This window comes from Onychomys torridus, chromosome 21 (genome assembly GCF_903995425.1).
Source record: "Onychomys torridus chromosome 21, mOncTor1.1, whole genome shotgun sequence".
Classification (NCBI taxonomy): Eukaryota; Metazoa; Chordata; class Mammalia; order Rodentia; family Cricetidae; genus Onychomys; species Onychomys torridus.
The window spans coordinates 35,223,904-35,512,261 of record NC_050463.1 but is presented as its reverse complement, the minus strand read 5'-3'; the positions used below and the strand labels follow the sequence as shown (position 1 = coordinate 35,512,261).

The 288,358-nt window shown below is 41.4% G+C and overlaps 1 protein-coding gene across 9 annotated transcripts; it reads left to right on the top strand.

Annotated features, from left to right (window-relative positions):
* Positions 1 to 72,105: 72,105 nt before the first annotated feature.
* Ncoa1 (nuclear receptor coactivator 1) lies at positions 72,106 to 274,139 on the top strand. Of its 9 annotated transcripts, none has more exons than XM_036170292.1 (24): positions 72,106 to 72,582; positions 134,064 to 134,198; positions 160,372 to 160,456; positions 184,715 to 184,847; positions 190,170 to 190,275; positions 196,136 to 196,302; positions 198,034 to 198,131; positions 203,150 to 203,327; positions 209,859 to 210,038; positions 211,094 to 211,189; positions 216,228 to 216,368; positions 224,971 to 225,118; positions 226,368 to 227,697; positions 230,949 to 231,132; positions 241,646 to 241,763; positions 244,104 to 244,272; positions 244,482 to 244,796; positions 248,455 to 248,556; positions 252,367 to 252,769; positions 259,375 to 259,549; positions 263,542 to 263,725; positions 268,203 to 268,292; positions 271,663 to 271,719; positions 271,807 to 271,873. In XM_036170292.1, exons 5-23 carry the CDS (start codon positions 190,187 to 190,189, stop codon positions 271,705 to 271,707), a joined length of 4,212 nt encoding a protein of 1,403 aa, XP_036026185.1. In that variant the 5' UTR covers positions 72,106 to 72,582; positions 134,064 to 134,198; positions 160,372 to 160,456; positions 184,715 to 184,847; positions 190,170 to 190,186; the 3' UTR covers positions 271,708 to 271,719; positions 271,807 to 271,873. The 9 variants fall into 9 exon arrangements, with proteins under 9 accessions (XP_036026185.1, XP_036026184.1, XP_036026183.1 ...); XM_036170291.1 differs by having other exon boundaries at positions 271,804 to 271,870; XM_036170290.1 differs by lacking the exon at positions 271,663 to 271,719 and having other exon boundaries at positions 271,807 to 274,139.
* The last annotated feature ends 14,219 nt before the right edge of the window (positions 274,140 to 288,358 follow it).

Here is a 288,358-nt window from a genome sequence, read left to right as displayed (position 1 = left end):
GTAGCTTTGGCTGGTCTGGAACTTGTTATGTAGACCAGGCTGGCCTCAAACTCACAGAGATCCACATACCTCTGCTTCCTGAGTGCTGGGAATAAAGTTGTGAGCACCATACCCAGCATCTCCCTAAGTTTAAGGTTTTATTACATTTGAAAAATAATGCATGCCATAATAAAAAATTCCAAATAGAATATAAAACATGTACAGGGAAAGTCCCCTCATCTTCTAGGCTTCCTCCCCAAAGGTCACCACTGTGTGCGTAATTCTACACACAATACATGTATACAGTGTGGTGGCATTGTGTTCCCCAAAATATTGTGCACCCTAATAAACTTATCTGGGGTCAGAGAACAAAACAGCCACTAGATCCAGAGGCCAGAAAATGGTGGCACTCACACCTTTAATCCTAGCATTCCAGAGGCAGAAATCCATTTGGATCTCTGTGAGTTGAAGGCCACACTGGAAACAGCCAGGCATGGTAACACATGCCTTTAATCCCAGGTATGAGCCTTTAATTCCAGGAAGTGATGGCAGAAAGCAGAAAGGTATATAAGGCGTGAAAACCAGGAACTAGCTGGTTAAGCTTTCAAGCTTTTGAGCGGCAGTTCAGCTGAGATCCATTTGGATGAGGACTCAGAGGCTTCCACTCAGCTGAGGAACTGGCAAGGTGAGGTGGCTGTGGTTTGTTCTGCTTCTCTGATCTTCCAGCATTCACCCCAATACCTGGCTTCAGGTTTGATTCTACTAATAAGACCTTTTAAGATTCATGCTACGGGAGGCAGAGGCAGGTGGATCTCTGTGAGTTCGAGGCCAGCCTGGTCTACAGAGCTAGTCCAGGACAGGCTCCAAAGCTACAGAGAAACCCTGTCTTGAAAAAAACAAAAAACAAAAAACAAACAAACAAACAAACAAACAAAAAAGATTCATGCTACAATACAGACTTGTATATATGACCAAATATATGATGGCATTTGTCTTTACTTAAAAGGAACATGCTTCATCTACCACTCTGCACCCTCAAGTTTTCATTTACTTGTTTATTTAGTTGATAGTTTTGTGGCAGGATCTCACTATACGACCAAGCTGACCTGGAATTTGCTGGGTGGCTCAAGCTACCTTTGAACTCATGGTCCTTTTGCCTTAGGGATCACAGACATGTGCCACTATATCCAGATCTGTCCCCTCAGTTTTTAATTTACTATATCTTAACATTCATTACACAGCATAAAATTGGTAGGTCAAACTCATTCTCTTTAAAGTCAATGTGACATTTATTTCAAAGACACCAGCATGAACTTTCTAGTTTTTAAAAATCAAGGTATAATTTACATAAAACATCATGTTTTTTTTTCTTTTTTTAGTATACATTTAAACAAACTTGAACACTATTTTAATTTCCTGGGACTTGAACTTAGGGCTTTATCCATGCTGGGCAAACACTTTACCACTGAGCTCCACCCCCAGCCCTGTCTGTCATTTTAATGTTTGTCCAGTGATTCCCTCAAGGAGTTGTATCAGCTCACGATTGTACCAGTAGTGCATGAAACCTTCTTCCTGCAGCCTTGTCAAATTCAAGGCCCTGAAGTTTTTAGATCTCTCCAACCTATAGGTAGACGTAATAATGGACTGTCACCTCTCTCTGTCTCTCTCTCTTTGTGTGTGTGTGTATTGGGGGGCAGGGTCGTGCTATGTACCCCAGACTGGCCTTGAACTTGAAATCTTCCTGTCTCCACTTCCCAAGTGCTGGAGTTACAAGCCTATGCTATCATACCCAGCCAGGCCTACACAGAGAAACTCTGTCTCCAGAAGAAAAAAATGTGTTTATTCCTATGGTGCATGAGTGTGCATGGTGTGTGTGTGTGAATCTGTGCCACGGTGCTTGTGTGGAGGTCAAAGAGCAAATGGTGCAACTAATTCTCTCTTTCCATCTTTTTGTGGGTCTAGGGGTCTAACTCAGGTTATCAGGCTTGCATGACAGCTGCCTTTACCTGCTGAGCCGTCTCAAAGACCCCAATTTTCTTATTTATTTCGAGGGACACTTAATAGTAGAGAAAATGTGCCCTTGTCTGTGATATGAACTGCCAAGTTTTGGGGAACTTGATGTGCATAGAAATATCATGTAATAACTGTACTCCTTAGTTAAGCGTGGTGGGCATACCTTTAATCCCAGTGCTCAGGAAGTAGAGGCAGGAGGATCTCTGTGAGTTTGAGATCAGCTTGGTCTACATACTGAGTACCAGGCCAGCAATGGTAACTGGGAAAACTTCTGGAAATACAGCTTTTTGTTTGGTTGGCTTGGTTTGATTTTTGTTTTTTCAAGGTAGAGTCTCACCACTATGTAACCCTGGCTCTCCTGGAACTCACTATGTAGACCAGGCTGGCCACGAACTCACAGAGATACATCTGCCTTTGTCTCCCAAGTGCTGGGATTAAAGGCCTGTGCCTCCACACCTAGTTTAAAGTTAATGTTTTATATGTAGCATAACAAACAAATTTCTAATTAAAATGCCTGAATACGGCCAAGGCACCCAGAAAGATGATAAAGTCACCTCTGCATGTATCTTCCCAAGGTCACACTAAAGCCAAGAAGAAGTTCACAGTTTTGCTGTGCTGTCTCTAGCCTGAAGATCTGATGTTTAATGGAGACATTTATAACTCGGGGTTATAAAGAAGAAGGGTCAGGCCTTAAAAAACATAAAACTCCTGTTTGCATGTGATCTGAAGAAATAAGCTGTGTTGTCCGGTCCCCAGCACAGTGGGAACCAGCTTGGGAACTAAGAATGGCCCAGAAAACTTTGCTTGGTTGGCTTCGATACTTACAGAATGTTTAAGAGATGTCTTCATTGACGGAGAAGAGTGGCCTTGCTTCTTACGTGCGGAATAATGGAGGTAAGGCTATAATTAGGTTCCTTGTTATGAGCGTGAGCCAGGCGAGCAGTGGCCCCTGGCTTTGATTTCCGTTTGTTTGTTCTGGATGTTAAACACGCCATGCGCTCTCTCACCGCAGATAGCTTTCTTCAAGCATGAGTAGTCGACAGAAGCCACGCATGCTTGCGGCCTTCTTATTTTTTCTTTTGCTCTCTACACGTGTCATCAACCTCCTTCCTTAAGGTAGATGACAAATGCTTCCCAATCATTAATGATAAGCAGTAGTTAGAACGGGGAACCCGTGTGCTAAAGTTTAAGACTTTGCGTTTACTCTTAGTGAGTTCTTCTGTGGAGCTGGCTCCTTGAACAAGCAGGGCTTGTGTCTTGCGACCATGGAGGCAACTTTATTTATTTATTTATCTATTTATTCATTTATTTATTTATTTATTTATTTTTTGGTTTTTCGAGACAGGGTTTCTCTGTATAGCTTTGCACCTTTCCTGGAACTCACTTGGTAGCCCAGGCTGGCCTTGAACTCACAGAGATTCGCCTGCCTCTGCCTCCTGAGTGCTGGGATTAAAGGCATTCGACACCAATGCCCGGCCTCAACTTTGATTTTTTTTATCTCCAGCTATCCCTTTAAAGCTGGTCAGTGTAGGAAGTCTTTGCTGCCTGTCCCCTCTGGATGAGAATTCAAGCACTGCCATCATTTCTGGCCACTTTGAGGAATAAAAATCCTTATATTGCTTTGACACCACTAACACAGCCTAACTCTGGTGTTTAAGGTGGCTCCTTTCCTTCAGCTGGAGTCTGCCGTAGGTAAGGGTCTATGCAGGTAAGGGTCTATGCAGGTAAGGATTTACAATGGAAGAATGTCTCCATAACTTTGAGGTAAGCAATGGTTTCTTAAACAGGCTACAGAAGTTATTGAGTATATATGTAGATGAACAGTCTTATTAAATAAGAAACATAGGTTGGGGATTTAGCTCAGTGGTAGAGCGCTTGCCTAGCAAGCACAAGGCTCTGGGTTCGGTCCTCAGCTCAAAAAAAAGAAACACAGAGCCAATTGCAGAGTTAAAAGCCCAAGAGGTCAGAGCAGTAGCTGAGAGCCAAGACTTAAAACCGCCTTTCTTAGCCTTAGCTGTCACTGTCGTCCTTCCCTCAGAAAGAGACTTACTTCCTGTGTGTCTGTCCTTTTATTGACTTTCTGTTCTGCCTTCTCATTGGTTGTAAACCCAGTCACATGACCTCCTCATCACAGCCTGTCTATATAGTCCTCCAGGTCTTCTATGGTTGGTATTGAGATTAAAGGCTTGTGTCTCCATGCTGGCTGTATCCTTGAACACATAGAGATCCTCCTAGCTCTGCCTCCCAAGTGCTGGGATTAAAGGCGTGTGCTACACCATCGGCTCCTGCTATGGTTTGCTATTAGCTCTGACCCCCAGGCAACTTTATTTATTAACATACAAATAAAACCACATTTCAGTACAAATAAAATATCTATATCTATCTGTCTGTCTATCTATCTATCTATCTATCTATCTATGGCAAAAGACTCCTCTATAGAATATATAAAGAATCTTCATTTCAGAAAGGAAAAGGTGAACAATCCAGTTAAAATAGTGTACGCTTTGCACATTACCAAAGATACACACTAACATGATTCACACTTGATCTTAGCCAAAAGGCTGAGAAACAGCAACACTGAAGATTTCCAAACATCACGGAAATGCAAATCCAAATTACAATGAGGTCACAGTGAGCTGGGATGCGCAGGAGCAGCCACAATGGAAAGGGATAAGAATACCACTCTATGCAAGCTCACATACAGCAAAAAATCAAAGTGAAAAAAAAAAAAAAGAAAAGAAAGAAAAGGAAGAAAAAGGAAAAAGCTTCTGCGCAGCAAAGGAAACAGCTCCCAAAGTGAAGAGATGGTTCATGGGATGAAAAAAAAAACAAACAAAAAACTTTGCCAACTGCACATCAAACAGATCATTAATATTTGGGGTATATAAAGAACTGGAAAAATTAAACAGCACAAAACCAGTGTGCTCAATCAATACATGGGTTTATGGACTAACTAGTAATCAATAGAAGAGTGTGTGTGAGTAAGTGTGTGTATGAGAGAGAGAGACAGAGACAGAGAGACAGAGAGAGACAGAGACAGAGAGACAGAGACAGACAGAGAGGGAGACAGAGAGAGATGGAGAGGGAGAGGGAGAGATAGAGATACATACTTAAAGTGTTCAACATCCTTAACCATCAGGGAAATGCAAATTAAAACTACTTTGAGATTCCATCTGACCCCAGTCACAGTGGCTAGCTCCAATAAAAGAAAAATGAGAGCAAATGCTGGTGAGGATGTCCAGGAAGAGGAACCATTATCTATCTATCTATCATCTATCTATCTATTATCTATCATCTATCTATCAATTATCTATCTATTATCTATCATCTATCTATCAATCTATCATCTATGTATCTATGTATCTATCTATCATCTATCAATCTATTATCTATCATCTATCTATCAATCTATCATCTATGTATCTATGTATCTATCTATCTATCATCTATCTATCTATTATCTATCTATCAATCTATTATCTATCATCTATCTATCAATCTATCATCTATCTATCTATGTATGTATGTATCTATCTATCTATCATCTATCTATCTATCTATCTATCTATCTATCATCTATCTATCTATCTAGGTTTATCGAGACAGGATTTCTTTGTGTAGCCCTGGCTGTCCTGGAACTCACTGTGTAGACCAGGTTGGCCTTGAACTCAGAGACCTGCCTGCCTCTGCCTGACAAGTGCTGGAATTAAAGGTGTGGGCTACCACTACCTGCCTTGGTGAGGAACCTTTATTTACTGCAGGTAGGAATATAAACTTGTGTAGCCACTTTGGAAATCTGTATAGAAGTTCCTTAAAAAACAAAGACAGAAAATAGACCGGGGGTGGGGGGTGGGGGGTGGAGTGGGGGCGGCGGCGGCGGCAAGCCCTTAATTCCAGCACTTGGAAGGCAGAGGCAGGTGGATCTCCGAGTCTGAGGCCAGCCTGGTCTACAGAGCGAGATCCAGGACAGCCAGGGCTACACAGAGAAACCTGTCTTGAAAAACAAAAAGAAACAAAACTAAACTAAGGAGAAAATAGAACTACCATATGACCAGCTGCTCTAAGGGAACACACCACACAGAGATATTTACATATCCATGTGTGTAGCTGCACTACTTACAATAGCCAAGAAATGGAGCCAGACTAGTTGTACATCAACAGATGAATGGATAAAGAAATCATGGGATATTATATATACAATGGGATTTTATTGAGTCATAAAAAAATGAAATCATGACACTTGTAAGAAAACGAATACAACTTGAAATCTCTCTGTGAAGAGAAACGAGCCAGATTCAGACACATATTATATGGTTTTCCTCCTATGCAGACTTTTGATTTTAAATCATGTAATGCACATATTCTGTGTGTGTATGTGTTTTCCTATGTGTATGTAGGAAACTAAATTAGAAAGGGAATCATGAGAAAGGAAGAAGAGCTCTTAAGGGCGGAGGGAAACAGTAATGAAATAAGACATTCTGTAAGAAAGCAGAAGTTGGGAAGAAAGGGAACCAGCTAGAGGAGAATGTGGGAGAGGGCAGTGGGGGAGAGGCCCAGACACGAACAAATGATAAAGATGTATGGATGAGGATGCTACATGCGACTCATCCAGTCGCATGCTAACCTAGAAAAAAATAATAATAAAACCTACCCTCTATATTTCCAAGAGAGATGAATGCTCTCTTCTACCCGAAAACATTTGACTGTGAGGACGCATGAACTTTCATGGGTGTGGGTACTGCTCCATATCTGTGTCTGAGGGCTGGTTACATGGGTGTGGTTACTTTTAAAAATTACCACAGTATACATCTAAGGCTTTATTGGACACAACTCTTCCCCAAAAGGGGGGTGGGGTGGGAAATGCCAACTCATCTTTCATCCTCAGTTGCCTTGACATTTTTTTTCCCCCTTGAAACTTTTCATCTGTGCTTTGAGTGAGACAGATGTCGCCTGTCAGACAGATGATTTTTCTTTAGGTCCTAAGAGTTCACAGAGATTAATTCTGATCGTGGTTTCCACCAGTTTTGTGGCGAGACCCTTCTGTGTGTTGTCTGCCGGTTGCCCCTGGCTTGGCCCCACTGATTCGAGTATTTTTGTAAAGATCCGCGCTGTTTCCTTTCCGATTCTTTCTCACCTTTGAATGAGGACACCTTTTCCTGCAGGGCTGACACACTCTCATTTCCAGTGGACAACGTCTGAATTATTCTCTCTTCAAGGGGTGCTATTCACACGGAATATAATCGTGAGTAGTGTTTCCTGGGGACCTTGCTGCCTAGACAATGGTTGGCTGGAATTCTTGTGGGGAAAGGCACCGGAGCACTGAAACGCCCTGATCCCAACAGGGGTTCCTCCATGTGCCTGTGTGAGCTGGGTTAGCCTTTCCTTCTCTGCAGAGAAAAAGGTCTACCACCGTGGGTGTGGCTCATCAAGGCAAGGGCATCTCCTCTTCCGCCCATGTCCCCGTGGCAAGACAGTGAGTGGGTCTAGAAGATTCTTCCCCTGCCCCTCTTTAGTTTGAAACGGAACCCAGGGGAGCTTGGATGGCTGAACTGCACACCCCCCTTTATATTTCCTATTACATTGTGTGTGTGTGTGTGTGTGTGTGTGTGTGTGTGTGCGCGCGCGCGTGCGCGCAAGCGCGCGCGACTTTGAGCAGCTCTGCATGCCCTTGGCAGTTTCCAACACTCTGGAATCCCCTTCTTATCCTAATAAGGATCATCCGGCCCCTCAGAAGACAGGCTTGGGACACAGAGAGGCCAGGATGAAGGCAGCTTAGCCGATTGGTCAAGATACAGTTTCCATTCTCTTTACTTTCAGACGATATGGAAGTGTTTAGTTTGCTCTCACCCACATACTGCAGTTGTCCACCATCTGATTCGGGTATGTGTAAGTGTATCTGTAGACTAAATTCCCAGGGCTGGAATGCCAGTTAGGAGACTGTGTAATTGTAACTTGCCTGGTAGAAGTTCCAGTTTATACTTTCACCAGTAAGTATACCCATTTCCCCAGCTCTTGCCAGCACCATGGTTTGGCCTACATTTTGGTCTGTAGCCTTCTAAGAGGTTAAAAAAAATGGAATGTCAGCATTGTATTTGAAAACCACATCTCTTTCCTTTGCATATGTTGAAGAGCTGTCTATCTTGGCCTATCTCTTCTATTTCCTTTCCATAAACACTCTCTCCATTGGCCTATTTCTTTCTTTTTTTCTTTCTTTCTTTCCTTCTTTCTTTTTTCTTTTCTTTTCTTTCTTTTTTTTTTTTTTTTGAGCTGAGGATCGAACCCAGGGTCCTGTGCTTGCTAGGCAAGTGCTCTATCACTGAGCTAAATCCCCAACCCCCCATTGGCCTATTTCTTTCTGGGATAGTTTTGGTCTTTACCTGATTGATTTCAAGACCTTTTTATATCAGGACATCAGCCATTTATGATATGAATTGAAAATATCTTGTCACTGGCCTTTTGACTTTGCTCGGAGTGATCACTGCTCTGTTGTGGTTCCTCGGTTTTTAGGAGGAAAGGATCTGTGTAATGCAAGGGGGTCTTTCTGGTCACTGTTCATGGCAGAATAGGGGACAGAATAAATTCCTCAACATCTGGAGTACAGTGGAGAGATTAGTATTGTATTGGTTAAGTCTACACACTTAGGTCAAGTCAGAGGAGAAAGGGGAAGGAGTCTCATTTTCTCATCCCACACAGGCACATACCAGGACCTAGACAATCAGCTGGATACAGGGCGGGTGTGGGTTTAGTGGGTGAGTCTGCTCTCCTCCTCACTCTCTTCCTTTTTACAGCCCAGCCATAAAACAATCTGGGGGAGGAGAGTCAAAGGACCTGTGCCATGAAGCCTCCGTGTGGCTTTTATGATTATAACCACTTACAGGGATTGTCCAGGAATGTCAGCTACCCAGAATTTGGGGACCTGGGACGTTGGTACCAGACAATTGTGTAAGATAAATATGTACAAATCTTACTCCTTGATGGCCAGGGTTTCAAAAAATATTTAATTTAAAGGAAATAAATCAGATAACAGAGATATACGCCTATTTAATAGAATTAGAAAAAAAACCTTGACTGATACTGTAACCAATGAAATGGGGTCAGGTTCTTTGTCTCAACAATAAAACCCATACTAACTAGCTGGGACCAAAGGGGTTTATTAAGTAGCTCATATAAGCATAGAAGCTGGAGGAACAGGCTCCAGGCTGAGCTCTGGTTACAACCCTAGGACTCACACTGTGGAACTGGCCTGGTAAGAAGAGTTGCCACCTCCCATTGCAGAAATGTCTACCCAGATTGCTCAGCTCCCACGCCGTTGCCAGCTCCCTCTCTGGGCTAACTCCCAGCTGCTATCCCTACCTTGGTCTCAAGCCAGTGCCTCCAGCTGAGTCCTGTCATTGGAATTTCTCTGTGTCCCAGCAGTTGCTCCCAAATAACCACTCAGAGATTTAATATTAATTATAAATGCTCAGCCAATAGCTTAGGCTTCTTACTAGCTAGCTCATATAACTTCAATTAACCCATTTCTTATCTACCCTGTGCCACATGGCGGGACCTTCTTTCAACATGGCATGATCATCTGGCTTCTCTCTCTGCTCGTGACTCCTCAGACTCTGCCCTTCTTTTTCCCAGCATTCTCTCTGCCCCGAAAGTCCTGCCTAGCTATTGGCCAATCAGCTTTTATTAACCAATGAGAGTAATATATATTTACAGTGTACAGAAAGATTATTCCACAGCACAGTGCTTCTTTCCGCCTGATCAGTTGGGTTTCTCAGACATTGCTAGGTCCCATCCCCAGGGGAGGCTCTGTGCCCCACAGTCAACCAATATGTCCGTTGGCCACACAAAGCCAACTTCAAATGGGTGACAACATGAAAGGTTTTTGTCCCAAAGCTGGAGACAAATTCAAAAGGCAACTGGTATAGCATTCATGATCTCACCCTCACAGGATCCCCCTCTCTCCTGCCCAGGTCCTCACCAAACCTCCCCTGTGGGAAGCAGTTTAATGTACTAGATAGTGCGCTAAGTGCTGGGGACACAAAGAAGAAACCGGGAAGGCTGAGAAAGTTCTGTCTCACCAAAGTAGGTGAAACGAACATATTGCTGAAGTCAAATATTGATCTGGGGCCACAGGGAAAACAAAACAACAACAAAAAGCAAGTGAAAAACTGGAGAGATGCTCAGTGGTGAAGAGCATGTTCATGGCTTTTGCAGAGGACCTACGTTTGGTTCCTAGCACCCATGTCTGGCAGCTCACGACTTCCTGTAACTCCAGCTTGAGGGGATCCACCGCCCTCTTCTGCCCTCTGTGAACAACTTCACTCACACATACATACCCATACACATATACACATAAATAAAAATAAATCTAAAAAAAAAAAAAAGCAAAAAAAAAAAAAAAAGAGCAAAAAACAAACAAACAAAAAAAGCAAATGAAAAAGCAATTTAGATTGTGGTCTGCTTAGGTGAGCCAGACATTTATGACAGAAGGACTCATGGTCGTGTTGGAAGTCACAGTCAGAGTCACAGGAGAGGGGCCTGGGAGCTCCAGGGGGCTTTAGGAAGGCAGTTCTGAGACACTAGGTTACATTGCTCAATATGGTGAACTCAATATGGAGTCTTGACCTGGAGCTAGTGGCCCACATGGAAATGATAATATTTTAATGTTTTTGGTTAAGTAAAATGTATCATTGAAATCAATTTCACCTTTTTACCTTTTCATGTGATATCAGAGCATGGAAAAATTTCATACGTGGGCTACATTGAATTCCTACTGGACATTGCGGAATTGAGAGAAGGGTCAAAGGCTAGTACCCACAGCATTTTAAATCATTTATTGCTGAATAGTGTCAAATATATTTTTGCACATGGGGGACAGCTGTTGGAGGTTAGTCAAATCAAAAGGTAGGCCCCAGTTGACTTCTGAAGTCATTCTCTTATTCAGATCTCCCTGTGTGTTTGTCCTTTCCCAAATGTGCACACCACATTAATGCACTCTGTGGAGAGATTATTTTCAGTCATCAAATTCTTAACATGTCGGTGATGAATTTCTGCTTAGATTTTTTTTTTTTTTTTTGTATTTGAAAAATCGAATCACAGCACGAGTTTCATCTGGGAGCCACATGTCTAAGAAAGTGCTTATTGCAAACCCATGGGAATGGCCTACAGAAATGGATCCAGTTTATGGTTCTGTGTATCGCTAATAAAGCATCGTGGTCTCAGCAAACGCACTGTGCTACACACTGGCCGCCAACCTCTCCTGTGTCTTCCTGGGTGACTCTGGCGTATGTGACTTGCAGTGTGAGGGAGTTTTTAGTCTTTGGAAATGGGGAAGAGGAACTTGGTAAATGTTGTTGATTTTGAGGGATTTGGGGGCCATGATATACAGCTGCAAGAAAACAGAACTACAGAAAAGTTTTAGGAAATCTGCCACCTGTGTCAACGGGTTGTAGAAAAAAAATTAGATTAAATTTCTTCAGGCGTAGAAGTAGCTGATTCTCAGCACGAACTTGCTTGGTATAGGTGCTTTGATGATAAAAAGAATTAAAACTAGGGGTTGAGGATTTAGCTCAGTGGTAGAGCGCTTGCCTAGCAAGCACAAGGTCCTGGGTTCGATCCTCAGCTCTAGACATCATGGAGAAAAAAAGCTAGTGCACCCCCCCACACATACTGAGTTTAACTTTGCATTTGTGCTTTGCACACACACTCATTTGGTTAAATGTCAACTTCCTTAGAAAAACTTCTTTCCTGACAGGAGAAAGCTTAGGATGGAATTGGAAGACCTGGATCCTGATTTTGAGACTTGTGTTTGACTTTGAACATGTCACCATATGTCTCTTAGACTTGGTGTATTTCAAGTAAGTCATCTATGGAAACATAATGGGCCTGTGGGCTAGTGTGTTCATGTCACAGAGCAAGCTAGCTTTTTCAAGAGAAATGGCCCTGCACTACCTCACACTGAGGCTCATGGTAGGCCCTAAGGCCATCTTTCTGAAGACACTCATAGTTTGCATGTTTGGGGGAACTGATAACTGAAATGTGAAGGGTATTTTTATTTCATTTTTTGTTTTTTTTTGAGACAGGGTTTCTTTGTGTAGCTTTTGGAGCCTATCCTGAAACTCACTCTGTAGACCAGATTGGCCTTGAACTCACAAAGATCTACCACTTGCCTCTGTCTCCTGAATGCTGGGATTAAAGGTGTGCATCACTACCATCCAGCATGTGAAGGGTATTTTTAAATTTTATTTTAGATTGTGTGTGTGTGTGTGTGTGTGTGTGTGTGTGTGTGTGTGTTTGTGTGCATGTACACCCATGTGCATACAGAGGCCAGGGTATCTTCCTCTATAGTTTTTGAGTCAGGGTTTCTCCCTGAACTGGGAACTTGTTGACTCAGCCAGATGGTCTAGTCAGCAAGGCCCAGGGATACTCTTGTGTCAACAGATACTTCCAGCACTGGAATCCTAGGTGCACACCACCTTGGCCTGGCTTTTTTCTTTTTTAAACTTGAATTCTTTTTATTTTAATTTTTGAGATTATAATTCGATTACAACATTTCTCCCATCCCGTTCCTCCCTCCAAACCCCTCTCATTTACTCTTCCCCTCTCTCCTTCAAATACACAGCCTCTTTTCACTGTTATTGTATACACATATTCCTAAAAATAATTCCTGTTGAGTTTGTATAAAGTTACTTGTACATATATCTTCATGGCTGACTGACTAGCACTGGGCAACATGTTGTCTGTTCCCAGCTTTCCTCAGTCGCCTATAGTTCTCTGTGTCGGATTGAGCATGCCTGACTTTTACATGGATGCAGAGGATCCACAACCTAGGTCTTCATGGCAGGCATTTCACTGAGTGAGCTAGCTCCCTTGTCCGATGTGAAAGATCTTTATACTCTGCAGCAGTCAGGAGTGATGAATTGAGACATAAGAACAACATGGGTGAACCCTTCGACAGCGTAGTAGTGCATGCTGGTTATCCCCCAGCTCTCAGAAGGCTGAGACGTGAAGATCATGAGTTACAAGTCAGGTTGGCTACATGGCAAGTCTCACAAACAAGCTCACGGACTTGATTAAATAATGGAGACACAGAACAATGCCATAAGGGACAATTAAAATCGCAGTCATGGAAACAACCCATGTATTCCTCCAATATAACACTTGTCTGAGGACAGGTGCTAACCATATTAGAGTAGACACCTGGGAGGTGAAGGTTGGTACCAGCAGCGACATGGCATAGGACTGTGGCATCATCCAGGCCCAATGAGCATGTGGCATAAGCACCTCCAGTCTAAGGAGGGGCGGCACAACCTGACACTCCTCGTGGCCCTGAGCTGGGGTTGTCTCACTCATCACGCTTGCGGCTTGAGGTCATGGGCTTCTTAGCAAATTGTGCTTTGGGGGTTCATGGGTTTTCCTGTAGTCTGTCCAGTGATACCAGTGACAAAGCCTAAAGTTCTTGTGTAGTTTGCAAATGTCCATTTTCCTAGTTAAATTAAGTATTAAGTGTGAATATGATGAATTTTAAAACTTCATGAAAATTAATGCCATTTCTTGCAAAGGAGTCTGGCTGTTCTGCCAATGTTGAAACATTTGGCGCTCTCTCTCTCTCTCTCTCTCTCTCTCTCTCTCTCTCTCTCACACACACACACACACACACACACACACACCCCAAAATGTGTGTGTGTGTATGTGTGTGTGTGTGTGTGTGTGTGTGTGTGTGTGTGTGTGTGGTGAGGGGAGATAGAGACACACAGAAAGACATGATGTGTTTAAGGATCACCCAAACTTTGTATTATTTTCCAATCTATCCTTAGGTTATCCTCCACCCTCCTCTAATTCTTCTCTCCCTACATTTCCCAGCATTCCAGGCAGCTGTGCCTTCTTTTGGATTCTTTAGTCCATGTGACACATCCTTCCTTGGGGACTTTGCACATAAATGTCACATCACTAGAGAACTGTCCTCTGCCCGCGCTACTGTAGAGAGATCTGAACACTCACTCTCTGTTATGGTTTGAATCTTAAACGCGCGCAGGCTCACGTTCTGAGTGTCGGTTTCCTGGCTGTAGGATTATGGGCAGGGAGCTGTGGAGCCTTTAGGATGTGAGGCTTAGATGGCAGATGAAAGTCAAGGGACAAGCCTTTGACAAAGCTGCTTCCTAGTCTACTCTGATGTGAACAATTGATGTTCACACTTCTGCCACCGAGGAGAGAGCCACTTCACTATGCCTTCTCTGCTGGGATGGACTGAACCCTCTTGGACTAGAGCGAACATAAACCTTTCTTAAGTTATTTGTATCAGATGTTTTGGTCACAGATCGGCAAAAGCAACCAACACCGCATGTTGCTAACAAGGGTGGGCTAGTTTCTCTGATTAAACCTGACCATGTATATGGTTCTTAGAAGCAGTTTGAAGGAGGAGTGTGGAAGAGTTCATGGATGTGAGCTAGAGAAGCCTTGGGATGCTGCAAGCGGAGCTTACCAGGCCGTTACGTTTGAGTGTGGAAGACCAGGATGCCCACAGAAGCATGGATAGTGAAGACTAGGCTCATGAGGTTTCGGATGGGAACAAGACTAGACAAATGAGATTCTTCATGACATTTTCCCTTGTAATTTACTCACTTAGTTGTGTCAACTCACTTTTTACTCTGCATCCCCTTATGCCCATTTATAAATGTGTCTGTTTTTATACCCAGCCATGGGCTCCGAGAAAGAAACAACCACGTTTCTAAGTTTTTGCAATTTTGATGGTCTAACTTTTCATAATTCCCTAATTTTTTAAAAAGATTTATTTATTTATTATGCACACAGAAGAGGGTGTCAGATCTCATTACATATGGTTGTGAACCACCATGTGGTTGCTGGGAATTGAACTCAGGACCTCAGGAAGAGCAGTCGGTGCTCTTAACCTCTGAGCCATCTCTCCAGCCCCATAATTCCCTAATTTTAACACAAAGCTTTGATATTCTGTTTAGGTAGGTTTTCTTCTTTTTCCTATGATTTTCAGGCTGGCTCTGAAGGTCAGTTTACATTTATAAAGTACGATTTTTGACACAGATCAAGTTCCTAGATCATGTCAGAAAAGCTTAAATTCTGCCCAACAGAAAGCAATGTGGCCCAATTGTGACAAGGTCATGTACGTAGGATGGTGTGTCATCTAATGTACACAATGTCCTGTCCTTTTTATATGAAGAACAATGGCATAAGGGACTTAAGATATCTAAGGCCACAAAAACCTGGGTTACCCCAATTATTTCATTGGGGCAGGTAGAAGAGATAGCCTGAGATCTTTTGAGGACAGAGCCTGTGTCCTGATGCCCTTTCTCTACAGTGACTGACAGAACACACAGCATAGAGGGGACACTTAACCAAAGCCTGCTAAATGATGGATTAAATTGGGGAGGAGGAAATTGGAGAAATGAAAAGCAATGAGATCAATTCTCTCATATGACTCATACATTGGCTCAGACGACACTCAACTGAAGAGCTAAAAAAAAAAAAAAAAAAAAAAGAAGCAGCATCGTTGACCTAAGTGTGTGGTCACATTTAGCTGTACAAGTGGCAGTGCTATCCATCAAGTCCCCGTCTCCCAGAGACTCAAGCTAGAAACTTTAAAAGCTCACATGAGTCATCCGCTCTCTTCCCTTCCTCATCGAAGCGGTCATTAAAACTCCGGCCAGATTTACATCAGCGGCATCCTCAGTCTGCATCGCCTTATTGTCTAATTTTCTCTTCCCAGCATCGAGCCTCCCTCAACTCACCAAAAATAACTAATATATTTAACAAGATGGACCCAAGAGGGCTCAAACAGAAAGCAGTCTGTTCTGCCTTATGACAGTCCTTTGTGTAAGTGTGTGTGTAGGTTCATGTGTCCATGTATGCTATGCAAATGTGTATGGAAGCCAGAGGTCAACATCAAATGTCCTCTTCAATTGCTCTCCACCTTATTTTTGGGGATGGACTCTTTCACCAAACCCGGAGCTCGCCCATTTGGCTCCGTTTTTGGTAGGCAACAAGCCTCATGGATCTGTCTGTGTCTCCCCAGTGCTGGGACCACATGCGCGCAATGGCACACTTGGCTTTTCACCTGGATGCTGGGGACCCGAACTCATTTGCACAGCAGTCTCTTTACTGAGTCAGCTTTCCAGCTCCTTAAAATGCTCTTTCACATCTTTCTTCCTGACTCTTGGTTTTCTTATTACCTTCAGGTGTTAAAAAGTTCAATCTGATCTAACGCCAAAACTTTCTTACCTAATGAAGCACTTTTCTCCATTAGTGTGGACCACATCCACTCTCGCAAACTTGCTGGAGAAGAAGCTCCTGGTCATTTTCTTCTGTTTCATCTCCTTTCCAGTAGCTGGACAGACAGAATCAGGGAACAAGAAGTCTGGACTCTGGTGGCCCTTGCCTTTTTTTGTTTGTTTGTTTGTTTGTTTTTCCGAGACAGGGTTTCTCTGTGTAGCTTTGCGCCTTTCCTGGATCTCGCTGTGTAGACCAGGCTGGCTTCGAACTCACAGAGATCCGCCTGCCTCTGCCTCCTGAGTGCTGGGATTAAAGGCGTGCGCCACCACTGCCTGGCAGCTTTTCGGCAGCTTTTCCTTTTGTAATCCCAGAAGAGCCCCTTGGTCAGTAGCAGATAGAAAGCTGTTTCTCTTGTTTTAAGGATTTAAAGACCTTACCCCTTTTGGACCTCCCTTTATCAAAGTCTCCAGGTGGACAAAAGTCACTTAAATTAGGCTCTTTAAAATTCCCTCTTTGCTACCTGGATGCCAGAAGGCTCACATAGTGTTTTCCTGGGCTGGAGTCATCTAGCAGGGCCTCCTAGAGAGAGCCCATAAGATGACTGAGGTCCAACTCTCCTTTACATGGCTACCTGCCACAAGCCTTCCTACGGTTATATGAGTGCATCGTGTTCTGTTGGGACCCCAGGCTTTACTCTCCTGCCTGAAACATCTCCAGCCAGCTTTTTGCTGCACCCCCCCCATCCCCCCCACCCCACTCCCGAGTCTGAGGACAGCAGCTGGGTCCCTGCTTAACTTTCCTCTTACAGTGCACGTCTGATCATGGTAGTGGTGGCTCAGCTGCTCTGGAGGTCCTGCCTGGATAGTCTTGTACCCCATTTAGGATGTGGGGGGTGGGGTGGGGGAGGGCACGTCAACCTATTGTTTTCAGCTTTGGAGCTTGGGCCAAAACTCCCAAGAAAGGAAGAGGCCTGTTTTAACACACTGCTCCATTCCTCTTAAAAACATCAGCTACTGTGTTGTTTTAATTAACTGTTCCAAGTTTACAATGTTTGGGTTTTTTTTTTTTTTTGAAGTTCAGACTGAGAACAGACATCTGAAGTGATCACTGGACCTTGATCACTTTGCAAATTGAGAAATAAAAGCCTGGGGAAGTTAATTCACTTAAGAGCAGATCCCATACCTAAGAGCGACCGGACAGGGCTTGATCTGAAAGCTTTACCCGTCAAATCTCACGCTTTTCCTATGGCATTATCCTGTCTAAAATGCTTCTCCTTCAAGGAGACGTGATGTATTTGCCCCTGGAGTAAATCTACGTGTATGAGAGGATCAAATAGAAATCATAGCGATGTCTAATGATTATCAAATGTCTTTGATTTGGAAGATGTGATTATGAATGGTTTTAATTTGGAGGTTTACTTTTTTATTTCACATACTTTTCATTGTTGTTGTTGTTTTTGGTTTTTGGTTTTTTGAAACAGGGTTTCTTTGTGTAGCTCTGACACCTTTCCTGGAACTCACTCTGTAGCCTAAGCTGGCCTCGAACTCACAGAGATCCACCTGCCTCTGCCTCCCGAGTGCTGGGATTAAAGGCGTGCGCCACCATCGTTGGGCAGTATTTCACATACTTCTATGCTCAAACATATTATAAGGAACAAAATCTTTAAAATTATTATTTGGGGCTGGGTTCAGGGCTCAATGGTCAAAACATTTGTTATGCAAATGTAAGGACCAGAGTTTAAATCCCCAGAACCCATATACAATGCCAGATGAGCATAGTAGCCTCTGAGTAATTCTAGCCTTGGAAGGTAGAGACAAGGGACCCCCAGGGTAAGTTGGCTTTCAAGACTAGCCATATCAGTGAGCTCCGGGTTTGATTGAAAGCCTATGTATGCTTCAGTGAATACAGTGGAAGAGAGATCAAGAATGATTACCAACAACAACCTATAGCCACCACATTTACATGTACACAGGTACATATGCACATACACACACACACACACACACACTACACAGAGAAACCCTGTCTCGAAAAACCAACCAACCAACCAACCAAACAAACAAACAAACAAAAAAACCCCAAACAACAACAACAACAAAAAACCTCAAAAAAGTATAGGTATCTATTATAGGGAGTTATGATTCCATACATGGGCTCAATCCCCAGCATTATAAAACAAACAAACAAACAAATAAATAAATATAAAAATATCTATATCAGTGAAAATGGGAACTCCACTGGAGAATAGTAAGGCTAATTCTAGTCTTGACTTACAGTTGCCCTTATGCTGGTCCACTGACCTCTTTGGATCTCATTTTTTTTTTTTTTTAATTTCAAGTGTAATGCAGGAGCCTACAATAAATAAAATGAAGTGCTTTCCTATTCTGAGAATAAAAATCCTTCCTTCCAAGCCTTGTGAGTGGCCGGGGGATGCAGCTCACTGATAGAGCACCTGCTTATCATACACAAGGCCCCGGAACCGTGGGGGTTGACGGGATGGTCGGGAGCCATTAGGAGAACTTCTAGAACAGTTTCAACGTCCAACGCCTCGTGTACATTTCTGATGGTCAAGGACTGTGTGTGGCTTGAGAACCTCCATGTGAGAGAGATCAGCCTCACCAATGTATCTAAGAAAAAAGCACGTCTCCGTGTTTGCCCGCCGCCTCCACTTTTTAAAACCGGGGCCTTGCATGTAGTCTCCTTGGCGACTTCAGCCCTCATCGATCCCAATTCGTTTCTACAGACGGCATTGCACCATTTACCTAGGAAGTTCTACTGGCTGCACCTTGTGATTCTTTGCGTGCTTGCTTTTCTTCTGCAGGGCATTTGCCTGCAGTTTGCAGCTATACTTGCTGTCTCCATTCCCCCTACTCTGGTTGAACACAACCCAGGCACTCAAGGGGGCTCCACACACACTTATCAGTGAGAAGTAGTCTTGGAAGGAGGGCGAAAGATCCAGTTAAAGATTTGAGACCCTGCAGAATAGGCTGAGCCCAGAGCTCGGTAACAGTGTTTACCTAGCATGCATGAGTTTGATTCTGCACAACCACAAAACACCAGTAGAAGTTCCCAGTTGTTTCTGGAACAGGGTGCCCTTGACAACCTATCTTGGCTCTCAGAGACGATGAAATCGATTCCTTTTCCTCCAACTCCCTTGGGGCTCTCCCCAACCTGGCCCTGGGCAAGGCTGTCTCTGGGTTGCCTTTCCGTTGCTATCACTTCCTGGAATTGGACTCACGGTTTGAACCTCTCCTGGAAAAAGGATCATGCATCTGTCCTTACGAGCTGGCTCCAGCACACCTTCCTCGGGCCAGGCTGGAGTAGTGAAGTCCATCAGAGTATGATCTGGGTAGACTCTGGGCCTCTTGGCTGAGAAGGTCCAAACAGTCCCTGTTGCTTTTCTGTCCCCCAGAAACAGGGGGGCGGGGGAAGGAGCAGGTGCCGCCTTTTTTGCAGCATTGTTTGGCAGGTCTCATCTGCGGGGGTCCATCCGACTCCTCCCCCTCTCCCCATCTCGCTGTCCGCATTCTCCTCTCTCTGGCCAACATCCCTGGCAGCCTTTACTTTTCCTCCTTGCCCACCCAGCTCCGGCTCTCAACCTGCCTTTCTGATTCTGGTTATTTCCTTTTTTTTTTGTTATCTCCTAGGAGAGCAGACAGGGAACAGGGGCCCCGATTGCAACTTTGGGACCCCGGTGGTAAGATAGATGATTTCTATACACCCCCATCCCCCATTCTGAGAGCTGGGCTTTAACTATAATCACAAGGTGTGGGGAAACAGAATGCTTTCATCAAGTCGCTCATTTAGAGGCAGTGCAGGGCCCTGACAGGAATATCCCACACCCATGTGGCACGGGAAGAGCCTGGGAAGGGCTGGTGGTGGTGGTGCTGGTGCTGGCTGCAATATTAGGGAGCAGCCGGAGCCCCCCACAAAGTAGGAAGTAGGCCACACAGGCTTCACTGCACAGTTCTGAGCGCTCCCGCCAGCCTTTCCTACCACACCGTCTCAAGCCGCACATCTAAAGTGAAATGTGGGTGTTTTAATCACTGAAGAGAATCCTTAATAGTGCTCCTTCAGCACAGGGCTGCGTCTCCAGTGCCAGGAGCTGCGGGGAGCCTATTGCTTCCCGTCCTGAACGGGCTCCAGAAGCCTTAGGTGAGGCTCAGTACAATTTACAGTTGTTATCCTACGAGGCCCTTAGAGACGCTTCTCAATTCTAGCAATTAGCCACATAGGGGTCAACCAAGTGTTCTCAGGTCTAATTAACAGCTGTGTTGAATCTGGGACACATGCAATTCCTCTGGGCACACACTCCTCAAACAAACAAAACCAGAATATCAGGCTCTTTCTTCCTTATCAGAGTCCACGAAGTCTGAAAAATTATTGCTCAGGGTATTTGCAATTTAAAAAAAAAAGAAAAAGAAAAAACTTTGGAAAACAGGAAGCAGAGGGGCTTCTGGGTGGAATGCATGGATTTAAAGGTAATATATACATCTATATCTATAATAATCTCTGCTTTGTTCTGAAATCACCCAAAGGGCCCCAGGAGACTCGGGAGTGCTAGGGGAATTAGTTGCCTCTCAGCTCTGCGCCCAGAGCCCAGCTACACCCAGCAGGCTACATGATATCATCACCACATAAATCAAAGGCTTCTTTCTGGCTTCAAAAGGAACGGGAACAGGATACTTTGTGTTGAGAGTTCTGCACCAAGTGGGGAACTACATTGGAGCCTGTTTGAGTTGCTCCCTGGGTATTCTGGCTTCATGCCCTGCCTGACAGCTGCAGGGGTCCTGTAAGAAATCTGGGGGAGAATTTCCTCTTCAGCCATGACTGAGAGCCCAGGATCAAGAGCTTTGCAAACAGAAAAGAGCCCCCCCCCCTCCCAGGCGCAACTAGCCCATCATTTACTAGGCTCAACAAGCAACAGGCACCGGACAGCTGGCCCTTCGGCCCTGGATGGGAAAAAAAAATGTATTTCACTGGGATCTAGTTAGCTGGCTTTTCTTTACTAAAGGAGATCAACTGCACAGCATTTAAAAATAAGTTGTTGTTCTAAAGCTAGAGTATTTAAAAATACGACAACGTACAGAACAATACCTGTGGCCTCAGATCAGTTCATGTTAACTTTTTGCTGCATTTATTTAATATATTTTTCTTAGGAGTTTGCATGAATACATTTGAAATGTCTCCTCCTTCCCCTGGCCCCAGTCACCACTTTCATGCTGCTGAGGTGGTTGGTTTGAACCTTTTTTTTTTTTGGTATGCATGTGTTTCTGTGTGTATGCATGCTTGCACATGTGTGGGCCATGGAGACTAGAGGTTGACACCAAGAGTCTTCAGTAGCTCTCCACCTTTTTAATTGAGGTAGTATCGCTCATTGAACTAGGAACCCACAGCTGACTAATCTGGGATGTCTCCACAGCCTCTGAGCTCAGATTGTAGGTGGGAGCCACACCCATCTAGTTTTACTTGGGTTCTGGGGATCTGGTTCAGTTTTCACATGTATGAAGCAAGTTGTTTACCCATCTGCCCAAGCCAGGTTGGTTTGGATCTTCCCAGGTATCTGCAATGAAAGGTATGTATTCTTACTACTTATGGGTGTATCCATAAGCAATAATGTTAGACTCTCATGTTTGGAAATGTATACAAGTGGTATCATTCTGTTCTTTTGTAACAAGGTTTTATTTCTCAAAATTAACCACATTAATCCAAGCAAACCTAGCACATCCATTTTAACTTCAAAAGCTATTTTTATGATGTGACTTAAGGTATTTGCTCGTTCTCGTAAAGACATACATTTAGTAGTACGTTCTTGAAGAGGAATCATCAACATTGCTGCTGTGAATAGCTTTTCCCCACATTCTCCTGGGGAGACAGATGGGGGAGATTTTTATCTCTAGGGCAAAGAGTCTCAAAGTTTTTCCCTTGGGATCCTTTCACACTGTCAAAATTATCAAAGACTCCAAGTAGCTTTTGTTTATACAGAGTCTGTCTATTGATTCAGAATGGAAACCGAGAAACAAAACTATTTTAAAATTCATTACCAAATAACAATAAGAAATTGCACATTTTTATATGAAAAAGAGCTATTTTCCGTATCAAGAAAGGGAGAAGAGGGGGCAATGTTCCGCATTTTCACAAGTCTCCCCATAGCAGAGGCTGAGCCCTCTTCTCTCTGCCTCTGCATGCAGACTATTGCAATATGTTTCTGACTGGGGTATCTGAAGAAACACAGGCGTCACCCAGATGTGTAGCTGTGAAAGGGAGGCAAACCTATTAGTCTCAAATCATTCGGGATATTCTTCATCAAAGAGTCTAAATCCAAATTCAACAAATAACAGTTTCTAAAGGTGAAACTGTACGTGGCCTCTGAAATCACATAAACGTCCCTATGTGTCGTCACATAGCCTATTGGCCCTTCTTGCTCATTTGAAAACATGAGCTTACTGATCTATGTGACCCTTACAACGATGACAGGTTTCAGTATGTGATATCAGAGTGCACACTTATTTATATCACTTCTGACTTGATAATCAAAGTTATTTTAAAAAATTGTGACGACTGTGGTGACGGGTGTAACTTCCCCCAAACTCTGGGTTTTGCCTGAAAACTCAACATTCATCGTTGGCAACAGATGCAGCTGGTCTCCATCCCCGAGTAACAGGGCTCACTTTGTTCATTTTTTTTTTTTTTTTAAGAAAATGCCTGCCAAATTCCCAAGTCTGAATAACCATGGTTTGTGAGTCTTTCTTTCAAGTGAAAATGGTATGCCCTGAAAAAAAAAAATTGTGGCAACTTCAGCTCATAGTTCAAAATAACTCTCAGACATTTTTTCTTTGAAGGACCATTATCAAATCTTGGCATGTTTCCCATTTCATTAACCTAATATTAAAAAGAGGTGCATTCAAGACAACTCCTGAGATCTAATAATATTTATTAACAATTTTATTGCTTCATTTATAAAACAGAATTGTTATTATTATTATTATTGTTGTTGTTATTTTGCTTTGGGTGCAAGAACAGTAAGAATACAAAAATGAAGACATCAGTTAGTGGCCTGGCCTTAGCTTTGCACCTTTTCCTGGAACTCACTTGATAGTCCAGGCTGGCCTCGAACTCACAGAGATCCGCCTGCCTCTGCCTCCTGAGTGCTGGGATAAAAGGTGTGTGCCACCACTGCCCGGCAGCCTGGCCTTTTTTTATGCTCAAGTATTAATAGTGTTAGCCACTGTTTCTTTTGCATTGGAAGAAGAGCTAAAAAGCACATTGAAAAAGGTGAGTATTATAGAGTGGAATTGTTGTGACCTAGGAGGCGTATATACATTTGCAGAGATATTCAGTAGTGTTGGAGATTAAACCCAGGGGCCCTTGCTTGTTGTAGGCAATTACTCTATCACTACGCTATATCCCTGCCTTTTTTTTTTTTTTTAATAGCATCTGTCTGTGTAGCTCAGGCTGGCCATGAGTTTACAGGAGGTAACCTATGCTGGCCACAGATCTGCAACTCTCCTACCATAAGCTCCCAGCTGCAGGGATTACACGCACATTCTACTACTACACTTGGCTAATTGGACTCGGTGGCTGATCTTTTTTTAAAAAGAAGACATGAAGTTGGGAAGGGGACTTTGTAAGGTGAAGCTAGGGGTAGTTGGAGAGGCAGTGGGGGAAGATATATTGAAATCCTCATTGTATGCACATATGAAATCCTCGAGGCATAAATAGAACTATTAAAAAGTTGTCTTTGTATTTTTTTTCATGCATACTTTTTGCCTTTTGTTAGATTGGTACTTTAGAGGTTTTATTCTACAGTTAATAGAATATTTTATTAGCTGCATTTTTCATTTGCTTGTTCTTTTTTTGTTTGTTTGTTTTTTGTTTTTTGAGACAGAGTTTTTCTGTGTAGCCCTGGCTGTCTTGGAACTCCAGCCTGGCCTCGAACTCATGGAAATTTGCTTGCCTCTTCCTCTTGAGTGCTGGGACTAGAGGCATGAGCCACCACTGCCTGGCTCAATTGCTTGTTCTTCATATATTATAATGCTGTTGAATTTTATATATTTATGTATAGAAACTGTACTGAACTATCTTTTTAGTTCTAATAGTGGATTATCTTGGATTTTCTATACAAATAATCATATAAGTTATTACTAATGCCAGTTTCTGTAGCTGGAGAGCTTCTCTCCAGCTTCCGCCAAGTACTGGCAGTCCTGCAGCCCACTTATAAAATAAACACACAGACTCTTATATTATTTAAACTGTTTGGCCTAATGGCTCAGGCTTCTAACTATCTAGTTCTTACATCTTAAATTAACCCATTTCTATTAATCTATACCTTGCCACATGGCTCGTGGCTTACTAGTATCTTACATGTTGGTACTCATGGCGGTAGCTGGCAGCATTTCCTGACTCAGCCTTCCTGTTCCCAGAATTCTCTTCTCTGCTTGTCCCGCCTATACTTCCTGCCTGGCTACTGGCCAATCAGTGTTTTATTTATACAGAGCAATATCCACAGCAAGTTTCACTGGAGTCTTCTGGCTTCTGATCCGCTGTGAAAGACTAGACATTGTCACCCTTGCTGGGGATGGAGCTGAGTTGGTAGAATATATGGCATGAAGTCTGGGATCTGATCCCCAGCCCCACATAAACTAGATGGCACTTGTCTATAATCCCAGTACTCAGATGGAGGATCTGAATCAAGGTCACCATTGGCTACATAGCAAGGGGCTACATGAGACTCTGTCTATAATAAAATAAGTAAAATGAAACAAAGTAGGAAGTTATCACCTGAGTCCTTTTAAAAGGAAAGGTCAAGCTGAAAATCAATTATAGATAAATAGATATCAATATCAATTAATTATTATATTTATATTGTTAACATGAACTAACCAACACATTTTAAATAATTGTATAATTATTTAATTATGCAATCAAGATAATTAATGTGAATTTGAATTGTTATAACAATATATTTATTAATCCAACATAGAACTGAGGTCACAGAATGAACCAATGCCCTCTAAATTGAACTAGAGGACTAAGAACGTCACAGCCTGTCATAACAGAAGTCCAGAAACAGAAACTCCCCTAGGAACCACCATGAGGGTCGGAGCATCTAGGCTGAACTTGAGTTGTTGGGGGCTCAGAGTGTCAGACGGAGCAGTCTTGGTGACTCCTCTACACTCCCCTGAGTTTTAACTTCCAGAACCTTCCACATTTCCATTCTCATGGTGAATTCTAGAGAAAACCCACAGCATTTTGTTCTTCCCCTCGAGGGAAGCTGTTTTACCAGAGTGTAACCAGGTAGGACTTTCCTAAAAGCTATGCCGGGGTCTAGGAACTGCTCTTGGTACCCACTGGGTTTCTACAAGGGGAAGGATGGAGAGAGAGAGACGTCCAATCCTGCTGCCTATGGCCTTCCTTTCTCACAGGGGTAGAACGGGGCTGTAACAAAGAAAACAAGTCCTCATAAAGGCCATAGCCCAGGTGTTCAGCCGCATTAAAGGCCTAAGGCCTAATCATAAGTTTTTTTTTTTTTAAATTTATTTGTTCATTTGGTTGTGTGTGTGTGTGTGTGTGTGTGTGTGTGTGTGTGTGTGTGTGTGTGTGTGTGTGTAGAGAGTCGCTGTCATCCTATGGCTTGCCCCTGGAAGTCAGAGGATAACTTGTTGGAATCAGTTCTCTCCTTCCACAGTGTGGGGTCTGTGGGTAGAACTCAGGTCCTCAGGTTTGGTGGCAAGCTCTTGACTTGCTGAGCCGTTTCATCTGCCCCTTAATCGTAAATCTAACAGACCTTCTTTCCCTGTGCTTCATCACTCTGTCACTTGGATCTCTTTGTAAGATTAGAGGATACAACTGAAGGAATTGTGTGTCTCAGACATTATGTAAGAGGACCTACATTAGAGAAACCTAAAGCCAATGGAAGTCAGAAACAAGGACACAAGAAGACATTCTAGTTTCTAATACCTACAGCCACAGCCAACAGTAAATAGGGCCTAACCCCCAACCAGATAATATGAAACCTCACACGAGTGACCTATTTATCTCAGTTTCTTGTATCCAGTATATATCATGTCTGGCTTTCAATAAAAGTTTCAAGGCATAGAAATAGACTAAAACCACAGGCCAGAGAGCCAGCAAAAACATTAAAATCAGGCTCCAATATGGCAGTGGTAGTGGTATAATCAGCCTGGGGATTTTCATTTTAAACAATTGGTTAACGTGCCATGATAGTCTTGTTCCAATGATGATAACATTACATATTTTCTGTTTTCAGGGTGATGTTAGCTGGATGTTATGATAATGGCCACCCTGGCTCTCTGAATTTAAAATGCTTCTAACATTTGATTATTGAGTATATGTCCCCAACCCCAGGCTCAGGAAAGTCTCTGTTTCTTTCCACTTAGCTAAGGGTTGTGTGTTTTCTAAAATCATGAGTGGTTGTTAAATTTTATTGAATGCTTTTCCTGTATCCTCAGAGAAGGTCACATGGCTTGCTTCTTTTATTAATGTTCTGTGATGAAATTACAAAATTTTTTCCCTCCTGGTAATTAATCATCGCATGATAAATCCAAATTGGCTTCATTAAAAAGCCCCATGTATCTGGATTTGAATTGTTTAGGACTTTTCCTATATACATTTATAGTTTTGACCATGATTGATTTATATTTTCCTTTCTTGTATAGTCATTGCCTGGTTTTAGTATTGAGGCTATACCAGTCTCATAAAAGGGATTTTCCACTTTTAGTTCATTTTCTGGAAATAAACTTGACTGTAGAATCACATGAGCTTCATGTTTTCTTTGTGGTGGATTTAACTATTCTTCTATTTTTGCTTATGACCATAGGTCTAGTATATTTTCTGCTTTTTAAGTTAGATATTAAAATTTGTGTGTAAACGCTTGCCTGCATGCCATAGCGATGAAAGAACTTCTTTCATGATTACAACTAGGTTTTTGGTTTTGTTTTTGTTTTTTCGAGACAGGGTTTCTCTGTGTAGCTTTGCGCCTTTCCTGAATCTCGCTCGGTAGACCAGGCTGGCCTTGAACTCACAGAGATCCTCCTGTTTCTGCCTCCCGAGTGTTGGGATTAAAGGCGTGCGCCACCACCGCCACCACCGCCACCACCACCCAGCTGGTTGTTTTTCTATCCGATGTCTTCACCTGATGTTCAATGACTTTCTCTTGTTACTCCAGGCATAAACAACTCCAACAGGTCTTCATAACTCCCTGCCACACTTGGTGAGTTGACTTGATCTGTCTGAGAGTGTTTTTATTTCTGTTATTTTAAAAGCCATTTTAATTACATGTATGATTTTAAGTTTTATCTTTCTTCAAAGACATTAATCTATTCTTGAAGATGTCATGGTTCTGCTGAGAAATCTTCTGTCAGTCTAATAGTTATTCTTTCTCTAAAAAGTGTGTATGTGTGTGTGGTGTGTGTGTGAAAGAGAGAATGTGTGTGTGAGTGTGTGTGTATGTGAGAGTGTGTGTGTGAGAGAGTGTATGAATGTCTGTGTGTGAGAATGTGTGTGTGTCAGAGAGAGAGTATGTGTGTGTGTGTGAGAGAGAGTGTGTGTGAGAGAGAATGTGTGTGTGTTAGAGAGTGTGTGAGAGAGTGTGTAAATGTCTGTGTGTGAGAGTATGTGTGTGTGTGAGAGAGAGGGGGGGGGTATGTGTTTGTGTATGTAAGAGAGAGTGTATGCTTGTATGTGTGAGTGTATGCATGTGTGTGTGTGTGTGTGTGTGTGTGAGAGAGAGAGAGAGAGAGAGAGAGAGAGAGTCTGTGTATGTGGGATAGAGGAGAGAGAATGTGTCCATGTGTGTGGGAGAGAGAGACAGAGTGTGTGTGTGTGTGTGTGTGTGTGTGTGTGTGTGTGTGTGAGAGAGAGAGAGAGAGAGAGAGAGAGAGAGAATGTGTGTGCCTGTGTGTGTGAGAGAGTGTGCCTGTGTGTGTGTGTATATGAGAGAGAGAGTGTTTGTGTGTGTGAGAGTGTGTGTGTACATGTGCAACGTGCCACTGCATGCATGTGGCGGTCAGAGGAAAACCTTGGGTGTGGGTCCTCACCTTCCACCTTGTTTGAGATGGGATGTCTTGTTCAGTGCTGTATAAGCTAGGCTAGCTGGCCAACAAGCTTCTAGGATTTCTCCTGTCTCTATTGACCATCTCGTCAGAGGAGCACTGTAGTTACAGACAGGTACTATAGTACCCAGCTTCACGCGGCTTCTGGGGATATGAACTCGGGTCCTCTTATTTGTGAGGCAAGGGCTTTACCCATTGAGCCATCTCCTAAGTCCCTAGTAGTTACTACTATTTAATGGTAACATGCTTTCTGTTTCTGGTTACTTTGTATGTATCTAGTATTCTACCCATTTGCTAGAGGATGCCCACGTGAGTGAGTGAGTGAGTGTGTGTGTGTGTGTGTGTGTGTGTGTGCATGCATACGTGTGCACATTCCTGTCTCTTTAATATAAGGGAGGACTTAGACTTTTATGTCTTGCCCTGAAGAATTGCATAGTTTTACCTGTTATCTTTTGAACACTGTCTCGGCTACTATTTCCCCCTTCAATAACTCCTATTAGGGATTTAGTACATTCTGGCTATGTTACTGAGGATGGAGCTCAGGATCTCATTCATATTAGGTGTGTACTCTACCACCATGCTGGTCAATTTTATGCTCACTTGACACAAGCTGGGAACATTTGGGAAGAGGGACTTTCAATTGAGAAAACGCCTCCATAAGACTGGCCTGTAGACAAGTCTGTAGTGCACTTTCTTGACTGGTGATTGATGGGGAGGGCCCAGCTCATGGTGGGTGCTTCTGGGTTCTAGAAGAAAGCAGGCCTAACAAGCCATGAGGAGCTTGTCAGTAAGCAGCATTTCTCCAGGGCCTCTGCTTCAGCTCCGACCACCAGGGTTCTGCCTTGACCTCCTGCCCTGCGTTCCCCAGATGATGGAGTACAAACCGTGAGATGAAGCGAACCCTTCCTTTGGTCACAGTGTTTTATCACATCAAGAGAAACCCGAAGACAACCACTGATCCAAGTCTGGAGCTTCCTTCTAGTTTCCCATCTCTTAACCTTTTCCACACATATTTCTTCGATCCCCCTGGACCACATTTTCCTAGTCCATAGCTTAACCTTCTGTTTTTACGGATGCTGGAGATCAGGAGTTTAACGTTTGAGGTAGTGAGGAGTACCGAACCCAAGCCACACACATGCCAACTGTATATTCTACCAGCTAGAAGGTTTAAATTTTGGTGGGATCAACTATGTTAACTTTCCTTTAAAAGGCCTAACATCAACTCCTTAATCATTTTTAGCCTATTGAGCAGTCTAAGTTTTTCTCCTCCAGTACTGGGGTTTCAGCTGAGGTTTCATTCACGCTAGACAAGCTTCCTATCATTGAGTTAAAACTCCACCGTTCTTTTTACTTTTAATTTTGAGATAGAATCTCAGTAAATTGCCTGTTGGCCTTAAACCTGCAACCTGGGCTGGAAAATTGGCTCCACAGTTAAGAACACTTACTGTTCTTATGGAGGATCAGGGTTCTGTTGCCAGCACCCACAGACTCACACCCACCTGTAAGTGCAGTTCCAGAGGGTCAGACACCCACTTTGGGACTTAGCAGGTACCTGCACACACATACATTTAAAAATTTGCTTTTTGGGGGGGAGTGGGGTGGTTGTTTGTTTTTTCAAAGAAAAAAAATTATTTAAAAACACCACCACCAACCCTGCAATCCTCCTGCTTCAGCCTCCCAAGTAGTTGGGGTTAAGGACCTATCACACTAGGTCTGGTTTTCATAATCTTATTCCATATGCAGTTGTAGCTAGCCCTTAGGATGCAAAGTTCCCCTGCTGCTTGCTGTGTATGTGAAGTATCCCTTATGCTGGTTTTTCTTTCTTTCTTTCTTCCTTTTTTTTTTTTTTTTTTTTTTTTTTGGTTTTTCGAGACAGGGTTTCTCTGTGTAGCTTTGCGCCTTTCCTGGAACTCGCTCTATAGACCAGGCTGGCCTCGAACTCACAGAGATCCGCCTGTCTCTGCCTCCTGAGTGCTGGGATCAAAGGCGTGTGCCACCACCGCCCGGCGCTGGTTTATTTCTAAACCTCTTCTGTCCACTGAGATTTCTTGTGGGTGTTGGGGAGGGAGGTTTTTTTGTTGTTTGTTTGTTTTTGTTTTTGTTTTTGGTTTTGGTTTTTCTTCCTCGTCTGCCCTGAACTGTGAGACTAATTCTCCTTTGATGTTTCACATTTTTCTCACCAGGGCTTAAGCAATTGTGTACAGGTCCTCGACTAATTTGGAGATTAATGTATGCTAAGGGTGCCCTACTTGGTTATTTGGCTGAAATGCCATCCCTACTCCCATTGGACACCTCATCTGTCTTTCATCAGGCAGAGAGTTCCTTTGCTGTGTCTAGAGCCACTGAGATGGCATTTATTTTTATGCTCCCTTGTCATGGGTTTAACAAGTGTTAAGCGGGGACTTACTCAGGAATGCCAGCTGTAATTCTGCCTTTCCAAAATCGGTGGGTCTGTATTATTTCCCTGTATGGATGCTCAGTCCGCAACCTTGGGCCCTAGGTTCTTACGAACAAACCCCACCCCCTCTCTTCCAAGTCACTATGCACAACTAGAATTCACTGCCTTCCTTTGAGCTCACTCTTTTGGCATTTGGGACCTCCCTTCTTCCCCTTCCCCCTCTTCTTTTCTTCTCTAATCTTGAATCTGTCACCAAATTTCATTTAGCATTTGTGGTCCGTGTTGATTGACTTTAGCACAGTATCTCATGTCGTCAGAACTAAAACACTCCGTGTAAGTTATTAGTATTGCAGGAGATGACGCATAACTGGAGACTCAGAGATAATAATAATAATAATAATAATAATAATAATAATAATAATAATAATCAACCCTGGAAGAAGAGATAAGGTCAGCACAGTGCTTCTCAATCTGTGGGTTGCCAACCCTTTGGGGTTGGGGGTCAAGCAATCTTTCCTCAGGGGTCACCTAAGACCATCAGAGATACGTGTATTTATATTACGACTCGCAACAGTAGCAAAATCGCAGTTATAAAGTAGCAATGAAATAATTTTATGGTTGGGGGGGTCACCACAGTATGAGGAACGGTGTGAGAGGGCCGCAGCATCAGGAAGGTTGAGAACCACTGGGGTAAACAATAATACAAATCACTAAGGTCTGCTGGGGAAGTCCCTCATGTTTCTCTACCCATTAAAAAAATAGGTTTGGGGGATGGGGATTTAGCTCAGTGGTAGAGTGCTTGCCTAGCAAGTGCAAGGCCCTGGGTTTGATCCTCAGCTCAAAAAAAAAAAAAAAAAAATAGGTTTGGATGGAAAGCACCAGATCTTTCCCTCTGCTCCCATTCATACAAATCGGGTATAGAAGTCCGAGTTCCCGAGGTGTGCCAACTGCAGGAGCTTTAGCTTTGTCTTGATCACCTTCCCTGAATGCACTCCATACCCTCCATCCTGAGCTGTCATCTTAGACCTTCTAACTCCACAGGACTTGTGCTCTCCTAACTGCTTCCCAGGCCTGCCTCCCGGCCAGTGAACCAGGTTTATCTCAACAATGTCTAACTTTTATATCTGTAGTGCCTGAATTACACACTTTTCTTAGTCACCACGAATCCTCATGCCACAAAGCTTGCCAGTCTCTTTATGGGTAGAATTTTGATAAGTAGAAGGAAAAACAGATCCTGCACAGGAGGGAATGTGAGTGGAAGTGTAGCATGACTCTTAAAGAGTCTTATTAATAAAATCAAACCTGAGGCCAGTTATTGGGGTGAATGCTGGAAGATCAGAGCAGCAGAACAAGCCACAGCTACCTCACCTCGCCAGTTCCTCAGCTGATCCTGTTTCCTCAGACTGGAAGCTTCTGAGGCCTTATCTAAATGGATCTCAGCTGAACTGCTGCTCAAAAGCCTAAAAGCTTAACCAGCTAAAAGCTTCTAGTGTCTTGTCTTCACGCCTTATATACCTTTCTGCTTTCTGCCATCACTCCCTGGGATTAAAGGCTCTCTTCTTGGGATTAAAGGCGTGAGTCACCATGCTTGGCTGAATCCTTGAAAACACAGAGATCTAGGTAGATCTCTGCCTCTGGAATGCTAGGATTAAAGGCGTGTGCTACCACTGCCTATCCTCTATGTTTAATATTGTGGCTGTTCTGTTCTGTGACTCCAGATAAGTTTATTAGGGTGCACAATATTTTGGGGGACATAATACCACCACATGGAAGTACATAGGCAAAGCCTCACATTGGGAAGCCAATATTTCTGGTGTGTGTGTGTGTGTGTGTGTGTGTGTGTGTGTGTGTGTGTGTGTGTGTGTATGGGAGGTCATGAGACAACTCACAGGGGTCCGTTCTCTCCTTCAACCATATGGATTCTAGAGATAGAACTCAGGTGATTGGGCTTGGTGGTGAACACTCTTACCTGTAGAGCTAACTAGCTGGCCCAAGTCTACATGTATTTCTATTCTATTTTGTGTAAACAGTGGTGCTTCTGATCGAAACCATCCAAAGGACTCATTTATTTATTTAGGATGAAATTTAAACTTCTAGAGGCCTGTGAGTACCTCTAGTCTATGGCTAGTCTTCCAGTTTAGCTCTTTATTGTCCTTTCAATATAAAGTCACAGGATGCCCTTTATTTCTAGACAATCTCCTGAGTTATTATAATGAAAAACTATAAATACGTGTGTGTGTGTGTGTGTGTGTGTGTGTGTGTGTGTGTGTGTGTAGTTTAAATCCTCACAATCGTGTGATGGAGGTGACAGTATTACTTCCCACTTAATCATTGGCTTTGAACTACACAGCCAATATAAAAAAGAACTGTAGTTAGAGTTTTCCCGCCTGGCCCAGTCAAGCCAAATCTCTCTTACCCACCAGTCCCACAGTCGCTCAGACCCAACCAAGAAAGTACACAGAAACTTATATTGCTTATAAACTGTATGGCCGTGGCAGGCTGCTTGTTATCTACCTTTTCTATCTTAAATTAACCCATTTCTGCTTAGTTTATACTTTGCCACAAGGCTTGTGGCTTACCAGTGTCTTTACATGCTGCTTCTCATGGCGGCGGCTGGCAGTGTCTCTCCCCAGCCTTCTACATCCCAGAATTCTCTACTCTCTTGTCCCGCCTATACTTCCTGCCTGGCCACTGGCCAATCAGAACTTTATTTACACAGAGCGATATCCACAGCAAAGAACAATATTTATAAAATCCAGCCTCTGAGGCAGAAATATTTTTTTTTAAAAAATAGATAAGGTTTCTCTGTGCAGCCCTAACAGTCCTACAAGTCACTCTGTAGACCAGGTTGGCCTTGAACTCAGAGATCTTCCTGCCTCTGCCTCCTGAGTGCTGGGACTAAAGGCGTGTGCCGTCATCACCTGACTGTCTTAATTGGTTGTAGTGTTGGGATCCAACCTAGGCTCTTGCATGGGCAAGGATGCACTCTGCCACTGAGCTACATCCCCTGCTCTTATCTTTATACTGCTTAGTGTGGTGGAATGATTGTGAATCCCTCAAATCCATATATTGCTGCCCAATACTCAATGTATTTGGACTTACACTTTGTGGAGTTATTAGGTTAGTCCAGAGCCCTTGAAGGCAAGAACTATAGAAAAGACCACCTTGAGACTCCTTGTCCCTTCCCTTCTGAAGTTAGAGTGAGAAGAGAGCTTTCTATGAGAGAGGGGGCATGGCTTCTCTTCACATCTTGGATTTCCCTCACAGCCTCCAGAACTGTGAGAACTAAGTTTCTGTTGTTTTAAAGCCATCCACTGTGATCCTTGGTTGTAGCGGCTGGAACAAGCATGCTACTAGCTTTCTCCTGGTAGACGTTCAGACCATCCTGTGCGCTCTAGAATTCAGAGCAACTTTCTACTGCCTGCAGCACCTGATCCTTGAGTTACAGCTTTTAGCGCAGCTTCCCAGATCAAGGGCTCTAGATTCAGATTCACCTGGTGGGGATTCTCAAGCCCCCCCCCCCCAACTTGCGAGCTTTGTGACCTCAAACAAATGGCCTAGCCTATAAGCTTTTCTCCTTTCATTTCAGATGAAGACAAAAGTATCTTGCTAGAAATGCTAAACTATATAATCCTACACACGGAAATTTCAGCTCGTATGTCAGTCATTTTTCTGTCTACCTACTGCATTATGGTGGCAATGTAAAACCAAACAGCTCTCACCTCATAGGGACTAAAAGACAGATTTTTCTGGAGCCAAAAATGAGTGACTATGGCATAAGAACATGGAGTCATCATCCCAAGTACCATGGTCTTACCTGGCAACAGTTTCATGAAGATCTCTAGATATAGAACAAAGAAGTTTATAAGTGAAGACACTTTTACAATACATTGCAGGGTGGGAGAGATGGCTCAGCAGTTAAGAGCACTTGTTGCTCTTGTAGGGGACCCCAGTTCGGTTCCCAGAATCCACATCGTGGCTCCTAACTACCTCCCAGCTGGAGGCTTCCAGTTCCTTCTGGCCTTCATGGGCACCTGGCATGCATGTTGTGCATAGACATACATGCAGGCAAGACACTCATACACAATAAATTAATACTTATTGAAAAAGTGATGAAAATTATTAAACAAACTATGACATTTTCTTGCTACAGAGTATCAAATAATGGAGAAAATGAATTCACTATAATCGCATTACTGATGAATTGCAACATACTGTTGAGCCAAAGGAACAAGTCAAATAGCATGGTATGTTCAGAAGCAAAGCCACCATATTGTTTGGCCCCTGACATAGTGCAACAGAACCAGATGAAGAACAAGGGTATGGGAAAAATCAAAATTTAAGGGTGGTTATCACTGATGCTGATAGGTGAGTGGCATAGGGAGACCCAAATGGGCCAACGCAGGTTATGGAGAACTTTTAGCTCTTGAGAGGTCCAGTCTATGAATGGTTTACCATATTGTTGTAAGCATGACTCAATTAGGTGAGGTTTATGGCAGAACCAAATGACCACCCCACCCTGTTTATTCACAACACACTATTAATAGCAATCAGGACTTGGAGGACGAGCCCACTCTTATCCTTTGGAGGCTCATGGAGCAACAACACCATTTGTGAAGCTACCTACTGTACAGACCTGGTCCTGCTTTCTACAAAGCAGGCAACAAGAATGGGTGTGTTTCTATTGGTATACCCAACCACTTCCCTGACCAGGCTTTAAAAATAAGCTTTTAATTTTAGAATAGGTGTAGATTTATAGAACAGTTGCAAAGCTGCTCTGGAGAGTTGCAATGGAGCAATGGAGTCTTCCTGTACCTACTTTTTTTTTTTTTTTTGAGACAGGGTCTTTCTATGTAGCCCAGGCTGTCCTGGAACTCACTCTATAGACCAGACTGGTCTTGAACTCACAGAGATCTGCCTGCCTCTGCCTCCCTCTACCCACTCATACTACTTCATATTGTCCAATGCCTTTGTTCCTAAGGATGGACTGATACTTTATTGACTTCAGTGGGATTTTAGGCTCCCACAGTGCACAGCAATGAGCCATTCCCCTGTACCTACTCAATGCTCCCAATGTGTTTGAACTACTTAGGAAAATAAACTTTCCAAATGACTACATTTTCTGCAAAAATGAGAACACTCATCATTTTCTCTAAGCAGCTTTTTGTTGCTTTGAGCTAGAATCCTGAGCTAAGTTGAGTTTAACGTTCTTGAAAGTCATTGTTTCTGAATTATTTACCAGTGTTCTCATTAGAGCAAGCACAGGAAGCCAAGTGCTGAACTGTTTTTTTTTTTTTTCTTCCTTCCCTGGGTTTCTTTTCTAAATCAGGTCACAGAAAATGGATGCGATTTCTTTAAATAATATAACCAAGCTGATCCCTGGATTACAATTAGGTTACGTCACTTGCTTATGAGCTGCTTTTCATTAAGACTTGCAGTGGGCAATGGTGCTTTACCTCTCAGAGCAAAGCCTCTCTCAAAGCCAGAACACATGGGATGGCCGCGGCAGGGACTGCAATAATTTCGGCAGGGGACTGAGTTCAATGTAGGAGGCTCCTTTTTTTCTTTAAATCCTTTAAACAGCCTTTGTCCTGCCAAACCCTCTGGTTCTAAATACATTGGAAACACACATGCTGAGGGCCCACACCGTGAGGGGAGATTGGGGTGGCCAGTTTGCAGGAAGCTAAGCAACAGGAAGCTCCCCAGGGAGAGCACTATCAAGTTTCTGCAGAACTATGGCTCCACTTCATTCCCTGCAGAACACAAATTACTAGGAAACATTTAAAAGTTGTGGCCAAGGGAGGTAACAAGAATCCTGGCTGCTCGGCATAGCTCCGTCTTTGTAAATAAGCATCTCTGTAGTTATAGCAAGCAAAGCGTCGACTATCAGGTCAAGCACAAAGCAAGAAGTTTCAGTACATGAAGTCTAAAGATTCTTGAACCCGATTCATCACAGCACACAGACATGTGTTCTTAAAAATGGAGACAGGGGTGGGGCATTAGTGGTGCCCAGAAGCAGAGGCAGGCAGAGCTCTGAGTTCTAGGCCATCCTGGTCTACAAAGTGAGTTCTAGGTTAGCCAGGGCTACACAGAGAAAGCCTGTCTAAACAAGGGGGTGGGGGACAGGTAGCTGAGGGAGATGCTCAGTGGATTCAATGCTTTCTGCTCAAGCGTGAGGAGCTGAGTTGGGTCCCTGTCGCCCCACAGAAAAATCCTGGCAAACTCAGCTGTAGTGCTGGCGCTGAGAACGGAGAGGCAGGAGGCTGTGAGTGTGGGAGTCTAGCTGAGTCTGCCGGCTCCAGGCTCAGCGAGAGACCCTGTCTCAAAACAAAGCAAAAACTCTGGACAGTTATGAAGACAGTGGATATCCACTTATTGTGTACAAACACACATGCGTACATCACCCACACATGCACAATAAACAAAAACAGAGAGAGAACCCATGTTCCCATGTTGTCCATGGCCACTGGGCAGAATATTCACTCTAGAATTAGGCCATTTTCCTTAAAACCAACTCAGGCCAGATGTGAATGACTCATGTCTGTCATCCCAGCCCTTGAGAGGGTAAGGCAGGAGGATTGCCGTGAGTCTGATGCTAGATTAGGTTACATATCGAAACCCTTCTTCTTCTATTTTTTTTTATAATTTATTTAATTTTATTTTATGTGAGTTGGTATGAAGGTGTCAGATCCCCTGGAACTGGAGTTACAGACAGTTGTGAGCTGCCATGTGGGTGCTGGGAATTGAACCCGGGTCCTCTGGGAGAGCAGCCAGTGCTCTTAACCACTGAGCCACCTCTCCAGCCCCCAAACCCTTCTTCAAACAAACACAAAACAAACGAAACTCCACACAAACAAATAATCAATAAATAGTAAATAAACAAATAAAAAAAAATAACACCTCAAAGGACATTGTAAGAACCAGAAATTGAAGGTGTCTGAGTGTGATCCAGCTGGTCAGAAGGAGGGGGCAGGCTTCACGCACAGTGAACAGTGGAGGAAGGTTCATGAGCCGACAGTGAGAAGCAACCTTCTACCCCACACAAAAGGCTTCCTTGAAATGGGATTACTATATTGTACGGCACTTAAAATGGGAGTCAGGAGCAGTTAAATGAATTTGGGCCACTTACTGTCCTTGAAGGAACGCCTAGAATTTATTAGGAGAACAGCCACGAGAATTATTTCTCTAAGTAGCTAAATTCATTGCCTGTTTTACAATTTTTGACAAATGTAACATTTTAAAAATCCTAAAGCAGAGCTGGATATTGTATGCAGTTACATGAAACGTTCGTTGGTGAGAGAAAACTCGTTTCTTTTAACTCGTGGCTGAGTTTAAAACTTATACCCATCATTTAACTCCCCAATGAGCGTCTTAATTTAAGAGACAGACTTTAACAATCGGTACAACCGATGTAAATGTGAACTGAATGCCTGAATGCAAAGTAGTTCATTAATTCTAATGGTGTTTGCACATGAATCTTGGCCTCAACACTCCAAAACTTGCCCGAGCCCTGTTGGTTGCTGGGGAGTCTTTGATTCTTGTGTGTGTGTCCAATTTACTAATGAATCTTGGTGTCATTTGGGGGCTGAACCAAGTGCATCTGAACGGGTCTGGGCAGCTGGGGAAGGGCACCCACAGTATGCTGATTGGGTTGGAAGGACACCAGCATTGGAGGGAGTCAGAAGAGCTCAATGTGTGTAGAAAGTCAGAACAAACGTCCTCCACCATACCCCAGCAGCAGGAAAGGAATGGGGGGGATTTTAAAAGGGAAGGTGTCAACTTACCACAAACCCCCTTCTTGGGGCCCCTCGGACCACGAGTGCTGTGGTCCAAACCTGTCCCTAAAGAGGCCCAGTCCAGAGGCCACGGTCTAATTGAGGGCCAGAGGAAAATCCAGAGAAAGTGAGCACCAGTTCTAACTTTAACATGAAAATCAAGAAAATGAGGGGCCAGAACTTGACCCTGTTGTGTGTAAACACCCCCCCAATGCACTTTGGGAGGTCTTCAGGGGATCTTGGGAGCTCCAGGATGCATTGTGGAGAGAGCATAGGGGTCTCACATCCCAGCAACTTGAATTTAAATTTAAACCCTTCCTCTGTCCCTTGAGTGAGCGTTATCACGGTAAGGATGCTGAAGCATCCTTCTGTGATGGGTATTGTGTTCCTGGAAATATTGTGTGTTCCTCGAAATACACATATCTGGGGGCAGAGAACAGACAGCCACTAGAACAGAGGCAGAAATGGCGGCTAGAAAACGGGTCAGAGCAAGCCATAGCAGAAGTTGGGTGATGTTGGTGCACACCTTTAATCCCAGCACTTGGGAGGCAGAGCCAGGTGGATCTCTGTGTGTTCAAGGCCACTTTAGAAACAGCTGAGCTTGGTGACCCACGCCTTTAATCCCAGAAACCCAACCTTTAATCCCAGGGAGGGGGGGGGGGAGAAAGAGAAAGGTATATAAGGCGTGAGGACCAGGAAGTAGAGGAGTAAAACATGTAGTTAGTTAAGCATTTGGTTGGTTAAGCATTCAGGCTTTGGAGCAACACAGTTCAGCTGAGATTCATGTGGAGGAGGACTCAGAAGCTTCCAGCCTGAGGAAACAGGATCACCTGAGGAACTAGCAAGGTGAGATAGCTGTGGCTTGTTCTACTTCTCTGATCTTCCAGCATTCACCCCAATAACTGGCCTCAGGTTTGTTTTTATTAACAAGTACCTTTAAGATTCATGCTACATCCTTTATGCAGAGGGAAGAATGCCCTTCATAGTCAGTGGTGATTTAGGCAGGTGGGAGTGGGTAGGTGGAGTAGTGCATGCTGCTAAACCAGATTTTATGGTACAGTAGTCCCTCTTTATCAGCAGCTTTACTGTCTATGGTTTCAGGTACCCAAAGTCAGTCCCAGCCCAAAAATATTAAGTAGAAAATTCCAGAAATAAATGTATGTTTTAAGTTTCATGCCGTTCTGAGTAGCATGGTGAAATTAGTACTGTGCCATTCTGTTGGACATGGATGTGAATTAGTCCTTTGTCAAGTTGTATCCGCACTGTATGCATTATCTGCCTATTGATTGGTCAATAACTTAGCTATTCCTGTGACCAGATTGACTGTGGCGGTATCAAGAAATTGCTTATGTTCAAGAAACCCTTATTTAACTTAATAATGAATGAAGAGCAAGCCAGAGATGCTAGCATTTGAATAGGAGAAGTTGTAAAGTGCTTCCTCTAAGGAAAGGGTGAATGTTCTCAACCTTATTGTGTGTGTGTGTGTGTGTGTGTGTGTGTGAGAGAGAGAGAGAGAGAGAGAGAGAGAGAGAGAGAGAGAGAGAGAGAGAGAGAGATTACTAGATTACTATCTGGGGTTTCAGGTATTCACTGGGGGTCTTGGGACATATTTATTACTAATAATAGGGCCCCATTGTGTTGTTTAGCTCAACAGTGGACCTGATATCAAATTGGCAATTAATAAAAATAGCTGGGTAAATATGAATGACAATCCCACTAGACCATCCAGCAGGGGTTCCTCTGGGCGGCTGGTTGACATGTTTTCCAGGCACACTTTCTTCAGACCCCACCCACCATCTTCCAGCGATCAAGAGTGTCTGTTTCTTAATCTGGGAAGGGTTTCTATCCAATGAAGAAAGATTGTGACAGCTGTAATCCCAGCACTCATGTGGCTGAGGCAGGAGGATCTCTGTGCGTCTGAGGCCAGCCTGATCACACAGAGTGAGTTCCAGGCCAGCCATGATTCCATAGTGAAATCATGTCCCCAGAGGAAAAAATATCAAAGGAAGAAGAGGAACAATAACAGCAGAAGTATCTAAGCGTTCAAAGGTCTGTTCAAGGATAGGGATATAGCTCAGTGGTAGAGTGCTTCACTAGCACAGACCAAGTCCCAGGTTCGATCCTTACTACCGTAAACAAGCTCACGCCAATACATACAACCTTCACAAAACTGCCTCACCCAGCCAGCACTCTACCACTGAAGATTAATGTCTTGGTGATGAGAGCGCCTAATGCCTTTGAGTTCTATTTTTAGTATGAATTCCTTTTTTATGGAGAGAAGGGAAAAAAACCCACTCAGCATTCTTTTGACCAGTTACTGCTGAAAACCCATTTTCTGTAATGTTTTGTTCTGGCTGACTCACTAGGAAGACTATACAGATAAGACCCAGATGCCCATCTCAAGCCTACAATCAAGTAGAAGGAAATGACTACAGGCAATGGTGGCCACTAGGAAGAAAATTGCGATGACAGTGTCATGAGGCCGTCTTGCTAATTTTTGCAATTCTCACAGGGCCTATTGTTCTGTCACGCAAGAATAATGATAATAATAACGATAATGATGGTGATGATAATGTAATTGCAACATCCTGAGTGCTTACAGTGTCTCCAACACTGTGGCTAAAGAGCTCCGTGCATTCATACACTGCTTCATTTAATTTTTACAACAGCTCTGTCTGGTAGCTTCTTTTATGAAACTAGATTACAGACAAGGGAATGGAGGTGGAATTTTTCTCTGGTAGAGACTGAAAACCCTTATTTGCTTGACTATCTGAACTTCAGCATCATATAAAAATTGGAGCAACAAAAACAGAAGGAAAATTTTGGGGGCCAGATGTTGCTAGACCCAGTTCAAATGGGAAGGACAAGAAGACTTGGGTATCCGACACATGCCAAACACCTTAGCAAACAGAATCTTTGTTTTTGTTTGTTTGTTTGTTTTCAAGACAGAGTTTCTCTCTATAGCTTTGTGCCTTTCCTAGAACTTGCTTTGGAGACCAGGCTGGCTTTGAACTTACAGAGATCCTCCTGGCTCTGCCTCCCGAGTGCTGGGATTAAAGGTGTGCGCCACCACTGCCCGGCACAAACAGAATCTTGTTTGATCTCATATCATTTCCCAGGTGAAGAGAGAAAAGGCTAGAGAATGCCCATAACAGGGATTCAAATAGGCCTAACTCTAAAGTCCACCTTCTTCCCATCCCACCGAGGCAGCTACCCAAATCATTTACAAACTTTAGGGTTCCTAAGAGTCAACAGCGACTAAGACACTTGGCCTCAGAAACATCGAGAAATCGTGGGAAATAACTGAGATGGTTTGCAAAAATGAAACAGGCATTTGGACCAATGAATCCCATTCAATTCTAGGCAGCAATGGTTCAAAATCTTAGTTGTCATTACATCTGTTTGAGCAAAATGCTGTAGGGACAGAAAAAAGTTTGGTTATCAACTGGTGATCCGTGGAAGAGTCTGTAGATAAAATAATATTTCATCTAACTCTTTGGAACAAAGAGGATTGCATTAGGTTAAGAAAAAACAAGAGAGGAGTATGTTAGGTGGGGGGGGGGTGTTTTCATGAGAAGAAACAGTAGAGGCAAAGGCACAGTGACGTGAAGGCTTATGATAAATTAGTCCAAGGTAATAGGAGGAGAAAAGGACCAGAGACTCATAGGCCCTGGGACTGGAGACAAATCTCGCTGGGGTTACTGGACCACACTGAGAAGGACCTTGAATGCAGTGCTAAGTCCTTTGGACGCAATTCTGTAGGCACTTGGGAGCCACCAAGGGTGACTACCCCAAGAATCCACAAGGACAAAGAGTCTGAACAGGGCCCTTTGCCATTCTGTTCTTGTGATGATCACAAAGTCCCATGTTCAGAACATCACAGTCTGTTGCCATGGAAATAGTAATGGGCCTCACTATGGGAATAAATTAGCCTCATCATTATACCTTTCTTCCAAGGAGCTCAGAGTGTTGGCTGTATGTGTTTTCTTTTTCTCCTTCTCCTCCTCCTCCTCTTCCTCCTCCTCCTTTTTTTTTTTTTTTTTTTTTTTTTTTTTTTTTTAATAGAAGCACCAGATGGTGGTAAAGGGAAAAAAAGAAAGCCTAAAGACTCTCGATTAAAGGAGATTTCAGAGGAATGGAAGGAAAAACACAAGTTGAATTTTGAAAGGTTTGATCAAAACAGATGGCAGACTATCTCAGCCTGAGGGAAGGGGGAAAGTGTCTCAGAATCCATCTGATTCAGGAGCTTCCTTGTCCTGGCTTCCTAAGTCCCTGGCTGCTCCTCTCTGCAGGCTGAGTGACACTCAGGCTGGTTAATGAGGAAGGAAAGGTGTGTGTGTGTGTGTGTGTGTGTGTGTGTGTGTGTGTGTGTGTATCATATATGTTTATATAGTATATATGTGCCAGACGTAAGAATTAACACTGTTGAAATGCCTTTTAAATTAAAATTACTGTAAATAGTGATTTGTTATGCATATTATTTTTACTTTCAAATTAACTTTAATAAAAGTAACCAGCAGTTAAGAGCACTGCCTATTGTTACAGAGGACCCTGGTTCTATTCTCAGCACCCACATGGTGGCCAACAACCGTTTGTAACTCCAGTTCCAGGAGATCTGATACCCTCTTCTGGTCCCCATGCATACTGCATGCATGTGATGCAGAGACATACATGCAGACAAAACACACATACTCATAAAAATAAATTTTAAAAATCTCTATAAAAATTAAGAAAAAAATAACCAATAGGAAGTTTTATCATTGTCATGTAATTATCTCTGCTGTGTCCACTCAGGGGGATAGGAAACTATTATGTTTATCTACTGTATATATATATTTTTCTATGCCAACCTATTGCCATTCAGTCCTAGAATAGAATAACCCTGTAAGGAAGGCATCATTATTCATTGCTACAGAGGAAGATGAGGTCTGCAGAGACCTCATACATTGTCCAAGTGATGTGTACACATGGCAGAGCCCTGATTGAACTCTGGCACACTCAGCATCTTTCTAAAATTCCTGAAGACTTCTCGCTCTACCATTGTAAAACAGAACCTGGGTGAATTGCTCTACCTCCCTAGGCCCCATAGGCTGGGACAAAGCAGCGTCTTCTCTATTAGTCTTCCTTCGGAAGTGTGGGCATGTGTGGGCAAGGAATACAAATAATGACAAGTTCTGTACAGGGCTAACAATCCATGTGTTTTAGTCAAGGCCTCAGTGTTACCAGACTGTCTGTATTATTTTGAGTGGCCAAACAGTGTCCTGAAGACAAAACTAGTTGGTCCATAAGGAAACGACCGTGAAATATAAAAGGCAGGGAGAAGTTAGAGCACTGAGATGCCAGAGCGATCGCATTTATATAACGAAGATTTAGGGAGCATCTCCTAAGTGCTGTGCACCGTACCAACTGGTAGGGACTTCAACATGAACAAAACAGGGCCTAGCCATTCCATAGACAATGGATAGGCAGGCAAGGATTTCTGTCTGGAAGTGACATTTGAAATGAGGTTTTAGCTGTCATCCTCCATGAAGCCTGCTTCCTAATTTTATATCTTATTTTTGCTTCAAAGAAGTTAGGACATTATATTGCTTTTAACCTGCTCCGACAAATATATCTTAAGCATCTGTCCCTATTCTCAAGTCTCCTCCCTTGCAGACTGTCCTTTCCATATCCTGCCTCTCAGCTTCCTGAAGATTTCTGAGGTTCAGCTATGAACCCCAAAGTAGATCGGCTCAGAGGGGTGGGGAGGGGGAGAAAAAAACTGCTTGAGTTGGAATCTTTTATTATTCTGCTTTTTATGGGCTGCACTACTTCATGGAAACATGCTCTTGGCTGATAACCCAACTGTCTGCTGCAGATGGTGGTGCCACTGTGAGTGGAGAGGAAGAGGGAGAGGGCGAGCGAGCCAGGCGGCTGCAAAGCAAGAGAGGAGCAGGAGAGGCGGCTGCGGAGAGCCCAGCTCCTCGGTTGTCTCTGTACCTTGGGGATGCTGAATTCTTCCAACCTGTCTCCGCATAAAAGGTCATTTTCCCCTCCCATAAAAAAAAAATCTGTACCATTAGATTTGTACACACACACACACACACACACACACACACACACACACTCACACATACATACACACACACACACACAGAGAGAGAGAGAGAGAGAGAGAGAGAGAGAGAGAGAGAGAGAGAGAGAGACTGACTTTCTCTTAAAATACAAATACTGATTTAATTGGCTCACTGATTTGCCTTCCGCGGTTCTGGGCAAAACTACATTCTACTAAAACATAAGCGACTCAGAAATCTGTTAGCCAGGGTCCTCGGGTGAGGGGCTTGGGAGGATGGAAGCTGAAATAGAACTGGAGAGACACATCCCCCATAGCGGGTAAGGCCAGGGGTTTATAAAACTGGATAAAAATAAAGACAGACCCATAATGAAAACCTGGACCAAACCAGGAGGAGTTGGGGGCAGGGAAGAAGGCGGTGGCCAGAAAGGAGAGACAGAGATGGCTTGTGAAGTTTCAGGGGGAGCCTAGATTTGTTTCAAGGTGTGGCTAGAAGAACTTAAGAAAGGTTAGCCGTGGCATTGGAAAGGATGTATTCGGATCTGATGCTGGGAACTGCCAGACATTTGTTCGCTCTGTTGCTAAACTGAACCTTGATTTAGAGGATGGAGTCCACGCTCAGTTGACCAGAATAAACCATGGAGTTTTGGGGGGGAATCAGATGGGGAGAGAGGGACACAGGAAGGAAAGGGGGGGGGAGTTTAGGAGTTTCGCCAGCCTTTTTGGATCTTGGAAAAGCAGAGAGGAGGGTCAGCTTGGCTGTTCTTTGTCGCTTTTTGCGTCTACCAGGTTCGTACCATACTATATGACTTCTGAGATTTTTATTAGTAATAGAATAATTTAGATAATAGTTACAGTTGTGGGGGGGGGGGTCGAGGAAAAGGCAGGACCCAGAATGCCAATGTATGCAGTGGGTGTGATGCTCGGACAAGGGCCAGGGTCAGGTGGAACTAAAGAATTTCATTTTGCCTTTGTTAGGTTCGACTGCAGAAGTCTGAAAGTCGAAGGAGAGGTTTGGGTGGAGCGATGAACTTGGGTGCTGTCTAAACCTTTTTCTTTCTTTCTTTCTTTCTTTCTTTCTTTCTTTCTTTCTTTCTTTCTTTTTTTTTAAGGTCTGTTGTTTTTGTTTTGTTTTTCAAGACAGGGTTTCTCTGTGCAATTTTGGAGCCTGTCCTGGAACTCTGTAGACCAGGCTGGCCTCGAACTCACAGAGATCCGCCTGCCTCTGCCTCCGGAGTGCTGGGATTAAACCACCACTGCCCCGCCTGTTTTGGTTTTAAATTGTGTGTGTGTGTGTGTGTGTGTGTGTGTGTGTGTGTGTGTGTCTGTGTTAGGATCATGCTGTGTAGTCCAGGCTGGTCTCAAACTTCAGATCCTTTGGCCTCAGCTCTGCAGAATGCGGAGGTTACAGTGGTGTACCTATACGCCTAGCTGCTATCATCCTTCGTTCTTGTTGCTGTTGTTGCTATGACTTCTTGCCGAAGTTACAGGCTTACTTCGGTTCATTGATACTTGATCCAAGAAGTGATTGCTCCATTCATGTGTGTAAACCCAGATTAGCATCCTAAACAGCCTCATAAAAACCCCCTGTGATGATAACTCTGGTGTCCTGGGAAGGCCCAGGGCACCGCCTCCCTCCCACCTGTCGCTCCCTCCTAGAAGCTCCAGTTCCTGTTTCTTTGCCCAGCACCTGCCTATTTCTGCTTTCTGCCCAGATCCTCTGGCCCCATTCTTCCGTGGGACTCTCTGTCACACTCCCAGCTTTGCCCACGGATGATATCTTTCCCTTGGCTCCATCAATTACACCCACAGGCCAATCTTGCCTCATCTCTGAGATTAGTTTTGGCTCGCGGATCTCTAAAACAAGTACAAGGCCCAGGATACATGCCTGTCTAAGAAGAGAGTTCAATATCCTGAATATCCTGTTTCTGTCCATGTACGTATGTATGCATGTATGTATGTGTGTGTATGCATGCACATATGTGTATGTGTGTGTATGTATGTATGCATGCATGTGTGTGTGTATGTGTGTGTATATGTGTGTGTATGTGTGTGTATGTGTGTGTGTATGTGTGTGTGTGTATGTGTGTGTGTGTGTGTGTGTGTGTGTGTGTGTGTGTACGTCTCTTTTGCATTAAGTATCCCTTTGTGCTCCTCCCCTTCTCCCACACTTGGGCTGACCCAAATACTACGTGATTTTCATTCCACTGACTTGTAGCCACTAAACTTTCTTTTTGGCGCTCTCTCCCAACTTTTCCTGCGCATGTCAATGCTGAAGAGATGGTTCGGTGGTTAAGAGCGCTGGCTGTTCTTCCAGAGGACCTGGGTTTGATTTCCAGCACACGTGGCAGTTCACAACCGTCCCTCCAGTCCCAGGAAATCTGAGGACATGCATGCAGACCAAACACTGCACACATAAAAGTAATCATGTTAAAAGCCCACATTACCTCCTTCCTGTTTGCGGCTGTCCCTTTCCTCAAAGACTCTTGGCATTTACTTCTAGGTGGTGCCTTCTCCCACACCACACCATATCTAAATTATTCCTAGTTTCAATGTTAAAAAAAAAAAAAAAAGTTTAGGGTTGGGGACTTAGCTCAGTGGTAGAACGCTTGCCTAGCAAGCACAAGGCCCTGGGTTCAGTCCTCAGCTCCAAAAAAAAAAAGTTTAAGCCTCACCATTATCTTTTGACATTGAGGTGTCTTCTCAAAATTCGTACATTCCAGGTGTGACGTCTCCTCAAATCTCACAAATATTGCTGGCAGGAATCCTCCTGTTCCTCTCTGGTCAGGTACATGCGACCTTCAGAAGGAAGGCACCTATTGGGTGCATTTTGTTTGTTTGCTTCTGTTTGTGTTTTGTTTTGCTTCTAGACTTTCTGTAGCCCTGGTTGGTTTGAAATCCCCCTATGAGTCTAGTATGTGCTCAAACTAGGACTCTTCCTGCCTCAGTTTCCCAGTTGCTGGGATTACAGAGTTCACCACCACACCCAGTTACCTACTGGCTATGGGTGGTCAACCTTCATTCATAGTGCCCAGTAACCATGCTGACCAGATAGTTAATATTTTAAGAAACCTTCACTCTGGCTAAAATATTAACATTTGGGGGGGTGCGGGATTGGAGACAGGGTTACTCTGTGTAGCTTTGGAGCCTGTCCTGGAACTCACTCTGTAGCCCAGACTGGCCTTGAACTCACAGAGATCTGCCTGCCTCTTCCTCCTGAGTGCTGGGATTAAAGGCATGTGCCACTACTGCCCAACAGGCCTAAATATTAACATTTTTATAGCAGATCCACATTGAGAATGATTTTTTTATTAAGAAAAATTTTTATTCATTTTATATACCAATCAAAGATCCCCTTCTTCCTTCCTCCCTCCCCTCCAGCCTCCCCCCTTCACTCACGTCTCCATTCCCCCCTACAAGAAGGTAAGGCCTCCCATGGGGAGATACATTTAGTAAAGGCAAGTCCAAGCCCCTCCCCTGCCTCAAGGCTGTGTGAGAAGTCCTACCATAGTAGGTCGTGGGCTCCAAGAAGCCTGCTCATGCACCAGGATGGATTTTAACTCCAGTAACCTGCCAGAAAATTCGTAGACACTAAACATTGGTCTCATAGCGCATGCCTTTAATCCTAGCACTTGGGAGACAGAGCCAGGTGGATCTCTGTGAGTTCAAGGTCAGCCTTGTCTACAGAGCGAGATCCAGGACAGGCACCAAAACTACACAGAGAATCTTTGTCTCAAAAAAAAAACAAACAAACAAACAAAAAGAACCAAACAACAAACAAACAAACAAAACCCCAAAACCAAAATAAAACAAGAATACAGTTTTCCTTCAGCATTCATGTATGTATGGCTATAATTAAGACAACAACCTACCCCAGGAAGTAATTTTATTTTAAAAAAATGTTTCATCACCATTTAAACTTATTTGATTGAAAGCATTTCCCTGAGGTGATGACTGATAATGTTAGGGAGATAAATTTATTTAAAAAAAAAACTTTCTCAAAAACAAACAAACTGTTGGTGGTGTTTTTGAGATTCAGATCCATGACTCTCTAAGGACCCTACCACTTTTCAGTATGCACTTCTTGTATTTAGTTGCATGAGGAAGCATGTGACACCATTTACTGTAGTGTGTGCGGACATTAGCTTATGGACCACCCACAACAAATGGGAGGGGCATGGTTCCAGCGCTGGTCTTCTCTTATTTATTTATCTTGTTTTGGTCCTAGCCTCTAACAACCTCTTCAGGGCCAATGAGTCAATTGTCTATTCGTTTGTTTTAGTTATCAGTTAGCCTAGATACCCTGTTGCTCACCTGACTCAAAAAGAAGCTCAGTCTGATTTCCCCAACATACATGGGACCTCACCCTGCACATTCAGGATGGGTCACATTCCATTCAGCCTTTGGAAATTCCAAGTTGATGCTCTGGACCCTCCACCCATCAGCATCTCTTGCAACTGTCCTCTCTTGCTGGCCTTCCTCTTAACCTACTTTTAAAGTAATCTCCCTTCAAAAAGCACCTTTCTGATCTTTTCTTCTATGTCCATATCCCACAGTTCCTTCCTTCTTCTTGTCCTTCCTAGGAGGGAAGGAGTCCTGGGCAGACAAGTCCGCTACATCCATTAAACAATTATACAAGTCAAATCTAAATCTGATACGTGATTCCCCTCCAGTATAAGCCAATGAGATTCATTTTGTTATTTCAAACTGTTGGGCAGAAGCAAGGTGTATCTTCTGGCCTCTGGGCACAGTGGCTTGGTCTGTATATTCTAATTATTGGGGGAGGAAAGGCAGAACAATGGTGTTCAGAGCATGGGTTGGTGTGTTTAACACTCCATAGTGGCTTGTGACCTTGAGCCAGCTACTACTTCGTTAGGTCTTAGATTCTCATCAGCCAATAATGCTGGCTTCACAGACATGGATCACAGGAAATGCTTAGTAAGTGGGTAGCCATTGCTGGATACTATACCTCTGGGAAAGATATGCATCATGATAACTATGGCCACACACTGCTGTGGATATCGCTCTGTATAAATAAAATGCTGTTTGGCCAGTGGCCAGGCAGGAAGTATAGGCGGGACAAGAGAGAAGAGAATTGTGGGAGGTAGAAGGCTGGGGACAGACACTGCCAGCCGCTGCCATGGCAAGAAGGGTGTAAGGTAATGGTAAGCCATGAGTCACGTGGCAAAGTATAGATTTATAGAAATGGGTTAATTTAAGATAGAAAAAGTAGATAACAAGAAGCCTGCCACAGCCATACAGTTTGTAAGCAATATAAGTCTCTGTGTGCTTTCTTGGTTGAGTCTGAGTGACTGTGGGACTGGCAGGTAAGAGAGATTTGTCCTGACTGTGCCAGGAAGGAAAACGCTAACTACAACACACTGAAGCTGAAATTGGAAGGCTGTCTCCTTAGCACCAAAACACATCTCCCCCAACCCCCCCCCCCCCCCCCCAGACAGGGTTTCTCTGTGTAGCTTTGCACCTTTCCTGGAACTCACTCTGTGGTCCAGCCTGGCCTAGAACTCACAGAGATCCTCCTGCCTCTGCCTCCCAAGTGCTGGGATCAAAGGCGTGCACCACCACCACCACCCCCAACAAAAACACATCTTTTTTGCACCCTGTTTTTCTTTTTCTTTTGATAGCTTTCTTCTGCTTTATCATTTGTTCCCATGTCTCTTAAACTTTGGTTAGCAACTTAGCATTCCCTCTATTTCAGCCATGATTGTTGTGTTTCTTAGTCCAAAGATCCAAAGGATGGTTCTTGACTTACCTGGCTCACCTGTCTGCACGTGATGGTCCAGCTCCAGGCACTCTCCTTAAGTCCCTCTACATTTGGTTATGTTTGAAAAGAAATATGGTATAACATGTCCAGTGAACACATTAAAAAAGATGATATACTTGAGAGAGATGGTAAAAATTGTTATCTGGACCGGGTGGTGGTGGCACACGCCTTTGATCCCAGCACTCGGGAGGCAGAGTCAGGCGGATCTCTGTGAGTTCTAGGCCAGGCTGGACCACAGAGTGAGATCCAGGAAAGGTGTAAAGCTACACAGAGAAACCCTGTCTCGAAAAACAAAACAAAACAAGAAGAGGGGGAGGGGAGGAACTGTATTAGAGGACAGATGACTTAAAGTGATGGGGGCAGGCTTTCTTGCTGTGGGATGATCTCACCTTCTGTAGGTTGTGAATGCGTGTTGTTCTCATTGGTTGATAACAAAGCTGTTTTGGCCTATGGCAAGGCAGGATAAGGTTAGGCAGAGCAATCAAGCTAGGGTCTGAGATGAAGAAGAGCAGAGTTGGGGGGTGGGGGGTGGGAGCCAGCCGCCCAAGAAGCAAGCCACTAAAGGACTGGTAAGCCACAAGCCACAGGAGATGAATAGAAATGGGTTAATTTAAATATAAGAGCTGGTTAATAATAAGCCTGTGCCATCGTCCAAGCATACCTAATTACTATAAGCCTCTGTGTGGTAATTTGGAAAGCAGCTGATGGGTATTGGAGAAGAGGCTGGTAGGAGACAAGCCTCCGCTTACACCTTCTAACCCTAATCTCAGTGCTTTTAACTGGAGATCAGAGATCAGGACCCTGTATCTCAAGTTTAGAACAGCATGGCTGTTTCTGTCTCCCTTTCTCCATCGTGTTCCATATCTAGCCCATCCAAAGGTTCTCCAGAGTTTTCTTACCAAATCTCACCCTTGCCACTATCAAATCAGTTACAGAATGACCATCCTGGTCCAGCTCCTTATTTTCTCATTCTTAGTCACATGAGTTCCTCTTGTTTCCCATGTTTCTATACCGTTCTGCTACAATTCATCCAGGAGGCATATGTCGCTGTGTTTTGTCTATTTTTCTCTTTTATGCTTCCCTCCCTCTTCTCCATGTACATTTTGAGGTATAACATTACCTTCCTATCAGGACACCCATGGGGCTCATACAACAGCTCTAGGGACAGCTGGTACTGCCAGCTTCCCAGTGAATAGTAAATATCAAGAATAATTGGAGAAATGATGTGTAAATATGTTTCTTTTGTGATATTACTCCTTGGTGGCCTATATCAGCTTCCTTTCATGAAAAATTCTAGTTCCCCAGGTCCTGTATCCAAGACTGTCTATTAACTGAAAATGTTGACATTGCCCTACTTATCAAGATAGTCCAGCATGTAAACTGCCCCACAGCTGCAGAATGCAAGGGTGTATGTAGCCAGGGCACTCCTTGGAGGAGAATAGATGATGTTTCGACCAGCTTGGGTAATGGTAGAAGTCGCCCAGCCATGTGAAAGGAACAAATAAATATTGGACACCTTGATGCTATCAACAATTCTGGCGTTTTTGGCAAAGCACAAAAGAATAGATGTGGGATTCAGGCAATCTTGGCTTGCCTGCACAATCTTGATTTATCTCAGGGTGATCTAGAAGACTTGGGGAGACTCTCTTTGTTTGAAGATCAAAGATACTGCCCTGGCGGTGGTGGCATGCCCTGGCCAGTGGGGTTTCAACGGGGGCGACCCACCTGTGGGAGCGAATGAAGGAAAGGGGCACTAGAGATGACAGCAAGACAGGATTCTGATCAAGCTGCAAATTTTATTTTCCTCTGCAAGGCTTATATAGCATAGGAGGGGAGGGGCAGGAAGGAGGGAAGGGGAAGGGACGTGGAAGGGGTACAGAACGTGGGAGACCTGCACATCGTGCAACTGCAAGATGTCGGCTAAGGTCACTGGTCAGGGGCCATTTATTCTGTTGCTAGGCTAACTGACCATGGAATGCTCTTTACATTTGGTTGTCATGGCACCTGACTGTGGAATGTCTTCTTATCTTCGGGAGCCTCTGGTTAGTAAATAAGTGTTACTGCTCTGGGGAAGGGCAGTGGTCTTATAATTTGTTCTCTGGCCTAGCTAGTACTTTTCCATGGTTCAAGTTTGGTTCCTGACATCTTGGTCCTTGACAGTGGCACACACCTTTAATCCCAGCACTTGGGCAGAGGCAGGCAGATCTCTGTGAGTTCGAGGCCAGCCTGGTCTACAGAGCGAGATCCAGGAAAGGTGCAAAGCTACACAGAGAAACCCTGTTTCAAAAAACCAAAAGAAGAAGAAGAAGAAGAAGGAGAAGGAGAAGGAGAAGGAGAAGAAGAAGAAGATGATCAAGATACCCAGGAAAGAATTCATTCATAGAACAATGGGGCAAACTTGTGTAAAAGTGGCAAGGCTGTGATGGATACTGGGAGCTGCATATCACTATGGTGTTTGTAGATTTCTACTTTAGTTTAGGGAGATTAAACAAAAGAGCATTTACAGACATAAACAAAGCAATTTAAAAGCTAGTGAAGAAAGTAATATGACCTGAGACATCCTTGTGGGGGTAGCTAATATGGCTGAGGGTAGCCTGGGGAGCCCTGGGGGGTCCATGAAAATAGAAAGCACTCAATGATCCCAAAGCACAAACCAGTCTCAGCATAGTCCTTGACCATTGGGCAGCAGACTTCACCCCTTGGTGCCAAAGCCAAAAACAGGGAATGGCAGATCCCAGCTGCTAGAGTCTGGCAGCTACTTGGATGAGTGTAGTTATGCAGGAATATATAAAGTTTTTAAGGTGCCAAGGCTCAAACCCAGGACCTCACACAGGATAATGCTCTATGTCACTCAGCTGCAGCATTCAGTTTCAAGGAAACAATATAAAAACACCAGAGAGAGACAGAGACACAGAGAAAGAGAGACAGAGACAGGCACAGAGAGATGGAAGAGAACACAAACTATTGTTTTCCAGGTTGCTAGAGCCCATTCTCAGAGACGTTTGGGAAGAGACCAAAGAGATGCATTTCACAAACACAGCAGAAGAGAGAGACAGGACCAGAGAAATGATAACTATTGTTATTTGGTTGGTACATTTTCAGCAGTTACCCATCCTTGAATTTGGCATGGCCAGGGAAGCAGCTCACAACCATTTTCATCTTCGGTATATGCTGAGAAACAGGTTCCAGAAATATTGTCTAAATGTATACAATTAAGAAATGGTAGGGCTGATACCACTCTAGGTCATATACCCAAGGAATGCTCAATCATACCACAAAGATACATGCTCAACTATATTCATAGCAGCACTATTTGTAATAGCCAGAACCTGGAAACAACCTAGATGCCTGTCAACTGAAGAATGGATTAAGAAAATGTGGTACATATACACAATGGAGTACTACTCAGCAGAGAAAAACAATGACAACATGAAATTTGTAGGCAAATGGACGGAACTAGAAAATAACCAAATCCAAACCCAGAAGAACAAATATGGTATGTACTCACTCATAAGTGAATTCTAGATATAAAGCAAAGAACAATCAGACTGCAACAGAACCAGGTAAGCTATATAGCAGGGGGGACCCTAGGATAACTGTGGCTTATAATAAGTTTTGGGCTTACTCAATCACTGGGCAAGCCTCAATGAAACATTTCACTATTAGGATGAGAATTTATGCTCTATGAAGCTGATAATAGAAAAATAAATAAATAAATAAAAATGAAAAAAAAATAGGGTTGTAATTAATATTTAGTTATGGTAGTGTATTCAACAAGTGTGTGTTTGTGTGTGTGTGTGTGTGTGCTCATGTGTGAGTATGCATGTAGAAGCCAGAGGTTAACATCAGTGTTTTCCTCAGTTGTTCTCCACCTTCTTTTTTGAGTCAGGGTCTCTCACTGAACACAGAACTCACTGATTTGACTAGACAAGATGGCCAGCTAGCTCCATGCCTATTTCTCCCTCCCCAGTATTGGGATTACAGACACATGCTGCTATGCTTGGTGTTTTGTATGGGTGCCAGACATGCAAACTCTTCTTCATTTTCCTCACTTGTGGTGATATTTCATTTGTGCAACCCAATAAAGTTTATCTGAGGATCCGAGGAAAAAGTCAGCCACAATTATTAAACAATGAAGTCAGGCAATGGTAGCACATGCCTTTAATACTATCATTCAGGAGGCAGGGATCTGTCTGGATCTCTGTGAGTTCAAGGCCACACTGGGAACAGAGCCAGGCATGGTGGCATATGCATTAAATTCCAACACTAGTTAACCATAAAGGTTTGGAGGTCTGTACAGACAGGAAGTGACAGAGCTGGGCAGGAAGAGGAAGTGATGTAGCTGGACAGAGAGACCAAATGAGATAGCAGAACAGAAAGGCATATAGGCTGGGTAAACAGGAAGTAGTTCTCTTTGGAAGCTCCAGAGTTAGTGAGGTGAGGTTGGCTTGTGGCTTTTCCTATTCCTCTGATCTCTCAGGTTTTCACCCCGATATCTGGCTCCTGGTTTTTCATTTAATAAGACCATTTGGCAGCTTGTTTACACTGACTGAGCCATCTCCCCAGCCCCCAACAAACACCTTTGGAGATCCTGCTACATGTCTAGTGTAAGAGGCAGGAGGAATAGAAAATGTCCCTGCCCAAATGAACTTACCCCCATGGCAGAGATTGGTAACTGTTCACCAAAATTCACGATTTCCTAGACTACATTTCCCAGCTTCCCTTGCAGTGCTATCCCCAGTCTGGAAATGATGACTGTGACTGTCTGGGCCTGGCCCATAGGAACCTCCCTCCCATGTCATGTTTTTGTGTGTGTGTGATGAGATTACCAATAGAACCTTGGAAGCCACATGTGGAAACAGCAGGGTTGCTTCCTCTGATGAGAAGCACATGGGTTTGGCTGTTCCGTGATCAAGAATCAAACGAAATTGTGTTTGAGAATTTTCACATTCAGGCATTTATGGTTTTTTTTTTTTGCATAGCTAATGGGAGCTTCAAAATTTGTGCCATGTGAATGCCCACCTGGGATAATTTTGTTCTAACCAAAAGAATTAAAGGTAAAGTTTGCTTCTGTTGAAACTGACTTTTGGTTAACGATAAAAACGGAGTAGCTTTGGCTGAAGAGCAGTCCTCTGCTGGCCTGAATGGCTCCCGCTGACTGAACAGAATGGGCCACGAAAGAAGCATTGCCACTTGCCAAACATTGTCTACACGAAGGATCATTTTACCCAAATCCGATCCCATGTTAACCATCCCATTTTGCAAAGACTTGATTCACTAACACAGGCTCTAGCAACTATTGTGAGGTAATATATATTTTTTTTGTATTTCTAATTTTTCAGACTTTTTGGAAGGTAGTTGCTAGTCGCTGGGCTGACCTCAGAGACCTCAAAAGTTATTGTGACTCTTGGGCAGCCAATATGTGCTTTCTCATGGGCTTTTCAATAACAAAATTCTACTGTCCACCTCCAGCATAAAGGTTGACGTTTGTTCATGTATTGGGTATTGGGTGGCCAATAACGTTTACAACTCAATATGCCTATTGAGCTGTAAAGAACTGATACAAAACATGAAGGCAGGGCCAAAGAAAGAGTTTACATGTTGCTATGATTACGATCCTTGAAGTCACTTTGGTGCTGGCCTACAGAAGCTAAATGATCCATCAGATCTTCTCTCTCTCTCTCTCTCTCTCTCTTTGAGCTGAGGATCGAACCCAGGGCCTTGCACTCCATCAGATCTTTTTATTCTTTTTTTTTTCTTTTTGGTTTTCCGAGACAGGAGGGTTTCTCTGTGTAGCTTTGGAGCCTTTCCTGGAACTCGCTCTGTAGCCCAGGCTGGCCTCGAACTCACAGAGATCCGCCTGGCTCTGCCTCCCGAGTGCTGGGATTAAAGGCATGCGCCACGACCGCCCAGCCCTTTTTATTCTCTCATCTACTCTGTATCCTTCCAATGAGTTATGTTTGCACGTGCATATTCATGGGAATGGGCATACAAGCATGTGCAGCCACGCATGTGCACATGTATGTATACATATGTGGATCAGAGGATAACATTCCTCAAGTGCCTTTTAGCTTTTGTTGCAGATGGGGTCGGTCTTTCACTGGCCTGGCGCTTCACCAAGTACGCTGGACTAGCTGGCCAGCAAGCTTCCAGGGGCTGCATATCTCCACCTTCCATCTTGTCATCATTGGTATTTCATGTGCATACACCACTGTGTCTGGCTTTTTCATGTAGGTTTTGGGGATCTGAACTCAGGTCTTCACACTTTCTAGGCAAATAATTTACCAACTGAGCCATCTCCCCAGCCTTTGTTTGTTTGTTTGTTTGTTTGTTGTTTTTAGGCAGGGTTTCACCATGCGTCCCAGGCTGGCTTTGAACTTAGGTAGGTAAGGATGACTTTGAATGCCTGGTCCTCCTGCTGCAAACATGTCTGGTTGTATGTAAGACTAGGGGCATATCTCAGGACTTTGTACGTGCTAGGCAAGCACTCTGTGAACTGAGAGCTACAGCTCAGTAATCCCCCTGCCTCAGTCCTCCTTATGCTGGGATTTCAGGTATGTGCTACCATGCCTAGATATTAAATTAATTTTTAATTTCATTAACAAATATGTTCTCATTGGTTTCCACCACAGAATTCCACAACAGGTCTTAAGCTTTCTAGATCAAGAAATCCAGCTCTGTTAGTTCACCGGGTATCAATGGGCTGTGTAAATGTGACCTGCATGGGCCATACTCAGAGGAATTTGATATATGAACCATGATACCCATTTGTTCCTTTATTCCAGGAGACACTTGTTTTTCAGAGGACACTTGCTTCATCCTTCCCCTGTATTGAATAAACACACCGCTAGTTAGACATTATTGTGAACAAAGATAAATCAAAGTTGGCTATTTTCAAAACCGTCTTTCTCATGTCCAGACCATGGCTCGATAGGCGAGTCCTAAGGTGCCATTTAGTTCACTTTTCCAAAAGACCATTTTGTTGGCCTGTGGTCACCAACCTTCACAGTGACCTTTCATCATCAATGCGTTATCCAAAACGCTTTCTCCAATGCCAGCCTCTTTGTCCCTAGCCAAGACATTTATGGAGGCTTTGTGCTATATTCTGGGGGGCCAGGAGCGGCTCCGGGTATGGCAGAGTGTCAGTAAGGTGGTCTCCACTTCCCCGTTCCGGACCAGCTCCTCTGGGTCTGCCGGGTTGCCTCATCTCTACTTCTGCCCCTGGTTCCTTTACCCTGATCCCAGCCTTGTCCTAGTTTGCTGTCTCTGTTATCCTCTACCCTCCATTTTGCAAATCTACCTGCAAGGCTTCCCTTACCTCTCACGCTGGCTCAGCTGCCAGGTCCAGCTGGATAAACTAGCCGAGGTTCCAGAGTTGCAGAGAGGAGTCAAGCCTTTTCCTGTATAACACGGAGAGCCTTTTCATCCCCGAATTTCTTCTCATTACAGAGACTTCCAGTAGATCGAAACGGGGTTTATCCTTACGGCGATCATCCTTTTAGAGGTCTGTTCATCAGATGCAGTCCCATGCTCACATGCTGGAAGCTAGGGCTTCCATATGTCAGTCTGGGGGAGGGACCCATTTCACTCTCTAATGGTATGGAATGCTGGTCAGCTGCAGTCCTACAGGATAAGCCCACATTCCCTGTGAGTCAAGATGGTTCCAGAATTACCCATGAATCTCTGAGAAGCCCATTTCTGGATTCTCACAGGCCTACCTTAGAGATGCTTCAATTTTTTATAACACAAAATATAATGGAGGGCCCAGAGAGGTTCTTAATCTCACCAGCCATTAACGGAAGTGTATTATCTTTGTAGTTGGTTTCAGTCTTTCAAAAGTAGAAATGGGGTCTCTTTATATGACCCACAGAGAACTCAAGAGATTATACTCTTCGCTCCTAATGTTACTATCAGTCTGCTGTTTCTTTTTTATTTAAAAAAAATTGGCCGGGTGGTGGTGGTGGTGGTGGCAGTGGCGGTACACTCGTTTAATCCCAGCACTTGGGAGGCAGAGGCAGGTGGATCTCTGTGAGTTCAAGGCCAGCCTGGGCTACAGAGCGAGATCCAGGACAGGCATCAAAACTACACAGAGAAACCCCGTCTCAAAAAAACCAAAAAAAGGGGTTGGGGATTTAGCTCAGTGGTAGAACACTTGCCTAGCAAAGCCCCGGGTTTGGTCCTTAGCTCTGGAAAAAAAAAAAAAAAAGAAAAGGAAAGAAAGAAAGACAGACCAAAACACAAACAAGCAAACAAATTGTTTGGGTTTATGTGTATGAGTGTTTGGCTTGCATGGATGTATGTCCACCATGTGCATGTCTGGTGCCCTTGGAGGTCAGAAGACAGTGTTGGATCCCCTGGAACTGGAATTAGGGATGGTTGTGAACCACCATGTAGGTGTTGGGAACTGAACCAGGACCTTTGCAAGAGCAACAAATGTTTTTAACCTCTGAGTCATCTCTAGCCCCAGTCCATTATTTCTTAAAGCTTAGTGTTTCCTCCAGTGTTCCTCCACGCCATGCATGTTTCTGACCTGTGGTTAAATCTTGCTAAGAACCTGGTCCTTTAGGGATTTGTTTGGCCGATTGTGAGGATACTTGCAGGCTAGTGAGAATAACTGGCATTAATGAAGGTCAGATCTCATATGGGTGCTGCTGGCTTATGAGCCAGATGAGTCAAGGAAGACAGAGATTGGGCAAGTGGCCAGTTTGGGAGGCTGCCAGTGCCTGGAGGACAAAGTCAAAGGAACAGGGAGAGTCTCTTCTCTAATAGATAGGGAAGCATTGGGCTAAGATTTTGTGGGGAAGAAGTTCCTCAGAAGGCATGCAAGGTTGTTTTAGACATTCTTTCTCTGCTTAAAAAAACATGTACTGCGTTTGCTGAGATAGATAATGTTCAATGACATGAGTTTGAACACCAGAACCCACATGAGAAAAGCTAGCTGTATGTGGTGGAGCATATTTTGTCATTCTAATCCTGAGGAGATGGAGATGATGAAGCTGATGGAGATGGAGCTGGGAAGATTCCTGGGTTTCCTGGCCAGCCAGCCAGCCAACTTAGCCTAGTCCCAGGCCAGCGAGACACCCTGTCTCAAAATAAAGCCCAAGGTTGTCCTCTGACATCTGCAAGCACATGTGCAGGCACACACACACACACACACACACACACACACACACACACACACACACCTACCTTCAGGGGGTGGGGTGGGTAACCTTTCCATCAAGGGCACCAGCTACTCTGTTATACACATAAAGATTTGCCTGATAAATTTCACTTCGCATTTAGAACTCAGGATGATGAATAGCATTATGCTGTAATGTACAGTTCCAATTAACATCAGCACTGATGTCACCAGAACTGTCGGTTTCTCTATATGGCAGCCACCACTGACAGTTTGTCTTGGTTTCCTGGATGCTGTCCAGTACATCAGCCCAGGAGGCCAAAGCAGGCATCTGTGCCGAGGCTCGGCCTCCTTTTCCTTTTGCCCTTTCCTCTGCCCCTTCTTTAATTTGGGTCTACGTTTTTTGCTACTGAGTGCATACATAGACCCACTGGAAATTCACTTACTATTTATTCAGTTATTTATCCATCCAAGAACTATGACAGAGTTCCTACTATGTGCCGGGGACCAAATGTGGTGTCAGGCAGACCCTGAAACGGTCCTTACCTTTAAGGAGTTTTGAGTCAAAGGCATTGCTCACATACGATCTAAGAGGTCATGTTCCCAATTACGGCTTCTGTCTTATCTTTTTCCATTTCCTGAAACCTTCCCTCAGTGATTTCTCACTCCTGCCATTTGAGTCTTTTTGAGAAAAGAAATCTTTCCTCCTGCCCTCCAACCTGCTTCTGTTTTATGTGTACTATGTGATAATCCTCTTACCTCCATTTAACTTTTGAAAGGATTTATTTTATTTTATGTAATGAGTGTTTTGCCTGCATGTATGTATGCATACCTCATGTGTCCTGGGACCTGCAGGGGTCAGAAGAGGGCATCAGATTCCCTGGAACTGGAGTTTGTCTTAACCACTCAGCCATCTCTCCATCTTCATTTAACGTCTTGATTATCATCTTCCCCCATTGGTAGACTTTACAAGGGAGTCAGGGTGAATCCCTCACTACCTACTTACTTTGTTGTTGTTGTTGTTTGTTTGTTTGTTTCGAGACATGGTTTCTCTGTGTAGTTTTGGTGCCTGTTCTGGAACTCGATCTGTAGACCAGGCTGGCCTCGAACTCACAGAGATCCACCTGGCTCAGCCTCCTGAGTGCTGGGATTAAAGTGTGCGCCACCACTGCTTAGCTTGCCTACTCACTTTTTTTTTGTTGTTGTTAGAGCTGAGGACCGAACCCAGGGCCTTGTGCTTGCTAGGCAAGTGCTCTACCATGGAGCTAAATCCCCAACTATGTCTACTTACTTTTTAACCACTTGAAATCTTGCTTCCGTGCCTCTATCTCTGGTTGGCTGGTGATATGTTGAGTGCGTACATGTTTGTGTTGACCTCAGGTATTTTCTGCAGTCACTGTCCACCTGAGGCTTTGAGACAGGGTCTCTCACTAAACCTGAAGCTTGCTGCTTTGCCTTGGCTGGCTGGTGAGCAAACTCCAGGGATTTGCCTGTCTCAGTCTCCCCCTTCCCAGGGTTACAGGTGTGCACCATGGTGCTTGGCTGTTAACATGGATGCTAGGGATCCAAACTTGGGAAACATTGTCCTTGAAAGCCTTTCCCTAGATTCACCTTAGTGGGTGGGGGGTGGCCAGTGGTGGGGGAGGCTCCTATAGAAAACAGCTAACTAGCCTGGTGGTGGTGGTGCATGCCTGTAATCCCAGCACTTGGGAGGCAGAGCCAGGTGGATCTCTGTGAGTTTGAGGCCAGCCTGGTCTACAGAGTGAGTTCCAGGACAGGCTCCAAAACTACACAGAGAAACCCTGTCTCGAAAAAACAAAGAAAGAAAGAAAGGAAGGAAGGAAGGAAGGAAGGAAGGAAGGAAGAAAGAAAGAAAGAAAGAAAGAAAGAAAGAAAGAAAGAAAGAAAGAAAAGGAAAGGAAACAGCTTGCTAAGTAGCCATTTGACACTGGGTAACTTACTTCAGTCCTCTTAGCATGAGTGAATTGTAACAGGAGGTCCTTCCAGGCTTGGGCTTAGGCGTTTTTGTGAATATAGGAAGTCCAATCCAATCAGATGAGGAAAGAACTAGGGAAGCATGTGTCCCGGTGCCTGGAGATTCTGGAAATAGTAGAAAAGTGAGCAGCTGGCAAACTCTGGCTTACCTCACGGGGAAAGGACAACCAGGGGAGAAGCAGCAGAGAGAACTAGAATAGGCAGTGTGAAAGGGCAGGAGGACGAAACAAACTCTTCTTGGAATCATTACCACACGTCCTCATCGGGTGAGAAGTCCGATGCAGGCTCTGGGATGGTGAACCCAGGACACACTGAGCTTGAGGCGTCTCCTTGACGGGTGCTAGCTCAGTGAAGGAAAACACAGACATCGTTCTCTTCCCTTCTTAAAAGCAGTTTAGTGATTATTAACCTCACAAATGGCTAGAGCATCTGTCCATAGCAACACCACTTGGCATTAAAAATATGACTCACTTACGTTTAATTAATATACAGTGTCATGAACTGTGCATCCCTGAAAATAAGATGAGGGCAGAGAGAAGATGGGGGGAGTGTCTAGAGCTGAGAACCCCCAAATATTAGGTGCAAGGTAAGGCTGGAGAAGGCAGGTTGGGTCAGGGGTGAGGCTTTCTCCTCAAATAGCTAAGTATTCCCAACCTGCTTCTCAGGCTGTATTTTATTCAATTGTGGCTAAGACTTCCAGACACAGATTAGCCTGAGTGGCTGCAATATGAGGATTTGGTATGCCCTCATCCTGCTGCCAACCCCAGCACCCAGGACTGTGAACAGCAGTGCGTATAACCTGAGACGTCAAGGCAATGGGCAATGTGTGTCCCTGGAGAGAATACAAAGATATAACACCTTGTACCCGGTACAACCATCAACCCTATGGTTAGTTGGCCATATCTAACTTCCTCACTTAAAGGAGAGTGCCCCTAGGGCAGACAGCTTTGGAGTCTTCTCATTCTTTTCCACTTTTGTTTTTATTTTTATGTGTATGAGTGTTTTGCCTGCCTGGCCTGTGTACAGTGCCTGCAGAGGCCAGGAGAGGGCATCAGAACATCTGGGACTGGATTACAGAAGGTTGTGAGCCTTCATGTGGGTGCTAGGAATGGAGCCCAGGTCCTCAGGAAGAGCAGCCAGGGCTTGTAACCACGATGTCATCTCTCCTGCCCTCTCTTTTCACTTTTAATCAGGCATTTAGTCTTGTGAAAATGAACTCAATAATATTCTTAGATCATATTCAGCTTAGGACTGGTGGGAAGTTCTCAGAGTAATTAACTCATTGAATTTTGTTAGCACTAACGGTGCTTTATACATCCTACTTTTTTTAAAATGAGCGTTCCTTGTGTATTTACTTTTTTTTTTTGTATACCTGTTTCTCCTGCAGTATACATTATTAAGAACAGAGATCTCATCTATTGCATCTAACACTTAGAATAGTATTTGGAGTAATTTTAGATTATGTTTGAATAATGGTGTTTGAATAGTCACGTGACCCCATCTCCTGGTGAAATACCTACTTATGGTTCTTAGGTTTCAAGACTCCGTGCCAGCCGGTGCCTTAGGGATTGAGGAATTAAAGCTAGCACAGCTGAGCTTCTCCAGTGTCTCATGCCTTGCCTTTACCTAAGCAGCACAGTTTGGGGAGCTCTGGTAGCTGGGAGAGAAAAGTACGCCTTCCCGTCTGTCACCACATAGCCACCCACAGAGCCCCACTACTGCCTACTTGAATCTCATGAGAAGTGTGGCCAGCCCCACGTGAGCCATCCATGGGCTCTGATGGCGAGGACTAACAGGGGGTACTCATGGGCATCGCTTCGAGATCTCACATGTTCCAGCAGCTGTAAGGTAGGCCCATCTTGATGGAAAGCTCATCCCCGATATGCAGAAACACAAGAGCGTACTGGCTTATCAGCACTGCTTGGTAGCACAAGTGTGGCGTCTACAGAGAGCCGTGTCTAATGGGGACAAGGCTGTCCATTTTATGTTGAACACAGCATGCCCTGCCCTCTAAGACCTGCCCACGGTGGTGGAAGGGGATTGTCAGCCACCACACCTGTTGTTCTCAGGAAGGCTGGCTGACCTTCCCTGGTGGCCTCTGCATTTGTTTTGTGACACATCGCCCTCAGCTATCCCCCCTTCCACAAATTGGGAAGAAAACCATCCTCTTGATTAAATCCATGAGGAACGTAAAACAGATAATTTGCTTCGCCTTGCTCAGATGAGTGATCATTATCTGTCCTTTGACTTCATAACTTCTTTGAGGAACAAGTCCCAAGAGAAGAAGTCACAAGCAAGAATGGAGGAGAAAAATATCTAAAAATCAGCAAAATAGAATATGATAACCCTTAGAAACGGAGACGTTCGAGCCATATGTATATAATATGTGTGTGAAATGATAACCGAAAAAGGAAGGTAGATCATAAAATAGTCAATGAACGGACTACACGTTTGATCACTGACTTGTAAAATATATGCATATTTATGTACTGATAAAGGGTTCTGTAGTTCTAATCAGTGTTTATCTCAAGAACACCACTTTCGTGTAATAGGTATTTTAGTAATCTTTGCCGAACAAAAGAAGGAGCTGGAAGTAAATTTAGAAAAATGCTTGGAATTTACACTCATTGGATTTCTTTTACCATAGATCTGTTAAAATGCATAACAAACAACTTTCATACAAAAGATTAACTTCTTGATTTCAGGTTCAGGAAAGAAAAAAAACCAAAAACATTAGCATAGTGGTGTTTTGAGTCGTACAGGTATTTCCATCTATCAACTTAATGAATTGAGTTGTTCCCAATTTTCTGTAGTATCCAGGGAGGGATGATTTGCCTCAAAGATTCCCCCAAGATAGCAGGTTATAAACCTAAGGGAATGAATCTTATTGTTGAAATCCCAAGCACGATGGTAAGCTGGGGGGGTGGGGGGTGGGGAGGGATATGCCTGGCATTTCCCAAAGCCCACAACACAGGCCACTGCCAATCCTCCTCCCCCACGTGTACAGCTGACTTTGGCATCCAGACTTCACATTGGAGCTGGAGCCACTGCAGCAAGTCTGATTGAAGGCTACATATGTTAAGGAGGCATGCTTATGTTCCACATCATTAATGCCCTGAAACACATGATCTTATCATCTCAGCTGAGCATAAGGAAACCACTCATTGAAGTGTGCTTTGAGTAATACAAATTAAAAAAAAAAAACCAAAATGTCCACCACACAGAGAGAAGATAACCTCCACAAACCACATGGAAAACCCAAAAGAGGTTGGGGGGTGGCAGGGCATGCCTGTGATGTTATGGCCAGGCCAACGCCAACCTGGGCTATATAGAGAAAGATTCTGTCTCATAATACCAGCTAGGCATGGTGGCACATGCTTGAAATCCCAGCATTCAAGAGGTGGAGGCAGGAGGTTTGTGGCTTGGTTACATGGGAAGAGTCTGTCTCAAAAAACTAAAAAGGAACAAACCCAAAACAAACAAACAACAACAAGCCAAGGGCTGAGGACTTGGCTCAGTGGCAGGGCACATACCGATCAAAGCCTGAACAGCAATGCTAACAACCCCCCATGAATTTTATGGTCTCACAATCCTCTAAATTAAGATTTGTATGCATGGATAATGCCCCCACCCCCCCCCCCCGCCTTTTTTTTTGGTTTTTCAAGACAAGGTTTCTCTGTAGCTTTGGAGCCTGTCCTGGACTAGCTCTGTAGACCAGGCTGGCCTCGAACTCACAGAGATCCACCTGGCTCTGCCTCCCGAGTGCTGGGATTACAGGCGTGCAAGGATAATGCCCACCTAGCAAGGATAATGCCCGCCTAGCAAGGATAATGCCCATCTTAGGAGAAACTAGGCAGTTATTTAGACTAGAGAGGTGAAGAAGTCATTCAGTTGGCAAAGGAAGACTGTCATTTAAACATGTTTCTGTCTACACTGCCACTTTGGGGCAGGAGGTGGTGGAGCATGCCTGTAATCCTAGCACTCGGGAGGCAGAGCCAGGCAGATCTCTGTGAGTTCAAGGCCAGCCTGGGCTACAGAGCAAGATCCAGGACAGGCACCAAAGCTACACAGAGAAATTTTGTCTCGGAAAAAAGCAAAACAAAACAAAACAACCAACCAAACAAACAAACAAAAAACAACAACAAAAAGATGTTTGAGAGTTGCACATCCTGGGGGAGAATTCACTACACAGAGCAAGATAATGTTAATCACATAGCCCTGGGAAGTGAATGGAAGAATCCAAGAACATTAAAAAAAAAAAATAGGATAACATACAGGAAGTTGTAATAACTAATCATCAAGATTAGTGGGGTGCTCAGTGATCCCAGTTTTGATAATAAGCATTGTTTATCTGTCCTTAAAAAAAAAAATCAGCCTTGTGGGCAAATAACTTTACTGACTGAATATGATTAAGGTCATTCTAGAACTGAGAGAAACTTTAGGAAATTTAATACAAAATCAGTTTCGTGTGAGGCCTAACCCATTTGATTTACTAATAGTTAACAAGCTGTCCATTCAAATGGTTAAGCCTTCATAAGGCTCCAAATGAAACTCTACACATACGTAATATCTAATTCTACTTAACAACATTAGATATATAGCCCTTGGCAGAGTTCAGAAGCATCCTAAATAAAGCCGAATATTGACAGGCTTAAAGTCAAGCATAGCAGTTTGTAAAAGGGTCAAACCGTCCCCCCCCACCCCCATTGGACTGCAAAGTGGATTCAGGGTCCTGTTGTTCGGAAATAATCAAGTTAATAAAAAATAATAAAACATCCTATTTCTAAAGTGCTGCACCTGGGCTGTACATTGAGGGTTTATCCTTGTCCGGGGGATACTGCTATAATTACAAACACCAAGGTTTTTGATATCTATGATTTCCGAGAACAATGTTTCTGAGTGAATAGGAAAGCAGCCGCCACTCGGAGAAGGGAGCGATTATGACATATACAGCTGCAGGATGTCCTCAGAAGACACCACATCCTGCTAGCTCCGCAGCTGGCTCTCTCTGCGCCCATTATCCTAGCCTGATGAGTAGCTGGGTAGATTTGCACCTTCTCAGTTGGAGCTAAATTTTCCTTTCCCGTGGCAATCCCAAATGCCAAACGCTGTATGAAGTCTCTGGCAGGCATTTTATTTAATCTTCGCCACAACCCTGTGAAGCGAGAGCTGGCCTCCTATTTTATAGGTAGGGACAACGAGGCTGGGAGATGTTGACATGGTTAGCCCAAGGTCACAAACTAGTGACCGCCAGAGCCCTCTGAAAGCTGGGTCTAAGTTTAACCCAAGTCGTCTGTCCTCTTGCGTCTCCTCCTCCTCTTTAAACTTTCCCTCTTCTTTCTGTTTTTATTTCAGGGTCTTACCTTGTAGCTTAGGCTGGCCTAAACTTTGCCACGGAGCCCAGGCTGACCTCAAACTTAGAATAATCCTCCTGTGTCAGCCCCTCAAGTGATGGATTTACAGGTGGTAGCTACCACACTTACCTCTAAACCCACCCTTCTTAACATCTGTACTTCAACCCAAGGTAGAAATTAAAGACCACTTATATAAAATAGATCAAATCCAGAGCAGGTTACCCATAGGGAAGTAGAGGGCACATGTACTATAGAATCATAGTTTGGGATAATTTTTGTAGAGGTCAGTTTGGCAAATAAAGCACATTTTAACTTAGCAATTTACCTATGAATTTAAGAAAATCATTTCCAAACTGTATAGAGGCACATAATTACAGAATTATTAAAACAATAAGCACACAGAACCCTGAAACATTGTAAACAAACTTTTGTAACACTGTGTAAATGCATCCAACCATTAATGATGAAATTATATTGTACAGCAAAAGATACCAGAGTACTAATAAACATTTATAGTATGATTTTATTTTTGTACATAAAATTGAATAATAAGAGCTGGGATCTAGCTCAGTTGGTAGATTGCTTGTCTTAGATGCATGAGGCTTTGGCACCATTCCCAGCATGGGGAGGGGGAGCAGGGCATGCAAAATCACCACAACGAAATTGAATATATATATTCTGTATTTATTTCTGCACATATACATATGCATACAATGTGTGGAAATGTATGATGTATGCACTATAATTTTATCTGGCTCACCAATATTTTTCCTTTATTCCATTTATTTACTTTTGTGTGTGGTGTATGCATGGATATAAGTATGCAGGCATGCCTGTGCATGCAATGTGGAGGCCAGAACAAGAGTCAGGTGTTTTGATATATAACTGTCTTATTGCCTGGAGAGAGGGTCTCTCACTGAACCAGACACTCACCCTTTTGGCTAGACTGATTAGTCAGCAAGCTGTTGGGATCTGCTGGTCTCTGTCCCCCAGTGCTGAAGCTATAAGCACATGTGGTTTTTTTTGTTTTTTTTTTGTTTTTGTTATTGTTTTGTTTTTGAGTGGGGACTGGGAATTCACACTCAGGTTCTCATACTTGGCAAAGCAAATGCTCTTACCTATTAGACCATCTCTCCAGTCCTCTCTATGTCTTTAAAAAACTTTCCTTATTGTTTACACACGAGTTGGTATCATTATTAGAAAACAAAATCTACTTGAAAAAGAGAACAGTCAAGTCAGTTCTTGTCTTAACAACTAGACTGCTTTCATGTATGCTAGCCATGTGTTTTCTGGAACTGGAAATGATTAGGTTTTGGAGAAATCCAATAGGTAATGTTACAAATCCTACTCACAGAGCTAGTTTATACACACACACACACACACACACACACACACACACACACACACACACACGTATATATACCACCAAATGATTATTACTAATGTGTGGAGTCAATAGTGCCTGGACTAACATCACATCTATCTGGGCCATAAAAGTTAAATGCTGTGTTAGACTTTACTTTCAAACCTCCCCTTAATTCCCTTTCATTTAATAAGGTTAGTTCTACTTGCTGATCAGCACTGTAATTTATAAGTAAAGAAATTTTCTCGTAGATTGCTGAAGTAACTAGATTTTAGAGAGGCTAGTGTGAGGTTCAAGAATTAAGTCTAACTAATGAATCTTTGGTCTTGAGTTTGGGATTCTTGGGGAGGGCAGGGTTAGTGGGTCTTAAGGAAGTAGGCTCGCTTGGTGAGAGCAGATGGAGCCAGAGAGAAGCTGACTTGGACAAGAGAAAAGGCAAACATTCACAAAAGACGAGAGAGTGATGTAACTGCTTTAGCAAGTGATTATGAAGGGGAAAGTCAGAGGATTTACTTAGTAATCTCACTCTGGAGAAAGATTTTTCTTTAGCATCCATGTATAGCTACAGCAATATCAAGATTACTTAAGTTACATTAATAATTCAGCAAAATCCCAGCACTTGTACACATCTGCGTTTACAGAACTTGGGAGATAGAGGCCAGGGGAGCCAGACTTTGAGATCAGTCTGTACTATGTAGCAAGGTACTGTCTAAATAAATGAACAAGTAAATAACTGTAAAACAAAACAAGACAAAATCTCAGTACTGAGTAGCCTGAGAATGTTTTAAAGATATATATTAATTTTTAATTTGCTTTATGTGTATGGGTGTTTTGCCTGCATCTCTGCCTGTGTACCACATTTGAGTCTGGTGCCCAAAGAGGCTAGAAGAGGGTGTCAGATACCCTGGGAATGGTGTAATAGACAGCTGTGAGCCATCATGGGGGTGTTGGGAATTGAATCTGGGTCCTGGTGTGGAACAATCTTTTTGTACAATTTGAATATATATTACTCTCATTGGTTAATAAATAACTGACTGGCCAATAGCTAGGCAGGAAAAGGTTAGGAAAAGAGAGAACAGGTAGAAGAGGACAGAGTCGACAACCGGATCAGGAGAGAAGCAAGATGAACATGCCATGCTGAAAAAAGGTACAGCCATATAGTAGAGTGTAAATAAGAAATATTGGTTAATTTAAGTTGTAAGAGCTAGTTAGTAACAAGCCTAAGCTATTGGCAAGCATTTATAATTAATATTAAGTCTCTGTGTGGTTATTTGAGAGCTGGCTGGTGGTCCCAAAGAAAAACTCCACCTATAGGGTCCATTGGAAGAGCAACCAGTGTTCTTAACCACTGAGTCATCTCTCTAGCCCTCAGGACACAAACTAACTCAACTTATATGAGAGAAGAGGAAGGAAAAATAATTTAAAAAAATTGAAGACCACAAGATTTACAATACTTTATGCCCTTGTGAAAGGAACAGCTACCTAGGCGTGGTTGGCACATACCTTTAATCCCAGCACCTGGGAGGCAGGCCGACAGATCTCTGTAAGTTCAAGGCCAGCCTGTTTTACAGATTGAGTTCTAGGACAGCCAAGGCAACTACACAGAGAAACCCTGTCTCAAAAAAGGGAGTGGTGGAGGAATAGCTAGGGGTTGGGAAGATGGATAAAAATACCTAACACATAAGCATGACAAGGACCCGAGTTCCAATCTCCATCTAAAAGCTGGTTTCAATCTGAAAGCTAGCTGCTGACAGGACAGCCTTACCAACTGGTGAGTTCCAGGTACAATGAAAAACATCCTCAAAAATTAAGGTGGACCCACAAGAGGGCTCAGTGAGAAAGAGAGCTTGCTGCCAAGAAAGCCTGATGGATCTCAGTTAGATCCCTGGGGCCAACTTGATAGAAGGGAGAGAATCAGCTCCAGCAAGTTGTCCTCTGATCTCCACAGGCACAAGCATGAGCATGCATTTTCACACACACACACACACACACACACACGCATGCACATGCTAAATAAATGCAATTTAAAATGAAAAAAAAAAAAAAACTAAGGTGAAGCACTATAGATAAACAACCCAGAAGTTGACACAGGTGCACACACCTACAAGAGCAATACATACTCCCCTCCCCCCACACAGGGGGAAACAAGAAAAGTGGTAGTGAATCAAAGTTCAGAGGACGCGTAGAAAGAAGAACAATGTACAAGACAGGAGGAGCGGAGGGTAAAGGAGGGGCTAGAAGCATCCAGTAGACAAAAACAAGAAGGCTGATGTATTCTAGGCATCTATCTGTCAGGCAGCAGTTACTGAAGGACAGTGGAGACTGGGGTATCGCATACACTTGCCTCACTTGTAAGCACCAGAGGCCAGGACAAGGCACTTTGCACAGTTTGGGTTGTACGAGACCAGGAACCAGGCCCCACTGAAGTAGGCTAAACTGACAGAGACCTTCAGGCATTTCAGCAACTATTGAGAATATAGATCGTGCAGGTGGTTAGAGGTAATGTTAGGAAGGCAAGGGCAAGCGCTCATCAAATGCTCTAGGGCGCCGTCTTTGATAGGAATCAACCGAATGAATTCATGGAAGGACGACTGTGTAAGTGAAGGCAGAGTGTGATCTAGTGTCTGTTTGATGAGCATGACCACGACAGGAAGATGAAGGCAGCATATGGCACCGAACAGTAGTTGGATGGCGGCACCTGCTTTATGTAAGAAGTCACAGGCTGTCTCGGGTGCCAGGGAGGTAGGTGTGTTTAAAATGCCGTCAGGTTTGAGTCAGGAGAAGGGACGTGGAGGACTTAAGGATTCACAACAGGCTGCTTTGGGGTGTCAAATGCAGGATGAGGAACAGCAGAAGACAGTGGCTTAGTAGGTAAAGACAGCCAAAGGAGGACAAGAACTCTGGAAAGGAAAGGAGAGCGCCCCTTTCACACCACACTTCCGTCGCCAAGGAGAGAGGTGTTACACTGCCAGTCTTGGGGTAAGTAAGGGCTGCTTTCCCTATAAAGCGACCAAGGCGCAAGGAGCTAGCTGTTCTGTGGCTGCTTGATTCCTCTGGGGACAAGGCACATTACTTTTGAAAGTAGCACTTCCATAATAGAATAAGATAGGGAGGCAGAAAAGAAGAAAGATGGGAGGGGGGGCTCGAGGGGAAAGATCTGTGAATGACAGACGTTTGAGTCAATTCATGGAATTGCAGAGCCAGACATTGTCAGTCAGATCTTTTCTTCTGAGACAAAAAAAAAAAAAAAAAAAAAAAAAAGAAAAAGAAAAAAAGAAGAGGGTAGATGATCTTTCTTTTCCCTTGTCTAATAGTCTGTGAAATCATCCAAGCAAACCACCTCTCAATTTTACAGAAAAAAAGAAAGGAGGGGTGGGGGATGCCCGAGGGCTATCTCTCACTCAAACTAACACAACCCAGGAGTGGAGACAGGCCCGGGTCAGACTCCTCCCGGATCCACAGGGCCTCAGATGGCTCCCCTAAACCATAAAGAACAGCAGCGGGCAGGCTGCAGGTCCCGCGGCCCGCCTGGGGGCACTCTGGGGTTCGAGGCTTCCTGGCAGCGGGGCAGAGGACCGCCCCGAGGGGAGGGTCCGTGCGGGAAGAGTTCGGGCCTCCTTTCTCACACTTCCTTTAGGACACCGGCCCCCGGTGCGCCTGTGGCCGGCAGAGGGCGCGGGGCGGTTCCACGCTGAGCGTGGGGGCCGGCGGGGTCGCGCTGCCCCGGGGGCGCGCCGTCGGAGCTGGAGGGCAGCGAGGGCTCGGGGCCGGGCTCGCCGAGGTGGCGTGGAGTGGGGTGGTGGTGGTGGTGGTGGTGGTGGGTAGGGAGGGAGGGGAGCAGGGGCGAGGGCGGGGCCTCGAGTGGGTGGGGCGGGGCGCGAGGGCGGGGCTCTGAGGGCGGGGCCCAGGGGGCGGGGCCGGGAGCGGGGGCGGCGGTGGTGGCGGCGGCGGCGGCGGCGGCGGCGGCAGCGGCGGCGGCAGCGGCGGCGGCGGCGGCGGCCGTGGAGGAGGAGAACATGGCGGCCGCGGAGAGCGGCTGAAATGCCTGTTCTGCAGGCCGGGCGAGCGGGAGACTGACGCGATTCGCCTCGTCCTGTCGCCCGTCGGTGGGAGCGCGGCCTGGAGCGCCTCGGCTGCAGTCCGCCGCTGTTCCCTCCAGCACAGCCTGCGCCCGGGTGGTTCTGCAATCTCTTACCGCCCCCCCCCTCACCTCCTCCCCGCCTCCACCTCCTCGCTGAAGTGGGGGAGACTCCTGCTCCGGAGGAGGGGGCCGGAGAGCCGCTGCGGCGGCGGCGGCGGCGGCGGCGGGCGGGCCGCCTGCCTGGGCCCCGGGGACGGGCGCCGGGCCGGAGGAGCGGCGGAGTCCACGGCGGCGGCGGCGCCGCCACAGTCGCGAGCGAGCGAGTGAGCGAGCGCGGCCCTGAGGCGGCGGCGGCGGCAGGTGAGTGGCAGCGGCGGCGGCGGCGGCGGGAGCCTCGCGGTGGGTGCAGCTGTCACGAGCCGCGCGGCCGCCGCGGCCCTAGGGGGCGGGGAGCAGCTGGCGCCCTCCGCCCGGGCTCTCCTTTCTCTGGGACCCATCATCTCCCGCGGCCACTTTCCCTCCCTCTCCCCCGCCCCGAGTTCCCTGGCCGGCCCTGGCGCGGCTGCAGGGGGGCGGAGGTCGCAGCTGTCACGGCACCAGCTGGGGGGTTGCTCCGGGGCGAGCGAGGCGCTGCAGAGCGCCGTCCCTGCGGCGCACTCGGGTTTGCCCTAGTTAGCGGAGTGCGAGCATCCGCCGAGGGCGCGCGGCCGCGGGCCGGGTGGGGAGCGGGCGCCCCGAGCCGCCGCCGCCGCCGCCGCCGCCGCCGCCGAAGCCGCCGCCGAAAGGGGGAGCCGGAAGTAGGCGCGGGCGCCCCTCGGCCCCGACGAGCAAGCACGGTGACCTTGGCCAGCCCGTCAGCCTCGCTCGAGTCTTGTTTCGGCCGGGACAGCGCAATGGGGGCGACCTAGGCATGGCTTTCTGTGCGTGCAGCTCTCGACGGCCCCCTTCGCCTAGCCCCGGCTGCACTTACTTGCTTTCCTCTCCCTGGGACTAGGGCTTCCGAGGTAGGCATGGGCGGATAAAGGAGCTGTTCCTCTGGCGCCTGGGGTTTGGTCCCCTGGCAGGGTTCTGCTGAAAGAGCCTAGGAGCAACACACTTTGGCCAAACGATTAGGAGGAAGATCTGGTGAGTGGTCAGTGATGGAACTTGAGCTCTCCATAGTCGCTTGGAAGAGAAACTGGTGACACCGGGGTCCTCAGTCCTTTACCGCTCCTCTGCGGTGGCTCGTTTATTTTATTTTATTTTTATATGCACTCTTTTTCTTTCTTTATTCTTTTTCTTTTTTTAAAGCAGTCACTCCCATGGGCCAGACATCCTCTAGTCTCACGATGTTAGGGGGGGACAGAGGGATTGGCAGTACATCCTGTGTGTGTGACAAGGACAAGCCCAGGGGCTGTGGCCTAAGAGTTTGATAGGGATGAAAACTTTAAGCTGGGGAGTATCTGTTAACCCCTCTGGCTGGGCTGTGGTCATTCTTACAGCGACACTCCAGAGGCCAGGCAGGTGTCCTTTCGGAAAAGGTGACTTTTTTTTTTTTTTTTCTTTTTGTCTTTTGAGACATAAAGTTTTTAATGTGAAATGTGATGTTGGCCGGTAAGGAGTTCGTGGGCGAATGGCAGCCCCAGCACCCTGTGTGATTGACAGAGGAATCTCTGGTGATGATTTGTGAGGCATGATGCTTTCACTTCAGCTATGAAGAAATCTTTTTAAGTGCCTGTGCAAGACACGACTGCAGTGAAGCCTAAAGATTAGCTTGTAGATTCCTAGAAGTGGATATCAAGGGTTAAATTTGTTTGAGGTCTGCTTCCTCCTCTGGAATTGGTTGGAGGTTAGTCTTGAAAAAAAAAAAAAAAAAAAAAAAAAAAAGTTGGCCAAAGGGGCCTCTCATGGAGCTCCACAGAAGCTGTGATGTAGTTGGAAGGGGTCGGATTTCTTCATGTTGGGAATAAGGTGAAAAGAAAGTATTTGCGTATTTGCTTAGGTCTTTGGCTCTCAAGCTAGAACTAGTTTTGGGTTAAAGGTAGCCGTGGGATTTGATTCGGGTTCATAAATAGGCATTCCCCGGGTAATTTGTCATAAAGTAGGTAAAATGGAAGTGTTTCTGCTTAATCTCCTGTACTTTGTGGAAAGGTCCAAGTTGATTCTGTGACCTAAACTCTGCAGTGTTTTCTCTCCATTTCTTATTCAGACTTCAGGAGCTTGGAGAGAAAAGAGAGGCCCCATAGCTTGTCAGAGTCGGTATTTGGTTTGATTTTTGCAGACATTTTACGTTTTAATCTATTACACGTATTTAATCCACACTGAACTTTGGTTTATAGATGCTAAGCTTGAATTTTACATAATTTACAGTTAATCTCTTCCTTATTTCTGAGAAAATTTATAGGGTTGTGTCTATAAAATGGCTTTTGTGTGTGCGGTTGAAGCCAAGGGGATGTTTTTAGATCTACGATTTTGGGTAAGCGGTTTTATTGAAAAAAAAAAAGCACTATGGAACTAATGATTGTTCACTTAAACTGGGACTATATAGACAATGCATTTTTCCCTCCTTCTTTCTGCCAACGTGTTTGTTTGTTTTCTTATTTCTCCCTCAATTCCAGGATTTCATTTCTAGAAATCTGGGCTGGAAACAGAAGTGGCAGTTTGTATAATCCCAAGAACTTGCTTATGCCAGGAAGCTGTAAGAGTACCATGAAGTGGGTGTGATATAAAGACACTGCTGCTGTAGAAGACATTTAATTGACTGCTCCAGGAGTCTAGGGCTGCTCTATATTTTTGCTGAATTTCCCGTTTTCCGAGTATGTGTTGATCTTTTGGTGGGCAGAGGATTAGGTTGCTATGGTGCTGACTGGTGTATACTGTGAAAATGTTGGCAAGATTTCATGGTTCCAACTCTATAGGAAGGGGTGGTAAACAAGCCTAAATCACTTAAATATGCTGTTCCCAGGATGGAATGTTCTCTGCATGTCCTCTTGATCCTGCTAATCCAGTGAGGCCATCTTCACCAGGACTAAATGTTGAGTAAGTGATGAGGGTGATGGACAGGTGCTGAAAGGTGGAGAGAGAGAGAAGAGATGGGACATCCCTGGAAAACTCTTTCTTCCAATCAGACTGTACGCCGGGTTGATCTTCCCATAGTGTCTCAAGGACATTGAGCTCCTCTTGTTCAGCTGTCCTCAGGCTCACACGCCTTCTCGTGGGGCAATGCCGCCCCTGTTTCTTGTTTCAATTTGCTCCAGTTTTTAAGGAGTCCAACTTGTTGGAGGTTGCGTTGCATGTTTTACAGAGTTGGTTGGCCCTAAGCTATGGCCGATCTTAGGTTTCATTTTAGGGTGAATAGGGAAGGTCAGCCCGAGCACAGAAGACTCAGTAGAATTTCTAAGGTATGGATAGAGGAGACCCGTAGGATGCTTATTATTGTCTTGGCATTGATAACCACAGTCATTCTCAGGGGGCCAGCTATTACTTTTCTGGCAGAGGTCCACAATTGTCGTGGTGGGTGCTTTTCTACACTACCTGCAAACACTAGCTGCTAAGATGGCCGTGGGATTGAATGAAATACTTGAGTTCCAGGAGTCAACCGACAGAGCCCTGTATCTGGTCTGGGCTACAGAGCTGTACAGAATTGCCTCCACTTTTATAACTCTCCTCTTTCGTATAGACTAGACCGTAGGAATGGATTTTGTCACTGCTTCTGTCACACTAACCCATCATTCACCCTTTGTCATTGGCCGTTGAGGATAGGTCTTGTGTTCTCTGATTTTTTTTCCCTTACCATTGGAAGTGATGTTTAGGCATTTTGAACTTCCTCTTTATTTTAGTTAGACTGTGTGCCTATTCCTTATTATATGGTGTTGGGTCATAAAATGGGCTGGTGGCAGCTGGGTACTATTCTTAGTTACTATGTAAGGATATGCAACTCCCCCCCCCCCCCATAACTTAGTATAGTTGTGGAGACGGTCTGTGAATGGTATTTGAGTTACTACAGAACATAGAAATTATTAGTTTATATTTTTGCTGGACATGTAGCTTAATATAGGAAGCCATTATTAAACACTGACGTCAACGTGTAAGTCTTCCGCTAGTAAGAGTAAAGGAGGTGGCATCCCCATTTCCTCACTGAGCCCACCCATAGCAGAGTGTTTTTATTTACTTTCTTATTTATTTTGTGACAGGGAGTGGTGAACCCAGGGCTTTCTGAATGCTAGGCAAGCCATCTCCCGCTCAGCTGAGCCCCCAGTTCTTTCTCATTTTGACTTTGAGGCATTTGTGCTGAGTTGCCCAGGCTGGTCTCAAACTTGGAATCCTCCTGCCTCAGCCTCCTAGTCTCTGGGATTATAGAGTGTAGCACTGTGCTCAGCTCACAGGACAGTACTTTTGAGATGTATTTGTTCTCTTATCCCCCATATACCGTATTTCAGTGAAGGGGGGGGAGGAGTGTTGATATTATTGAGTGGCCCCGAGTCCTTCTGCTAGGAACGGAGATGAAACTGGTAAAAGCAGGTGCAAGAATAGGAGGTGTGATCCCACCAGTGGTGTCAGAACCCTATTAACAGCAGATTATCCAATGTTCCACAGCCCTGCCTTAAAAAATATCTGTTTATTTGTCTGTGTGTGTGGGTGTGTGTGGGTGTCACACTCATGCTGTGGCACACGTGTCTAAGTCAGAGGACAATTGTTGGGAGTCAGGTCTCTCCTACCATGTGAGTTTTGGAGATTGGACTCAGGTCATCAGGGTTTTCAGCAAGCACCTTTACCCACCAAACCGTCTCACCCACAGCCCAGCTGCTTCATTTTTATCCCTTTCATTTGTAGCTTTTGACCCATTGGTTTGTAACTTTGAGGCAATTTTAAAGGCAGTCGAACTTTGACTTTAGTCAGAGGCGGGTGGGTCATGGCTCTTCCAGATTCTTAGTTCATGTAACCTTAGGTATTTAACTAAACTAAACCTTAGGTTTTCGTATTTAAAATTAGAACGATGTACTTACGCATGTCATTGTGCTTTTAAAAGTTAAGCTAAGTAACATTGCTTAGCTGTGATCTGGCATGTAGTAAAGCATTAACACCAGTTAGCAAATGGACATTCCACTCCTAACCCATCACCATGTCTCTGATTCTTTTCTTTGTGCTTTCTCGGCTATTCTCCTTTTTTTCTTGTTGAATAATCTGGTCCCTGGTCATTTGAATGTGGCGTAATAGGAGTCACCGTGAGAGTTTGGGTTTCTTTGTCGACAGGTAAACTATTGGTCAGATTCCACTCTTCTTTTTTGTGCTGCAGGCTCTAATTTGTAGATTTAGAGCTATTTGCCTGCATGCATTTACCTCTCTAATTTATTCTGCACATAACTGCTGAAAAAGAATCCTTTCAAAATATCATTTGATGTTTTTAGTGAAGATTCTACAAATTTATCAAGCCCTAAGAAATTTAAATGGAGTCTCTTGTTCCCCATTCCAGAAAATTTGCTGTAGATGACATTCAGGATTGCTTTATAACCTGTAAAACGTCACATAAGTGAAGAAAGTATTATAATCTCCCAGGATCTGGTCCAGGCTTATAGTAAGACCCTGTCTTTAAATTAGTCACCCAGAGGTATCTTGCTTCTTAGCTTATATGTTTCATTTTTTTTTCTTTCCTTTTTTTCTTTTTTCTTTCTTTCTTTTTTTTTTTTTTTGAGCTGAGGACTGAACCCAGGGCTTTACACTTGCTAGGCAAGCGCTCTACCACTGAGCTAAATCCCCAAACCCCGTGTTTCATTTTCTTTACTTAAATTGTGTTTCCTTTTCTTTTATGTTCTCTTGATCTTCAAAGCTGGTGTGTTCTCCAGTTCATTCCCACTCCCTTAGCATCAGTGACTGCTCTGTATAATCCAGCCTTCTTCCCCCCCCCCCCCCCCCCACCCCACCCATCTACCTCTTCACTCCCTCCTGAACTGGTCTGGAAAATCCTTGAGATTGAGTGAACCACAGCATTCAGAGGAGAAAAGCTTTAAGGGTACTTTAGAATAACTTCCTTGATATTATAGAGGAGATGATTAAGTCCAGGCCAGAGCTTTTGGCTACTGAGATTTAAAATTTTAGGAAATCTAGTAAACTTGGAAGTAATCTATGAGCTAAGGAAGGAAGGAAGGAATATAGTTTGCCCACTGTTATTCTTGGACCAACCAGCCATTATAGAGACTCTCCAAAAGGGCTGGTGATATAGTCCAGTGGTAGAGTGTTTGCCTAGCTTACATGGGGCCTATGTCCAGTCCCCATTACTGGTGGAGGTGAAGAGAGAAAATACTAAAAAAGATTGTTTCTGTATTGACTGTATGCAGATTTTTTCTTACCAAAGTCTTGATATTGTGTTAGGTTCTATATGTAGTCTAGTAGTGCTTTGAAGAGGACAGGGTTAAGGACAGAGGTGACATGGTGGTATTATGCCACTTTATGTATGGCACTTGAACACCCATAGATTTTGGTATCTCCACAGGTTTCTGGAATCAGTCTCACAAATACTGAGAGTCAAAATCAGTTTAACCAGGAAGTAATTAAGACCATTTCCCCTCAAAAATTTCAAGAAAAAAAATATTTGGTGAGGAATATCTGCTTTTCTTGTATTGCTCTCATTCAGAATCAGCAAATATTTATTGAGTATTGTCTCTGAGCCAGGTATTATGCTAGCTCTACAAACTACATTTTATAAATGAGGAAATAAGGTTCAGGGAAGTTAAGTGGCTGGTGTAAGATCACACAGCTTATAGGTGTTAGGAATGACGTTTGAGCCTACGACAGCCAACTGGAAGTCACAGTCATACCTTTAAACTGGCATCTAACCAAGAGTATTTGCCACACTTGGCTACATTATAACCCTCTGTCTGGGTTCCGAACAGATGCTGTGGAGGCTTCTGCCACTTTCTTTCTTTCTGGTAACCATGCATACAGCAGGCACTTAGCGAAAGTGTCTCGAGCTTTCTGCTCTCACCTTTGGACTTTAGTGATGTTGGTTGTTTTGTGCTTCTGTCCGGGAAGCTTATCTTTGAATGGCTGGTTTTGGAGTCTTAGCAATAAAATTCTGCTTCTTAAGTTTTGATAGTGTTTAAATCAAGCTTAAGGTATTTTCTTTCATTTGGAACAAATTGTTTGATCATTCTCTTGTGTTTGCATTGTGTTTTGAATGGTCACTCTTACTGACTGCTTTAATATATTGTTTCTTAAGATTTTGGTTTGCCTATATAGTTGAAATATTTATATATTCCTATTATCAATCATAGATTTCATTGTTTGTGTATTTATATTTAAATATATTACACTGTATTAATCAGATAGTTGAAGGATCAAATGCCCTTGATTTTTGTAATGTATAATACTGGCTTTACTTTGGCAAGTTTGATTGGAGGAAATCAGGGAAAAGGTATTTGTTCTACAAATTTCCAGTTATACCTCCTTTTCTACTTTAGATGGTACAGGAAGTCTGTAATTGATTCTAAGTAGCTACTTGGCTATCCACTGAAGCTATAGTTACATGAGTACATTGTTCAAGGCGCTGTGCTGTTAAAAGATAAGGAAGTGAGACGATAAGATAGAGATTCTATTCTTAAGGCGATTATGACCTAAGAGAAGTACGTGATAAGACAAAACAAATACCTGTAATATTATTAAATGTGATGAGTGCTGGGAGAGGCGTGCTGGGACAGTGGTGTACCTGAGGATCCAGGAAGAGAGAGCGTCACCTCATTGGAGAGGGAGATCAAGGCAGGTTTCATGGTGGGCTTGGTGGTATGTGATCACTGGAACCGGGGCGTGATTCTGGAAGGGTGGGATGAGAAGATGAGGGTGCCCAGAAAGACTGAATGGACTAGAAGCCAGGGCAGGAAAGCACGAGTCTCTTAGGATGTAACGAAGGGGACTGTGTGAAGACAACAAGGAGAGTGTCCACCTAAGTGGGAGCAGGAAGTAGACATTCCAGTCATGTGATGGGAGCAGCTTCTAATGGGAGGAGGCAGTGGGAAGAGTATGTAGTTAAGTATGTAAGATCGGGATGAGAATGAGAAATGTCAATTTCCACATTTATGTGGATCTTTTCCTGGCAGGTTTCTATAACCCAAATTTTATATTTTTATAATTTTTGAAATGATTCCATATGTAAGGCTTACCACACTGGGAACTTACTCACTAATTTTTATGTATAGTTAAAAAAACATCATGTGGTTTTGGAGTAGAAGTTAGTATAAAATCTTTTTCACTGCCTTATGCTGTTTACTTTTTAAAGCAGCAGCTATTCTTTCAGACAGTGCATTATCATTTGACATTTTAAAAAGTATTATTCTTCAATTTTTTGTGTGTATGGGTGTTTTGCCTGCATGCCTATATGCATGCCTGGTACACTCAGAAGCCAGAAGGGGCTTGGAACTGGAGTTACAGTTAGTTTTTACCTGCCATGTAGGTGTTGGGAATTGAACCAGGGTCCCTCAGGAAGAGACCTCAGTGTTCTTAGCCTCTCAAGCTCTTAGTTTACTCTCTCTCTCTCTCTCTCTCTCTCTCTCTCTCTCTCTCTCTCTCTCTCTGTGTGTGTGTGTGTGTGTGTGTGTGTGTGTGTGTGTGTGTATGTGTGGTGTTTCTCACTGTGTAGCTCTGGCCGGCCTGGAGCTCACTTTATAGACCAAGCTGGCTTGAACTCAAGAGATTTTGATGTTCCTGCCTCCTGAGTACTAGGACTAAAGGCTTGTGCTGCTATGCCCTGGCTTCATTTGACATTTTTAAACTGATGTGGTAGAGGTGTTTTTTAATGCAAAAATGTCCTCTCCTTGTATAAATACACCTGACTGTAGACGTGAGATTGGTCATCCAAGTTGAAACCCCCAGCTCTCAATATTTCATGATTTATTTATGCCCTACTGTGTTCCAAAAATGATTTAAGGGTTAGGGTATATCATTTTCAGAGGCCATCTTGGGCAGTTGAGATGGTTCAATTTGGTTCACTTTGCTTGCTGTCAAACCTAACAACCTGAGTTCATTCCCTGGGACCCACACAGGAGAAGAAGAGAACCATTCCCTCAAATTATCTTTTGACCCTCACTTGATCCTGTGACATGGACACATACACACATACATGAATACATGTCCTTTGAAATAAACGAGTCTTGGACCTTGTTACAGCTCTCTGCATTCAGTTGATGCCCTTAGCCAGGTGTACGTCGAGAGAACGGGTTGAAGACAGCTGTGCTCACAGAATGTGCTGTAGTCTGTGTCTTTTGCCAAGTTGGCAGTATTTTAGTTATGGTTATAATATAGTTGGAGTACCTTTAAAGGAGGTTGTACAAGGGTGTTCGGTTGTAAGGCACTGATGTGGAACAGTGTCTCTAAAGTCAGATCTCCAACATTCTGTTTGAGAGATACAAGAACTATAAAGGTCTTTCACTTTCAGTCTTTTCGATGTTGTGCAGTTTCAGGAGGCTTGGGTAAAGAGACGCTTAGATTTATTATTTTACATGGTGGGTAGACTCCTGACACCTCTTTGTACTGCAGTAGAGAGTCGCCATGCAGCTCTCTATTTCATAGAGATTGGCTGGTTATCTTAAGGCAAAAGGTTTAAGAATTGTCTAGCTTAAGGATGACTTCGTCCCCCAAAAGACAACTATGATTTGCTCACATTTTGTGTGATACATGGTTGTGCATGGTATGCAGTCCATCAAATAAGCCCACTCGATCTGCTCCTTTTCGATAATGGCACTTTCTTAACACTGACTCAACAACTAATTACCTTTTTGAAGAAAACAGAGTTCCATGCTGTGGAGAAAGGATTTTGAAAACGCTGTTTGGAAGCATTTCCGTTCTATTGGATTTAATTGCTGGTAATGATGAGTGTTAATTTGAAGATTTTTTTTTTACATGAACACTTGAATTCATGAACGAAGTTTTCTAACCTGTATAAAAACCTTGTAAAAGAGACATTTTAGTGGTTTTGAGCCCATCTGCTGGAAGTATAAAAAAGGTAATTTCATCTGATTAGCTTGTAAGAACAACTGATTGCCATCAGGAAATATGGAAATGCAGTAGCTGATTTTTAGCAAAAAGCCTTTGCGTAAATGGTGAGTGGAATTGCAATTGAATATCATGTTTTATTCAGTGCAGCCAGTAATGGAGTTCTTCTTTGGGTTTTATTCTTCTTTGCAAAGTATGTTTTTCAGCTGTGCTAACCATTAAAACCAAGCAGAATAGTTATTTATTATAAAAACGAGCTGAATTTAGGGCTAGAGCTTCAAGCTGTCGTATTAAAGAAAGTATGAAAGCAAGACTAAAAACAGAAAAAACATGTTTAGTTGTAGTACTGTCAAAAGACCAGCACAATGGATAGTAGCGTTTATTAGAAATGGCACATGGCTTTTATGAGTCAATGAGTAAAGGAGTTGTTAAAAAATGGTTAGTTTATTGTAGTTGAAGATTCTTAAGTTCATATTTCGTGTATGTTTTATAAAGCACATAATTTATTAGTTTGGTGTACAATGTGTGTATATCATAAATAGACATGTGTGATTTACTATGAAAAACTTTAAAGCCATGGGATATATGATAAAAATAGTTCCTACTATTTCATACCAAAGGTTCTTAACTCGGAGTTCATGGGCTAATTTCTCTAGGTTGGCTTTAGTCTGTAAACACTTTATGTGTAAAATGTTGTGAGTCTACAGTTTCTCTGGGAGAGGGTCGACAGATTTCACCAAGTTCCAGAAAGGATCCGTCATCTCTTTTGTTGAGGACAGGGACCTCAATAACACCATTCATCCAGTTTTACCCTCTTGCCAAGTTTAATGGATATATCTGATGTCATTCTTCAGGCCCGCAGTATGACTGGTTTTGCAGTTTTTCCATTTTGCAATAGATGTGATTGCAAATGCCTTTGGCCTGTACAGGTGTTTGAGCTCTGTCTGTTGCACAACTGCCTGGCTCTATGTTATTTGGTTTCTTTTCTATGTAATTTCTCCCTCAAGCCCTCCTTCTCCAGTTTTACAAAAGTATGAATGAGGATATGGGGGTGTGTATGTATCTAGGAAGTTATGCTGAATGGGTTGGGATCCAGAATTGCTTGCTTAAACACCCATTAACATCTGAATCTCAGCCATGTTAGAATCCATAGACTCTGATTTGACATACTAAAACCTTTCTGAGTTCTGTGGGCCCCTTATCTGGCCCCTTCTTTCCCACTATAATTTTACATCAGGCTTAATTACTAAAGTAGTATTAAACTCACTTTGTCATACATAGTGAGTTCCTTCTTTGATTGTTTCTTTATTTTCAGAATATTTATTAGGTACAGAGAGATGCACTGGCTCCTCTTACATAGGCCCCGGTTTGGGTTCCCAGCACTTTCATGGTAGTTCACAACTGTAGCTGCCATTCAGGAGAATTGGCGCCTTCTCCTGGCCTCCACCATGCACCAAGCATGCGCACAGTACACTTTCATGCAGGCAAAACACCCATACACAGAAAATAAAGCTAAATCTTAAATAAAAAATTATTGGTGCATGTTGTGTGCCACATGTGTACACATGACACAGGTGGCTCATGTGTGCCTGCTTACATGTGGCGGCCAGAGGACGACATCCAGGAGTTGGTTTTCTCTTTCCACCATGTGGGTCCCAGGAGTGGAACTCGGGTTATCAGACTCAGCAACAGGTACTCTTACCTGATGGGCCATCTTGCAGTCCCCTCCTTTAGTTTTTGCTTAATTTTACTGTAAAATTATCATCCTGATATTTTGGGGGCATATGCATAGTGTTCCTGTATGTGAGTGCATGTATGTTTGTACACCTACACCTGTGTATGTGTGTGAGTGCAGGGTGTGCATGTAGAGGCCAGAAGCCAGAAGTTGATGTCTGGTATTTTCCCTGATCAATCCCCACCTCCTTGTGAATTGAGACAGGGTTTCTCAGAGCTCTCTGGGCCAGCCTAGCTTTCCTCCACAGGCCTCCGTGTCAACCTGGTGTTTACATGGGTGCTGAGGATTTTGGCATGGATGCTTGTGTCTTTCCCTGTTGAGCTACCTCCCTAGCCCCCATCATGCTAATTTTTGCTTGTGTTTTCTTTGCTAAAAAGCCTTCCATGGTCCTCATTACTATCAAAATAAAGTTGTTCCACAGCCTAGCATTTAGAGCTTTCCAGTGTGTGGCACCAATCTGTTCTCTGGTTTAGTCTTCTGCAGTAGAGTGTATGAAATGAAATTGTTGGCTTATTATCCCCTAAATATCCTATTTCTTTTTTTTGTAATATTCTCCCTTATTCTAATGTGTACTCCTGGAATTACACCTGTTCTTTAACACTTCACCCAGATTTCTCAGTTCTTATTAAAACATAAAGGTAGCATATTCCTTCTGTGAACTCTCTTTACTTTTTTTTTTTCTTTTCTTGAGACAGGGTTTCTCTGTGTAGCTTGCACCTTTCCTGGAACTCACTCTGTAGACCAGGCTAGCCTTGAACTCATAGAGATCCGCCTGGCTCTGCCTCCCGAGTGCTGGGATTAAAGGCGTGCATCACCACCACCCAGCTCTTTTTACTTTCTTACTCATTTGATTGTGTGTGTGTGTGTGTGTGTGTGTGTGTTTTTCAGGACTACTCATAGATGATATATTCTATGGATTCTTTTTATTGGTTTCAGGATATTTAGTAAATTGAAAATTGAATATTATATGGAGAACACGTTTACAGTGTAAGACAGAGTACAAAGGTGATGCTGAAATGTCTGGAATAGCTGTATGTGGTAGTACATGCTGCTGTTTAGGAGGCTGAGACAGGAGGATTGTAAGTTTGAGGCTAGCCTAGGCAACTAAGCAAAGCCTTGTTTCAGTATTTTGTAAAAGGTGCAGTGGCTAGGGAGATACCTCATTGGCAGAGTACCTGCCTAAGCATGTACTGGGCCTTGGTTCAATTGCTGGAACTGCTGGTCAGAACTTGAGAACCAGAGAAAAAGAAATCTGAGATAGCCTGGCTATCAGTTAACATCCTTAGTATAGAGCTCCCCTGTTAAGGACCGAACAAACAAACCCATGTTCCTTTCGGCCTCTGTCCTTAGAGGTGTGGGAGTAAGAGGTCCTGAGATCTTGATCCTTACTACTTTTCAGTTTGTTTTTTTTAAACAGATTCCTTACATAGAAGGTATTTTCTCATTGAATAGCCATTGTTTGAGTGGTAACGGGAGGCACCATGAAGTTCTTCTTCAAGTTCTTGTCCATCGAGAAGACATGGCCCGTGGCTAAGAGTGCTCTTCCAGGTGACGTGGATTCGATTTCCAGCACCCATGTGGTAGCTTACAACCATCTGTGACTCCAGTTCCAGGGGCTCTGATGTCCTCTTCTGGCCACCATGGGCACCAGGCACACTCATGGTACACAGACATAGATGCAGATAAAACACCCATAGACATAAAACAAAAATAAATAAATCTTTAAAAATAAAAAGATTAGAATCTGTATAAGGCAGTCTGTAGTTAGAGTTTTCTTGCCTGGCCCACAGTCAGGACAAATCTCTCTTACCCGCCAGTCCCACAGTCGCTCAGACCCAACCAAGAAAGCACACAGAAACTTACATTGTTTACAAACTGTATGGCCGTGGCAGGCTTCTTGTTATCTACGTCTTCTATCTTAAATTAACCCATTTCTGTTAGTCTATACTTTGCCACATGGCTTGTGGCTTACCAGTGTCTTTACATGTTGCTTCTCATGGCAGCGGCTGGCGGTGTCTCTCTCCAACCTTCTACTTCCCAGAATTCTCTTCTCTCTTGTCCCATCTATACTTCCTGCCTGGCCACTGGCCAATCAGAACTTTATTTATACAGAGCGATATCCACGGCACTTCCCCTTTTCTTTTTTTTTTTTTTTTTAAGGAAGGTTTTAACTTTTACATACTACAATTACATATAACAAAACAATTATCAAGCAAGAATTACAGTTACAATATTAAAGAAGATATCCTATCTATCTTATATTTGTGAGTTTAAGGTTTTATACCTAACTTATCTTTTATCATAACTGAGGAAATTATAACTATCTAGCCTTCAACCACATCAAAGACCTCAGAAGGATATAATATTACCTGAGAACCAGGAGAAGGATGTAAGCATTTTTCAGGAGCCTTATAAGAGTAGACAGAGACAGCTGGCAGCCTGGACAGTCACCTAATGTTCCTTTGTAAAGTTGGGGCATTTGTCTTCAGCCCACAGGGCTAGAGTCTCTCGATCACTTTTCTCAGTGTCCTGTAGAATGTCTGGCAGTTTCCTCTGCGAAGCAGGAACCTGAAGGACCATTTTGTCAAACAAAGTTCAGTGGTCACCTTTCTATGGGTCCTGCATGTCCAGTCGATCAAGCAGTCCAGGCAAGAACAGTTTCTTGCCTAAATGGCTATTTTTGCAAAGGTGAAGATAAGATATGAAGTGTCTTCAATGCCCATCCTCCTCTCTGAAGTAAATTGGTGCTGCCAGAAGCAGACATGTCTCACTGTCCAGAAAGTCTAAATTTTAAAAGTATTTTAAATTCTGTAGGTCTTTGAAGTATTTGAAGATTACCTATCTGTCTGAAATATCTCTATTATACCTAGAAGACTTAACTAACATGGCTATGAGTATGATTATCATAGATGACTAATTATTAATCTATTTTTAATTATCCATTTCAATTTAAAATGAGCTATACAAACATAATACCTTAAACACGATTAGAAATATACACACAGTATAACAAAATTAACTTTAAGTTTGTATCAATAGACTAAAATCTATACCAATGTAAAACATTTTAAACAAGTTGTTGCTTTTTAGAAGTAAGTTCCTTAATCTACCCTTTCATCCTATTATATCTGTATCCTATCCCCTTTTCTTCTTTAGAAAGAGATCACATTTATAATCAACCAGCTTTAAATAAAAATATTGGTTTTTCTCTGTCCCACACCAGAGGGCTCTTCTGATTTGGGACACAAGAATCTCTTAACCTTTTCTTTTAGCAATATGTCTGGGTTTAGAGAAGGAGTGAGCCAATTCCATCTCCAAAGCCAGCTTGATAATTTTGGGAATGTGGGCGTAGTTTCTCTTACTACTTCCTGCTGGAGGGGGGGCGCTGTATCTTATGGGGACACAAAGAAAATTTTAGGATTATGGAGTAGTCCATTAGGGTGAACCTCTGAGCCAGCTGCTTTGAAACCATTCTGGATGTTGGATCATCTGGGCCATTGTGTCATCAGAGACCTTTCAGGTGGTCTTGGCTGATCAAACCTGATGTATCTTAATCTGGAACAAATCTATAGCCTCTGGTTTTCTGTGGAAACAAAAGCAGAGACTCCTTTCCAAAGCAACATATCCTTATATCCAAATTTCGAAGTCAAGGTACATTTAAAATTTACATATTTGTTTAACTCAACAGCTTTTATGATGAAATCTTTTTCTGTGGTTAAAAATCCCAACGACAAGACAAACCAGATTCTCTGGGTAATATTCATCTTTGTAAGACTGAAACGCCACTGTGGCTGCTGGCTCCGCCCACCTCAGCTTCCCAACATGGCGGCGGTACAGTTTACCGCCAGCTCTGGGTCTAGAAGCAGTTCTATCAAAGCATTGCATAGCCCAGAAACTTTTTTTTTTTTAACTAGCAAAGGCTAAATCCACCATGCAGCAGAGTAAAGTGCCACTTGTAGACTCCTCATTCCCTCCACATTGCAGGTCAGACGCACACGCCAGGAACCCGCCATAGTAGCTCAAATGGGCAGGCTGCCGCTAACTTGAGAGAGACAATTAGGAAGCTGTTTTTAGCTCCATCTTAGAATCTTTTTTCTCAGGTTTTAGGTGGAAATTCTTGCCAATACGTTGGGCACCATTTGTAGTTGGAGTTTTCTTGCCTGGCCCACAGTCAGGACAAATCTCTCTTACCCGCCAGTCCCACAGTCGCTCAGACCCAACCAAGAAAGCACACAGAAACTTACATTGTTTACAAACTGTATGGCTGTGGCAGGCTTCTTGTTATCTGCTTCTTCTATCTTAAATTAACCCATTTCTGTTAGTCTATACTTTGCCACATGGCTTGTGGCTTACCAGTGTCTTTACATGTTGCTTCTCATGGCAGCGGCTGGCGGTGTCTCTCTCCAACCTTCTACTTCCCAGAATTCTCTTCTCTCTTGTCCCGTCTATACTTCCTGCCTGGCCACTGGCCAATCAGAACTTTATTTACACAGAGCGATATCCATAGCAGCAGTCTCTTTTAAGTTTTACATAAATTAAAAATAATACAAAACATTGTGAAAGTATCACGTGGGAGAATGTATTTCAGCATGCATTTTTAGCACTTGCTTGAAGATGATTATTGTTGGCTTGTTTCTGTTTTTGCCTATTTCCTTTCCTTCTAACCCAATTGTAAATTACACAGGGAAGAGATGGTTATTACACTAATTTGTACTTTAGTGCTCTCACAGTTCTCTACTCAAAGGTATGTTTATAAAGCTAGTACTGATGGTGCTTAGAGCCCAGCATGGTTTGGGTAGACTTCCTGGAGGAAGTGGATTTGAGTTAGAATATGTAGTATCTGGAATGATGCTTATGGCATAGTTCCATGGTACGTGAAAAGGGGGTTTGGGAATTAAGCAGATAATGGAGGTTTGATGTATTTTCTGGAACATGAAATAGCTTCTTTGATTATTGTGGCTTTCCCCAAAGTGACACGTGTTACTTCCCAAAGTAGTCATAGAGACCGCATAAGGGGCTAGGAAATAAGGACAGAACATGGCTTTGCCTCACCATAGAAAAACTAAGTTTCTTTATTGAGGTAAATATCAAAATGGGGAGGCTCTGTTTGAGAATTTATTAAACATCAGTAAACCCTTTATATCTGGCTAAATAGAACTTCAAAAGATTTATTTAATTTCATGTGTATGAGAGTTTTGCATGTATGTATGTGTGTGTACCATGTGATTTCCTGGTGCCTGCAGGGGCTAGGAGAGGGCATTGGATTCCCTGAAACTGGAGTTCTTGATAGTTGTGAGCCATAATGTGGGTGCTGGGAATGCAGTCTGGGTACTCTGTTATCCTCTGAGCTCTTTCTACAGCTTCTAAACACAATTTTTTATTGTTAAATTTATCTGTAAAAGGAACTTGTAAGTGCTGAATGATAACCTTCAGGTCAATTAAAGAACAAATTTACTGTCTCTACTATAGTGGTATATAAAATAATAAGCTTTAGTTTGGTACTGTAGAGTGAATATTTGAAACTTGCAGAAAGGGAATATTTGCTTTGGTATAAATGTTTCAGAAGTTTCCTACTTACAGGACTTGGTTAGTAAGGTTATAGGATGAGAAGTGAAGACTTTTTGATGTCTGAAAAGTTTTTTGTAGTATCTTTTGAGGTCTTTACTTACCTCTTATCAACATTGCTAATTAATTTAAGGCTGTGTTTCTTTTTTATTTGCCTCTGTAATGATTACTTTGATAAGGAATATTGGGGAGTCATTAAAATTCAGCCCAGTTATGCAGAACTAGGTCACTACATCAGTTACTGTTCCATTGCTGTGAAGAGACATTATGACCAAGACAAGTTATAAAAGAAAACATTTATTGGGGCCCTCAGTTCCAGAGGGTTAGTCCATGACCTTCATGGGGGGAGTATGGTGGCAGGCAGGCAGGTGGGGCACTGGAGTAGTAGCTAAGAGCTACATCTTATCCCAAAGTTGGAGGCAGAGAGAAAGCTAACTATAATGGCATGGGCTTTTGAAACCTCAAAGCCCACCCTCAGTGATACACCTCCTCTAACAAGGCCACACCTCCTAATCCTTCCCAAACAGTTCCACCAACTGGGGACCAAGCATTCAAGCATGAGTCTGTGGGGGCCATCCTCATTCAGACCACCACAGACACGTGGATCTACATTATTGATGAGGAAACTATAAATATATTTTCCATCAATTGTATTTCTAAAGTTATCAATCCTGCACTTTTTGGAACTTGGGCTTTATTTTTTTTAACCACATTATAATATGTTTTCCCTTTTGAATTAAAAAGTAAACCATATATATGATACTTGACTACATTCTAATAATAAACTTAAATAAGTGAAGTATACAGAGTTAAGTATAGCTGGAATTTTTCTTAGGTCCCGCCTGGCCATGAGGTCCTACAATGGCTTAGAAAATAATCATTCGGAGGCTTATATTAATTACCAACTGTATGGCCTATGGCAGGCTTTTTGCTGCTAGCTGTTATAACTTACTCAACCCATTTCTATTAATCTATATCTTGCCACGTAGCCATGGCGTTACTGGTCTGCAGGCATCTTGTTGCTCCTTTGGTGATGGGTTGGCATCTCCCCAACTCTGCCTTTTTCTTCCCCCTATCTGCTTGGATTTCCCCCGCCTGCCTCTAAGCTGCCTTGCCATAGGCTAAAGCAGCTTATTTATTAGCCAATGGGAGCAACACATCCACAACATACAGAAAGACATCCCACAGCAGTTAAGACGTGAAATTCTAGTAGAATTACATAGCACGTGTTAATTTAGTCTATCTGATAGTACCTATTCTCTATTTTTTATTTTAGGTGGTAGCATAATTTTTCAGAATGCCCCATACCCTTGAACATATTGATTGCTGCAAAATGGATGCTATATGACCAAAGCACCCTGAGATTCAAAAACATAGGATGAGGGAGCTAGGTGCATCCCGTTCGAGTAGCTGGACTGAATGAAGACGAAGAGAGTACCATGAGGGTTGTACATCTTCTGTGCAAAAGAATGAGGCTGTTAGTTTTCCATCACTTTGACAAAATATGGGAGGATATCACCTCAAGGGAGGAAATATTTAGTTTGGCTTGTGGTGTTAGACCTCTCTCTGTCTCTTGTCTGTTCTTTCTGGGGGCAGAAGGTCATGACAGGGTCATATAGTAGAGCAAAGCTGGACACTGAATAGCACCTAAAAAGCAGAAAGAGGGGAATGGCCACGGAACAAAGACATGCCTCCTAGTGACCTGTCTCTTCCAACCAGGTTCTGCCTGACACTTCTACTGTCTCTCAAGAGCACCACACTCTGGGTGTGCCAGGCCTTTAACACACAAATCTTTGGGGGAACATTCCAGATCTGTACACTACAAGAGGTCAGAACACAGACTGACTGAGCCAGAGACTGCCTCACACATATTCACCCTTTTATATACTCTTACGGACATGTGCACAGAGAGTCTTTGGAGCCTTTGGAGCCTGTTGACACTGAAGTACGACCTGCCCGTCATTTCTCAGTTAAATGAGCTAAGCAGTTGCTTCACTTGCATGTGCCAGTGTGAATTGGTTTCTGGCTTTTGGAACTGAAAGGCTTTTGACTGCTCTAGATCCCTCTTGTTACATCTGTTGCTCACATATTCACAAACACACAGACATTCACTCAGACTCAAAAAGAAGATACCTTATAAGTTATTATTGACCCAATTTTTTTTATACTCATGAGTATTTTTGGATGCTAGAATTTGGAGGAGCCATTTTATCTTTTCAATGGCTACCTAACTTTACAATTGAATGTATATTATGTCATTTATGTAACATTTAAGTGCCCTTTTGGTGAACAGTAAGATAAAGTTTTGGTTTGGATAGCTGCTTTTAAGATTTATTTGTGTGCATTTGTGTATATGTGTGTGGGCACACGTGTGCTGGCAAGCTTATGGAAGTCAGAGGACAGCTTGTGGGAGTCAGTTCTCTCCTTGTCAGACTCCATGGGATCTCAGGTCCTCAGTCTTGGCAACAATCACCTTTACCAGCTCAGCCATGTTGCTAGCCCAAGATAAACAAGTTTTCTGTTGCAAAACGTGTTTCAGTAAATATCTTGTATTTGTTTCATATGTATGAGAATGTGCCCATGGGATTATTGGATATGCACATATAAAACCTGATGTTCATTCAGTTGTCACTTTAAAGGCTACATAATTTATATTTCTACTCACAGTCTATAATAGCAGCTGCTTTCCTTACCTTTGTTAGCTCTGTGGATTATCAGCCATCTCTAGTTGGACGTATCTGTTGGTTGAAAATGATAACTTTATAGTTTGTAGTGCCTTGACTCTTAGGAAAGCTGATAATCTTATCAAATATTTATTGTATTTTGTATTTCCCATACTAAAGGTCTACTATTCATATTTGTTCACTATCCTCTTGACCTGTTTGCCCTTTTTTTTTTATTAATTACTACTTTCACAGCTTTAATATAACTAATGTTGTAGCTGTGTTAACACCAACTAGGGATGGCTTTGGAAGACTGCTAATTACTTCTTTCAGAGGTATATGAAATCTTCAGAGCTCCTGAATTTACATACATCTCTGGATATTTAGTTAACATGTTTAATAACTAGGTATCTATGGAAGTTGGTTAAGTGGTCTATAGGTGCTTCACTGAGTCAGTTTTACAACTGAGCTGAATCTTTAGAAACTCTTTGAAATGTTTTTATGTCAGAATTTTATGACCATTCTAGCCAAGCATGGTAGTCCTAGAATTTAGGAGGCTAAAGCAGGGGAGTTGCCAGTTGGAGGCTAGCCTCAGCTGTACAGTGAGTTCAAGGCCAGCCTACATGACTAGTGAGAATCTGTCTTAAACATAAACCAAGGGTTAGGGATATAGCCTAGTGGTAGAACACTTGTCTAGTATGGACAAGATCCTGTGTTCAATTCCTAGTGTGCATACACACACACACACACACACACACACACAAGTTATGACCACACTGTGTTGTTGAATGTTGTGAATGAACTGACTGCTAGTTAATTGGTAACTACTCAGAACTATTTTCAGAGAGAAGTTGTTGCCCTTTACCTTCTTGGCTAGCAGCCATGAAAAGGTGGGTTGGCTGCCTACTTTGATATTATTGATTCCTTAATTTTTATAAGAAAATATTATTCTGAATTTGACTATGAAATATATGTATATTTGCACATGTTATCAGTTAGCTTTGCTCAGCAAGTGTGTATCGACTTTCAGTGCTGTTGCTTAATTTTTTAAAATATACCTAGTAATCAGAATTATCATTTCCTGGAGAGTTACTGAAAACATAATCAATACATTGCTTTAAAGCCAATCAGTTTTTACCTGGGTCAAATTAGAATATCTGAGAACTGTGCATGCTGCCTACATTGTTTTGGGGGGGGGGTAAAATTGCTCTCACAGAACCTTTCTTTAGTGTAATGCAATCAACATTTATTGAGAGTCATTAAAACAAACATCATTGGGAAATTGACTGCCCTCTTACAGTGGCTTTCTGGTTGAGGCATTATCTCCTTTATCACAGTGCCCCTGGTCGTGTTGTTACTACCGCCTACTGCGGGAACTATTAACACCTGATCTAGAAGACTGATGCTCGACACAAGTGAGCTAATATTTGGTAGACAAACACTATTTTTAGCTGAAGGCGGAAGCTTGTGTCCTCGCCTTATTGGTGAGGATGATGATTGAAGGGTTAGGAGGTGGGCTCTGGACCTGGAGTTCCTGAACGTGACTTCTGGCTCTGCTGATTGATTCTTGGTTACATGTAGCTTCACCTGTTGGCACTTTAGCTTTTCATCTATAAAATGGTAATAGTAATTATAACTGCTCACGCAAATGAGAGCATTTCCTGAGTTTCCATAAGAGAAGGCTTAACACATGCCTGACTTGGTGTGTGTGTGTGTGTGTGTGTGTGTGTGTGTGTGTGTGTGTGTGTGTGTGTGTGTGGTATTCAATGGAGGTGAGCTGTTGTATTTCCTTTCCCTCTTCTGGTTTTCAGCATTGCTAATGTTAGAACCCTTGTAGTAAATTGCCCCCAATCTTGGTGTCTGTCACGAAAAGCTGGCTTTCCTTTGACCAGCTTGTATGTTACATAGTGATCACAACTCTAGAAACTGATGCTGTTTTTCTCTTTAGAAGGGAGCCCACGGGCTAATGGGTGGTCTTTCCCTAACAGTGGTATAGGAATTTGTAACATATGGTTTATATGATAAATTTACTTTGTATTTAATCTTAATATTCTTCCTTAATTTTCTTTCTCTTTCCTCAGTTTAATTTCTTTCTTTTTGTTTATTAGTTACCTTTGTGTAGTTGTGAGCAAATATCCAACAGAAGCAATTTCAATACAGAAAGATTTATTTTGGCTTATGATTTGGTAGGCTCCATCCACGGTTGTTTGACCATTGTGGCAGTGGGTATATGTGGCAGAGGAGAGTTACATATCTCATGGTAGACAGGCAGCAGAGAGAGGAAAAAGACCAGGGACCCAATGTAACTTTCTTTTTTCTTTTTTGTATTAAAAACCCTTTTAATAATTTTCTTCTTCTTCTTCTTCTTCTTCTTCTTCTTCTTCTTCTTCTTCTTCTTCTTCTTCTCCTCCTCCTCCTCCTCCTCCTCCTCCTCCTCCTCCTCCTCCTCATTATTATTATTATTATTATTATTATTATTATTATTATGTGTTTTAATTTTACACATCAGCCATGGGTTCCCCTGTCCTCCCCCCTCCCGCCCCCACCCCACCTTCCCCCCCCCATCCCCTCCCCTCCATTCCCATGTCCTCCAGGACCAAGACACCCCTGGGGATTCATTTAAACCTGGTGGATTCAGTACAGGCAGGTCCTGTCCCCTCCTTCCAGGCTGAGCATCCAATGTAACTTTCAAGTCACACCCCAGTGACCTGCTCCCTCCGTCTGAATCCACCCACAAAGTTTCCACAGCCTCACAAAGCAGTACCACCAGCTGAAGACCAGTCATTTCCAACACGAGTCTGGCTCACACTTCATATTGAAACCATCACAAATTGTCATGCACCCTGTGAGCTGTCTCAAATACCTGGGGCGATAGTATGGAAATGAGTGATTTTTATTACAATGCATGCCCATATTGAAACCTCACATTAATTTTCATTAAATTCTCCTTAATGACTACATTCTTGATAAGTAGATACTAAAATTTCTGTCTCCCATCACAGTAGATAGGCTGCTTCTAGATCAGTTCCTGTAAGAGCTAATCCTGTTGAAGGTGTGGAGTTTCTTAAGCTTGGTTATGTACATGTTCCTTTGGGGCTTCTCTTGTATTTTATTGTTTTATCCTTTGATCTTTGCTTCGGCCATCTCTTATGGATTTGGGGGTGCGACTCATTTTAGAAACTTGGAAATCACCAGGCAGTGGTGGTCTTTAATCCCAGCACTCAGGAGGCAGAGGCAGGCAGATTTCTCTGAGTTCGAGGCCAGCCTGGTCTACAGAATGAGTTCCAGGACAGCCAGAGCTACACAAAGAAACCCTGTTTTGAAAAATAAAAACAAACAAACAAAAACAACTTGTAAATCTGCGGTCTTTGGAAATGCTCTCTAGTATAAGACTTTTATATTAGGTCACAGCATAGGCAGAATGAAAGTTACATGCATTACTCTATTTCTTTTTTTTCTTTTTTTCTTTTTCTTTTTTTTTGGTTTTTCGAGACAGGGTTTCTCTGTGTAGCTTTGAGCCTTTCCTGGAACTCGCTGTGTAGCCCAGGCTTGCCTCGAACTCACAGAGATCCACCTGGCTCTGCCTCCCAAGTGCTGGGATCAAAGGCATGCGCCACCAACGCCCGGCTATAATCTGTTTTTAAAAATGTCAATTTATTGATTCACAAAGAAATGTTCTAAAGTCTAAATATTCCTAAATGTCCTGGTTATGTTGCTAGTGTATTTGTTTTCTCAGAAGATGTACATGAGGTTGGACTACTGCCTGTTTTTGTGGGAGAATTGGGAAATTGAAATCCCTGGCCCCCTCCCTGCTCCTCTCCCTACCCCTCTCTCCGTCCCCCTCCCCCCCTTTGTAATTTTATCTTTTGAAGAACTTGGGTGGTTTGCCCTGTAGAGTTTTCTGCAGTCTGGATTTTGATTTAGTTTGCCATGTTGCTGTGCCCCCAAGTATCTGATAAGTTGCTGTTTTGATGTGAAAACATGGCTAAGGTTTAATTTGGGGGAGAGGGACACAAGACATATATAATGCCTGGCTATCCTTTTATGATGTTAGCACTTGTTACAGTTGCTATTGGCTTTTAAAATACTAAAAAGATCACCATGGTGTTTAGTTGGAAGAGAGGGAGGCAATGTGTGGTAATGGTAGTGTGCACTGTAGAGACAGGAACACCATGGAACAATACCTGGTTTTGGTCTTGGCTCCCTGGTAGAGCTCTTTGTCCTTGCATAATTAAGCAAGGGTGGTGCAGCTAATACGCACTGGTGCTTATCTTATACCACGTTCTGGGCAGAGTCACTTATGTATGTCATATAATCTTATTTGTGTAACTACTTTACAAGCCAGACACTGTCATCTTTATTTTGCTATTCAAAGAGGTTAGGTCACGTGTCCAAGGCTATGCCACTAAGAAGTCAGATATCAAAGCCCTGCATCTCTGCTCCACACCATCATGTGCTGGTGACCACTTTGTTCTTTCATGTCTATAAAATGGGCCCACGCAGAGCTGCTGCATCGACCTTGCAGAATTAATGATATGTTGTTTGTGAAAATGCCTTGGAAAATGGGTCGATGTTAAAGTGAGATGCAGCTGAGCTGACAGTGCCCAAGTAAAGGAAGATGGCCTTTGTCTCTAAGGGAGTGAAGAGTCTGGAAGGAAGAAAGCCTCCAGTTATTTTCTAACACCCCCCATAACTGTCACTGTTGAAATTCGGGAGAGTTCTCCTTTGCTAAAACTGGGAATGGCAGAGATTTTATAGGTGGTAAACAGCACATGTCAGGGGTTGCCTAAAACTCCCTTGTGGACTGTGACACCAATTACACCATGAGCCAATTACATAGGCCCAGGAAAGATATGCTTAAGAGAGTAAGAATAGAGTAACAATTTGTTTCTTTTTCTAAAAGGACAAATACTTATTACAAGTAAATTAGTAATTGAATTTATAATGTTTTACCTCTGTAGCTGACTAAGTAGGTACATTACATGTTAAAATTATTTTTAACACGTTTTGTATGTTTGAAAGTATTTTGTAATTAATAAAAGTGTTAAAGGTACAAACCACTAGTATTTGCATATTTAATAGTTTAAGACAGAGGTGTGTGTTATCACTTGCGGTAAGTCAGTAGCGAGTACATGGGATTACTGGGAAGAGGTCTATGTGTGATGATTAGTTACAGATATGCAGAGTGATGGATATGTGCTTTGTTTTCTTGCTGCACTTTGGTAATAGTTTACTACAGTGTTCAAATGCATGACTGGAATCGTTCGTTTTTACTCCAGTGTTTTTGCAGTTTTCCAGTATTCTGTAAGTCATATAGCCTTGTGCCATTTACTGTGGTGAAATAGCCAGGATTTCATTGTGACAGTCCCCAAGAGCTTTCTTCTTTAAGTGTTTTAATTTTTTTCTTTTTTGTTTTTTTTTTTTTTCTGAGACAGGGTTTCTCTGTGTAGCTTTGGAGCCTATCCTGAAACTCGCTTTGTATATCTCTGGAACTCACAGAGATCCGCCTGCCTCTGCCTCCCCAGTGCTGGGATTAAAGGCATGCGTCACCACCATCCAGCCTTGTTTTAATTTTTTAATTAAAAAATTACATTTATTTATTTTACTTTATATGTATGAGTGTCTTGCCTGCATGCATGTATGTGCATCATGTGGATGCTTGGTGCCTACAGAGGCCAGAAGAGGGCATTGGATCACCTAGAACTGGAATTTCAAATGGTGTGAGCCACCATGTGGGTGCTGGGAATTGAATCCCTGTCCTCTGCAAGAGCAAGTGCTCTACACTGCTGAACCTGCTTTCCAGCCCATTTTCTGTGTTTTGTTTGGTTGGTTGTTGAGATAGGATCTGACTTTGTAGCTCTGATTGGCAGGAGATATACCTGCCTCTAAGTGCTTGAACTAAAGATGTGCTCCACCAAGCTGGGCTCCTCTTTATTTTTGTTGAGGTGGAATTCATATCCCGTAAGACACATTTTGAAAGACTATGCTTTGGTGGCCATTGGTGCTTTCTCAGCATTGTACAATTATCACCACTACCTATGCCCAGGAGTGATTACTTCTTGTTCCCCATTTCTGAGTCCTTGATAGCCACGATTATACCTCATATCCCTGTGGATTTTCCTATTGGGATGTTTTATATAGTTGGCACTGTACAGTGCATGACCTTTATCTTTTTTATCAGTTTCTTTTGACTTCATACTTTCAGGGTTCATCCATATTAAAGCAGGTATCTGTTCTTTGTTTTATGGCCAAATGATATTTTATTACATTCCATTTAAAATATTTAACATTTTTATTTATGTGTAACAATGTTTTATCTGCATGTATGTCTGTGTATAGTATGCATAGCTGGTGCCCATGGAGGCCAGAAAAGGTTGTGGCTCCTCAGGAACTACAGTTACAGATGCTTGTGAGCCTCTACAGCACCCTCTCCACTACTTCGAGTAGTCTCATCTGGGGTTGGCCTTGTGGATTCCTGGGAATTTCCCTAGCACCAGGTTTCTCCCTAACCCCATACCATCTCCCTCTAGTAAGATACCTCTTTCATTGCTCTTCCACTCTGTGTATCCCTCAGCTCAACCATCCCATTCCCTCACGTTCTCATTCCTCTCCCCTAACCTCCCTCCTCCCTGTCCCCACTTTACTCATGGGGATCTCATCTGTTTTGGTGAATACCCTGTCATCATAGAGCCTTTCTCCAGTAACTGATGGAAGCAGATGCAGAGATCCACAGCCAAGCACCAGGCTGAGCTCCAGAAGCCCAGTCAAAGAGAGGGAAGAGGGATTCTATGAGCAAGGGGGTTCAAGATCATGATGGGGGAAATGTACAGAGAGAACTGAACCAAACTCAAAGGAACTTTAGACTCATAGCTGTGGAACCTGCATTGGACCAGACTAGGCCCTCTGCCGATGGGAGACAGTTGTGTAGCTTGGTCTGTTTGAGGGGCCCCTGGCAGTAAGATCAGGATCTATCCCTGGGGCATGAGCTGGCTTTCTGGAGCCTATTACCTATGGTTGGACACCTTGCTCACCCTTGAGGCAGCGGGGAGGGGCTTGGTCCTGCCTCAGCTGAATGTACCAGGCTTTGCTGTCCCCACCATGGGAAACCTTACCCTTTAGGGGGAGGGGATGGGGGGGATAGAGGGGCAAAGGCTGTGGGGGGGAGTGGGAGGAGGGATGAGAAGGGGATCTGTGGTTGGTATGTAAAATGAATAATTTTTTTTTTAAATAAAAAAATGAAATGTGGAAAAAAAAGTCAAGAGATAATGGTAACAAAGTAGTGCCAGTCAGGACATGGCCTGGTTGGTGGTTGTCTCAGTTCTGCTTCCTCAGTGTGGTCCAGAGAGACAGAGAGAGACAGAGAGAGAGAGAGAGAGAGAGAGAGAGAGAGAGAGAGAGAGAGAGACAGAGAGAGAGAGAGAGAGAGAGAGACAGAGAGAGAGAGACAGAGAGAGAGAGAGAGAGAGAGAGAGAGAGAGAGAGACAGAGAGAGACAGAGAGAGAGAGACAGAGAGAGACAGAGAGAGGGAGAGAGAGAGGGAAAGAGGGAGAGAGACAGAGAGACAGAGAGAGAATGTGTGTGTGTGTGTGTGTGTGTGTGTGTGTGTGTGTGTGTGTGTAGCGTGATACTCTTAAGTCTACTAAGGTTTTCCTGTTTCTAGAATCTTAAGGTGGCCCAAAAGGACAGCTTAAGGACAATGACTGATCTTTGAGTCTTCAGCCAAAGTAAGGAAAGTGACCACACAAAATGAAGGCCAATGTCAGGCTTTCATTTGCTTTTAGTTTCCTTCTGGGCCCAAGTGGGAGCCAGCGCTTCTCAGCGAAAGCAGCTGCTACATGCCATTTGATTATGAATAATGCTGCTGTGATATTCTTGTACAAGTTTTTACATGAGCATATGATTTGGCTTTTATTGACTGTACCAGACCTAGAATTACAGATCATATGGTAACACTATGCTGAACATTTTTGAGAATGGTGAAGGTGTTTTCTAAAATGGCCAAAACACCTTACACCCCCACCAGTAGTGAATAGGGCTTCTTATACCCCATATACTCAGAAGTTCATATTTGACTTTTTGGTTGCGTTCGTCTTGGTGACATGGCAGTGTAAGTCGTATTTTGACTTCTGAATTGAAGTTGAACAGCTTTTCAGATGCCTCTTGACCACATGTATGTCTTTCATGTACAGTTCAGATTTTTTTTTGCCCATTTTTTAAAGTTGAGCTGTCTTTTTATTACCGAATTATATATATTCTTCATGTATTCTGGTTGCAGGTCTCACAGAAGATACTTGATTTTCAAATATCTTCTCTCTTCTATGTGTGTTTTTAAAAGTTTCTTAGTGGTATCCCTTGATGTACAAAAGATTTAAGTTTTGATAAAATCAAATTGATTTTATTTCTTCTTGTGTTTTTCTTGTCATATCTAAGAAACCATTGCCTAATCTAGAGTCAGTGTTTACATTATGTCGTTGTGTGAGCTCAAGTTATTTTTGCTATGCAGTATGAGGTAGACCTCAATTATTTTTGCAGTAAGATAAAACCCATTATTTTCCAAATACACACATCGACAGCACTTTGTGAATCACCTTGCTTGGCAACATTTTAATTGCTTTATGATTCTGCCACTTCATTAGTTTCTCCTCTGATTACCTCCTAATGATTATCTTATTCTTAAGTGGAAGTTTTGTTTTGTTTTGTTTTTTAAACCAAGACCATATTAACCTTTGCACTTAAAGAATGTGGGAATAATGAGTAAGTATTGTTGATGTAGCCTAGCCTGTTATCAAAGTAGACCCCTCCATGTCTAATAGATGGCCTTTAAACTTCTTAGACATTTGCTCATGAATGTGTATGGTACTATATGCAATACTGAGGCTAAGAGACCTCACCTATTCAAATATTATTCTATTAATAGTGTTTCAGAAAGAACAGAGGGTTAGAGCTCATGTGTCCATAGTTGCAATCAGTTACGTTTTTTCCCTATAGCATTTTAAATGAAAAGGAGTTGATGAATGCATCACATTGTCTTAAAGAAGAACCTTATATCTGTCAGTATAGTAGGAGAAATTGAATTCTTAAAGCAGTTGGATTTAATTTCTAAGAATTTGAGTGGTTGGAAAGTTCCTTCTCTTTTTTGCCCTTGGTCCCGAGTACTCACTTTGTCGATGTCCCTGTAAACCTCTAAGCCCCAGATTAAACTCTGAATTCCCCTTAGGCTAGAGTAGCACAAAGTACTGTCAGCTAATAGCACATTTGTTTTCCTTTTTATAGAACTCGGATTAAGCTGTTTTGAGGAGCCATTGTTTGGGGGTTTTTTGGAGTTTTTGTTTTTGTTTGTTTTTTGTTTTTCTAGAGAGAGGGTTTCTCTGTGTAGCTTTGCAGCTTTCCTGGAACTCACTCTGTAGACCAGGCTGGCCTCGAACTCACAGAGATCTGTCTGACTCTGCCTCCCAAGTGCTGGGATTAAAGGCATGCGCCACCACCGCCTAGCCTGGAGTTTTTTTTTTTTTTAATCAATGAAATCCTTTTCTAAACTAAGAACGTACATGTCCTGTTCCTTTGAAATACCAGAGTTATTATGAAAGTTGCTCTGTAGGTTTTCTGGACCGTCTCAGTTACTAATTGGCTACAGCTAGTTATAGCCCACCCCTTTGACCCCAACCCTGCCCCCACGCACTTGCATGCAGAGTTTGGTACCACTGTTTTTCAGTGCTGTTGTCTGATTAAATGAGGTGATTTGTATCTAAGTTTTTACGTATCTTTAGCACAAACAAATGGAATTAAGACTGTAAAAACAGCTGTTAGCCACAGGTGGTTCTTGCTGGCTTTACTTATTCTTGGTCAGGCCTTAACTGTTTACTAGATAGTACCCACCCACTTCATATATTTTAAACATATGGCAAAAACCAAGGGATAGCATATCGATTATCCCATGTGCCTTTCGCCCAATTTATGTGAATCCTTACACTTTGTCCTAATTTGGAGAACTGTGGAGGAGTCCCATTTCCTGGAGAAAGACAGTGTCATGAATGTCTTTGTCTCCATGAGTAGTATAATTGTTTTGCATGCTTTAAGCTTTAGATATATACTGTAATATACTGTTGCAATATTTTTCCTCATCATTTCCCCCCTGTGATTTGTTTCCTGGTTATACCACAATTTACTTATCTATTCTCTGATTACAGTTTGTAGGTAGTCTTCAGTGTTGTATTATTATTAGACAGCGGTACAGAGAACATTCAGTTGGAGACATTTTCAGTTAAATATGCATTCCTTCTCTTAAGAGAGTATGAGAGAGAGTGCAAGTGAGGGGCAATGAGTGAGAGAAATAGAGTGTATTTGTAAAGATTAGGAATCACTGAGCCAGGTGGTGGTGGCACACACTTTTAATCCCAGCACTCAGGAGGTAGAGGCAGGCAGATCTGGTCTACAGAGTGAGTGCCAGGACAGCCAGGGCTACACAGAGAAACCCTGTCTAGAAAAAAAATAATCATTGGTTGAAGGGAAAAATATAATATATACCTCTTAAGCTACAGGAAGTAATTTGGCATTATTTTAATGTTTTAGGCTTTTATTCTTATTTTTAATTATATGTACGGGATTGTGTCTGAGGATATGTTTATCACAGAGTTCAGAAGAAGGCGTCAGATCTCCTGGAGCTGGAGTTATGAGCAGTGGTGAGGCACCCATATTTGTGTCTTCTGCAGCAACAGTACGTGCTGTTAGCCACTGAGCCCTCTCTCCAGCCCTCATTATTTTCATACAGTATACCAACTCACACTGCTAGTGTGAGCTTTCCTCTCCTCACATTTTCAACACAAATTTACATTTAAAAATAAGATTCATGAGGTGCTAGATGATGGTAAGGTTTTAGGTTCAGCAGTTTCTTTGGCTAGCTCTAGAAGAACTTGGTATAGTCAGGAGATATTTATACTATCAGGGCCTATGACTGATGCATTCTGGTATGAGGCCAGTTGTATTTAACTAGTATGGCTGAAAGTAACACATTTTTATTTCTTGACAACAGTTCAGTCTTCTACATATTGCTAATAGTTTACATTGCTTGCAATTTATTTGATTAAGCTTTATGTAGAGCAAACAAGAGAACAAGAGTCTAGCCCTTGGCAATTATGTCTTCAAATGAGTATTACTCATATCATTAAATATGATACTTGGTAATAAAATTTATATATATGTAAATAGAATGTTAAGTTAAATGGCTTAAGTTTTAAACATTGAAAGATACCTAAGGTGATTTCATGGCAAATAAATATGGCTAAATGTAGTATGATGAGTGTCTAGTAAATCTGCAGAATTACTACACCATCTGTAGTTTAAAGGTAGGGATGTTCATGGGGTCCCGACAGGTTTAGAAGCATGTATTTGAACGGAAGTAAAGGTGCTTAGCACATTTTGACCTTTGAACTCCTGGCAAAAGATGAAAGCAGGAAGAGTGAATTAGAAATGGTTCAAGTCTTAACACTCTCAAAGCCAGCTCCATGAACACCTCTTCCAACAAGGACACACCTCCCAAGCATTCCAAACAGAGCCACCAACTGGGGACCCAAGCATTCAACTGTCTGAGCCTGTGGGGTCCATTCTCATTCAGAGGACCACTCTAAGTTGGTGACTTCATTCATAGTACTGTCCCTAGACAAAAGCTGTTAGTTTGGTGGCTTTCTAAAAGTCGCAGTGTGGCAAACTCTACCTCTTTAAATCAAAGTCTCATATATCCTAGGCTGACCTTGAACTTCTGATCCACCTGCCTCTATTCCCAGTGCTAGGACAGATATCAGGTATGCTCCACCGCAACTGGTTTATGTGGTTCTAGGGATCGAAACCCTGTGTATGCTATGGAAACATTCTACTGTCTGGACTCCATTCTCAGTCCTTTTTCTTTTTCTTTTCTTTCCTCTTTCTCTTTTTTCTTCAGAACATTGGATCAGTTGTTTAAAAATAAAAACAAAACCTAGAAACTCTTGGTGAAGCTTTTACAAGAAAGAAGACGCGAGAAATTGACCATGTACTTCTTCTGCCTCTGCCCTTTTCTAAAGGGAGTCATAGCTGCTCAGACGGTAGCCCGCCACTTGGTGCTATTTGAGTATGATGCTTATCCTGCTGGGTAGGGAGGGGTGTGGCAGGCTTTCTTTTGGGCCAGCTCCCAAATCATGACACGGAGAATTAGTATTAGTTATGAATGCTTGGCCTTATCTTAATGTGGTGGTATTGTGTTCCCTGAAATATAGTGTGTTCCCCGAAATAAACTTATCTGGGGTCAGAGAACAGGACGGCCACAATATTAAACATGAGGATAGGCAGTGGTAGCCACACACCTTTAATCCCAGCACTCGGGAGGCAGAGCCAGGCAGATCTCTGTGAGTTCAAGGACACATTGGAAACAGCCAGGCTTGGTGCCTCACGCCTTTAATCCCAGAAAGAGAGCTTTTAATCCCAGGGAGTGGTGGCAGAGAACAGAAAGGTATATAAGGCGTGAAAACCAGGCACAAGAACTAGTTAAGCATTTGGCTGGTTAAGCTTTTAGGCTTTGGAGCAGCACAGTTCAGCTTGCTTCAGATTTGGATGAGGACTCAGAAGCTTGCAGTCCGAGGAAACAGGACCAGCTGAGGAACTGGCGAGGTGAGGTAGCTGTGGCTTGTTCTGACTCTCTGATCTTCCAGAATTCACCCCAATAACTGGCCTCAGGTTTGTGCTTATTAATAAGAACTTTTTAAGATTCCTGCTACACTTATGCTTGCCCCACTAACTCATAACTTAATTTAACCTGCTTCTCTTCATCAACGCTTTGCCTTGGGGCTTTAATTTTTTTTAACCTTTCTTTCATTCTGTATGTCCTACTTTCCCTGCTCCCTCTCTTTCTCCCTTCTTCTTTCTCCTCTCTCAAGCCTAGATTCCTCCTCCTACTTATTCTCTCTGCTCACCAGCCCCACCCATCCCTCTACTGCCTAGCTATTGGCCATTCAGCTTTTTATTAGACCAATCAGATGCCTCAGGCAGGCAAAGCAACACATCTTTACATCGTTAAATGCGGCATAAACAAATGTAATACATCTTTACACAGTTAAAGTAATATTCCACAACATAGGGGCAGCAGACTGAGCCTTGATTTGAGTGTTGTAAAGATTCTGGACCCTGGTCCAGAACATTAGGATGTGATTTTTTTTCTCTCTTTATTACAAGTGGGTTATTGTTGTTTTAACTGAGAAAAGGAACAGAGTCAAAAGAGCATTAAGTTGTCACTGCTGTTAACTAATGCAAACAAATGCCTACCCCGATGAAGAGTTAACAGATCTGTACATTTTAAGGTCTTGTCTTGACTCACTTCCGTTCTCATTCAAATACTTGGCCTTTTCCCTTTCCTGATTGTTACTCTCACTTTTCCTCTTTTCCCTTCCTGACTCCGATTTACTCATTGCTCTAAAATTGCTTCTCTAACTGTATCTCATTGTAATATCCTCTTCCTGTCCAGATTCCTTTTTCTCATTTAAAAAATGTGTGTGTGTGTGTGTGTGTGTGTGTGTGTGTGTACTACTATTTTTTCCTACACACCTCTCTTAACCATATATGTGTCACACACTTCACACACACCATTTTGTTGGTTATACAGTGCTTTAGCATCTGATGAATTTGAATGATGTAAGTCTAGTGTGAACTCTGTTCATTTGATACAGGCCCTGTGCTTTCCCATTGGCTTAAACGTGTCATTTACATATTAAATTTTTTTTTTTTTTTTTTACTCTGACTTTTGTAAGAATTTTGTAAGAAGTTTGTGAAGTTCAGCAATTCAGGGTCTTTCCTCTCTGCTATGCCGTGGGATCCCTTCTGCTTATCACTTCTGTCTTTGTACACTCCCCACCATCTTCTAGACCTAGTGTGTACCAGTCTTCTCTGAGCCTGTGCATTCATTTTGTATTCAAGGCTACACTTTGCATCTTTTCTTAGCCAGGTTCTCCTTGGACTTCATTTGGAGCTCAGGTCTTTCTCATATCTGTGAGGATCTTTCCATGCTGAGAACGTGGTGATACTACTCAGAGATCAAAGATGACCCAAGTAAATACGGGAAGAATTTTGTGTTTATGCATCAGAATACTAACTATTGGTGAAATGTCACTACTCCGTAGGGTAATCCCAATTGGATTAAAAATGTTTTATGATTGGTAAGCTAACTAAATTCAGATAGAAATGCAAAGGAACTAGACTAGTCAAAACTATTTGAACAGGAAGGAAAAGCTGTAGGATTTATGCTGTCTATTCCCATCAAGCTTTTCCAGCAGTTGGTATTGGGAATCTACATGCAAATACTGAACTTTGAACCATACTATATACCATGTTAAAAACAACAACAAAAACTCAAAGCTCTAAATGAATCATAGAACTAAATATATTCCTTAAGACTATAACATTTATAGAAAAAATACCATAAAATCTTTGTTTTTTACTTTGTGATTAGGTAAAGATTTTTTTTACGTCAAAGGCATAGTCTGTAAAGGAAGACACCAATGCACTGGGCCTTGTTAGTTAAGGACCTCTGCCGTGGAAGGTTCTAGGGAGATATCCAGATGCAGAAGAATGAAGCTAGATCATTCTCTCACCCTGTCCAAATCAATTGCAAATGTATCTTGAATACCTTAATGTAGGAAGCAAGACTGAAACTGTTAGAGAAAAAAGTAGAAAAAATATTTGGAGATATAAAGATTTTCTGATCAGGATTCTAGTCAGGAAAATGGGATCTCATGAAACTCAAAAAGCTCTGTACAGCAAAGGTAAATAGGTAATTGAGCAAAGATAGCCTAGGTGGTGGTGGTGGGGGGGTGTTGTTTGCTTATGTAACAAGTCCACGCAAGTCTACAAGAAAACAAATAGCAATGCTGATGAAGGTGTGGACAGGAACCCTCCTGCTCTGCTGGCAGGCCCCTATGTATGTAACATAGCTAGCTACTGTATAACTACGCTGCAGAATTTTCTCCAAAAGCTACAACAGGTGGACCAGATGAACCAGCTACACCATTTGAAGATACTAACCCAAAGGACAGTAATCAGCATATCACAGAGGTGTTTGCATATCAGTGTTTATTGTAGCTATGAAACCCTCCTAGGTGTTGGACAGCAGGGCCTAGGTAAAAAAAAAAAAAATGTGCCCGGGCAGCAACGGTGCACGTCTTTAATCCCAGCACTGGTGGCGCTGGGTGGGTGGCGGGTGGTGGGGGAGCCAGACAGATCTCTATGAGTTTGAGACCAACCTGGACTACAGAGTGAGTTCCAGGAAAGGTGCAAAGCTACATTGAGAAATCCTGTCTCAAAAAGCAAAACAAAACACAAATGTGATATGCACAGTGGAAACATTTTCAGCCATAAGAAAGAAGTTATGTTGTTTGTAGGACAATAGATGCAGCTGGGGATAAAATCATATTAAGCGAATGAGGCCAGTCTCAGACAAATACACTTTCTCTCACTCGTGGTTCCTAGGTTGTACAGTCATATATGTGTACATGGCGTGAAAGGAGAAGTGAAACTGTGAAAGAGAACAAAGAGGACTAATGAGATGGAGGACCGAGGAGGAGGAGGGGATGGGATCAGTGTACAGTACGTACTTGGGTGGAAATGTCCTTATGTATCACAGTGCTGGACTAACGAGATGGGGGACCGAGGAGGAGGAGGGGATGGGATCAGTGTACAGTACGTACTTGGGTGGAAATGTCCTTATGTATCACAGTGCTGGACTAACGAGATGGGGGACCGAGGAGGAGGAGGGGATGGGATCAGTGTATAGTACGTACTTGGGTGGAAATGTCCTTATGTATCAAAGTGCTGGACTAACGAGATGGGGGACCGAGGAGGAGGAGGGGATGGGATCAGTGTACAGTACGTACTTGGGTGGAAATGTCCTTATGTGTCACAGTCCCATGTACAATGAATATACACAATGAAAATGCTCTTTAACATTTGAGTACTTAGTCAAGGTTTTTATCAAATGCAGTATAATCACCTGTACCAGGACCATTGGAAGCCATTTTCTAGGAGACTCTATCCCATACCCAAAGTTGCCAGTGTTAAAAACCAGACTTCTCAAAGGATTTGAAATCTCAGTATTAGAGGGAGGAGAAAAGTTTATAAAACAGTTCATTTCTGAGAACTGATTCCATATAGCTTAAACTTAAGGTAGACTTTCATAAAAAATAACTTCACTCACAGCGGTGATTTAAAATGTTTTACTTTATGTTGCTTGAAATTATGTTCATTAAGCATTATCTTGGAATGCCTCTGAGGGGCTATCATTAGAGTGCTTGTTTAACATGTATGAGACCCCAGACTTTATTCTCAGCAATACACCTCCTCCCATCCACACACAGCAAAAATACATGCCTTTAGTTAGGCTGTTTATAATTTTTTAATTGTTCAAATTGTCCTATTTTACTTAAAATTGTGTGTGTGTGTGTGTGTGTGTGTGTGTGTGTGTGTGTGTGTGTGTGTGTTTTGTCTACATGTATGTCTGTGCACCATATGCATGCAGTGCCCTCAGAGCTCAGAAGAGGGGGTTCGACCCACTGGGTCTGGAGTTACAAACAGTTGTGAGCCACCATATGGGTACCGGGAATTGAACCTGGATCCTTTGGGAGAGCAACCAATGCTTTTAACCATTGAGCCATCTCTCCAGTCCCCTTCCCCTTCCCCTTCTTTTTTAAGTTTCACAATGGAGCTGTAATTAGAAGTGAAAAATGTAATTTTGGAAATTTACCACAGAATACAGGGGAAATTGGCAGCAAGAGTAAGGTTAGAGTTTAGTCCTGTGGTTAAGGTTAGAGTTTAGTCCTGTGGTTAAGGTTAGAGTTTAGTTCTGAGGTATAAGGAGCCTCAGAGATCCTGAGAGTGGTTTACTGGGGAAGTGGGGAGTAGGGAATGCAGTCCACAACAGTGGAATAGGAAAGGCCTGCTGTTTTATTTTTTAAAAAAAATGACTAGGATTGTACTTGGGGGAGCAACAATTTAGGGGGAGAAGAGAATTTTTCATCAAGTCCTTGTTTAATGATTCCTTCTCATTTGCTCAGACCTCAGGTTTCTTGAGTGTAATCTCTCTCTGTCTCTCTCTCTCTCTCTCAAGTTTGGGAGACTAGTTGTAAGAATGAAGATTAGGTTGAATCTGAAGAAGATAAAAGCAAATAAAGCAGACCCAGATTAATGTAGTAAACTTTGTAAAGAAAGCTTTTGTGGACTTGCCTGCCAATTGAACTACGACGTATGACATTTGTTTTATGGGTAGATGCTCATAAAATGCTAATAAATGACTAGCATGCAGTTAAAATAGGATATAATTTGTCCAGGAGGACAGGGACTTCAGAGTAAGGATATGAATTAAGGGAACAGTCTGAGATGTGGAAGAGACTTTGTTGTTTAATTTATCTCACTTCTGTTTGATTAGCTCTAGTTAGATGAAAATAGCTGCCTCAAGGTATGGTCTTCCTGGTCTTAGAAAATTCTGGTGACCACCCATGCCTCACTTTCTCATCTACTCACAGGGCTTAGAGCTGCTTACTCTGAGGTTGTGTGGGGAAAGTCTGGGTGCATTTATATAGGTCAAGACTTGGCTGTTTGATGGTGACTTTGCGGTCTTCATTTTTGAAGAGAGCTGTTCAGTTTCCTCTTATACTTCTTGTACGCAGCTGCATTTCACTAGGCTAATTGCTTTTCCGGTATCATTGTTTTCAGATGCCTAGAAACCCTTTTGAATATTCTCTAATTTGTAATTCTTTTAAATTGTGTTATTTAAAACCTTACATAATGGTTCATACCAAATCTGATAGTTCATATTAGAATGATTATTTAATCAGTGTGATTAAGATTGTCTAAATTTGTAATTCATTTTTTCCCTAATGGCTCTGCTCCTTGTTTTGTTTGCATTAATCAACTCTTTGATCATATAAATACCTGTAGATAAATCAATCAGCCAATTAACCTACCTACCTGCTCTCATAATCGACTACTAAGTCAGGAAGTTAGTTCTTCCTGTCTTCATTTTAAAGCAAGAATAGAATACAGTGACTGTCCTCAATGAGCCTTGGGCTTTGGGGCAGAAGGATTGGGGCACTGCCCCTTAGTAGAGTATCCTTTGGCTAGTGACTGTTTAAGACTCTTAATCCCAGCCAGGTGGTGGTGGTGCACGCCTTTAATCCCAGCACTCGGGAGGCAGAGGCAGGTGGATCTCTGTGAGTTCAAGGCCAGCCTGGGCTACAGAGTGAGTACCAGGAAAGGTACAAAGCTACACAGAGAAACCCTGTCTCAAAAAACAAAAACAAACAACAACAACAAAAGACCACCACCAACAAAAGACTCTTCATCCCTCATTGCTGATATTGTGAGTCTTCCATGAAGACATAATTAGAAAACACTCACACTGTGCTTTAGTGATAGTAATGTTGTATTGATCTTTAATCTTTTGACCTCTATTTCCTCATCCATAACCACATTTTATTCTTTCTCTCTGTATATTTGGCTTTCTTAAAATTATAAATGAAGTTATACAGTATTTTTTTTCTGTGTTTGGCTTATTTCACTTAGTACAATACCCTTTGGGTTCTTCCATGTGTGGCAAATGGTAAAAATGTCTGCCTTTTTGGAGACTGAATCATGTTTCCCCATACAGATGTATAGATTATGCATTGTCTGTTGATGGATACTTATATTGTTTCCTTATCTTGTCTACTATGATAATGTCTCAATGAGCATTGAGAATGCAGATATCTTCTGAGGCAATTTCATTTCCTCTGGGCATTTACATAGAGGAAGAGGGATTACTGAATCATGTACAGTAGTGCCCACTTGTTTTTACTGTATATTGTCTGTGGCACCCTTGCTCGTGGATACTTGAAGCCTTCAAATACTATTTCGCTTTTCCTATACATGGAGATGTAATGAGAAAACAGTTTATGATGTGCACACACAGTAAGAGACTAAGAATTGAAACGAATAATAAAATAGATAATTATATTAATTATATAGTTTGTCTCTTTTGAAAGAGTCAAGACAAACGCCTGTATTTCTGGATTGTAGTTTCTATATATAACTGATACTATGGTAAGTAAAATGAATAGGGGAGACTGCCCTAATTCTGTTCTGGGTTTCCTTGTTTAGGCATCTCTGCACTGTTTTCCTTAATGGTTGTACCAGTTCTGCCCAGTAGAGTACAAGGGTTCCCTTTTCTTCATACCCTCACAAGCATTATCTCTGGGGTTTCAATAGTCCTTACCTCTTGTTTTGGGATGCTGTCTCAGGGAATGCACAGTTATGATACCGCCGTGGCTTTTATTTGCATTTTCTGATGAGTACTGATGTTCAGCATCTTTTCAAAAATCCAGGTCCTTTGCCCATTTAAAAAATTGAATTACATTTTTTGCCTTTGAGTTATGTGAATTTATAAAATCATATTATTATGCTTTTAAAGTTCCATACATTTATTCTTATACAGTGTATACTGATTTTTATCTGTGTATGAGGACTTTCCTCCATTCCCCCTGTTGCTTCTCCCCCCAAGCTTCATGTCTGCTTTTTTGTTAATAATAATCCCATGAGTCCAGTCAGTTTGACCACATGCACACGAGGAACCTATCAGCAGCCACTCACAGCAACTGTGCTTCCCTGTAGAAGACCTGCAGCACAAGTTACCGGATTGTTTTCACTGTCAGCTCCTGGTGTATCCAGATACACAGTTTGTGAAGAGTCTCCAGTGTGTTGAGAGCTAAGCTCTCAATTGCGTTGACAGCTTCTTTGCTTTTGTAGCCTGAGTTTTGGTGTGATAATCAAAAGGTCATTTCCAAAGCCAAGATTTTCTCTCCGTGTTTTAATCACAGAGTTTTATGGTTTCAGGTTCTATGTTTCTTTAGGCTTTAATCCATTTTGAGTTGATTTTTCTGTATAATTTAACATTTGAATTCAATTTCTTTTTTTTTCTTTTCTTTTCTTTTCTTTTTTTTTTTAAAGACAGGGTTTCTCTGTGTAGTTTTGCACCTTTCCTGGAACTCACTTGGTAGACCAGGCTGGCCTCAAACTCACAGAGATCCGCCTGCCTCTGCCTCCTGAGTGCTGGGATTAAAGGCGTGTGCCACTACCGCCCGGCTCAATTTCTTTTACAGGTGATAGTTCTAAATGTATTTATTATCATTATTTTAGGGTAGGATCTTACTCCGTAACCTATGCTGGCCTCCAACTCTCACCCTTCTGTCTCTGTTTACAAGTACTGAGGTTACAGGCCTATGCCATCGTGCTCAGCTATAAGGGTTGCTACAAATGAATATTAACTAGATATAATGCATACCTGAAGATGTTCCCGTCGAGAAACTACAGCAACCTGATGTACTGTTCTTAATTTTGATCTAGCTTGTTTTTAACCTGGTGACCTGCCCTTCCGTGATTTCTCGTGTATCATCTGACTTACTTAGCTCTGTGTTGTCACCGGGTATAGTGAACACGCTTTTACGGTCTCACAGCAAGCCGCTGAAAGACACTTCACGATGCAGCCTAGGATGGAGCTGGAGCAGAGTATGTGGTCCTTCCTGTTCACTGGTTGGGGACCAGTCACCACCCAGGTCTTCCAGGGCACGGTTTTCTATTCTTCAGGGTCTGTCCTTCTGTACCTCCATATAAAGACCTCTGAAGGGTGGGTGTCAGATGTGTATTCTCTTTGGTATTTTCTTGATTACTCTCTGGAAATTTACAGATATTAATCTTATGAAAAGACCACCCAGATTTAGCATAATGAACCTGAACTCAGATGTTTTTTCTAGTGGCAAAGTAAAGACACGTTTTAATTTTAGTGTATTTAAGATTTTAAAAATGATTTTAAATTCCTCATAGATATCATTTTTAGTTCTCTGTGCAACACTCCATGAATTATTCTTTCTTAGGAAATAATTTTATTAACTGAGAGCCAAGATTATAAAATATATTGGGTACAACCCAGTATTTCCAGTTTTAGAATTAACAATAGCTCCCACTCTGGCTTATTTGTAAGCCTTTCAGCTAAAAAAAAAAAAAGCAGAATATCTGAGTGACTGTTAGGCAGTTGACTTAAATTTAAAAAAAATTTCATCAGTTTTCTTACCATTAAGACCTAGAGGTGAGTCACTGAAAAATAATTGCATTCTTATTTATTTATTTACTTAGGGATGTACTAGTAACATACCTCTGTTGGGACCAATACTATGAACGTTTTAGCTAATTCGAAGGTGTTTCTTTAGGGACATGAAGGAGTATCTTGTATTTCATCCTTCACATACCTGGGTATGTGTTTCAGATTTGTGACTTTTGCCTCTCTTGCCTCATACGTTGTTTGTAGGTTACTTTATCCTGTGGAGTGCCATTATTTTAAATCTAGTTTTGGGTTTGTTTATTTCTTCATTCTGTGGTCTAGGAATTGAACCCAGGGCCTCTGGTTTGCTAGGTGAGTACTCCTTTCCGCCACATCTATAGTCCTTTGTTTTTCACAGCCAATTCTACCACTTCATCGACGCGCAGATTAAACACAGTCCTCTGTGGTGACATTCCAGTCACTGTCACAGGCTCAGGCTTCAGCTTCTACTTCCTTAAAGATGGCAAAGTCCAGGGTCCATGTTTGTTTGGACTTAGGTGTGTAGCACCTTTAAAAACCTCTCCAGAGCAGCTAGGAAGGGGGAAGACTGAGTGAGGTGTGTGATTTCGGGGGACAGTAAAGAGAACAATGATTATGATATTGAATAGACTGGAGAGGTTTCAGGTTCAAAGGGAACGGCCTTTGGGTAAGGAGTTTACTTAGAAGAGATAGTAATGTCATAGAAAGACAGCATGCTGTGAGCTCTAAGGATCGTTCAGGATCTTGTGGACATTTCAGCTTTATTGATTCTTTCGGTTTGTGAACTTGGGGTGTCTATCCTGAGTACACATGTGTCCTCTCCAATTTCTTATCAGTGCTTCTTACTTTTCTTTGTAGAGATTATTTACTTCCATGGTTAAGTGTTTTTGTTTGTTGTTGTTGTTTTTAAGACAGCTTCTCTGTGTAGCCCTGGCTGTGCTGGAACTCTCTCTGTACACTAGGCTGGCCTCAAACTCACAGAAATCCCCCGGCCTCTTCCTCCCAAGTACTGGGATTAAAGGGCATCTGCTACCATGCCTGACTGGTTAAGTGTTTTTGGTTTTTGTTTTTGTATGTATTTCATTTTACTTTATGTTTCTATGGTTATTGTGAATAGTATTTCTTTCTTTATTTTTATTTATTATTTTGTGTAAGTTGTGTATGCATGTCTACACAGTGATGTTTGTCTGTGCCTGTGTTAGTGGAGGCCAGAGGTCAGTGTTGAGTGTTTTTTTTTTTTTTTCCATTGCTCTCCACCTTATTTTTTGAGACAGAATCTCACTAACCTTGGAGCTTGCTATTTAGGTAGACTGACTGGCAGAAGGCCCAGGGATCTGGCTGTCTCTGTGCTGCATCCCCACACCCTCCGCAGAGTTGGGGTTACAGACAGATATCACGTACCTGGCTTTCCCATGGTTGCTGAGGATCCCAATTCACATTCTCGTACCTGCACAGTAAGTACTTTACCTTTTGAACCATCTCCTCAGCCTCCAAGATTGCTTGCTTGCTTGACTTATTTCTCAGCAATTTTGTTATTGCTGTATTTTTAAAAAACTACAGGCCAGGCAATAGTGGCACTCGCCTTTAATCCCAGCACTCGGGAGGCAGAGGCAGGTGGATCTCTGTGAGTTTGAGGCCAGCCTGGTCTACAGAGTGAGATCCAGGACAGGCACCAAAACTACACAGAGAAACCCTGTAACCCTGTCTTGAACTGTTCCTCCCCCCACAAATACAAAACTACAGATACTTTAGGTTGATTTTGTATCTTGTGATTTTACTGAATTTGTTTATTAGATTTTGGTGGCATTTTTAGAATTTTAAAATATAAAACTATGTCATCTGAAAATGGCGAATATGTCTTCCTCCTTTCCCCTTTGATACCGTTGATTTCCTGTCTTCTTGCTCAGGCTAGCATCTCCAGCATTGCACTGAATACAAACGTGGAATAGTATAGTATTAAATAGTAATGGTGGACAGCATCCTTTTCTTGTTAGCATCAGACTGGAAAGGCTTCCGGGTTTCCACTCACTTGATTGTTGGCTGTGGGTTCATCATCTACAGTCTTTATTGTGTCGTAGCACCTTCCTCCCACCCCCTTCTTTCTTATTGTTTTGTAATGCTAAGATAGTGGGTTTTCTTGTTGTTTTTTTATGTATGTTGAGCTGGCCATGTGCTTTTGTCTCTCTGTTGATGTGATGCACTGTATTTACTGACTTGCACATGTTGACTCATCCCAGTTGACCTTGATGCATAATCTTTTTTGTGTGCTGTTGATTTAGTTGTGTTCATTAAGTGCATTAGCCTGTAGTTTCCTTTTTGCTGTGCTCCTACCTGGCTGAGGTATCAGGAGAATGCTGGCCTTGTAGGGTGAGTTTTGAAGAGTTTCCTCCCATTTAGTTTTTTGTTTGTTTTTCGAGTCAAGGTTTCTCTGTGTATCCTGGAACTTGCTTTGTAGACCAGGCTGTCCTCGAACTCACAGAGATCCGCCTGCCTCCGGCTGATATTATAAGCATGCACCACCGCTGTCTGGCCTCCCATTTAATTTTTGTGGCATAGTTATAGCATTGTTGTTTATCCTTTAAAATTTTGTTGAAAACATACCTGTGTTTTTCTTTGCAAATACTTAAAGATATTACTGATTTGGTCTCATTACTCATTTGATCAAGTTTTCCATGTCCATATCATTCAGTTTTGTTAAGTTATCTGTCTAGAAACTTTTCAGATTTTCTATTTGTTGTCACATACTTGTTTATAGTACTTTCTAATGTCTTTTGTGTTTCTGTGGTAGAAGTCAGAATGTTTCCTTTTCATTTCTGATTTTATTTATGTGCCTTCTTTTTCACTTGCTAAGTGTAGCTAAAGATTCACCAATTTATTCTTTTCAAAAATCTAATTCTTAGCCGGGTGGTGGTGGTGCACGCTTTTAATCCCAGCACTTGAGAGGCAGAGCCAGGCGAATCTCTGTAAGTTCGAGGCCAGCCTCGTCTACAGGGTGAGATCCAGGACAGGCACCAAAACTACTGAGAGAAACCCTGTCTTGAAAAAACAAACAACAAAAAAAGTCTAATTCTTGAATTTTTCAACTTGTTCTATCTTCTGTATTATTTTAAGCTGCATTTGTTTCTTTCTGGTCTTTGTTGTTCCTTTTCTCTATAATTTCAGGTTTGTTTTGTGCTTTCTTTCTAGTCCTTCAGTTGCGTCATCTGGTAGTTTATGTAAGATATTTTTCTTTTATATAGGTACTTACTGTTACATACTTCCATTTAAAAAAAAACTGAAAATTTTCAATTATGTGTATGTATATGTGCTTCTTTGTGTGGGTATGTATATACATGTGAGTACAGGTACCTATGGAGGCCAGAGGCCACAGATCCTCCTAGAGATGGGGTTACAGGTGGTTGTAAGCTGCCTTACATGGGTCCTGGGAACTGAACTTGTATCCCCTGCACAGCAGTGCATGCATGCTCTTAACCGCCAAACCATATCTCCAACCTCATAATGTGCAATGTAATAGTGATTTTGCTGTATCTTGTTAGTTTTGGTTTCTATTTTCATTTCTTTCAAGAACATTTTCATTTCCCTTTTGGTTTCTTTATTGACTCAATGGTTAGTAAAGCATATGTTGTCTAATTCCCATGTTCTTATACATTTCTAAAGTTCCTTTGTTTTTTAGTTGGAGTCCATTGTGGCCTGAGACAATACATGTTATGGTTTCTGAGTTTTGTTGTTGTTACTTTGTTTTTGTCTGTTGTGACTTGTTTTGTGGCTTAACACATGTTCCCTCCTAGGGCATATGCCATGTGCTGGTGACAAGAATGCTTATGCTGCAGCCGTGGGGTGAAATGTCCTGTTAATGTCTGTTACATCAGTTTGTTCAACAGTTTAAAGTAAATAGAAGTATTGGAGAAAGAAACTTTTACTAGGAGCCATAGAGATAGTACCGCAAGGGAAGAATATATTTCATTGTTGACTTTTCTTTTTGACTGTGTTGGAATTCTTGGATGATCTGTCTATTGATGAGAGTGGAATGCCACTACTCTCTTGTAGCCTACCCTTTATGTCTTTTAGGTTTGCTGTACATAATTGGGGGTTCAAGCATTGGATGTATATGTATGTATAGTTATTACTTCATGTTGTTGAAGTTCTTGCTGGAGGAGAGTAAGTATTTCTGCTTGAAATCTGGTTTATCTGATAGATTTTACATTTGATTTCTGTTTGCATGGACTATTTCCCCCAGTCATTCACTTTAAATCTCTCAGACATATTGACTGGTGAAGCCTCTTAGGGTGGAAATAATGTCACTGGGTCTAGGTACTTTTGTGTATTCAGCTAGTCTAAATATTTCAGTAAGTGTAACCTGTCCAGATTCAGGGTTATTGCTACATTGAGAGAGGACTGCTACAATGTAGATTTTTTCCATATTTGTTTTATATGCCATTGTCCCTTCTCTTGCTGTCCATTTTTGTGCTTTGGTAGCTTTCTGGGTTGATATGGTTTGTTTTCCCTTTGTCTTCTCTGTACCTGTTCTACTGGTGCGTTACACATATTTTTGTGTTTTCATGATGGTAGTTCCAATCCTTTGGCTTCTGAATTTAGGATTGCCTCAGTTGTCTGTTGTAAACCGGGGTGGCAGTGATGCCCTTCCATTCTGTGTTGGAAAGTGTTCATTGCTGGAGGGTGACTTTTCTGAATATAGTTTCCTTTGTTATCAGTTTTTTTCTTTACAGATTATTTCAGCTCCTTTTCCCTGGCCTACAAGGTTTCTCTTGAGATGTTTGTCTAATGGATGCTCTCTTATATTTGAAGTGCTATTTATTTTAGACTCCCTTGTACTGTACATTTTATAGTTTGAATATAATAAGTCATTGAGGGGACCTTTCTTGGCCGTGTCCGATTGAAGATCTCTGAGCATCTTCTGTCTGGATGTCTGTATTTTGTCAAGATTTAGAATATTTGTGCTGTTATCTCATTAAAATTTTTTCATGCCTTTACCTTCTCTTCTTTGAAGTATCCATAGTTCAAATACTTGTCTACATAATTATAGTTTATAAGTCTCATAGGATATAGTATTTTTTTTCTTCCTTAAACAACAACAAAACACCTCTGGACCGGTCCTCTGAAACTTACAGAGGTCCTGGGTAGAATTCCAAGTACCTACAGCTCACAAGTGCCTATACCTCCAGCTCCAGGGGATCCAGTGCCTCTGGCTTCTGTGGGAGCTTGTACTCACACACGCACACATACCCACACACTGACACATAATTAAAAACAAAATAAATCTTTAAAAGAAATCTGAATCTGACTGGCTCTTTAGAAAAGTCTAAATTCAAGCTCATAAATCTGCTTTCTGCTTTATCTGGACTATTGTTGAGATTTGTGCATGAGCACACGTTTATGCATGCATGTGGACACACACACACACACACACACACACACACACACACACACGCTTGTTCTTTGCTCGTATTCACTTCTCCTTCCCTTTCTATCTATCTCTTCACTCTGCTCCTCATCCCATGTTGTACTGCACATAGTCTCTGTTTTTATGTCAAACTCTAGATCCCATGTATAAGAGAAAATATCTGATGTTTTAGGCCTGCCCCCGTTACCTCTTTGTCGCCAAGATCTTTGTCTGGTTCTTTTTCATGACCTGTTGGATCCTGTTTATGAGGCTTTGTCTCTGCCGAGGTTTTCTGTTCTCACTGAATTATCTGTAATCTCTTCTATCTTGTTAAATTGTTGAAACTATTAGTTTAAATTCTTTTTCAGGTACTTTGAGTCTTGTCGTTGAGAGTCTGCTGCTGGAGTTGGGATGTTCTTTTGGAGCTTTTTTTTTTTTTTTAACCTTCCTTTTGCATTCTTCTTGTGTCTCCACATTTGTGTCCCCACACTTGTGTCCCCACATCTGCACATCAGGTGGGTCTGTTGCATCACCTTGCCCACTTTTATCAAGTGGCTTTTCTAGTCCTAGCCTGGCCCCTGGCGGTTAGTCCTGGTTGTCTGTCAGTGGGTGTTGTGTTTGTTTGTTCTCAGGTGAATACAGTGGTACAATCTCCTCAGAGTTCTTCAGCTGTAATCACATTGGGGTTCCTATTGGGTGCGGGAGTGTGGGTCAGCGGCCTGGGCTGCAGGGCATGTGGGATTGTTCTGTCAGTTGTCATGCAGCTCTTTAGGTGGGAGTGTTTGTTAGCCATTTTGATAGGGTAGGACTGTAGTGTTTGTGGGGGTGCCTTTTCACTTTCTGAGGGGGCCAGGCCATTCTGGCAGACCTGGATTGGCCTGGTGGTCCCCAGAGTGGCCGTGGGGAATTGTTGATGTCTGAGGAGTACAATGGAGCTGTAACACTGGTGGACTTAGATGTGGTACATGCCAGTGTCCACAACACCTAGCTGCCTTTGCAGGCTTCAGCCAGTGGAATTGCTCAGAGTGGGCCACATAGCTGCTTCTAGGCTACCAGTGGGTGGGCGAGGCCACTTTGTTCCTTTGCTGGGTTTTAGGAGTGATGTTTCTAACCTCGTAATAACAAATGATCTCAGAGCATCCTGATAATAGTACAAGACCAGTTAAAGTAGCAGGGTATGCTTCTCAGCTGAAAACTATCATGCTGTACATTCTATTTTAATTGAAATTCTATATCTTTGCTAGTTTGTTTCTAAGAGGGTAAAGATGATAATCTATTGCTAAAAACAAATAGGCCAAAATGGATTTTCCTTTTTTGCAAGCTAACAGTATGCAAATTTAGGAACTTTATATTGCTTTTATATATGCCTTCTTATGCTTGTTTTTACATTGTGTTTTTTAGACAGGGCCCCACTATGTACCCCTGGCTGTCCTAGAACTCACTATGTAGACCAGGCTGGCCTTGAACTCACAGAGATCTGCTCACCTATACCTCCTAAGCACTGAGATTAAAGGTGTATGCAATGATACCTGGCTGTTTAAAGACACCTAATGAAATTGTAGAATTCATCCATAAAGCTAGTAGGCCATATCTTTGTGTGTGATTTGGGTTTTGGTGAAATCAGTAGCCATTGAAGGGTATCTGGGAAAGGTAAGATTCATTCTGGCCAATTTTAAAAGGCAGACAGAACTCTTTTGCTCTTCTTTACCAAGCCTATAGAAATAATACAACAACAACAAAACACAACACAACCCCCCTTCCTCCCCTCCCCCCCCCAAAAAAATATGTTTAGCTATATTGGTCCAAGAAGGGGAACTTTGGGTAATTCACAAACTGGTGACTTTCTAAAAATAGGCTATTGTGTGGGTGATACTCATGTCCAGAGAGGTGGGATATGAGTGGGTGAAGAAAAGTTTCCAAATAATCACTAGGGGGATACTTTAACATTGCTGCAGCATTGGCAACCAAGCAGCTCTGACCACTGTACATTTTAACAACCATTAGATCCAAATAGATGGTCTGTTCCATGGCAGATGCATGCAGCCACCTGGGTCTGCCCTTCTGGGAAGCACCCGGGGTGACTAGCTGTGCCTATGAGGCCAGACAGTAACCCTGCCTCATGGCATGTTGTGTTCCTCCTCCTCCTCCTCCTCCTCCTCCTGTAACCAGTATGAGCTAGTGTTAACTTCCAGAGTAAGTGCTATCATAGTCAGCAGAATGTAATGGGATCCCAAGTACAGAAACAAGTGTTTCCAAATGTATCACTAACGCCAGTACCATAAAGGAGAGTCCACAAACAGGGACCTTAGGATAAAGTAATAAGTGACAGCCGAGTTCTAAAGAAAATGTAGCTAGTCATTTGATGTTTGTAAAATTCCCGATAGCCTTTAAGGAGACAAGAGTTTCAAAACAAGAGTAGGCTTTTTTAAAAAGAGGCAATCAGAGATCTGGGGAATGAAAACAGTTGTTGAAATAGACCACTTTATTGGTGGCAGGGATCTTTTTGGGATCCAGTGATGTAATAAGATCCTGAACTAAGGTATTGATAGTAGGGATAGAGATAGAGGAACCAAATAAAAAAGTTGCTGAAAATTAAGTTATGAAGATTGAATGTGGGATTGGAAAAGAGAACGGAGAAAACTGGAACATTCCTTAGCCCCTTCATTTTGGTTGTGTGGAAAGATTATGTTACGTGTAGCCTGGTGTGAGAGCAAATTCAAGGTTCTAAGCAGTTTCTGAGGCAAGAATGGAAGATACTGTTATGGCCCTTGGATTTATCGAGATTGAGGTGCTTGTTAGCTGGCTGTGCAGAAAGCAGGGTCTGCTCAGATGGCGAGTGTGTGGATTTGAATGCAAGTGTTTGGACTTAGTTGAGACTGAGAAGTCACATGAATGGCAGTGGTGGTTTGAGCTCCTGTTCATAAAGCTCAGGAAGTATGTATGGACAGACTGTGGGACAGCATGGTTGCCTCCACGTGGGAGCTTTGTGGAGAAACAGCGGCTAGCACAGGCAGGAGAGGAAAGAAAGGCTGTTGTAGCATGAATCTTAAAGGTACTTGCTAATGAAATCAAACCCGAGGCCAGTTACTGGGGTGAATTCTGGAAGATCAGAGAAGCAGAACAAGCCACAGCTATCTCACCTTGCTAGTTCCTCAGCTGATCCTGTTTCCTCAGGCTGGAAGCTTCTGAGTCCTCATCCAGAGGAACTGTGTTGTTCCAAAGCCTGAATGCTTAACCAACCAAATGCTTAACTAACTACATGCTTTTTTCTCCTTTAATTCCTGGTCCTCACGCCTTATATACTTTTCTCTTTCTGACCCCACTCCCTGGGATTAAAGGTTGGGTTTCTGGGATTAAAGGCGTGGGTCACCATGCTTAGCTGTTTCTAAAGTGGCCTTGAACTCAGAGATCCACCTGGCTCTGCCTCCCAAGTGCTGGGATTAAAGGTGTGTGCCACCACCGCCCAACTTCTGTTATGGCTTATTCTTCCTATTTTCTAGCCACCATTTTTGGCTTTGTTCTAGTGGCTGTCTGTTCTCTGACCCCAGATATGTTTATTTCGGGGAACACACAATATTTCAGGGAACACAATACCCACCACATTTCCCCCGTTTTTGTCTAAAATTTAAAAAAGCTTAAAACTAATACAAGAAAAATCATATCCAATAAGTATATACAATATACACAGTCAAGATTACATTAATGATGTCTAGTCCATTAACATTTGACAGGCTGTGACAGTGAGTGGTGCCCCAGGGTGGTTTCCTGGAAACCAGAGAAGGAAAGGAGTGGTCGGCACTGCCTGGCACTGCCTGATCACCAGCGGGTAACTGTGCATTCACTAGTGCATTTGGCGTTGAGAGGTGACCTAACAGGAACAGCTTCATGGACTGGTGGGGAGTCGTGTGCCTCTAAAAGCGATTACAGGGCAGGAGGACGTTAAGATGGAGGTGACTGTGAGCACATGCTGAGGCACGCAATGTCTGTGAGAGTTGGGATAGCAGCAGTGGGATGCAGAGGGGAAGGGAGACTGAACTGATATCCGTCAGTCCCATCGTGGTGGTTTGATCTCCTGTTCATGGGCCTCTGCCTTTCTCTGCTAGTTTCTCTTTTTACTCGATGTTGTACCTGCTCCTGTTTCAATCAAATATGTGGCTTGGACAAAAGCTACATTTTTAGTATCTTATACACCTGGTATGTGCTCATTCTCCTTAGCTACTTGAAATGCAGGTCTGTCATGTCCCCAGGAGAGTCCCCTTTCTGTCTCCCAGTTAACCACAGTGTCCAAAAGTAATCAATTAAGAGTCCTTGAGGACAGGCATAGTGGCACACATCTGTAACCAGTACTAAAGCTCTCAAGAAGTTTAAGGCAGGAAGATTGTGAGTTTGAGTCTAGACTATCTTGAAAAAAAAAATCAAGCCAGCATAGTGGCACACATCTTTAACCCCAGTAATCAGTGGCAGAGACAGGTGGATTTCTGTGATTTCAAGGCCAGTCTGGTCTACATAGCTAATTCCAGGCCAACAAGTAGCCCTTGCCTTGCCTTAAAAACAAAGTTTTTAAAACCAATCATGCAGACAAATTATGAAAGAATTCTGTTTTGTCAGAGTATTTGGGGAAAACCCTATATTTTAAAGAGGTAGTAGTTGGAGTTGACTTAAGGGAAGACTTAGGCAGCCTTAAATGCATGAGGTTTTGTCCCACTAACAGGAAAAATGAACCGCCTGAGGGAGAGCCTGCAATCCATCTGTTTGGTTTTAATGTGTACTGTCATAATTAAGAGGAGCACTGAAAAACTTGAACCCTGTTTCAGATGGGGAAAAAAGATGGGTGGAGCCTGCTGGTTACCTACCTAATGTCTATTCTCTTTTTCTTTCTTAGCAACATAGCTGCCATATTGTGGGTTGTAGCATGAATATCAGAGTCTTATTCATAAAATCAAACCTGATGCAGGTATTGGGGGTGAATGCTAGAAGATCAGAGAGACAGAACAAGCCACAGCTTCCTCACCTTGCCAGTTCCTCAGCTGGTCTTGTTTCCTCAGACTGCAAGCTTCTGACTCCTCATCCAGAATGAATCTCAGCTGAACTGTGTTGCTCCAAAGCCTAAAAGCTTAACCAGCCAAATGCTTAACCAGCCAAATGCTTCTAGTTTCTGGTCTTCACGCCTTATACATCTTTCTACTTTCTGCTGTCACTCCCTGGGATTAAAGGCGTGTGTCACCGTGTCTGGCTGTTTCTAGTGTGGCCTTGAACTCAGAGATCCAGAGGTATTTCTGTGTCTGGAATGCTAGGATTAAAGGCGTGGTGTTCTACCACTGCCTATCCTCATGTTTAATCTTGTGGCCGTCCTGCTCTCTGACCCCAGATAAGTTTATTTCAGGGAACACACAATATTTTGGGGAACACAATACCACCACAGTGGGCACATTACTGAGCACAGCTATAAAATGACACTTCCTGGTGTCTGTAAACAGAAGTCTTTGGGCAGGGCCTCTAGGAAAGTTCTTTAAAGGGAATGGATTCGTCTGGAAAACCTCAGAAGAGTTCTTATCATTTCCTCTTCTCTTCTGCTAGGACATGGCTGTACTTACTGCAGCTTTGGTGATAGTTGTTGTTTGTTTATTTTTTTGTTTGCCATAAGATGATGTGGAACAATGAATACCATGGAGCAAGGCTAGGAGGAAGAAAAAGTAGAACAACCCAGGGTATGCATAGCTATTGAGCCACCAGTCTATCCCAAATGACATTTTTCCAGACCTCCTATGAGAGAAAAATAAACCTCTCTTCCAACCACAGGTATTTGTTCATGTGCAACTGGAGCTAATCCTGCTTGACTCAGGGTGTCTGTAGTGACTGCAGCAAGGCTGCTTACCAGGGCCAGCCTCGGCAGCCTCTTTCTCCCAGGTGCTGCAAGAGGCCAGCCTCAGTACCATCTTCCATGCAAATGGAGAGGAGGTTGTAGAACCAGCTGATTTGGTGTCTCCAGATTTGATACAAATGAACAATTAAAAAAGAAGTTTAAACATATGTCCAAATAATCCTTGAGAGAGCGAGCCTTTCACAGCTTCCAATTTTGAAAGAATGTAAGCCATTCCCTTTGTAGATGTGAGCAGACAGGAAACTAATAGAAGGGAAATGACTCAGTAGCTCAAAAGGACTAATTTGAGTTTTCATAGCAGATGGCTACCTGCTAAATAGTTATAGCACTGTAACATGTTTAAAAAAAAATCAAAAACCCAGTTTGTAGATTTAAAGGGAATGTGTTATGATGAGGAGTATTTTGAATACAGGTAAAAGCTTTTGGAATGACACCATTAATTCTGAACTAAAATTATAGTGAAAAGAAGCTTAGACATTCCAGAAAATGATTCTAGTGGACTAGGATATTAGTTTAAATGATTTTCAGAATTATGGTAAGAGGCTGAGATTCTGACAAAAAGGATGGCATACACAGTAGGCAGACCCAGGGGATCTGCTATATATAAATTGATATTTCTTGACAGGAATAATGTATTAGCAATAAGCAAAATGCTCAAAGAAAGCAACGAAAACATTGCAAAACTGGAGTCTCTCCTTTAAAAGAACTCACCAAGTAAACAAGATTAGGAATATGTTAGTCATACTGCTATTATTTAAAGATAAGAGAAAATTCTGCAGTTATTTGTGGAGGTAAAGAGTTGGGGAATGATTTTCAAAGATAATCAGATTGGTTGGAATCCAGTCTTTAATGAAAAGCACTACACCTTTGGATTCAAACAAAACAAAAATTATCATAATTAAAAATGTGGATACTTTAGCCAAGTAATTTTGCTCCCTGAGTAACATAGCATGATATTAGTGTCAAAATATTAGAAGCAGTACCAATGAGAGATTAATTAAATTGCATATATAATATATTTTGAAATTGTTTAAAGGGTTATATATGTGGAGATTATATAAAAATGACATGAGATGAGCTGTAATACACAGGAAGAGCCTGAGAACATGGCTTAATGGTAAGGGGCTTGCCTCATGTTCCCAAGGTTCTGGTTGGATCACCAGCATGAAGGTGGAGTCTTGTTGTACTGTGAGAATATGATACTTACCCTTCTTGTAAGAGATGTTATAGTGCCTGTGTGATCAGCTGAAGTAGGAGGAATGCCATGGGCAGTGTGATGTAGCCTCAGACTACTGTTGGTGTTCTGAGAACACCTCAAGAAAAGTGTCTATCGTCTTCATTCCAGAATGGGATAGCACAGAATTTGCTGTATTACTCTGAGTACCATACAATTGAAAACTTATCAATTACTTTTTGGAATTTTCTGTTTAATATTTTGGACTACCATTGACCACAACAGGTAATTCAAACTGGGAAACCAAACCACAGCGAAGGAGAGAGTACTACATTTCATTATGGGTATTTCTTTGTTTGAGGCAGAATAATGGGTGCTCCATTTAGACAGGAGTGGGCAAAGGATTAGTGGGAAAGATTAAACACATGAATGAATACCTAGATTGTGTGTTGAGAGTTGTCATCTCTGCACTGTTCAGATAGTTCCCTATTATTTTATTGGACATTTATTTTCTTTCTGTATTAAACAATTCATTATATTCTAGAAACAGGTTCTTTATCAGATATTTATCTTGCAGATAGTTTATGGCTTAACATTATGTTTTCTGTGTTTGATTTAATTTGAGCACATGAATCTTTCATTTATTTTGTTTTAATTATTCTAAGTATTTCTTTGTCTTTTTTGCATGCATGTATGTCTGTAGGCTTTGTTAAAAGTTCTTATTGTGTGTAGGGTGATGTTGGGAGAATATTTGTTTCTGGTAAGATCTATTACTCCCAGATTTTAAAAGATGTATATCTTAGCCACCTTTCATCTCAGCACTCAGGAGGCAGGAGCTGGTGGATCTCTGAGAGGTTGAGGATAGCCTGGTCTGCAGAGTGAGTTAGTTCCAGAACAGCCAAAACTGTATAGTAAGACCCCGTCTCAAAAACAAAACAAAACAAATTGTAAAAGATACATGTGGGGGTTGGGGATTTAGCTCAGTGGTAGAGCGCTTGCCTAGCAAGCACAAGGCCCTGGGTTCGATCCTCAGTTCCGGCAAAAAAAAAAAAAAGATACATGTCTTCAACATTTCACATCTTGCTTAAAATAATGCCACTCCATATGTCATGATAGACTTATGGCAAGTTCTCATTTTTAGTCTTACATTTTAAAAATTTCTGTATGTGTTTTGTACCTACAGTGTATTATACTAGTCTTTGTTTAATCAGTACATAACCTCAAGTGACCAAAACTAAGAGGGTAGCTGAAAAGATGACCTAGTGGCTAGTTACCTGCTCTACAAGTGTGAGGACCAGAAGTCTGATCTCCAGAACCCACGTAAATCTTGGATGTTCACGGCAGGTGCCTGGAGCTTCTGCATCAGAGGGCAAAGACCCCGGAGATCCTCAGAGCAGGCTGGCTAACAAGTCTAGCTGTATCCGTAAGCTCTGGATTTGATGGAGGAGCCTACCTCATTGAATAAGATGGAAGATTGATGGAGAGTGTTTCCCAACATCAGCCTCAGGCCTCCAAATGCATGACTAACAATGTGCATGTGTACTCACACACGTATGCCTACATACATGTAAACATGTACACATACATAAACATCACACAAAAATACAAAAATGGAAAAATAAAAAATAAGAGGAAAACATTTTTATATTTATTTTCCTTTTTCAGCACTACTCATTTGTTTTGTTTTTTTGTAAATACTGGTTTTCACTTGGCATTATGCTCTTGCCTGAAGAACTTCCTTTAACATTTCTCATACTTGCTGGTCCACTTTAACAAAAAAAACTAGATTGTCTAATATTATGGTTACATTAAAGTCTTCTATGGTTTCAACAATCTTATCATTTCTGATTCTGTTGGTCATTTTATCTCTTAGTAGAAGGTTTTCTCTTTTTAGATTTTTTTTTATTATTATTTGTGTGTGTGTGTGTGTGTGTGTGTGTGTGTGTGTGTGTACATGCATGTATATGGCTACCCAGGGAGGCCAGAAAAGGGTGTTGGATCCCTTGAGCTAGAGTTGTAGGTTGAGAACAGCCTAATGTGGATGCTAGGGCTGCATTGGACTTGTGCAAGAGTGACAAACACTTTGAACCGCTGAGCCATGTCTCCTTCATGAACTTCTGTTTTCCTGCCGCTGTTCATGCTTCCTAAGTGTTTACTTATGTTGGGTCCTTGCAGAGGGACGGAGGCGACTCGGGTGACCTCTTTTGCAGCCCCCTCTGGCCTTCTGTGCTGCAGCTTGAGACTGAGTCAGGAACTGAGCTGGGTTTGGGTTTGCAGTCATTACGTATAGTTTACACCTGGCTTCCAACTTCCTAAGCGCTCAGCCCCTGCTCACTGTGTAGAGCACTGCACATGGCATCATATGCTGTCCTCCTATGTGCTGCACTGCTCACCTCCCAGCAGCCATCAAACATGTGTGCCGGTCCGGTCCCTCTCCTGATGATCGATTCTCTTCTTCTTCGTTCTAATCTAGACTGAGGCAACCAGGCATTGAGGCTTGGGCTTGGTCAGTGCGTTGCTCTAGCTCCCTTATGGAAGTCATATTCTACTATTTATTTGTGGTCAGTCCTGGGCAGGAGGCCCCTTCCCTTCCCCTGGGTGGATTAGATGTCTCCTTGTGATCGGTGCAGCATCCCTTGCCCATTACCTTCTCCTGTTCCTCAACCCTAGCAACAATATTCTTTGCTTCTCACATTGAGTGTTTTCCAAACCACATCCCTCCCCAAAGGCTTAAGCATTTTGATTTTACTCCCTCTTTAAGCAATGGATTTTGCGTGGACACGGAAGTGAAAGGGTTTTCTATTGTTTCTCTAGGGTTTTAGGCTTTTTTTTTCTTCTCCTGTTGGAGAACAGGTGAGCTTTTAGACCCATTCCTAGATTCCTCCTGCACATTGTTCTGATAATCCAGGGCCCCTCTGGCCTCCTGTCCTACTGTACCTGTGTGTGTATAGGGGGGGTATGTGCACTTGTGTATATATACCTGTGTGCACATGCACATGGAAGCCAGAGATTGACATGGCATATCTTTCAGGGTTGTTCTCCATTTTCAGTTTTTGAGACAGGTTACACTAAACCCGAAGCTCATTGATCTTGCTAGACTGGCTCTACAATGAGCTTCAGGTATGTGCCTGTCTCCCCAGCCCCCAGTGTGAGATTATGGACACATGCCTCCATGAACATTACCTGCTCGTTTCATAATGTTGTGTGCCATGGGTACCTTACTGATTGAAGGTAGCCTTCCCGTCATAGTTCTAATCTTTCTCAGGGTGCCTGTTTGAGGCATGTGGATCGTCTTCCAATCAAGTCTTTGTATCTGGGGGTTCTCAGCTAGTCCAAAATGACATACTGATTTATATTAGATTTTGAAGAATTGATTAAAATTTCAGCTTGGTTCTTATTAAACTGTTGTATATTGGCCAACCGTCTGCAGTCTTTTCTTGGAGGAAAAAAAAATTACTAGGAATTTTACTAGACTTACTTGGTAAGTAATAAATTTACTTGGTTGCTCTATTCTGCAGCATTCTTTGTTAGAATCAGAGAAGGGCTGTGTGTGTGTCTGTTTGTGTCTGTGTGTCTATGTGATTCTCCCCATCCCCAGTCAAGGATGGCATGTTTTTGTGGCTTTCTGCATCTGTGTAAAAGTGGAAGAGAGTTTGCATTATCCACTTTTCTGCTGTTGTGATAGAACATACTGACAAAAGCAACTTGTGGAAGAAATGGTTTATTTTAATGGATGGTTCCAGAGAGATAGAGTCCGTCATCCTGGGGGAAGCATGGCTGGTTATATTTTCATCCACACATAGGAAGCAGAAAGAACAGACTCATGGCCAACTCATAATGCAAAATACATTTAGTCCAACTTCTTCAAAATCCTCCCTAATCATTTATTGGTATTCACACTGTTCAAAAAGCCAGAAAGTTCAAAGTGTCTTCTGAGACACAAGGCAATCTCTTAACTATGACCCCCTATAAATTAAAAAAAAAATCACATAATTCCAACATACGATGACACAGATACACATTAGTATTCCAGAAAGGAATAGAGGACACAGTGAGAGAAAACAGACCAAAGCAACACTGAAACCCAGCAGGGCAGACACTAAATCCTGTCCTATGTCTAGGTCTTAAGTTTTGAAGGGCTGACTGCTCTAACCTCCAGCTTTGCTGCCTGACAATTTTTTTTTCCCCTTCTGGGCTGTATCAACTCCCAGTATGCTGTTCTCCTTGGTGGATTTCTCACAGTTCTGGTATCTCCAACATCTTAGTGTCTCCATGTAATCTAGGCTTCACATTAACTGCTTTACCAAGGGCCTTTTAAGGCCTTCTCACAGGGACTCCAATCCTGCCACACATTGTCTAGTCCCAGTGGCTCTCAGAAACCGTGGGGAAAGAATCCACGATTCGTCAATCTTGTTTCTTTCTTGTCTCTAAAACCATTACCACATAGATGAGACTACCATGTTCAGCTGCCATCTTAGGATGTCTCCTGGCCCCCTTGAACCACAGCTACAGCAGCTTCTACACAATGAAACTGTGGAAACCTCATCAGGCAGGTGCTTGCTAGGGGCAAGTAGCCCCCTGGGTTCTCTTCACAAGTTAGAGGCTTAACTGGTGGGTCTGGCCCTGAGGGTACCTTTTCTGTTTTTCCAGTGTAGAGCAGTAGATTCACTCTAGTGATTAATCTCTTTAACCATTACTGCCTCTTTTCAACACATGACTTAATTACAGTCTTTAGCTTCCTCACCAAACTGTAATCCTTCATTTCTTTCCTTCCCATTTGTTGCTGTATTTTCATTGTATAACTGCATAAGAGTAATAAGTGATAACCATCCCACAGATTCAATAGTATGTTGTCTTGAAAATTTCTCAGCCAAAGAAATTAACTTTCTATGTTTTAATTTAGCTGATGCAAATTCTTGGGACATGGGCAGAATACAGCCAGATTCTTTGCCAAAGTGTCATATGAAAGGCTTCTAGCCTTGTTGCTGATAGAATCTTTTTTCACCCCTGAAAGCTCATGAGCCAGGCCTCCACAGACTTCATTACCTTCAGAAGTACTGTCTTCAAGGATTCTATTAGAATGGCCCACAACATTCAATGGCTTCTGTAGTCCAGAGTTCCAAGGTCTTTCACATTCCTCTGAAAAACAACACAGGCAAGTTCTTCACAGCAACAAACCCAGCTTCCTGGTACCAGTTTCTGTAGTAGTTACTTTGCTGCTGCTGTGATAAAACACACTGACCAAACAAAGCAGCTTAAATGAAGAAAGGGTTTATTTTAGCTCATGGTTCCCGAGGGATGAAGTCCATCATGGTAGAAAAAGCATGGTGGCAGAAGCAGAGAGTTGGCTACACACAGGAAGTGGAGAGAGAAAACAGGAAGTAGGCAAAGGTATAAACTCTCAAAGCCCAGCTCTGATAATGTGCTTCCTCCAGCAAGGCTCCATCTCCTAAAGGTTCCATAACCTTCCCAATCAGTGCTACCACCTGGGAGCTAAGTGATCAAACACATGAGCCTGTTGGGGACGTTTCTCATTTAAACCAGCAGAGTGCTTGACAAGGTATATGCTGCTGCAAATGTCTGTTCTTGCTGATCTTCTATAATGGTTTTCATTTTCTTTATTTGCCTCATTTATGGAAATTCAGTCGGGGAACGACTTCTTTAGTATCGCTCTCTCCAAGTACAGCAGAACATCCCTTGGCCTTTATCTCTTGTACAGCATGTTTCCTTTTTCTCTAACCTATTGAAACCAGCCCTCAGTGAGTGTTGGCTGGTTTTAGATTCTGAGGCCCATCACTTTGAGGATTATCCCTCTGTTTTTCAGCATTTATAATAGTTAATAAGTTTCAGATAGGCTCAAGGAGTCAACTTGAAAGAAAAGATAAAACAGTATAGAAGGGAACTCATTAATAGAATAAACATTTTAAGATTTTAACATTTACATGTGTTTGGTGTATATGTGTATGTACTTCTGTGTATGTACCCATATGTGAACATACATACAAATACAACAAGCTCTTGTCCTACTGACCCATTCCCCTAAACCCAATTTAAAATTATTGTACATGTATTTTTAAATGTATACATTAACAATACAATCATATTATTATTATTATTATTATTATTATTATTATTATTATTATTGGTTTTTTTCAAGACAGAGTTTCTCTGTGTAGCTTTGGTGCTTTTCCTGGATCTCGCTCTGTAGCCCAGGCTGGCCTCGAACTCACAGAGATCCGCCTGGCTCTGCCTCTGGAGTGCTGGGATTAAAGGCGTGCACCACCACTGCCCAGCTTAAATGTATCTTTTTAACTGATGTATGAAAACATAAAAATTGTACTTATTTGTAGGGTATCATGTGATCCCCACCCCCTCACCGTGTGTGTGTGTGTGTGTGTGTGTGTGTGTGTGTGTGTGTGTGTATGTGTGTATGCACATGTACATGTGTGCATATGCATGTAAAGCTCAGGGTACAATCTCAGCTGTTGCTCCTCAGTTACCATCCACCTTGTTTTTTGAGATAGGATCTCTCATTGGCCTGAAACTTGCCATATAACGTAGGCTGTCCAGCCAGGAAACTTCAGGAATCCACTTGCCTTTACCATCCTAGCATGTGATGTTGTTGATACAGGTATATGTTTATTATGTAATGTTTTTATCAAGTTAAACATTTGTCTCCCTAAACATCATTTCTTTGTGGTAAAAACACTTACTTACTTTCCCCTAACTTTTTGAAGTATATACTACAATGCTGTACAATAATACACTGTACAATAGACCGCCAGAATTTCTCATTTTATCTAGGTTAGTACCTATTGCTCAGCCTCTTTCCATCCCTCCCTGCTCCTAATCTCCACAGCCTCTGGTAATGACCATTTTATTCTTAACATCTACAAGACCAACTTTTCTGGTCCACATGTGAGTGACAATGTGCAGTACTCATCCTTTAGTAACAGGCTTATTTCAATTAATGTAATTATCACCCGTTCCATCCATTTTGTCACAGATGACAGGATTTCAATCTGTTTTATGGCTGAATATATTCCATTGGGTATGTATACCACATTATCTTCAGCCATTCATCAGTTGATGGGCACTTCAGTTGTTCTCATCTCTTGGCTATTATGAATAGTGCTGCAGTGAACACTGGAGTGCAGATGTCTCTTTGATGGACTGATTTCATTTCCTTTGGGTATATATCCAGAAATGGACTCTCTGGATAATATTGTAGTTCTATTTTTAATTTTTGAGGAATCTCCATACTGTTTTTCCATAATGGAGGTAGTAATTTGCATTCCCAACCACAGTGTACAAGGGTTCCCTTTCTTCCACATCCTCCTCAGCACTTGCCATCTTTTGTCTTTTTGATAGTGGCCATTCTTAGTGAAGGGAGATGATATCTCATTGTAGTTTTGATTTGCATTCCCCTGTTTATTAGTGATGCTGAACACTTTTTTCATACACTTGGCCATTTGTGTGGAATAAAAGACAGCAGTTGTGGAATAAATGGGGTGGGTGAAAAAGCAGAGAACATTGTGGGCATAAAAATAGGAGAGAAGGTAGTTGTCAAGATGTTAGCATCTGAATACAGTTGGTTGAACATCAGTCCGGGGAACCGCAGAAGGAATTAAGTAGCCCAAGGTTCCAAATTGACCTGATAGAGTGATCATCTCTGGAGCTTGGTTATCTGTTTTGTGATTTAGAGGGATGGGAATGAAGAGTTACTTCTTAGGGCTGGGATGCAGCTCAGTTAGTTGGTAGGGTTAGTTTCCTAGCATGCTTAGTTAAACCTGACTGGTTAAACTAAAGCCATTAGGACTCATACGTCTTAAGATGGCTCTCCCTGTAAAGTCCCTACTGTTTGGTAATTCTGAGGTGGAGAAGGGACAGTTAGCGTTACCAGTGACCCAGATATGACCACTAGCCATGATACTGGGTTCTTGCTAGCCCATAATTTTTTTTTTCAATTCTGGAACTCCTGTTTCTTCTCATTGCTTGGTTTTACCTGGATCAGGGTGTAGAGAGAGGATTCTGCTAGGATGACTTCAGCAGTGCTGTGTGAGCGTAGTCTGAGGCTCTTTGCATCTTTGGGACACCAGTACAAACTCAGTTTGCTGCAGATCACCATAAGGGACTACAGTCAACTTCTCACCAGTTACATATATTTCTCTGTTATACCTTTAACCTTTGATTTAATCTCTTTTCTACCTGCAGCAGTGACACAGTGAGAACTGGCATTTCTTATCCAACTAGAGCATCTAAGAACCTTGGTGTGCTTACAGGGAAACAGTGAACCCATCATGATTTCTGTGGCCTGAATGTGTCTTCTTTCTTCTGCTTTAGATCTGTCTGTACTAATGGAAATGTAACTGGAACTGATCTGATGCTAAAACTGAGGACCATTAGACAAGATCACATAGGAGGAAATCTTGCTTCCTAATGAAGACCCCAACATTCAGAATTTTGGACTGTTCAAAGGTATTTGAGGCACAGTTTTACTTAACTTGATTTGCTGGTAGTGATTTCATAATGTTCTGTATGTAAGTTTTTTAAGTTTAAATGTTCTTACTTGTTAGAGGGTGTAGCTTTTAAAGAACAGTACACTGCTCCCCATGTCCTGCCTTATTCCACTCTCCACAAAAATCAGCAGGAAAAAAAAATCTAGATTTGGAAGATACGTTTCTTCTAATTATGTCAATGATAAGAAATAGATTAAAGATTAATATAGTAAGTCATGCTAATATTGGAGTAGATGTTACTGAGAGTCCTATGCACACCTGCATTCCCAGCCCTTAAGAGGCTGGAAGAGGGAATCATCATGAATTTGAGGTTATCCTGGCCACACAGTGAGACCCTGTTTCCACAAAACAAAATGAAAAAGAAAAGTCAATTTACTGGTTATTTGATTATGCCATGGTTACTGACATTAACTGCCAAATCCAGTGTCCTGACAGCATACTCATTCATAGTGAGGCCTTCCTTTAGTAATGGTCATTCCATGGTTCAGTTAGAAACTTTTTCCTTTTCTCTTTAACTGTTAAGGATTTTCTATCCATCAGAAGTGTCACTGTTATTCCTGTGGGAGCTTTGGATCTGGTGGACTAGTTTCCTTTGGAGGAGAAAGGCAAGATATATAATTAGAGAGTCGAGTGACTTCCAAAACATGAGGTTGATCTCCCCACTTTAGAGAACACGTAAGACAGCTAAAATCAAAAAGGAAATGTAATATCAAAGGAAACAAACACAGCAGTAGTTATCTAGTTTTTTAGAATACACACAAATTTAAACAGGAGAGAGTTGTGTTTTTTGTTTATAAAATAATTTTTTTCTTTATTTTTTTTCATAGATGGAAAGAATGTATGTTGGGGTAGGCAAAGTTGATTTCTAGGTCTTTTTTTAAAACAGAAATTAAAAAATAGTATTTTGGGCTGGAGAGATGGCTCAGAGGTGAAGAGCACCAACTGCTCTTCCAGAGGTCTTGAGTTCAATTCCCAGCAACCACATGGTGGCTCACAACCATCTGTAATGAGATCTGGCGCCCTCTTCTGTACTGAATCCACCATGTTTAAATGAATCCCCAGGGGAGTCTTGGCCCTGGAGGAGATGGGAATGGAGGGGAGGGGCTGGGGAGAAGGTAAGGGCAGGGACGGGAGGGGGGAGGACAGGGGAACCCATGGCTGATGTGTAAAATTAAAACACAAATATAATAAATAACAAAAAACAAAACACCAACAACAAAAAGAAATGGAGAAAGAAAAATAAATAAATAAATCTTTAAAACAATAGGTTTTCGTTGGTAAAATACTGGTAAAAAACTGAGACTAATGCTTCACCTATTAGTAGGATTAAGTCCGTATTTTCCTGTTTTGCTAGGAAAATATGGAACGCAGTATATTAAAAAGAATATGAATTCATGCTGTGGTAATCCAAAGTTTGCCTCAGTTGTAAAAGAATTCTCTCCCAAAAGAGGATAGTGCAGTTGATCATTTTGCTAAGGAAAAGCAAGCTCATGTCAGGTAGAAGTGTGTTGTTGTCTTAGTAACAAGTTTAAGAATGTACTGACAGCTAGTAGATAGGTGCATTTCACTTTCCAAGGGTATTTGTGGGTGTCTTTTTTAATCAAAAGCAAGCATGTGATTTCTTACTATTAGAATCATCAGACTTGATTTTTTCAGATAATGTTTCATCTTTATTTAATATCATTTGAATGCCTAAGCTTTACAAAACAAACAAAAAAAAAAACCCCACCACCACGAATGGTTTTTAGATTTGTGGAAAGATGTAAATTACTCTAGAACTTTATTATAAATGATATTGAAGACATAGGTTACTCAATTTTTTGTTTACTCTGGGGCCAGCAAGCCTAAATACAACATCTGAAACCAATTATGTAGAATCATAAAATCATAATTTGGAATCCCTTTCTAAATAATAGTTAAATTCTACATTGGGACCTTACCAGTAGAAAAGATTTGGGTGTAGGAAATTATGATCAGTTGAATTTGATTGCTAATTGGTTGTGGATGCTGTGATTTAAAAAGTTCTCTGTAGTTTAAAATAGGTTGCTTAAATTCTTGTTCAAAAGTCTGAATTAACCAGTTTCACATACCTCTCCAGTATTGCAAGGACTGGAGGGTAATGTCCCTATTCATATTTATTTTCCCCTTGAAAAACAAAGAGAATTGAAAGTTTCACAGTACTTTTGAACTGTATGTACCTTTTAACAAGTTTTTAGAGAAGTTTAGATTGTGAGATTATGGGATTGTGTTGCATGGTGGGTTCCAGGAATGTGAAATCAGTAAAACATGATAGAATGAGGTAAGCCCTAGAAAATTATCCAGATTATATGTTCTACAGCTACAATTTTACCCTTCAGAATGATTTTGTCTGGACTGAGTAAAGAATTGGAAATGAGTTTTAGTAAAGTAGGTAAGGGAAGGTCTAGGCCTGTGCTGGGCTACTGTGCTCTGCAGCAAAGGGCACCCTGGGAAACTGAATTCATGTTTCTTTAGTTTCTTTATAGTAATTAGTGTTTAGACTTGTGATAAAAAATAAACTATGTGTATAAAACAATATAAATGGATTTTGGAGTCATATTAATGAATATTATTATTAAAACTAGAATGCCCTCCTACTAAAGTATCTAGAAATTTCCTTTTCATAGCACAAAACACATCTCAGAATACACTACGACTGAGAAGCTTGCAAAACCAGTTTCAAAGTTAATGATAAATATTATCCTTGGAGAGAAAGTAAAATGAGCTTTTGGCAAAAAATGTCTTATCAAAGGCATCGCTTCTGGAAAAGCCATTACTGCCTTATGCATGCTAGCGGGTATTTTTTTCTCATAGAAGGAAACCTCTGATATTCAGAGAACATACCAACACTCCACTTAGGTGTTACTGGTTAGCACTGTTTGAATCTTGTTTGGGACAGTTGATTGGTTGGTTTATTTTAAAGCCACTTGTAGCCTGCAGAAATAGCCTTTGTACCTTCAGCTCAAAGCACAAACAACTACAAAAAGCTACAAGAAAGGGTATCTTGGATTTTTGAATAAGAGATTGCATCAAGATATCAATTCATATCCTGCTTCTTTCCAGGGAAAGGAATTAGTGTTCAGTAATGTATTTCCTATCTTGATTTAATATTGAAAAGAGAAACTGTAAAAAAATAAGTGGTCAGCAGCTGTAGAATTAGGTTTTGCCACAGTGTGGTCTGCTCTCCACACAGGTGAAAGTGCTTATGTGTTTGTGAACTTGTGTTTTGGTAACATTGGATAAATATTTATTGACAAGTGATCATTTTATTTTTCTTATTTCAGAGTGCTTGATTTAGTATTTCAAATAGTTTCACTTTATAGCTTTATTAATATCACAAGTCTTGATGTTAAAGAAGAGGTAGACAGACTTCGTAGAAATCTGATTTATACCACAGGATAACTCAACCTCTGAGAGTTTAACTATTTACCTGTATTTGATTATTTTACTAAGTTATCAAAACAAATGAGGGAGTTAAAAATTTTATGGAGTCAAGTAACAGTAGGAAAGTCCACTTATCCGAACCATTGGCATATAGCTAAGGCATTTCTAGGAGGGGAGTTCTAGCTGTTTATCTAGCTGGCAACCCCTGAGGCGTGCTCAGCTGTCAGCCTACTCAAGTCGCTGAGTGTCTAGTTCAGTGAGACTGTCTTGTATCCCCGACTTTACTGTCCAGCCGCCTAGCTGAAGCTCAGAAATCCAAACTTGAAGTTCAGTGGGAAGCCCGTCTCAAGGCTGCAGATCTGAGAGTGGGAGAGGAGACTCAGTGCCTTGCTTTGGCCTCCATGTTCGTATACATGGGCATGTACACCTACACACTCATGTGCATGCACATAAAAGAGAGAGCCTGCTTCAAAAAATATGGTGCAGAGATCAAGGAAGATACTCGCCTTTAACTTTTGACCTCTGTGCACACACACATGCATATATCCACACAAATATAAGTAAAAACTTTAAAAAAAGAAGTCAGAACTCAAATAGCTTAATGATTGTACCACAAGACCTTAGAAAAAAGAACAAGGCAAAATCCAAATTAGTAGACAAACAAAAATAAAAACCATGCTGAAGTTAATGAATGTAGACTAACAGAACAATATGAGAATCAATAACAAAGTATTTGAAAAAATAATGATTAAGAAATCTGTAGTCAAATTACAAAGAGAAGACCCAAATTAATAAAATTAGAGATGAAATATGGCTGTTAGAACATTCTACTAAAATGCAGAGGCCAATTAGAGACCTCTTTGAAAGCCTGTAATCCAAAAAACTGGAAAATCTAAACACATATGACTTACTAAAATTAATTCAAGAGGACATATACATACAATTTGTAATCAGATCCATAGCAAGCAGCAAAACTGAAGCAGTAACAAATCTCTCAACAAAGAAAAGCACAGGACCAGGTGTATTCACTGTGGCATTCAGTCAAGCCTTTAAAGCACTAACAGCCATTGTCTTCACATGCCTCCGGGAGAGACAGTGGAAAACCTACTGTGTGAAGCCCGAGTTATCTGGACCCCGAAACAGGACAGAGAAACCAGCAACAAAAAGAGAGCCTTGTGGAGCAGTTTTACTAATGAGTGTGAGCTCAGAAGCTCTCAATAATACTTACAAACTGAATTCAAGAACACATCAAGAAGATCAACACCATAACCAAGTTGTCTTTACTTAAGAGATGCAAGAATAAATGGTTCAACATATACAAATCAGCAAGTATAACAACAATGATGTTCTCAGTAGACGGAGGAAAAGCACTTAACAAAATTCAACATCCCTCGTGATAAAAGTCCTGATGAAACCAGGAACAGAAAGACAATATCTCAACTTAATAAAGGATATATATGGCAAACCTCATACTAAATGTGGAGAACACAGGAAGCATTTCCTTTAAAGTGGGCAATGAGACAAGGGTGCCCAGATCTCTATGTCCTTATTTACTACAAGGTAATGACAGTCTTTGCTAGAGCACCAAGTCAAGCCAAAGAAATTAAAGGGATACAAATAGAAAAGGAAAAAGTCAGATTATCCCCATTTGTAACAGTATAATGCTATACATAAAAGACTGTAACAACACGACCATAGAACTCTTAGATCTGATAAACACTGTCAGTTAAGTATCAGGATACACTGACAAAGGGAAAGCAGTAGCTTTTCTGTATACCAGTAACAGGCAGGCCAAGAAAGAAGACAGAACAGTGCCGATCACAGAAAACTGGGGATGAGGGAACAGGAGGAAAGGGAGAAACTGAAGAAGATACCAGAAGATCCAAAGACTTCCCAAGTTCTTGGCTTAGCAGAAATAACATTGTGGAAATGGCTATATTATTTAAAATGATATAAGATTTAGTACAATCAAAATCCCAATGACATTCTTCCCAGTAGAAAAAAATTATCCTAAGATTCATATGGCAGCACAAAAGAGCATCAATAGCTAAAGCAGTCCTTTGCTGAAAGGGCAGTTCTGAGTGTATCCCAATACCTGATCTCAAGTTATACTACAGAGCCGTCATAGCAAAACCAGACATGTAGACCAATGTACTAAAACAAAAACCCCAGGAATAGACCCACACCACTACAACCACAAGGGTTCCCAGACCATCCACTGGAGGAAGATAGCTTCTTCATCACACTGTGCTGGAAGATCTGGTAGCTCTGCAGGTGAAAGAATGAAGCCATATTCCCATCTTTGGCCCCTGTATACCAGTCAACTCAACATGGATCTAGGCTTTCCTTTAAAACTTGAGACCGAGGGTTGGGGATTTAGCTCAGTGGTAGAGCACTTGCCTACCTTGCAAGTACAAGGCCCTGGGTTTGATCCTCAGCTTAAAAAAACAAAAAACAAAAAAACTTGAGACTGAACTTGCTAAGGGAAAATTGTTGTAGACATAGGCAAAGACTTTCTGACTAGGACACTCAGAGAGTTCACAACATGATAGCAGGAATGGACAAATGAGATCGCATCCGAACACCACCAAAACATGCCGCTGCACTGCAGAGGAAAGAGCCATCCTGAAGACTTGGCCATAGAACAGGGGAGAAATGTGCCAGCTGTACATCTGATAAGAGATTAGTATCTAGAAAGACCAAAGAACTCAGAAATTAAAGGAAATAATCTAACTAATAGATGGTTGACTTAACAGAAAGTTCCCAAAAGAAGTACAAATGGCCAAATAAATATATAAGGGGATGTTTACCATAGTGAACCACCAAGAGAATGCAACTCAAAATGATATAGAGATTCGATCTTATCCCAATAAGAATGACTGTCATCAAGAAAACAAACAAATATTGATGAGGATGTGGGAGCAGGGATTGTGGAGGGAATGTAAATTATTAGTGTAGCCACCATGGAAATCGATAGGGAAGTTCCTCAAAAATTTAAATTAGAAGAACATCTGGCTATACCACTCCTGGGTGTATACAAAAGGTAACCCAAGTAAGTGGACAGCAAAGAGACTTGCATATCCATGTCTGCTATGGCTCTGTTCACAGTAGCCTTGTGATGGAGCCAGCCTAGATGCTCATCAACAAGTGAATGACATGATGTCATTAGCAGGAAAGTAGATGGCTGTGGAGATCATCATATGAAGTGAGATAAGCCGGGGTCAAAACGACAAATGCCATATGTGTTTCCTTGCATGAAGAATCTAGGTTAAAGTGTGTGCATGTATGGCAGAGAAGCAGAAGGGAGACCATTTAAGAGGAAAAGGACCATGGGAGCATGCGGAGGTAGTGAGCAAAGAACATGGTGTTCACAGATGAAAATGTCATAATGCACCCCACATTTTTGTATGCTGAATGAAAGAACAGTAAAACTGTATTTTAGCATGGAGAAGTACTTTCTGTAATCAAAGGCAAGCAGAGAAGAGTAGGAATCTTTTTTCGTCCATCACTCAGATTAAAACATTTAATTTTCAGCTTTGATATAATATGCTTTTTTAAAAAATAAAAGTTCAATAGAATACTGGAAGTAGATATAGGTAAAAAACCTTGCTTAATGACTCATTCCATGTTCCATCATAATAGCCAACCTATTGACATTGGTGATTTTTAATTAGAAATTTTTACTTTAGTAAAAATAAAGAATAAAAAAGAAACAGGCTAAATAAGATTGGTTTGCACCTCAAACTGATTTGAAATCTGTGGTCATAAATACTTTGCAATGAGACTATGAAAAACAAAACAAAACAAAAACCAATTAGAGCTTTGGCAAAACAATCCAGATGCAGTCAGTAGATTCTGGTTGGTCAAAGATGAGACTGTTCTGATCACTGGTGAGCATCACAGAAATAGAATGAATCACACCGGATAGGTTTACAAGTGAGTCCGAAGACGCTGACAGACTGCCATGCCTAGTTTTGTTTGAAGCATACTTAGGAACCAGCTGTAGTTCAGGGTAGCCAAATAGTGGCTGAGAGGAAGTTACTTTTCTCAGGAGATTCCAGTTAATAACAGAAGAAAGGGTGACAGAGCAGAACCTCCCCATTTTAGAACAAATTCCTGATCTAAGCATAGGTCACCAGTGGCTACTAGTATCCCAGGAAGTGTTAGTGGGTGTTTACAGTACAACCTTCCTGTGAAGTAATCCTGCTCCCAAATTAAATTTAAACCCAAATCTGATCAAGTCTCTATTTCTAACTGCTAGTTTATGGAAATAGTATAACATATGAAATGATATATTGTCAGCAAAACACAGCAGTGGGGAACTCCTTGGGACATAGGCCCTTCCCCCCAACAAATACAGTATGAGTAAAAGGAGGACCAGAAGAGAAAACTTGAGGTTGCTTGCAATGTTTGAACTTTTAGATGGTTCAGATTTTGTCCATTAGCGTCTAGGACACAATTATGGAAATTTGAATGCTGATTGGATATTTGATATTCAAGAATTATCCTTAGCTCTAAATATGATAATATTGTACAGTTATGTTTTCAGAGTCCTGATATTTTGGGGACACATTGTAATATTCATGGGTACAAAGTATGCCATGAATCTGATTCATTATTTCCCAGAGTACAGGGGAGAGAAATGAAGTTTGCTGTAAGATGGTTTAAGTTGGGTCCTGGTGACTGGGACAGTGGAGTGATGGAAGGCAGGGAGGGTATGAGAAAGAGGTCCAAACATTGCTCTTTGTTCAGTTCTGTTCATTTAGCAATACGCTGAATTCTTAATTCAAATAATTTCTTGAGTATTCAATAAAAAACGATATTTCTCACAAAGGACAGATTGACTGTGTAGTATTTATTATTTAAGGCTCTATTCTAAGCACTTTATGCAGATTAACTCACTAGACTCTCACAAGAACTCTGATGAAGAGATGCTAACTGCCAAGAGTTAATTAGCTGCTGAATGTGGAGCTGGGTTTACTTCCAGAGCTTCTAGTCTTGCAGTCTGGTGCTTCTCTAGTTTTACAACTTTCTTTGGAACTTTTCATTCTAATCACTTATTTTTAATTATTATATTTAATTACTTTTATATTTGTTTTTTCAGTATGCTAGTTGATAAGTCCAATTTTAAAAGACCAGTTTTCATTTGTAATTTTGATTTTGGAACTTATCTTAATATTTAGAGAACACAGAAATCTGTTGACCTTATTCTTTTATTAATACAAGGAATTTATTAAGAGACTAAAAATTAGTTTAGTATGTAGCAGAAAACCAGAGTCAAGTGTGCTATAACAGCATCAATAGTTACAAAAATATGTATTTCTATTGATCTGTAAGTAGCTTATTTGTGGTGCATTTTTTTTTCAATTACTTGTTGGTTTTATTGGTCCTGCTTGGTGAATTTCTTTGTGACTCTATATAACATTACACCTCCTCCGTATAACTCCCACACCTATTACATAATTGCATCCTACTTGACTTTTTTATAAGCTACTTGAGATAAAATAAGGCAATTTACTTACTACACTGTTTAGCGCATACAGTATGTATTTAGTAAATATATCTTTCCATTTGAGAAACAGCTACTTCATACCACTGTTTAAAAATTGTTCTTTATCCTTTAATATTTAAAATTGTACAAGAAAAATATGTCTTGGTGAGTTAGGAAGTCCTAGGCCTGGGGAAACTGTGAAAATGTGTAATGGTGATTTTAATGCATAATTTCTGTGTTCTGTATAAAGAACTTAAAAAATCATCTGAGTTTGAGAAAGATTAACTAATAATAATAATTATAAAATGGGATGTCTGTTAGGTGGTTGAGTGGGATCACTTCAGGAGGAAATCTAACTTTTCCAAGCCCAGGTACAAAAGGCAACATGAGATGCTGATGTGATAGCTAAGCTCTATGACTAAAGACTGAGAAAGAAGAATTTTTATTTCACCCCCAAGAGAAAGAGATATGTCACTGTTATAGATAGCCCTTTCCTGAAGTTTCTGGAAAGTGACTCTGATGACCTGGCATAGCTAAGTAAAAGTTGTGTTGTTTTTCTGTGAACTATCACCCTCCTCCGTTTTAACTCAACTGCACCTGTTTTGTTTTGTTGGGTTTTTTTTATAGTTATAAATCAAAGAGACCTGTAAATATATCTTTAATGGTATTTTTGAAAAATGACATTAAGCACCTGAAAAATGCAAATTGTAAAGGAGAGTTTCTTTCATATTCCAAAGCATACAATTATAATTCTTGAGTGGAAGCATAACTTTTGAAATTGACTATTTTGAAATTGACTAGGAGACTTTGCTCCTAGGGGCCATAGGTTGTTGGTAAAATAAAACATTGTTGTGAAGGACAAAACTAATGTTTATGACAGGAGCTTATTCTCTCTCTTCTTTTTTAACAAAAATGTTTAGAGAAAAGATGAAAAGCTCTATGTCAGAGTCTGAACTCTGTGAAGCCAAAGTCTAATACACAAAAATAGACATATTTAAGAGGTGTTTACCTTACCTTCTGTTAGCTGTTAATGAAGATATTGAAACAGTTACTACTTCGAAGATGACCCTAAGTGAAGAAATGTGGTTGTGTGATATAGAGTGTGGGCTGGAGGAGTGAACGCAACAGGAAAGAAAGCCATTATGAGTGAAACTGAAATATGAGAGGTGATAATAATTGCTATATGTCAGGCATTGTGGTAAGATACTTGGTTTTTTTTTGGGGGGGGGGAACTGAGGATCGAACCCACAGCCTTGCGCTTGCTAGGCAAGCACTGTACCATTGAGCTAAATCCCCAACCCCGGTACTTGGTTTTAATATGGAGTTTCTGTATGCCACCCAGGCTGACTGAGAATTCTTGGGCTTAAGTGATGCTCTTGTCTTAGCCTTCTGAATAGTTAGGACCACAGACATGCTCCATGCCACCATGCTTGACAGACGCTACATGTTTTAAGATACTGTCCCAATTCCCTTATGAGGTGTAAGTTATAGTCTCTGTTTTATGTAAGAGGAAACAACTGCACAAAGGCTGACTTAGAAATTAAACATCTCAGAGTAGACCAGGATATAGCCATCTATGTCTTTTGATGAAACAGGGTTTACAATGAGGATTTGATTCTTTATCAGAATGTTAAATATTAGTGATTTTTTAAGTAAACAGATTGCAAAGAATTTATATTTTAGAAAACAAAGGACTTGGTTTACTGGTTCAATTTAAGGTCATTACATGGTAGGGCTGCTAGAAAATTATTATAGTCACAAATACATTAGTTGTTTGGTATCTTATGCAAGAAAGGTCATATTTTTAGCATGCTATCACTGGTCAAACTACATTTTTTAGCTTTAAAAAACATTGTATAAATTATATTAATTGCACAGAATAATGGGTCTTATTTTGACATTTCATACATTAATATAATTATCCTCTGGTTAAAAAAAGGATGCTTTATTTGTGCATTTGTGTGTCTGATACTGTAGATCAAATCCAAGACCTTTTATGTGTAGGTTAAGTTCTATACCACTGAACTGCAAACCCCTAACCCATGGAATTTGTTATGGGATTACCTTTTTTTTTTTCTCCTCCGAGACGGGGTTTCTCTGTGTAGCTTTGCACCTTTCCTGGAACTTGAGCTGTAGCCCAGTCTGGCCTCGAACTCACAAAGATCCACCTGCTTCTGCCTCCCGAGTGCTGGGATTAAAGGCGTGCACCACCACCGCCTGGCCTGGGATGACCTTTTTAAATATTTATCACTTTAATTTCCTCAAATAAAATGGAACATAGGACTTGGTGTATCTTAGTGATAGAGTATTTGCCCAGTACATGCAAGGTCCTTTTATTCAACCCCTACACCACAAAAGGTAAAGTAAGGTGGACAGGTTTAACATGGGAACACATAATTTAATGTTAAATGTTTGCATTCTAAAAGAATTCTTTTGTTGAAGACTCTTGAATTGGCTGGCATGATGATTCAGTAGGTAAAAGTACTTGTTAGCAAGCCCAAAGCGCTGAGTTCATTCTCCAGGACCCACAGGTAGGTGGTCCCATCAGAGAGGCCTGATGCTTGTGAGTTGTTTTGTGGCCTTCACACATGTGCTGAGGGATGAGCACCCTTCCAAATTAATGAGTAAATGTAATAAATTTTTAATAGATCCTATGAGGTTCTTTCCTGTGTAACCTAGGTGACCTTGAACTTGGTAAATAATCCAGACTAACCTCAAACTCAATATCCTACTGCCTCAGCCTCCCAAGTACTAAGGATTACACCATGCTCAGCTGTGTGTGTGAGAGCATGAGTGTGTGCATATGTGGGTGTAGAGGCCAGAGGTTGATATTGGGTGTCTGCTTCAATCACTATCCACCTTATTTATTTATTTGTTTGTTTATATTTATTTATTTATGTTTTTTTCTCTGTGTAGCTTTGAGGCCTTTCCTGGAACTCTGTAGAGCAGGCTGGCCTCAAACTCACAGAGATCTGCCTGCCTCTGCCTCCTGAGTGCTTGGGATTAAAGGCGTATGCCACCACCACCCAGCTACATTTATTTATTTTTGAGGCAAAGTCTCTCACTGAACTCAGAGATCTTTGATTTGCTTACACTGGCTAGCCAGCAAGCTCTAGTGGTCTATAGGTTTCCCCTACAGGTTTTATCTGGGACTGGGATTACAGCTTCTCTTACAGATATAAAAGCAAGTGCCACTGCTTTTACATAGTGCTGAGGATCCAAATTCAGGTCTCCATAGTAGTGTAGCGGACACTTTACTAACCAAGCTATCTTTGCATACCTTGGTTGATTGGTTGACTGATTTGAAATTAGAGCTTTCTTATATTAAGAAATACTTTTTTGCCCATTGCAAATCTAATGAAGTAGACATAAAAATTTGGTACAAAATTGAGAATTTCTCTTCTTACTCTTCATACTAAATAGATTTTGTAAAAATGTATTTATTTTTTTATTTATGTGTATGTGCATGCCTGCATGTGTTTATGTGTTCCATGAGAATTCAGATGCCTTTGGAGGCCAGAAGAGGGCATCAGATCCCCTGGAACTGGAGTTAAAGGCACTTGTGAGTTGCCTGCTGTGGAGGCTAGGACCACACCCCCAGCCCTCTGCTAGAGCAGCACGTGCTTCAGTTGCGGAGGAGCCCTCTCTCCAGCCCTTTAGAGACGGATTTAGTGCCGGGAGAACCTCGAGCCTTAAGAAGTAGAACTGATAGAGGAGTTTTCGTTGCGTAGGAAGTTTCCATTGTAATTGGAGATTAGAGATGCTTTCCACTTGACTGTGGAACAGAAAAACAAACAAACAAACAAGAACAGCTAAGTAAATTCTAGAAAATGAACAAAACTGAAAATACATATCCTTTTTGTAACTACAACAAAAGTTAAAAAGTGTTTAATAATTTGGAAAAATTAAATATTTTTTAAATAACTACTTAATAGTAGATAAATTGTTATTTAGTGAGCTGGAATAGAACTCGCGCTAAGTAAGACCAATACTGGGCTTAAAATCAAATTCATAATCCCAATTGAATTTGCCATTGGTAAAGAAGAAAGTAATATACTCAACATTCAGTTACAGAATTCAGTAAAACAAACACAACTCAACAAAATAAAGAAATCTGAGTAGAAAAGATGCGGATGACAAAGCAAATGAAGGCAAAGGAGTGGGAATACAGAAGCCACAGAGAGAGTAGGATTTGAGGAAAAAAGAAAAAATAGACAAAATATATCCAGATAGGACCAGGGGAAATATTGAAAACTAAAGGAGATTATAAAAATAAAGATTTTTATAAGAAGCTGTGAGAAAAAAAAACCATTAATGTTATGTCAATTTATGTGAAATCTCCTTAAAGTTATTAGGAAGTACTCAAATTGATTAAAAGAAAGAAAGAAAGAAAATCTGGGCAAACTAAAACCATGGTAGGAAGTTTAAAGGGATTTTCTTCATAAGTTGAGTTGATGCTAGGGCTAGATTGTTTTGCCGGTGAATTCTTTTACACTTTCAAGTACTATATAATGTCTAAAGTGAGAAATATACTACTGATTATAAAAAGATGAAAATATACCCAGTTAAGGCTATAAAATTCTGAAAAGTCCAGAGAAGGGTTGTTTTTATTTTGTTTTTGTTTGTTTGTTTGTTTGTTTTAGACAGGACCTCATGTAGCACAGGCTGTCCTTCCATTGACTGTGTAGCAGAGGCTGGCCTTGAATTTCTGATCTTCTGCCCCCCCCCCCCCAAGCTCTTCAGTGGTAGGTGTGCTCCAGTATACCTGGCTCAGCAAGTGATTTTCTTTTTCTAGGGAGCTATGTTTTCCCTTGTTAGTTCATTCAAGAAGTCAAGGAAAGTCAGCTCGGTATCATGCTGGTATACGAACATCTCAGGGACAGAGAAGCTTCCGGTGGATCTGATAAGGAATAATAGACAAGCAAATAAACAAGTTTAGTCATTCTGGAAAGTGCTCTGAAGACAGCGTGGTGTAGCAGAGTTAATGGCTAGAGGACTCTCTGATGACATGGTTTTTGAGATAAAATATCAAGGCAAAAAACCTTGTAATGAGAGAGGAAAAGAAAAGGAAGTGGGACTGTTCTCTCCTACAAAGGCCCTAATGCCATGTGAGATGTTGGCTAATATACATGAGGGGTTTTCTTTGTGTGTGCGTATGTATGTGTGCAACATATGCTCAAGTGTGTGTAGGTCAGAAGTTGTCAGATATCATCCTTTACTAAGGTCTCTCAATGGACCTCTAGTTTACCAATTCTGCTAGACTAGAGAACCAACAAGACCCAGAGACGCTCTTGTCTCTGTCTCTCCAGCATTGGGATTACAGGCATACACTGCCACAGCTGGGCATTTGTGTGGGTTTGGGGTTCTGAATTCAGTTCCTCAGGCTTGCTTGGCAAACACCTTACTGGGCAGGCCTAGCCTCCTTGATGAGTATTAGTAAGTGAGAGTTGAAAGGATGATAAACAGCGCTGGTTGTGGCGAGTGGCACTGGGTACCACGTGGAAAGGTCACGGTCAGGACAGAACCCAGTGTTAGTTTTCAGAGCTTTATTAGGAGGGGAAAGGGAGGGGAGGGGAAAGAGGAGAGCCAGGCCTGGAGAGAGAGAAAGATGGTGGGGGTGAGGGTAGGAGGGAGCAGAGCAGAGAGAGCAGAGAGCAGAGAGAGAGGATGGGGTCTGCATCTGGCTTGTAAGGTGCATATGTAGTGACTAATGCACACTGATGAAGTAAGATGCAAGACCCTGGGGTTGGGGATTTAGTTCAGTGGTAGAGCACTCGCCTAGCAAGCGCAAGGCCCTGGGTTCGATCCTCAGCTCAAAAAAAAAAAAAAGATGCAAGATCCTGAACTGGAGTGAGGGCAGAATCCTAACAAGAGTGACTTACCTGGTCTACATAGTGAGTTCCAGGGCAGTCAGAGCTACATAGAGAGAGCCTACCTCAAAACAACAGCAGCAGCAACAGCAATACCAATAACAGCAACCCAAAACCAAATGTTGTTCATTTGTCTTACTCAGTTTTCTGGTGGTCTAATCTGAGAGGATATGTTGGGTTCCTGTTACTCCATCATGGCAGTTTGTGGAAATTCATGATCATCTTTTCCAGTTTCTTCTACTGTGGGCTAAGAAGTGGACCTAATCAAGAATCAGAAAATAAATGACCAATGGAGGCCCATCCTCCAGCAAGTCAATTATACTACCCCTTCTAAGGCTCAGGGATCATTGTGTTAGAGAATAGGAAGTATGCAAGAACCAGAATATAGGGTGAAAGGCTACAAAATGCCACTTCCTAGCCTCGACACAGCTACTGTAATCATTAACTCCCATCATCTGGAGTTACTGTACTGGGCACATGAAGACCAGCTGTATCAACAGTCAGCCAAGAAAGCAGGAGGGGCTCACAGGCCCTACCTACCCTCTGAACTATTGGTTAGTCAGTAGATTCCAGGGCAGGAGGAACCACTGTCTTTAGTCATCTGCCCTCTGCAGAACCCACCATGGTTCATAGCTCCAAACTCATAGTCACTGGGCCTGGTTGATCTTGGTAGGTCATAAGATCAAATAAATAGGCGTGAGTGCTCTAGAGAGACTAGCGAAGAGTGGAGAAGGTGGACAAGGGTGCTAAGGAGGTAAGGAGTGAGAACGGTCAGTATGCAAAGCATACATATATACAAATATGAGGACCTAAGAAAGGGAAGTCACAAGAGCAGTTGGCAAGTTCTCAGTACTTCAGGCATTGGCTTACCTGTAACTAAGTGATAGAAATCCCTGGTTTCCTGTGCCTCAGGCCTTGGAATCTTAATGAACAAATGGTCCAGGACTGGGGCAGGGGTGTAACTCAGTGATAAGCTTTTGATTGACTTGTGCAATACTCTGGTTCGGTCCCCAGAATGGACACATACGCAGACACACACATAGGACATTTTGACCTTGGTCAAGTACCACGTGGTGTTTGAAAGTTCTTATTACTTTTACTTTTTGGTGAATTAAGACCCTTATTTATTAGCTTTTTTCTCAGCTGTTTTTATATGTTTTTATTCAATGTTATGAGATTTTCTTGACTGCGGTTTTTTTTTTTTTTTTTTTTTTTTTGCTACTTAGTTACCTCACTGGTGGTCAGTAATTTTTCAGTTGGGTTGAATTTTCTTCACTCCTCGCGTATTTGTTCTTGAATCCTAACAGTTTGGTCTTTATGCATTGTGTCATTCGTTTTGTGAGCTGCTTCTTTGGTATTCTCAAGCAGGAAATGAATGGGTAAAGGAGTAACTGAATAAGTGTCGATTCATATCGCCATAAATACAAGTCAGTACTTTCAATCCCACTGGTCATCATAGATGACATAGATTTGAAATTGCGGCAATTAGTGCTAACTGTCAACTCGACAGAATCTATAACCACCTGGGAGACCAACCTCTGAGCATGCTTGTTAGTGGGTATCTTGATTTTGTTAAGTGATGCTGGAAAACACATCTAAATTGTGGGTGGGACGTTCCCTGGACAGGGGATTCTAGACTGTATAAAATGGAGAAAACTAGCGGAGCACACGTTTGCATTTCCTCCTGTTTCCTGATAATGGATGTAGTATGAGCAGCTGCCTCAGGCTCCTGCTGCCTTACCTTCTCTCCCAGAACTGTGAGCTACAAGAACCCCTTTCTTCCTGAAGCTGCTTGGGTCAGAGTATTTTCTCACAACAACAGGAAAGGAGACTGGTTCTAAGTGAGGTCAGGGTTGTGATAAGCCTGGTCATTTCTTCTTAGGCCTTGAAAACTGGTTTGAGAGGAATGTGAAAGAGTTTGGAACTTTGGGTTAGAAAAGTCACTGGACGCTGTAATCAGTTTGCTCACACTTTCTGATGAGAGCTTGGAAGACAAGAATGCCAAGGCAGACACAGGGAGCAGAGGCCTGCCTCTTGAGGTTTTGGAGGAGAACAAGGACTCTATCAAGAACCAGGGTCACGTGTATGATAGTTTGGCCAAGAATCTGGTTTCATTCTGCCCATGTCCTGAGAATGTGAGTAAAATTGAACTTCACAGAGTGTGCTCTAAAATTTGACAGGAAATTTCAGGACAGCTGAGCATTCAGGTTGATTCTGAGAGAGCAGCTGTAATATCTGAACTCATGTGAAGGAAGAAAGCCTAAACTGAAGGGGTCCCCGCTTCTCAACACTTCTCAACAGCAGCTGCCTAGATGGCAGTGTTCTGGCAGGGTGAGCACCCAGAAGCTGGCTCCACTGTGGTCCACAGATCTAGCCGGTTGCAGAACAAAGGGTTGTTGGTGTGGCATTGTTTTTTAAGGCACTAAGGGGTCATGGAGTCTTGCTTGTACCGTGGTTTCAGAAAGCAGCTGAGGCCAGGTGAAAAGTAGCAGGACTGGGGTCCCTGCAGAAACGGTCTTTGAGAGATCGTTGTGTGAAGCTGTGCACGTGAAGCCCGAGTTTCAGTAGAGACTCCAGGATAGCAGAGATGTCAGAACCGTGAGCGCTCCACCAAGAAGAGCTGAGGGCAGGGTGTAGAGAGAGTCTCTGTGTGGTACTGCAGGAGGCAGAACTGGGGCTCTTCTGTCACAAGCCCCAGACCTTGGACTTGGAGTTGCGGGATGTGCTGTCTGCCTGCTGTATTTTGGACTTGCTTTCTGATCATTCTTTGTTATGCTCTGATCTCTTTTGGAGTAAAAATGCTTACTAGCTGCTTCAAGCTCCTGCTGCTGTGATGGACCACACCCGGGACCATCTGCCACAACGACTCTTTTCTCCTTTGAGTTGCTTTAGTCAGAGCAGTGTGTCACACTAGCAGGCAAAGAGACTAAGATGCCTATGTATTTTCCTTAATTTTTTAAATTCATTTTCCATACCAACCACAGATCCCCTCTCATCCCTCCTCCCATCCCTTCCCCCTTGTCCGCTCCTCCAACAGTTCTCCCCTGGGGGTACAGCTGAGCCTGGTATTCAGTTGATTTTTTTTTTTTAAAGCTAGGCTTAAAAACTGTTCAAAAGCTTTGCTGACAGCAGTGTGTGCTCCTTCATAGCCATCTTCTCTGGACCCCTAAGACTGAGATCAGCTCTTTTCCACATTCTGACAAACTGCCTTCCCTCACCTGTGTTTGCTTTACTAATCTCTTCACACATTATAATTTTCTGGATAAATTTCAGTAATTCGGGAAATTCTTGGAATTTAACTGCTTTTCTTTTTTGGCTAAAATCACAGTTTCAGTTTTCTATAGAGAAACCATGAATTAAATAGCTTCCTTTTTCAGTCAGCTGGAGACTTCTAACAGATTGATATCCAGCACTTGGGTGATAGTATTTGATCAAATGCAGATTGGTGACATCAATATCGCGCAGCACTGATAATTCTGTGGTCTATTTTGAGAGACTGCACAATTTCTAGTGCCTTTAATTGCCCTTGCTTGGCTTGCAACAGACAACTTTTGCATCACAATAGCTTTTTATTTTAGTGCTCTATCGTGATTCAGTCTTTCTGAAAACTGCTTCAAAGAAAGGCTTTCGAATTAAGTTAAAATCCAGCTGCACGTGAGTTTACCTAAGCTCTTGGCATCCGTGGTCCTAGACGGATGTGATGAAGGGCGCGATTCCCATAGGCTTGTGTGAACCCAGGGAACTGGGACATCTTTACAGTGTGCTCTTTCACCTGTCCAATTTAATTATCCTTTCAGAGACTCAGCATCTACACAAGTTAAGAAAAAGAATTCTCTTTAAAATTGAGGAAATGTTATTTAGGGGCTTAATTACAATAGTCATAAAAATCTGTCAATAGTATAATTGCTTAGATTTTAGAATAATCAAATAGCAGTTAGAAAATGTAGTGTTGAGCCTGTCCAGATACAGATGTTATGGTTAACTTTTTAAAATTGAACAGCTAGTTCATATAAAAATAGGAATCTAAAATAAGAAAACTGTAAAGCAGTGATTGTATACAGTGAAGCAATTTTTAATAAAGAAATTTGTATAATTAAAACTTTTTAAAAGTCTTTCCAAATGTGACTACTGTTTTATAAAAAGATTTTAACAAGTATAGGACATTCCCATTGGAATATAGACATCATAGAATAAATAGACATAAGGAAAAGAGTTGAACATCTTTGGAAATTAAAACAATAATAATTTTTTTCTTATGAGCAACAATAAGAGGTCTATGGGGAACCAAATAGGCACACGTTACTTTTTGAATTGGGACAACTCATTTGAAGCATAAAAGCCATACACATATCCAAGGCTATTGATTTGATGATAGTACTTTTGGGAACTGGCTCTAAGTAAACAATCCCAGGGATAACAAAGCTGTGTTAGAACTATATTCACAATAGTATTACTATAATAGTAAAAACTGAAGATGACCTAATTGGTTAGCAGTGGGAAATTTGATGCCCAATAGTTCATTTTGCTTACATAGAAGTATAAGCACTGTTGCAATAGAGATGATATCACTTTTGTTCTGTGCTGTAAGCCAATGCCAAGAACAGTACGGAGTACAGTGGTTACTCAACAATTATTTTATTTATCTTTAAGATGAACAAATCCATGGAATAATGTTTTTAAAAACTAAAACATATATGATGAAGCTTTCTTTGCTTGTTTTGTTTTTAAAACAAGGTCTCATGTAGCCCAGGCTGGCTTCAAACTCAATATGTAGCCAAGGATAGCCTGAACTCCTGATTTTCCTTCCTCCACCTTTCAAGTGCTGGGATTGTAGGCATGTACTACCTACCACACCTGGTCAGAACCTCTGTTTAAGAAACTTGCTGTTTGGGGATTTAGCTCAGTGGTAGAGTGCTTGCCTAGCAAGTGCAAGGCTCTGGGTTCGATCCTCAGCTCCATAAAAAAAAGAAAAGAAAAGAAAAAGAAATTTGCTAAGAGCGATGGGGAACAAACATGTAGTTTGGTGGAGTTTTTGTTTATTTGTTTGTTTGTTTTGTTTTTGTTTTGGGGGGAATTTGCTGTAGGGTTTAAAAGTTTAGAGGGGTCTGGATTCTCTTGTGAGCCTGGAGGTGGGGAAGGCATTCTGGGGAGACCAGGGCCAGCCTGCCAGCAGGGACTGACTGGAGGACAGGTAGGAGATGTAGACAGGGAAGGGCAGGCTTCTGAGTGTGCTCGAAATGCAGTCTGCTCGGTAGGATTTCATTCTTCAGCACAGGGAGTCACTGATGGGTTTGTTTTCCAAAACAGAATGAAGAGCTGTATAATTCCGAAGGTTAATCTGGCTTTGATAGGGACACCAGACTCACAGACTAAGTGTTGTGTGTTAGGAATAGACTACTGCTTCATGTGAGCTGTTTCAGTGGTGGTTATCAAGCTGGCGTCCTCATTTTAAACTGTGAATACAATTCTGGCCATCTATGTTTTTGGACAAATACTATCTTTGTTAACTCTGAAAGATGCATTTTGTTGTGGGAAAGATAGAGTTATTACAGTAAATTAAAAAACAATATAGGCATTTTACTGATAATTTACAGAATGTTTAATGATAAAGTAGAACTGTTTTTGGAAGTGTCTATTGACTTTAACCAACCAGTGTGTGAGTCTTCTCATTTGCTTCTTACAATCTTTTCTCTCTCCACTGAGGACAGAAGAACACTAGCAACTGTCATTGTCTTGTCAAATATATTGCTAAGATATGTTTACAAAATTATAATACTCTACTAAGGAATTCAGTTTGAAATGCTTTTTACATTATAAATTGAAGATCAGGTTTTCTCTTTAGGGCTTTTGAAAAAGTAGGCTTGTTTCCTTAGCATTTAACACGTTAGCAACAGTTGGGGAGTGAAAGTTGACATTTATGAAGCAGGCTGTTGTGCTGGATTAGGATCCTGAAATCTATTTGAAAAGAACTAAGAAGAAATTTTAAAGAAAAACCAACTTGTTTCCAATTATTGTGTAAAACTAATTCTTCATTGTTTATGCAATGGAAAACCATCATAAATTTATCTTTAGATAAACATATGCAGATTTTTAAAAATGACATTCTAATAAGCAGTTACCCAGTGTTTCTAAGCATCCTTGTTAAAATTCAGTATTTTAAAAATTAAATGAAAGCTTTGTACTTTCTACCAAGTGGTGACTTTTTAATTGAATTGACTATTCAGTTAAATTGTTTGAAGAGTAGCTTAGAAGAATATGCCCAAACGCCTAACAAAACTATTTTATTTCAGAGTTAGGTGCTGAGCTGAGGTGTGCAGGGTAGGCTCTGTCTTACCAGAGTCATGAGATTGAGTAATTTCCTTGTCTAGCATGGCTGTTTGCTGTGCATGCCAGATATTGGGTTTGCACAAATGTGTAGGATTATCTGCTAGTCCTTATGGACTCATGATTGTTTATAAACTGTGTAACAGATTCTGAGATAAAAATAGTTGTAATATGTTATGGGACCATGGAGATTATTTGGAGGGGAGCAAGGGGAGAGTAGAGTTGGAGCTGTGTGTGCAGAGAAGATGCTCGAGCTAGAACTTGAATGATGAACAAGAACACACTTCCTGGACTGGGGAGATGGCTCTGGCAGTAAAGCGCCTGCCACAGAGGCACAGTGGCATACATCTGTCACCTCTCAGCATTGGGGGTGCCAGTGAAAGAGACAGGAGAATGCTTGGAGCTAGCTCATTGGCCAGCCACCCTAACCAAATCTCCAGTGTTAAGGTAAAGACAGTACTGAAGGCATCCAATATTGACTTCTGGCCTGAATGCGTAAGCACACACGGGGCATGTGCACTGCCTCCCAACACATACACATACACACTTGCGCGCACACACACACACACACACACACACACACACACACACATTCACTCACTCACTCACTCACTCACTCACTCAAGAACACACTCCCTGGAGAAGAGGGAAGAAAGATGTTGGCATTTAGAGTGTGTCAGGAAGACATAGAGAAAGATGTTCTCTTTTGTCTCACTAAATCCTACTACATATGTATTTTGATTTCTTTAATTGGTACATATAGAATAAAACTTCTGTTATCAGCCAAGCCACTTCTTCCTGAAGTCGTGTAGGGCTTTTCTGTATTGAAGCTGAAATTGCATGGGTTGTAAAGCATCATGAAGGCTCATTTTGGTGAGATAATAGGAATGATTGTGGTAGTGATTACATCCGTGTTTATTTTGGTTAAAACTCTTGTTCTATGTATTTAAATCTGGCATATTTTATTGTGTATTGACTTTATCTCGATAATATTAAAATAGTGTATGAAATCACACTTGTTTCAAATTAGCATTTTAAGAACTGAGTTCCCAAGGAAGAAGTTTTCAGTTATCCATTACCAAATACAAAATTAAGCATAAATTATTTTTTTAATTATTATTATTTTTCGAGACAGGGTTTCTCTGTGTAGTTTTGGTACCTGTCCTGGATCTTGCTCTGTAGACCACGCTGGCCTCAAACTCACAGAGATCCGCCTGGCTCTGCCTCCCGAGTGCTGGAATTAAAGGCGTGCGCCACCACTGCCCAGCTAAGCATAAATTATGCATCAGAGACCAGAATATATAAATCCAGGCTTTCATGGAACTGACTTTTTAGTGGAGGAGACAGATATTAAAGAGAAGAATATTTAACTTCAGGTACCTAAGTGTTATGAAAAACTGAAATAGATTAATGTGACACCTAGCCATTTGTGGAAGGGAAGAATTGTCATTTTAGTTAAGGAAACCAATTAAAGCCTCAGTGGGTCAACATTGCTCTGGTTCATTGGTTATGTTCCTTTAATCCGATGGACACTTAACTCACTGTGGCTAGAAGTTTGAAGAGCTGTGGAACTTGCAGTCATGGTTATGACACAGGCTATAATGCTGGAAATGAAGAGACTGAAACCACACAGCGGGGTGTGGGAGGTGAGAATGTAGCTCAGTTCTGTAAAGGGATCAGTCAGTAAATGCAGTCCAGTCCTTCTCCTCTCCTTTCGGAACTTTGAAGACAAAGATGTTACATTTTCTCAGATTGTTCCTCACTTCCCTAGAGCTCCAATGATGATTTTTATTCAGATTTGATTGTTCCCATTGATCTGTCTTCAAGTGCACTCTTCCTTCTTCAAATATCTTCATTTGCTTTTAACTTCATCCTGTGAGTTTAATTTTGGATATTGTATTTTTACTTCTAACATATCCATTTGTTAATATATTCTATTTCTTTGCTGAAACTTTGTGTTTTTCCATCTGTTTCAGTTGTTTTCAGAATTGTTTTTGGAACATTTTACTGATGCTGCTCTAAAGTTCTTGCCAGATAATTCTGATATCTGTATCATCTTAGTATTGGTATCTGTTAATTTTCTCACTTAAGTGGAGATTTTCCAGAAATGGTTTCATTTTTCATAATGAGAATATTATAAAGACAAATTAGGAAAATATGACTAAAGAAGAAAATAAAACCAGTGGAGCTGTTGAAGCTCAATGTTTTTCTCTATAAAGCAGAAATAATACCTACTTTTTAGACATATTGTAAAGATTTTTTACATAAGAACATATCAGAAAACATTCACTTTTCTTTTCTTTTTTCTGATCATAGCATTTTGAAATCATTACCGTAACAACATAGCACTTCACAAACACACCAGTTCTCTAAGTCCTGTTTTTAATAGAGAGATCAGCCTGTTCCTTGACACAGGCTGGGCTTTTCTAGGGGAATAGGCCCTTCTGTTATTAAACCTAGCATGCCTTCCTTATCACAGATCTAGGAAGCCCCTCCACCTTGTTCTGTCCTTTAGCAAACCCCCCTATGCTAATGCTCATCGATGAGAGAAGTCGGATGAGGTATGGAAGTATCTTTCCCTTCCACCCTGAGGATATAGCACATGGGAAAGGTAGAAGATGGGAGAGGAAGGAAACCAGAGGGAGTGAGGACAAGTTAGCATGGCAAAGTGACAGACTTAGGAAGTCTTTACAGCTCCTAAAAACCTCTGGAGCCATGGGCTCTTCCCGAGTTGGTCATTAGAAGCCTTTTCCCCAACCCCCACCTCCCCGGAGCTGAGGACGGAATCCAGGGCCTTGCCTTGTTTTTCTGAAGGATGAGTTGGGAATTACACAGTGCTAACAACTCTTGGAGGAGGTGGGAATGGGGGTGGATTGGGGAGAGGGTGGGAGGAGGGAGGACAGGGGAATCCGTGACTGATATGTAAAATTAAATTAATTATAAAAGAAAAATAACAGGCTCTATGTAGCCTAGACTAGCTGAATATGACCCTGAACTTACCATTCTCATGCCTCCACCTCCCTCCTGCATTCTGGGGTTGTCAGCATGTATCAGGATGCCTGATTTTATGTGGTGCTGGTTGTTTACATTCTACCAACTGAGCTGCATTCTCATCCCTTGGCTTGGCAACTTTTAAAAATATCTATGCAGTTCTTGAAGTGTTATTATACTGGCCCTGATTTTGAAAATAGCCAAAAATAGAATAATGAACTCCTGCCCATCTTAAACAATTAATGAATACAGAGTTAAAAATAATAAAAATAAATTTTAAAAAACTCCTGGTTTGTGATATAAGTCATTTTCATTGGACATTGAACATTGCAGGTTCTATGTTCTGAGATTCTGTAATCTATTTAAACGTCCTGATTTAGCTGGGTATGGTGGCAAAATCCCTGTACTCCCAGTACTTGGAAGGCTGAAGTAGGAAGATTTTGAGCTTGAGACTAGACTGTGCTATGTAAAGTAACAGCCTGTCTCAAAAGAACAAAACTTGACTAACCCCTTATTTACTAGCCTCTGCTGTTGCTGCTCCAGCATGGGAAGGTGGCTTCTACCTCATTATTTCCCCATGGGTACGATTTCAAGTCCCTTCTTTGCCTCTCTTAATACTCAAGTTGGGCGTTACTTCTCCATATTCTCTGGTTGAGAGAGGTAAGAGTACCTCATTGCCTCATTAATGTTAATACCCCCCATGTGGCCTCTAAAGGGGCATGTTCCCTGTAGTGTGTATTGGTAAAAGGCCTAACTCAATGCTAGCTTTCCTCTGACACTAACCTCTGGCAGAGAGGGTAATGTCAAGTGAGAATCCAAGCATTCTGCATGGCCTTTATTGACAGCATAGAGAAAGGCCTTGTTATCAGCTGGCAAGCACTGATTCACTGCTGGTCTCTGATACTACTTTGGCAGGGAGAACTCGGCTTCCTGTTGTAGCCTGAGGAGTGCCACTCAGATAGGCTTCCATTTGACCTGTGCTGGTAGTGGTGGAATGGGGACTATGGAGCCCCAACTCCTACTCCCGACCAGTGTTTTTGTGTTTGGCTAAGTAAAATAGCTTTCATCTGCATTGTCTTGTTCATGATTGTTTGGCAAGGGCAAGCAGGATTTTGTTTAGGTTGGTTACTTGGTTGGTTGGTGTTTTTAGGGAGGTCTTGGCTTCTGGGTGTTTCCAGGCTGCCAAGTTCTTTGGGTCCAGTTCTATCATATACAAGGTACAAAAGAAAACTCATAAATGTTTCACATGATTTTTCTTGGGTTCTGAGATCCATACATGGTCTATCTTCTCTCTATCTTCAGATTTCTTATGTATGTGATAAATATGTCCGGGGCTTTTCGTTTTACTTGGAGGGAGAAATAGGGAATGGTCTCTCATTCCCAGAGGTGGAACTCAGCAAGTACTTTTAAGATTTTTCTTTCTTTCTTCCTTTTTTTTTTTTTTTTTTTTTGTGTGTGTGTGTGTGTGTGTGTGTGTGTCTGTCTGTCTGTCTGTCTGTGACTGTGTGTGATGATGGAGAGCAAACCTAGGACATCATAGAGGCTAGGCAAGTATTTTACTACAGAATTCTACTGCCAACTCAAGTATTTTAAATTTTCAATTGCTTTGTTTTCATTTTAATTATAATTAAAAATCCTTTTTCTCTCTGCATGTTGCTTGATTGGGTAGAATTTTATTTCTGTGGTTCACTTTTAGGACTTTACTTTTTAAGATGAAAATGTATCTCATTATCTTGAAATTTAAGTTTCCAAATTAATCTTTTACTTTTAAGTTGTTTTGTATTAAGAATGATAATTTCTTTATTCTATTTTATTAAAATATATTCATAAGTTCTCTAGTTTTGCTTGCTTCAAAAGTAACGTAACTTATATGTTAGTTACACTTTTTGTATAGTGCTGGGGGGTCCAACCAGTTACAAATATCTTAACATCAAGAATGACACTTTATATTATGCTTGCTTACTATTTTCTTCCTTTTCTAAATTAGATTGCATTAATTTTACATGACTGATCCAAGATGATCCAACTGACTATCATTGTTTTCCTAATTTCAGGTTCCCTTTATGGCTGTGTCAGAGAATGAATTAACTTCCTAGAAAAATCACAGTATACTTCCATAACAGATTTAGAAATAAACAGGTAAATATAATGTCATCTCAAATAGTACCTGGATTTTAGCCTGTACTTGACTATGTGACAAGGTAGAAACCAAGAAGAGTTCTTCTGCTGTTACCTTTCTGGCTGTCTGCAGTAGTTTTTAGTTTTCTGTCAGATCAGGGACCTCTTTGATGGTATTCTTAAAGCTGTAGATCTTTTCACATATGCCCACTCAGATTTGGACCATCTCAGCACACACATACATGCATGAATGCACACACAGACAGCCATCAATAAAAAGTAAGAAGTAAATCTGTTTTTAAAATAGTATTTAGTTATGATATGTGAGAATAAAATTAAAGATTTTCCTAAATTGTAAAAATTCCCCTAAAGACATCAACATTGCTTGAGGTTCTCACCACTTAGTGTAAAATTGTTCCCTAATATGAAAGTTCCAGCTTTTTCTCACTGTTGGCAAGTGACCACTCCTGTTTCACTGTACTATCCCACCGAATGCCCTGCTACCACAGGCACTCAAATATCAAATGATTGAATTATTTAATAACTCAGAAGGAGTCCTAATGCTGAAAAAGAGGATCCTTTGATAGAAATCTTTTCAGAACAATGAACAGGAATGACATAAGTTAGGTGTGGTGGTGCACGCAGTCCTAGCGCTGAGGGGACAGGGCATCTCTGTGAGTGCAGGGCCCTGGTCTACTTAGCAAGTTCCAGCCAACCCCAGGGTTACATAGTGACCCAGGACATGGGCAACTTACAAAAGTAATACTTTGACCATGTTTTTCCTCTTTCCTAACTCCTCCTTGACCCTCCCCTACCCACCCAACTTTATGTTCTTCCTCTCGTTTAAAAAAAAAAAGTAAAGAAACAAAAAAGCCCACAAAAATATGAAAAAAAAATCAAAGCAAATAGGCAAAAGGCCATTATGATTTTTAAAAAAAGGCCCAAACACACAAAGCAAAATGATGAAAAGTTCACAAAGATATGTAACATGAATTGCTAAATGGTCTTATTAAAAAACAAAACAAAACAAAACAAAACAAAACAAAACAAAACAAAACAAAACAAACCCGGAGCCAGACATTGGGGTGAAAGCTGAACGATCAGAGAAGCAGAACAAGCCAGCCACAAGCTGGAACCCCTCAGTCTCCTCTAGGAACTTCTCAGTCTCAAGACAGTGAGTTTCTGTTTTCTCATGCCTTGTATACCTTTTTCTGCCCTGCCATCTTACTTCCTGGGGTTAAAATCGTGTATGCTTCCCAAGCAAAAGCATGAGATCTTAAGTGTTGGGATTAAAGGTGTGTGCTACCATACCTGGCTCTGTTCCCAGTGTGGCCTTGAACTCACAGAGTGGATCTCTGTCTCTCAAGTGATAGGATTAAGTGTGTGTGCCACCAGTGTCTGGCCTCTATGTCTAATCTAGTGGCTGGCTCTGTCCTCTGATCCCCAGATAAGTTTTATTGGGGTGCATATATCACCACAAAGATACTTGAGTTCATTTTGTGTTGGCCAACTACTACTAGGCATGGGGCCTGCCTTGAAGTGTGATTGATACACCCAGTGACACTTATTGGAAAAAGCTGATTTTCCCTTTGTTGATGAGTATCAACTGTAGGATGTCTCCTTACCCTCTCAGCACTGAGACCCCATCTGGCCTACCCTGTGGAGGTATTGTGTGTACAAGCAACTTCCTTCTAATACTAATAGGTCCATCTCAGAGCATAGCTTATAGAGCTCTTAGGAAGCGGCCTCGTGCTCTTAATTTCTTTTTACCAGTAAGCTTCTCTGTTACAAATCAAATTCAATAGTTCCCTCATGGAGTTATTAGTTGGGTTCCTAAGGTGTTGTCCACTGTAAGAGAATGCATCATCACTGGAGGATTACACACCACTGGAGGATTACTCCTTGCCGAGTATATACTAAGACTGTGGGGCTCAGAGATGGAGAACTCTGAGGGCTCCTCTGAAAACCACATCATTCTGTCTTGTTACTCTTAGCTTCATTTTCTGAAATTTCAAGAAACCTCTCCTCAAATTTCTGTTCCCTCCTACTTTGTAATTTTATATTGTTTTGAAGGGGTAACCATAGTTACCAATAGCAGAGGCTCATCAGGAACTTTGGCATCAGTCAGTTTCACAGCTGGGAGCAGTGTGATCTAGGTAAGAACATAAGAATAAAGCTACCCCATAACTTAGTTCTTCACAAGTGAGTGTCTCACGTCAAGTAAAGTGTCCTTTGTTCTAGCTAAAGTTTTCACTCAAATTAAGCCTTTTCCCAAGGGGATTCCTGCTACCTAAGCCTGCTCTGTCTCTAACCTCTTCCCCTCCCCTACCCTCCCCTGCCCTCTCTCTTCTCTTCTCTCCTCTCCTCCTCTTCCCTCCCCTCCCCTCCTCTCCTCTCTCCTCTCCTCTCCTCTCCTCTCCTCTCCTCTCTTCTCTTCTCTTCTCTTCTCTTCTCTTCTCTTCTCTTCTCTTCTCTTCTCTTCTCTTCCCTTCTTCTCCTCTCCTCTCCTCTCCCCTCCCCTCCCCTTCCCTCCCCTCCCCTTCCCTCCCCTCCCCTCTCTTCTCTTCTCTGTTCATATTCTTTGCCATCTTTTTCTAAGTAAGTGATAGAAATACTGGATATTTGGGGCTCAGGATAGGAGGTCATGTCTTTGGATTAGCGGGAAAGAAAAGAATGAAATACCATTGAAAGCTTGATACAGGATATCTGTTTGCCAAGATCAAAAGTCAAGGGCTTGAGCTCTTAGCAGAAGGCCAGAGTAAGTGATTTCTAGAAAGCTTGGCAGTCAGCATTGCCTTAACGGATGGCCATGTTGACAAAGGAGAGGAAGCCTATTTGTCCTAAACATATAGGTTGAAATCCTATCTAAATTTAAGACTATAACACATTCCCATTTACATTAGACTTTTGTTTCTCACAAGTCTGAGAAATTTAAGGAAACTGATCATTTTAAAAAGAGTTTTCTGTTTTGAAACTATGCCTCCTTAGTAGATAACTGATTTTTACACATCTTGTTTTGCTTTATATGATCTAGAGCAGTAGTTGGCAAACTAGTTTATGGAACAAAACCGGCTTTTGCAGCCTGTGTCTTACAAGTAAAGTTTTATTGGCACAGAGCCACAGTGCCATTCGTTTGTATACAGACATAGCTGCTTTCACATTTGGATGGCAGAGCTGAGCTGTTGTACTCTGTAACCTATAACACTTAAAGTATTTACTGATTGGCTCTACAGGAGAGATTGGCATCTGCTCTGTATGGATAGGTTGGGGATAGTGACATTGGAGAAAGCGTAGCATCTGTTCTACATGGACTAGATCAGGGATAGTACACCGAGAAAGCGTAGCCTTAGTGTGATAGTTGCTTTGAATTGCTGGGACAATTGCCTGGGAAAAAGACTGTGATGGAGGCATTATTGACTTGCTTCACTGTTTCAGAAGATTCAATCCATGGTCGCTTGGGCAGAACCTCATGGCAAACAGTAGACGGGAAGGGCCAAGGGCATGATATTCCCTTCAGAGACAGGTCCCCAGTGCCCCCTTCTTCCAACAAGCCCTACCTTCCGCAGTATCTACCACCTCCCAGGAGTCTGTTTTCACTTTCATTGTGTCCAGCCTTAACGATGTGGTCTTTGGAAACCCCCTTGCAGACACACCCAGAACTGTGCTTTATCTCCTAAGCTTTTCTCAGTTCAATCCTGTTGACAATCCAGGTTAGCTGTCACACTTTGATTATATTCCTGTGAGCATTAGAATAGTAGAATTACAAAAGGAGAGTACTGAGAAGTTGACTGAGACAATAGGTCTTCTTGATCTGTCTTTATCCTGTCTAAACTCAGATTGCGAAAAGAAACTCTTAAGTGCAAACATTACAGTTTTTAAAACACTGTCATTTTCTATTTCTACATGTGTTTAAGTTCATATTCTCATATGGACTTACTCTAAACCTGTTCCTCATTCATCTACTAACATAAATAAAGGCGTACGTGAGTGTTTTATCTGGAAGTGAGCTTGGAGTTAGTTGTGCTGCAACAGCCTCATTTTATAGATGGCAAAAATTGAGTCCCTAAAAACTGTCATGTACCTGGTGTCACAGACGCAGGCTAGTGGCAGTTCCTGGGAGTAAAGTGCTGGGCTTATTTGGTTGTTTTCTTGTTTTAAATTTTTCTCCTGTGAGGCATACAAGCATTCACACATGAAGTTGTGCTCTAAGTACTACTGAGGAAAGTAAGGAAACAGCTGAAGAGAAGGAAAGCAGTAAATCTAGGCTGGACTAACTCTGCTACTAATACTTCTGCAAGTGTTAGGAAGCGTGTCGTTCTTCGGCAAACAGGAGTAGGAATGAAAATATATGCTCAGATTATAAGGTTCCTGTAACCTAAGATCTAGAGATACATTTTTCCTTCCCCAAGCCCTTCACACAGTGTACTTCATGTGAAGGAAATGTACTGTTGTTCAAAGGAGCAAAGCACTGTCTTCATGGCTCCAAGGTAATTCCTAAGTGCAACGTCAAAGAAGCCAGAGTTCACATTGCCATTAGAGGATTCAATAACTGCTTTCCTCTTGTGAATAGAGCGAGCTGTAATTTGTATTTTATAACAAAAAGTAATTGATTTTTGATTTCATAACTTAATAAAACTCTGCCAGGAAAATTAGGTGTATTTTAACTAAAAAAGACAAAAGATATATACCAGAAATTAGAGCCTGTTTCCTCTTATGTTCCTGGCAAAGTTATTGCTATCACAATTGGGGGAAAAGCTGGGTTTTTTTTTTCCTTAAAATTCAGTATTAGAAAGGCCTCTCCTTTTATTGCATCAGAAAATAATTACAGAATTTCTCCTTGCCGCTTCCCTGGGGACCCGTTTTAGATAAGGGAAATCCTAAGAGAAGCTTGCGCCAGAGATGCGCACCGGAACTGGACTACACAAGCAGATATTGGCACCTTTCGGGCCTGTTCTACACAGAATCCGAGCAACCTCAGCACCAGTGTTTTTGTTTTTAATTAGCCTCTAAAGAATTGTGTAATTAATCCTTCTTTCCTGCTGCAGTAACTCAGATTGCTTGATTTTCTCTCATTGTACATTTGAAAAGTATCTTAATTTTTCATAGACCTATAATGAAAATTCACATCCTAGCTTAACATACTTAACTAATCTTAATTGTCAATTAGGATGTCATAAGACTGTTCTAATTTTAATGTGCATGGTTGGTATTTAATCTTTCAGAAGTGTAAACCATTGTCATAATTTAATTATTCTTGTTAGTTTTGTATTTTTATTCAAGTTCTGTCCCCAGATAGATTGTCCACATGAAAATAATAGAATTGAGCTAATGTTTGCTTAAACGTAGAATTCTGAGTAAGTGTTTTCACCATTGTTGGCTGATTAGAATAGAAAATTACACTGTCTAATCATAGTGACATGGCTGTCACCCATCTCACCTCTGATTACTAGCATAGTTTAACCAGCTAAGCTGCAAGTGGATTACTCTCTGTTCTGAAATGCCCGAGACCAGAAGTATTAGAAATTTAGATTTTCCAGACTAACATTTAAATATACACAGTAAGATATGAATATATACACTATGAATTAAAAAACAAAATTCATTTATATTTCATATATTACCTTACCCTACAGTCTGAAGATAATGTTATACAATAATCTTTAGAGCACCTGCATTTGACTAAGATTCATCATGGGGCCAAGTGTAGAATTTCCTACTTGTGGTGTCCTGTGATTGCTCAGAGCCTGAGATTTGAAGCATTATATTTCAGATTTATGAGTTAGAGATACTCAACTTGTAACATGTTTTAGTTTTTGTAAGTCACGATTTTCTTCCATGCTTGTAAAAAAAAAAATCTAACTTTCCAGTAGTATATGGTGACACATGCCTGCAAATCCCAACTTTGGAGGTGGAGGCAGGAGGATTGTTGCAAGTTTGTGTCCAGCCTGGGTAATTTAGAGAGTCCTTGCATCAAAATAACAGTTTTTAAAAGGTGAGGGTACAGTTTAGTGTTGGGGAGCTTTTCTTACATGCATAGGGTTTGGTCCCTAGTGCTGCTTTGTTTTGAGACTTATTAATACACTCCCAACTTGCTGAATTCTATTAAATTTACAGATCACAAATCCTTAGGTTATGTGACCCACTTCAGATAATCATCAAACTCTCTGGTGATTTTCACAAAAATTTTGTCCCTATGGGAATTATTTTTGAGGTAAAATATCTTTATTGGAGTTTCATAGCTAATCATCACCAAAGTTCAAAGCCATTTCTATGGACCTCTGAAGCATCATATCCTTTCTGAAAAAATATACAGAATAGATTTGTTTTCTTTTCTAAAATCATGTAATCATAGAATTTAGTGTGATCAACCTCCGTTTTTACAGATGAGGAGATAGAAACTCCTATAAGTTAAAGCTATTGAGACAATCATTGCTAAATTATTATTAGTGAACCTACTGATAACAGTAATCTGTGACATCCTGGTTGATTATATTAGTGTCTTTTTAGCCTTCCAGACTGTGCAAAGAGATTATTGGACTTGTAACATTGTAAGAAGTTGTTGATATTTGAATACAGAATTTTGCTGGGCACAGTAGAGATCTCTAATCTTGCCCCAATTATTTTAAAGTGACAACATGATATGATGTATCTTAGAGACAGCACATATGGAGGGCCCTGTGTGGTGCAGAGGAAAATCTTAGTCTTTATGAGTTTTTAAGAATTTTTGGTGGCTGGAGAGATGGCTCAGAGGTTAAGAGCACCGACTGCTCTTCCAGAGGTCCTGAGTTCAATTCCCAGCGAAAGGAAGGAAGGAAGGAAGGAAGGAAGGAAGGAAGGAAGGAAGGAAGGAAGTAAATAAGTAAGTAAGTAAGTTTTGGCAGTATTCATGTTGAAGCAAGTTTTTAAGAACAAGGTTATGAGATTTCATTCAGACTTAAAGAATTTAGATGTGTGAGCATTTCATTTATTCTCTTAAAAATTTACTATGTGCATACAATTACTATGTCTGTTTCACTGACTGATAAAGACTTGTGGTCCTGGGGATGTAGCTCAGTAGTAGAGCATGTACACAGCACATTCTGCCTCCTGTGTCTGTTCCCCAGAACAGCGCACACTGTGCGCCCACACACAAGGAATACTTGTAGAAATGTTTTGTTTGTTTGTTTGGTTTTTTGTTTGTTTTACTCTTTAGGAGCCTACCACCCAGCTTCCGAATAAATACATTAGCTTGGCTTGTTTCTAGCCAGTTTTTCCAACTTAAATTATCCCATTTCTTTTTAATTGCATTTTGTCTCTGGACTTTTTACCCTTCTTTATTCTATATATCTTTCTTTCCTTCTTACTCCATGGCTGGCTGGGTGGCTGTGTGGCTGGCCCCTGGTGCCCTCCTCTCCTCCTTTTCTCATTCCTTGCTCTCTTCCCTAGATTTCTCCTCCTATTTATTCTCTCTGCATGCCAGCCCTGCCTATCCTTTCTCCTGCCTTGCTATTGGCCATTCAGCTCTTTATTAGACCAATCAGGTGTTTTAGGCAGGCAAAGTAACACTGCTTCACAGAGTTAAACAAATGCAACTTAAGAGAATGTAACACATCTTTGCACTACTAAACAAATATTCCACAGCATAAATGAATGTAACATATCTTAAATTAATATGCCACAACAGAAATGGTAAGAGAACTCTGTAATTTCCTCTTTTTTTTTTTTTTGGTTTTTCGAGACAGGGTTTCTCTGTGTAGCTTTGTGCCTTTTTCCTGGAACTCACTTGGTAGCCCAGGCTGGCTTCAAACTCACAGAGATCCACCTGGTTCTGCCTCCCGAGTGCTGGGATTAAAGGCATGCGCCATCACTGCCCAGCGAGAACTCTGTAATTTCTGAAGCAATTTTTATAAAATAGTCCTCATGGAGTTCTAAATACTGTAAACTCACAGACTGTCAGGAATCAAGACTCTTTAATGAAATACAAGGCCAGTGTCTCCTAAATGTTTTGTTTTTGTTGCCATTGACTACTTTCTAATTAAGGCTTAACTCTTTGGTTTAACCCAGGAGTGTTTTAATGTTTCAATTTAGAGATTGTATTTTATATTGTGACCTTACCTCCTGGATTTTTACATTTGGTGATATATGAGAATATAGTTGTAAGTATAAAAGTATAGTAAATTAACTCAAAGAAATCTTAAATGAACTTGAATTTTAATCATTTTTTCATACTTAGAATGATTTAAAAATAAGAATTTTATGTTGAATGTGATATTTCACAGAACTAAATGCTGTTGCCATTTTACAATATTCATTTCTCATGGCATGCTGGAAACGTTAGCTGAGAGGTTGTGTGTAGTTTCCAATCTCAGTTAATCTGTTAGCTTTTCTAGCTGGAACAAGATTCTTTAATCCTAAGTCCTTCTTCATGATTCTTTATAGCCAACTTGACTCATGCAAAGAAATAACCCAAAAGGAATATTCATAATATGATACTTATAGTTTTTACATCCTATGCTTTCATTTGCTTTTTGCTTTATACATTCAGGGCATACAGGTTGTTTCCAAGGGCCAGTATATGATGAACAATGTTTTAGAAAGAACTATAAGAAATTGGATGCCACTGGTGTGCAATTCTCAATTGTATGTCTCTGTTCCATGAATAGAAGCCTAAGTAGTTATCTGTTATCTCTGCTTTCCCAAGTCCTTAAAGAATAGTAATGTTGAAATCAATTTGAATCCTCAAATATTTTTTAAATGAGCAAGCCAGTTTAAGTCTAAAAGACTTTAAAACTCTACAGTACTGTAGAAAATGAAAATCAGTTCTCTCTCCCTCTCCCTCTCCCTCTCCCTCTCCTCTCTCTCTCTCCCTCCTCCCTCCCCCCCCACATAGGCCACTGTGGGCAGTGCCACCCCTGGGCAGGTGGTCCTGGGAAGTATAAGGAAGGTAACTGATAAGTACAAGCCAAGCTTCAGTTCCTGCCTCCAGATTCCTGCCTATAGTTCCTGCTTTGCCTTCTCCCAATGGTGTCTAACCTGTAAGCTAGAATAAATCATTAGTTTGAGTCAGGGTTTTAGTAGCAACCGAAAGCAAACTAAAGCAGGTAGCATATATGAGAAGTATGCATTAGTCCTAGCTATTAGTATTGCTAATACTAGTACTTAATTCTAGAACTTAGAACTTGATTCTTAGTTCTTCATGTACATTCCTCACAGCAACTCTATAGCTCTACTACTCCCACTTTATAAACTAGCACACAGGAAATGAATTATCCAAGATCACCTAGCTAGTAGGTAGCAAAGCTGTATTTGAACAGTCATCAGATTCCAGAGCAAGTAGTCTTACCTCTTATCTTTGTGTGTCCAGATAATTCACAAATTCATTGTATTGCTTTCTAACACTGTAAAATGGAGCAAAGAAAAGAAACATGAGTCCTTATGTACATGTTCATATGGATTCAGTATGGATAATGGGTAAGCAGAATAACAATGGAGAGATGGTTCCAACTCATAGGTTAGTTTAGGTATAAATTTGTCTTTTCTGAACAGATCCTCTCGGTAGTAAAGGAGGGTAATTGTTTTTACTTATAGGACTTTGAAGAGATGAGATTAAATAGAACCTGAGCACATGGCTGGGTGTAGAGTAGATGGTCAGTATCTTGACCTCCATGCACACAGTGTAATGTTTGGGGAGCAGTAACAATGCTGGAGTGGCCATCACGGGGCTGGCTGGCACATCTCCGGAAGCAGATACTGGTGCCGCCAAGCACTGTTCTGAGTTTCAGCCATGAGACAGCAAAGGCTTATCCGTAATCTTAAGAAAGAAGCATTTTTAGATGCTCCCCCCCATGGGACTTTATAGTGCTATCCCACAAACCTACCGTGCTAGACATGATAGACTGCAGTCTTTATGGCATGGTTGAGGAGGGTGGCAGGAACATTAAGCATGACAGTGTATTGTAGTGGCTCTGGGGGGACACTGACCTCCAGGTGCCTTTGAGTATAAACATTCAGACCTACTTGTGGTTTTAAATGTTGTGATTGTTTGGGCAGGCCCCCAAGAAAATAGTTTTTGAGCTTGGAAGTCATGATCTGTCCATTTTTGATGTCCGCTGGTTTTCTTTTTACCTTTTACTCCTATCCTGTCTTTTCACTTCTTCCAGCTTTCATTGCCCTTCCCCCTTGGTCATCTCATGTGCCACACTACAGCGTCAATGTTAGTGATCCCAAGAGCTATAAATCCCCGTCCTTATAAGTCAGTGACACATACCCACTTAGATGTCCCGTTGCCACCTCATAATTAATGTGTACATAATTGAATTTATTAGCCTTCCCTCAGACATCTGTTATCTACCATATGCCCAGGCTTGGCTAACTGACATTAATGAGCCGCCCATGCCAGTATCCTTGGTATTTCCAGGAGTGTAAACAAAGTTTCAGCCAGGAGATAGATGCCTCATTGCAATGTTGTTGTTGGTTTGCTTAAAAAAAAAAATTAAAAAAAAAAGGATTGATTTTCTTTTGTGTGGATGAGCGTTTTTCCTGGAATTATGTGCACCACTTGTATGCTGGTGCCTGCAGAGGTCAGAAGAGGGTGTTGGATCCCCTGGCACTGGAGTTATGGATGTTTGTGAGCCACCAAATGGGTTTTGGTAAATGAAACATGGGTCCTCTGCAAGAATAACAAGTGCTCTTAACTGCTGAGCCAACTCTCTAGTTCCATAATGTTGTTTTTAATAGGAAAAAAGGGTACAAATCTAAGTCCTATACATAATTTCATTCATATGTGCATCATGGTTTTATAGTCATTAAAACTAAAGTATGTACTTGTCTACATTTGTAAACAGTGCACATGCAGGTAGTTAATTCTAGGTTGTCCAGTTATGGAGGATTTGACTTCATTCTCTCCATTTACCTGTATGCTCTGAAGTTACACAGCAAATGTAAATAACTCTCGTGATTTGCACATGCTGATAGACAGCTTGTCTTTGTCACTCCCAGCCCTTGCTGTCCAATGTCTTGTTTACCCAACTGTTGCTGCTCATTCAGCTGGGTGATTTTGCGATCACAGCTCTCCCTTGCTCAGCTGCCAGTACCATGTTTAAGAATTGTGGCTGGTGGAGTTCTTCCTTTGCTTAACCTTTCTACTTAAGTTACTTCATATTTAATCACCAAAGCCATCAAGAGGAAACATGATGTTTGTCCTTGCTGTCCAGACTTTCAGCCAGATGGACTTTAGCCAACTCAAGAGTTCATGTATCCCAGTCTTAACAAATTGGTTTCTCTTCTGTGGTACTTGTACAGGGTCGGCAGTGTGATATGATTGAGCTGCAACCCCAGTCCTGAAGTCAGTGTTTACTAGAGCACAGAATCAGGCCAGATGTGGAGAGGGGTGGAAGACAGTGAGCAAAGGGAGAGAGGGGGAGGAAATATGTCTCAGACTCGGCCTTTGCCCTTCCGTTCTGCTCTGCAGTGGGCCGTAACTGTGCCCTTAGTGGCTGTTTGTGGGAATGTTTGCTTGCTTGCTCTTCTTATTCCTCTTTTATTCCAGGGGTAATTTCTTGGTTTCAAGAGTTTGGTAAGAACAATAGACAAGTAATGAAAGTCCATTTTCATGTCCGTTCTTTTACCAGTAGATCTTGTCAAGAGTCTATTTATTGAAACATGCCATGCTAGTAGTCCCAGAATATAATTTATACTTGCATTTTTTTTTCTTTCAGGGAGTTTGTGGTGTATTCCAGATGGTTAGATAGGAAAACATAGATGTCTTGTTTACTCATTTATGACGAAGAATTTGATATTACTTGCCTCTTATACTCCCTTTATTGTTTTAGTGAATTTAAACCTGAGAAGAATTTAAACATGCGTTTAAACTCTTCTATGGTCAGCGTTAACAAGGGTCTTTCATAAATTCTTTGCCCCTGTTAATTGCTTAATTGTATCAACTTTAAGCATCATTCCAATAAGCCAGTTGCATCCTAAGTGGCAGTCCTTTATGAATGGTGTTCTAAATTTATTCTTGCCAAGTATTCATTTGAATGTGTTTTAGACTTAAAACTAGATGGTAAACCTTCTTGAAAAATACATATGTGAAATTGAAAAACTGTTGAAAGTTCTTTGACTTTTTCAAGTACTAAAATGGCCTTAGACTCAAAGTCAGTGAAATAATGTGCTTTCAAATTTAATAATAGTGGTGATGACTTTTCATTGATCCATGCATACTGTCTTTACTACCCATCTCATCTTTTACCTGCTCACATCTGAAAAGTCAGTTTACCAAAATCTAGCCCATGAACTCAGCACAATGAATCCCAGAGGCCCAGATCCAGAACTCATGGCTTCCTAAACCATTATGTTGCTTTTTAGGTTTTTTTAAAATTTTTATTATTTTAAGCTGTGTATGTGTGTACACACACTTGAGTGAAGGTGTTAGATTCCCTAGAAGCTGGAGTTATAAATGGTTGTCAGCTACCTGATGTGGGTGCTAGGAACCCAACTTGGGTCCTCTGGAAGAGCAGTACATGCTCTTAACTGCTGAGCCATCTCTCCAGGCCTCCTTGCCTTTCCTAATATGTTGTTTCAACTTGACCACTATATGCATCTGTGCCTGTGTTTGTGTATGTGTGTGTATGTATAGCAAATTAGATGTAATTTAGTTTAACTCATACAACAAATATCCACATTCAAGGTTTTAATAAGGAATGTGTTTGGGAATATCAAAAACCACTATGGACAAATTTAGTTCTTTTCTTAATTGTGTATTTTTAATTTTACTTTTTTAATTTTTTAAATATTTACTTTGATTTTTTTGTGTATGGATGTTTGCCAGGATTTATGTGCACCATGTGCATGTAGAAGCCAGAAGAAGGTGTTAGGATCCTTTGGACCTGGAAATGCAGATGGCTTTGAGCCACCATGTGGGTGCTGAGATTTGCACCTGAGGCCTCTGCAGGAGCAGCAAGTGCTTTTAACTGCTGAGCTGTCTCTCCAGCACTTGTGTATATGAGAGGGTTCTGTTCATTTACTTGTCTTGCATCATAAAATTTGGTTTTTACACAAAAGGTAAGCTAAGACAGACTTTATTTTAAAATAATTGTTTATACTAGGATCCCACTGAAGGGGCTGTCTTTAATACAGTTACAGAATGACATTTGGAGAAAAGAGAATAAGATTTGATATATGAATGTTCAGGTATTAAAAAAAAAAGTTCAGATATCATTATGTATGACTTTCCTAGCCAGTCTGTTAAGAGGTATCTGTATGCAATGAAACTTAGTGGGTAGTGTCCCTAAGGAAGAAATGATTACATGATACTTGAGAAGAAATGCTAGTTCTGACATTCAATATCTTTCTTCTGGCTAACGAAACATACTTTTTTGTAGCACCCCAGTTCCTACCTACTCAACCTAAATAATGAATTGGAAAGAATTATTAACCATGGTGTAGGAGAGTCTGCTTATCCAGCTGGAATACTGCATTGAACCCCGGATTCTGATACATTTAGAAAATTGTTCTTTACAGGAGAGGAGACGGTGTCCTTAGCTCTCACCCACTTAGTCATCTAAACGCTTGCTATTTTGTTGATGAATGAGAGGTTTTTTTTTTTTTTTTAGGGAATGTACTGCTAAATGAAGGAAATACACACACACACACACACACACACACAGAGAGAGAGAGAGAGAGAGAGAGAGAGAGAGAGAGAGAGAGAGAGAGAGAGAATACTTAACACTCTACAGATCAACATTAGAAGATTTTGTTCAAGGTATTTTCCAGGAAGTAAAGGGATACCGCTGAGGTTTTGAACTGACTCTTAGATTGGATATATAATTGGCAGCAAGAGAAAGAGGAGCAGGAAGACTATGTACAGAGCAGGGGTCAGCGAACTTTGTCTATAAGTGACCAGATGGTAAAGATGTAGACATTGCTGACCATGCAGCAACTACTCAGCCCAGCTGGTGGAGTACAAAATTAGCCAGGGACCGTAGCAGATGAACACGGCTGCACCCAGCAAACTCAGCTTACTGCAGTAAAACAGCTTTGAAAAAAATGTAAAAGACATTAATGAGCCCTGCTTAGCCCAGGAACAGTAGCGCAGTTGTTGCCGAGCCCTGGTTTAGACTAGGGACCTGACCGTGGAGAATGGACGGACAGCGTTAGTGTCTGCCGGCCATGTTCATATCAGGCATGCCAAAGGAAAAGTTGCCCATGAGAACTGCAGATAGTGAGTCTTGTTAATCTTTTTAACTGCTGCTGTGCTAAAATCTTCTCTATTGTTTCAGTCTTTTGACTGATTTCTCATTTGAGTTGATCCTTCCATCTTTTTTGCTGTGTCTTTAGCTTTTTATTTTTACCTTTCTAGAGCTTTGTTGAGAGAGAGAGAGAGAGGAAGAGAGAGAGAGAGTTAGTTTAGCTTTTAAGAGCAAAACTCAAAAATTAAGACAATAGCATCCTCTCTCTCTGTTAATTTTTAACGTGTTACTGTTTGTATTTTTCATTAGTATTTTTCATTATCTGTTTTAATTTTCCAAATTCTGTTTTTGTTAATTATTTAGAATGTGTTAATTTTAAACATTTGGAGCTTTGGAATTTTTCTAAATGTTATGTACTGCTTTTTAATTTATTTCAGTTATATTTACCATATTCCAGTGGTTTTAATACTTTTAAATGTATTTTAATTTCTCAGTATATAGTCCTTACTGGTGGAAGGTCTGCATGTGCCTGAAAATAGTTTTCTGCAATTTTGTGTTGTTCAAAAGAAAAAAAAAACACTGTCTGTCAGGTGTAAGTGGTGTGTAATATAGGTCAGACTTCCTGAGTTGTTACTGTTTTTTTGTTTCTGAGGCATCTTTCCTGCTATCAGTTGCTGAGAGAAAGGCTTGAAATTCTCCAGTTACAGACAGCAAGATGCCTCCGCAGGTTGAGTTCTTGTGAGCAAGACTGCATACCTGAGTTCAGTCCCTTGTCTCATACAGGGGCAGGAGAGAAGCAACTCCCAAAGTTATTCTCTGATCTCCACATGTGCACTTTGACAAAGCTAGCACCTGCGTGTTCTCTCTGTCTCTCTCTCTCTCTGTCTCTCTCTCTCTCTCTCTCTCTCTCACACACACACACACACACACACACACCATTCTACTTCTTTTTCTTCATTTATTTAGTTTACTTTTTGTCTTTTTTTTTTTTTTTTGAGCTGAGGACCGAACCCAGGGCCTTGCGCTTGCTAGGCAAGCGCTCTACCACTGAGCTAAATCCCCAATCCCATATTTTTGAGTCCTGTCATTATAGGCTATGTTAATGAGAGGGCTTCCATCATAGGTATGTGAATGCAGGCTGTGAATTCTTTTTGGATGACTGCTGAAGGCGTGACTGACTGGTGATTAGGAGTCTAACACTGTGAGGCAGACTGTAAGGACAGGGGTCAGACTGTTGGTGAAGAGCTCAGAGTAGGATTGCTAACAATGTGGAAGTAGTAACATGATATTGGTCTGACGTGCACCAGACAGAAATAGTAGAAGCCATGTATGTTGGCACTGGCCTATAACCTCAACATTCAAGTGGATGAGGCAGGACGATCGCCGTAAGTTCAAGGCTAGAGAGATACAGGGAAATAGTAAGGGTGTAATAATGACTTTGAGCAATAGAGATGAGGATTTTTTTGGCTCAATAAACATTTATTTATTCTAAATTTTTGAGACAGGGTTACTTGTAGGCTGGGCTAGCCTCAGTTCATTAAGTAGCTGAGGTTGACCTTGAACTTCTTGGGAAGCTGCCTCTACCTCTCAGCTGTCAGAGTTCCAGGCACGAGCTACCACCGTCAGTGTCTGCTGTGCTGAGGGTGAGGCCCAGGGCTTCCTGCACGTTCAGAAGCGCTAACTGAGCTACACCCCAGTCCCCATGGCACATCAAACTTTGAAGGTTACCTGGATGTCCAAATGTTGACATATATAAATAATAAGTTCCAGGTTGGTGGAAGAGGATTAGAACCACTGAAATAATGTTGGAGTTAAGATTTTTGTATAGGATCAGTAGAGCACTCGCCCAAAACAAAAGAGGGAAAAAAAATAGCTTTTATAGGTGGTCTTGGCTGAGATGTCACTTTTACTTATAAACCCTGTTTATTCCCCCAATCTAAAGTTACAGGACATTGCCTCTCTTTTGTTCACTGCTGTATTCCAGTATTTGATACAGTGCCTACCACATACTGAGTCCTTACATGTTATTTTATGATTGAAACACTATTACCAAAACATGAAGTGTACTTAGTAAATTAAATATATAATTTGTTTTAAAATACCTCACTAGTGTTTACCATACCTTTTCCTAAAGCCTCTGTTCAGCATTTCTCCTCCCACCCCAGGAGACTGTGCGTGTTAGTGTGGAGAACAGACAGATGTCCACACACCTTGTTAGTGACTGGAACTTTTCATTCCATAAAGAATGCAGTTAATTACAAAAGCCTCTATGTATGTATGATGATCATGCCTTTATGTGAACAGGTCATTTGTAATTTAGATATCTCAGAAATGAAAGACAAATACCTACATACAGATAATTTTATGCTTAACTTTAATGAGTATTATTTGCTACCTTTAAAGATACAAAGAGCTTTGCATGTAAGACTGGATCTGTTAATTAACAATATGGTAGAACAGATACAAGTTTCATAACAAAAATAATCAACAATATCTAAATAGACATCTGATAAGTATAAGCTGATTTTAACTGTTAGCTAAGGTGATTTAATCTTGGTTTTCTTTGAGCATTTAATAAAATTACTTCTAACAAATATCAAACCTATATTGATAATTAAGATACCTGAAAAATGTTTTGGGTGTTTTCGTTTTTGTTTGAAATTGGGCCTCATTATGTAGTCTTGTGTAGCCTGTAACTTACTGTGTACACAATGTAGAGGTCGCCTGCCTCTGCCTCCCCAGTGCTGGGATTAAAGGCGAGCACCACCGGGGCTGGCCCTGTGATAGTGTTCTAGAAAACGAGAATAGCTTGATCTGGGTGGTCCTTGCCAGCTGCTCTCTAATTTGGCAAAGCTATTCTTTAGCCAAGAACTAAATCCTTGCAGTTTAGGTGTTAGGTTTATGTTCAGCTAATTGAATATGGACTGTTAACACCAGGTGTTTCTCTTACCCTGCCAGAAAAGGAGAGGCGTGGAGAGGAGGAGGAGGAAGAGGAGGAGGAGGAGGAGGAGGAGGAGGAGGAGGAGGAGGAGGAGGAGGAGGGAGTTCACACTGTACAGGGAAGCTGTGGAACTGGGCTTTTTCTAAGCTGTGGAGACTCACCAGCAGTCTCACCAACGTCTCCGTGTGCCTTCTCTGTGTTCTCAGATTTAAAATGTCCACACGGGAGTGTATGGTTTAGTGGGGGAGACAGCAGCAAATACAGTCACACAGCAAGTATGTAAATTTAAAATGTGGTAAATTTAAAAAGTCTGAGGGAACATTCACAGCAGAGACTGTGTTGGACTAGAGACCTCACAGTGGGGAAGGAAAGCTGGGGAGGAGCAAGTGGCTAATTCGGAGGATGCTTTGAGAACGTGGACTGGGGTGAGTTTAGGATTTTATAGGAGGCAGAAAAACCACATGGGAGAGAATGAGCAGAAGTGGGTATCGGATCATATGTGTGCATTTGTGGTTTCTTTTGTGACAAACTACATGATTTGTTTAAATGGCTGTGGTCTGAGAGCATAAGATAATTCAAGGGTAATATTGTGTACAGTTGGGTTTCAAGAGTTCCAGGGGTATAAGGATTCTTTCTGTGAAGGGATGGAGGGAGAAAGATCCTAAGAAAAGGAGAATAGAAGGGTTTAATGAAAAGCCAGTTTTGAAATAAGTTTTAAACTTAATGATAGTAAAAAGCCAGAGGGGGTGGCAAGATGGCTTAGCAGGTAGAGGTGCATGCCTCTGAGCCTGACAACTTGAGTTTTATCCCTGGGTTCCACATGATAGAAGAGAATCTCTAGATGTGAGCTGTGGAATGCATGCATGGTTGTATGCACATAAATACACAAAATAAATGTAAAAATTAAGGCAGAGGGATGCAGATGTGGAGCTTAAAATGGTGCAAAAAAATAGTAAGAATAGTCTCTTTTTTTTTTGTTTGAGCTGAGGATCGAACCCAGGGCCTTGCACTTGCTAGGCAAGCGCTCTACCACTGAGCTAAATACTCAACCCCTAAGAATAGTCTTTTGAGAATAATCTCTAAGGATTAATGTGCTTTTATCCAGATTAATAATGCTGGAATTTACTAGTCTGAGATTTTTTGTATTTTGTTCCCACATAAATGTTACAGTAGCTGAATTAGTCGTTAATCTTTTAGCCTTAGTAGTTGGTATGCAGACTGTTGAATACACAATTTTGACTGTAAATTTATAATCTGTCTTCTTTAAGAGGAAGTAAGAAATGAAATTCAAGATTAAAAAAGTGCTCTGGATTGGCTTCTTTAGGTACATTTTTTAAAACTTAGAATGAAGCATCGGTATCTCTCTTGAAGCAGAATGAGAATGAAAGATGAAGTACGAAGGCATGTCGGCCTTCCGAAACAGGAAACACGTGGGCAATTAACAGGATGTACAAGTCAGGGGAGAAGGGTAGGAGGAAGTGGAAAGATGGCTTAGTGGTGAGAGCGCCAGAGCAGGGAGTCTCCTGGACCTATGGTGAAAGGAAGGAATGGAGGGAGAAGAGGGGAGAGAAGGAAAGGGAGGGGAATGGAAAGGAAGCCAGCTGGCACGGCTGCCATTATCTGTGACCTCTAGCATTGGGGGAACAGAGATAGGTGGATCCTAAGAACTCACTGACTGGACTAGGAAAAATAGTGATCTTCTGGTTCAGTCCAGTGATCTAGCTCAAGCAATAAAGCAGGAAGTACCTGACATACTCTGGCCTCCCCTTTGCACACAGCCTTACATTCATCTACATAGACCAGACACATAAACAACTACACAGTGAGAAACACCACACACACACACACACACACACACAGTCTTCTTGGAAATCCGATGCTTTACATTATTTATTGGAAAGGTGTCAAGTAGGAAGGTTAAATGTAGTTGGTTAAGGTCTACAAAACTGTTCTAAGTCATTTAAAAATATTGTGTTTCCTCAGCTAACAAGCTTGGCTAAAAACAAGTATTATCCAAGACTAAAAGTATGAGGTGGGAAAATGTATAGCAGTTAGACCCCAGAATCCATACTTTTAATCATATTTCTATATTCCTTTAGTCATAAGAAAGGAGTTTGGGTGCCCACAGGCAGATGTTAAGAGTTGAGATTTCTGTTCATTTGTATCACAGTTGTGAGGTTTTATTGTAACAGTATTCCAAATTAACTAATTTTTTTTAACTGCTGGTGGACATTTGGGCTGTTCCCATTTTTCCCATTATAAAAATTTCTGAATGAAAATTCTTTACTCTTCTTATTTCTCATGTGCCAGAAACCTTTTTTTTTTTTTTTTTTTTTTTTTTGGCTTTTCAAGACAGAGTTTCTCTGTATCACCCTGGCTGTCCTGGAGCTCTCTTTGTTAGACCAGGCTGGCCTCAAACTCACAGAGATCCGCCTGCCTGTGCCTCCCAAATCCAGGGATTAAAGGCGTGTGACCTCGCCGTCCAGCATGCCGGAGACTTTTATTGCTGGCTCACTATAGAAGTCACACAACTTCCTGAGCATGCTTAGATCAAGTTTTCAACAAGATTTCCCTTGGAACTTTTTCTTTGGCCACAAAATAGCAGTTTGCATAAGTTCAAACACAATCCAGTTGTATTTTTCTAAAAGTCCCCTTAGGTTTACTTAGATCTTTAATAGCTACTTAAAAATATGTATAAAGCCATAAGTTGTTTTTCTGGAAAGAGATGGCAAGATTTTCATAAATGAATTTTGTAATCATAAAATTAAATGAGCCTTTAAAATAAGTAAAAAAGAAAAATAAGAAAATGTTACTATTCTATTATAAAAAAGAACTTTACTTGTAAAATCCTCATTTTTACCAAGTTTCTTCTCTACAGAGGTACCAGTAAGGCAAGTGAATACATACTATAGCAAAATCAAACTTTACTTACCTCTGAATTGTAAATTTTAATATTAATATGAATGGCTTTAATTCCATTTTATTTATATCATTTTCAACTTAAATTTAGGGAATACAACACTTGTGTCATTATTAGAAAAATTGGTAGCATCATTTCTCATGAAGAATTTTACAGTCTCTTCCAAGAAAAAAAACTTTCTTTACACTATTTTCATGTATTAAAATTTTATTTGGTATGAAATTAATAAGAATCATTTTACAATTATGAAAAACGTTACAGTTGTCACCAAGTGTTAATGGCTTGTTTGTGACAGCTCACTAATGGATGGCAGCATTGTTCATCTAAGCTATTAATTTTACTCACTGTTTTCACCTACTGTGTTCATTTCTACCTGTGTTGGTTTTCTGTGGCTGTGGTAAAATACCACGACAAAAAGCCACTTCAGAAGAGAAAGGGTTTCTTTCGGTGTATGGTCCAGAGTGATAGAGTCCACCCTAGCTGGAAAGGAGAGGTACATGGGAGGAAATGCGTGGAGGACCGCAAGAACAGGAAGCTGGCTGATCACATTGTATTCAACGCACAGGAAGCAGAAAGAAAGAACAACAAATGGGATCAGGCTGTAAACCCTCAAAGCCCACCCCAGTGCCATACTTCCTGTAGCCTGGCTCCACCTGCCTGAGGTTCCATAACCTTCCCCAGTGAGGACCTGAAGGAGGCATTTCTTATTCAAGCCGTACCATGCCATATCAGAAAGCATATCCTAAGGAAGATGAAAATCCTCTTACAACAAAGTTGGCCTTGAATCTGCACTGATCTCTTACAATAATGTGAAAGAGCTCATATTTTAAATGTTATTAGTAACAAATGACTTCTGGAGTGTCCAACAGTTAATATACCTGGAGAAGAGACTCCACTGTTCTCAGAGATTGGAGTTTCTTTGAGTTCCTTACAGAAAGAACATTAGGCTGTGATTCCTTTTGATAGCCATCTGATGAATCAGCTGTTGCTGATGGAAAAGAATCCTTTCTGCTGCTCTCTCTACAAGTCACAAGTCCTAGTGCCACCCGTGTGTACAGAGAACATTGCTTTGATCTGCGTCCCTTTCCAGTGAATTACTGTCCAGACTTTGCCGAATATCATAGCTAGTTAAAAGTTTCATTTAGCCAATAATTTCACTTATTGGTTGCTTTTAAAAGAATGTCAAAATGGTGGATTTTTTTTGTGTGTGTGCAAAGCTAAGATGTTTAAGAACATATGAAATAAGGTTGTTTTGTTTTGGTTTGGTTTTTTGAGACAGGGTTTCTTTGTGTAGCTTTGGAACCTGTCCTGGATCTCACTCTGTAGCCCAGGCTGGCTTCCCACTCAGAGATCCACCCGCCTCTGCCTCCTGCCTCTGCCTCCCCAGTGCTGGGATTAAAGGTGTGTGCCACCACCACCACCCGGCTTATGAAATAAGCTTTTAAATGTTACAAAATAAAATAACAGTAATACTAAAAAAAAAAAAAAAAGATACAAATAGCATTGAATATTTAATCCAGGTAGACATGATAGTTTGAGCAGGCATTGAGTATTAGTCCCTCTCCAAACCACAGTTAAGACAACAGAAGTAAAGGTAAAATCAGCGAGGAGTTTTTAAAGTCATAAATTAGAGAAAGAGGAAAATGGGAGCAACTATCAACAAGAATTTTAAGGTAGGAAACAGTGTGAATACTAATAACTATCATATTAAACCTGAGAATGCCCAGTATTATGTGGAAAAGGCTGAGAACCAGTTAAACTGTACTGGTTATTCTCAGAGCACTCAGTATAAGAATTTTATTACTCTGAGGGCTGGAAAAAGGACTCAGTGGTCAAGAGGACTGGTTAATCTTCCCAGCACCCACACGGCTGCTCACAACCATCGTAACAGCAGTCCTTGGGGGGTAATGCCCTCTCCTGGCCTTTATGGGCATTGCATGCAAGTGATGCACGTACGTACATGCAAAATATCCATTCACATAAAATAAAAATAAATTCAAAAACCTAAAGACTTGTGTTACCCTGAAAGTGAAAGCAAAAGAAAAGAGGGTGCTGTAGCAACTGATGGCCGGGACTCCTTTACTCCGCCGCCGAGCTAACACCTTCCCTTGCCCAGTTCTCTAGTGCTGGCTTCCTAAACTGTTCCCACTGGGGCTCCTTTTTGTCCGAGAAATTTTTACACGATCTCAGAAATAAAACAGATAAACAAATCAAACGTTTATTGATAAAATTCATAATTTTTCTAAGACAATTTTCTGTATAATAAATGACATACCATTTGTTAAAGACCAAAGTAGTTTTATTCACTAATGATATATATGTTTATTTTTTTTTGTAAAGAACTAAATTTTGGGCTGGAGGAATGGCTTAGTAGTTAAGAACAAAGAACAGAGAACTGGGTTCAATTCCCAGCACCCATATGGCAACTTGTAACTGTCTGTAACTCCAGTTCCAGGTGATCCAACACCCTCTTCTAACCTCCACAGGCAACACGTATTGTACATATGTACTACAAGCAAAACACAAACATAAAACAAATCAATCTTTAAGAAAAGATTAAATAAAGAGTGAAATCCTGGTTGAAAGTTTGGTACTACAGGATGCAGAGCATCTTTGGCGTTTTTCAGACTTGATCAATATTTTGATTTTTTTTAAGTTGTCAGTGCTGAGAAAGCTGCTCCACATAAATATGTACAAAATGGAAAAGCATGTTTAGGATCATTTCAGAAATTTAATTAATTTATGTTTTAAAACATAAAGTTGAAGGAGCTAGAAGGGGGACTCAGCAGTCCAGAACATTTGCTACTCTCCCAGAGGACTCCAGTTTGGTTGTCAGTACCCACAGCAAGTGGTTCACAAATGCCCACCCGTAACTCCAGTTCTGGGGAATCGGAATCTGTCTTCTGGCCTCTGGGTACACACAAACACAGAGACAGAAGGTGGGGGATAAAATAAAAATAAATCCTAAAACATCTCAAGGCACTTAAACAGCCATTTTCAAATCAATTTTTAATACTACAACTCAAAGGTAATAGTAATTTGAGACTTAAATGCTGAAGAATGGCAGTCAGAAAATACTGTCTTTGTTTTTCATAATTAAACAATTATATTCTCTCAGGGCAGAAAAGTTTGTATGGTCAGTCCAACACCATGATTCATAGCATGTGATGGTCTGACATCTGAGCTGAGGTGTTTCAGACATCACTGTTAGCATTTTGTGGTGTGCAGGCTCATGTAGTGCAGTGTGCATACTGTGTGTTTAGAACCAAGGCTACAGGGATGTCATGAGGTACAACGTGAATGAGCACTGCCAGAAACATTTCAGACATGGCATTTGTTTAATTTCAAATTAATTTTTGGTCCTTGAGTATCCAGAAACCTTTTACTGTTGCCAAAATTTCTGTGGTTCCCACATTCAGTTATATGAGCCCAGATGGAGTTGTTAGCTGAAGTTTAAGAATTTGGAGGGTAGGTAATTGTGTCAACCAATTTCATGTTTTCTGTTAGCGCTGATCTGCATCCACTACTGCCTATAGCCTATTAGATGTGATTTTTCATCTTTAGGTTCAGCCTCCGAGCACTTCAGGGAAGTCTTGAAAATGTTCCCTGCAGAGAAAGTCTTCCAAGCATGTGTTCCACCCAGTGTGGCTCCCTTCTTGGAACAACAGTCAGATCTACAATTTGAGTCTGTTTTGATCCCTTTCCAATGTCTTCAAACAGTTGTTTTTCTATTTTGTCCACAGTTTATAATTCTTATCTGTGAGCAGAATAGTAGCGTACAAGAGGATCCATTATTGCTGGAACCAGAGCTCAACTAACTTTAAATATAAAAGCATGTAAACTTTTCCAATAAAAATTTTGCAAGTTAAATGTTACAATTTTAATACATAGGAAGAATATTATTTATATAAATTGAAAGAATGAAATGACTGAAAATGTGAAAAATCATAATTTATGGGTAATGAAAAGGATAAGCATGTAAATGCTGCCAGAAATGATTTTTTAAAGGCTTCTCAGTGGGTCTGTCAGAAGTTGAGCAGAATGTAATTATGCATTACCTTAGTGGCAAGCTGTCTCAACATTACCAGGAAGGTCTTTGTCTGTAAATTCAGATCACCCATTGTATTTTGGAAATATTTTCCCATTTGACTTGAGAGTTTGCATTTCTCTCATACTGCTGACCTTTATTATTTCTTAAAGAATAAAAGGGCGATCTAGCCTTCCATTTGCTCTTTTCCTCTCTCTTACTTTAGTTGTCTGTGTAACTGACCTTCCATGAGGCGAGAGCAACATTGTACTACTCCATTCCCCTGAAGCTGCCCGCTGGAGCGCTCGATTTGACCATACCTGCTTTGAGGATCCATTATGAACAAAGAAGTCTCCCAGGTAGGGAAGATTTTAAGAACTTCGTCACTATAAAAGTGTGGAGAGAAAACAATTACTTACTGAGCATTATTTTTTATGGAAGTCTATTCTTGGTCTGGAAGCTTCAAGGTTATTGTAAAGTAAGTGCTAATACACCTAAGTGGAAGTGTTGGCAGTGTGTTTAGAATGAACAATTAATTTACGAGATAAAGGTAAGACTATCAGTTGAGCAAACAAGTCTAAAGATCTCCTGTAACAAGCAGCATAGTTAACAGCAGCGTATTGTACTTAGGACCTGCAGCAGTGAAAATAAAGTTTATGTGAGATTACGGGTGTTAATTTGCTTCACAGTAGTAACCAGTTCACCATATGTTTGTTTCGGATAACATCATGACTTAAATGTACACAGTAAATATTTAAGTTCAGTAAAACTTACTATCAAAAAGTAAGTAAGGGTTCTGAATGAGCTATGTTTCCAATGAAGATATAAGGAGACCAGGAATTAAGTGAGAAGATGCTCGGAATCATTAGCAATTAAGGAAACAGATCGAAGCCATCATGAGATGCCATTTTATACCCACTGGGATGGGTTTTTACAGAAGAACTGCTTTTGACAAGAACATCGAATTGGAATCCTCATGTATTTTCACCTTAAACTTAGGGATTTCCAAGAAAGTTAGAGCTACTATATGACGTAGCGGCTCCATTCCCAGTTTTACACTCAAGATAATTAAAACTTAAATACACAGAAGTTTATGCATAAGCATTCATAAAAATGTTATGGAAAATACCCCAAAGTGGAAATGGCTTAAGTGCTCACCAGCTGAGGATGAGTGGATAAACAGAATACAGTATCACCAGACCACGGGCTTTCATTCAGCCACGAAAGGGCAGTGAAGAGTCTAAAGTCCCCATCCGTTGTTGCCACGTGAGAAGTGTTTCAGTGGCTGTGGAGAATGCGAGGTGTCTGAGGACTCTGGTTTGGGAAACATTTCTGTATGGAAGTTGGCCAGTGTAGAAGTACCCTATCATGATGGTTCTTCATATGGAGGAGGATCAGTTGGGGGGCCTTGGGCTCTTGGCCTGTCCCCTTCATCTTGTGTGTTCCTTCTGTGCTCCTTGTCTGCTGGGCACTCTAAAGCATGTTTCTGGAGTTTGTTAGCTAATTGGTACTAGTTTTCTTTTATCTTTCTTTTTCTTTTTTTTTCCTTTTTTTTTTCTTTGTTTGTTTGTTTGTTTTATGAGCTGAGGATCGAATCCAGGGACTTGCACTCTACCACTGAGCTAAATCCCCAACCCAAATTAAATTTGTTTGTTTGTTTGTTTGTTTATTTATTTATTTATTTATTTATTTATTTATTTTTGGTTTTTCCGAGACAGGGTTTCTCTGTGTAGCTTTGTGCCTTGCCTGGAACTCACTCTGTAGACCAGGCTGGCCTCAAACTCACAGAGATCTGCCTGCCTCTGCCTCCTGAGTGCTGGGATTATAGGTATGAGCCACCACTGCCCAGCTGGTACTAGTTTTTAAAATGATCAGCTCTATGCTCAATCTGAAAGACAAATGAAAAATTTCTCATGTAGAAAGATTTAAGAGTGTGGTCCTCTTTCCTGTGCCTTTACCTATTTAGTTTAGTTGAACACATTTGCAGTTTCTGGTTATGGAAATGACTCTCTAGAAATTGCATGAGGCTAGGTATAATTCAGCAACTCTTAAAAGGAACAGAGTACTTTTACTTAGACATGCTGTCTTCTTAAAAATGATATGCAATTTGGCTTTGTTAACTGCCCCTAGTTATATTCCCTAACAACCAATATAAAGTCAGTCCACATACAACAGCTCTGACAGCTTGTCCCCATTGGAGGTTTTGTATTGCACTGCATGTTGTGTTTTATAAATATAAAACAGTTAATACAGGAATCATACCATCAACAAATTATTAGAGATTCTCTTGTGACTCTTTGAATACTGGTTCAGAATAGTTCAGCGAATATTTAACTTGGGAATCTTGTCTTAGGCCCATATACATTTATTTGCTGGGTGGTGGTGGTGCATCCCTTTAATCCCAGCACTTAGGAGGCAGAGCCAGCTGGATCTCTGTGAGTTTGAGGCCAGCCTAGTCTACAGAGTGAGATCCAGGACAGGCACCAAAACTACACAGAGAAACCCTGTCTTGAAAAACCAAACAAACAAACAAACAAAAAACATTTTGTGTGTGTGTGTGTGTGTGTGTGTGTGTGTGTGTGTGTGTGTGAAATGAAGTGACGTCTTTATTTCTGTGATACTGGATTAACCTTACTTATGCTTCTTTGAATCTCCATGGTAAAAAAAATAAAAGAAGATTATTATTTTATTGGTTATAGTAACAGCTGTCTTAGCTGATAATCTCCATCTAAGTACCAGCCAGGCCCAACCCTTGGTTAGCTTCTGATAGCCAATGAGATGGGGCATGTTGAGGGTGATGAGGCTGTCCACATAACAGGTACTCTTATTTGGGGCTTCAGTTACAGAGGCATGTTAACAAGGCCATTGTTCTTCTCTTGTAGGAGGCCTTCCCTGGTTTTGCCTCCTGGTGTCCTCTGACTTCATGCCCCATCTTCCATGCCCAGGCCCAGCCCCAGTCCATTACTGTTGTGTTCTGCCTTGTCTTCCCCACTGCCCTCCAGCTCACCTTCACACCCACAGGGTCAAACCTCTGTTTTTGCCTCATTTTTCTCTCACAGCACTTATTAGCTTCTTAAACATACCATGTAAATTACTTTTAAAATTTATCATTTACATCTCCCCAAATGAAAAGAAACTGTCAGAATAATTTACAAATTGTATGCACAGAGCTCAGTGAACATTAGATGTTCACTTAGATTGGGCTGTTCCCTACACTAAGGTCAATTTAAAATTTTTTGCCTAAAGTTACATTTGCTAGGAACATAGCACATACCCAAGAATTTTATTTTGATTTTTATTGAGGCTGAAACTAAAATTAACATCTATAATGCATTTTGCATATGCAGATTGTATATATGGCATAATTTGTTTCTATGTAGATTATATGTTGTCTTAGTGTTCTTATTGACACCATGACCACAGCAACTCATAAAGAAAACACTTAAATGGAATGGCTCACTTACAGTTTCAGAAGTTCAGTCCCTTATCATCATGATGGGGAGCATGGCAGCATGCAGGCAGACATGGTGCTGGAGGAATAGCTGAGTGTCCTACATCTTGCACTAAACAGGAAGTCAACTGAGACACTGGCCGGTATCCTGAGCATAGGAAACCTCAAATCCCACCCCATAGTGACACACTTCCTCCTACATTTATTGGTGAGATTATTAAGGCCACTCCACGTAGTTAAAAGGGAGGTTTATTTTGTGGGTAACTTACAAGTGAAGGGATAGGTAACAGGGTCTGGGAAAGGTGTAGCACAGTCTGGCAGTGTTCTCTGAAGAACTCTGCTCGGTCTACCTCCAGCATCCAGGGTCCAGGAACCAAGAGAGCTGGCCCATCCAGATCTCGGGTCTTCAGGGTCCTCTCTCGGCTCCGCCTTGTAGGCATGACAGTTACCGAAGCCTCAATGGAGGTTGGAACTTCCAGATCAAAGCTGGAATGGCTACCCACTACATACATTAATCTAGAATCTTTGAGATATTTTGTTCCAAGGTGGGATCATATTCTGAGACTGAAGAAGGGGACAGTATAAAATCTCTTAATTACGAATTGGCAGGAAATGGACAGCAATTATAACTGACAAATAAACAAGAAAAAAGAATGAAAAGTAATTGCAAGATTATAATCCTAGCCCAGTGTGGCGAGGCACACCTGTCGTCCCTGCACTTTAGACGGGGAGGTAGGATGGTTGGGACTTTGAGGCAAGTCTGGGCTGCATCGTTAATCCCAGGCCATCCTGGACTGCATCATAACAAAACCCTATCTAAAGAACAAAGAATACTTGGAGTGTTGGATAATTTCAAAAACTAGACTTCTAATCTGGAGAAATTAGGAATGTTCCCTTTTGTCCTCATGAAGTAATCTCATGATTGAAACTTTAGGGGTTGTTTAAATAGTGGGAAGATGGCAGCAGTCTTTGGTCTTTAGAAGAGAGCTAGAACGGGTGAGTGTTAGAAGTAGGGAAGGACTAAGTCTGCAGGAGAGGCTGCCAGAGTTTTCACCAGTTCTTTAAGTGCTCCCAGCTTGAGTGCTGATGCCCAGTGCCTTAGGGTTTGATGACTTGGACTTAGGGAAGAGTTCCAAGTTTTTCCATTTCATGAGCTTCCCCTCCTTTTTTGAGGGTCAGTGGAGTAAAAGATAAGAGGAGTATTTGGCACTCTTGAAATCCAAAAGGAAGCGATGAGTCTAAGGTCAAGGATGGGGTTCTGAGTGGCCCGGGGGATTCTGCAGAGCAGTGATGGATGCGGGCAGATCAGTAACTGGCACTTGGGGAAACCTGGCTGACACGAGAGGGGAATGACTCTGTGTTCTCTGGCATCCATACCAAGATCCTAACATAGACTAAACACTTGATCTTGCTCTCTGGATGATAGAAACACAAGGTTAGGAGTATGGAATTCAAAGTGGAAAAGTACAATTCAAAATCCAAATTGAGCTTATCACTTTAGCTTTAATCATAGGTATAGTGTTTGGTTTCCTACCAGTAAAATCTCCAGCTTCATGAGGAAAGTTGGTGTTAAGCCTTTTTGCAAAGTAAGGTCTGAATAATAATTCTGAATCTGAACAATAATAATAAATATTTTTCAGAGTCTAGTTTTTTACAATTACACATGGAAGTGATTTTTTTTTTCTCTTGGTTAAAAAAAAAAAGATTTCGCCCATTCCCTGTGGTGGGATACCTTGCTCAGCCTTGATACAGTGGGGAGGGCTAGGCTCTCCTTCAACTTGGGATGCCAGACTTTGTTGACTACCATGGGAGGCCTGACCTACTCTGAGGAGTGGATGGGGGTAGAGTGGGAGGGAGGTGAGGAGGCGGGAGAAGGGGAGGGAGGGGGAACTGGGGTTGGTATGTAAAATGAAAAAAATTTTAATAAATAAATATATTAAAAATATTTCTACTTAATTATCCTAGGAAAATTTTCATCTTGATCGATTACAAGAGTTTCATAGGCATTGTGAATTTTCTTTCCCTGATTTAGAAAAGTAAGTGTAGCAAACCGTGGCTCGAGTGAGTGCCCTGTGATGTTAGCAGCGGGCACTTGTGGGGGCTGTCATCACCTAGTCACTGTTGGGTCTGTGCTGTGGTTCTTTTGTTTAGAAGTAACAGGGGGCTTCCCCTGCCCATATTTGGTTAGAGAGGTCATGAGAGGTTTATTTTTCTTACCCTTCTCATTTAGGTGTGAAGTTTGTCAACATGAGTGGCCTCGGGGACAGTTCATCCGACCCTGCGAACCCAGACTCACATAAGAGAAAAGGATCGCCATGTGACACACTGGCATCAAGGTAGGCATGCACTTCTGTCTCTGGCAGAGCCTCTGTGCCCTTGTTCCCCCAACACTTGGGAGCTTTGTCCAGTCCACTCCACATTGAGTGGCCGCCCGCCTTCTGCCAGTGGGAGACATTCCCCTCCACCCCCCCCCCCCCATCTTTACATGTGCTTCTCCCATCCCACTGTGTCCTCTTTATTTCCATGAATAGTCCGTAGGTATATTGCAGGTGCTGTGTTACTCATTACTTCCTTAAAGGGAGGCTGCTCTTCCTCCCACAACTACTAAATCAACCCCCACCCCAACACACAAACGTTATTGTTAGGTTGGTTGATTTTGTGTGCCCTCCTTCCAGGGTTTCTCTGTAGAGCCCTGATTGTCCTGGAACTTGCTCTGTAAACCAGGCTGGCCTTGAACTCAGAGATCCACCTGCCTCTGCCTCCTGAGTGCTGGGATTAAAGGCGTGCGCCCCCATTGCCTGGCTCCCCTTTTCATATATCTGTTTTGTACATCTTTATGGCTTTGATTCGTTAACTACAGGCTGTTGCTAGAATGTATGCTCATTGCATGAATTCTTAGTTTCTTTGTTAGACTGTAGGCCATATAGCATATGGTAAAAGATATTATTTGTTCATTCACCATTGTATCCCTAATTCACAGTGCAATATGTCGCATGTCGCTTTTAACTAGTAAGGACAATAAATCCTGTCAGATGAATAAATAAGCCTATCGAACATCTTTAAGTGCTACCTTAGGAGCTAAGAAGTACATTGTTACGATGTCTATTGTAAAAGTAATTATTTGTGGCATTGACTACTTGCTGTGTTTTTAAAAATGTGACTACATGAATGAGGCAAAAAGAAATGTAGTGCTAAGGAGCCCTGACCAGTGCCAGGTGAAGAAGGAACATCACTCAGAGTCAAAGCATCGTCTCCGCTGCTAAGAGAAGTGCAGATTGTACCCCATTTGACTGCTTGGAGCTAGATTAAGTTCTTCTCAGTTTCTACACTACTGGCATTTTGAACCAGAAAATCTTTTGCTGTGGAGGCTTTCCTGTGTGTTGTAGGATGTTTAGCGTTGTTGCTGCTCCTACATCTAAATGCCAGCGGTGTCTTAGTTGTAATAGAGATTGTAAACATTCCCGGATGCTCCCCCAGGGCAAGGAAAGCAGAACCCCCGCCCCATGACGCTGGTCTCCAGAGCAGAGCTGCAGCAGCTCCCCAGCTGCCTTCTCCTGCGTGGGGGCGGGGCTGCAATCAGGATGTAAAGTAAGTGAGTGCATTTAATTAATAAATGAAAAAGAATGCTAGGGCTAGCGGCTGGGAAAGGAGAAGTGACCGTCCCTCACAGGAGAACAGTCACTCTCATTACTCAAGCACACAAGTCCAGATGCTAGGATAAAAGTTCATGCTGAGATAGGAAGCAGATGTGTGTTCTCAAAGTTAGTGCGTTATTTCTACGTGTAAATCAGTCTTTCTTAGAGGAAAACTTAAGAATAAATAAAATTGTTGTCTTTTATGTTTGCTTTCTCATTCGAGGAAAATTTGAATATATAAGAACAGAGACTACAAAGCTACATATAATAACCATATAAAAATCGATACTATGTTCCTATACGAATATTTTGTTAGTTATATTTGTATTTTTCCCTTTTTTTGTGTGATTTCTTTTGTGATGTTTTATGCAGGGTTTCATTCTATAGTCCATACTACCCTGGAACTTGTTCCACTCCTCCTACATCAACTTAGGGAAGCTGGGGCCCTAAGCATGCACCATCATGCCTGTATGGTATTTTCCAATTGATAGCTATTAATGTAGATGAATTCTAACAGATGTGGGCATCAGTAACATTTCTGCTTACTGTGCTGAACAATCTTTTTTGTAATAGTTTATCTATAAATTACCTTTGGTTTTTTCTTTTGTATGTGTATGTGTGTCTGTACATGATAACATCATTACAAATACCAAAATTTTTATGTATTCTTTTTCTCCTCTTTGGATGTTTTGAGATAATTATCTTGATGTTTGCTTAAAAGATATTTGAAAGCACTTATTTCTTCAGGTTTATATGTATGGGCTTCAGTTTTAATAAAGCAATATCTTTGATATGGAAAATCAGAAATGTATTAGTTTGAAACTGCTTGTGTATTAATGCCACCTTGCAATGCTTCCTTTGGTCTCATTATTATATGCTGTCTCCCCAAACAGACTGCAAACTCATTAATCATAAAGAGCATCTGTTAGGCCTCACAAGGTATTGCCAGCCCTGTGGCAGAGCCAAATATTACTGTCTAAAGAGCACTAGGCAGAGCAACTTCTCTGTTACAGTTTCCTGTGGTGAGGTAGCTTGCATCTCTCCAATCCCTCGTTCGTTCTAAGAAAATGCAGATTAAAAGGCTAATTTTAAATGGTGGTTAGCTGTGCTTTATCCTTCTTTAGCACTTCCAGCTTAACTCAACAAGTGCTTATTTAATGCTAACTGTTCAGCCAGCACCATCTGTGTGCTGTTATAAGGATATAAATGAAGTGAGAGACAGGTCTCCTATCTTCGAGGAGCTTGCAGATCTGCTCATGCCATTAACTCTTCTTAAATCCTTTTGGGTTCCCTATTTTCTAAAAAATAAATCATTGTAATTAAAGGCATACTAGCTGCCATTTATTGAGCTAATAGGACATGCCAAGAACTTAGCAATACATTTTACATGCCTGATTTTTTTAATCCTCACAAATGCTAGGCGTTCCTTAATGTCATTATCCCAGTGGTCAGATGAGGAGATTGAAGCAGAGAGGTTTAATTGTTGTTCCCTTGTCTGGGCTTGATAGCTAGTCATTGACTGGAAGTGGCAGCCTGTGCTCCTGAGCAGTATTCCACACTGCACCAGGACAGGTGACATCGCCGTGATCCGGCCCACACTCCCTCCTGTCCATGCACTTCTGTGGTTCGGGCCGTACTCACCTACTGTGTACAGGTTTTGAACTTCGTATTTACACTCTCACTTTATACAGTCGGGAAAGCCAAGTTAGCTTTCTAGAAAATAAGCTCTCCCTACCTAACTTGTGCTGTTATTTCTCTGGGTTTTGATACCATCGCTGTGTGTGTCTGTAGTATTGTGGTTTTGTCACAAAGTATAACAAAGGCCTGTTTCCTTTTTACTTCTTTTCAAGTGGGAGCTACATCTAATTTACTCCAGGGTGCTTAGGAAATATCACATGATTATCTGTCATATGATAAATTTAGGAGTGTTTATTGAGTTTGCTAGTACATTAACTGAGGAAGGATACAGCAGTATATATTATCAAAAGTATCCTGGAAACAAAATGGCATCCACACCAAACGTGTTGATATTTTGCATGGTGTTATTGCCTAAATATAGGATGTGACAACTACTTATGTAGTGTTTGCATGATATTTGGTATTGTAAGTATACAAAGATAATTTTAAGCATGGGGAACAATTTCCATAGGGTATGCAACTAATATGCCATTTTATAAAGGGCTTTCAAGTGCTCAGATTCTGGTATCCACTGGGATCCTGGAACTGGTACCATATAAGATCGTGAGACCAACTGTATTCATGAGAATTTAGCTCACCATAGCACTAACTAATATGTCTGACACATACAAGGTAATAAAGGGGTTTCGCAAATGAAGAAAGTTGCTTGAAAGCAGTAAGGGAAGCCTTTTCCTTTTTAAGATAGAGTTGTTGTACTCTCTATTCCTTCAAGGTTTTTTTTTTTTGTTGTTGTTTGTTTGTTTGTTTTTTGAGACAGGTTTTCTCTGTATAGCTTTGCACCTTTCCTGGAACTTACTCGGTAGCCCAGGCTGGCCTTGAACTCACAGAGATCCCCCTGGCTCTGCCTCCTGAGTGCTGGGATTAAAGGCATGCGCCACCACCACCCGGCTTCCTTCAGTTTTGTCTGTGAGCATGTCTGCTGTCTTTTTTTTTTTTCTATGTAGTTATTGACTGCTTCTTTTTGTTTTTTTGAGACAGGGTTTCTCTGTAGCTTTGGAGCCTGTCCTGGACTAGCTCTGTAGACCAGGCTGGCCTCGAACTCACAGAGTTCTATCTACCTGCCTCTGCCTTCTAAGTTGACTGCTTCGTTGAAAGGTGATCTAAAACTTGTCATCTTATTGACATCTGCTATTCATCACTATGTAGAGCTTCTTGTTCCGTCTCCTCTATGTATTGGGACACCTTTCTTTTAAACTGTGATGGTTTCAGGCATTTTAATATTACTCAAAACTTAATGGCAAAAACACGTTTCGTGGCTGAGTATGGAAACACACACCTGTAATCCCAGCACTCTCAAGGTAGAACGAGGTTGATGGCCAGTTCAAGAAGAGCTTGGACTATAGAGTGAGACTTTTTCTCAGAACAAACAAACAAGCAAAAAAATATTTAGGGGGTCCTACCAAGTAAATCTAAATCAATTCTTGAAATTTAGACCTGTAAGTTTAAACAGCTCCTGAATCTACTAAATGTGTCTGTCATCTTCGGCGAGGTTTCCTAAGGTAAAATCCCATGTCCTCACACACTATCATGTTACAGATAAACCCTCGTGAATATGAAAATATGTTCCTCATCTTATTGGTGCTTTGCTTCAGTGCTTCAGTGAAGTTTGTCGAGATGCCTTGCTGTGTTCTGTTTACCTTATTAAGATAGAGTTTTACTAAGCAAAGTGGAAATAATTCCTCAGTCATGAGAGATTTAACAGATAGAGACAGAATGTGTGGTTGTTAGAGTTTTACATTGGATTATGTTTGGGGATATGTACCATTTGTAGTGCTTTGTTTATAGCAAATGTAGTAAGATAGCTGACTGGGTCCTTCCAGCTCTCTGTTGAATAAGTGCCTTTGTTTCTAAAGCCTTTCAAGCCCTTAAGAAAAGTAAAGGATATTTAACTGTCGTTTATTGTAAGGTTTTTAGCAACTGACTTCTCTCTCTTCTCACCTTTTTTCTACCACTTTCATGTGCAGCCAGATGATTTTAGCTGCTGTTTGTGAAACAAAGCTTGTCATGGGCAGGCTTCCCTATTTTTTTTGGCTAATGGAAAGTTCCAGAGTAACATTTTACCATCTTTGAATGTATTACAGAAAGCAAGTTGCTGATGACAGGCAAATAAACAAGGGGTAAAGATTGAAAAGCAAAAATGAACAGTCATCTTTCCATGCATCCCGCAGACTAGTTTTAAAGTGCTGTCTGACATCACCCCTGTTCTTTCTGTTTGTTTTAAGGGGGTCATGTTTGATTTTGCTAAAAGTTGACAAGAACTACGTGTAGCTTTTGTTTGCTGTTAGATCTGGAAGAAGCTCTGTGCCATTGTTCTCTGCTATGTACTTTTTAGATTGTTCTCTTGACCAGTTTCTTTTTCATAAGGAGCAGCTAGAGTTTCTATGAGGGTAGGAACACAGCACTGCCATGCTCCTCGTTACAATTCATCTGAGCTGTATTCCTTAGTGCTACTTAAACTGTAGCGAAATGACTTAAAAAGTCAGATTTTATTTCAAACCTACAGTAGTCCCAGGTGTAAGAAGTAGATTTACTGTCTATTTGGTTCCTTTAATATCTGGTAGCATTTGTCATTTGAAAATATTTGAGGTATATACACCATTGACAAAACCCATCTGTCTTAAGTCATTCTCTTTATATATATTTTAGCCAGAGTTATTTTGTGTACTTGAATATTTTGTAGTGTCTGAGTTTTAGATGTGATTTTAATTTGATTTTTAAGTCTGGTTTTATATTTTAAGTAAAAATAAGATTTCCTTCAAATGTGTAAACAATAATATGTTTGGTCAGAGAAAATAACATGTTATAAACGTGTACTAACCAAATTGTTGTTGGTTTTTTTGTGTGTGCGTGTGTGTGTTAATAGTACTGAGAAGAGGCGCAGGGAGCAAGAAAATAAGTATTTAGAAGAACTAGCTGAATTACTGTCTGCCAACATTAGTGACATCGACAGCTTGAGTGTAAAGCCAGATAAATGCAAGATTTTGAAGAAAACAGTAGATCAGATACAGCTGATGAAGAGAATGGAGCAAGGTAAGATAAAAGGCTATGTTCTCCGTTGCTATGGCATCTGTGACTTATCATCCTGCTCGTCCATCATCACGAGTCCTCATTGCTTCCTCATTTTATTAAAGAAACGTTTCTTGTTTAGCTTTTATTTTATTGAGTCAAAGAGCCTTTCTTGGGGGCTGGAGAGATGGCTCAGAGGTTAAGAGCACTGAATACTCTTCCAGAGGTCCTGAGTTCAATTCCCAGCAACCACATGGTGGCTCACAACCATCTGCAATGAGATCTGGTGTCCTCTTCTGGTTACATAATCAATAAAATAAATCTTTTGAAAAAAAGAGCCTTTCTTGGTATTATAAAGTGGCTTACTAAATTAACTTGCAAACTAGTGGATAGTTAGCCCAAGTAGTTTTGGAGCCCAGTGTCCTAGGGCCTTGAAGCAGGAGGTCAAGTTGTGGGGTGGGACCTGAGGCCCTGGCACAGAGCTAATGTATGGTAATTCCTTGATGAAGATCTCTGTGGCCTGTCGGAGGGAGCTTGCCTCTGCCTGAACTCACAATGGGGGAAATAATCCTCCGGGGAGGGTGGGCAGGGAATCCTATTATATTTTTTGAGGTTCATAGTTATAGCACCCATACTTACTGGGAACCCCACACCACTAATCCCCTGGGTTGCCTACCAGAAACAAAGGTAAAGCACTTTGGGGAAACACTTCTCCTCATGGAGTGCTATAGAGTTTTCAGGAGAGTGAGCTGACACTTCACATTGTGTAGGAGGAAGTCATATAGGGTCAGTAGGAGCACAAACCCCCATGAGAACAGGCTGACTTCAAACTCAGAGGTCTACCTGCCACTTTCTCCCCAGTAGTGCTAGGACCAGAGGTGTATGCCATCATGCCTGGCCAGAGAAGTTTTTAAGCTCAGGAGGAGTGTTTATGAATGAGTTAAATGGCATAAAAACTTGAAACTATACACAACATATAATATATAAGAATATACGGGCTGGAGAGATGGCTCAGTGGTTAAGAGCACCGACTGCTCTTCCAGAGGTCCTGAGTTCAATTCCCAGCACCCACATGGTGGCTCACAACCACCTGTAATGAGATCTGGCGCCCTCTTCTGGCCTGCAGGGACACATGCAGGCAGAATACTGTATATGTAATAAATAAAAAGAATATACAATAAAATAGATAATATGCAAAACATAACATACACCTGGGTTTACTTATAAAATGTATTTGTAACCATTGTTATGGAGACATTAGATGTTGACTGATATAAGAATGTAACTACATATACTGAGAGGGTTACAGGGGGCATAAATGTAATGACTTGAACAAAATCCAATGACTTGAAGAGGATAATCTACTCCCCCTGTGGATTTTGCAGCCACTCCTAGGCCATTTCCATCACAACGTGTGACAAATATGGCCGACCTGTCTGCATCCCAGCTTAGGGTAGAGGAAGACAGACAGGCATACCTCTTTTCCTCCACAGACAGGACCCAGAACTGCCTATCACTGCTGTTCCCATTCCTTGGGCCATCACCTGACACATAATTTTTCCTACCTTAAGTTTCCCCTAAAAGTTTAAATGCTTTGTAATTTAATCTATATGAACTTAATGAGTCTTTAAATTTTTATAATTTGCTTAAAAAAAATCTTCCTTGGATCAGTGGTAGAAATCTATGTCTTCATAAACTGCTGTAATAAAATGAGCTCTCTTTGGATGTATAGTTTTTCAAGTTTCATTGTTTCAGAGAAATCAACAACTGACGACGATGTGCAGAAGTCCGACATCTCATCCAGTAGCCAAGGGGTGATAGAAAAGGAGTCCTTAGGACCTCTGCTTTTGGAGGTAAGTGTCCTCGCTGGCCCCCAGATGCAACTCTTTTTTCTTACAGACTTTATTTTTCCTCACCTTTATTTGATGTCATGTATCTAGTTAGTACATTATGAAACAAAATAGTTCTTTAAACTTTAAAATATGATTTTATTATAAAGACTGCTAAAATTTTTTCATATAGGCATTCTAAAGAGTCTGATGCAAACCAAAGCCTACACAATGGCTTTGTCTTGTATTTCTGGAGTGATTAGAATTATTTGGAAAAAGAAAACTGAATTATTAAGCTAACTAGTACAATGTATATATACTATAGAATTCCATCTTTAAGTGAAAAAATTTCACTGGACTAGATATTGTCCAAAATGTTTTCTGAATAAAAAGTTTGAAGTGGTTTTACACATACATTGTAAATGAGAATTAAATCACTATCAAGCTTTATAAAGTGAAGAACTTGAATTACTTTGTAACTACTGTATTACTTCACCTCTGTGACCTCTCTCCATCCAGCTCCTGTTGCTGGGTGTTGAATATAGACACTTTATTTCCAAGCCAGTTCATCCCCTTAAACATTTTCTCTCATGTATGTTAAAAAGCACTTATCTGTGTGTACATGCACATGCTTTTCTCTCTGGAAAACAGATTGTTTATTTATTTGCCAAAATACATGAAAACTAATTTTTCCTTGTCCTTTCTTAAGCCCTTCTTTCTGAAGAAAGTGGGTCTCCCTGACAGACTGGCACACGTCTCTATTTCTAATTCTTGCATACATTTTATTCTATTTTCATAGATTGCATGTTTTTTATATGAAACATAGTTCCCTCTACCTGGTCAGGATTAGTGTTGCCTTCTTAAGGAGACTTCACTCAAGAAATCTTTACCCCACTGCAGGATTCTTACTCTGACTTTAACCTTTGTAAATTCTTCTGTTGTCTGTTCTGCTTGGGTACTGAAAAAATATTGGGAATTATATGTTTTATTCTAAAACCTTTGTCCAGTGACCTTAAGTGGCAATCTCATTTAAAGCCAAGGCTCTACAAGAACTCTTGCCCAATATGAGCCCTGCTGTGAGACCAAGGTGATTCTCCTTAAAAGGTGACATCCTGGACAGATGGGAAAGCACTCAGATTGATTGTGTTGTACTTAATGGACCAGCATTTGTTATCTTCTCTGTGTGCAGCACATCCTAAGGCTGTCAGGAGATCCACCCCAGGAGCACACGTGAGGGACTGGTAGAAGGACAATGATAGCAAACTGTCTTCACCAGGCACAGTTTAGAAAACAGGGATGTTTGTATATTCCTATTCACAACACCAGTCCCAAAAGCATTCCCTGAATTATTGCCATTTTTAAGGTTGGGGTTGTGGCACATCTTCCACTACTGACCTTATTTTTATATGTTAAGATGTCTATAAGCATATATCTCATTCATAATAAAAGGCAAAAATTGGGAATATTAAATGGTATGTAACAGTGATTCCATTATTATCTAAGAATATCCAAAAAGAAATTTTAGATCTATTTTTAATGTATATTTTAAATTATTCTTATTTTTATATAAACTGCAAGATAGATAAATATGTACTAATTACCCACTATGAGATTTGTAACTAACCTGACATCTTAAAAGTTAGTTGAATATGGGTATGCCTTTGTGTGCTCATCAAACTCAAAATAGTTTACAAAGTGTTTGTCCAGTTGTTGGGGTTTGCATAGTATCACACCCCTCCTTTACATATTAGATTAAGTAAGCAACAGCCATAGCAATCAGTTTGAGTACAAATATCTTTCTCTTTTTTTACTAAATAAAATGTTACTGGAGTCACAGTGACTGAATGGTTAAGGTGTTGGACTTGAAATGTTACAATAATTACTAAAAATGGATTGTGGTTTGTTTTTTTTTAAGAGAAAAAATCTTGGTTATAGGCTTTGTGGCAGAATTATCTAAAAATGTAGTTCTAAATTAAATGTAAATTTTTAAGCAATAATTCTATCTCTTCTTCCATTGATGGATACTTATCCTAGTGTATATCTTGGCCATTTTGAGTAATGCTGTGTTGATGGGGTGCTGATACCTCTTCAAGAGACAGATTTCAGTTTCTTTGGCTGTCTATACTCAGGTGTAAGATTGCTAGATTATCTGGTATTTCTTTTTTTTTTTTACCCTTTGAGGATCTTCCATTCTGTGTTCCATATTGACTCTACCAGTTTATATTATCACCCAAAGTCCAATTAGACAGCTGTTGTTACCACCATTACATAAGAGCCATTGTGCCTTTAAAGGTATCTTGACGGTGCTGACTCTTGTGGTTCATAGCCATCACAGCTGGGGAGGACTACTGACTGCTCCCCTTAGTAGCTTACATAAGGCCTTTGGGAGGAGGCTTCTGGTTCAGATTCAGAAATCCTCTGAGGCCTGTGTCTGAAATGCCTGGTGTCTTCAGCAATAGGTCTTTATCTTCAACTTCTAGGAGGCCACAGCAATAGCCTAGATTGTTTGGGGAGTCTCTTCAACTCTGACCCAGAACTCAAAGAGTTTTTTCATGCCTAGTATCAAATTTTTGTTAGATGGTTCTTGGAAGGAGGCATCTCCCAAGTGCCATAACTTCATTTAAACTACCTGCACATTCTCATTCTCTGTCTCTCTCTGTCTCTCTCTCTCCCCTTCTCCCTGTCCCTCTTTCCTTTTCTCTCTCTCTTTCTCTGACTTACTCTTTCTTGCTCTCTCATACAAATATGTATTATATGTAATTTTTTTTTTTTTTTTTTTTTGGAGCTGAGTACCGAACCCAGGGCCTTGTGCTTGCTAGGCAAGTGCTCTACCACTGAGCTAAATCCCCAACCCCCTATTACATGTAATTTTAAGTGAATATGAAATAATACGATTTTCTATGGCTGTTTCTAACATCCTTAGCGTCATTTATTCCTCTCCCCGTCGTCGTCTTCTTTGGTATAGTCCTCCTCTCCCTCCCCAATTAAAGACTCTCCCCTTCTTTTCCCATTTTCCCCTGTGTCCTGCTCCTCTCTAGAATTCCTTCCCCACTCCCACGGTCCCTGTCTGGGTTCTGTAGTTACTCCAGGTTATATGCTCATCTTCTGAAGATTTGGAGGTAGGATCCACAAATGAGAGAGAACACAACGCTTTGCATTTCTAGGTGTGAGTTACCTCACTGAATATAATATTATCTAGTTCTTTACATTTGTATGCAAATTTCCATGATTTTGTTTTTCTTTACAGCTGAGTAGTATTCCATTATATATACCACATTCCATTTTCAGTTCATCTGTTAAAGGACATTTAGGTTGTTTCCATTTCTTAACTATTGTGAATACAGCAGCAATGAACAGGCTGAGCAAGTGTCTGTGGAATAAGAGGTTGAGTCCTTTGGGCATATACCCAGGAGTAGTAGAGCTGGGTCATAGGGTAGATCTAGCTTTAGCTTTTTGAGACTTTTCCACACTGGTTTCCATAGTGGCTGCCCCACTTTGCAATCCCAGCGGGAGTGCGTACCGGTTCCCTTCTCCCACGCCCTCCCCAGCATCTTTTGTCAGTTCTTTGCTCTCAGCCATTCTGATCGGGGTAAAGTGAAACCTACAAGTTGTTTTAATTTGCACTTCTCTAATTTTATTTCTTCTTTTGAGAACTCTGTTCGAATCTATAGCCCCCCCCCTTTTTTTTTCTCAAGACAGGGTTTCTCTGTGTAGCTTTGCGCCTTTCCTGGAACTCGATTTGTAGACCAGGCTGGCCTCGAACTCACAGAGATCTACCTGGCTCTGCCTCCCGAGTACTGGGATTAAAGGCGTGGCACCACCACCTCCCGGCAGCCCATTTTTAATTGGGTTGTTTGGTTTGTAGATTCTGTAAGAAATTAATTACATCATTTTTCAAATAGCTAGGAAGATTCCAAATAAGTGAGATGACACTTTCAGCTTCCATATTCCAGATCTTCCCTAAAAATTTGGACCTGCCTGGACTTCATGAAGGACCATCATGTTATATGTTTATTAGGTGTGAGTTCTACCATATGTTTTAGATTGCAGTCTAAAGGGTCTAACAAGTTCTCTGCCACTGGAAATATTTTGTGCCCCTAGGGGTGCATATATCTCCTCTTGGAGAAGCCTGGCTCTATCTCTGCACATAGGAGAGGCCCCTGGAACCTGGCTCCTGTCCGTTTTGCTAATATCTTTGCTACCCACAGGCCTCTACTGCATTGAGTACTCTTCAGCTCCACACTCTTTATATGCCTTGTCATGTGCCATGAGCTGCTTTCTTCCTCCAGTGACTTTCCCCAAGCTCTCTTCCCCTCTTCCTCTATGCTAGCTCTCTGTAAATTGGGTAGGGCTTTGTAAGGTGCTTCTCATCACCCCACCACTCTCAAATTAGGCCTCCTGGTCTGTGCTCAGTGTTTCATGTATGTGAAACACCACATTGATCACTAGTACTTTATTATCCATGTCATCCCATTCTTCCACAAATTCCTCAAAGGCAAAGGCCAGGTAACATAACGTAGAGATTTTCAAGCCTAAATAAGTCACTTATTTCACATTTACTACTATAAAATGATTTCTGGCACTGTAGGGATTGTTTAGTGCTTAAGAGCACATGACTGCTTTTACGAGAGACCCAGGTTTGATTCCTAGCACCTATGTCAGGCAGCTTACAACCACCCATAACTTTAGCCCCCCCCGGAGCATCTGACCTCTCTAGCCTCCAAGGGTATATGCAGAAACCCACACATACACATTATTAAAAATAATAAAAAATATGTACTTAAATGAAATTATTTCTAAGAAAGAAGGTTGTTATTTTTTTTTCATTCACACCTGCTGGAAACTTTAGTGTAAAGTCCATTTGAAAATCATGACCTCCCTCCACAGAGAAAGAGTCCCCATTTTAACTTGACATAAATTTATTTCTAATATCTTTTTAATAGAAAAAATGTGTTTCCTTTTATCTTTTAACCTCTCAATGTTTTATCGGTGTCTTCATGTCTTAATCCTTTTCTTTCTTTTTTTTCTTTCTGGCTTTGCAGGCTTTAGATGGATTTTTCTTTGTTGTGAACTGTGAAGGAAGAATTGTATTTGTGTCAGAAAATGTGACCAGCTACTTGGGGTACAATCAGGAGGAATTAATGAATACCAGCGTCTACAGCATACTGCACGTGGGAGATCATGCAGAATTTGTCAAGAACCTGCTCCCAAAATCACTAGGTACAAAGAAGTTAACTTTTTACTTCTAATACTTGCAGTATTATAACACATACAAGTTAGTAGTGTAAAATAATATACTTCACACCTTTTTAGTGTGGCTACAGCTTCCGATGCATCAATAGCTCACAAGAGCCTCCATCATCCGTGTACTGCCATGTCATGTGACAGTATGGGAGGCAGCGAGGTTAAGTTACCTTACTGCAAGGAGGTCCTATGAAAGTTCCCTCTGTTTTCAGTTTTGATTATATGCAGGAAAGGAGAGCCCTTCTCACTGCCCTGCTCACAGCAAAAAGGACATTCGGGAGGAGGAGAAGGGCTGGGACGTGCATGCTGCTGCCTTTCATACTTCCGAAATGTAACCATTTGGAGCGTAGGTTTTTCAAGGCCTTAGTCCCGCTGTGATTGGATGGCTTGCCCAGGGGAGCCGCCCAGCTGAGAGGATGAACTGTGAGCCTGATGGCCAGGCTGGACCTTCTGCTGGTCCTAAGGGACGTGACTGGACTAACAGCTGCCCTTTTGTTCCTCCTGCAGGGGAGGTTTTCAGGGCTCAAGTTCCAATTGACTCTACTGATTGCATTCCTAGTCTCTAAAGTAGATCTATTTTGGGTGGTCAGTGTACATTATGTAGTTAGTAGAAAATGGAAAGCTTTACATATTGAATTTCAGGTTCCATCTTTTTCAGATTTTTTGTTGTTGTTGTTGTTGTTCCTGTTTTTCCCATCATTTCTCTGTTCAACCAGCTCTGAAATAAGACCCACTTATCACACAGATAAAGTGATCAAACATGAGTTTTTCTCTGAGATACTGTGTGGCAGCAGTTAGGAGGGTCCTTACCTATGTGTATACGTGAGAACCGAGGCATGAGCTCTGGGAAGAGACTGAGATCCCTTGGGGTCACTGCACGGGACCCCTGAGTTTCTTTCTCTGGTCTTACACTCTGGTTTCTTTCGTTCTGACGTTCTGCAGATCTTGCATCCGGATTTAATTGAGCTATTTCATGTTGTTGTTGCCTTAAAAAGTTCATATTCTCATCTGTATTAACAAAGTGTCTGTTAAGTTTATCAGCTTGCCTGGTTGGGAAGAGAACTGAGGTCACAGAAAACAAAGCTGAGCTATCTTCTGCCCCCTGAAGAAGGGGCTTATTGTGCAAAAGCCACAACATTACTCATCCCAACATGATTACTGTAGATATGTTACTATTCAGTTTGCCCCCGTCACTGCCAGGAGGTAATAAGATTGGAGTGTCGGGTTGGGGATTTAGCTCAGTGGTAGAGCGCTTCCCTAGCAAGCGCAAGGCCCTGGGTTCGATCCTCAGCTTAAAAAAAAGATTGGAGTGTCATCGAGTATCTGATGTTGATGATACTGCTCCTGGCACCTGTAGGTCCTTGACTGGCCTTTTCCAACTAGCCTCCACCACAACTGGGAGAGAGATGACAGTTCTTCTGCAGTGGCATCATTTCCTCATTCCCCCAAAGATGGAAAGAACAGAAATGTAGGAATAATATAGCCTAACTGTTCTCCCAAGTACAATAGAGTAAGACCCACAGACACAGGGCATGCTTAGTAGTTACAGATCCTGTCATCTAGTTCTACAGTGGCACTTGGTCACCTGTTAGAAACCACTGGGAAGAATAAAGCCCAACTGTACCAACTTAGAAAAGGTGCTTTTCTAAGAAACATTGAATATATATTGCAGCATCTATACTTAAAATCTCCATTATCAAAACTAGAAAACCAGAAAGGGAAACAGAGTATAATTATTATGAATGTATATAAGTTTTGGACTGTGAGGAAATTTGAAGAGTTAAGATCATTATTTAAAAATCTGCATATAAACATATATATATATATATATATATATATATATATATATATTCACCTTACATACACATAAATCACTGACATGAATCAAAGAATATATTCTTGTTTTCACTTGCATCAAGAAATTTCAAAGTCTAGCATAAAAAGCTTGTTTCAAAATTGCTTTGCAATTTATTGGTATAGAAGATTTCAGTGTTAAAATCTCTACTTTTAAGCATAATATTTTACTTATAAAAGGTAAGATTACATTGGAACACTGAAAAGCTGATATAGCAAGAGGTTTTGTACAAGAAGCTGGACAAAGCTGGAGAGCTGGCTCATTAGGTAAAGTGCTTGCCACACAGACTTGAGTGCAGTCCTCCAATGCCCATGTAAAGATATGGGCACTGTGGAGTATGTCTGTTAAACTAAGGCTGGAAAGGCAGAGGCAGAAAGATTCCTGGGACTTGCTGGTTAGCCATTCTAGCCATATGGGGGAGGTCTCCGTTTAATAAGAGACCCTGTGTCAAAACAAAACGACAAGGTGGGAGGCTAATTGAGGAAGACATCACTGTGAACCTCTGGTTTCCACATGCACACACATGCATATACCCCCACAGGTGTGCATGCAACACACACACACACACACACACACACACACACACACACACACACAAGCCTATATTGTGAAAGTGTCAGATTCATTTGTGAAATTCTAATAAGCTGTTTCTTGAAGTTTGAAAAAAAATGGAAATAAATTCTCACAAGTCCTGGCATTTATGTCTCTAGTGATGCAGACACTGTGGAAGTTAAGATCACTGACATTTTGATATGAAACAGACACAGGTAATGCGTTCTTCCTCTACCACCTGCTAGCAGTGTAACCTTGGAACACACTGAATCCCTCTTTAGGCCTCATCTTTCATGGGAGTTTGGAAGGCTTTCACATGATACCTATCACCTAGCTGAATTAAATTTAGTTAATATTACTATTGTTGACTTTATCTAAATGTTTGGAACTTTTATTTTCATAAGAGATGGATCTATAATTTTGTATCATTCACAACTACTTGATATTTTAGGTATCTTATCTTAGAAATTGATGTCATGGAAGAACAGTCTTGTCCTTTCATAATATACTCCTTCACCTGCTCCCCACAAAATTGAGGCAGATTATTTTTACAGAACTTGTCAATAAGAAAGTTCAGTTTTCCTTAGCTCTTTTTAAAATTGAGCTTAGAAAAAAGAAAGAAATTTAAAATTATCTAAATAAAATTGAACTGAATGTTTTTTCTTGAAAGGGGCTCTGAGCTGAGCATGCAGCTCAGTGGCAGAGCACTTGCCTTGAATGCACCTAGCAAGCAATTGGGCTCCGAGTTCAATTCCCAGTACAGAAACAACAAAAACCTTTTGCTGTTCGTTCTGCACCATTTTGACGGGGTTTTTGTTAGTAGCATTTTTAAACACTTGTCAAGAGTTGTGGGGAGTAAAGAAAGAACAAGTCGTACCAATTAGACAGCCTTCCCCCACACTGCAAACCAAACCCTGAGGTTCATCAGCGCTTTAGATCTCTGCTCTACATCTAGCCTTTCCATGTCCAGAGAACACAGGGCCTGTGTTTGTCTTTTTGTGAAAATGCAGTCATTATAAGTAAAGACTTAGTGTTTAAAAGATTTGGGTTCAGAAAAAGCCTTGAGCTCTGTTGCAATAATTTAGATAAGCCAAAAGAAATCTAATGAATATTATGAAATATAGAGGATCTAGAAATACCATCTGAAATATCTACCTGTACGTATTGGAAGAGTCAGTATCTTACTATTACTTATTTATTAAGACGTTATGATAGCTAAAATGTAATTTATTTGCCAGAATTACTTCAGTGGCTTTATTTATTAGTTATCAATATTTTTTACTAACCAAAAAGTTTTTCTTAAAATCTTTCTGCCCCCCTCTTCCCCTATGATCCCTGAGTCTAGGGAGGAGGGGATATGACACAGGTGCCTCATTTAGGGCTGAGCACTCTAATTTTCTGTATATTGCCAATTTGTGGGTCTATGTGTTAATTGCCATCTACTGCAAAAAGAGCTTTCTCTGATGAGAACTGAGAGTTGCACTAATCTGTGGGTATAATGATGTCCTTAGGAGTCAGTTTAATACCGTGTAGCAGAATAATAGTAGATTCTCCTCTAGGGCCTATGACCTACCTAACTAGATTCTTGGCCCCATTAACAGCGCCAGGAATTACTTCTGTCAATGTAATGGGCCTTACATCTGATCAGAAAGTGCTTTGTTACTCCCATGACGTATTTGCCACTATTACACTAGTAGACATGTCTTGCCAGGCTGGTTGATACTGTATCTACAGGATTCATAGCTGAGAAAGACTGATGATTATTTTTCTTCCCTGGTAACATGCATAGTACCATCCAGCCCCATGTAAGCTAGCCAATAGGGATGAAGCTTCCAGGTTGGTACCAACTTGATTAAAAGCCAGAGCATTGCTACAACAAACCAAGAAAGGGTGGTTGCACACATAAACTCACAGCGGCTGTGACTGCACACACAGACCTGCACAAGCCATGCCAGATAGATTCCCAGTTTGGAGAGGGAGGAAGTCATAAAGTCTCACTCCTCACAGCCAAGGAGCTGATGGAAAGTGATGGTTGCTGGGGAAGAGAGAATCAGATTTCTTCAGAGATCTGATCCCTGAGAGGGATACCTGTGCTTCAGGAGATGGCCAGATGCCCATAACACATACTGGCAACACTAAGTGGACTTAGTGGAGTTTTATAACACAAACAAAAGGGGCTGGAGAGATGGTTCAGCAGTTAAAAGCACTGTCTGCTCTTCTGCACACGGCAGCTCACAATTGTCTGTAACTCCATTTCCAGCGGATCCAACACCCTTTTCAGACTTCTGTATGCACTGCGCACAGGTGGTACACAGGCATACATATAAGCAAAACACCCATATACATAATATATAAGAAAACTATAAACATATATGTAAAATGTGCATTTATGCTTATATATAAACAGAAACCATGAAACTGGGAGGGAATAGTGGTGGGAATAGAGGGAATGGCGGTGGGCTTGATCAAAACACATTAAATGCATGTATGAAATTCTCAAACAATAAAAAAATTTGCTTAAACTTGGGGCCTAACAAGTTATGAAATTAAACTTGAAGGAAGTCCCTCACCACTGCTGACTGTTCTCCTCATGGCCTCTTATGCCGTCCTGACTCTAGCCCTTCCCTGCCTGTTTTCCTTTTTTCCTCCTTTTTCTCATTATCTGAACTGAGTGAAGCATGTTTGTAGCTGAACCTCCTCTGGCAACATTCAGCAAGCAGGTTTCCTTTGCAAGAGTGTTCAGCAAGCTAAGATCACCCCTGAGAGTGATTTGATAAATATCGTGCAAAACAAGTAGCCAACAAAGTCTTAAAGAAAATCTGTTTTTTAATCATAGGATCTTACTGACTTTAGTTGGAGAAGAAAGCTCTAGAATAAATAAGTAGGTTAATTTTTACATTAATTTTATTCTGTCTGCTTGATTCCACCGTTTAGCCTATATGTGTTTCAATAGTAAGAAAAAGGCCATCACCATAAACCCACAAATAAATTAGACATATGTATAAAACTATTACCTGTGGTTCACTATTTCCCACATTGTTCCCTCAATGGAATAGAAACCTTATGTCTTCTTTGAATAGTGGTAACTGGGGCCTGTAATGATGGCCTCTACAAAATCTCTAGTTTGATATTAGAATTAGAGTCTCAAGGATTTGGGGTGTTTTGCTGTGGACTGTAGAGTACACCTGTCTTTAGAGAGTATCCAGTGGATCCCTTAATTGTAAAGCTGAAGCAACTGGAAATCAAATACTAAGTCACCAAAACCCAACAACTTGGAAAAGCAGAACTTCGTGCAAGAGAAGTGAGTTTCATACTTTCTCTTGTCCTTGTAGAATGATGGTATGTATAACATGAAAGTGGGTCAGCAGTGGGCGGGTGGATTTAAACCTCTCTGACCGCCTGGGAACCCATAATCTGTTAGGACATTGTGAGTAGAACTCTGACTCACGACACAGTGATTTTGACTTGAAATATACAGGCTCTTTTATAAAACTAAATTCAATTTTCTTATACTAAAGGAGATGGTGTTTGCTTGCTAGCAATCTCTTGGTATTACTTACTGTTTATCCACTTTATTCAAAGTACTGTAACATATAAACTGTGCTAGTTAAGTTGATGCAGTACAGGAGAATGGCTGTAAGAAACCAGTATTTCTCTTTTCTAGTCTAAGTCACGGACTTTTACTCTTCTGCCCCATACACAGAGCCTGCCCTTAGGCTTGGCCTTTGATGAGTCCTGCTTAACATTGTAGCTGCAGCCTGAATTTTCTCACCTTAAAATACATAGCTGCGAATAAAAAGGGTTAACTACAGCACTAGTAATTTTTAATTTTGTCTTTGTTTCCAAATGCTATTAGTGAAGTGGTCTGTTTGCTGTGTGACTCATATTTTCTTGGAGATGTTACAGTTTCTAACTGGTAGATGTGCCTTATTGACTCATTATATTAGATCTGAGGATGTGTGCCAGTCTTTTAATATGGATATCTAATTAGCCAGATGCTTTGAAGTATGATTTGTTTTTTGTTTTTGTTTTTTGTATCTTCAGAATTTATGCTTTTATCACTTTATTCACAAGCATATAAATCAATTTTGTCTCCCTAGTAAATGGAGTTCCTTGGCCTCAAGAGGCAACACGCCGAAATAGCCATACATTTAACTGCAGGATGCTAATTCACCCTCCAGACGAGCCAGGTACCGAGAACCAGGAAGCTTGCCAGCGCTATGAAGTAATGCAATGCTTCACAGTGTCCCAGCCAAAATCAATCCAAGAAGATGGTGAAGGTAAAGGTCATCTTAAAGTGATTGTTTTATCTTTGGCTTGAAGGAACAACAGAAACTGATTACATACTACCTTCTTGAGATAATGTTTTTGGTTACTCTATTATATGTCATAACCACAGTTCATTTTCCTACATTTTGTTTTTCTTGAGATGGGGTCTCACTGGGTAGCTCTGACTGACCTGGAACTTGCTGTGTAGACAAGGTAGCCTCAAACTCACACAGAGATTCACCTGCTTCTTCCTCCCAAATACCAGGCACAACCCATTTGGCTTTTTGAGATAAAGTTTCACTGTGTTTCCCCAAATGGCCTTCAACTCAGGTTCAATTCCCAGTACTACATGGTGACTCACAACTGTCAGTAACTCCAGTTCCAGTGGATCTGACGCCTTCTGGCCTCTGTAGGCACTGCTTGCCCATAGTACACAAACATACATACGGGCGAAGCACTCATACACAGTTTTTAAAATTTAAAATAGTATTGGGGGGTGGTCTAGTGGCAGAGCATGTGCTTAGCAAACCTAAGTCCCTCAAGCCTAGTTGATAGCAATGAAAACAACAAAAATAAAATTGCAAGCTGGTCCTGCTTCACTCCAACCAGACTATTCCTCTGCTGTCAGCACCTGTCTCTACAGTTTATGTGCAGTACTGGGTGGGGAGAGGCTTTCCCCTGACAGACTTTCTTAGAGCTACCAGTTTCGTGTTGCCAGGAACTTTAGGTCTTCTATGCTATAAAGTTAGCAGTGGTTCTCAGCCCAGGAGTCTTGACCCCTTTGGCAAGCCTCAGTCTCCAAAAATATTTACACCATGATTCCTCACAGTAGCAAAATGACAGTTATGAAGTAGCAATGAAATAATTCTATGTTGGGAGTCACCACAACATGAGGAACTGTGTTAAAGGACCCCAGCATTAGGAAGGTTGAACCACTGTGGTAGAATGATTCTAATATTATGGTAAGTCCTGAAACATGCCATTTTAAAATCAAAACTGCTAAGTAATTGGTGTAAACATTTTCTCTGTCCTTTGTTCCTCAATTTTCTCTTCTTGTTTTGGGCAGATTTCCAGTCATGTTTGATTTGTATTGCTCGACGATTACCTCGGCCTCCAGCTATTACAGGTGTAGAATCCTTTATGACCAAGCAAGATACTACAGGTATTCACAAATTTTAAAATGCTCCTGGATATTAATAATGTAAACTTAGCACTGATAATATCCAAATGTAACATCCTCTGTTTCCCAATCTCACATAGAAAGCATTTTAAATAGTCATCCTGGTATTGATCCTTAGATGTTGTAATTAATGTCATGGGCATCATGCTGTAGAGACCAGTTTTTATAAATGTTCACATGCATATATCTGTTTGATCATGAACCATTTTTATAATCAAGGAAGAAATTCAAATTTGTTGATATATGTATCTATACATTTACAAATGGATGTAAATATGGTAGGTTTAATGATATGTTTAAAAGTATTTGGCTGGGCCATCCAGAGGGCTGCAAGTCTAATGACCTGAATTTGATCCCTGAACCCACATGTAAGAAAGGGAGAACCAGCTCCTGTCATGGACAAAGCACACACATGCACATATGCACAGACACACAAATAAAAGCAGGTAAAATGTGTAATGTATTTGGCAAGTAGAAACCAATGAGGAAAGGTACACATACCAGCAGGTGCATTCCTGTAGTCCCAGCTCCTAGGTGGGCTGAAGTGATTGCATCACTTGAGCCGACACGTTAGGACAAGCCTGAGCAGCAGAGCAAGGCCTTCTTTGAAGCAAATAGAGAGTGAGTGCTGTAGTTCCATATTGTGGTGGATCTTGGAAGCTCATTTTGAAATTCAGTGGTTGTTCTAAAAGGTCTTACTGAGGATTGAGATAATATTGAGCCCATGGACCACCAAGTATAAAGAAGTGCCACACGTCTAAGTGTCAGTGTTGGAAATGGTCAGTGTGGAAGGGCCTTGTTTACAGTGAGCACTCCTGACTCAAGAAACAATGGAGAAGCTCAAACATTGGTAGGACCGGGAGGCAGACAGCAGGGCTGCATGGTGTAACAGGAGAGTGCCTGAAAATAATACTTGCTTCTTAAAAGCCCTTAAGATTTGATTCCCAGGCTGGAGAGATGGCTCAGTGGTTAAGAGCACTGGCTGCTCTTCCAGAGGTCCTGAGTTCAATTCCCAGCACACACATGGTGGCTCACAACCATCTGTAAAGAGATCTGGCGCCCTCTTCTGGCCTGCAGGCATACATGCAGATTACACATAATAATAAATAAATCTTAAAAAAAAAAGATTTGATTCCCATCTAGAACAAATTGCAGCTGTTGTTTACAGTTCCTCAAGGCATTTTTCTAGTTAATTTATCTTCATCCTGACATTCAGGTTTTCATGTTTTTACATACTCAGAGTTACACCTCCCAGTCACCTCCCTAATTTTAAAAGAGATAGATAGTAGGGGTATTTTTTGAGAAGAACTTTTAAAAATGACTTCAACTGAACTTATTCTTTCTTTGTCCATTTCATTTATTTATTTATTTATTTATCTGTCTATTTATTTATTTATTTATTTATTTATTTATTTATTTATTTATTTATTTATTTATTTATTTATTTTGAGCTGAGGATCAAACCCAGGACCTTGCGCTTGCTAGGCAAGTGCTCTACCACTGAGCTAAATCCCCAGCCCCTCTTTGTCCATTTTAATTGTACACATTTTTACAATTCTTATTTTGTCTTTGAGACAGAGTTTCTCTTTGTAACCCTGGCCATCCTAGAATTCACTCTATAGACCAGAGGCCTGTGCCTCTGCCTCTGAGTGCTGGGATTAAGTTAGCAAGCCACCACACCATCTTCATTCTTTAAAGATTCTAGTTAGCTCTCAGAAATCTGGTATTCTTGTGTTATATGCTTTATTCTTTGTTTTTAAAGATAAAGTCCCAAATGTTCTTCCGAAAAAGAAAGTGGGAAGTAAGTTAGCACAGATAGGAAAATACAGTAAGGAGGGGCCTGGGAGTTGGCTGCCATGGATCATGTTCATAGGAAGGGACTGCACCTCCTCATCCCTTCCCCAGTCTAGCATGTATTGTGTTCACTTCCACTTTCATTCAGAGCAACACTGGGAAAATTCAATGGGCCCTTATTGAAACCTGGAAATATTTTATAAAGAAGGAAGTAGGTTTCATTGACAATGAACACTGGTCTTTTTTTCAGTAACTGATTAATATAAAAAGAAGCCAGATAAAGGCTTTATGAGGCACAGAATGAAACCTATTGGGAAGGCTGTTTGTCAGGCTGTATAGTAAGTGTCAGACATAAGAGGCTTAGTTAGTGAACAAGCCAGTAGTATGGTTATGGGACCTGGCCCAGCATAGCAGCCTGGGTTCCATGCCCAAATCCCACCTAAGGTGGGGGAGAGCACTGACTCCACGGACTTGTCCCTGACCTTTCACCCAGGGCACATGAACCTATACACACAAACACGTAGACACACAATGGTGATGAGATAGTTCATAAACAGTACTTCTCAGTTTATTCTGTAAGTTCAATACTACATTAAATCAGAGAAGAATTTAAATTAAAATTTTAGCTGCATCTGGGTATTATAAATAAATAAAAATAATCATGACTATTCACAACAATTGGGACCTCAAAAATAACAGATTCCAGGATCTGGAGTAACGGCTCAAAAATTAAGAACACTGGCTGCTCTTGGAGAAGACCTGGGTCTGATTCCCAGCACCCACATAGCAACTCAAAACTGTCTGTAACTCCAGTCCCAGGAGATCTGATGCCCTCTTATGGCCTCAGAGGATGCCAGGCACACACATGGTACACAGACATACATCTGGACAAAATGCATATACACATAAAATAAATCTTAAAGTAATTTAAAATAAGACTTATTTTTGAAAATAACTCATACCAGCTTACTTGTTTTATAAGTGGGAAATGTGGAAAATGGTAACTGATTGCTGGGAATGAAAATATTTATCCCCAATGAAGTATTCTTCTTTTATATTATATTACCTTTGACCACAGTAGTGTACTTCACTTCTCATACCAAGTTACCAGAGAAATAGAAAGTAGACTTAAAATTTAAAGCTAGTATTTTATATCAGAGAGAAGAATTCATAGAGTATGGTGAGATAAGGTAAATACTAAATACTTCATTTTAATGTTACTTTTAAACTATATGTGGAATGATTTGTGTCTTTTTGTTTGGGTTTGGTTTTTGGTTTTTTGGGACAGGGTTTCTCTGTGTAGCCCTAGATGTCCTGGAACTCTCACTGTAGCCCAGGCTGGCCTCAAACTCACAGAGATCTATCGGCCTGCCTCTGCCTCCTGAGTGCTGGGATTAAAGGCATGTGCCACCACGCCCAGCTTTGTGTCCCCTTTTTTTTTTTAAGTCCTCCATCAAGAAACATTGGATGGTGGGGTTTTTGTTGTCTTTGTTGTTTTCTGTTTGGTTGGTTAGTGGTTGGTTCGACTTCCATTTGGTCAGCAGAGATATTCTAGACCAAACTCTTCATGACTCTCTGCTAAGCAGAATCACTTACACCATTGCTGAAAACGTAACTGCTTTCTCTCCCACAGCCTCAGACTCACACCCCCCTCCCCTCGTCATTGCTTATGAGGAGCACTGTTGTACATGAAGATGATACAACAGTTGGAGATTGTTACTATAATAAACTTTTATGTATGGCATAGTAAGAGACAAAAGTTAAATTATCAAAAATCCAAAATTGTTAGTGCTTTCAATTTAGTGTTCACCAGACTCTCTTCAAACTGTTCTAAGTAACAATTTTCTCCTGCTTGATTTTCAACTGGTGTTCTTTCTGTCTACATTTATTCCAAGGTTGAGTGATGAGATCCCCAAGTAGAGTTGGGTACCTTAGATCCCAGACCCCAACAAGTTAAAGAAAAGCGCATCAATATTTTAATACTCAGAAGACCGAATTGAGGGAGGAGAAGAGAGTGTATATAATTCTAGTTAAATGAAGAAGCACACACATTATGGTAGGCTTGGCTTGATTATATCAAAAGGAGGAAATACAATCAGGCACTCATAGACGAAGAAACATGAACAGGGAAGAAACATGAAAAGCACTCAGGAACTAAGGGGATTCAAGTCTGGAGAGCAATGAGATACCAGTTTCTCACTTAACCATTGCTAAGAAACCCAGAAGCCTGACAAGAACAGGTGGCAGAGAAGATGATGTTAGCAGTGCCTTTGGGGTAGGGAAGTGTTGGGGATTGAACTTGGGCTCTCATGGGTGTATTTATAAAAACTCGGCCTGAAAAACCAGACTCCATCAGTTGGCCCCTATTAACAGAAAAATAACTTGCCATAATTCTCTCCTAGCCAATTTGGCCAAATATAATTACTATAGCAAATTACTGCTGGATTTTATAGAGCATTATTTCAGTAGTATGATGCCTCATAAATCTTATGGTTCTGATTTGATGCTGTTTCTGAGTTCACTTTTGTTGCCTCCAGTCTTTGTTGTAAAATTGTCTATAAAAACTAACCAGACATAAAAATGGAAAGCCTGCTTCTTTCTCCTATTCTCTTCACTTAGCCCATTGGAAAATAGCTTCAACTAGAATAATATGTTTCATTTTTACTTCTGTTCTCTAGTAAATAATGCAGTTAGTTGTGAAGAGGAGCGGTACACAGAGCTGGGATCAAAGAACAGGCCTGAGGATTTTGAACTGATACGTCTCAGCAGCTTCAGATGACTTTGCTGATTTTGTGTCTGGGGAAATGGTTTATCTCTGGTTGTTGATGACAGGCTCTCACATAGCCGAGGCTGACTCTACCTCCCAAGTGCTTAGAGACATGTGCCACCATGCCCTGTTTAGCAGAAATTGAATTCAGACCTGCAGGCCTTGTAGACAAGCACTGGACCAACTGAGTTACACTCTTAGCCTTGATGTGATTTTAACACCTGACTAGAACTGAATCTAACATGCTAATGCATAACAATCCAAGACCAAACAATCCTTAACATGTCTCTAACATACTCCTTTACTGTATGTAATAAGTATAAATGGTCCTCTTTAATGATTTTGTCTATCAAATATTCAGAAAGAGAGAATATTCATTGGATGTAGTTGGTAATTTTGAAATATGGATGGTTTATATCAAGACTCTGTCATAAATGTCAACTTTCATTCTTTGCATAGGTAAAATCATCTCTATTGATACTAGTTCCCTGAGAGCTGCTGGCAGAACTGGCTGGGAAGATTTAGTAAGGAAATGCATTTATGCTTTTTTCCAACCTCAGGGCAGAGAGCCGTCTTATGCCCGACAGCTATTTCAAGAAGGTAATACTCTTGCCTCAATTTTTCTCATTAACCTGTGTGTTACGATTGAGTAACTTTTCTTAGAATTCATAGCTTGATAAGTATTTTCTCCAAATTACAGCTTCTGTAATAAGTTTTAGGAAAGGAAGAAATGGGTAAGCAAAGTAATTCATGAGTGGATCCTGAAACTCAGGATGCACATCCTAAAGACTAGGATGTCATGTGGCAGTCACTCATTCATTCATTCATTCATTCAGCAGATGTGTCCAGTTCCTTACATGCATAGAACACTATGTATGTAAGGTGCCAGGGATACAGTGGTGGCTAAGAAGCAGGGTTTCGCTCAGAATATAGTAGGAGAATGTAGAATAGCTCTAAAATCAGTGTGACCCTGATGATAATGGAAGTGTTACCATTAGAAAAGTAAATTCAGATTTGATGGTAATTTGTGAGAGCAAGGGATTTTTGGTTTGTTTGTTTGTTTTGGGTTTTTTCTGTCTCTTAAAGATTTTCCCCAGGAAAACAAGTGTGTAAGAGGGCGTCTGGATGACAGATCTCCTACCGTTCATTTAACTTCATGACTGTTGAAGTCTGTGTCTTCTGACTTAGGTTGGAGTTCTGAGTGTAAAGCTCTGCCCTGTGACATTAACTGCCGAATACCTACCATATCTAGGAGGTCTGTGGGAGCATAAACAAGTATGTTCCATGACCTGGAGAAACCAAGAAAAGTAGGGGACGCTGTCTGTGAATCAAGGCCTGGAAGTTCACAGAGATTCAGAATGGAGGGATTGCTTATGTACTTTAAAATCTTGTCATGGATGGTAGCCCAGTACTCCTTTTTCAATGTAAGCTTTAATTGACAGCTTCTATTAATTGATAAATAGTCCTAAAGTACAATGGAATTTTTCATTATTCTCACACCCTTTTTAATTTTAACATTTTCCCCATAACATTGTGTCCTCAGTTTTCTGATGGTGTATCATTCATTACATTATAGGTTAGTTGCTTCCTCATAGGAAAAATTTCTTTTTCCTGAAAGCCATCTGTATAAATCTCAAAAGTTGTAGATTTTCTGGAACAGAGTAGTAGTTCTTCAGAGGGCTCCTTACTAAACTCCATGCCACTCCTCAAGACGACTTTATTACAAAGAGCCAAAAATCTGTTATTTGTAACTTTCCCAGGCAGTCCCAGTGTGCATCCAGTCTTGGAAGCCATCATAATAATGATGGATTCCCTCTGCTAAGTATGAACTTTTGACTTCCTCTACATGGCAGTGCCTGACTTTTGAACAGGTTAGGGGGTTGGAACACAGCCTCCACTCGTTCCTTAATGTGTGAAGTAGTATATGGGCCTCCTTGATTTTTGTAAAAATTTCCAAAGTGAGCTTTCCGAAGCATAGCTGAAAAAACTTAATTTTATTTACCTAAAATTAGTATACATTTCCACTAAGGTGAAACAGGTATTTATTGTCCAAATGATTAAGCTCCACACAGATACAAAAGAGTCATATTTTCTAACCCATCAGTAGTCTCTCTAAAGTACATTAACTAAAATCTAATAAATAGCCAATCTTACAGCATACAAAATATCATTATTCAGAGGACAGTGTAAAGAAAGGGAATTGTAATCCAGCTCCTGTTCCTCATTAGGCATTTCTTAATATCATGCCTTCCACTTTTTTAGAAAAAAGAATTCCTTGATAGAAATGACTGATTTTTTTTTTTCTCCTTGAAACTAAGATAGCCAAAGTTCATATGAATCTGGTTCTAGGGTTTTGGAGATTAAAGACAATTTATCAAACAGAATGCCATGGATAAAGTATACCTTCTAGTATTTTGTATTCAATAGATCCAGCCTGGTAAGAGAGATGTAGTCTTTGAAAACATGCGCAAATCACCTGTGAAAAATACCTACTGAATTAAAATCTCAGTTGAGGGACCAAATGTCTTAACAGGCCTTAAAGACAGTGCTTAAGTTTAAGAGCCATTCACCTATCAAGGGTGGAGAGAGAAATCATCTCCATGCGCAGTTTCTTTGCTGCCTCTGTCACTTACGGGCAGTGCGAAGCCAGTGAGACATGTTCATGTTAGAACGGCTGCATCAGTGTGTATGTATGTGGGATTGTAAATTAGTACAGCCATGATAAAGAAAAGAGTGTGTTCCTCAAGAAATATTAAAGACAGAACGATCATTCAATTTAGGAATCTCACTTCTGGGTATATAACCAAAGGGAACAAAATCAGTATAATAGATAACTGTATTCCCTTAGCCAAGATATGGGGTCAACTTACATGCTTATCAATGGGTATATGGAAATGAAGAAAATGTGTACACACACACACACACACACACACACACACACACACACACTGAAATACTATTAAGCCATAAAAAGGAGATACTCCTGTGGCAAATTTAGAGATCATTACAATAAGCGAGATAAGCTAGGCACAGAAATACAAATGCCATGTGATCTTATACACATACAGTGTAGAAGCAGTGGAATGGTGGCCGTGAGAGGCTTAGGCAGTCTATAGGGATGGTAGGATGTTGAGAGGACGTCGTTCCAACCACTACAGCTAGCTATGAGGGATGAGTCTTAACAGATCTATTGTGTGCATGATGATTACAGCTAGTGGCGATATCTCACATTCTTGAGGAATGCAGGAAGGAGAGTAGATATTAAGTCTTCTCACCATGAAAGTGATCATTGGGATATAGCATATGTTAATTAGCTAGATTAAACCACCCACAATGAATGAGTACTTCAAGGTATCATAATGCATAGGAAAAATGAATAGGATTTTATTTGTCTACCTAAATAAGTTTAAATTTAGAAGAAAAAGACAAATTTTGCTGCTTTATCCTTGATTTTATATAAATTTTTATAGTGCTTGATATTTAGACAAGAGAAAATTGTCTTCCATCTGTCATCTTTTTTTCCCTTTCCAGTAATTTACTGTTTTTGAAGGTAGCAATTGCTATGAAATCCTAATATTCAGTAACATTTTTGTTCTTAGCTTAGTTTTTTGTTCCTTTTGTTTTTGGCTGCTTTCAGTCAAGATAATGTAAGAAATGTTTGTTTTGTTTAGGTTGTTTGGGGCGGGGAGTATTTAGTGCTGGGAACTGAACCTAAAGCCTCATTCATACTAGGTTAGTGCTTTAGTGATAAGGCGACCCAGCCTTTTGTTATTTTGACAACCTCTCCTGTAGCCCAGGTTGGTCTCAGACCAGTTATGTGCCTGAGAAAGCCCTTGAATTCCTGACCTTCTTGCCTCTCATTCTCAAGTGCTGGGATCACAACACTACCACTCCCAGCTCATGAAATACTTTCAAAGAATGCTTACCACTTCATCTTCCAGGGTGACATTTGTAACCACAGTCCAGTCCAAGGACACAGGGGAACACTTGCTTGAACCAGACTGAAGCCATGGTTCTGTGCTGAGACTGGAGGAAGTGGGTATTCAAACCACTTGAGGATCTTTGAACTAGGAGAAGGGTGATGTGAGTGGAGTTTGGAGAAGATGCATAGGTTCTGTTTAGTCCAGACCAGTACTCTAAAGAGAAGTTGAGGTGAAGATGCTTCCAGTACCTTGAACAAGATGGATGCAGGAGGCAGTTGTCAAGTCAGACATCCTGGCTCTTACAGACTACTAAATGAGTCTGTAGCCTACAATGTTTTCTTACAGAGAAATTTGGAAAATATAAAACTAAGTTTCACAATCTTTTAATATCTGTAACCAGGAAATGTGGTTTTGTTCTTAGTTGAGTTTGATACAGACTTTCTTCTCCCATTTTAGGAGATTCATGACATGTTTAGGGGACTTTAAGTTGTTTTATTACTCAGAGTACTTATTTTTCACAGAGTGTTTTTTCCATCAGCACATCCATCAGCAGGGTACCAATGATGGGAAGTGCTGAAGTGTGTATGTATGTATAGCCTACACAGCACTTTGTGAAAACTTTGTTTATGTACTTACAGTTCTATAATAGATCTTAATTTCTTACCTTTTAAATGTCCCTGATGTATTGTTATATGAAAAAAAATTGACCAAGAAAGCACAGTGTATATACTATAATCTCACTCTTATATGTCTCTCCAATTCTATATTAATAAAATGTTAATTTTACCTCAGTGATAGAGGTACAAATAACTTTATTCCTTATTCATCTTTTTGTTGCCTTAACTTTATATTCATAAAGTACTAGGCATGCCAAACGATGCCTGTAATCCTAGCATATAAGAGACTAAGGAGAGAGGATTGTCACAAGTTTGAGGCCAACCTGGGCTACATAGTGAATTCCAGGCTTGCCTGGGCTATAGAGTGACATCCTGTCTCAAAAAAGAAAAAAAAAATCCCAACTGTGTGTGTGTGTGTGTGTGTGTGTGTGTGTGCGCGCGCGTGTGTGTGTGTGTGTGTGTGTGCGCGCGTGTGTGTGTGTGTGCATGTGCGTGTGTGTGTGTGTGCGCGCGCGTGTGTGTGTGCGTGCGTGCGCGTGCGTGTGTGTGTGTGTGTGTGTGTGTGTGTGTGTGCGTGTAATAACACATCTACATACATATACCACAAGTGGAGTTGGTAGGAATTTAGAGTATCAAGAAGTTTGGAAATATTGCCACAATATCCCATAATAATAATAATCCATATTAATGATTATCCCAAATGTTATTTAAGGTTTATATAGTTAATACCAAGGTTCAGATGACTAAAAATATTTTTATTTCAAACTTTATTGAAAATATTTAAAATATTAACCTACTTGCCTCCTGTAGAGATATTGATGAACTGAACAGACATTATTCATTGATAATTTTAGAATCTCAGAATATCCAGGAGGAAGAGAGAAAATGAACATCCATTTAGGACTAATTTTTTTTCTTTACCTAATAGCGGTTTTTTAAATTATCCTTTTATCTAGGGAAACACTAAATAGGTCATGTGCTGCACACATTTCCTACCTGCTCAGTTAGTTGGTATCGAGAAAGCAAGCCTGGTGCTTCAGTGCCGAGTTAGGAAAGATCACATTCTGAAATAGCTACACTTCTGCAGTTGCTCTGGCCAGGGAAGTGTATGTCTATTTACTTCCTCCCTTGGTTGAGGCCTCTTCTAAGATGCAAGAAAGGAAGAAAGCAAAGACACTTGTCAAGTTGTCTGGGGGACTTCCCAGACATTAGCAGTCCCCTCCAGTTAGACTCCTTCCTGCAACTGTTCTAAAGGGTTAGAGATAAACACAAAGTTAGAAATTAGGCTGGGTTTGCCTATGCATGCATGTATAACTCAGCACTTGGGAGGCTGAGACAGGAGGCTAGTGAATTTGAAGCCAGCTTGAGCAAAGTAGTAAGATCCTGTCTCAGAACAAATCTTTTTTTAAAGGGAGTCAGAGATCAAAATGTTTGCAGAGTAGCTAGCAAAACTGATCAGTAACAAGGCCAGGAGACCTGGGTTAAAAATGGAATTCCAAACCTAACCTGGAAACCCACTTAAAGGGACATTTTAGTATACACAATAAATGTTTATGCAACCAAATCTGTAATGAGTTATGGATACCTTACCCTTAATTCAAAGTATCAGTAGTGTAATATACACACTGGAAGATATTAGTATAAACGTTTTTTAAGAATTGACCAAAATGTATGTGATTTGGACCATTTGTGTTCTGGAAACTGCTTGTTTTTCTTTGTTGGTTATGCAGGAATTAGCCATTGAAACCCTATTATGTGCTAGCATACATGCTAGATACTGCCACATAATGTCACTGGCTCCATTTTAGTGGTGAATAAATGAAAATGGGCTGTGGTTCATTTTCATTAAATCATAGACTCAGAAGGTCATGTGGGAATCTAACGCCTAGCCTCCTTCCTCTCTTTGTCCATGGTGACTTCCTATTTACTGTCTGCGCAGGGGAACAAGCAAGCATCAGAATTCCAGTTAACTAGAGAGTTAGAATATGTTTTAGTAAGTTCAAGTCTTAAGAGCTAGCGGTTTTTCAATGGTGTCGCACGCCTTTAATCCCAACCCTCAGGAGGCAGAGGCAGGTGATCTCTGATTCAAGGCCAGCCTGGACTATCAGTTGAGTTCCAGGACAGCCAAGGCTGTTACACAGAGAAATGTTGTCTTGAAAACAAACAAACAAACAAAAGCTAAGGGTTTTAGTGCAAAGGTAGAGTGCTTGCCTAACATGTTTGAGATCTGAGCTGGATTCCTGTAACTGGAGGGTAAAGAAAGAAAGCTTTGCTATATCAAATAATTACCTTTTCTTCTCATTTTAAAGAATAGTTCTCAATGAATTGTAATCCATACATTATCATCTATAATAATCTAACCTTAAAACTTTAAGTATGATATTTAAAATTATTTCCCAAATTTTTTACAAGTTTATGTAGAATAATTAACCAAAGACTTTGTTTCTTTAATCCATATTAAACACCCTAAGGTTCCCATGTTATTCCAAGTGTCTGGCTGTTTCTCATTTACAATTGATGATCAATGAGGAATTTCCTCATAATTAATTCCCATTATAAAATTAAGTCTTTATTCCTATAAAAGTAAAGACATAAGTTGAGATATAAGTGTTTGAAAATATACCCAAGATTAAAAACCTGTTCTTTGGAAAGAGTTATGGCATCCAATCATATGCCAATACTAGTCTAGTTATGTAAGCGTCAGACGGAAGATCAGTCAGCCAGCACTTTCCTAGTGGGTGACTCGATGGCAGAGCATACTGTAAAGGGCAGTGGAGAGTAGAAAACAAGGGCGGGCTAGAACATCAGCCCTTACACTAGCTAATGATGAGTGGTTCGGAAAAGGCCCTTGGGAGAAACATTCAGGAAGTAGGAGGAAACCATGTTGAAAATGAAAGAAGTCAGTTTGGTAGCCACTAGCTCTATGTGGACGTCAAGGACTAAGAATGTGGGCAGTGTGTCGAAGGAAGTGAATTTTACATTATATTTAATTCCAGATGACCACACGTAGGCTAATGCTGCTGTGTTGAGCAGCTCTGTAAAGTAACCAGTGTTTCCCTGTGTAATAAGGAGATCTGAAAAATGACTAAGATAAAGAAATGGATAAAATAGAGTAAGTAAAAAACATGGGATGTGTTATCTGTTTTCTCTGGCCCTTTAAAATCGCGTGCAAATAATTTATTGTATGATGCCACTTTTCTGCTGAAGTTGTGTTTTTCTAAATATACTAATTAAAAGATATAAACAGTTGGGACTGTTAACATAATTTTAGGGCTGACTATAGCAAACATTTACTTATACCCTTCCACAGAAATTATCAGTGTCCATTAGAGATTCTTTATTACCTTGTTAATTACTAAGTTTCTCTATGCGCTGTGATTGGCAAGCAGAGCAGTGATGTAGCTGAAAGTGCACCAAGTTTACACCCTTGTTTCTGTGCGTAGGCAGATGTATCATACCGCTGATTTACAACAGACTCTCCCTCCTCAGTCAGTACCAGATACCCGAGATAAAAAAGAATATGTCTTCTCTTCTCTTGAGTCGTATGTAGTGTGAAAAATATTAATTGATCATTTTAAATCTCTCCTATGTGATATTTAAAGTATAATTGAGCAGCCATACTGGCACAGGTTTTTTAATCTTAGTACTTAGCAGGCTGAGGCAAGAAGAGAATAAGTTTGAAGCCAACTTGGGCTGTATGGCAAGTTCTGGGCTAGGCTGACCTACGTATGGAGACTTTATCTCAAAAAGTAAAACGTCTTCAAAACATTTATTACAGGCTTAATTTTAACAGTCATTTGTGATAGTAGTTCTTGTATTTCAGTGGGTATTGCCTTTTTAATCTTTATATTGCCAAATCTATTAAGCCTCAATAGATAGATAAGATAGAATTCTGTGGTGTTACTGAAACATCAGTGACGTTTCAATCCTTCAGTCTTGGAGAGTCTCTATGTATTTCACAAGCACTTACCTCAGAGCTTAGATTCTTGCCTGCTGATAGTAAAGGCTCGAGACAGAACTTACGTGATAGTGTTTATCAAGCAATTTAACTGACAACCTGGGTCTTGTTCTTTACTAGTAATCATTGATTTTATCTTATTTTTCTTATTAAATTTCAAGAATTATAACATCAAAAATAATATAGATATGTGTTATAATTTGTCAGATGGGACCTGAGGGACTTTCCTCAGTAAATAAAGGATTCTTCAAACACCTTAAAATAGAGGGGATGAACTTTATGATATATGAATTATATCTCAACAGAGTTATAATTTAAACCATCAGCCAGACAAAGATAATAAAAGAAAATTTGTTAAAGATCACACTGAAGGCAAAAGGCAAAGAAGCACCTCCCAGTGTTTGGAATGGAGACTTAATAAATCTGTGGAGGAAGATTTAAGGTCCTGCTAGGCTGGGGTGTGTCACAGTCCTAATTTATGTCAGGAGGTAGCCATTCAAATTAGACTAACCTGTCAAGTGGCATATTTTAAATGGGACACCCCACACCCGCCCAAATATCCGAACTATTCTTTGAATCAGAGAAGGCAGCATTGGGAAGGCATTTTCAATGAGGTTGTTGGTAGAAATAAGACCTGGTAACTCTCCTTTGCCCAGCGTTCAAGTGTCAGAATTTTAACTAGGTTTTTCTTTTGTTTGAAACAGTGATGACTCGTGGCACTGCCTCCAGCCCATCCTATAGATTCATATTGAATGATGGGACAATGCTTAGCGCCCACACCAAGTGTAAACTTTGCTACCCTCAAAGTCCTGACATGCAACCTTTCATCATGGGGATTCATATCATCGACAGGTACTACTTATTTGGAGAGAAATTGTAAGTTAGGCATAAGACTAGTATGATGAGTATATCCAGAATTAATATTAATTATCTATTAGTATATCCACAATGGGTCTAAGAGTTTTGTTACTAAATAGCTTTGTTGTTCATCAAGGGAGACAGGGAAGGTGGGACTGAAAAATCATTTTTTAGAGGGTCAAACAAAATGGTGCCTAAAAACTTACAGCATTCTACATAGGCACTTACAAACTTAGAAGAGAGCTCAGTGTTAATAACATTGTTATTTCATTTTCAAGGGTGCTTTATTAGGACAACATTTATGGCTCTGGAGTTTAAGTTGACAGTTTGCCATAGAAACCTTACTCATTAATTAAACTCTCAACTTGAAATCTTTTGATATTGCTTCTAATTTGTTCCCTCCCTCTAAGTGAAATGTATACTGATCCACATAACAAATTCATGGAATTGTTCTTTTATGCTGTTATTTATTAAAAAGCCCTAAATTGTAACTGCATAAAATTTAGCATTAAAAACCAAGACATTCCCCCTCACTTCATCTTTTTTCCATCTGATGTTTTGCGTATTAGAACATGGTAATGCCAGTCACAAATCTGTTGTCATAGTTACACATTTGAGTAAAGACCTCGGGTAAAACCTGAGTTCAGTATTCTGACTTTTTCTAGTTTTGGTTGAAAATTTTCTTGTGAGTGGAATTAGCACAGTTCTTTTTTCATATTGTGATTTCTCTTTCAAAACATCTGCTATGTCTGCATATCACCCTCTTTAATTTTTGCATCAGTGGCACAGTATTTTCCTTACCCAGTCTTCCTCTTTGGAGTTGAAATACTTAAAAGCTGTAACAAGGGACTCATAAAGAAAATGCTTTCTAAATAAAGGCGTGGGAAGTTTCTCCTTCAAATGAAGTTATTATTACAATAATAATTGTTTATACTAATTTTAGAAAAGCTTATTAGTATATCTATTGCATATTTTCACAACACCAAGAAAGGTTTATTTTTCACACAACTGAATCTTATCAGTGATTTAAGAATCCATAGGTGCCGTTTCCTAGGAAATGATGCTGCCCTTCACAGTGGGAATGGCAGTTCCCCGGTTTTCCTTAATTTAGGGTGATGCAGAAGCTCTCTACTTGATAGCTCGGGACATTAACGGGGCTAATGGCCTTTTTTATAATATCATCATGAAAAAATAATAAAAACAAATTAAAACGGTTGAATAATAATGTATTTTTCTTCCCTAGGGAGCACAGTGGGCTTTCTCCTCAAGATGACACTAATTCTGGAATGTCAATTCCCCGAATAAACCCCTCAGTCAATCCTGGTATCTCTCCAGCTCATGGTGTGACCCGTTCATCTACGTTGCCACCGTCCAACAACAACATGGTCTCGGCCAGAGTAAACCGTCAACAGAGCTCAGACCTTAATAGCGGCAGCGGTCATAGTAATTCTAGCAACAACCAAGGGAGTTTTGGATGTTCACCTGGAAATCAGATTGTAGCCAATGTTGCCTTAAACCAGGGACAGGCAGGTTCCCAGAGCAGTAATCCCTCTTTGAACCTCAATAATTCTCCTATGGAAGGCACAGGAATTGCCCTCTCTCAGTTCATGTCTCCGAGGAGACAGGCTAATTCTGGCCTGGCAACAAGGGCCAGGATGCCAAACAATTCATTTCCTCCAAATATTCCAACATTAAGCTCCCCAGTTGGCATTACTAGTGGTGCCTGTAATAATAATAACCGATCCTATTCAAATATCCCAGTAACATCGTTACAAGGTATGAATGAAGGACCCAATAACTCTGTTGGTTTCTCTGCCGGTTCTCCAGGCCTTAGGCAGATGAGCTCACAGAGTTCACCTAGCAGATTAAGTATGCAACCAGCAAAAGCTGAGTCCAAAGATAACAAAGAGATTGCATCCATTTTAAATGAAATGATCCAGTCTGACAGCAGTGCTAATGACAGCAAACCTCTGGACTCGGGACTTCTGCATAACAATGACAGACTCTCAGATGGAGACAGTAAATACTCTCAAACTAGTCACAAACTAGTGCAGCTGTTGACAACAACCGCAGAGCAGCAGCTACGACATGCCGATATAGACGCGAGCTGCAAAGATGTACTGTCTTGCGCCGGCACTTCCAGCGCCGCCTCCGCTAACCCTTCAGGAGGCACTTGCCCCTCGTCCCACAGTTCTCTGACTGAGCGGCATAAAATTCTGCACCGGCTGCTACAGGAGGGCAGCCCCTCAGACATCACCACTTTGTCTGTGGAACCCGAGAAAAAGGACAGCGGGTCGGCTTCCACTGCCGTGTCAGTGCCGGGACAAGCCCCGGGGAACGCCAGCATAAAACTGGAACTGGATGCTTCAAAGAAAAAGGAGTCGAAAGACCATCAGCTCCTGCGCTACCTTCTAGACAAAGATGAGAAAGATTTAAGATCGACTCCAAACCTGAGCCTGGACGACGTGAAAGTCAAAGTGGAGAAGAAGGAACAGATGGATCCTTGCAACACAAACCCAACCCCAATGACCAAACCTGCTCCCGAGGAAGTGAAACTGGAGTCCCAGAGCCAGGTGGGTGATTCCTGGCTTCTTCTTATTCCTCCCCCACCCCCGAGACAGGGTTTCTCTGTGTAGCTTTGCGCCTTTCCTGGAACTCACTTGGTAGCCCAGGCTGGCCTCGAACTCACAGAGATCCGCCTGCCTCTGCCTCCCGAGTTCCTTCTCTGTTTTGCCTTTTCTGTTCCCACTGTAGACCAGATCTGGATGGATTCTATTTTGTCTTCTCTTTTCGGCACCAAAGAGTTAGTTCAGAGGTTGAAGCCATGGAGTACCCTCAGACATTCCTTCTAAAATTCAGGAGCAGTGGTTTTCAACCTTCCTAATGCTGTGACCCTTTAATACAGTTCTTCATGTTGTGGTGACCCCCTCCAACCATAAAATTACTTGCTACTTCATAACTGCAATTCCGTTACCGTTATGAATTGTAATGTAAGTATCTGATACGCAGGGTATCTGATCTGTGACAACAACAGGGTCTTGACTCACAGGTTGAGAACCTCTGCTCTGGAGGCTGTAATAGTCCTGTAGTGTTTTTAAATGATGACTCTTTCCCTTCCTCCCCCTCTCTCTTTCTACCATCTTTCTGTAGAATCAGAGTTCACATCTTAAGACTGAAAGCTCTTAAGAGGGCAGGTTCTTCTTTTCCTGAAAGCCTTTCAGTTTATAAGCAATTACACAATTGATGAGATTCCCCCTACCTCAGCCTCCCAAGTGCTGGGGTTAAAGGCTTGTGCCACCACACCTGGCATCTTAGGACATTTTTAAAATATACCATTCCTCGTCCCTTCCTCCCAGCCTCATATGTTAAATCCCATTCTGGGACAGAATCTAGGACTGCGTGCATTTTAAAAGAAGTTCCCTAAAGGACTCTAGGTAACAGCTAATTTGGGGAACCTCTGATAGGTATGAAATAAGAGAGAAATATGAGGACATAGGTAAGGCGACCTGGTTAGGGCATTTTCTAAGGCTGCTTCTGCTGTGTTCTGCTTCTGAGCATCCTCAGCAGGGGATAGGAACTCAGAGATTCTAGGTAGCGGGTTGTTGCCTCGACACATCATGTCCTGAGACAGAAGAGAATGAAAAGAAGCCTGTTCATAAGTGTTAGAAACATCTGTGTTAGGATGTTGTGGAGGGGTGTGATGGGCAGATTCATCGATTGCGTAATTGCCTATAAACTGAAAGGCTTTCAGGAACAGATGAACCTGCCCTCTTACGAGTTGTCACGTTGTGTAGAGGTAGTTAGCCCTTCACAACTGAATGGCACAACATTCACAGTGCAGTTTATTAAGACTCTCCACTGGGAGACAAGAATCACACTTAGTATGCCCAGGCCCTTGAGTTTCTTGAAGCAGCTTGGTTTTCTGCCCTGTCTCTTAGAGACTCTCTCTTCCTTACCACATTCTACTCCTGGGAAGGTCCTTAAGTTTCCTGAGCTAAGCCATGTCCCTCTCCTATTTTGACTTTCTTCACATGTGTGCTCTTTGAAGACAAGGCTGTGTCTCATGTTTAAGCTACCATAAAACTAACATTTTTTAAGCAGAAAAAGAGCTTTAAATTTAAGAATGTTAAATATTAGGCTTTAAAATTAAATTTAAAAATATCTTTACATCTAAGCATGTTCGAAAAAATTTTAAAAATATCTTTACAAAATAATGTCACAGTCAGATAATACTGGTACTTCTGTCTTGGTGCCCATATGCACACATTTCTGCTGAGTTTATGTATAGAAGTGGAATTGGACATCCTCAATTATACATAAACTCATTGTTAGTGGGTATGTGGTTTTCCTAATGTACGAGAATTTCTTGTAATTGTTCTGTATCCTTGGTAATGCTTGGTATCGTCAGCCTTTTAAACTAAGCCATTCTAGGATATATGTGTAGTAGCTCATAGTCATACTTTACATTCTCTGATAAATGCCCCTTGATCATTTGGATATTTTCTTTTGTGAATTGCCTAGTCTAGTCATACCCTTTTTTAATGTGCTTTCCTCTGTCTGTTGACCTTTTTTATAAGTGTTCCTCATGTTTTTAAGGGGTGGTCCTCCATTGGTTATGTATTTGCAGATGTCCTTTCCCTGTTGTGCCTTTTGTTTTTGTTAGTGGGTAGGTAGGGCTTTTGTTACTATTATTTTGTTTTGTCTTGGTTTTTATGACATAAAATCTTTATTTTAATATAGTTGAATTTGTCCATTTTTCCCTGATGGCTAATGTTTCTTGTACATGTATAATAAAAGACATGCTTAAAACTATTCATAAAGCATTACTTTTATTAGTCAAAACCTGGAAATAGCTCAAAACCCCATCACAGAAGAATGGATAATTATATTGTGATATGTTCATACAAAAGGATATTATTCATCAGTAAAAATTAAGGAATTACTGCTGCATGGGACAGCATGTGAAATATAAAAGACTCAGGCTTTTAAAACACATACATGTAATTCTACTTATATAATCTAAGAGGAAAATTTAATTCAGCTAAATAATGAAACTGAAACAGGGTAGACATTTTATGCTAATGCATTATCTCACAGTACTTATAGTATAATACTACTCTGAAATAAAGGCCAACTTTCTTTTATACATATCCTCAGACAGAGACTCTCTATTCTGTTAAATTCTTGGGTTTTCTGAGATCTTTGAAGTTCACGCACTTTTTAAATTTTTTTCTACAAACTTCTATATTTTAAAAAGATATAACCATATAAATTTAAAGTATTGCAGAATTTTGGAAACTTGGACAGAAAAACAAAACACTGCAATGCATCACAGCACAATTATCTTCATGTCTTTCCAGCCCAATTTTTCTTTAATATTCACACTTCTACCAAGCTGTATTTAATAAAAAATTTGTTACATTCTACATTCTGTTTATATTAACATTATTTCATAGAGTCTAAATTTTCCCCAATAGAATAGATAGATCATGTGATTTCTTTTTATTATTGTATTTTTTTTGTTTTTTTGTTTGGTTTTGTTTTTTTGAGACAGAGTTTCTCTGTGTAGTCCTGGCTGTCCTGGAACTCACTGTGTAGACCAGGTTGGCCTCGAACTCAGAGATCCACCCGCCTCTGCCTCCAGAATGCTGGGATTGAAGGCGTGCTCCGCCGCACCAGGCCAGATCATATGATTTCTATAAAGCTCTGCTCCTCCGTCGTCTCTGTCACATTTGATTTCTAGGACTGAAGAAAACACCTTTCTCCTCCTTCTACGGATGAACTCATGAAACTCGTCCCTGGTAACCTTTGTCTCTCTTCTCAGTTTACAGCTGACCTTGACCAGTTTGATCAGTTACTGCCCACACTGGAGAAGGCCGCACAGTTGCCCAGCTTGTGTGAGACCGACAGGATGGATGGTGCGGCCGTCACTGGTGTCAACATCAAGTCAGAGATGCTGCCAGCTTCCCTTCAGCCCACCACCGCCAGACCTGCTCCCAGGCTGAACAGTACGTGCCAGGGCAACAGCTCCTTTTAAGTGTTTGCTGGAACTGTGGGTTAGCACTGGGTCTTGCTCCATGATTTCAGAACCCTTTTGTCTGTTAAGAATGAAACATCTTTTCCTTATGCCACTCTACACATGAAACAGTTATCTTTAGACATAAGGACTTAACTCATCATCATTTATTTCCATTTAGACTGGTTCTGATGTGTCCCAGAGTAGCCTCAAATTCACTTTGTAGGGGAGGATGACCTTGAACTCCTAACCCTCCTCCTGCCTTCATCTCCCAAGTGCTAGGATTACAGCAGGCACTGATCTTGTTTATTTCTAATGTAGTCAAACCCCTATCTTTTTGTAATTTATGTTATAATGATTACTTGATGGTAAGGAGAGTGATTTTTATATGGAGCATCCCATAATAATAATAATAGTACTCAGAGATACAGTATGAGGTCAAATCATATTTTTCAAATATAAGTCTCTATGTCATAATTTGGGGGCTGGTGGTCCAAAACAACTGCCGCTATCTACAGTTCCTGAGGAAAGTTTACTTGTCTATTAAAGTTTCCAGCTGGTCTTGAATTAGAGAAACCAATTCCTATTTCTTTAACCATCATTTCCCAAACTTTCTAGATCATAGAAGTGCTTTTCCTAAGTAATACACTTCACCTCACAGAGTGAGTTTTCCATGGAATCTCATGTAGGAGACCCTGGTGTTAAAATGTGTCACTGCTATTCTAACCCAGTTAGCGTTCCCTAGTTAAGATAGACCGATTGGTAATATATCACTGCAGTTCCCTAGTTACGATAGACCGGTTGGTAAGCTAGTACTTGAACTTCATGAAACGGGTACTGTCAGTCTCTTTTCACATATCAGATTTCAAAACTGGAAAAATCATTGATGATAATTACACCATGACCTTGAAACTAAAGGACCCCAATCAGTCAACTTGTTGACTGTGCATCTTCCTGTCCATCTTCCAAGGGTCTCCAGTTTGGATCTTCATTTACTTTGTTCTTACTGGAGCTTTTAGGGGTCAGGACTCAATTCCTGGAAACTGACCAAGATTCCAAGCAGCTGCCAAGAAGATTCTGAGTTGTCTCACTGACAGGTTTGGAAGCAAGATTTCAGTTGGCTAGAGCACGAGAGGAGGAGTCTGGAGCCTAGATTCAAGCTTCACATTCTCCATTTATTAACAAAGAAATGAATTTTCTGAGTCTTACTCTCTTAATTTACAAAGTAGAATTGAGACTACCAAGCCAGGCCCTCTACTTCATGCCTTTAATTCTAGCAATTAGGGGTACAGATTAGGAATTCAAGGTCATCCTCACTTGCCTGGTTGGGTGGACACCATCTTGGGTTACATGAGACCCTGACTCATAAGAGAAAAAAAAAAATCATCAAAAGTTTCTTCTATTGAAACAGAAAGTCTCCAGAGGCTGGCCCATCTGGGATACAGTAAAATGAAAGATTGAAAGAAATAAAATAAAAATCGATGTACTGATTGATTAGGATTCCTGTCCCCTTCCCTATCAAGTGTGAGAGAATGGAGGGGTTTTCTCAGGAGACATGAGTGCCCAGGAAGAAGAGACATAGGCTATGGACTTGAGAACTGAGAAGCCTTGTGCCGAACCTGCCTAGTGAATAGTACAGGAGCACTGGCTGAGAAGATACAACTGGGGATCGCCGGGGCTTTGGTAAAGGTCTGCAGCTTGAGTGAAAGCATAACAGCCTGGTGTGGTGGCGCACGCCTTTAATCCCAGCACTCGGGAGGCAGAGGAGGCAGCTCTCCGTGAGTTCGAGGCCAGCCTGGGATACAGAGCAAGTTCCGAGACAGCCCGGGCTCCACAGAGAAACCCTGTCTTGAAAAACCAAAAGGAAAACGAAAGAGGAGGAGGAGGAAGTGAAGAAAGGAAGAAATCAGAAGAAACAAAGTGTGCAATAAAAGCGTAAAATGAGTGCATCAGTGCATGAACTAGAACAGCTGGGAAGATAAAGATAACTGTCATAGGAAGGAGAAAAACAACAAGAAATGGCTCTTGGAAAGTGATATGTACAAATTAAAAACTTAGAAGGCAGAGGCAGGAAGATCACCGCAAGTTCAAGGCCAGTCTGGCATGTAGTGAGTTCCAGGCCAGCAGGATGGCCATGACAGAGCTGGACTCTGCTCCTGCTGCACAGGGTGCTGCTGATATACACTGAGGCCAACTCCTACCTGTCCCCTTCAGAGCTGCATCCATTTTAGTAGCTTCCCTTCTTTGCAAAGCTGGGACCCACCACTGGCTCCTGGGTGTTTGGGACCTGGTGAGATTCTCCCTGGCTCCAGAGCCTCCAGGCCAGGGGTGTCTCTCCCAAGTGTGTCAGAAATTGGGGAAAACAAAGTACTGAGTCCATGCTGGAATGGCCTGGGCACTCTGCCCACCAGTCTTGTCTCTTTCAGACCTCACTCAGAACAATAGGCTACCCTAACGGATGGAGGGGGATGTGAGAATCCAGAGTCTGAGTAAGGATCACTTATTGCAACCACGCCATGGTCCATCCTTTCCATACTAGTGCTGTTTTTTTTTTTTTTGTTTGTTTGTTTTTTGGGGGTGTTTGTTTGTTTGTTTGTTTTTTAGTTTCTTTCAGTATTAAATGGGCTTGCTCTCTCTTTGCTGCTATTGACTTGCTTGAGTAGTGAAGTTTCACTGTCTCTCAGTAGATACAGGAAGACTTAGAATTTGAACATTCTGGTAGCTAGCCTCTTTTCCTGGCAGTGAACATAGATTCTGAACATAGAGGCCTCATTTCTCAGTTGCTAAGAGGGAAAGAGATCAGCAATCGGGAAACTCCTCGTGGCAGCCTTGGCACCCACTTTGGGAGACTCCCTGGGCTGAACTTGTACCATGAGTCACAGGCTCGCCATTTTAATCCAGGGGCACATTCCAAAGTCAGCTGCATCAGAGCCGAGGTCTGGTGCAGCTGTTCATTGTCCTTTAATTGTCCCAGCAATAGCCCATGGCCTGTTCCTGAGTTGTTCTAGCGCTCTTCTGAGAAAACCCATTTAGGAGAACCTTCTCTCCGGGTCTCAATTTAGCTGAGTTACAGCATCTGTTTGTTTCCATCTGTGCTTTAGCCTTCAGACTTCAGAATTCTGCTGATTCTTCTTTCTTCCTTTTACTGTGCATTGCTTCCCTTTTTCTTTTTCTTATTTCACTGATTTTGGTGGTGTTCTTTGGGTTGGCTGTTTGGGGCTTTTGCTGCTGTTGTTTTGAGATGGGTTCTTGCAGAGTAGTCCAGGTTGGCCTCATGCCCTCAGTAGTTTTCTTCTCAGTCCTAAGGTGTCCTTTTGAACTGTCCCCAAATCCTGTCTTCCAGAGTCAGTTGAATGTTTGATAATTTGTGAAGTTATTTTTTAACCAAGCTCATTGATCGAAGAAGTAATACCGAGGCTGAAGAGGTGGCTTAATTGGGACTGTGTTTGCCATGCAAGCATAGGGACCCAGGGTCAATACCCAGCACCCACATAAAAATAAGAAGCTCAACATGACAGCACATGCCTACAGTCCTAGCCCAGAGACAGGAGGTTCCCTGGAGCATGCTGGCCAAATCAGCAAGCTCCAAGTTCAGCAGGAGCCTCTGGGAGCCTCTGGGCTTGAGATCTCTGGTCAGAGGGAAGCTCCTCATCCTTTCTCCATCAGTTCATGGCCTTGTTGATGTGTCTGCTATAACCTGTGGCACAGCCTTATTCCAGGTCAGAGTGAAATGAGTACACATAGTGGGTAGGTCACTGGGGATCTCAGCCACAGGCACTCTTCCTGGGATGTGCCATCTCCTTCACTGAGCAGGCCTCTTGAGTTCCCTTAGTCTAACGTGGGTGGCGTCAGGGTTAATGGATACTCATTAGCTATTCTCATTGAAAGGTCAACCTCAGATAACCAGTAAAGTTAGATGTCACCCAGTGGCACTTCTGCATTTAAAGTTTTCATTTGTGATGAAGAGGGAAGAGGCAATGAATGAGACTCTAAAACACAGAGGGACAAAAATGCTTGCTGTCATCTAAACTTCAATGCACGAGGAATCAGCCAGGGGCGCTACTGAGAGATCGTTTACCCCGGCTGGACCACGAAAGTGCCCTTCTTCCTGTGCAGTGTGGGAATTACACTTTCAACACTGGGCGGTGCAGGACCTTACAAATCCAGCCAGCTGTGGGGGGGGGGGGGGGGCGTCACTCCCTCCGGAGTGGAACTAAGCCTAGGAATGCCGTGTTTCACTATTTGCAATGGGCTCTTTTCCAAGATCAACTTGCCATCCTGTCCATGGTTATTAATGCTTTCAGTAGGGTCAGGGGTTTGCCCAGATCTTAAATTTGTAATTAAGTTTTGCAGAATTAAAATAAATGAGTAAAGGGCTGGAGAGATGCCTCAGAGGTTAAGAGCACTGGCTGTTCTTCCAGAGGTCCTGAGTTCAAGTCCTAGCACCCACATGGTGGCTGACAACCATCTCTAATGAGATCTGGCGCCCTCTTCTGTATCCATAATAAATAAATAAATAAACAAACAAACAAAAAATAAATGAATAAGATGGCAAGTACATGCAAGTAATAGTAAATGGGGATGGAGCTCAGCTGGCAGAGTGCTCGTGTAGCGCTGGGTTCTGTCTCTAGCACCACATAAAACTGATCATGGTGGTACATGCTTGCAATCCCAGGCTAGAGGCAGGAGGATCACATGTACAAGGTAAAGACAGATCAGCCTTGAAATTGATAGCAAGTGCCTTTCTTCTGCTGAGCCATCCTGCTCAGTAACACTTGTTTTATTCAAAATTATAATCATTTACTGATAAAGAGCTTTTTAAAAAGACTTGTAGACTGGTTAAATGGTTCCAAGGGAATTCCAGAAGTATCTGAGTGAACAAATGTGCTCCTCCTACAGATGTTTTTACATTCCCTCAATATATACATTCCTTGATGATTATTTTTAAATCCTATTAACTTGTAGATCATTAAAATATATAACTATAAAGTAATAAGTTCCACATGGAATAAGGTTTTAGTACTTAAGATTCATTTAACTTTCTTGTTTTAGAGGTTACATATAGCGTTTTTTAAATTTATTTTAGTAATTAAGATGTTCACTTACTTATAAATGTAAAACAATACCAATATTATCTTTTCATTCTAGAAGTAATGTCATATCTTTAATATGTGACAGACTTTTCTTTATCTTCTGTATGTGTATGCTTAAATGTATGTGTAAACACACACACATGCATACACACACACACACACACACACACACACACACACACACACACAAAACAGGAGGATAACCAGTTAAAAGCCAGCCTGGGCTACATAAGCAAATTCAAGGCCAGCCTGAGCTACACACTGAGAAAAAGGTATCATTTTGTGCACATTGACTGTTTTATATTTTAATCTTTTCTTTGGATGGCATGCTTTTCATAACTCACACATTCTTGTGTCTACATGAGGATTAGGGTTACTTAGAGTTGACTGGTGACTGGTATCTCCTACTGTTACAGAGAACTGTAACTGAAGTCTAAAGTCTAAATATAAATATCTGGATCGAAGGACAGATACATAGGTAGTACTAAATGACCCTTCCCACAACTTATACCACCCATGTTCCTATTTCTGTGTACCTCTGTCAGCACTTTGAATCATGCATTTTCTTACCTTTGTAAATAGTCTTTTTTCCCCACAATGTAATTCAAACTGTACTTCTGCTACTCTGAGTCAAGTTGGCCATTTTCAATGATCTTAGGCAATCTCCTCATAGTCCCTGACCATTTGTCTACCTGGTTATTGTGCTCTAATTTACGGACGTTTTTCTTTACTGAAGAGATCGATCCTTTTTCTACTAACTGCTTAAAAGACAACAGTGAAACTCTAACTGCCAAGCACAGTTACTGCCAGATACAACACAAACAGCCAGAAGTTTCCTTTTCAACAGCTGAGACGTTGTTGGATCAATCATTGGAGGTAGTGACTAGGGAAAACCAGCCTCCTGGAAGACAGTGCCTTCTCCTTGCAGTGCAGAATTTTCAACATCATTTAGTAGCCTTTTCCTGGATTCATTGTAGCTAATGGGGATACAGAGTTTCTCTTTGGCTAGATTTAAGTTGATGTGATGTAATGTTGAGCTGTTTGCAGAGTCATGTCTGGATGTCTTGAGCCCAGGATTCCCAGGACTGCCTGGACAATGTAGCAAACCTTCATGTGAAAGAATAACATTATATATGTGTATGTAAATGTTCTACTAGCAGTCTCTGGGGCTTCCTTTTGTAAATTTCACTTTAGCTACCTCTCTCCAAAAACTGACCTTTTGTCCTGTTTTACACACACACACACACACACACACACATTCATGTTTGTGGTGAGAAAACAAATGTAACTAAAATTATCCCCCACAATGAAACATAAGAGAAAAACATATATTTCCTAGATTCTGACACATAACTCAGATTTTCTATAAAAGGCAGTCTGAAAGAAGTCTGAATATTGAAGTGGTCCTAAGATAAACCCAGGTTCCTTTAAGCATAAAACGTATATAAACAAAACTTTTAAGTTAATCAAAGTTTTTGTAGGTTTTATTTTTGTTTGTTTTTATTTACTAATGTTTGCCTGGACATCAAACTCAACACATGAATCTTACTCTCTTTTTTTTTTTTTTAATTTTTTTTTAGGATTTATTTATGTATTATGTATACAGCATATATGCCTGCAGGCCAGAAGAGGGCACCAGATCTCATTACAGATGGTTGTGAGCCACCATGTGGTTGCTGGGAATTGAACTCAGGACCTCTGGAAGAGCATTCGGTGCTCTTAACCTCTGAGCCATCTCTCCAGCCCATTACTCTCTTTTTTTGAGGGGAGGGTTAGTTTTGTTTTTTAATATGAGATAAGGCAGGCTGGTCTCCAACTCTAGAACGTCATGCCTTAACTTCTCAGTACTAAGATATAGGTGTATGCCACCACGTCTGGTTATGTTTTGAAAATATGTTGACTTATTTTCTTAGCATTTTCCATCAAGACTTGTAAAATAAGATGTTCTGTCCTAATTATTAAGTTAAGTAAACTATCTAACTGTAGTGTTTGGCATTGATAGTACACAGCCATGCACATTTTCTCAAAATGAAACATAATTAACTTTTTCTAGGCTCTATTTCTTAACAGGTTAGTACTGAAGATCTCCTGTTAAAGTAGAGTAATGGGACAACTTTAGGAAACCTGTGGCCACCGTCCTGATTTAGATAGTAATAGAAATCAAGTGATTGCTTTCCCATCATTGTTTTATTGTTTATTGTGTCTTTCGGAATCCTACAGAATTTGATTTTTATATCCTTTGTCACAGTTATACTCAGGTTTAATTAAAAGTTGTAGTTACATGCATTGACATGAAGTAAATGTCAGGCTGGAGAGTTGGTTCAGCAGTTAAGAGCACTTGTTGCTCTTGCAGAGGACCCAGGCTCAATTCCTTGCACCTACCTGTCAGCACAACCATGAGTAACTCTAGTTCCTGAAGATCTGGTGACCTTTTCTGACCCCCAGAGGCACCAAGCACATGGAAAGTATATCTTAATTACTGTCCTGTTTCTATGAAGAGACATTATGACCAAGGCAAATCTTATAAAAGCATTTACTTGCGGGTTGCTTACAGTTTTAGAGAATGAGTTCATGACCATCATGGCAGGAGACAGACAGATATATCACTGGAGCAATAGATGAGAGCCTTACATCCTGATATGCAGGCAGCAGGCAGAGAGAAAAGAAGGGAGTGGAGACTGGTGTGAAACCTCAAAATCCACCCCCATTGACACACCTCCTAATCCTTCACAAACAGTTCCTTTAATTGGGGACCAGACATTTAAACATATGAGCCTTTGTGGGCCATTCTCATTCAGACCACTACTCAGTGCACAAACATATATGCAGACCACACACACACACACACACACACACACGCACACGCACACGCACACTTTTTAAAGTCATCATCAGACTGGTAAGGTGGTTCAGTAGATAAAGAGCTTGCTGTGTAAACAAGAGGATATGGTAATGTGGTAGTGTATGTCTACAACCCCAGAACTGGAGCTAGTGTGAGATGATAAGAGAATCCCAGGTTGTGGGCTAGCCAGTCTAGCCAAGTGATAAGATCCAAGTCCTGTGAGAAATACTATCTTAAAAAAAAATAAGGTGGTGGCCAGGCAGTGGTGGCGCATGCCTTTAATCCCAGCACTTGGGAGGCAGAAGCAGATGAATCTCTGTGAGTTCCAGGCCAGCCTGATCAACAGAATGAGTTCTAGGAGAGCCAAGACTGTTTCACAGAGAAACCCTGTCTTGGGGTGGGGGGGGGGGGGAGAATGTGGTTAAGAACACTAAATGTTCCCAGAGTTTTGATTACCAGCACCCACATGGCAGCTCATAGCTGTCCGTAACTCCCATCCCAGGGGATCTAACACCATCTTTCAGCCTCTGAACTGGGGGAACACTCAGTACAGAGACATACATGTAGTTAAAACACTCATACACATTTTAAAAAAAATTTTAAGAAAGAAAAAGGAAAAGGTAGAAGGTGATAGTAGACTCCCAGAATCAGTCTCTGACCTCTCGTGCACACATAGATGAGTACACCTGCACACATCTGTATCACTTACACACCAGATAAAGTGTAAGTACATGTCCATGTGGGTTCTGATTTTTTCATTTATGTTAGAAAGTGAGACTCACGTGTTTTGTATATTTTTAAGACATCCTCAAATCTATTCATATCGTTCATAATAAAAATGGGGAATTGGGGCTTTTGTTTTTGTTTTGAGACAGCTCTATCTGTGTCCCTCAGGCTAACTAACCATGAACTCCATAGACAGGCCAACGGGGCACAAACTTAGGCAGTCCTTTTGCCTCAGCTTTCTAGGTGCTGGGGTTACAGGTGTGTAGTACCACAACCTGCTAGAAAGTGAGATTCTGCCTAAATAAGTTCTCTATTAAAACTCCCAAGGCCTGGATTGGGTGTGTAACTCAGTGCCTAGCATGCATAGGCACGGCTTCAGTACCTCGGACCACAACACAGCAAACTCCAAGGCCCTTTTACTCTTTAAAAAATTACTTTAGTTAACTAGAGCTTCTGTAACCACACATCATAAACTATTTTCTTACAATTCTTGGAGGCCAGGAGTCCCAGGTCAGGGTGTCAAAGTGTGGGCTTTTCTAAAATCTCTTTCCTTCTCTTGGGAATGGCCACCTTCCCTCTGTGATGTCGATGCCCTGATCTTTGCTATGAAGACATTAGTTACGTTGAATTAGGAGTCACAGTAATGACCTGTTTGCCATGAATTACCTCTTCAAAGGTCCTTTCTCCAGACTGTCATGCTTTGAAGTCCTGAATGTTAGAATTTCCACATAATGAGTTTTGGGGAAGGGAATACAATTTAGCTCATAACACTGGATTAGAGTGTATACATTTTAGAAATTATAAATAACCGTATAAAGAGAAAAATAATCTCACTCTCACTGATTAAAGTAAACCAAAAAGGTATACAGGGAGAGCCTCCTAGAATTTTCTATCAGTATCTATGAGTTTGTAAGAGGATCTAGGTGACTATAGCATCTCAGAACACACTTTTTTCTCTTTTACATTATCAGTATCTGTACCTTAATTCATCAATCCCCGAGTTTCTGGAATTTAGATTATTTTTAGTTTTCCCTAGTGTAAGTAATTCAGAGATAGCCATAAAGCTTCCAGAAAGCTGCTATGTGGGGGCAGAGAGATGAGATGGTTTAGTCATCAAGAGCACTGACTGCCCTTCGAGAGGACCTGAGTTCAGTTCCCAAGCACCTATGTGGTAGCTCACAACCATCTGTCACTCCAGTTCCAGAAGATTTGATGTCCTCTTCTGGCCTCCTTGGGCACTCAGTAAATGCGTGTAGTGGACAGACACATATGTAGACAAAGCATCCATACACATAAAATAATGTTTAAAAGCTGCTATAGATAGTTTTTCTAAAGTGCATGTATTGTTTTCTTCAGTTACGAAGCATAACCCAGCCTGTTGTCATCAGAGTGTCAGAAGCATGAGCTTTGCTGCAGTTCTGTAGCGTCCTCTCCAAGCCCTGACCTCTTGCTGAGTAGCCTCAAGCTACAGTGCGTCTCCCCCTGCCTTTTGTGGATGGAGTTTGTCTTCCGATGGTTGCACTCATTCCGTGGTGTAGGCTGAAAAAGCAGCTAGCCAAAATGATGTCATCTTTAAAACAGTACCTACCCTCTGACGTCCTGGATTTCCTATAGTGACGTCAGCCTGTGTACAGGAAACACTAAACTTTGTTTTGATTCAGATACCGTTCTCATTTACTTTTTATTATATATGGATACCCTGCAGTTTAAGTTTCTGAATACATCCCCTCTGGATCATCAGAATAATATTTTATGGGGAAATCCCACTCTCCTACATAATGTGTTTTTTTCTGAAATGTTATCTTATCCCCCTTTGTGACAGTGAACTCTTTCTCTTCAATCAGGATTGCCTGAACTAGAATTAGAAGCAATCGATAACCAGTTTGGACAACCAGGAGCAGGCGATCAGATTCCATGGGCAAATAATACTGTGACGACAATAAATCAGAATAAACCAGACGAGTAAGTGAGACACTTCGTATTTCGTACACTATCAGATATCAGTTTCTAAGCCAGGAACTACCCTCCCCAAACTGGAGGCCAGTCTGTGCTAGTATTTTTGAGCTACAATATTGATGTGACTATTTAATGAAAGGGTGGTACCAGAGGACACGGTCAAGCAGATCAGGCAGACAGACTTTGTAATCACCATGAGATTGATATGGAGGGCAGGTCTCATTGTACACTTCATCTCTCGCATTTCTTTGTTTTCCATGTATTTCTGGGACCTGTGATATAATCCGGCTTTAATATACCAGTGATGCTACCTTTAAACTTTTAGCTATCCATTATTTTGTTCATCTTTTGTCTTTGTTTGGAGCAATAATATGTAAGGAAAGAAAATATATCTGCTCAGTGTTCTGTTCTCATTGGAGTTTAATTTCTCAATTCACACAGGCATCTGTGTTTCTCAACATAGACTACATCTCATACATGGCAATCAAAGGAAGAATAAATACATTTAGAACATTATCTGAAGTGTTTTCCCTTACATTTTCCCAAAAGAATAATTATTTGTCATATTGCTCATATAATTATATTTTTATTATTTTCTATATATGCCTAAGCTTTGTTCATCAGTTAATGTCAGTTTGGATTAGACTGCAGGTTGTCTTCATGAGTCAATAAACAGTTTGGTTTTTGAGCTACTAGTGACCAGCTCATCTGAGCTACTAGCATGTTAACAATTTTCAACTTAATTTCTTTTGTATATAATAGTTACTTTATATTATCAAGATAATTTAGTCATCTTTGAAAGCACAAAATAAGTTTACAGTTTTGGCTATGATTCAGTCATAGTAATTAATGGTATCCATACCATAGAATAAGAATAAATCTGAAGGTCTAGCAAGATGGTTCCCTGCGTAAAGTGCTGCCACACAAGCATAAAAACCCAAGTGTGGATCCCAGAACCCACATTTAAAAAAGAAAGGAGATGGTGGTTGGGGATTTAGCTCAGTGGTAGAGCGCTTGCCTAGCAAGCACAAGGCCCTGGGTTCAGTCCTCAGCTTGTGGGGCCTGGGGGAGGTAGGAAGCAAGAAAGAGAGAGGGGGGAAAAAAGAGAAAGCTAGAAAGGAAGCAGTAAATCCAAGCATAGCTTTGCCTGTAATCCTAGCACAGGGAAAGCCAAGACAGAAGGGTAGGTACCTCAGGCTTGCTGGCTAGCCAGTCTAGCTAAGCTTCAGGTTCAGAGAGAGACCCTGTCTCAGAAAAATAAGATGAAGTGATAATTGAGGGAGATACCCAGTGTCAACCCATGGCCTACACACACACACACACACACACACACACACACACACACACACACCACAAGAATACATCTGAAAACAAGTTAACTGATTTTTTTTTTAACTTTTATTAAGAACTCTTTGTGAGAGATAGTTCAGCAGTTAAGAGCACTGTCTGCTCTTTCAGAGAACCCAGGTTTGGTTCCCAGCACCCATATCAGGTGGCTCCCAACCACCTGTAACTCAATTCCTAATGACCCACCACCCTTTCCCGGCCTCTCCAGACATTTGCACAATCATAGTTCACATACATACTCATGCACAGACACAGACACATAAATGAATAAATAAATCTTTAAAAAAGTATTTCGGGGTTGGGAATTTATCTCAGTGGTAGAGTGCTTGTGGCCCTGGGTTCAGTCCTCAGCTCTGAAAAAATAAATAAATAAAAATAAATAAATATTTCCCCTTTCTTAATTATATTTGATTGTTTTCCAGGATATTTCTTTAAGCTAACATGAAGAATATGGAAACTTTAACTTCAGTAGTTGACAAAAGAATGGAAATTGCAGTCAAGCTATACACTAAATATTGTTTTGTGCCTAGAAAGATGACTCAGTGGATAAGACACTTTCTTATGTAAGGGTGAGGATCTGAGTTCAGATTCCCAGAACCCATTTAAACCTGGGTGTGCTGGCACAGATCTATAATCCCACTCTGGGAGGCAGAGACAAGATGCACTCGGAGGTTCACTGGCCAGTCTAGCCAATTAGTGAGCTCCAGGTTCAGTGAGAGCCTTTCTTAGAAACCAAAGTGAAGGGCAGTAGAGGAAGACCTCTATCATCAACTCTGGCTTCCACATGTGCACATATGGGGTTATCCACCCATACCCACACACATGCACATATATCCAAGAACATGTTCTCTGAATTTCTGCACACTAATTAGAGAACATTTCATTGCCAACACAACAGATCCTAAAAACCAGATTAGTGCATGTATGTATGTGTATATGTGTTTGCATTCTTAAAATGGAATCCTTTTTTCCTACCTTTCTCCTCTTCTACTCCCGTAGCCAATGCATTAGCTCACAATTAGATGAGCTTCTCTGTCCACCAACAACAGTAGAAGGAAGAAACGATGAGAAGGCCCTCCTGGAACAACTGGTGTCCTTCCTCAGTGGCAAAGATGAAACGGAGCTGGCCGAGCTAGACAGAGCGCTGGGGATCGACAAGCTTGTCCAGGTACGTATTCAGACTTGGCCTGACTGACCAGAGCGATCTTAAAGAGATGTCCCCTTTGGGTGATGAGCTTCCAAAGAGCATTAACTCAGAATGAACATGGTCTAAGACTCTCTAGAGACAACTTGCTCCCAGATGCAAATTTATGTAGACATACATCTCGTTCATTGCCAGACTTTGTTTATAAAATATTTTGGCTTCTTTTCCAACAGGGAGGTGGATTAGATGTATTATCCGAGAGATTTCCGCCACAGCAAGCAACACCACCTCTGATGATGGAGGAAAGACCCTCCCTCTACCCTCAGCCATACCCATCTCCTTCTCCTACCACCAATCCCCCTGGCCCTTTCCAAGGCATGGTCAGGCAGAAGCCTTCCCTGGGCACAATGCCAGTTCAAGTGACACCTCCCCGAGGCACCTTTTCACCCAACATGGGCATGCAGCCCAGGCAGACTCTAAACAGACCTCCAGCTGCACCCAACCAGCTACGGCTTCAGCTACAGCAGCGGTTACAGGGGCAGCAACAGGTGAGTGCTGACCTCTGCAGTTGATTCTTCCCCAAGGTCTGTGCCAAAGCTCCGTGTGACAGCCCAGTGGCTACAGTGGAAGAGCCCGGTCCACTCCCGGATGTTGGTGAAAGACTCAAAAGCCCATCCTCGGACAGCTAGGATGGGAGTAAGAGACCTTTTATTAAAGAATGCTAATGGTAGCAAAGTGCTCTGAAACCTACAGCTTAAAAGCAATATGAGTTTTGGTTTTTTAAAGACAGAAAGTAGTTTTAGATTAGATATCCTATAATTAATAAATTAATAAAGAGAACTGTAGCTTAGTTTATAAGGTAGAACAAGAAATACCATGGGATTGTTGAGACAAAGTAAAATTTATGTTATTTAAAGTTAGTAAGATTGAAATCTAGTGATATTATGAATGAAAGAAAAGATACATTTGAGGACCTGGGATTTGTGCATGATTTGAATGTCTTGTGTGACAGGAAATGAATTGATGTAGTGCTGTAAATATTTAAGATTGTCTTAGCAACAGGCAGGGAGGTCATCACCAAGGACCACAGAGGCAAATGGTATAAAATGCCATTTCTAAGAATCATGACTGAGCTTGTAGGTCATTGCTGCTTGTTATTAATTTTTCAACCATATGTGTATATTTCCTTGAGTTTCTAGAAAAGCATTTGAAGACATTGCTTAGAGCTGTACTAATTCAGGAAGGAAAATCAATAATGAGATATGTTAGAAAGCTAGGACATGGTAGAAGGCATTTCCAGCATACTCAAGGCCCTATGTTCAGCCCGCACATCCTAGAAAAAGGAAGGGCAGTGTGGCATGGTGGCTATACGAGTAACCAGTTCTGAATGCAAATCAGTCAGATAATTCGTTTGCCTCATACAGAAACATATGGCTCAAATAAGAGAGTGTGATGCTCTCAGCACAATGCCTGGCATACTGTAGCATTTAATGAGGACTAGCTTTATACAATTATATTCAGCAAGTATAATAAACCATGTAAATGCATTTCTGTTCTATAAACAGAGGGAGATGATGAAAGAGAGGGCAGAGAGAGATGAAATGGAAGAGCTAAGTGATGTAATAAAAAAGAAAGGAATGTGTTTAAGATGCTAGGACAAAATAAAGCACTCAATGCTGAATTAAGAAATGAGAGGAGAAATGAAAGTCATATTCCTAAGGAACTAGTGAAGATAGAGGACTTCTTGTTGGACTTGCTGGTTCCTTGGTCCTTGTTGTGGATGTGGGGTTCTCTGTATTTTTGTAGTTTCTGTTTTGTTTTGTTAGCTTTCCAGACAAGGTCCGTATTGCCCAGGCTGTCCTCAAACTCAGAATTCTCCCACCTCAACCCACCAAGAGCTGAGACCACAGACGGGAGCATCATCACCCCAGATCTGTTGTTCATTTTCAGAAAGGAAGTAATCACAGAAATATTGGTCATCTTAACTAAACACACTTGGGGTGCCACTCTAAGAACCCTAAAAGATACAAATAGTGAATCATACAAGGAACTTAAGTAGTCAAAACTGCCTATGTTTGTGTCTGCCAGAAACTTTGAATCACACTGGACGCAGTGTCCTAAGGGCTAAGTCAAAAGAGTAGAGATATGCTTATGTACTCAGTTTACAAGCTGAAGTTAAGAAAATAGGGTCTGAAGTTCAAGGTTCAGCAAGGAATGAGGTCAGGTTCCTGAATTAATGAAGCAAGTTTCATATTCAGTTCAGGAGAAAAGGCTGGGTTTGCATCCATTTGTTCCTAAAGTGGCAGGTGGTCAATGAGAACTGCAAAGGCTATCCATGAGGTAAGGATGCAGCAGAGGAGAATGCTGCGGCTCGGCTTCCTCGAAATACTGTTCACAGTGGCAAGTGTTTTCCAACTCAAAGAGACAGAATTGTGCTTTCTGTATACTTACAGCCATGGTCTTTTAAGTGTAGTAAGTGCATAGGTTGGGTACCAAGAGTCCTTCTGACTTCTTTTTAAAAGCATTTTTATTTTTAAACAATTGTGAATATTTTCTCTTATTCCACGGGCTTGAAATTTGTATTTTAACATTTGTATATTGTATTAACTTTTCCTCGAAGTTTGTTTTTTTTTCCTGATCAATGTGGGTCAGAAAATAAATGAATCCAGAATTAAGAGGTAAGCAGTAATAAGAAACTTAATTACTGCTCATAGGGCTTTGGGTCTTTATTTATTTACTTTGTTTGTTCGAGTTTTTTGTTTGTTTGTTTTTTGAGACAGGGTCTCTCTGTGTAACAGCCTTGGCTGTCCTGGAACTCACTCTGTAGACAAGGCTGGCTTTGACTCAGAGATCTGCCTGCCTCTGCCTCCCAAGTGCTGGAATTAAAGGCGTGCATCACCACTGCCTGGCTGGATTTTTATTTTTATAAAACTCAAATAGGCTTTCTCCTTACATATAGTTTAATAAAAACATGTCCATAATTATCCATTTATATAATTTACAAGTTATGATGTATTAAGTAAACGTCAAGTAGCATATTGCTGAATTTCATGGCATATGCCTATATTACCAGCTAGCTAAACCAGTAAACCAGTGCAAGAGGATCACTGGAGCCCAGCAGCTTAAAACCAGTCTGGGTAACAGTGAGAACTCAAGGTAGCTCAGAAGTAGAGTGCTTGTGTAGCATATGCAAGGTTCAGTCCCCATCACTTCAATAACGATAAGAAAATAACAGCATGATGTAGTAGTAATGTGATTCTTACCAGCCCTTCGAAGGGGTTATTCTTACCAAATTACGTTGAGGAAGACAGTTTTAATCTATAGATCACTTACAATGAAATGGTCCAGATGCACTTTTATTATTGCCTGATAAAGTACAGGGCTGCCTAGACTTGTGACATCAGCCTGAGCTAGTCTGAACTTCCAAAGCAATGCCCTACAGATTATTCCAGGAGATAAATATTGATAGTTACAAATCAGAAAAAGGGGTTTTGATGAACAAATTGCAGTCCACCCCTTCTTGGAGATGCACAGTGTTCTTTGGCCAATTAAAAGCACATTAAATTACTGCAGTAAATAAATCTGTTTCACCTTATATAACCCTCATTTCCAATACATCCTGCAGCACAGTATGCTATTTTCCTGGCACATCTATTAATATCCTGCAGAACAATGTTCTTTAGAACACCAATTTGGGAAATGTGGGTCTAAAGTGATTACTTCTTCTAGTTAAATAAATAATCCATTTTCTCAGCGTTTGTTTCTTATGTAATTCTCTCTGGCTAATGGTATCATGTTGGATTTTCCCAAGTATATATAAAGATCCAAGTGAGAGTGCCGGCTGGGGGCCTTGACTTTCCATTTATCTCCCAGACCTTTGCAGGGCTGTGCCCACTTCATACCTGCTTTTCACTTACGATATTTGAAGATCTAAAGTGTTTCTTTTCATCTAATGTCACCCTTCCCCGAAGTAACCATTCACATGCTTTCAGAAGCACACTAGTGCTGTTTATGTGTATATCTATGTGTATATCCCACCTTTCAATGTTCTGAAAGCAGCAACTGTCTGATAGATGGTGGGAGTGACCAGGGTTCTTGCAAATAGAATGGGAGGTGTTACTGAAGCCACACTTCTCACTCATCAGCAAGGTCTGTGCCGCGTTTGCCTGTAGAGGTGACATCCTCCCTTGTCTTCATTCCCCTTAGTTGGTGCACCAGAACCGGCAAGCCATCTTGAACCAGTTTGCAGCCACTGCTCCTGTTGGCATGAACATGAGGTCAGGCATGCAGCAGCAGATCACGCCTCAGGTAAACTTCTCTAGCTCAGGCAGTGCTCCATAGTGTCAGCCCCAGTGCTGCTATGGCCTGGGAGCGCAGCTTTAAGTGATGCTCGTGCTGTAAGTTGCTTCAGAATGAATAGTAGCTTGCTTGTCATGCTTTCTGGTACCTCATCTAAAGGCCAAGGTTCTGGGTTTCATTTTACTGTTTTTGTTATTGTTTCATAATGCTGAATGGTCAAGTAGAAAACTGCACTATGACCAGCCTCAACATCAGCATTTTCTAGGTTTATTTAGTTGAAAGGTCCGGGTTTATAAACCTACAGTCATAAATTTTACACTTAAAAATAACTGGCTGGTGGCCAGTGAGATGGCTCAGTGGGCAAAGGCACTTGCCTCATAGCCTGGCAACCCGAATTCTCCAGAAGGAAAGAATCCACTCCACAGAGTTGTCTTCTGGCCACTACGAATGCATATGGCACACATGCGCACACACATGAACAGTAATACAGTGAACACTTTTAGAAGAACTGGATGGCTCCAGGTAGGGTAATCTCAAGCACTTAAGAAGCTGAAGCCAAAGGATCCCAAGCTTAAAACCAATCTGGGATAATTGTCAAAACCATACCATCCTAGGGCTTCACTCTAAAAAAACAAAACAAAAACAAAAAAACAAAACAAAAAAAATACTGGAGGGCCTTCTGAATGGGATCTCGTATTCACTTCCATATATTTTTTTAATATTTTTACTTCAGCAACTTAAGTTTTCTTAAGCCGAGGTGATGTAAATATTGAGAGATAAGACTTGTAAAGAAGAATCATAGCCAAACAAAACTCTTCATGGGCTGGAGAGAATCATGGCTCAGCAGATACGAGCACTGGCTGTTCTTCCAGAGGACCCACATTCAATTCCCAGCATATAGGTCAGGTGTCTCCAAACCATCTGTAACTCCAGTTCCAGGGGATCTGACATTTCTGGCCTCCAGGAGTGTATGCACTCATGTGCACATACCCATGTGCAGATATGCACACCTTTACATAATCAAAAGCAATAAAAAAAAATGGGGCTGGAGAGATGGCTTAATGGTTAAAAGTACTACCAGAGGTCCTGAGTTCAATTCCCAACAACCACATGGTGGCTCACACTTGTCTGATCTATAATGGGATCCAATACCCACTTATGTGTGCAGGCATACATAAAGGCAAAGTACACCCATATATATATATATATTTAAAACAAAACAAAAACAATAAGAGGCTGGAGAAATAGCTTTGTAGGTAAGAGCACTGGCTGTTCTTCCAGAGGACCCAGATTCAATTCCCAGTACCCACATGGCAGCTCACAACTGCCTGTAACTCCAGTTCCAGAGGAATCTAACACCCTCTTCTGACCCATGGTACACAGACATACATAAAGGCAGAACACCTGTATACATAAAATTTTTAAAAAGAATCTTAAAAATAAAGTAAAACAATAAAAATAAATCTTTAAAATCTCATCATGAAATAGACCTTGATAAACTTGGGACAAATATAGGAACCTACCACTAATCAAGGGATGATACTCTAAGGAGGCTGCTTCTAAAACAGATATGAGCATCTTCATGAGTCCAAATTCAAGTTTCTTGGTCTTTTAAGTTGTAAACCTCAGTGTTGGGTCCCATGTAGGAATAATTAGGTTGTAAGGAAACAAGACCCCACTTTTGCAATTCACATGATTTCTCTCTTTTCCAGTTTTCCAAAGTGGACAATATCTAGTTGGCAGATTTCATTTTAAGGAAGATACATAGATATGCATGCTTCAGTCAGCTCCTCAGTCTAAAATGACGCCTTCTGAAGAAGGCTTTATTGATATGCCATGTTGCTTTTCATGTGAAAACTGAGAAGTGATTTCAGCCTAATTCACCACCTCTTTCCTCATCCATAATCATGTAGCTATTAAGCCACTTATGATAATGCCTAGAGTATTATTATGCTGCATAATGATATAAAATAGCTGTTTCCATTTACTTGTGCTGATGATCTTATTTCTAGTTAATTATTTTCTTTTTAAATGATAATTTGTTAGGCACTGAATCTCCCAATTTGTAGTTTTCCACATTTTAATGGCATTTATAAGTTTTCCTAAGCATAAAGGTAATACCTATTTATTATAGATAATTTGAGAAATACAGAAAAGAATAATGAAGAAAATAACATCACTTTGAATCATACTTTATTCATTTAAACAGAGTGCAGTAGTAAAGACAATGAGGAAGGGGAAGAAACTACATTAGGGTGAATTCATGGTCTCACTGCGTTAGGGTGAACACATGGTCTCACTGCATTAAGGTAAACTCATGGTCTCACTGCTTAGGGTGAACCCATGGTCTCACTGCACTCATGGTCTCACTGCACTCATGGTCTCACTGCACTCATGGTCTCACTGCTTTAGGGTGAACCCATGGTCTCACTGCACTCATGGTCTCACTGCTTAGGGTGAACCCATGGTCTCACTGCACTCATGGTCTCACTGCACTCATGGTCTCACTGCTTTAGGGTGAACCCATGGTCTCACTGTGCTAGGGTGAACTCATGGTCTCACTGTGTTAGGGTGAACTCATGGTCTCACTGCATTAGGGTGAACCCATGGTCTCACTGCACTCATGGTCTCACTGTGTTAGGGTGAACACATGGTCTCACTGCACTCATGGTCTCACTGCATTAGGATGAACCCATGGTCTCACGGCATTAGGGTGAACCCATGGTCTCACTGCACTCATGGTCTCACTGCGTTAGGGTGAACACATGGTCTCACTGCATTAGGATGAACCCATGGTTTCACTGCACTCATGGTCTCACTGCGTTAGGGTGAACCCATGGTCTCACTGCACTCATGGTCTCACTGTGTTAGGGTGAACTCATGGTCTCACTGCATTAGGGTAAATTCATGGCTTAACAGTTTGTCTCACCTCCTTGAAGTGTTTATGAATCTCAGTGGTTTTCTTGTTCAGTATCCCCAAACTAGTTAACATTTACTTAGAGTTTTTGTATGTAGTTCTTTTTGATATTCATTTTAGATTTGTGTGTTTAAACAGCTAATAGATATTACCTTAGCATTTATTAGCTACTTTTGACCTATAAAGTGTACTTAGGGGTTGGAGAGATGGCTCAACACTTAAGAGAACCAGCTGCTCTTGCAGAGGATGCCGGTTTGGTTCCAGCACCTACATGGGAGCTCACAACCACCTGTAAACTCCAGTTGAAGGGGATCTAACACCCTCTTCTGACATCAGCAGGCTCCTGCATGCATGTGGTACACACACGTGCACATAAAATAAATAAAGTATTTTTTTAAAAATAGAATATACTTGATTTAATTTTTGCCTGTGATTTTACTTAAGGAATCCTTCTTTTCCGTTTTAGTTTCCCTTGAAGCCTAATGGTTCTACATTTTATTTTGCTCCAAGCTATCAGGCTTTATCCTATAAGTCTTTTAGAATAGGTAGATGATTATAATAATTTTAGTAAGATATTTTTCCTTGATGTGGGAAAGACGGAGGAGCAGAATGGTACATGCACAGAGCACTGCAGTTGATGGGGAGCAGGCCATTGCTCAGAGAGTTTGATAAGATGCTTTTGTTTTGTTTTCCTTTTTCCTTCCTTTTCTAATTTTTATTTTAGTTTAGTTTTTAACTTACTTTGCGGGGGAGGCTACAGGGGTGGAGGGCAGATATGGAACAACTTTTATATGAGGGGGATTGGAGTGCATGATGTGAAATACCCAAAGATTCAATAAAAAAATTATTTTAAAAAACAAAAATAAGTCACCATTTAAAAAAATACTTTTCCTTCTCTGTAGCCACCCCTGAATGCACAGATGTTGGCGCAGCGTCAACGGGAATTGTACAGCCAGCAGCATCGACAGAGGCAGATTATACAGCAGCAAAGAGCCATGCTCATGAGGCACCAAAGTTTTGGGAACAACATCCCTCCTTCATCTGGACTGCCAGTTCAAATGGGGAACCCCCGTCTTCCTCAGGGCGCTCCACAGCAGTTCCCCTACCCACCAAACTATGGTACAAATCCAGGAACCCCACCTGCTTCGACCAGCCCTTTTTCTCAACTGGCAGCAAACCCTGAGGCATCCTTGGCCTCCCGCAGCGGCATGGTGAACAGAGGCATGGCAGGAAGCATGGGAGGGCAGTTTGGCGCTGGCATCAATCCTCAGATGCAGCAGAACGTCTTCCAGTATCCAGGATCAGGTACGCTGCCACCGAGCTCAGGTCGCTTTCTCATTCCCCTGGAGATCCATGTGCTGCTCTGCACGTGCCCTGACTTTGGGGCATGTGCTCAAGAGGAAGGGTTAAGTGGTAAAGTCAGGAGAGGCAGGCTCCAGGCTCAGTTACCACTGAATGGTTGTGTGGTTTCAGACTTTTCTCAGTTTGGTTGCTGACAGTCATAAATTTGGGAACTATGAAACTTCTAACATTTTATGTATACAGCAAATTCACTTACTTTTCTCTTCTGTGAAATCGACTCAAAATCCTTCTCAGCTGGCTGTTTTAGTGTATTAACTCAGAGTCCTTGGATGATTTTGTTTTGATAGTTTATATAAGGATAGTCAATATTTACCAAGTATCTCAGACTTCTTATTGATGATACCACTTTTAGCTAAATGTTATGACTTCCTTCACAGTGAATATTCTGATTTATAGAAGTTTTTTACTTTTTAATCTTTTGCTTTCATTGTGTTCCACTCTCTTTATCCTAGACAATGATCCTTTTTAATTTTTATTACTTTGAGATTCTAAAAGGCAGTAGTGATAATGCATACTTGATTAATCTATCATGTTTTAACCATATTTATGCAAAATTAATGACCAATTCCTGAAAAAAGAAACCCCTTGATTATCTAAATGAACTAAACATGGATTTTAAAGCTGCTTAGGAACATATCCCATGAAAAGAGGTAACCAGTGCACATGTGCAGGCAGCATATGCCCAGACATCTGAATCCAGACCAGCTTCTGTTAAAAAACAAACAAACAAAAACCTTTTACAAAAAAGTAACTTTTCTTTGTAAAGTCAGTATTCATAATATAAGCAAACCCCAGAAGGTGGATGCAGCAAAGAGGGTAGCTTTATCTGCTTGCAAACTGAAGTGAAATGGCAGTGCTCAGTTCTCCATGAGTAGCTTCAAAGGAGTACTGTAAATTTGTTACTCATTGAATAACAATGCTTCAAGATGCAAGTGTTTCCTCTCTAGACTGTAGAAGTCCTCTGCATGACAGCAGTCAGCTCATGGGGCTCTGACACCAGGTTTTAAGTTGGTGGGTTCCAAGTTCCAGAAAAGCTCAACCTTTTTCAGATCCCTCAAGAAAAGAAAGATGGGAGTGAGGGATTGCAAGCCAGTACAGGAAAGGGCAGGAGGAGGGTAGGCCAAGAGAGCAGGGAGGAAGAGAGGGTTGGGAGGGGAGGGAAGGAAGTTAGTTTATTGCATCCTAAGGAAAGGCAGATGCAAGGACTTTCCAACTATGTTTGTTTTATGCTTCTGTTTCTGTTGCCAGTAAATTTGACACAACTGAGACCAGAGCTACAGCTCTCCCTCAGATTCCTTGTTGGCCCAGTTCTTCTTTCTACTGAGCTCTGGATAATAACAATGTCAGTGCAAGTTAGCAGCTGTAAGCAGTGTCCCATGCTGGTCAGAGAAGTTGAGGACTGGGAAGCTGTACATGTAGATGGCAGAGAGTGCAGGGCTTCTGTACCTTCCACTCAGTTTTGTTTTGAACTTACAAACTACTTTTAAAAGTCCCCTTTCAACATTATTTTAATACTGGGGGCGGGGGCCTAGAGAGATGACTCAGTGGTTAAGAGCACTAGCTGCTCTTGCAGAAGACCCAGGCTTGGTTCCCAGCACTACATGCCAGTTTATAAATACATGTTACTCCAGTTCCAGGGGAGCCAGTGCCCTCTTCTGGACTCCACTGGCACCAAGAACACCCATGGTATATATGCATACATGCAGGCAAACACTCATAAACATATAAGAATTTTTTTTTAAAAAATTTAGGTGATAAAATTAAAAGGTAAACACAAAAGCAAAGGCAACCATTCTAACATACATGTTGTATAGAGCAGGAAGAAACATCAAAAAGCATGGCAATGGGGGCTGAGGATTTAGCACAGTTGGTAATAGTATGCATGTATGAGGCCCTAGTACTACGTAAATCAAGCATGGTGGTACATGCCTGTAGTCCTAGCACTTGGGAGGTAGAAGCAGGTCAAGGTCATCCCGAGCCACATGTCCCTTATAAAGCCAGTCTGGGTTAAGACCCTGTCTCCAAAAAAAAAAAAAAAAAAGTATTGCAATGTGCTTGGATTCTCTAATTTGCTCATTTTAACTCTGTAGCATAATACCTAGAATATTGTATCATTTCTCCTCTGAGATATGCCCTTTTTCTCAAAGAAATTGTTTCATCACATATAAAATTAACAATACATCAAACACAAACATTTTAAGACTGCAAGCAAAGAAAAATTTAAATGTAGAATTCATGCAAAAATCATTCACATAAAAGTGAAAATGAGGGGTTGGGGATTTAGCTCAGTGGTAGAGCACTTGCCTAGCTAGCTCAAGGCCCTGGGTTCGATCCTCAGCTCCACAAAAAAAAAAAAAAAAAACAAAAAAAAAACAAAAAAAAAACAGTGAAGATGATGCCAAATACAACAATGTACCCCCTAAGAATCCTAAATGAAAGGAACACTTACTTCTCCATACAGTCCAAGTCCAGTTATTTTCCAGAGTTCGCTTCGCATGTACATAAAGACTACATAGCTTTCTTTACATCGGGTCTTTAAAACATAGTTAAGCACTGAGTGGAAGTTTAGAGACTATACCAATTACAACTTTCACAGAAAATCTGAAGTATTTTTTAAGTTCCAGCCTGTGAAAACTATGAAGTGAGTAAATTAAGTAATCTCTGGACAGACTAACCACACAGAAAGATGGAAGTCACGAACAGTGACAGAACTCAGTAGACTCTTCTGTGCCGGGATCTGCGGCTGTGCGTATAGACTTCAGAACGTAGCAGGATGCTTGTAGGGTGACGACAGAGGAAGCAGCAGGTCAGCATCCTGTATGAGGGGCTGAACGAGCCCTGCTCCTGCACAGGACCTGGGTTCCGTTCCCAGCACCCCCTGGCAGCTCACAACTGCCTGGAACTCCAGCTCCAGGGGGTCTGACGCTCTCTCCTACCCTCTGCAGGCACCAGGCATGCACATGGTGCCATATACATATGTACAGACACTCACATAGACACATAAAAACGGACCTTTAAAAAAGATACACATGGTTTCTGAGGAAGACTTGAAAGAATTATACTAAGTTATTATGAACTGCTCATGGCATTCTCTTCTTGTAGGCTTTTATAACTTTGTCTTAAAAGCTTTCAGCTGTGAGATACATTTTCTTAGGGAAACAATTGTAAAAGCATAATAAAAACATGAAAAGAAACACTCCCTAAGGGGCTCCTACTTTAGCCTGAGGTAGAGTAACAGGGGCCATATTTATTCTTCCATGTGAAAGAAACAGCATCAGACAAAGAACAGGAAAGAGCAGGTTTAGGAATTGACAGACTGTGCTGTAGAGCAGAGTCCAGCTCAGGAGGCTGGGAAGGCCCGATCTGCACAGAGGGTTCCTACAGGCCTCAGCGTGCACACACACACACACACACACACACACACACACACACACACACACACACACACACACACAAAGCAAGACCAGAGCAGCAAACCCAAAGATTAGAAGAATAGTGTTCAAGTTCACACGGGGCCACTTTCTCTTCTGACCAGCCTGGAAAAAACCTTTCAATTCATGGGTATCAAGCAGAATACTGTTTTGCCTCAGTAGTGGGGCAAAGTAAGTCCTAACCCAAGCCTTGTTCTTGATTTCTCTAAGTACAAGACCCTAAAAGAGCTGAGGTTTCCATATAACCTGAACATGGCCAAATAGTAAGCTCAGGAACACTTAAATATTTTACTTTAGAAAAATCCAGCTCTTAAAAGCCCAAACTCTTTGAGAAGACAAGGGGACCAGAGGGAGAGGGATCAAGAGAGGACAATGACAGAGGTGAATATAATCAAATTCTATTATTTACATATGTAAAAATGTCACAATGGGACCCACTATTGATATAACTCATACACACTAATAAAAACTATACAGATGATAGAATGATTAGGAACTTTAGTGTTCAAAAATAGGAACTTTAAGGACTTAGAAACTATGAATGTGTTCTGTGTGTTCATTAAGTTAGAAGGAAACTTGAGCATATTAACGAGATGTGTACATAACATCAGTAAAATAGAAATCAAACTTACAGAGGAGGATAGGTGAAAATACAGTAGGTGGGGTGAACAGCTAGTGGAAACTATTCAAGATGAAAGATGAGTAAATATGTAGGGCACGGTACCCCACACCTTTAATCCCAGTGCTCAGGAGGCAGAGGCAGGTGGTTCTTTGAGATCAGCCTGATCTACATGGTGAATTCCAGGACAGCCAGGACTATACAGAGAGGCCTTGTCTCAAAAGTCCAATTGTGATAAGGGATGGAGAGATAGCTCAGCAGTTAAGAGCACCTGGCTCTACTTCCAGAAGACCTGGGTGTGAGTCCCAGCACCCACAACTGTCTGTATCTCCAGTCTCTGGAGATCGGATATCCTCTTCTGGTCTCCATGGGCATTGCATGCATGTGGTGCATGGACACACATGCATGCAAAACATCCATACACATAAAAATAATAAATAAAATGCTCAAAATTTTTAAGCAATCAAAAATTTTAACATGATTTTTAACAAAATAGATAACTTATCCTACATTATACATTCTAATATATATAGAAACTTAAAGGAACTAGGAAACAGTTTTGTATAGGAAAGACAAAATGAGACAACTACCTAATTTCAAAGATGATACACACATACACTCAGAGTGATGCATATCACTAGAACAGAATAAGAAGCCTATAAATAAACTCCTTTTTTATATCACTTGTTTTTTAGGGCAGTTATACTGATGTCTGTTAATAAGCATGTTTCTATTTTTAAAAAGGAATGAACCCCGGGCTGACAAATGGTACAGAATGGTTGAATCTCAAAAGTACTGTGCTAAGTGAAAGAAGCCAGGCACACAAGACCAGATATGACCTACATGATGATAGGCCTATGAAGTCTGCAGATTTAGCGCCATCGGAAGAATGCTGGTCTAGCTTGCACAGGCCCAGGGTTTCAGCTTCACATGGTTGCATACACACTGAAAATCTCTGTAATTCAGGAGGTAGAAACAAGAAGGCCAGAAGTTCAAGGTCATTCTGGACTCCATAACAAGTTCAAGGCCAGCCTGGAATTCTTCAAACCCTGTCTGGAAAACAAACAGAAACCATTTTATAGAGAAACACAATACAGATCATTGTTTGCATGAGAATGGGGATTAGCCATTACAAACAGGCCCAGGGGAATCAGGTGTGATGCAGATGCCTAAACTGCACCATGTTAATAGTCGTACAACTCTGTGTATTCACTAAAGTCATTGAGTTTAATGGATCCCGTGGGTGATGTTCATGTTTATAAATAAAGCTTTTTATTAAAGAGGAGAGTGGAGGCAGAGCAGATGAAGAAGCTTAGGAAGGAGTGGCCAGCAACTTTCTGATGATTTTGCATTTCTCAAGTAGGTTTTTCTTGCCGAATTATTTTCCTTTCTCGAGTTATTTTTTATTAGATAAATAATCTACTATGTATGTTCTTTCTTTTTGCACTTGAAAAAATTTTTTCATTTTTTATTAAGAAATTTTCTGCTCACTCCACATACCATCTACAGATCCCCCTTCCTCCCTCCTCCCCCCCCCTAGCCCTCTTTCCCAAGCCACCCCACATCCCTATATCCCCCAAATCAAGGTCTGCCATGGGGAGTCAGCAGAGCCCAGCACACTGAGCCTAGCCAGGTCCAAGCTCCTTCCTACTGCACCAAGGCTGTGCAAGGTGTCACACCACAGGCACCGGATTCCCAGAAGCCTGCCCATGCACCAGGGACAGATCCCAATCCCCCTGCCTGGGTGCCCCCCAAACAGTTCAAGCCAAACAACCACCTTCCATATCCAGAGGGCCTAGTCCAGTCCCATAGGGGCTCCACAGCCTCCAGACCACAGTTCATAGACTTCCACTAGTGTGGCTGGTCATCTCTGCACGTCCTCCCATCAGGTTTTTTGAGATAGGGTTTTTCTGTGTAATTTTGGTGCCTGTCCTGGATCTCACGTTGTAGCCCAGGCTGGCCTTGAGCCCTCAGAGATCCGCCTGGCTCTGCCTCCCCAGGGCTGGGATTAAAGGCGTGCACTACCACCGCCTGGCTTGAAAATTTTTATTAGCAAAAAAAGAACAAAAAAGGATCAAATATCATCCTGCTGTACAAATCTAAGCAACTAAAAGTCCTTTTTCCAAATTTCGTGCTTATTTATCTACTTGTTCTAGGATTTCCTGCCATATTTAAGAGGCCACTTTTCCTTAATTTTTCCTCTGTTAAAGAAGTCATTTTAAGGGCTGGAGAGATGGCTCAGAGGTTAAGAGCATTGGCTGCTCTTCCTGAGGACTTGAGTTCAATTCCCAGCAACCACGTGGTGGCTCACAACTATCTATAATGAGATCTGGTGCCCTCTTGTGGCAAGTGTATACATAATTTAAAAAATTTTAAGAAAATTTTAAAAAAAGAAGTCATTTTAAATAAATTGTAGCAGGCGCTTTTTATTGTTATTATTTTATGATGTTGATACATTCATAGTGTATTTCCATCAATTAATGTGTGTCAATTTTCAGGACTGGTTCCCCAAGGTGAGGCCAACTTTGCCCCATCTCTAAGCCCTGGGAGCTCCATGGTGCCGATGCCAATCCCTCCTCCTCAGAGCTCTCTGCTCCAACAAACGCCACCCGCCTCTGGGTACCAGTCACCAGACATGAAGGCCTGGCAGCAGGGGACAATGGCCAACAACAAGTAAGGGATAGTTTCTCTGTGTGCGAATCCCTGGCACTCTGCAGCTCCTAAGAGAAGCCGTACTTCCTTAGGTGACTATGTGTTCACAGTCCACGTGTGTGCCAGGAGGACCTGAGTTCTGTCATCAGCAAAGGAAAATGGGATTGTCAAATGCTTGAAGTATCCACTCATCATTTAGGCCAGCTTGTGTATTTACAGTAGAAGAGTCTAGTGGCCTCTGGCCTTTGTACCCTAGTCTTCACACACCTGAGGGGTGCGGTCCGTGCTCACCAGTAACAGCTTTTCTAGGACAGATGTGCAAGGAGATATATTTTTTCCAAAGGAAAAATATTTTCTTATCTCAGTAAGTACAGAAAAAGATAAAACTTGATATCCACAATCAGTTCTCCATAAACTATGATTGTAAGAAAGTCTTTTTATTGAAAATAGAGTAGATAATTTCTTGAAGCCATACTAGTAGCATGCTGGAGTTCATGTGAGCAGAGGGGCTCCTGGCCTCATTCTGCTCAGGGTGTCTGAAAGGACTCGTACAACCACCAAAATCTCCAGGCTTCCTAAGTCACTCTGCCTCACTCCCCGTGCATGTCTGGATTTTTAGTGGCCTCGTCTTACCCGTTTAGCTTATAAAATTACCTCACTGAAGTTTTTTATTTTTTGAATTCTGAATGCTGAACTTTTCACACACCACTTGATTTTATAAGGATTTTAATTTGGTTGTGTCTTGGTTCTGATGACAGGGAAGCCATTTAGTCTGACAACATAATAAGTAAGGCAGTTAAAGCTGAAAACACAAAACCATGTTCTCTTAAAGTTCACCGAAAGGTGAGAGAGGAAATCTTTTGTAAGAGAACTGTGTGGCTCACAGTAAGGACTGTGTGTAAATCGGATGGGAGTGGAGCCATCTGAAATCTGCAAGAAGAATTTCGTCTCCTGACGCGTTCTAACCCCAGCCTCCTAAACTCACTTGTGATCCCACTGCCCATCATTCTGACCACTCCTTCCGTGCATGCAGCTCCTCTGCCCAGCTCTCTTTCTGCTGCACTTAGACACGGCAGCTCTCTAACGACACCCGGCGATGACGGCTCCACACTGGAGGCACCTGTGTATTTCATTTCACTATGATGGTGGCCTGCAGTCTAGCTCAGCAGTGGAGTTCTTGCTTAGTGCATGCCAGCCATGAGGCAGATTCCCGGGAAGCAGGAGGAAAGGACAGAGACTGGGGAGGAAGTGAAAAAGAAAGAACAGAGAAGAGAGGGAGGAAAGGTAATGGTAAAGGAGGCCTGGGGAAAGTCGTGCTGACAGGTTCTAACCTGCTTCTCTGTTCCACCTTGCAGTTTAATTCTCTAAAAGACTGCTCTGTTCACCTCTTCCCCTCCCACACCCTGTCGAGCCAGTCAGGCGCATCTTTACCACCACACCGAAAATGTTCCTGCCAAGGTGCTCAGTGTCCTCTGTGTAGCCAGGTGCAATCCTTGTCAGCAGCGTCTCTTTTTGAAGTTCTTTTCTTCTTCTGTATTTTGGAACATCTCTTTCATGCTCTCTCGCTCGAGGTGACTTTCCTCCTACTTACTCTCCTTTGCTGGAGGCCATCATTTGCTAGGAGATCATCTCCTTGGCCTCCATGCAAGGCTAGGAATTCATCAGGCAAGCATTGTGGGAAATCTGTCATCTCAGCACTTGGGAAGAGGCAGGAGGCTTGGGAGTTCAGGGTTGTCTTTCATTACCTAGTGAGTACCAGGCCAACTTGAGCTGCATGATACTCTGTCACCAAAAAAAAAAAAAAAAAAAAAAAAAAAAAAGGTGAAGTACTTGACTTGCAAACACAAGACAAGGACCCACAATTGAACTCCAGAAACCACATAAAAATGCCAGGCATGGTGGCACATTCTTATAATCCAGGACTGGAGGATCCCTGGAGCTCCCTGACCCTGCTAGTCTAATTGGTGAGCTTCGGGAGATGAGAGATCCTACTCCAAAGGAAGTAGATGATAATCCTGAAGAGGACACCTAGCTGACCCAGGCTTCCACATGCACCTATAACACATGCACATCTGTCTTCTCACTCATCCCATCTCTCTCCTTCTAGACTTCCTGTGGCAAATGTCCACATGCTTATGCCTATTATGGTCATTTTAATCTCTAGCCTACTTCTCCCCTCAATACCATACTGTATATCCAACTGCCTAATTGACTCTACACTAAAGACATCATAAACCTAACATGACAAAACTAAGCTGGTGCTCTTCCTAAAACCTGATCTCTTACTTTTCTCTGTCTTAAGATACAACTCCATTCTTCTAGTTGTTCAGAAGAAACACTTTGCTGTTTTCCACATCTCACATCAAGCAAACCAAATGATGTATTGCCCCACTTAAGCTATTGCATTTAACACACTCTATGGCAAAATACCATCACTTTTGTCCTGGACTATCATAAATGCCTCCTGTCTCAGCTATTGCCAGAGTTCCGAGGCAGGATGTCAGAACTCTAATAGTTACAGCAAACCTGTGTCCTGGAACAGGGCTATGTCTCTCTATATAATGCTTTTCTGGGTGAAAAGTCCCAGTGCTCAGGACCACTGTAAAAGCCACACCCAATTGTTGTTTCTGAGTCTTACTTAAACAAGGACCTCTTTGGTTGTTACTAACCTGTGGTGTCTATGGAAACCACTCAGGACCAGTGTCTTTACCTCGTCTTTTTTCCCTGTGTTTAGGGGTTGACATATAGGTAGCGCCTCTTAAGAAAACAGTGATCATTGCCATAAGGTAGATAGGAATACAAGGTACATGAGAATTGGACTTAAGGTGCCAGTGAGCCTATCCACCCTAGAACAGAGGTCAAGGCCACAGAGGGTCCTATCTTCTGCCTTTAATGGAAGAAAGCAAAATGGAATTAAGAACACCTGAAGGAATGTAAGCTAAAATATAGTTCCAAATATAAATGGAAAGAAAATTTAGCCCTAAGCTTTCTTCGGTATGACGTCACTGCAGTACTTAGACCTTCCGCGTGTGTGTGAACTTACAGAGCATCGTTCCCCACAGAGATGACTTGTATACCAGTTGACAAATGAACACTGTCTAAGGCGAAATGTTCTCATTAGAAAGTGAACCTAGATTAATAGATGTATTGAGTACTTTTAGTTGTGGGAACACTGCCTAACAAGCATACGTACTGTACGGACATTAAAGGTTCATAGATGCATTATTGACCGATTCTAAGGCATATAATTCTCAGTGTTTTATAATTAACTGGGGGAGGAAATTGCTACTTTTCTTCAGACATGATGAATAGACTTTTTTTGGCTTGTTGATTTCAGTGTGATTACCTTAATGGACTGAAGCTATAAATGTCATGATGTCCTACTTACCACTGGAGAGCTAAGGAATAAATAAGTAACAATGGGGGAAATTGTTTTGGGAATCAGTTTCACCAGAAATAACAATTGAGTAATAATCAAAATAGTTGGTATTTTCAGATCTTATAAAAGACAATTTTTACATTATTTTCTTTTTACAAGTATACATTTGTGTCATTGAGAATTTTCAAGTTTCAAATATAAAGTTCCAATTTGAATTTACTTGGAATTTATTCCAAATTATTTTAACTACTAAAACTTATTTTACATTTGAAATCTTTGGAGTAGGAACAATCCAGAACCTGACCATGAAGAAGGGAGGAAGTCGGTAAAACAAGCCCTTGGAAAACATAGCTGCCCTTCTATGCAACTTCTAGAAAAGATGTGAAATCTGTGTCATCTGTGTTCATCCCTGAGGAGAGAACTCGACATGAGCCCTTTTTATTATTAAGCCCATTGGACAGAATTCAGAATATGCCTGAATTATAGTCTGCTTTAATATACAAGATATAGCTTTACATGTATTTAAAACTACAAAATATTTGACTTGGAATTCTGTCTGATGAAAAAAATCCAGTCTCATTAACCCCATGTTCATGAACAGTGCATGTAATCTGGATTGTTTTTGAGTTAACAGTGTGTTCAGTCAAGCTGTCCAGAACCAGCCCGCCCCCGCACAGCCAGGAGTGTACAACAACATGAGCATTACCGTGTCCATGGCAGGTGGAAATGCAAACGTTCAGAACATGAGTCCAATGATGGGCCAGATGCAGATGAGCTCTTTGCAGATGCCCGGGATGAATACTGTGTGCTCTGAGCAGGTAAGCAGCATGCCTGGCACACTTGCTACACACACCACAACACAACACGGTTATTACCCCGGGAGAATCAGGTACGTTGGCTATTCCCAGCAAGAACTATGTGTCTTTATTCCTTCCCACTATCTTCCAATCATTACTCGTCCTTAATAGACAGGAAGGGTGCTCAGTGGTTAGAGCACTGACTGCTGTGCCAGTGGACCAGGACTTGATTCTCAGCACCCATGTGGTGGCTCAGAACCATCTGTAACTCCAATCCTAAGGAATCCCAAACCCTCTTCTGGCCTCTGCATTATGTGGTGCACAGACATACATATATTCAAAACACCCATACACATAAACATAAAAAAGATAGAATGGACAGAGGAATGTCCTCAATGGGTAAAGATGCTTGCTAGCCAGGTCTGACTGCCTGAGTTCAGTCCCTGGGATCCTTAGGGCCCACATGGAAGAAGGAGAGAACTAACTCCTGCAAGTTGTCCTTTGACCCTTCCCCTCCACACATGCGCAAACTTTGATAAACTTTATAAGTTAGAACTTAGTCTCACAAAATCCAAGTATTTTCACTTATTGCAAAGTGGTACAGACGTTGGTTTTGGATACCCCTATATATTCTGAATACATTTTCTTTTTTTCAATGCAACATTTTTATTAATTTCTTAAGAATTTCATATAATGTATTTTGATTGTATTCACCCTCCACCTCCCCACCCCTCTCAACTTTTGGGACATTCATCCCTTTCTTAAATAATTGACTAGCTGGGTGTTGGTGGCGCACGCCTTTAATCCCAGCACTTGGGAGGCAGAGGCAAGCAGATCTCTGTGAGTTTGAGGCCAGCCTGGTCTACAAAGTGAGTTCCAGGAAAGGTGTAAAGCTACACAGAGAAACCCTGTCTCGAAAAAAACAAACAAACAAACAAACAAAAAAGCAAGTTTATTTTTTTTAAAAAAAAAAAAGGGTTGGGGATTTAGCTCAGTGGTAGGGCACTTGCCTAGCAAGCACAAGGCCCTGGGTTCGATCCTCAGCTCCAAAAAAAATAAAAAATAAAAAAATAAAAAATTGACTAAGCCCAATTTGTGCTGACCGCATACTCCTAGATGTGGGGCCATCTAGCAGAGTTTGGTCCACCTACCAGAGGTCACACCCTTGAAAAAAACTGTTCCTCCCTCCCTGTGGGGCATCAGCTGTCTACAGGTCTTCAGTTAGAAGGCAGTCAGTTAGAATGCTGACTGCCTTCATCTTGTGCAGGAGACCACAACTGCTGTGGACTCATGAGTACAGCAGCCACGTCCTGTCCAGAAGACACAGCTTCTTAACAGTCCTCCTAGCTTTTCGAACTTACAGTCTTTCCACCTCTTCTTCTGAGCCTCGAGGCCAAGGAGGTGACCCTCCACTGGCTCTTCTCTGGACACCTTCTCTTTGTTAGACGCAAAGATAGCTCCCTGGGACATACATATTGACTTGTTGAGTAGACACATGGGCAATGAATGCATCAAATACTAGAACAGACAGCTGCATAAGAGGTGAACCTCCAGAGTGTGGTATAGGCCTTTAATCCCAGCGTTCATTAGGCAGAGGTTGGTGGATCTCTGCGCGTTCAACACCAGCCTGGTCTACACAGCAAGGTCTCCAGAGCTCTGTCTCAGAAAAAAAAAAACAAAAACAACAACAATAAAAAAAAAAAACTCCTATAGGACAATAGTGTATTTCATTTTAAGTATTTAAAATGAAAGGGGCCTGGCCTGGTCAGGAAAAAAATGTTGTAGAGATAATGTGGACTGAAAAGAACATTCAGGATTGGTTAATCAAGTAAAACCTAGGCAGAAACAAGAGGGTGAATGGCTAATGAGTGCTACTGGGATATTTTTATTATGGTTAGGGCAGAATTGATGTGACAGGCCTGCTGTGGGATAATGCATGCTAGCCACCATTTGGAGTTTATCCTTGAGCCTGCACATTTTTAGGTGACAATAATTAAGTTGAAAATGATTTTAAAAGACTACTAGAATAACTGCATAAAGTGAGTACTTACATCATTCATATTAGCCACCACAAAGTAGATTATGCATTAGATTGTTGGCAGATAGCCATGACTTACAGAAAGTTAGTATATGTATATGTACTGGCTATCTTTTGTATAGATTTCCTTTTTTACATCCCTGTTTCCTAGGAATTACATAGTAAACCTAAGGAAACAGAATCCAATAACTTAATGGTCTGTATCATTTTATCTATTTGTTTTGAGATAAGGTCTCAGGCTAGCCTATAACTGGCTACCTGAATAAGGATGACTTTGAACTCCTGTTCTCCTTCCTGTTCCTCCCAAGTACTGGGTGCTTCCATGACCATCTTGTGATCTGTATCTTGTAGCAAAATAAAGGCACAAAACTGAATTATTTTTATATTTTTTACTATTCAGTTATTAGGATTATTCACTAACTTTATTAGATTAAAACAAAATGTAATGAATTTTTTTCATGTTTTTGTTTTTGTTATTCAAAACAGTGTTTCTCTGTGTAGTCCTGGCTGTCCTGGAACTCTCTCTGTAGACCAGGCCAGCCTTGAACTGACAGAGATCTGCCTGCCTCTGCTTTCTGAGTGCTTTGATTAAAGGCATGTGCCACCACTGCTCAACCAAAATATAATAAATTGAGTAAAAATATTATATCTAACAGGTGCTCCTTATATAGTTGGGTCTTACCTTTTTGTTCAATTCAACAGTCTTTGCCTTTTAATTAGACTGGTTAGTCCATGTATATTTAATGTGGTTATTGGTATGATTGGAATTTTTTTTTTTTCAAGACAGGTTTTCTCTGTGTAGCTTTGGAGCCTGTCCTGGCTCTTGCTCTGTAGATCAAGCTGGCCTGTAACTTACCAGAGATCCTCCTGGCTCTGCCTCCCAAGTGCTAGGATTAAAGACAAGCGCCACCACCGCCCGGCCAATTACAGCTATCTTAAATCAGTCTATCTCCTAATCAGTGAATCACCTGCCAGTCTTATTACCTGAACTGTTTGGGGATTGATTTTAGTGCCTTGGTTTTTGTTTTCATTATGCCTTATAATTGTCTGTTCTACTGAACACAAAACTATGAAATTTACCATTTATATTCTTTTTTAAGATCTATTATTTATGCATACAGTGTTCTGCCTGTATGCCAGAAGAGGGCATCAGATCCCACTATAGATGGTTGTGAGCCACTATGTGGTTGCTGGGAATTGAACTCAGGACCTCTGGCGGAGCAGCCAGTGCTCTTGCCGCTGAGCCAACCATTTATATATTTTATATTCTAATAGGTATTTTTGATCTTTGCTATGGGAAATGATTTGGTTCCCTAGAAGTAATTTGATCCTTTCACATCTTTTTTTTTTTTTAATGGGACAAAGTGGTATTCATTCTGTCCAATTTTGCCTTCATAGTAAGGATGTATTGTGTTTCCTGCTACCTCCTGAATCTGACATTTTCCACTCTGGCTGCTGAGATGGATGGAGACCTGGTCCCAGCGCTGTGTGCTCTTTTGGAGTTAGCCCATGTCACTTACTCTGGCAGCCCTTTTCCTCCGCACTGTGAGCACAGGCTAGAGGACCTTGCATATTTCCAGACCTGTCTCTTTGGACTCCTCTTCTTTGATATTCTGCCCTGTGGGTTCTAGCAGCCTCGTAACTCAAAGGAAGCACTCAGCTGTAGACTAGAAAACTGCTGCAGGAGTGAGTTCCCGGTGGTTTCCCAGACCTCAGAGAGCAGTGCCCTGCATCGCCTTTGTCTGGTGTCTTAACTGCCTTTGTTCCTTACTCTGTCCAGGTTTTTGGTGGATTCAGACAGTGGTATAAATATGATCTTTACTACTGATCCTTCTTTAAGATTTATTTTTTAAGTGTGTATGTGTATTCATGTGCATGTGTGCCAGTGCATGTACCCCATATAAGTACAGTTGCCTACAGAAGCCAGAGGCATTGGGTTCTCCTGGAGCTGCTGTCACAGTTGGGCTGAACCACCTGATATGGGTGCTAAGAACCAAAGTCAGATCCTCTGCAGAAGTAGCACACCATCTCTCCAGGCCCTTGTTAACTGATTCTCAGCTGAGGTGGTGAGTCAGCTTGAGTGTGTGCCTGTATGTGAGAGGAGAGAGAGAGAGACAAGGGAATTAAGACAGACTGAGTCAGGGAGACAGAGAAAAAGAACTTACTTTTTATTCACATGTCAAATATTAGAATATTCAGAGAAGTATACAACTCAGTGCCAGGTTTCACAAGGTGAACACTCCAAGCAAGCAGCTAGGTCAGAACAGAGCAGCACCGGCATCCATCCTCATAATCTCCACCCACGAGGGCACTCCTGTCTGACTGATGAATGACAGCCTGATAAGCCGCTGTTAGGTTAGCAGTCCTCCAAATACTCCTCTGTCAGTCTTCTCATTGAAGAACGTGGCTTCCAGCTTAAACGACTAGCTTATGATTTGATCTTCTATTTGTCTCTAATAGATGAATGATCCAGCACTGAGACACACAGGCCTCTACTGCAACCAGCTCTCATCCACTGACCTTCTCAAAACAGAAGCAGATGGAAACCAGGTCAGTAAGAAAGAGAGACCTAGTGCAGAGCTGGCAGAGGCACTCTGGATACACGGAGGACATCACATAGCATGTGGGTGTGGTCCCTGGCTGTACCCTCATCAGCTGCGTCACTGTGGGGACTTTACAGAACTCTCCTGAGCCTCTGTATGACTACGGAACTACTGGGATGCTTGCTTACAGGGTGTTGAGAGGGTTAAATGAGATACGTTTTAAAGGATTTAACCAGCTCTTGGGTCAGATATGGAGTCACAGGTGACTGAACAGTGCTCTAAAGTCTGCATGTCAAAGCTCTAAAAATGCTGTAATTGAAGATCTCAACATGCCCAATAAGTTGAGGCAAAGCAGCGTCTGCTGGGGGACTGCATCTCCTTAGCAGGGCAGTTCTGAGCAGCACAAATGACAAGGTGTTTGCAGAAATTTGGGGATGGGGTTAATTCACTTTGGCAACTGATTTAGTCTTCAGTCTCTTAATATCAACATAGGCATCATGGTACAGAGGCAGATAAAAATACATAGTCTTCACTGTAACATTTATGATTGCAGGGCACTGTGCTCCCCACTGTGAGCTTTATCTCATTTAACCCTCCATCGTAACTCTGTGGAGGCTGCAGTCCTTCCCTTCACAGATGAAGAAACAGAACCTGAGGATCTTTACCTGGGCATCATTCACAAAGCTGGGGAGGTTCCGACCCAGCTCTTCCCAGTACCAAAGTCTTCTTAGGGCCTGTTAAAAATGCAGCACACAGATACATGCACATAAATTGTCATGTCACCAAAGAAGGCAGACTACCAAGTACATGCTATAAATAGCAGAAACGAAGCATTCACGGAAAGGAGAAACAGGGATGGCATTCAGCTCGGTAGTGGGACCCTGTCTTCCTCATGGAAGGCTCTGGGTTCCATCCCAGTACTGAAAAAGGTAAATGAGCTAAGAGGGTCAGAGACCGTCTACACAGGAGATGGACTAAATGAGCTCAACAGTTCTCAGCCACGTGAAGGAGAAATGAATGACAGTTGTTAGGAGCCAGAGGTGGGGGAGTAGTAGTTTCTTCACATAGTTATAGGAAGCCAAATCTATTGGGAATTAAAAGGTGTATAATAAGAAATCACAGGAATCAAAAGAGTTATAGTAGATAGCATCACATTTCTAGATGACTTGAATAGAGAGTGAAGGAATCAGGCTCCGTCCTGGAGACAACATCTCCTGAAGACCACTGATAACACACTAGTTTGGCTTTATCCTTGGCTGGAAGAGGTGAAGAAAGGCTTGCTGGAGGCTATGAGTGGGAAAGGGGAGTCAGGAGGCTGTGTCCAGACGCTGAGCTGTAGGAAGTACATCTGGGTGCTGTGGGATAAGGAACGGGTATTTTGTGATGGAGATATGGAAGACAGTCTTCATTCACTGGAAGTTAAAAGTCACCTCATAGAGACACGCCCCAGGAGGTATGGCAAACTGCTTAACGCAGACAAGTACGTTTTAAGGTTTGGGAGTCATCAGGCAGGGCTTGAGTTAAAGTCAGACGTGTGCTGGGAACTCCGAGAGCCTGGTGCTGAGTTCTCCAGTCCTCTCCAGACTCCCTCAGCTCCTCCTGTGACATGTGCCTGACTGTGCAGAGGTGGCAGTTTGAAAGTCCCTTGAGACCTGGTCTCTGGCATCCTCATTTTAGGTACCAGTTCTAAGTGGCTAACGTGAGTTTTGGAATCTGACTTAATCTTTATAATTTTTTAAAATGCACTCTCTTAAAATATCCTTTTTGAAGAAGCAGAATTCTCTCTAGTTTGTTTTATAGTTCTTTTCTTTATCCAGATTGTTTTAAAATACTTAGGGAAGAAAAACCACCTTAGGTGCTCTGCCCCAACATTTCATACCTTAGAAACGAGTAAACATAAAATTTTCTGTGTTGATTTTGAAAACTCAGTGCATGAAAAGCATCGTTGTCTGTACTCACGTGAAGGACCAGTGGCATGATCTTCTTTTCAATGTGGCCCATCACGATGTCTCTTGTTATCCCATTTCTGTGTTTGCCAGACAGAAACTGGAACATGAGTTAGCTAGACCTGTAGAGACTGATGCAGGGAAGGAGGACAGCAACAGAGTCCCAGGGTCCAGCTGTGGGAGGCCAGACAGGAAGGAGGAAAGGAACACAGAGTGAAGAAGCAGGAAGTGGGCCGGGAGGTGGCTGGGAGGAAAGAAGGCCCCTGAGTCTAAGAACCAGAGTAGGATACTGTGAGAAGGACCCGGAACCAAAGATGGTGTGTGGGAAATTCACAAGAAAGCCTCAGACAAGGGTGCTGGGAGCACAGCAGAGCCGGGAGCAGTCCCTGAGAAGCTGGGGAAGGAGGATCGCTAGCCTAACTGCCTCACCAGACTCTGGAGCCTCCGGGCTGTCTTCTTCCCAGAGAGGGAACTGACTGGGCATGCAAAGGGATTAAGAAGAGACCACAGGCTAGCCTGACACGGAAACTTCATGATAGGCACATCGGCCATTGGCCAATGAGGGTAATAGAAAACAACTTATAGTCCATTGAGCATAGAAAATTTTCCAGAAATGGCATGCATTAGAGATAAATGACCAATATATATATATCACTAATTTAAAATCCTTTACAACCTGTTAAACATGAAACACATTTGCCAGAAGTCTGTCACTGAGCTACCTTAGAAAGCATCTCTGTTCCTCATCTGGAGCATTCAGAAGTGTGCCTTCTAGTCAGTTCTATAGACAACTTTTAATAAGGCTAGTGGGGAGGACTGCTACCTGGCGTTGTTTTCCAATAGGAGATGCCAGAACTCTGCAGCTTTAGACAGTGTTAAGGAATACATTTATTTCTACTGAAAGTAAAGGGAAAATTCACACTGTTCTCAGCTGATGTTTGTTGTTATTTTTATCTCATGTGTTTAGTTGTCTCTGAGGGGAAAACCAAATACAAAATTTCTCTACTAATATTTGTTGTAAATCTGAAATCAGTGTGTGCAGGAGCTGTGTACACTTTACTACACTATCATCTGGATATGAATCTCAGTAATGCCAGTGTTGGTGCACAGTGTGGTGGTTTTATTTTGCTAATATTAGGTTAAAGCCCTTGTTTCTCAGTGACATATAAAAGACTTTTTTTTTCTACTAAAGTCATCCATAGAATGATTTTGAACTAGTTTTCCAATTAGCATGTTATTTTTAACGACCATCACTGTATCCCCAAACTCTGAAACTGGGCTTTCCCCAGCCTTGGTAATATTAGGGGACATGCACCGAGTCCCCTAGATGGCAACTCTGTAGGAGGCGTGACCATTCCAGTTTTGGTTTTATTTAAGTGTGAACTTTCCAGAACCCTGAGCAAAATGAGTGCAGCGATTTTCTTTTTGTAGGACAAGAAGACAGAAGAGTTCTTCTCTGTGGTGGCTACAGACTAGAGGAATGCTCTAGTGAGTTTCCACTTCACGTAGTACCCACTCATAAGCCGGGGGGGCAGGCCCTTCTGTCTAAACACATCTTTATTTGTGTTCCAGCAGGTGCAGCAGGTTCAGGTGTTTGCTGACGTCCAGTGTACAGTGAATCTGGTAGGCGGGGACCCTTACCTGAACCAGCCTGGTCCACTGGGAACTCAAAAACCCACATCAGGACCACAGACCCCCCAGGCCCAGCAGAAGAGCCTCCTTCAGCAGCTACTGACTGAATAACCACTTTTAAAGGAATGTGAAGTTTAAATAATAGACATGCAGAGTTATACAAATATATTATATATTTTTCTGAGATTTTTGATATCTCAATCTGCAGCCATTCTTCAGGTCGTAGCATTTGGAGCAAAAAAAAAAAAAAAAAAAAAAAAAGAATTCATTTTTGTTGGGAGATTGAGAGATGGTTTTGTTTCTTTCTCTGTAAAGGCCTTGGATATTGAAAAGAATAACAAGGCAGAACAGTTGGACAATCTCATTTCTTGAGCCAAAAGTTAATTATTCTTATTTTTATAATCAGTCATTGGCTTCTTTTCTGGATGAAGGCTTTTGAAGGGAAACCAAAATAAGAAGTTCCAAGGGAAGACGAAGCCCTGCCTCACCGGCTGGCTCAGCCCTGCCCCTGCCCCGGAAGAAGAGCCCATGGGGCTTTGCCTGTCTGTCCGCCAGAGGCCATCAAGTTCCTCCCACCAACAGCCGCCCCTCCCCAACCCCAGGCAGCTCGTGTGCACAATCAGCTTCTCCAAGCAACTCCCATCTGTTGGCATCAAGAGAATATTTTGCTTCTACATATGCACCCCTTCTCCTTTTTATAAAGATGGATTGAAACCAAGATGCCTCCAGGAAAGAGGATGAAATGAGTATATTCACTGAAGAATCCAAAAAATGCAGTTTGGGGGAAAATGCAATAATTTTTTTTTGATGAGATGGGTGAAGGACAAGAACCGAGTTCTATCAATTATTGTAGATAAAATTTTCTGATTAAGTCTACGGGGGAAAGCAGCCTGTTCTTTCTGCTTTTACTATGTTAACAGCGAGGTAGCTAAAGTTATTTAAAATAAAATTAAATTTATGATCCGAGTAGCTTATTTTTTCCTTAAATCTCACTGTAAATATATTTTGATTTCTTGTAGAAATTGATTTTGTTCTGTTTAATTTTATGCTTTTATCATCCTCTTGGTTTTTCTAAATTTGCGTGTGAAATACAATGTTGATTGAATTACAGTTACATTTGGCTAGTCATTTCATCACCCCAGTAACTGTGAAGCCATGTATGGATCTCCTTTAGGACTCATCAGACTGGTATTGCCGTAAAGAGCTTTTCTAGCTGAGCCAGGGCAGACCACCCCAGAGTGCCGCAGGCCACTGGCAGGAAGGGAAATCCGGGCGTGCTCCGAGAAAATCTGCTTTTTCTGTCTCACAATGACTTCGGGAATTTGAATTTCCATCAGTGCAAATATAAGTTTCTCTGTTCTGCTCCGAGGCTAATTGGTACCATGTTTTCCGCTTGTCTTGTTACTCTGCCACATCCCGCCTCATCCTGGCCCCAAGAACGGAGCCAGTGTGAACTGACTATAGAAGTCCTGCCCCCGGCCGGAGAGCTTGAGCAAGGCCTTGCCAGCGAGGCCGAGGGAACCCTCCAATGCTAACCCTGATCTGCATCCCCGGGCCTGCGGACAACACTGACCTTGTGCACCAGCTCCCTCTGCTCACACAGCAGAGAAAAGGCCATAAGAACCAATGCAGATGAGGAGCATGGACTCAAGACTTCAAGGAAGAAGCCATTTCCCCAGGTCCTTCCTTCTGCATCTCACCACCCTGAATGTCAAATGACTCCACTGAACAGCATCTATTCAGAAACTACAGCATTTTGAAAACTGTAGAAGGGCTCACGTGGTAGCAAGTATGAAACAGAAATAGGACCCTCAGTTACAGACATTACCTTTTTCAGTTCTTCAGAAAATGCATCCTTGATCTCAGTCATTTCCAGCTTGCAAGCCCAGCCATATTGCTCTAGTTCCTACCAAACTGCTCTAGGAGGTCGTTTCCATTTTGTTTGTGATAATAAGTGTGCAGACTTCAGGAAGTTCACCTTTAACCTCAGCATTCCAGATGAAGGCTCCTGACTCAGTGCTTTTACATAAGGACCTAGAAGAGAAAAGCGGTAAGGAAAATTGGAGATGCCAATGTCCGCCCCCATCCCCACTGCACCTTAAAGTATGCATGTCACCTTCGAGGTTCTATAATTGCACTGTTTGTTTTATGTATGTACAGATTAAAATTATTGCTACATTTGAGGAAAATAAAATTGCTTGCTTCTATGTAATTCCTGTCATTCCACAGGAAATTGACTTTTCCAGCTACTGAATAGAATTTGTTTAACAACCTCATGAGCCGCCTCTTCATTTATGTGGGGGTGGAGATGGGGGGTTTGGGGGAGACGACTCTAGAAAAATTGCCAAAGCCCAGATGACCTCCCATACTAAAGGTTAATAAAAAGAAAGGATCCCTATAGCCAAAAATCCTTAAAGTTGCTCTAATGTGAACCTTTCCTGTAGAGCTGTGATTAGGGGCTTTGAGGAAATACTAACTTAGCTTTTGTTTGTCTGATGAGTGAACTATTGTGTCTGAGGCTAGAATACTGTCCAGGCAACACTTAAGAACCACAGAGTATCATGCCTCTCGTAATGCACTGATACAGGTGTGGAATTTTACCTGAGGATTCTGTTTCGGTGTGATAACGCATTTTATAAATGTTAGGTCCTGGCCAGTGAGATGGCTCAGCAGCTAAGCCTAACATCCTGAGTTCTGTTCCTAGAACCCGTGGTGGAAGGAGAGGACTCCTGAAAGTTGACCTCTGGCCTCCACAGGGGTGCAATATGTACACACACACCAGCAATAATTCTTGTTTAAACTTAGACCCGAGGTAAAGCCGGTTCCAGAGGGCAGGAGAAGGGCCTATTTTTCACATACATTCCCACACATAACTACAGACTTGGAATCTGTTATTTAAAAATCATATTTTGCCCATAGTTGGGATAAGAGAAACTTGATGCTTCTTTTAGATGAGGCCGCCAGCTGATGTAAAGTTATCCTGAGGAGCAGAGGAGAGAGAAGAACGAATAAAAAGGAAGAATGAGGAAACGGCCTTCTTTGCGGGCTTGTCTGGGGAAGAGTCCATTCAGAAAGTGCTTAGGTGCTGTCTCTTGGGCTGACCCGAAGAGAGGATAGTTGTCTGTTTACATAGCAGTTGTGCTAATCCTATGCTGACATTAAGTGCCAGAAAAGCACCTGCACTTGAATACAGCAAAGGATCGCCGGCCACCCCGCTGCCTCCAAATTTCACTGATTTAATTGAATCCGTACATTCCTTTTGTTGGAGGTTGAGTCTGGTCTGCCAGCAACGTTGGTTTTCTTTGCATGTTTTATTTTCATTGCTCCCATAACTCTTAAGAACATTGGGAAACTAAAATTTCTGTCATTATTCACTTGCTCAACACGTTGTATTCCTTATCCAGGCCTCCAGGACTAAGAAAGGATGAAGACAGAAATGGCCCCTGCCCTGTGTGACTTATATTCACAGGCCGGGGATGGAGAGCAGTTAGAAGCAGGATTGAGGGAAAGTGGTACAGGGGAGTTCTGTGACCTGCGCGCCTGGAGGTCAGTGCAGGTTTCCTTGCAGAAGAGTTGGCATTTGAGTGTGGTGAGGTGTTTGAACAGCAGGAGTCGAGCTGTCAAGAGTGATACAAGGGCAGTTCTGAGGGGCAGCGTGAGGGAAGGCGGAGGGGAAGAAACCCTAGAACCCTAGATAGCTTGCTTCTCAGACGGCCGGCCAGTGTGTGGAGCGCTGCTAAATAAGTCCCCAGACTTCTGTCAGCTGGCGGGCCGGAAAGGAGCTGAAGGGGCTGACTCCAATAGGGAACGTGTGCTAGGCTTGGGGGTCTCATTTGAAAATTGTAACAGCTGATAGCTATGGTCTCTCCCACAACTGGCCCTTCCCAGCCAGAAACATCGCCTTCTCTTCTTTCTGTCCACCCATCTGGAGCTGGTGATGGTATTCAAGACACTCAGAGAAAGTCTATGTGCACTCTGACAAGTGCTAAAGTGCTGTTAGGAGGATCGTGGTCTCACCCTCTGCAGACCTTTGGGAGAATTGTAAACAGGAAAGAAGCAGGCCCCACCAGAGTATGACACAACTGTTTATCAGTGTGGACCCTTGAAACCCCAGCTTGAAAGATGTAGTGTATGTGAGTGAGTGTTTTGCCGGTGTGTATATATGTGTGCCATATGCGTGCCTGTTTGCCTGCAGAGGTCGGAAGGAGGTATTGGATCTCCTGGAACTGGAGTTGAGAGATGGTGGTGAGCCACCATGGGGGTGCTGGGAACTGAACTTGGGTCCTCTGCAAAAGCAGCAAGTGCTCTTAACCACTGAGGCATCTCTCCAGCCCCCAAACCTCCATCTTTTAATTCCAGATTCTGGCACACTATTCTAAACTAAATGACTTTCATCTCATGTGTGACCTTAAGCCTGGCTTTCTTCAGTGGAGTATGCTAAATTCAGCCTTGAAAAGAAGGGCAAGAGGTCAAAGGTGGAGAAGAGAGAATCCGGCCCCTTTTCTGGAGACCTGTGAGAATTTGTCCTTTGGGTCCTCCAGTAAATGGGGGGAGGGGCTCTTTGGCATATAGTCAGCAGAGTGTCCCAATGTAGTATGTCTCTGTATATCTAAACAAGGAGTGAAAGGTGGATTCCATGAAACAGTGTCAACACTTCAGCTTTAAACAATTTTAAAAGGTGAGGATTAGTTATAGGCAGGAATACTGAGACTGCCTGACAGCATTTGAGATGTAGCTCAGTTGTAGAGCACTCGCCAAGCATGGATGAGACGCTGGTTAGGTCCCCAGCAGTGGGTGTGGCTATCAGGATCCCTTCTATGAAACAGAATAACTAGGACAGTAGGTTTCTTGGGTCACAGTGGGAAGCACTTGCCCTTCTGGGCTCTTGATTCTTTAGATGGTGAAGGCTTTCCCACATGCAGCAGATTTGGTCCTGCTGTAATCATTTGTGTGTGTTTCAACATTCCACACCCAGTATAAACAAGTACCCATAGCAAGTGGAGACCAAAAGATTAAAATGTTCGAAGGGGCAACTTCTTTCTAATCAGATACTCCTCCCACCCCAGTGTCCAGAGGTCCTAAGATTTAGAGCAAAACCAAAATAATTTAAACCCCAGGCCACAAAAAATGACTTCTGTTTTTGATGAGCTGATGTGTGAGGAGCATTATGGAAAGCACCAGAGAGAACTGCCTAAGCTGCCCATTTTCCATGGTAGAGACTGACTTCACAACCCTTAAACCAGTGGTTCTCAACCTTCCTACAGCTGTGGACCCTTAATACAGCTCCTCAGGCTGTGGTGACCCCAACCACAAAATTATTTTCACTACTACTTTATAACTGTAATTTTGCTACTGTTAGGAATCTTAATATAAATATTTGATATGCAGTATATCTGCAGTTCTCATGAAAGGGTCATTAACTACAAAGGGTCAATAACCACAGGTTGAGAACCATTGAATGTTTTTCTTTCCATTCTGCCAGGAAGTGCCAATAAATATGCCAACCCTTTTGACCTGCATCTGATCTTTCAGGCCCCCTGTACTGCAACGTAGAGCAGGCCTGTTCACAAATGTTGAAATTGAAACCCCACTTTGTGGTGAAGGACTCAGAAATTCTGCCTCAAAAGTTCGTTGTTGGGCTTTGGGATGAAACCCATTTGTGCTACACAGAACCACCACTACAAATGAGGCATCGAGGCTGGGGACCACTTTGCTGTGGTCACGGTTGTTTTAGACAAGGTCTCAATTCGTCATGTAGACCAGGCTGGCCTTAAATTCATAGAGATCTGCCTGGCCCGGTTTCTGTGCCAGTTTGAAGGTGTGTACACCGTGTGTGTGTGTGTGTGTGTGTGTGTGTGTGTGTGTGTGTGTGTGTGTGTATGTAGGTTCACATGGAGGCCAGCAGAGGGCATCACATGACATCAGATTTCCTAGAGCTGGAGATACAAGTGGTTGTGAGCCACCCAATGTGTGTGCAAGAAAAAGAACTCTGCTCTGGTCCTCTGAGAAAGCAGCACTTTTAACCCTTTAATGCTTACTCACTTCTCCAGCCCCAACACTGGGAATCCTAATGAATTCAAAACTATTCTTGAGAACTCAAGCTTCATCGAGGCTTTTGAAGGTTTCCATTTTGAAAATAAAACAGTACTGGCATTAAATATACATGTTTTTAATTTGTGTGAAGGCAATATTTACAATCCATTCATCTTGAGCACACTCTTATAACCAAGATATTTTGTAAGAGCCAATCCTAAATTTACCACTGATGAACATGGACACATGGAGTCCATGCCCCTATCATCTCAAAATTAAGCCTCAAACCAGGTGATTTACTTCCTGCCATATAGTTTTGGGTTGTTTAGCTGAGCTAGTTATCCAGTCATCCTTCTAGTGGTCATTGCTAGCAACTTCCTTTTTTTACCGGATTACAAGGAGTCGTGATTATAAATGCCATACAGCCTCACTTCTCCTTTCTATTCATCACAGGTCAAACTGAAAGCATTTCTTTGTTCAGTAACCACCTTCTCCCTCTTGCATGCCCCTTCATACCATCATCAAAGAGACCTTTCCAAACAGCCTTTCAGAAGCTGTTAATGGGACTACTTGCCTAGAGCGAATCTCAAGTCAGCCTACCTTTTGAGTGTGGCAACCTCTGCTCTCTAGAAAACAAATAAATGCTCCAGCCACACACTACCCTGGTCTTCATTCTTTGCAGTTAAGGCAGGAGCTCAATACATAGACCTGGCTGACCTTGAACTTAAAATCATCCTGCCTCAGCCTCAAGTGCTGAATACTGGCCCGAGGCACCACACTTGGGTTACTAACAATCCTCATACTTGAATTAACTTTGTTCTTGCTGTCATTCTTGCCTTGTCTGGAATGCTTTCTTCTTTCTGGTTCTCATCCTCCAGGCCTTTTTCCAGACTCTCTCCCTGTTTACACCGTTCCCTTTGCACTCACAGCAATGCTGGCCTCATCAGCAACTGGTTGTCTGTACACTGGTCTCTTTTCTCCACCAAGTCGTTAGGTCTCTTACAGAAGAGCTATGCATCCTTTTCCCCCCCTCACAATCTTCTCCATAGGGGGCTCTTAAATGTTGATTGGAGCAATAAGCCTGTAGGAGGCAGTGTTTCAACTGCTAAGGGGCAGGTAACCCCTGGAGTCAGGATCATTGCATTCTAGAATGTTAAAAATCTATGCACAACTTGTATGGCTTGATTCTGTTTCTATGGTGGTTTCTATTTTCCCTTTTTCATGAACTGTGAGGGAATGCATTTTCACTGGTCTTTGAAAGTCTTCAAGTGGAGGAGCTGAGCACTGAAACACTTCCAGGCTTCCTTCCCAAATGAGCAGAAAAGCCTGCCCTATCTCCTTCTGATCTGCAGTACTTCTGGAAAGCAACACCCAGTGTTAAGATTAAACAATAATGAGATGGCCTTTAAAGCCAGTGCCTTTGAAAGCTGTCCAGTCAGAATATAGGGCAGATGGATCGAGTCAGCCAGCCAACAGGGAGATGTCAGATGTCTTACCTGGGATTTCTGTCCTTAAAACAGTTCAGCCCTGCTTAGCTCTATCTGTTCTCAGCTCTAAAATGACTGTCATATACCTGCCTGTCCCAAATCTTAGACTCCACACTGCCTGCTCATTTTCCATTTTAACCTGTAAACTTGTAGAAACACAGACTTGTTTCAATTGGTTCTCACCTGAACATTCTTCTGATGGTAGTGATTACATTTTAAACGATAATTACTCAGTAAGCTAGAATTTAAAGTTGAAATTAAACTGGGAGAATGCTGCCTATTGATTGAACACACTAGTTAAAGACTCATGTACCTCTCTGCTTGGGTTTCAGATTGTCCTTTCTGTCCCTGAAAGCTTTTTATTAAGGATGTACATATGGAGTAGAATATATATGGAGTAGAGTATACATGGAGTAGAGTATATATGGAGTAGAGTATATATGGAGTAGAGTTTATATGAAAGTAGAGTATATATGAAAGAGTATATATGGAGTAGAGTATATATGGAGTAGAGTATATATGGAGTGGAGTATATATGGAAGTAGAGTATATATGGAGTGGAGTATATATGGAGTAGAGTATATATGGAGTAGAGTATATATGGAGTAGAGTATATATGAAAGTAGAGTATATATGGAGTGGAGTATATATGGAAGTAGAGTATATATGGAAGTAGAGTATATATGGAGTGGAGTATATATGGAAGTAGAGTATATATGGAAGTAGAGTATATATGGAGTAGAGTATATATGGAGTAGAGTATATATGAAAGTAGAGTATATATGGAGTGGAGTATATATGGAGTAGAGTATATATGAAAGTAGAGTATATATGAAGTAGAGTATATATGGAGTAGAGTATATATGGAGTAGAGCATATATGGAGTAGAGCATATATGGAGTAGATTATATATGGAGTAGAGTATATATGGAGTAGAGCATATATGGAGTAGAGCATATATGGAGTAGAGTATATATGAAAGTAGAGTATATATGGAGTGGAGTATATATGGAGTAGAGTATATATGGAGTAGAGTATATATGGAGTAGAGTATATATGAAGTAGAGTATATATGGAGTGGAGTATATATGGAGTGGAGTATATATGGAGTAGAGTATATATGGAGTAGAGTTTATATGGAGTAGAGCATATATGGAGTAGAGTATATATGGAGTGGAGTATATATGGAGTAGAGTATACATGGAGTAGAGTATATATGGAGTAGAGTATACATGGAGTAGAGTATATATGGAGTAGAGTATATATGGAGTAGAGTTTATATGAAAGTAGAGTATATATGAAAGAGTATATATGGAGTAGAGTATATATGAAAGTAGAGTATATATGGAGTGGAGTATATATGGAGTAGAGTATATATGAAAGTAGAGTATATATGGAGTGGAGTATATATGGAAGTAGAGTATATATGGAGTAGAGTTTATATGGAGTAGAGCATATATGGAGTAGAGTATATATGGAGTGGAGTATATATGGAGTAGAGTATATATGGAGTAGAGTTTATATGGAGTAGAGCATATATGGAGTAGAGTATATATGGAGTGGAGTATATATTGAAAGTAGAGTATATATGGAGTAGAGTATATATGGAGTAGAGCATATATGGAGTAGAGTTTATATGGAAGTACAGTATATATGCAAGTAGAAGCACTAATGTAAAGAGCTAGTTCTCATTTGTGACTTTATGATCCTAGGAGCTCTGTCTTCTTGTGTGATCTTTTTTTTTTTTTTTTTTTTTTTTTTTTTCGAGACAGGGTTTCTCTGTGTAGCTTTGCGCCATTCCTGGAACTAACTTGGTAGACCAGGCTAGCCTCGAACTCACAGAGATCCGCCTGGCTCTGCCTCTCGAGTGCTGGGATTAAAGGTGTGCACCACCACCGCCCGGCTTCTTGTGTGATCTTATGATTGATCCAAAGTGATCTATCTTGTGTGATCTTAATGATCCTAAGTGAAAGTAGCTAGTCTTTTTTTTTCCACGTTCTACCTCAAAGAGGTTAGGATTCTATAAGGATTTCTCTTATTAAAAAACTACAGCACCTATTTTAGGTAATGAGTTTTTTTAAAGTAATTTAATAGTTGGCCAGCAAGATGGCTCAGCAGGTAAAAACATTTGTCACGCAAGCCTGACAAACTGAGTTTAATCCCAAAACCTGTGTCAAAGTAGATGGAGGAAACTGACTCTGCAAAGTTGTCCTCTGCTGTGCAGGTGGCATACACACCCATACACAGACTGTGCACACTTCACAATAAATGATTGTGTAAGAGTGCCAGGAGATAGTACGTGAATATCCACTATTTGCCTGCAAACTCTGGGCATTGGGATTACATAAAATCCTGGCCCTCAGGGAGCTCATCAGATAAATTAGTAAAATATATGTACCAGATGGCAAATGCTGGAGGGAAAGTTTAAGAGAGTGGGGAGAGATAGGAGCACCTGAAGGGAGTGGCACCATTAAAAATGGCAAATGGCTGGAGAGGTCCTAGCCAATGCAATGAGATAAGAAAAAGAAGAAAGGTGAAGATACATCAAAGAAATAAAGACTGAGGTAGCTCAGGGGCAGAGTCAGCACAGCATGTCCAGGCCAAGAAGACAGAGGGGCATAGAGAACTAGGTTGTGATATAGGCATCCAACACATAATTTGATTTCACAATCGTCCTGTCCTCTGGAGTTGTCAGCTGCCTTGATCTCTCTCCATTTATGTTGTGAAGAAGTAATGTCCTATTCCCTCTGGGTCAGTTTCCATTCCAGCAGCTGTGTCATTGAGGTCTGATGCCTTATTTCAATCTTCCTACCAATGTCCCAGATTTCTTCCCATTCCCAGAAAGTGTATCTTGTATACTTATCAATGTTATCAGATGGATCCGCTGCCATGTGTACTTGTAGAGAACTTCCTATAGCCAGGGTAAAGGAGAGGGTTGATGGCTTTGTCCACACTCTTGGCAGCTCCCTTGCAAATGAAATGTAATTAACACGACATTTCTAGACTGGTGCTCATCTTGATTCTTCCTCATGGCATTGGAGGGATAATCTATCTGTGATGATTACTTTTGGTTCACTGGTTTGGATTTCTTAGTTGCAAGGAACCACTCTACCAAAGCTTGCTAGTTTGAAAGAAGGGATTTGCTCTCTTTATCACTTCAAATGATAGTGGAAAGCCACAATTTTAATATAGTACTGACTCTGTAGACTCAGGTTTTCTTGGTTTGCATTTTTCTCTTGCCTCCCAAGAACCTAGGTTCGTTCAGAACTTGACATTTTTTTTTTTTTTTGAACACTGAGATCTCTGCCCCTCCCCCCAAAGGCTGATTTCCACTATAGGCCACTTTCAAAGCCCATCTGTGTAGATCTTAGAAAGAGGCTGGAGTTTTCTGACCTTGACATCAGAGCACAGCTAAGACCAGTGAAGTAATCATAGTTGTTTTGCTGCACTAACACCGTCCCATCAGTAACAACGGTGCCCTATGCTTATGCCAAACCCAGGAGTCAGGAAGAAGTAGATGTCCCAGGACAGAAATATTGTTGGAAGTTTTTGGTCTTTTGGAAGGGGCCCACCACACAGCTCCCAAATAAATCACACATGGAGACTTACTATTACTTACGAATGTCCAGCCTTAGCTTGGTTTAGTTTTTAGCCAGCTTTCCTTAACTTAACCCACCTCTTTTGCCTCTGGGCTTTTCCCTTTCTCTTACCTTTGTAAATCTTATTCTTACTCCATGGCTTGCTGAGTAACTGAGTGGCTGGCCCCTGGAGTCATCCTCCTCCTCTGGCTGCTAGATTTTAGCTCTCTCCTCCCAATTACTCCTTTTTATTTATATTCTCTGCCTGCCAGCCCTGCCTATTTCTTTCCTGCCTTGCTACTGACCAGTTCTTTATTAGACCATCAGGTGTTTAGACAGGCACAGTAACACAGCTTCACAGAGTTAAACAAATGCAACATAAACAAAAGTAACACACCTTAAAATATTCTACTACATAGAAACTCTGTGAGGAAGTTGTACCAGAATTAAACATAAGTTATTTCTCACATTCCCCTCTAGGGGAGCCCTCTTCACTTCCAGTGCCACAAAGAGCCTTGATCCCCACTTTGCAAGCTCAGAAATTCAATTCTGCCAACTCAACTGGTGGTAATTGAGCTCTAGGTACTAATTTATATGATCTTTGAGACAGCCAGGCAAATATCATGACAGCCTGTCCTGTGACACAATTAAGAACCAAGCCTTGGTCCCTGATTCTTGGAACTGAGCAGGCTGTTTCTGAGGAAGCCACGAACAAAGATTAATCACTGGTGCCCCTGGCAACAGAGACAAGGAGAACTGCATTACTAGGCCTGAGCTCCCCTCCACACCAGCTCAAGGTGACAATCAAATAAGGACAAAGCCTGGGACTTGTCCAGGCTTACTCCCAAATGGAAAAGCTATAGCCTTCCTTGACCAGCCCCTGACTAGCCCTAACCAATTAGAATGTACTAATATGATTGCCACTTGTATAAGCCATTCATATCTGAGATGACCAAATTGTCCCTGAAACTCCCCTAGCTATGCTTAAAAGGAGCCTGTGAGCATCTCTTGGGGTTGTCGCCATTTTTGCCTTTATGTAGGCTGGTTGGCCCCAGCATGCTGGACTAATAAATGCTCTTGCTGATTGTATACATGGATGGTGATCTTTTGTAGGACTTCTCCAGGATCTTGACAACCTTGAGAATGTGATTTAAACAATTTCCCAGGCAGCTACAACATTCCTGTGCTTGAACAACCTGTGGTCCCTTTCTAAACCACCTCTAACTGGTATCTAAACAGTAGAGATCAAATTAGTAGATGGTAATGAGAAAGTACAAAACAACTTAAAAAAGACCTCTGCTTCAATCCCAGCTCCTGCCACAGGATTTGGTCTTAAGCAAATCAAATCTGTTGGTTCTGGGAGTCATACAAATATTGAGGACAAGGCCACCAAAGTTAGATGAGCAGAGGCAACTTTATTCCATCACTGCGGGGTACAAGGACTTCTAACTAGTTAGGGCCATATCTGGCTCTGTGACCCCAAGAAGGGGCCATGAGGGACATAAGGGGCATATGGACTTTTATAGCAAAAGTCCTTATGCAGGATGGGGAGCACATTCCTGGGGGCAGATTTACAGCCTCTGGGGAGTATACCCCCAGAATCAGGATTTACAGCCTGGGATTGCAGGGTATTAGTTCAAGATGTTTACACAGCCATTGGTTTATATCTGGGGAGAATGTAGGGCAAAGGGTCAGGTAGTTTGTTTCAAGTGGCTATCAGCCCTAATACCCTTAGAATATGTGTATAAGCTATTTTTCATATTCCTACGTTCTTCAAAATCCTTTCTGTAAATGCTGGGGCAAGACTACCTATACCACAGACTTGGCAGGATAGGCCATATGGAAACACTTTGACAATAAAAATAAGAAGCTTATCAGGCCAGAGGAGTCTTTTTAAGGATATATCCTGTTGGACAACATGTCCTTCCTTTGTAATCACACACACACACACACACACACACACTGAACTTGGAGCCAGAGCTTTGCCTTCCACATTGGCTCCTTCCTGAGAGCATGTTATAAGGACACAGAATAGGTTTGATTGTTTGTTGGGTTTTTGTTGTTTTTTATTGAGACTATAGCCCAGGCTGGCTTTGAACTCACTATGTAGCCAATATGACCTCAATCTTCTGATCCTGCCTGTCTCCTGAGTATTGCAGGCCTAATAGTGGTATTACAGAACCATGCCATATTTAATGATGCTAGGAATCAAACCCAGAGCTTGGTGCATTCTAGCAAGCACTCTGCCAAATGACTATAGTCTATCTTCAGTTCCCAAAGTAAGTGTTCCGTGTAGCAGTTTTATCCTGAGATTGGAACATTCCATCCTGTGGGGAAGATCCTTAAGAAAGAAAGTGAACAGTCTTTTCCCTGGAGGAGATGGGAATGGGGAGTGGGCTGAGGGGAGGGCAGGGCGGGGGGAGGAGGAGGGAGGACAGGGGAATCTGTGGCTGACATGTAAAATTAAATCAAATTATAAAATTTTTTAAAAAATGAGAAAAAAATAAAAGTAAACAATTCAAAATAGTTTCAGGAAGTTCCTGAAACGGACCAGATTCACTAGGCCCCTCCCTCCCAAAAGTGAACAATAAAGAAACTCTCAGGCAATCCAAGCCACCTGAAAGAAGCAGAGATCAGCCAATCTTCCTGGATGGGGCTTCAGCCAACTGAGCTACCTGGAAATAACACTCTCCAACCTGCTGGACTACCTGCCTGCTGTGCAGTGTGCTCCAAGTGCCCAGCTTTGGTAAGCTGTTACTCACACTGGCGTGGGCTTTGGTGAACCAGCTGTTTTTGAGTCATCTCTACCCCTGTAAGTAACCACTGACTCATATTCCGGTAAGGAACCCCAATACAACTCACTGGTTTACCAAGTTGGATTTTGGTGGTACCTGTACTTTGGTTTGTCATGGGCTCCCTATCTGAGGTGAGTAGATGTGTATACATTTTGTCTCCCCAGGAAAAGTCTGTTACGTCACAATAGGTTGATTCCCAACCATACACATTCATTATTCAACTTTTCAGCTAAGGCCCTCCAGGCAGCACCAGCTTCTCTCCAGTGGGCCTTGAGAACTGGCATGTCTGACAAGTGCCCGGTGACGCTGATGGAAAGCCCAGACCACACTCTGAGAACCACTGGTCCAAACTGATAGTGCTAAAGAAATCCGCTGCTTCTCCCTCTTCTTTTTAGAGTCCATACTTGTCCTTACCTCAATTTGAGGTTACACTCTCCCTGTTCTTTAGACATTTACCTGAGACCTATACAGACCTTCATCCATCTATCACATTTTACTAAAAAAAATTCAGAATCCGAGTACTGTAGGCTGCAGGATCACAGGAAGCAGCCTTCTACTTGGAAAGCACTCAGGGGGTGCCTGAGGCATGCCTGCTGGCATCACTTCTCCACAGGATGGGATCAGACAATGGGCTCACACAACAGAGCTCTTCTTGGAGGACAGCTCTTGGGAGCTGTTTCAGTGTCCTGTGCCCTAGCCCCAGCATCAAGGGCCCAGGCCTGTATAGGCTCTGTACATACCAATGCAATCCACTCTATTTTGCGGGTGAGGGGACTGGCTGGTCCAAATTCAAGAGCCTCCGAGTGTAAGAGCTGGCTCTGGATTTAGGTTATGTGACACTGTAATCCAGGGCTCCATCTCTTCTCCTTTTCTCTGGACTTTTTTCAATCAGTTTATTTTGTTAGCATTCAGACCCGCCCCTTGGGGACCTGGCCAATAAGCAGGCGATACCTTGGCCCACCCAGGGTCCTGACAAGTAATCTTACCTAGCCAGTAGTCCATTTGCATACCACAGCATGCACAAAGTCCCCTCAGAAAAGGTAGGGCCCTACCCACCCACCTTCTCCCTCTTTTCTCCTCAGCCCAGCCTACTTTCTCTTTCTTTCCCTCTCTTTGTCTCTCTCTCTTGCCCTCCCCACAAGGCCATTCTGTACCCCCTTCCCCTCCCCTATTGAGTGCGGTCTGCATGACATGTCTCTCCCTCACCAGCCATGGGGCCCCTCGACTCCAGCCCACCAAGGTCTCCCTCCCACCGTTTTAAAAATACAACACACTCAGTAACTTGAATTTTTCTTCTACTTACCTTCCTCCATACCCAGTGTCTTCTCTGATTTTTCCCCCTCTTTGGGACCGGAGAGATGGCTCAGCAGTTAAGATCACTGGCTGCTCTTCCAGAGGACCTGAGCTTGATTCCCAGCACCCACATGGTGCCTCACAAGCACTTGGAATTCCAGGGGATCAAAAGCCCCTTTCTGTGGGCACAAGGCACACACATGGTGCACAGACATACATGCAGGCACTACCCATATACATAAAATATATTAATTAAATTGAAAGTTTTAAAATTCATTTTATGTGTGTGTTTGCCTGCCTATATGTCTATGCACCATATGTGTGCTGTGCCCACAGAGGCCAGCAGGTGGCGTTAGAGCCTCTGCCACTGGCTGTGAAGCAGTGTCCTTACCATTATCTTGCACAGACATGTAAAACAGTTGCCCACATGGGACCCGGAATTTACCCTTCCAGCCTCCCGTCAATTATTACCTTCTCTTCTTCCTCTCCAATTTCCTGAAGTAGTCTCCAGGGCTTACCTCCCCCCTCCCCCATTCTTGCCTCAATAAACTGTGGTCTGATTTTCACCCTTGTGCTCCTTAAACTGAGTGTGCGTGCATGCCCAACCACGAAAGCCTTTTCCGGTATTTATGCTGCTCTGGGTGCTTCCTTACCCTAAGCTTCATTTGGCATCCTGGGCTGGTGCTGCCCTCAGCACTCTACCAGTCAGTTCTTCCTGGCACTCTACCCACTCAGAGAAATATGCCCCAAAGGACCACATGCTAAGTACTTGCTCCCAGAGTGCCCCTAATGGAAGGAAGGCAGTGCAGCCTTCAGGAGACAGCGTCTAGCGGGAAGTCTTTAGGCAGCTGACAATACATCCTTGAAGGAATTTTGGGGCACCAGCCTCTTCTCTGTTTTCTGCTTTCTGGCTATGAGGGGAGAAGCAGTTTGCCACACTGCTCACCTTTGCCCTCCAGAATGGCCACCAACTGAATGCCACAGTCGGCCTGGTCTTCTCCTGGGACCTCCAAAACTGCCAGCCAAAGCAAGTCTTTTCTCTTCACAAGTTAATCACATGTTTCATTACAGGGATAGGGTGTTGACTAACTCACTCACCTTAATCTTTTCTGCTTTTGGAGACAGGGTCTTGCTCAGTAGCACAGCCTCCCAAGTGCAGGGATTACAGGCATTGAGTCACCACTCATGGCTTTCACCTCTCATGTAAGGGCTATCTACTGAACAAATTACTCCATAAACTTTGCTTCACAAGTGTTCGCTCAATTTCTGTTCTCATGTACGAATATTTACAGAAGTATTTGGAACAGGG

Bases quoted from the DNA above. Each gene is read 5' to 3' on its own strand.
- Ncoa1 (XM_036170289.1), top strand. From the start codon at position 190,187: ATGAGTGGCCTCGGGGACAGTTCATCCGACCCTGCGAACCCAGACTCA. The intron at 203,328-209,858 runs GTACAAAGAAGT...TTGTCTCCCTAG, and splicing joins CCTGCTCCCAAAATCACTAG to TAAATGGAGTTCCTTGGCCT. The intron at 268,293-271,803 runs GTCAGTAAGAAA...TTTGTGTTCCAG, and splicing joins CAGAAGCAGATGGAAACCAG to CAGGTGCAGCAGGTTCAGGT.